Here is a 273,264-nt window from a genome sequence, read left to right as displayed (position 1 = left end):
AGAATAGAATAGAATAGAATAGAATAGAATAGAAAGTGTTGATATTACTGGATCAAGTGCTGTTGAAAAAGAAGCGTCTTCAGCCGTTTCTTGAAAGTGGCTATGGACTCAGCCGCTCTGGTTGAGTTAGGCAGATCATTCCACCAGCAGGGAACAGTCATGGTAAAGGTCAGAGAAAGAGATTTTGTGCCTCTTTGAGATGGCACCACAAGACGTTGTTCGCTTGCAGAGCGCAAGTTTCTGGATGGCACATAAGTCCGAAGTAATGAGTTTAAGTAAAAGGGAGCAGAACCAGTGGTTGTTCTGTAGGCAAATGTCAGTGACTTGAATTTGATGCGAGCGGCAACTGGCAACCAGTGCAATTTTGTGAGGAGAGGAGTGACATGTGCTCTCTTCGGCTCGTTAAAGACCACTCTAGCTGCGGCGTTCTGGATCAGTTGCAGAGGTTTGACTACAAGCTGGAAGACCAGCCAGGAGAGCATTACAATAGTCCAGTCTGGATAAAACTATAGAATAGAAAAGAAAAGAAAAGAAAAGAAAAGAATGGAATGGAATGGAATGGAATGGAATGGAATGGAATGGAATAGAATAGAATAGAATAAAGAAGTATTTATGTCATCACAAACCCAGAAAACTGTTGAAGTTTCAAAATTGAGCTTGATGTAACCCTCTTCTTTATGATGGGTTCCTTTTTATCTTTTTTATTTAAAAGTGACCAGTATTCATTTTCAACAGCAGAGAATCTCAAACAGTGGCTTGATCTTGAGAGCTAATGCCAAGAGGTCACTGCCTGTAGAATCTGTCACTGTCTCTTTAATGACACACAGAGGAGGATGGGTGAATTAGCACCAGTGTGAAAATTTTGAGTCACAAGGTTGACAGGACTATTCCAAAGTGCTGTGAGCAAACAAATCACAAATCAGAGAGTTCAAAACATTCAACCCGATAATACGGCCTATGACGCATATGGGCTGTGGAGGATATCAAGGAATGCTTTAGATTTAAAACAAGTTTAACTCAGGTAATCTCAATGTGAAAAAAGTGGACCAATTTACCTGAATTCACAAAAACAAAAAAAGTTATATTCAATTAAAGAAAATAGCGCTTGTTCTTCCTGGACATATTATTAAAGGATTAACTCAAAACAAGAAATAAATAAATAAAATTCTGTCATCATTTACTCACTCTGTCATTCCAAACCTATGCAACATTCTTTCTTGCTTACAGCAAAAAAAAAGAAGAAAAAATATAGGCTAATATCCATCCATTCTCCAAACTTCTTTTAATATAATGTATATTTATGTAATTAATATGTTTATCTGGTTCACAAAACCAATATGATTCATGAACTCCTTAATTCGTAATGATCCGTCTTCATCTCACTGATCTGTCGCAACAGTTTCTAGGTTATATCAGCCATAAATGTCAGTCTGTTCCTCATCCAAACGATATGGCTTCAGAAGATACATATATATATACAGTTCACAAGTAGCATGGGCTATTTTAGGGTACTGTAATGGTGCTGTTGAATGCTTTTTGAAGTTCTAATCCCTCATTAATTGTAACTGCTTGGAAAAGAGCAACCAGGACATACATTTATTTTTATTTTTATCCATAATTGATGAGAGGGCATCTTACAAGTGCACACATATGGGTTACAGATAATTTCTCAGTAGTCATGATCCTCCTCAACATGTAACTTGAGGCCTCAAGTGTGTTTGTTAGTGCAGGGCAGGCTATGACTAGTGATATCTGTTGGTTGCAAAAAACAAAAAAAGCGTTCACCATATGGAATACTGTCCTCGCTGGCTTCTATACTCTTCTATGAAGAAAGTGTTTGTAGATCTGCAGCATGTGTGGGTGGGTATTCATGTTTAGTAGGCCTATATGTGTTTGAACGTGGTGTTGTTTTTATGGCATATAATGGTCTTATTATGTAAACACGTAGGCCTATTTCTGTTCTGTACATTCCCAACTATACGTATATTGGGACTTCTAGACCTTAGACTTTTATTAACTGTTGAGACAGTAGCGCAAAATAGCTACACAAGTGTGAGGAGTTATAAAGGATGATTATTTATTACGATGACACTCCTTTGTTAAATGCTTTCAAAATGTATTAGGTAACATAATATGACTGCAACTTTCTTTATTTCGAGTGCAGAGAGCATGCCCATGTACTTTTAACAGATAAAGCGCGACCTAGAGGCTACTGAAGGCATATGTACTACACCCTCAAACCACCAGGAGGCACTAATGAACAACACATTAGCACAGGCCAAGAAACTACAACGTCACCCTACCTGAGTGGCTGTGAAAATGAAAACACACCTAGATGTTTTAAAGACTCGTTGCTTATCAAAAAATAGTTGCATCATACTAGTTTTGCTAACAACATTTTTAAAAGGAGGACACTTGAGTTCTGGTTGGATGCTATCTCACTGGCCTAGTACTTGATACAAATTTAACTGTGGTGCCTGAACAAAAGCATTTTATTCTTAGATAGATAGATATTTCCCAAGATACAGAGTATAATGTGAAAATTTGAAGTCCATTAAAAAAGAAATAAGCTATATGAAGTGCAAAGAAAACACTTAGACTGCAGGGAAATGAACCGTGCAAAAACCGCTTCAGGCTGCATGAACAGGCTTCCTGTCTGTGAGGTTTTTCACAAGTTATATTTCACTTAACTGACACTGAGATTATTTTGTCTTTGAATTATAGTGAGATATAATTTCCCTAACTGCCAGAAGCTCTACTCTCTTGCCAACTTTTTAGCCTGTTTTATGTTTTCTTATAAATGTATTATTATTATGAAGGTTTTTATGGCTTTTTCACATATAAATTCCTTTTCATGAACAAAATGTGAGCATGCCTTTGACTTATCTTATAAATAAGCAATAATATAAACACAAAAAGGCACAGGAGGTTAATACAGCTCAAGAAACCTCAGAGAAACTTATGCTAGTGTGCTGTGGTGTTTATTTGTACAGTACAAAGGCCCCGGGAAGCATAATAACATGCAGAAGAAGACCAAACAAGGTTGAAAATACCATCCTACTGTTTTTAGGGGTAAAAACTAAAATTGTGTGCCTTTTTAGTTTCATGCTTTGGGAAAGAAGGTGTCAATGTGCTGTCCCACAAGAGACTGCGTGCACTTCTTATTGCAAAAGCCTCTGGTTTCATAACATTACCTCAGGCTCTTTGATCTAATTTGATGGTTCCCATGTGACAGAAGCATGAGGTACAGCCGGTTTGTGTAAGAGTTGCATACAGTTTTGTTGATAGGCCCAATGGGCTGTTTAATGGCATGTTCCATAGTGACATCATGCCTATAAAAGTCTATAACATTCATTACATTACACTCATCAACTGGATTGTACATGCTGTTCTTCAACATCGTTATGATTGACAGGCCAAGAGCAAGAGCCAGAGCTAGAGCTTTTGAGATGTTTAAAATGTGCTTCCTTCTCACATTCCTTGCTCGAAGGCACACAGTTCCATTGATCTGTTTTTCAAACTTAGTCATGATTTAGTGCCCACTGGAGACAAGTTTAGTCTAAGGGCTGTATCTTACTTCACCTTAGGTCGCTCATATTTCAACCGAATAACCACTAGAGTATGTCCTAATTTAATCAAAGGATTGATCAACTGAAGAAGACAAGATAATAGTTATTTATGGACACACACACCTCCAGCACACATACACACACAAGAATTTTCTGGTTATTGCTGTGTTTTCTATGGGCTGGAACAGATGATCTCCCTTTCGATAAAGCAGTATAGGCAATTGGATTCTACGGGTTCACTTTCAAGAGCTTTAAATAAATAAACTCCATTAATGTGAAATTCTCCAGCAGACGGATGGAACGAGACGAAAGCCTGCGAGAATGTGGAAAAGATTGTGTTCCCTCATTCACGTCTATTGCGACACACTTCGTCTCTATATGCAAATATTGATGTTATTTGCTGCTTCTTAAAGCTTCAGGCTGGAACACATTACGCAACTTTTAAAATCTGTACTGATTTTAAAACACTAGGCATTATCATACACTTGTCAACTTTGTAAAAGGCAGGAAAACTAGTCATTATACATCACACATTACCAGACGTTTAAGTCGTTATTATTATTAGGCCTATACCAATTTACTTCATGTATCCATTTCATCTAAACTATTTGATCAAAATTGAGTTGGACCAACTCATTTAAGTTGGTCAAAATTGAGTTGGACCAACTCATTTAAGTTGGTCAAAATTTAGTTGGACCAACTTAATTACATTTCATTGCATGAATGAGTTTTTTATAAGTTGGGGCTACACATATTTATTGGATGGAAATCCTGCCCTCAATTAAATTGAGTTTGTCCAATGAGTTTTTTTTGAGTGCATAATACTTTGGAGTGTAGAACATGTAATTGTGGTCTTGTCAAACTACACTGCAAAATAATTTTCTTAATCAATATTTAGGCCTTGTTTTCAAGGAAAGTAATCGAAGAAAAATGTTTTTAAAAATGTTGTATAAAAAAATTATATTTATAGGCTAGCCTATCCATTCTGCTTGACATAGATTGACAGTTAAATCACGGACATCCAGTATTTTACGGCCAAAAGCCAGCTTCTCTAGTTCATCACTCGCTCCTGTATGTAAAAAATAAAATAAAATAAAAACTGAGAGGAAAGGTTTAGCAAATGAGTGGGCGTGGCCTGATTATGATTCATGCTGTACTGCTGTACAAGCTACTCAAGGTAATTCTGGAGTAAGAGGTGGTCTGAGGTAATCAATTGGGATACACCTTTTCCTATCAGCCTTTTGAGTGACCCTGCCTCAGTGATAACATTGTTTCTCACACACATCATTATGACCTGCCATCCCCTTTCCATTGTTCTCATAATAGGAACATGTCCGTTTATTTTTTTAATGGTGAAAGATTTAGTTGATTACAGCGAGAAGTATTCAACGAAATGTGAAAAACTGGCAGAAACTTTCAAATCCACCAATTCTTTAAAAACACAAACACAACCACACACACATCAACAAACCATAAAATGAATTGCATGACCTCAAAGGAAGCTTGAATTCCTGCAGAAATGGAGTAATTCAGATCCTTTTTGATGTACTGATAAAGCAGCTGTTAAAGAGAGATCATACCTTTAATTCTTCATCCTGCATGCAGACACACAGCATGATCCCATAGAAAATAGATCAGATATAACGGAACATAAACACACACATAGATTCTCTCAGGCATAATCCTGAAATGATGATCTAGATTCCTATGTGCTCACCCTTACAGAGGAAGAAAAACAAATATTACTTTGAGATAAAGAAGATTGCAAGGAAACAGGCAGAAAGTCTATAGTTCAAGTGTGTTTTGATCTTTTCTAAGACATTTTTCTAGAATGTAGAATAAATAGCTGAGAATGACCAAAATAGCTGCGTTTTGTGGGAAAACGTGGTCATGCCACCGGGGACAAAACACAATTAACACAATATAAACTTGGAAATAGAAAGTTTCGGGTTTTAAAAACAGAGAAAGATTATGATGTAAACTGAATAAGAAGTATTTCACCAAAGTCGTGTTTAAGTAAAGTAATGTGTGATTTGTGCATGTGAATTCTTTACAGAAGGTCAGATGTTCTTGCTTCCATTGAAGAACTGAACAAGATGTTCTTTGGATCATGCTGAAGAACATGATCATCAGTTTTCACACAAGCCTGAATTTCAAGTACTGCTGTCATTCAAGCAAAAAAAAAAAACAACAAAAAAAACCCCGTCATAATAAATATGACATTCATTATATATTTTCAATTAAACTTCACACAAACCGTTTTGCTGATAATTGAAGATAAAAACTTTGAAGATTGATGATGTTCAAAGCTTTAATTTTTCAAAAAAGCATGACATATGAGACATTAAATTAATTTTTGCAGCACTTACAAAATATAGAAAACAATAAAAACCTCTTCCCACTCCCAAGAGTAATTAAATAGTTTAATTTGAAACAGATCTGGAGAGGAACCTGTTTATGTGGGCAACCATACAACAAATTACTAAACCATTAGTCAAAACAGATATGGCAGAAACAGGTCAACAAATGTATTTCTTATATGACATTTCATGATTGATATAATAAATAATATATGACCATATGAATTACCAATTGCATTTTCTGCCTTGCAGTTATATTATAGCTGTATACTTTCTTGATATTATGCTAATTAAATCCTAAAATAAAATTTTCAACCATATAAAACAAACCATATAACATTTAAGTAATAATACATTTAGTAATAATTGACTCCGGGCCGCTGAATTATTAGAAAAATAATGCACACCCGAGGAGTTAATGCGGCCATGACGTTACACCTCGGTTGTGTGTGTGTGAGAGAGAGAGAGAGAGAGAGAGAGAGAGAGAGAGAGAGAGAGAGAGAGAAATTTAGTGTATGTGAATTACCTGAGTTTGTGTGTCTTTTAACAGTGTTCGGCAGCAGCGTCTCTATAGCGAAACTGTAAGTTTATCTGCTCCAAGAACAGCACTGTTATCAGAATCAAGCATTCAACAGCCCCAGTATAATGGAAAATGTGCACGTACAGTATAACAATATAACACATAACATTTTAATTTTTTGTGGTGGAGTAAATGACAAAATTGTCAATTCAACTACATATTTGAACTGATCCCAACAAACCATCAGAAAAAAATATTATTGTTGAGCCCTGCATGAAGTTGTTTTCTGCAACCGATGGAGTAAATGCTCCATAAACAGAGCATGACATAAGTTGATAGGTTTTTTTTTAGGTTTTTTTTTAGAATATAGTTATCTGAGAGGGAGGATATGTCAAACAGGATGAACTTAAGGCAGGGGCTAGAGAAAACATTATATTCCATCACAATATATATGATATATATTACCCTGTGAAAAGTCATTTGAAACATTGCCTCATGCATGACAAAGGAGACTCTCACACACACATACATCAAGAACACTTGAAGCAGAGATGGCTCCCACCTTTCATCTTTCAGCGCTCATTAATGTGATCATCACCATGATCACTTCTCGCTCTTGTTCCTTTTCCACTGTGAGTCTCACCTTAATGAGCTCTAATCGGGTCAGAGGCGTAAAGGAATGTCCTGGTTATGCAAGAGCTCGTCTCTGCCTCCAGGGAAAGTCACAGAGGTTAAAAATGAGACGGTGAGAAAGGAGGCTTGTCATCCTGTCACATAAAGTCAAGGGAGACAAAGAGAAAGCAGGAGATTGCATAAGCAAATTCATTATTCATTAATTGATTATCTGTCATTATTTACTCACCCTCGATCCATCCGCTCTCAGGGCCTCTTACACCAAGAATGCAAACTATAACTATAACTGTAACATTTTAATAATCGTTCTAATACTATGAGAATAGGGAAGTCCACACCACACAGCTGTAACAATGACGACATAGTGGAACAATTTCGTTGGAATCATTTTCAGAATGACTTTTTCTAGCTGATGAACGATAAAAACATTGACAGCCAATCAGAATCCACACAACTTGAGCATTTCAAGCGGCAGATGACAATAAACAGCGCTTATAATAAATATAGCACTATTGTTCATTGACGTGGACACTAAAATATAGTTATCTTTATTGTTATAGTCAGTTTTCAAGTTAACACATTACAAGTAACGTGAGTTATGTAATCAGATTACTTTTTAAGTAACTAGTAAACGCATTACTTTTCAAATCACAATTTGTGCGCTGTGTGGTCATGATGCTTATTGTAGTTCTAGACTAAAAGTGAGTTTGCATTTACTCATCCCACTTGCACAAAAACAGATTCAGTATTCCTCAAAATTAATAAAAACAGTGAAATCCAAACTCAGAATATTACGCAAACCTGCAATAATGAAATATGTTAAATAACACAAATAAATGTATTAACCAATGTCTTTGTTGCTGACCTTCGATGATCCAATTCAACCATACTAATAATTAGGGGTGAAACAATATATTATTTTGTGTTCTATACTTATAGTGAGAAAATGATGAGAGAATATTTATTTTTGGCTGAATTATTCCTGATAGGTTTGACACCTTATTATTATTATATGATATAATCAAATAAAATAAAAAGCTAAAGCACTGATCTAGCTTGTTTTGTTTGTACCAAAGTATTTAAACCTGCGATTGAGAACATTACCTGCCAAACCGACAGACTATTTTGTCTATGTTTCAGAACTTGTAAAAAAGGTTATGCTTCATCAGCTTCATAATGCCCTTCTGGCATCCACAGGTTATGTAACTCCAAAGGTGAGGTACTCAGACCACTGATCTGATGGATATTATGAGATTCCTCTTTGTTCCCATATGTTTTGAATTCCTGATCCCTTTCCGGAATTTTCCTTGTTACTGCGGCCCTCTGCTGTGGGGAGTTGGAGGATGAGATTAGAGATGACATTTCAGAATGAGTTTCAGTTGCACCATAATCATGTCACAGTATGATGGAGGGCAGGGAAACTGAGGAAAGTTTCAGAGATTAAACAAACTCAGGGCGGCCAATCGTTGCAGTGCGGCTCGTTTCATCAGTATCAAAGATAGACAGTTCCTTTAACTTTAAGGAAAATACACTTTAAGTGTTCTGCAGTAGGGCTGTAGTACTCGAGTCCGGTCTTGGACTCGAGTCCGGACTCGAGACCGCTTTTCTATGGTCTCGGACTTGTCTCGGACTCGTTGGTATTCGGACTCGGACTTGTCTCGGTCTCGGCCACTGGTCTTGCCAAATATGGCTTTTGGTCTCGACCGAGTCCAGGTTTCTTTATTATGTTCCCAGTAATCACACATACGTCGCCGCGATATTAAAACAATATATTATTGGAGGGAAAGTGAAACACTGGCCACCTAATAACTATGGGCATTTCGGCTCTTTTTCGTGAGCCGGCTCGTTTCACTCAGCTCACTGAAAGAGCCGGCTCTTTTGACTCACAAACGGCTCTTTAAAAAATAAATGTTTAAATAAACTCGCTGAAAGTCCACCGCTAGTGCAACGTGAATATTCATATTTTTAATTGTCCATAACACCCCGAAACTAGCCTGCTTGCCTTGCACATCTAATTAATGGGCAAAGTTTTCCGACATTTTTTTTTTACCTTTCCTTCTTTGCCTCCACGAGTGGTAGGGCAATGACTGGCTGTTTTAAAATATAGCTAATATCGAAACAAAATAACCCAGCTCATAACTTGCAGGTTTGCTTATTGGCTAACTTTTTTCATTTGATTGCTTCAGCCGCCACCCGCCCGAATTTAATTAAAATATTATTTTTCGTCACGTCATCCGCTCGATCCGCGGTTTATCCGCATCTCTTGTGTGTGTGTGTGTGTGTGTGTGTGTGTGTCTGTGAGTTGTCTCGGTCCTCCCTCATGCAGTTTAATTGATTGACATTGCGTGTATGATTGACAGGAACAGAATGTAAGGCTGATCAGACAGTCGAAACGAATGTGTAGTGCTCCTTTAGGCCTGTATAATTATAATTTTTTTGTTGTTCTTTGAATTAGTCAATTATTTTAAATAAAATTTAAATTATTCATTATTACATAATGATTTAATTTCTATAAATCATTATGTAATATTGCTAGCCTATATTTTTTTAGCAGACTTTTTTTTCCCTGTCCTGGACTCGGTCTTGACTCGGACTCGAACCTTTTTGGACTCGGTCTTGACTTGGACTCGACTAGTCCTGGTCTTGGACTTGTCTTGGACTCGACAAAGGTGGTCTTGACTACAGCCCTATTCTGCAGCACTTCATAGAACCTTCATAGAACCATCTCCCATTATGGGATCATTTTATGGATTTAGTTTTTTCATTCATTTTAATTAGCTATCCATTTTAATTCAATTTGATTAATTAAACAGCTCGTAAACAATTTATCAGTATAGGGGAAAAAAGAAATAACCCTTTAAACATGACATTCCTCATATAAAACCTTGTTGTCATAAAGAGTTCTTTAAAATTGAGTCAAGATTGAACCCCATTGAACCTTTTATTCTAAGTGTTTTTATAATGAAAAAGCAGTACAATTTCAGCATGTCATTTCAACACTTTTATGTATATATCTGTATAATGCATACTGTCATTATATCAATATAATATTGGCCACCATTATATTGGGAGTGAGTAGAAGTAATGCAGCATTGTTAGAAGGTGAAGACAGAAACAGAAGGAATGAAAAGAAAGGATAGGAAAGAGAATCAGTTCATCTGAAAAACAGCAATGCGTTCCTCTAATTCCCATGGGAAACGGGAACTCCAGAGATCAGGGTGGGAGTGTGTATGTGCGTGTGCAGGAAGAATGCTAACATGCAGAGGAAGAACACATTAAAACAAGAATTATTGGCAGATGTCAATGTTGTCTAACCTGTGTGTGTGTGTGTTTGAGGAATGCAGGAACATGCTCTCTTCTCAAACACAGACTGGCATTTCCTGTTTGCGTATTTGAATATTCAGAGTAAAAGGCACATGTTACAGTAAAGAAAAGTTAGCTTTCAAAAACAACTTTCTTGAGAGTTCGGTGGAATGTCAGAGTAAACAGCACTATTTTTTCTATGTACTTCCAAAGTACCCATTGTATACAACCTGTGACTGAGAGATGCGCATAAGAGTGAGTTCATTCAATATGACAAGCAGAATGAGTACGTCAAAGCAAATTTACAGAAAAGAAGTTATATTTTCCAGTTATTAATATTATACATTTTCCCTTTCCAACAATTGTTTAAAGCATGCCAGATGCTTCAGGGTAAGCCGAGTTCATGTCTCAACTAATAGTGATAGTTAGCTTGGCATCCAAATGCAGAAACTACTGCCTCATTCTGAGGGAACACTGGCAAAGAGAATCCCACCTTTCAAAGAAAATGATGGATTTTTCTCACAAAGTCATTTCAAATGGTTACCTCAGCCTCACAAGGTTAGGAAGAATACAGAGGAAAAATGTTTCATATTTTCCTGCAACCTTGCTGGTTGGTATGTGGAAACTTGATGCCTTAGTGTTAGTCCAATAAAGGAACATTTTGTACACTTTCTTTTGTTAATCTATCAAGAATGTATCATGTATATTTCGAAAACAAATAATAAAGAAATATTGAAAACTTCCATTACAAAAGTAAATCTATTCAACTTTTGATATGGCTGGGTTTTTAAATATACACTTCTATATACTGTATATCTACAGTATCTAAAAATTACTGAAAGCACTAAAAAAAAAATGTTTTTTTGAAAAATGTAAACGAAATCAATAAGGAGACATTAAATAGATTATGAAGGACAAGACTTTTACACTGTTCTTTTTCAAATAAATGCTGTTCACAGCTTAAATGAAGCAGCACAACTAATCATTTTGAATTTCTTGAGCAGCAAATCAGTATATTAGACTATTTTCTGAAGGATCATGTGACACTGAAGACTGGAGTAATGTTGAAAATGTTAAATTACATTTTAAAATTGTAATATTTCACAATATTACCGTTTTTACTGAATTTGATCAAATATATGCAGCCTTGAGGAGCATAAGAGACTTCTTACAAAAACAAAATCTTACCAACCCCAAACTTTTGAACGGTGTATATTAGAACATATTAAAATGTAAGCAAACAAGATTCTTCATAAGTTTAATACAAAATGATCATTTATTTTCTTCAATATCTTGCCAGGCATGCCAATAATACATATAAGTGGTCCGAATGGACACAAGTGCAAAGTTTAAGCACAACTGGTTAAAAAAAAAAAAAAAAAACTAAATTAATATTACAATTTATTTTCTCATTAATCATAAAATACCACAACTGTAGAAAAATAGTTTTTTTTTTTACATTCTTTTTTAAAATAAAAAATATACAATTATCAAAGCCTTTTGTTATGTTGTGCTCTGCTCTTTTCAAAATGCAAACATCTCCCACAACTGTCTGAAACGCACAAATCCCAGAAAACCTTCTGAGTGGCCCTCAGTTATAAGCCCCACTCCATCACTGACGACTTGGAAAATTGACCTCACGATACCCATGATGCCCTACCAGACACAACAACATACAGAATATATTAACAAGGCAAAAATGCCCCTCGAAAACAAAACAACGATACAAGATACAAATGGTACATTTGTGCAATTATAGCAAACTTATGAATAACAGAAAAAGTGGTACAGAACTGGTGTGAGAAACCAAACAAACAGTGGTTGTGGATATGTATGACTATGCCATCTTGAACTACTTAAATGTGGTTGAGAAACTTGAGTATACATTTTTTTTTTCTCCCCACCAAAAGTGCTAGAACAAAAGTAGTCTCTGAATCAGTTCTTTAAAATGCAGATGCCACTTCTAAAGAAGCAGAATGATGTCAAATCTACTGTTCTGAAGAAAGCAGTAGCGTCAGTTTTTCATTTCATAAAACGTTGATCCAATGAACAGCGGCGATAAATAAAACAGTCGATTCATCAGAGCTTTCCATTTCCTTCCTACAAGGCAGCAGGCTCTTCCTGTGGAGACTCCGACTTGAGTTTTGGACCAAGTACAGACAGCAGAAAAGGTTCAGTCCACTCTAAACGTATAAACAGTTTGTTGCTGTGCACTGATGAGTTAAGAACCTTGACCAAGAGCTTAAGTATGCTTTATTAAGGGCTTATAAAATAAATCTCATTCAGATCTGTTGTGGACACACGCGCACACCTCTGTGGTCATAAGGGAGGTTGATTCGCATTCACGTATCCTACACAAGACAACACAAAGACTTCACACGGACACACGCACATACAAAGGTGCTGCAAACACTTGAGTAGACCGCCGCTGTCCAGTCCAAACTAGGCCGCACCAGTTCCAGTTCAGATAAGTCTTTCGGTTGTTAACACACAGGCCCTCCGATTGGGCAATCGTGTCTGTCACTTAACACATGAGCTCTTGTTGTATCTCTGGACGGGATGGAAACGCCTCTGTGAAAATGAAAGTGTCCCGTCCGGTCTTCAGCTCCCCCTGGCCTGGGCAGGTGGGATATGAAGGGATGACAAGTTCTGGGGAAGGGACGGGACTCTCAGGCTCCGATTCGGATTGGCTGGCTTCTTGCTCGTCAACAGCGTGGTGATGAGGGTCGACCCTTAACCAGGGATGATTTAAACACTGTTCCACAGTTGCTCGTTTTCTAGAGAGAAAAAAAAAAAAGACTGTTAAACACTCAGGCAGATTTTGTGTGCGTGCGTGCCAGATTGTACAACATGCATCTCAGGACTGGTGATAGACAGTGTTGACGTGTCGATCAAGTCACATTCTGGCATACAAAACTGAAATGACACTTCATTTCATGTGCTAATATTGGGAGAAATGTTTTGCCAGGAAAAGAAAAACAAGTATATGTATAAATAAATTAAATAGAATAAGCCTATGAATGAATAAAATAGAATAAGCATAAAATGTAAAAAAAAAAAAATAATAATTATATTATATTATATTATATTATATTATATTATATTATATTATATTATAATTTTTTTTTTTTTTTTTTTTTTTTTTTTTTTACATTTTATGTATATATATATGAATAAATAAGTATAGGGAAAAGAATTAAAAGAAAATAAAACCAAATATTAGACCGGTATATTTATATTATTATTTTATCCAGAAATAAACTAAATAATAAATGAGAAAAATAAAGAATTTTTTAATTAAATTAAAATCAAATATACATGCACTTTGCTCACTGAGCAAAAACTGCAGATTTAGCCCTGTGGTGAAAACATATAAAAGAATGTGCTTATTTGTACAATGATTAAAGCACATTAAAGTTCTCATTTGGTTTCTCCATCAGTTCTGCAAATATGAAGGACTATCGTTTAGGTTCCCAGGATTTTTCCTTTCCCAATTACTCACACACCAAGGAATTTTTCCACATAGCTTTAAGCTCTCCATTTTCCTCTCCTGCTTTCTCAGTGCCGATGATCTACAAGCATTACATTTTATGGGGTGCAGATTATGGTCCTGGATCTGAGACTGTGCTACTATCAGTTCCCATAGAGCCATGATAGCGGCAGTTCTGGACTGCAATTAGTTACACCAACGGACCCCAAAAAAAGCTTCCACCGTTCATCGGTTGCAGCAAAAGAGCCCAGGGATGTGGGAAACCAGTAAGACTGCAAGGATCATTTCACTGTATATTCTAAACCAAGAGGCCATTACGCTTTAATGAGAGATTGAAGCATGAGATTACATATCTGGGGCAGAGCCAACTAAAGCCACTACATCAATCAGGTTATGCAAGTTTGCCTAAACAAGACTGGAGCGGGACACTGTCATTCCACCTCCACACTGACGAATAGCAGCCAACTTCCCCTACCTGGGGTTTTTGAGGAGCAGTGACTGGATGAAATCCACGGCGAGGTCAGAGATGCCCTGAAAGACGTCCTGCGAGTAGTCCACATTGACCTGGGAGATGTTCAGGAAGGTCTCCTGCTTTTCTTCTCCCAAAAAAGGTGACTCGCCTGTCAGCATCACATAAGTCAGTACCCCAATGCTCCTGTAGGGGTAAAGCAGCAACACATCAGTATGGAGGAAAAACACACCATCAAATTTGACTTGACCATTTCATTTCACCCATTTCATGCTCTGGTTTTAGTTGGTCTCCTAGCCTGGTTCGGCTGGTTTTAGATGGATTTTGGCCATTTCTCAGCTGGTCAGGCTGGGAGACAAACTTAAACAGCTAAGACCAGCAAACCAGCTTGGGCTGGTTCAAGCATGTTTGCTTAAATCTTATAATCGACTGCAAACTTGCATTCACATCTGCCTCGATCCAATCAACAACCAACAGACAGAACCAAGTCCCGCCCTTTTTCTTTTTCAATAATCAGTGTCACACAGATGTATGTCAATATGGAAGATGGTTCACTACTTAAATTTACCTCATGACCTTAAACTAAAGCAAGAATCATTTTTATTTATGTTTACATTTATATTTTTGCTCATACTTGAGGTTTAGAGGTTTTTTCTAAATACTTAAATGACCAAAAGTAATATTGCTTGCCTAATTATGAGAGATAGAAAACTGTATGTTGTTTAAACACAGCGGAATGATACAGGAAATGGAGACTGTGAGACGACCACCTTTTCAATCCAGTAAATGTGTATAAACGTTCTAGAGACTGTTCTAGATTATCAGTGGCTTGTAAACAGATTGCACACATTGACTTTACCATGCTGATAACACTGACACTTATCGTACTACTGGATTACAGAAATGCTTCAAGGAACTTATATCTGCTTTTACAGGTTCATCGTCACAACGTTAAATTGCCTTTATATAACATTCATATGCGTGTCAACCATGAACAGATACTCTCTCTCACACACACACACACACCTGGACTCTGGACACTCAATGAGCTCAACTTACCACATGTCAGTAGCTGTGCTGATGGGCTCATAGTCCAGGATCTCAGGAGCTGAAGGAAAGAGAAACAAATGTCTCGTAACCTTTCACATCAAAGCTACACACACCTAAAAAAAAAAAACTCCCGTACAAGTGTCAAAAACATCCTGCTGATACACTTGTTTCATGTTTGATCTTTCTACAGATTTTCAATAACTGAGGTTTCGATCACGTGAAGTTTCACTAGTCCTACACAAGCTTTCATTCTACCCCTCTTCTTCACTATACTGAGCTGACAAGTCTTCACCTTTACTCTGTATCTGGTTTTGCAGCAGTTATGCCATGCATGGTAGGGTTTGAGGTTTGCAAATGAGGGATGTCCGACTCACCCACATACTCGGGAGTGCCTAGGATCTCCCGTACCTCCGTCACGCTGTCCACCCGCCGAGACAAGCCAAAATCAACGATGCGGATGTCACCCAGAGGCTGAGCACTCGTCAACAGGATGTTTTGAGGCTGGAGAAGACATTACGAGTGTGAGTGAAAGGAAAAACAAACAAAAAAACATGCACTATAAGAAAACATACTAGAACTAATCTTTTATTTAATTACTTTTTAAATGGATCTAAGTTGCATGTGAACAGTACCCTTCTTTAACACCCCATTAACACCATTTATCAAGCAGTTTCAACCTCAAGTACACACATAAGTTCACTGACATCAAACAAACTTTTATACTGCACAAAACTGGCAGGTGTGATGCCAGATTAGAGCAGTTTAAAACTTTTAGACACCAGGATCATCAGTAAACTGTTTAAACAGGTCTGGTTAATTATCTTAAATAAGAACTCTATCATAAGTAATTTAGTCGCATTACTTCTGCAAATGTTATATAACATTTTCGCCAACCTCATTTTAGTTCACACACGCACCACCTTCAAATGACAATAAAGGGGCAGCAGTCACGTTTTAGACCATGTAAGGGAGTCTAAGTTACAACAAAACTGTTCTAAAGTAAGTCAAAAAGATGTCGGTTGCATCATTATGATCAACGTGCAGAACGTGCACATAGTACAATGCCCAACACTCACCTTAAGGTCCAAATGAACTACGTTGTTTTGATGGAGACAGGCCACGCCCATCAGAATCTGCCTGGCCAACCGGATGACATCTTTCTCTGTGAAGGCCTCATCATTATCGGCAACACACTGGTTAAAAATTTCACCTCCCGCAGCACTGAAAGACAAAGATTGCGAGTGTGTTAAAATTTAGATCTCAAATTTTACACTCTCACATATTACATGCCCTAATTGATTCCAATTCAAAAAGTAGCATTTTATGGAAAAAATAAATCCTATCTATGATTAGAGACACCCTAAAAGAGAGAGACACCCTCATGCAACATCCTAAAAACAGTCTCAAACATGAGGGTTAGATGTGTCATTGTCCCATCTGATATCAGCATTTGACAGATCAAGCATCTGAGCTCAATAAAACAACAACTCATAGAAATCACCCTGAAATCAATAATACACAGGTTACGTGGTTCATACAACTCTATGTGGGTGGTGTACCAATGCCAGGTGTTTGCGCTCATTTCTATACATAATAATTAGCCATCTTCTTGGAGAGGCCCAATTATAAAATTAGAGGAAACGTCAGGGTAACAGCAAAGGGGTGGAACTTCATCCTTGCGTAACCGTGGCGAGGGTTACCATGACCATGAGGATTTGCAGGCGGATACTCCTTTGGGCGATGAACGAAAATCAGGACCATGTGTAGTGAATTTCAGGCCGCACACAAACGCTCTCTCCCATAGACACTCATGTACATGCTTTTCATCTACAGTGTAGAGTCTGGATGTATTCGGTTGTGCGGTGTCTATTACATAACAGTTGAATCCAGCTGTATAAATAAGGGATTCTGGGTATCGCTTATCAGATGAGCCACTAGAGGCTTATAAAGTGAGGACACTGGAATACTGGGAACCTTTCAGCCCCCTTTAAAATCAAACATCACAAAAACTTACGCTCTTCACTCTAATAGAATAAACCCTCCACTCTAAATTCCCCCGAAGTCAGCGCCTTCTAAAGTAACATCAGAAAAACAACCCAAAGAGGTCTGTTAAAGTGCAGGGATCAAATCCTCACTGCCTTTCATGGATGGAAAAAAACATGTTTTGGTTTCGTAGTGCGTGTGAGACAGAACATTTTAAGCATCTATGAAGTGGCTCTGTGGACTGACGCAGATTTATGATTGACCCAAGAAGAGCAGTGGTTGAGTAAATCGCACGCTTACGGCTGGTGGATGTTGACGTCCCATTTTCACTCACTTCACCTGATCAAACGGCTGCTGCTCTTGTAAATGAGATGATGAAAACCAAGACTGAACGCTTGACAGAAGAATTGCAAGTTTACTCGGAGGTTTTAAGCCATGAGAATGTGGAGCAAAGGCAAAGATTCATTACTCAAATAAACTTCCTTTTCTGGAACAGAAAGGAGGACAAAAATATGCTCATCTGCAACCCAAGAGCACCGTTCCCCTATCATGAGAGGATGAGAACTAGTACTCTGACTTGAAGCGTCTTGCAAAATATGTGAAGAATGCGCTCCAACGGAAATGAATCTAAATACAAGTAACTAAGAAACACATTTGTAGAAAACCGTGATTCACTTCTATGATTTAGGATGGCTTGGATACATACCTACTGTGGACTGCAGCTAAGCTTAGAAAACTGCTTTCGCACCAACCAACTGGAAACAAATTCGACAAACGGTCCAAAACAAAAGCTCTAGTGAAAAAGCTCCATTAGTTGTGTAACGAAGATATAAACAATTATTACTACCAATACCAGATACACCATAAATTAAGGGGTTTTAAGGATGATATCCCTTGATAATCCCTTAATTTATGGATAATCTGGTATTGGTACTAATAATTATTTTGTTTGGGAAGATGAGAAAATCCCCACAGCAAATGAAGCATATGCTCAATGTCTTAAAAAAAAAAAAAAAAAAAACACTTTCCATGTTGCTCAAACTATCTCAAAAAGCAAAAGCTGTCAAATCTCCATAAATGCCAGATGTCTTGTCTCTCTGGCTTTATTGAGGGGGGGGGGGATTAACAGAGGCAGTGGGACACTGTAAATCTGCATCTGTCAAAAGGACTTAAGCCACCACTGAACGGTCCATTTCAGACTTCTGAGGGCTTTTGATCAAGCAGATGAGGAAAACGAAGAAGCAGGTGATGAAGATCTATGAACACTTGCAACAAAGAGACTTACATAAGAGCTTTCCTAGAAAGATGTCAAACGCTGGGCTAAGGGAGGGCCCTATTTCGTTTTGTTTAAAGAATGAAAAACATTACCACAGGTAGAGTAACTCAACTAATGTTTCACATTTTCCAAGGACCATCACTTCCGAGTGAAACTCAGCTATGGTGTTGTAGGTGGATGCTAGCGTGTTTTTATGGCCCAAAACAAGACCTAAAGTCTCTATTCTGGTCACTAGATCCTTCAATGTAAATGTAGACTGCTTAAAAGTACAAACAATAGTCAAAACAAGAAGAATCTAAGAACACTGCATTATACCCTCTTCCTGGCTGCCTGACTTCTAGCTAGGCCTGTTACTTGAGTGGCCTTAGAAAAAGCAGTGGCTAGTGTGTTCATGTAAGAGTCGGTTCTGGCATTTAACCGCAAAATTTGTGTGGGGTGTCTGAATATTTGGTAAATGTAATTATGACCTTTTTTATTGTCAGTCTTACAATAGCATGGGTTTTAACTTTAAATGGCAGAGAATGGCGAGAATTCGGTTTGTTTCTGACAACAGAGGATGTGGTGATACATTGCACATGCAAGTGCGAGTACGTCGCAGCTCTGCTTTTAGAAGAAAAGCCACAGGAAATGGAAATTGAAGTGTTTCTTTCTGTCTGTCTCGCTTCGGTTTAACTGGTGTCTACTGCTAAACCTTCCCACATCAAGTTTAAGGATTTAACTAACAACAGAAAACCAGGGCAAAAACAATTACCCTACCAAACCAGACATACTGCTCTAACACAAAAGCACTGACACGCATGCATGCAAAACAAGAGAAAAGTCAGGCCATTTTTTTTATATTACAATATTTTATGATAAATATGTAATTAATTTATATAGAAACATAAATGGGATTTTTATGTTTATTTATATATAAATACTATAATTGGGCCTATATATATAATGTGTAAACAGACAAACTAGACCATGACTTCACGCAGACCTTAACTGCGCTTGCACAACAATTAAAACACAAGAAGCGTTACCTTCCTTATAAGGTAAACTTACTCCACAGGTTGTCTACACACACAATGTGCTTGCATGTCACAGATTGATATACAGCTGTCTCGACAGAGGAAGTTGCTTAGCAGTGTGGGCAAGTGGGCTGAATTCTCTTTTTTTTGTGGCAAGTTACCTATGAGAGAGCGCAGATGTAATCTACCAATTCTCAAAACCTCCGTCATTCGACACGTCAGCATCCTGCCTCGCTATACAGATCAATGCACACAATGCGCAAAAAACAGGCTGTTGATTTTATGCAGAATTTGCAAGACGACAGTCGGGGGAAAAACCATGAAATGCCTTCAAAAAAAATTAAGGAAAAAAAAAAAGGGAGATTCAAATGATAGTGCTTACGAAAAGCATTTAAAACTTAACGACCTGTCATTTCCTCCTCATTAGTGAACTTTATCAGCTACTGTGTTACAGGAAAAGCTAAAATAGTGCGATTACACTTCAGCAGACAATACACAGAAAGCCCAACTGTTAAATGAATATTCACTCCCCCCCCCAAAAAAAAATTTCAACATTTGTTGAAACAAATGTTTTGGGAAGAAATGTTGTTCCAAACCCATATTAAGTTTTTATTTTACACAAAAGCAGAAATTTAGAAGAACATGCTGGTTGCTCTTTTCCATTTAATCACAATGAATCGGGACTGGAGTTTTGAAGCTTTAAAAACCTTCTCATTTAGTGTTCCACAATGAAAGCCATATGGGTTTGGAGCAATGTAAGGGTGTGTAAATCATAGCTGTTTTTATTTTTGGCTGAAGTAATCTTGTAGGGGAGTAATGAGGTGAATTTAGGTTATCAATGCTTTATATTAAAAGCTGTAAAACTCAGCTTGTCATTTTTTGGTCAGGCCTGCTGAACTTAAGCAGAAAATGACAAGGCAAAGAAAACAGATTGGCAGTTGCAGATTGGTCAGAAAAACTGCCCTCTCCTTGGGCTGAGAAGCGTTCGGATTTGACATTTCACAAGGGGCAAACACAAGAACACCACATTCTCGCTTGGGAAATTATACATTTATTCTTTTTTTTTTTCTTTTTTTTGTTATTGTAATGGAACTTTCAGCTCACTCAGCTAAGAAAGAACTAGCTCAATGTGGTCTGTGGTAACAGAAAGGTACAGACAAACACAAGCTCCAAATATAAATGCTTCCAAACAACAGAGTTATGAAAAAAAAAATCCTTTTTTTGATTTGCCCGTTGGGCCATTACTTTATGCCTCTAATTCTAATCTTCAAAAGCTCTGGTGACTTGGAATAACAAAATTACAGTGCACAACGTCCAAGCCATCATAAAACACTCCGCATTACGCTTAGCTTTCACGGTCAGGGAATGTCACTACATAACTGCGATTATGTGTCTTACCACTCTAATACGAGGATGATCTCTGTGGTGGTCTCGTAGACCTCGTGCAGTGCCACCACATAGGGACTCGTCTCCGCTGACTCCAGCACCGCGATCTCGTTCAGAATGTCGCTGCGGCAGTCCTGACCCTTACGTCTTTTCCTCAGGAACTTTGCAGCATGCTCCTTGCCAGTAGTCTTCTCCACACACTTCTTCACTACTGCAAACTTGCCCCTGCGTGCACACAAACATACACACAAGAGTGATTAAATAAACAGCTTGGAGAATGTTTAGGGAATGAGAAGAGGAAATCAAAATATAAACACTTTGAATGATGACATTCACGTTGTTCTATTAAACAGCGCTCCAGAACAATTGCACATCTGTATATTTAATATTTATATTACATTTAATTGCATAATTTATTGTTTTATTTTTAATTTATTGATTTTAGAAAAAAGCAATTAAACGTTTAATTTAATAAATTTAAAAATATGAAATATACATGTATAATAAATGATCATTTTTAAGTTTATTAAATATCAGAAGGTACTAAACTTATAAATGGTTCATAAAGTTAGCATGGTGATAAGAAGTGGTTGCAGTCTTGCAGAGTGTTGCAGACTGATAAGTCACTGATCTGTCATTTTTTAAAAACGGTGAATCTTTGACAAAGAATGAGTCAATCCACTTTTACGAGAAGTGTTCAAAAATAAATAGTCTATTTTCAAATGCATGACGTTAATGTGCAAGTCATACGGACTATTTTATCACATTTTTCAGCTGTTGGTCATGATCTGAATCTGAGAAGATTCTTAAATTATTTTCTACTAATAAACAACAGCCTACAGGTTTGGCCAACATAAGGAAGTAAAAAATGTGTGATGTTTACTACATGCAAAGTAGAACATCCTTGTATTCTTTCTTAACCCGTCAATTTCACAATTTTCATGATCACTCCCTCCCTCCCTCCCTCCTCCCTTCTTCGTTTTTAACGAGAGCCTGACACCTAAATGATAAGACTGACAGTTGGAGCTGTCCAAGGCCTCTTACACACACACACAGGCTCATTCACACTGATTTCCTGCTGCCTCTCTCATCTGACCTCCCAACGCCTCATCTATCAGTCAAAAGACACACAGGGTGCTGCACACACAGAAAGAACAGGCCTGTCAGCGTAGGCATTCTCTTGTTTGACTGCGAGAAGGACAAATGGCTCTTAACCACACCTCCTCTCCAGGCCATATCATTAAGAGACACCAGTTTGTGTGTGTGGAAGGGACCCTAACAGACAGACCACCCACTCTTCCAACACTCCTCTATTGAGAGTCAATGGTGTCCACTCCTGCCACCATCTAGTTCAGCCAATGACCAAACACGGCACTAACAAACAAAATACAGCCCCCCAGTGACCTCTCCTCTATCCACTGCTTGTCTCTTCCCATCTACGTCTCCATTAACACCCTACTTAAAAGTTTGACACGAACACGCAAAAACGCAGGTGGACAATAAAACATTCAGGATGGAGCTTCCAGTTGTCATGTCAAAGACCTAATGAAATGCCCAAGCGAAGCAGTCCTTCCTGTGTTGACATTTGCTGCTGAACAAGGGAAGGACTTTTGAAGGAGTTAACCCTTCCAAAAAAATCAGAATAAAACAAATATATACACTAAAATAATTTATTGAAAAAAAAAAAAAATGCATGCATAAACTAAACAAATAGGCAGGGGAGGGAACACATTGTAGAGAACATGAATGATTCGTAAATTGCAATATATTGGCCAACTTTCCTATGAGAAAAAGACTATTTTAATATCTCCATCTACTAAATATAAATTATATTTTTCTGGCCACAGAAAATTAACTTTAATTTCATGGGGTGTTTAAAAAGCTTTTGTTGTTTGGTCTTGCTGTTAACAATTCCCATGATTGCAGAACACTTAAAATCCTCTGAAAATTCCCAAGGGTACAAGCCAAAATCCATCCATTGCCAGCGTTGTAGTGGTTTTCCTGCTAAACGTGAGTGTGGTTGGCAGGGTCGAGGTGAAGCGAGCACGTTCCAGCGTCTGAGCTCAGAACAGTCACAATACAGAGTTCAAATGCAGCCCAAGAACCGCATGTGATGATGCCAACTCCCAGAACAACCCTGCTGTTCATTAGTTCAGCACGTGAGGAAATTGTTGTGAACAAAAAAGTGTTTTTGAACTGTCCAGACATTAAATAATGTAGTGTACAATTTCTGAATTACAAACACAACCATAAAGCATTAGACTAAGAGGTAACAAGGTCAAAGGGCATCACTTAGCTGCCATAATTCTGCCAAGCTCACATTTCTTTTGCCCTCTTTCTCAGAGGGGTGTACAAGAGCAGGTCTGAAGGGTCAGGAGCCATCAAACATTTTATATATATATATATATATATATATATATATATATATATATATATATATATATATACTCCCTCACAATAAAATTCAACTTTGTTCATCACTCCACAAAGCACCAAAGATGAATAAGAAATGAAAATCCCATAATACTTTGAAACATCCATTTTCTCTACTTATAAATATGGTCAGACTCAATCTAAAACAATGACTCTCAAAGGGTAGGAAATGTACATTCATTTTTAAAGATGACCCATATATTGGAGGTTAAACTTCCTGTGTAAAATCACACCATCTTCTCTTTCACTGTCTGTCTGTCTCCATTTCTCGGTTTCATTCTTATGCCCAGATGGTAGAAACATGTCTACTTTTGAGAGTCGAAGAATGGATAAACATTTAAAGACCAAAATCATGCACGTGTGCATGAAGACACAAACACAAGACCATTTAGACACCAAGATATATACAATCTCAATCCGTTATTAAAGGGAAATCATACAACCCCATTATTAAGTGAAAGACTGCAACACATGCACAGCTGGCCTGTCTGCTACTGGTATGGCAGAAGGCTCAGTCAGCATCCCAGAATTCTGCAGTAGAACATTCCTCACTCAGACCACCTCGGATAGAGGATCACTGATTCTTAACTGAACTCATGAACTTTATTGGTTTCCTGAGGATAAAAAGTGCAGATTAACAAAACAGCCGAACAGCGAGAGAGGAAAAAAAGTGTCAAGTTTCATGAAAAAAAAAATTGCTGAGAAAACATGAATGAAGTCAATGGAAAGCTTCTGAAAAAGGGGTGCTAGGACTGATGATGCGTTTATGAAGGCATGTGTGGATGAAGTTCCTCAAATAGATTATATTTTGGTGCATGATTTGAGATGGGATTTTGAAGGTTGGGGTTAAATTCATTTTTGGATACTCTGGAGGAGCTCCAAAGATGATACGCTTAAAAATACCCTCTAATGTCACCGAATTGGGACACAACTCATAAGAACTTTAATGAACTGGGACATCCACTACACTGTATGATGGGTAACTGGCAGATATTCAAGTGGAACGGACAAGTTTATTTGGTGGATTTCAGCATCCCGCATTTTGTTCTCTCACACTGTCCATTTCCACATTTTGGGTACACAAAGCATTAAATGAGAACAAGCACTACTGTTATAAATCAGAAGGATTCAAAAATATTGTGGAAGAAAATGACTGGAAATGGAAACTGACCTAAACACGACATAACTAAACTGATCCTATAAATAAACAAACAAGTTGTCTGGGAACAAACTTTGGATTTTATCTAGCTGAATAACACAGAAACTGCTGTTGGAGTTTTGTATCAAATCAATGGAGTGCTGACAACAGGGCCAGATGGTTTGGCCATTCAGTAAGACGAGTACATTCAGCAACACAGAAGGAACATTTTACAGTCTACGTTGTACTCCACTGACTCCAGTGGGATGTGTGTGCACATACTAAAAGTAAAATCTAGGCCAACATGCATGTTATGGTCATCGGGAGTGCTAAAGAATGAATTTAAAAGCTGGCCTGTCACTAAAAAAAGATTTTCGTTTAAACTACGGTGGCCGAGAGAGTTCAACATGCTGCAACTGAAGAAAACAAACGCAAATAGAAAAACACCCGCAAATTAAGAAAACATCTTTTCAGAAAACTCAGTTTCACAACACTATGCTCCAAATACTCACAACACAACCAAATACAGAAACGCGCTGCAAATAGCACAGACCACAACGGAAACGTTTCCGGAGGACCCCAATAAGTGACGAACCCAGCTGGGACATGCATGAAACTGATGATGTTTTCTTAATTTGCATTTGTTTACTTCAGTTGCAGCGCGTTGAGCTCTATAGGCCACCATAAAAATCACAAGACAAGCTGACCCGCTGAGCTCAGTGTAAATATCTTTGCTGCAAAGCAACTGTCACATGTTTACATAAAAACGATGTATGTCAATATATGATAAAGAAAAAGAAGGGAAGGGATGAAATCAGATTAGGTTACGCTGAAGGAATGCAAGATATCTGTGTGACCGCCGCCTTCTGCCTACCTAATCTCAACATCAATATCCACCAACATCTGCATTCCTCCAATGCTCATTCAATTCACCACTATGGTAAGCAGCTTGCCTTGTGACTCATGCATAGTGTTTTGTGCACTTTAATTACAGGAAAAACTTGGGATTTACTCATGCCTTAGGATCCTCACATCTCTTGTAGTGTGGAGCAAAACATAAAACGTTTCGGAGAGAACCAAATGCCAACTAAATGCAGTCCAAATCGAGACATTTTACAACCCAATCCACAAATTATTGGGTCAATTAAATAAAATTGGGTTAAATTATGCGGAATGGCACTGAGAATTAAAATCCAGCAACTTGGAAAAAGTTCACCTAAAGGCAGCAGATACAGACCATGCAATTGTCAACAAGCACAGCATGCGTTTAACTCTAAATGAACACATCTGTCCAAGAGAAAACAAATCTGAGTGGTCAAACGATACCATCTTGTCTATAATTAGTCAGTGGAGCGTTAAAGAACAATGTCACGGCAAGCAGCGCTATATCCATCACACATGGGCCCCGTGCGGCTCTGAATTAACATGTTCTAAATTCTTTGTTTACTTGAGAAAACACACCGAAAGGATCCAAGTCTTATTCTCAGGCATGAGGGGAACCCCTGGAAAATGCCAATAAGAATGTTAAGAGGTTCAGAGTTCACTTTTGATTGATTTATCACGATGAATAGAATATTTTGAATCCATTCACTAAGCATTTCGGTATGATTCGTTCAGTGTCCCTTTTCTACGCATTATATTGTTACCAGTAGGTGGCGACAAGCCAAATTGTGTGTAATGATCGAGTCATTGAATCTTTTATTCAACCTATTCGTTCACGACCGAATAGCAAAATGTATGTCTACAGATTGACTAAAACAAACATCATAAGCTTTTCCCACACAAGTAACCACAAAGAGATGCAAATTAGAAAATATATTTATTTTAAATTCTAAGTAACACCTTCAGGTTAATACAACTCTTCATTAATAATTGATTTAAAACACTGACTTGCTCAGTGATTCTCTCTTTGATTTGCGTTATTTTTGCAGAGTGGAAAAATTCACTAAAGCAATTATGTGTTTCACAAAACTTGGTGAACAAAAACATGCATGCATGTAAAACGACAACCATTGGTTTTTGAAGGAAACACCACTAATTCACCTGATTGCTCCACCTGCTGGTCTACGCTGCAGGTAAACGAGGCGAACTAGAACGGTCCCGTTATAATAAACGCAAAGGTGTAGAAGTGCGTGATAAACATTTTCGGTTTTTCATAAATGCATGTCGTTCGTTTACAGTATTGACAAGCTACAATAAGGGCTAAACATCCACCCAGTTGATCCTCAGATTACACGTGCGGGAGCCAAACAAACCTAGTTTGGCTTCCAGCTGGCGGTGATTCACTCCCCCAATTAATTCTAACACCGGTTCCCAAGTTTGTGAAACTGCCTGCGGGGATATGACTACATGCCTTGTACACATTTTGATATTTTAAACACGATAGCTCGTTAATACAGCAGATAATCCACAATGTTTTTTTTTACCTGCCAAGCTCTCTGCCGACCAGATCATAGGTGTTCTTGAAGGGGTCGGTCCTTATCCGTGTGCGAATCTTTGTGACCATTCCGTTCCTGTTCATCATTGTGCTTTTTTTCCGTTACAGTCCTGCTGCGGGATAATACCTTGCGTTCTCTGGAGTAGAAATATAAAGCTTTAGTCCATTAGGTCACTATCATAGAGCGCTATTCAAGCCACTTGCGGTGGGAAAAAATGATGATGCTTAGAGAAATTAACTGTTGCAGAGGCAAAATTTCACAAGAAATATTCCCTTGCCACTACAGGTTTATCACAGCGTTCATGTGGTGCAAATGTTCTAAAGCTACTGTACAGTTTACAAAAAAAAACTCACAGAACTTGCTAAGAACCGCGACAGATTGCCCGTATGCCAACGTCCAAGCAGCGGTAACTCAGTTTGAGAATGCGGACAAACATTCCCAAGCACAAGGCTCATCACAAACCCCGCCCTTTAAGAGGCGGCCAATGAGAGCGTAGCATTTGTGAAATGGGCGAGGTTATGGCATAAGCTGCCGTTCAGAAAGTGAAGTCAAGTATGTAGCCCTTTGAAATGGGCAGATCCATGAAATAATAATAATAATAATTCAAAGCACAAATCTGGAAAATACCTACACAATAAATGTGGATGTACTGATACACCCATAAATATATAGCACAAATATGCATGAAAATATGTAAAATACATTTATATACATGTAGGCCTATTTAGAATATTTTATATATTTTTCCAGGTAAATATATTTAGTCATTCTTTGTATATTGTAAAATACAAAACATTATCCATATATATATATATATATATACACACACATTTGAATGTTGGTTTCAACTAGCCTACATTTTGGAAAACATATTTCTTTTATATGACATTTTTTAAATTATATATAGCCTATACAACAAATAGTAATATGATTCAAATATATTTTGGCCCCATATTTATTTATCTATTGCTTTGTGAGAAAATAGCACTAAAGCACTAAAACATATTTTTCTCCCCTCCTCTCTCATTGCACACTCTTTCTTTTTAAATTTGTTCACTCATCTCAAAGTCTGTTGATTCACATGGCAACCAAACACACAGTGCCCTACCTTGACTTGCCTCATACTTTGACACACACACACACACACACACACACACACACACACACACACACACACACACACACACACACACACACACACACACACACACACACACACACACACACACACACACACACAAGCAAGTCACCTAGAGAAAGTATGAAACTAAAAACAGAGATTAGTGGCAGCAGGGAGTGAGAGAGGGTGAGGTTTGAAGCCAGCTGGTATGACAGGAATCCTGACACTCATTAGGTAATTGGTTTTGGCAGATACCAAAAAACTGTGTGTGTGTGTGTGTGTGTGTGTGTGTGTGTGTGTGTGTGTGTGTGTGTGTGTGTGTGTGTGTGTGTGTGTGTGTGTGTGTGTGTGTGTGTGTGTGTGTGTGTGTGTGTGTGTGTGTGTGTGTGTGTGTGTGTGTGTGTGTGTGTGTGTGAAATAACTTTCATAAACAGTTTTGGTATCCAGGTAATACAGAGCAGACTTTGATGGATGGATGGATTTCATTTCTGTTTTCAGTTCATGTGCTGCAGTCAAGATTGTGTTTCTTCAAACCACAAATGTGTGATCAGTTTAAAACCAAAGAGCCATGTGGCCGTGTGACAGCATAAATAGAAGTAAGAGAGCAAGAGAGAATGGAATGGGAAGAAGATTGAGTTTAATGAGAAAAGGGCATTCCTGCATTTGTTTGTCTGCCTCTCAGGGAATAGCTTATGTAAGGCTGTTTTGCTTGACCTGTTACTTCAAGTTTTAGTTCAAGTCTTCTTCTTTTTTTTTTAAATGTTTAAACATCCTTAAAACAAGATAAACTTACTTGAGAAGCAAAATTGTGTAAGATAATAAGGTCGGTTTCAGGGAGTATACAAATTGAATTACCGGTAAGCTTGTTTTTCTTACCCAATTCAGAAATTGTTTGGCTGTAGAAGTAAAGATGGGGGTCCTGTGCCAGCAGAGCACACACCTCTGACTACTCTGCTGGGACATCTGACTGCTTAAATGATACTCCGGGAAATGCCTGATGGAATCTCTGTTTTGTTTCGCTCTACAGGACCAATGTACCTTGACTGAGCATTCACTCTTTCTCTTTCTCTTGACTGGCTGCTTTGGCAAAACAGGGAGCTTCTGGCTGCATTTTTGGCCTTGCTATCCATTCATGTGTGTGTGCACATTAGTTAGAAAGGTCACAAGGGGACACAAAATTGTGACGCCTGAGCTGAGCAAACACCTTTTGTCATGCATGCGTGTGCCTGTTTGTGGGGTGTGTTGCTATATGACAAGGAGGTCTGACAGTGCATTGAAGCAGACGGGCACTAGATGTTCACTACAGGCCTATCATTTTTCAGTTAATCCATTGGCATGAAAACAAAGGAACCAAAAACAAAAGAAATCAGAATGAGAGAGAGAACTGAGGTTTAATCGTCATTGCTCAGTCATTAGGTCAAGCATGTTAGAAAGCATCAAAGATTCTTGGGGAAAAGTCATTTTGATTTAATGATGATCATGTTCTCCAGATTTGAGAATGATCCATCTCGTGCTCAGAACATTTGACCCACCATACAACGAGTTCACATGATCAATGTAAAAAATTTACTTATAAATTAACTTATTTGATTAATCTTAAATATTAACATCAATATTCATATTAACACTAATATAAATATTATAAAAATAACCATTAACATTAATGTTAAAGGTACACCATGTAACTTTTTTTAGTTTTTTGTTCAGTCACGCAGATCCAAAGCACAACCAAAACAATGTTCTTCTGCAAAATTAATATAGTTTTTAATCGCTATGGGCCAAAAGTTGCATAGTGTAACTTTAATTTTAAGAACAGTATATTAACATTAATATGAATTATATACATTATATATATAATTAATGTAATATACATAAATTCAAACTTAAGGTTTATTTTCAGGTTTAAATTCAATTGTGAATCTAATCATTGATTCTCAAAGCATTTGGACCTTGGTATATAATATAAAGGACACTTCAGGTGCACATACAGAAGCAATTTACACTCTGTTGTTCATACATTTTGGTGTCAGTCTGAATCTGGAGAATTCCATTTTCTATAGTGAGGAGTTTTTTGTTTATTATTTTTTTTTTTTCTTCTTTTTTTTTTTTACAGCTACACCTTCTTGTAGGCTACTTTTGCAGTGTCTGGTGTCCCTGCACTAAAAGAGCACAAAAGCCTTCTGTTTAAAGCCAACCTACAACCCCATTATACATTCACACACAAGCTTTCACTGGAGCTGTTTCTCGAGGTTGACACTAAACCTTTTGCTTTAGTTATTGAATAAGCGTGCAAACACAACATCAATGCCAGTTGTTAAAATACAATGCTGCTAGTATAAGTAGTTCTCTGAACAGAAACTTATTTAATGGTCTATATAATCTTGATGAAATGCCAAACCTGTGTTTTTATTCGACATTTAAATTGTGTGTATTCTGTAGAGTTTGAATGGGACTTAAAATCCCATATTGCACATGCAAGTAACATTTCTATTTTAAAGGGACACTCCACTTTAAAATGAAAATTCTGTCATCATATACTCACCCTCATGTTGTTTCAAACCTGTATGAATTTCTTTCTTCTGCTGAACAGAAAAGTTAGATATTTAGAAGAATGTCAGTAACCAGACAGTTTCTGGTCTCATTGACTTCTATAGTAGGAAAAAAATATACTATGGAAGTCAATGAGACCAGAAACTGTCTGGTTACTGATATTCTTCTAAATATCTTCCTTTCTGTTCAGCAGAAGAAAGAAATTCATACAGGTTTGAAACAACATGAGGGTGAGTAAATGATGACAGAATTTTCATTTTAAAGTGGAGTATCCCTTTAATATAAAGCTCCAGTAACAACTCGTGACAAATCATGGGACTTTTTTTTAATCAAGTTTGGAGGTGTAAGGCAAATCATTTCAGAATCATAAAATCCTAGTTATCTCTCATAATGATAAAAGTTAGTGACAACAGAGCGTTCAACTTCCTGTTTCGTACTGAGAGCAATCAACCAGAAGCTCACCGCTGTGTGGGAGGAAACCTAAAAAAATACAGAACAGTCGAAGGCAAGCCATCGTGACAAGAAAAAAAGATGAAACAGTTCGACAGGTAGCAACATGAGACAGATTTGTCCACATCCTGCTGTTGTGTGAGACGAGCGCACGCACATGCACGCTTACATGCAGCTGAGGTAGAACCTTGATGTCGATTTGACATCAACTAATAGTCAAGATTTTGACCACCATGTATGACATGCATGAATATGCATATTTTCATTATATTTTATAATTATTTCCGTGTGGTTGTAAAGAGGCCCAACAAAGGTATCAATCTGACATGTTTTTTTCTGGTCCCTACATCTCAGGTCAATATCATTGACATTAAATCGATGTTGATTTGATGTCAGGAAATAAGACGTCAAATTGATGTGAAATTTATGTCAAAACGATGTCTGAAATGTCTGAAAAAGTATATTTATTACTCATTGTAAATCAATGCGACTCATTTTCAACATCTAAAGGACCTAGCCTGAATGATCTTGAAAGTTGTAGGCCTAGGTCTATGTATTTTGCATGTGTGTTTTTATTTATTTAAATCCTAGCATGTTTACATTTAGTTCACGTTTAAAATGACAGCAGACACTATAATTGCATATACTATAAAAGGTCAATTTAATCTGATATTGAAGCTTGATATTGAATGATATCAAAATAGCATTAAAATGACATCAACATCATGACATCCTGACGTCAAATAGATGCCCAGCAGGCACAGGATATAGACTATAACGTCGGGCAGACGTTGGATTTTGGATGAAAATGAAAGTCGGGTTGACGTCTAAATCCAATGTTTGTTTGACGTCAAGCTCCAACGTTGGGCAGTCATTGAATTTTGGTTGGAATAAACCAAACAAAAAGGTGAAATGCATGGCCGTACACTTATTACCAGCTTCACTTAAAACTAACCAGACTCACTTTATTTAATTTCCGTTTTAATGAAATCATATTTTGTATTTTAAAGTCACCATGATGGTGGTTAGCGTTTGCTTTAGCTGTGCTCTTAACCCTTGACTCTTTAATATAAAAATGTATCTGGCTGCTATGATTGTGTGTTTATAAAGCACATGATGATGACGATGATATCATCATGTAGGCTAATTGCCTGAATCCCTGATCTTGTTCAGTGTCTAATGCTTTGATTATATAGGACTTGTGGTTTTAATATTGTTTTATTCATAATATAAGTCATTTGATTCTACAGCATATCTAGAAGTGTTGTTTATCAAATAATATACTTGGTTTTTAAAAACTATTTAGTGCACAAAAACCTTTCATCTATGGCATTACTTGGCATTTCACAGACATCAAGAAACTGCATATGAATCTCAACAATGGTGACAATCAAACAAAATATCCAGATAATCAGATCAACTCTGAGCATAAAACAAGCTACAAAAAATCCAGCTGCATAATTTATTAATGCCACAATGCATGCTGGGAGATATGGGTGAGTTTTGATTGGTGGTACCCAGTATGCACTGCAGCATGAAGCATTTCATTGATTGTCACCATTGTTGAGAGTCATACACTGATTCTTGATGGCTAAGTAATAATGTAGATGAAAAAGTTTAATGCACTAAATGTTTTTAAAATCCTTTATATTATTTGATAAGCAACATTGCTCTCATGCTGTAAAATTAAATTGCTTCTATTATAAAACAACATTAAAAACACAAGTCCTATATAATCAAAACTTTAGACACTGAATAAGATCAGGGATTCAAGCAATTACATGATGATTTTGTCATCAATAAACAGCCAACATCACCTGATCTCATTTTCTCTAGGCTCTTTTGCCACAACAAATAAACATACAATTATAGCAGCCAGAGAAAATTTTATACTAAAAAGTCAAGGGTCAAGAGTCCAACTAAAGCAAACGCTAACCAGCATCATGGTGACTTTAAAATACAACTATTGATTTCATTCAAACGGAAATTAAATAAAGTAAATCTGGTTAGTAATAAGTGAAGCTGGTAATGCTGTCTGTGGAGTTGTTTAATCCTCCTCTGCTTCGGAGATTTAATGTGCTGCCATGCATGTCACATTTTTTTGACATTTCACACTTTGACGTCAATATGACTTTCATTTTTGACCTATTTCGTGACGTCATTTTGACATCATTTGACATTTTGTTTGATGTCATATTGATGTTAAATTGACATCAAATGCCCACTGGGACGGAAGGTATTAATGTCACATAGGTCAAACGAAAAAATCTTGTGTGTTTATTGTTGCATAATCATCATTGTATTAGTAGCAAAGTTAAGAATGTGATTAGAACAGACACAAAAGATTCATACAATAGAGGTGGAACAATGTTTTGAAACACATGCGTACATGCTTTAAAAAAGATTCCAGTGGATGTCATTCAACATCAGTTCTTCCATATAAAGCCAAAATATGTAGAGTATTATAATGAAGATGGTAATCATGTTTTGTAATGCTTTACTATACATGGTGTTGTCTCTGGAAGCCCATTTACACCACTAAAACAAAAAATAAAATGCTATTTGTGCCTAAATTTCTCACAATTTTGACAATTTCTCGGAATTGTGACTTTATTTGGTCAAAGTTGTGACTTTATTTCTCAGTGTTGTGACTATTTCTCATAATTGAAACTTTAAATCATATTTATCTTTATATTGTATTGTACAATCTTATATCATATTCATCTTTCTTTTAGTCATGGACATATTAAATTAAAGGGATAGTTCACCCAAAAAGGAAAATTAGCCCATGGTTTACTCAACTTTAAGTCATCCTAGGTGTATATGACATTCTTCTTTCAGACGAATACATTTGGATTTATTTTTAAAAATGTTATTTTAGTCGATAAAGTTTTAAATATGGATATTTTTCTTACATGAACACATCGCTTCACTTCAGAAGGCCTTTATTAACCCCTCGGAGCCGTGTCGAGCACTTTTATGACGGATGGATGCGCTTTTATGGACTTCAAAACATAAACGGCCATTCACTGCCATTATAAAGCTTGGAAGAGCCAGGACATTTTTTTATATAATTCCGATTGTGTTCGTCTGAGAGAAGAATGTCATATACACCTAGGATGACTTGAGGGTGAGTAAACCATGGGCTAATTTTCATTTTTGGGTGAGCTATCCCTTTAAGTAGCCTACATTTCAAATAAATTCTGAACTTTGAACTTTATATTCATCAAGGAATCCTGAAAAAATGTATCACGGTTTCCACAAAAACATTAAGCAGCACAACTGTTTTCAACATTGATAATAATAAGAAATGTTTCTTGAGCAGCAAATCATCATATCAGATTAATTTCTGAAGGATCATGTGACACTGCAGTGAGTAATGATGCTGAAAATTCAACTTTGACATCACAGGAATAAAAATTACCAACAAATTGTAATAATATCCCTTAATATTTCTGTTTTATAAAGAAAAACAGCCTTGGTGAGCATAAGATAATTCTTTCAAAAGCATAAAAAATTCTCACCAACTTCAATCCTTTGAACAGAGGCTTTTCAGCAATGATTTAGCTAAAAAACGTTTGTTCCCACAATATTAAAAGTGACATTTTGACTTTTAAAGCTCAGGCGAAAAAGAATTAAAGGGGCTCACATGATTTCTGGGGTTAAAGAGGCTTCCAGTGAACTTGCCAGTGAGGGTTTTGTGGTTTGGACCCAGCAGTACTTTCAGCGTTTGGAGTTTAGATTTCTGAATTATTTAAGCTGCAAAAAATGTGATTAAATTAAACACAATTTTGTGAGGCATGGGCACATATGGAAAATCTGGAAAACTGTTTACATAACAAATTGAAATATAGGCAGTCACAGGCATACACCAAGTTTTTCAGAATGACTTGATGTGATGAACCTTCGTTTAGCTGAATAATCTCTACATGGTACACACACAACACAAAATCCTTTAAAATCCTACTGGATCTGTGTCCAACCTCACACAGAAGTATTTGTATTTGAGTGTGTGTAAGTGTGTGTGTGCTGTGTGCATAACACAACTCCCCACACAGCGGACGGATTTCCGCATCTCTGTCAGGAATTTCCTAGATTTCCTGTGCAGACTCTGACAGGGAGCTAAACAGTGCTCCCATGCTCTGTGCCTTCTCCTAAGGGTCTCGTCTGAAATCGAGAGAGGGAAAACCTTCAAGTATAATGTTCCTTCATCTTAAAACCTCATTTGTAAAGGCATCCAACCAGACGGCAGGGTTCAAAAGTAATGGCTCCACATAAACCGGTCCACATACGAAAAAAATCATCAGGGGTTTCCCCAATGAGAAATACACTTCAAGAATATAACTGTTGTCTGCATTTAAATTGAGTCGTAAAACACTCTGAATGTGACTTTGAGCGTGTGTTTTTGCCTCACTGACATCTGGGCTTTTTGGTAGCTTTTTAAAGACTCGGATCATTTTTTTCCCCTCCTTTTTTATTTCTCTCCATCTCTCCCACAGTTTTTATGCTGCTCACAAACACACAATCAAATTACAAAAGAGACTAAAGCCGTGGTTCGCAACTGGTTTTACTTCTGGATGCACATTTTACATAGTAATGAACAACTGTGACATCTAGGCCTGGTTTCACTGACCCGGTTTAGATTAGGCCAGGATTAGGCCTTAGTTCAATTAGGTCATTTCACTAGCTTTTACAAACATTACTGCCATCGTTTTGTCTCAAGATGCACACCAGTAATGTTGTGAGCAAGTTGCTTTCAGTTAAAACAGCTGAGACATGCACTTTAATGTGGGACTAGGCCTAAACCTTGTCTGTGAAACCAGGGGTAAGTGATGAACCAACACAGTAGAAAAATTACTTTGTCTTATCTTTAAAAAAAGCAAATAATGGCCCGGTTTCACAGACAGGGCTTAGACTAAGCCAGGATTAGACCATAGATCAATTAGGACATTTAAGTAATTTTTATAAACATGCTTAGAAAAAAACATTACCGATGTGCATCTTAAAACTAAAAAGGCACTGATATATTTTTAAGATCAGTCAGTGCAAGTTTATTTCAGTGGAAACAGCTCAGACTTACATTTTAGTCTAGGACTAGTCTTAAGCCCTGTCTGTGAAACCAGGGGATAATGTCCTTAAAAATAAACACTGAAATATATTCATTATACAATTTTATATTATATTATACAATTCAATTTTTAATCACAGCCATTTATGTCAACAACAAAAGATATATGGCAAACATTTTCTCCTTCCATGCATTTAAAATGTCAGAAGCTTAACTTAAAGCTTAATTATAAACATATCCTCACCAAAACAAAGATAAGAGAGGCCCATAAGCCTTATTTGTGTTTCAAACACTGTGTTTCTCCCTATGCAAATTATTGTCTTTTCATCTCAACAATAATTTTTAATGCTGATGTTTGTGGTGTGTGGGCTTCATTGGCCTATAATGATGTAATGATTTCCAGTCATTCACAGCACGCTGATATGCTCACACAGTGGCTGCAGCATTTTTTTGAGTGTGTGTGTGGAAAAAAACAAGATATGAATTTTGCTGAGAGCTAACTTGTCAAACCACACAACTGACTCATTCATATTGGCAGTTTTACTCTGAATGAGAAAGAAGGAGAGATGTTGGCTCTTGCCTTAGAGAGTTGATAGATCAAATAAAGATATCAAATGTGACATTTTGCAAACCAGGAGTGAATAAGACAGGGAAAGGAGAGAAAGCATCATTAGCCACAGACAAGTTTGTACAGATATATGGCCCAATGTACTGGATTAATATAAGAAAATTTTCCATATTGATTTTTCACAGATGTTCAAAAACACTCTTTCTCATATGCTATTGTCTAAATAGCCAGACCATCTGTCCCCTCAGATGTCACTCATGGCTGAGTGATTTGCATGACAGGAAAACCACACGACAAGAAATGTCTCACAGCATGATAAAGAGAGACATGCATTTATCTGGGGTTCTCAGAGGACACAACTGGCAGACCACATCACAGTCACAACTCACGTTCACCAATATTTGAACACTTTTATAGCTGGAAGATCACAGTATACTTTAAAGATGCACTTAGTAATGTTTTGCTAATAAAACAAAAATAATACATATGAAACAATCTGAGCTGCAACTGAAAAAAAAGCTGTTTGATACAAGTTATACTTTAGTGTTTTATTTAATTCTTACCTATTAAATTTGTATTAATTTAATGCCATTTAATTTAATATGTTGGATTTAATCTACAAATCGTAATGTTCCTATACGTTAATATTAAACAAAAATTATAGATTAAAAGAAACAAAACAAAAGATAAACAAACAGCTTTTGTGCGAAATTAAAGGGTTAGTTCACCCAAAAATGAAAATTCTGTCAGTAATTACTCACCCTCATGTTGTTCCAACCCCGTAAGACCTTCGTTCATCTTCGGAACACAAATTAAGATATTTTTGATGAAATCTGACAGCTGGATCACTCCTCCATAGGCTTCTAAGGGACTGAAACTTGCTGGCCCAGAAAAGTTATTAAAGAGATCGTTAATATAGTCCAAGTGACTACAGTGGCTCAATCTTAAGTATATCAAGCGACGAGAATACTTTTTGTGTGCAAAAAAAAAATAAAAAAAATAACGACTTTATTCCACTATTCATTTCCTTCTCTCTGGGCCTCGAGTTGGTTCACGTAGTGTTTTTGCGCAGCGCGTCAGTGTTGTACGTCACACGCATCACACACATGACCAGCGTCGGCCAATAGTGAGCCTACGTGGTGACGTGTAACACAGACGCGCTGCGCAAAAACACTACGTGAACCAACTCGAGGCTCAGAGAGAGAATGAAATGAATAGTGGAATAAAGTCATTATTTTTGTTTTTTTTGCACACAAAAAGTATTCTCGTCGCTTGATATACTTAAGATTGAGCCACTGTAGTCACTTGGACTATATTAACAATCTCTTTAATAACTTTTCTGGGCCAGCAAGTTTCAGTCCCTTAGAAGCCTATGGAGGAGTGATCCAGCTGTCAGATTTCATCAAAAATATCTTAATTTGTGTTCCGAAGATGAACGAAGGTCTTACGGGGTTGGAACAACATGAGGGTGAGTAATTACTGACAGAATTTTCATTTTTTGGGCGAACTAACCCTTTAACAGTTAGGCTAATTAAACTTCATGCATCTGTACTGACAGGGCATTTTCATGCCTGCAAACTAAGAGTTCATCTTTTTAAACAATCAAGCATCCTTCAATTAAGCAAATTCGGGTCAGTGATTTGGTATGAATTCAGGCCACTGATATTTTGGGTCAGAGACTATTTTGGGGGATTCATTCCTTGTTAAGATGCTCACAGGAGAGGTGTGTCTGTCTAACACACACAATCACGTCTGTATGTAGTCTCATTGCTCAGGCCATTGCTTTTCCCTGAAATGTGAGTTGTAATCTCACAATTGTTGGAGAGGCTGTTTAGAGTAATGACACACCCTTTTTAAGGCAGCATGACATCAACAAATACTTATTTTACTCATAAAGAGCTCATAAATGTCCTCTTGCAGAAACCCTCAAAGACAAAAAGTGCCACATTTATAGGAAGTCCAAAGGTGGTGTCCATTCCTTGGGCCTGGCATGCAAGGAATTGCAACCAAAGAGGGAATTCACCTTGCTGGGACATTCCCAATTGAGGCAATTACTCACTCTGTATCTAGCCTAACTTACATAAGTCACGGCGTGCTCCTTACTGTTGTGGGAAGGGAACGCATCTAAACATGGCACAGAGAAAGCAGATGTTATTATGCAATTATTGTCAATGAGGGAGAAGAGGTCATATCCTCTAAATTCTTTAGTCAGGAATTTGTCCAGTGCTCAGGGGCCATGCGACACAGCACGTCCTATTTCAGCAAAAAGATGCTATAAACTGCTATCAGCGAACATATGTGATCTGATGCTCAGGGGGCACGTACATCCGTTCAGAAAAAAAGTCCAATGTCATAATTTTTCCCCTTAATTAGTTCCCTATGTGGTGTTCTCTTTGCTCTTCCATTCTCATTTTGGGAAAATTTATTTCACCACTGGGCTCTTGGAAGGTATTTTCTAACTGAAAGGGATTGAAATAGAAACTAAAGTAGGCTATGTCAAAAACAGTTCAAACAGTCAAAAACAATATATCCATAAATATGGAACTTATCTCATAGACCTGATAAGGGATAACTCAACAGAACATTATTGCTCACCAGCCCTTCTCCGTATATACATTTGAATCATGGTGCATTAAAACAAGGTGATGATTTTAATGGTGTTTTATTGGTTCTCTTACATCTTGTGATCTCAGTCCTCCTTAACGCAAGCACATGCCATCATATTTATCTTATTATCCAACCATTTGTGCTACGGACATCAATGAGACATGTTCATGAAGCTTATTGAGGGTTAGGCCACCATAGCAACGCCCTAACAGCCATCAAAACATATGGGGCCCTATCTTGCACCCAGCGCAATTGACTTTGTACACCGACGCATGTATCATTCCTATTTTGCACCCGCACAAAGCGCGCTTTTCCCTCCACAGACGCACGTCGCTAAACTAGGGAATGAACTTGCGCTCCCTGGGCGGTTCAGCGCAAAAAAGGAGGCGTGTTCCGGCGCAAACGTTCCTTCATGCTATTTTGCAGGTTTAGAAAACAATTGCGCCACTAACCAGGAAAAAATAGTTTAAAGTCAGTGGCGCGTTGCGCATGTTATTCATATACTATTTTAAGGGCGCATGCTTGGCCATAATCAATGTAGCGTGTGCACAACGCGCATACACTTTGATTCTCTCATCTACACAGAAGCAGCAGTTTTCATTTTTGCAAATCATACATTATTATGATAGATAGATAGATATATAGATAGATAGATAGATAGATAGATAGATAGATAGATAGATAGATAGATAGATAGATAGACAATTTATTATAAAAGCATACATCTAGCTTACACATTTACCCAAATTATCATACGCCTGTTTAACCGAAGTTAATTTGGGTGTGTTTCTCCATCCCCAACGTCCCTGACGAGAGCGTTGCTCTCCTTGGCTGTGAACCGCTCCTGGCGCGCGTCTGGCAAATCCGCCGTTATAATAGGAATCCGCTTTAGAACAAAGCGCGTCTGCTCTTAAAGGGAATGTGAGATGACGCTCTGATTGGTTTATTTCACGTTACGCCCAAACCACACCTATGAATAATGAAGCTACTTCAGACCAACCCATTTTAGATTTGCGCCTGGCGCAAGAGTCATTTATCCCGCTGGGAAAATGACTTTGCGCTTTGACACTTGCGTTTCAGATCGTTAAAATAGGGCCCATGGTGATGAGGTTTGCAGGGAAGCACCACTCACATTTACTTCAGAAAATATATTTTTGTACAGGATAAAGTTTTTTTTTTTTTTTTTCAGACATTGGACGCAATGCCACAGAAGTTAAACCTTAATATTCCAAAAAGGCAAGATTTTGTTTGTCACCAGGGGGCTATACTAGTCAACGGCCTCAATGTTGACGCATAAGAAAAAACCGCAAGCTCAGCTTTGGAGGCAACATTAATATTTAGGGAAACCAAATATTCAATCACATAGCTGCTATCATCCATATTGCATTAATGCCAGTAGAAACAAAGACAAAAAAGCAAAGTAAGTAAAACCTGAAACAGGGTAGCGACTGTGTTGAGTCTCTTTCCACCAATCTGCTCCTCGGCAGGAATGAATCGTTTAAAGCAAAGAGAGGAATGGAAAATCACTCACCCTGCAGAGCACATTTGCATTTACGACATGATGGATCTAGAGAATTTATAATAACAGTCATTCTCACAGTCTCCCATTTCATCTGAAATTAGACTCAAGTAGTTTCAATCTCCTGTTCCCTATTCATACAACAACCACAATTTTTAGCTGAGTTCATGACTCAAGGGGAGCATGAATTCCTCAATGTAGACATTTGAGTATGTAGCACTGGGATTTCTCTTAATTATTCTTGTAACACACAATGGAAAACAAAAAGATTGAAGTCTTTGCAACTGGGACAAGGCAGCCTGAGGTTATGCTATTGTCTTTTAGTAATTTAAACTTTTGTCTAGAGTTTCTCTGACATGCACAACGTCACACTGCCACATTAAAGCCCAATGATCTACAAGGTATATATTTCTGTAAGCACATTAAAGAGGAATTTGATTCAGATTTGATTCAGAAGATTGTTAAATGTAGATTTAACTTAGAGGTCAAGGTTTGGCTGGTTAGCATGACCCAGTACTAGTAGGCTATATACAAAAAGTATATAGTGTTTGTAGAGTTTGTAGAGCAGAGAATGAAAATGTACATTATAAGAGGATAAAAATCCTTTCACTTCATTGCACTGAAAGAATGAAACCTTTGTGGAACAGTACGTTGAGGATGTAGTCAAGTGACATTACACAACAATGAATGTATTTTTAAAATAGCTGTCTAGAAACATTTAGACAACAAGACCAGTATAAGAATGTAGTAGCTGGAATGAAGTATTTCACGACTGTTCCTTTGTAAAGCAGGTCTGCTATGGAAACAAAAGACGTTGAGAAAACAGGAGCCATACATGCTATACCTGTTGTTGCATAAAAACTTGAGAAACATACCATAAACACACAGGTTTCCCAGAACGGGTGTGAGAAAAATTATGTCATGTTGTCTAAGGAATTTTTATGTCAGATTATTGAAATTTTTGAGATGGCGCAAGTAATTACTTTTAGTATTTTCAATTTTGTCACCCAGTCAGAAAGAATTGCTTTCTTGTAAAAGTAAATATGAGAATGAATTCGGAACAAAAATTAGACGTGAGAGAAAGAAAGGTAACACGGTTCAGTGAGCTAACAAATGAACAGTTTCAGTATAGATTTAGTTGAGAGCTACAAAAAAAAAGTTGAAAGAGACCATTTTCAAGACCATCTGGTCTAGATCCGGTGAGTGACACATTTAACTGGTGTGTATTTCAAATCCCAGATCTATGTGTGGTTGTTCATTCGGGTGAAGTAATGATAAAGCAACTCCTAGATAAACCCATGGAAATGGTGAAATAACTTTCTGTCAAAAATAAGAAAGAAAGGAAAGTTGACATACAGTACTCATATCTCCACTGTGAGAAATCAGAGAGAAATCACATGACTGAGATACCAAGAATTTGCATGAAATCTTGTCCCAAACCTGAAGGGTCACATGCCATCGCTCAAGTATCATCATCAAGATGTCTGGGACTGACTCAGCTTTTATTCTTAGCATGAAGTTGTTTTGTCTCTCTTTCTTTTGATCTGGATTTAGCTTCTTCCCTTTAGTTAAATAAGTTCTAGTACTCTCTGAGCTCCCTGCTTGGGATTCATAGAGACCCTTTCAAAAAATAAGTAGGCTATACGTCAAGTTCCTTTTATTAAGTATAAATCCTCTAAATTTATATAAGCTCAAGTATATTTCCAAGAATACTTTATGTAGTAAGTATACTAATATCAATGCAATAGTAGTACTTGTTTAAGTGTACTATTTCAATACTACTTGGGGCTAAATTGGCCCACTTTTTAGTGTATAAAAAGCAGTACCACTGCAAAAATATGTGTGTATAAAATGTGTATAAAACTACAAGTAGTATTTCACTTGCAAATGTAATATCTCGCATGGCGTTACTGTGGGCTATTTTAGGGGCATGAATATCCATTATGAATTAACATTGCCATTAGGAAACCCAAACATAACAGAAGAAGGACAGAACAATATTTTTATTCTCTAAAAGATATAGTAGGCTATAAGAGAGTGATTAGAGGGTCATTATCATCAATATTTCTGTTTCACATCTTTTCAAGTGGTTTTTGATTGTAATTTTTTGACTGATTCAATAATGATCATGTTTTTAAAGACACAAAAAAATTCATAATACTTGATGCCTCTTCATGAATGGTGTTGCATACACTGTAAAAACATATTGTTCAACTTAACAAAGTACTCGTGCTGCCTTAAAATGTTTAAGTTTAGTCAACTTGAAATGTGAAATTATACTAAGTGGATATTTGAGTTGACTAAACTTAAAATTTTACAATTTTAACAAACACTTTATTTTTTAAGTTAAAACAACAATTAAAAAAAAATGTTTACAGTGTAAACAGTGGAAGTGTATTGTCCTAGAGACACAGACACAAACATGCATCAGTAACTACAGCAGTTTGCACTAGGAGAGAGGCAGGAAGTGGATGTTCCTTGTGCTGAGGCAAGGAAGGAAAATAAGAAGCTCTTTTTGGCTGCTTGTAGCGGAGGACAGTTCCCACAGCACACTTCTTCCACACACACATGCGCGGAGTGGATGTGCCGAATTCCGAAACGTCTCAGGGGTACGAGGTCATGACTTTAATGGTAATGGATGACGTGGACACTCCTTCCCACAGACCAAACTCACTGGAAGAACGCACAAACACTCACAAATATACACAAAGTATGAAGTATGTCAATGTGATGGTGACCGCCGGGTCAAGTGGTTAACCAATGAGAAAACCTTTGACCTTGTACAGTGGGTCGTAAATTCCTGGTCAGATTGTGTAAACACAAGTAAGGAACAAATAACAAAACTAAGGTTGATTGTTTAGGGCTAGCCTGACCAAACCACAAAAGAGAGCATTGTCTAGGATTTCTGTGGAACAGTTTTTTTTTTTTTTTTTTTTACTCTAATCACTGAGGTGAAATGGAGGAGGGAAAGTGATGTGACTCTGTCATTCTATTCTCAAAGTCTTGGTGTTTTCCATTACTGTTGGATGGTAAAACTGTCAGAAGGGCTGAAAACCTACTTGGCATTGAGCAGATGGATTTTATAACATTTCTAATTGCTTTGCTCAAGGGTACAGAGATAAAACAAGGCATAATTCACAGTTCATGGATGTCCTTACCAAAGATTGAACCTGCGACCTTTGTATTATCAGGCTAAATCCTTAAGCACCACCTCTCTTCTACAAACATTCTGTATATTTTTATACATTTGCTTTAATACACACAGGGGACTCCAAAAGTCTGAGACAGACAGTTTTATGATAAAAAAAACAACAACAACAAAAAACACTATGAAAGTAACAAAAAAACAGGAAGAAAAATGTAAGATTCATCATTTACAAAAGAGCATGCTGTCATTAAAGTAAAAGGGAGACAAACCAATTTTTTTTAACTTAACTTTTCACTTAAAGGGTTAGTTCATGAACTAATCAATATGAATTGAGCAGTTTTTCAAATTCACATAAACATTCATTGACACACACATCTGGTAAACGGAAGCTCAAGCAGGCTTGCTTGACGTGCGAGAATCAATGAGGTTTGAATGTGATGTTTATGTGATGTTTATATATGTGATTAAAAAGTCTATCTTTATTTGTGTTTCGAAGATGGACGAATGTCTTGCGGGTTTGGAACGACATGTGGGTGAGTAAGTAATGACAGAATTTTCATTTTTGGGTGAACTAACCCTTTAAACTGCATCCTGAAAATAATTTGTAATATAAAAAATATAAAATAGAAACTGTATGTTAGTTGATATTGTGATTTTGATATAATAGAGAAAAGTGTACTTAATAGCTTAAACAAAACAATATATATATTATAAATGAAAGCAAGGTTTCAGATTTTTTTTTTTTTTTTAATTGTACCTTTAGGGACACAACAGCTTGTCACTGGGGCAGTACCCTTAAAAGGACATGTTTGTACCTTTTTTAACCACAAAAAGGTTCATTAAGGTACGTATTTGTACTCTGAGGTACTAATATGCACCTTTTAGAAGTAAAAAGGTACAAATATGTCATTTTAAGGGTACTGCCCCAGTGACAAGCTGTTGTTCCCCTAAAGGTAACATTTTTACACCTTTTTTCTCTGTTGTACTTTCAGTTTTTATGCCGACATGTACTCGTCTCGCACACACAAAAACATTACCTGGTCAGGACAAAATTCTTCTATCTCATGTGGTCTCACCCTGATGACTTTACCAGAGAAACCCACACTTGCCCTGTGCTGACAAATGCTGGAAAAATGCAACACTGGAGGATTTCCAAGCATATACACACACACACACACACACACACACACACCTCCTCTGCTTTGTCAGCAAGTGTATACTCCTGTTAGTTGGGTTTGCTAAATTGAGGCCCCTGCTTCAGTGTATTGCTGATGAATTTTTCATCCCCTTGCTCTTTTTTACTTTCAGTCCTTCCCATCATCCCTAAACTCAGGAAATCAGCTCTATATCACATCAACACACTGTCAAATGCAGTACACAACCGGTATTGCTCTGTGTCTATGTGTGTTAATCTGATCTCTCACAGTTCCAGGTGTAAAAACAAGTGTGAGATGTTATCTCACAAGTGGCAAACAACCCAGAGATATCTGCATAACCTGATCACTGCGCCATCCCTCATAGTCTGCAGGTACACATATAGGCTACTCAGATAGAAAAACACATTATTCAAGGCCTACACCTGACAATTGCAAACTGGAAACAAAAACGTATGTTTTGTTTCACTCTATGGTTTATGAAGCAAATGTTTTCTGTTGGAAAGCATCTGACGAGGCAGTTATTATAAGTTGCAAGAGCATTATCAAAGTAAACTGTTGTCTTTTGTGCCACTCTATCTGATCATTTCTTAGAATTTGTGTTTTAATCAGACAAGATGCCAGTATGTGAACTATACCATCATGCTTTTCTGGACGAGTGGTTGTCACATGAGCACAAACTTGATCAAATTTGAATTTTAGTCTGCTTGATAAGATTCTATGAAAAAACAAAATGCATAGTGCATGCCCTTATTTGCCTCAGTAACCCCACATAAATGCACTATAGACAATATCACTGCTTCACATCACTGTGGTGATTTCGCCATTGTTTTGTGCTGTAACCTGCAGCTGATTGCTGTCTGAAAACTTTTCTTATCTGTCCCGAGCACAGCGGGACAGCTGCCAATCTGATCTCAGACATACTGAGAGAACACTGCAAAATGGCAGGAAATTCCACTTTGAACAACTCCCAGCAGCAGCACAGAAGATGCTTTTAAAACCAGGCCATGAGCCTGTTACATAACAGTATAGAGACTTCAACAAAAGGTCTATATTTCTCTCGGGGACAAGAAAAGGAGAGCAAATTGCGATTTAAATAGAATATGCCAGCAGCAGAATATGTCTGACCAGGACTGAGTTACACTTTATTCATGTACATGTGTGGTTCAGGTAAACCCTACATTATAGGGACAAAATGTCAATGATGGCAATATCCAAAATCCTTGTTCTTGTGGGGACATTTTTTGGTCCCCAATGAGGAAAACAGCTTACAAATCATACTAAGTGATGTTTTTTTGAAAATGTCAAAATGCAGAAAGTTTTATGTGATGGGTAGGTTTAGGGGTAGGGGGTAGAATCAACATTTTGTACAGTATAAAAAAAATGATGTTTATGGAATATCCCATATGAAAACACAAAGTGTGTGTGTGTGTGTGTGTGTGTGTGTGTGTGTGTGTGTGTGTGTGTGTGTGTGTGTGTGTGTGTGTGTGTGTGTGTGTGTGTGTGTGTGTGAAAAAAAAGCTTTATAATGGCATGGTATACTTTTTTATATACCTGTGCAGCTCTTTTTAACTTTGTGACTCTTTTTGGATTGCCATGTTTTGTTCTTCTCATCACAGAGACATGAACTCAAAAGTAAAGTGATTACTCCACTTAGTGGACATAATGGGCAGTGACCTGAGAAATTATAAGAGTTATAGAAGTATATTTGTAATTTTGTAGATATTTTTATATCCAGAGTTGCTCACAGTACACTTACAGTCAATATAATGCAAGGTGGGGTCAAGTTCCTAATGGGCTTACGCTTCACCTGTAACCATCTATAAATGTGGAATAGTATTAGTATCTAAGCACTTGGTCTTATAGTAAACAACAGCACCAAATAAAGAGAAGATTCACCCTTTTTGTTTTGTCCTTGAGCATATGACCCTGAAATATGGGCATATTATGAGTGAACAGTGCATATTGACATTGTTTGTTCCAAAGACAGGCGCACAAATGTAAAAACCTCACCAAACATTTGTTGTGGTTAAAAATGCTTTATTTCATAATGAATTATAACAAAAATCACAAAAGCCACTTGAATTGTGTGTGGTTGGGTGTATTACAAAACCCTCAGTGACAATATGCTTTTAAATAACATATTACGATTTTCAATGATTGTGCTTATAGTTGCCATATAGTGGCACAAATGTGATTATTTAAGCTTGAGCGCTATTGGTATGCAATGTACATTTTCTGGCCTTCGTTGCCCTCGTTGAGATTTTTGTTAATAAAGTTGACACCAGCTTTCTGATACACCTGACAGGCATCAGAGGTGATCAGAACCATGACTTTGATCTGCGATTCACATCCTTCGTTCAGGTGCCATACGTAGACATCTTTTCCAGTGGTTCCAGAATTGAGATTTACACTGACCTTTTTGAAGCCTTCATTATGAATCCTTACATTCTCCTGGAAGTCAGTGGATACATTAAGAGCAGTGAGAGCTTTGCTCTTATCGGTTGTGCGCCGATACCAGAGGTAGACATAGTCTCCACCAGCACCACGATTGGTGTTTTCATCCACACGAGTGAAGCCCAGATCAAACTTTTGCTTGTCAGAAGTGAAGTCAGAAGTTGCTGCGATCTCACTGATGTAGCTTGGCTTCTCTCTCTTCACCCACAGGTACATGAGGTTATTCGACGCACCACGGTTCAGTTCACAGCCCAGTCTCTCCCAGCCGTCTTGCAGAAGAGCAGTCTCTTCTTTGGCATCTTTGCTCACCTCGAGGTTCACAATAGGAATGTCAAATTCAGTGTTGCCGTAGAAGTACCACAGATTGACGAGCTGGCCACCAGCTGTAGTCAGATTCTTGTCGATCTTCTCATACCCAGCGCTATCAAGACCTTTGCTCATATCATTTAAGAATGAAAACTGAATCCTGGTCACAGGTCTCATGCCACACTCTTTCTTGTACCAAAGAAAGACCCGTTTTTTACCAGTACCTCCACTGAGGTCAACATTGATGAGCTGATAATCTTGAGCTCCAAGTATTTCCTCATCGTCCTTAGAGGTGGAAACACCGAGCTTTGTTATAAGATGTTCATTTGCCATTTTAGTTTCTTCAGAATTTTTCGGCACTTAGGAAGTAGGTTAACTTTCTGCAAAAAAAGAAAGGGAACTTTAATTATTTATTGCTTCATGCAGCAATAAGAAAACTATATAAATTCTGTATACATGCATATTTGCTATACAGAAGACAACAGTGTCATTATTCAGTTCAGTTTAGTTCAATTCAGTTCCATAACAATGTCAATGTCAAAGAAATGTTTTTTTTTTTTTTAAATCAATTCAGTTATAAAGCAGCTCTACAGAAGGCAATAGTGCCATTATTCAGCTCAAGTCAAATTTGATTCAATTCAGATCAATACATTACCACCCTACCAGTAAAGGACCTGGATCTTGTGTGTTGTAGAAGACAGATGAAGGATCTCTTATTTATATATCCTATAACCAGCTTCTCCTCCACCCCCTTGTTATATCATCATTAACCAACTTATTTCTCAACCCAGCTGGCACATGACTGACCATCAACAATGAAATGTGGTTGAAGTAATTTCAGTTGCTGTTTCAATGGTTCAATAATCAAATGCTACATAGTTGTGAAAAGGTTAACAAAATACATTTCCACAACTCATGTTGAAAAGTAAGAAACAAGGACGCAATATCAATGCTAATTCAATGTGCAAAATCAAAACAAAATACACTCACCTAAAGGATTATTAGGAACACCATACTAATACTGTGTTTGACCCCCTTTCGCCTTCAGAACTGCCTTAATTCTATGTGGCATTGATTCAACAAGGTGCTGAAAGCATTCTTTAGAAATGTTGGCCCATATTGATAGGATAGCATCTTGCAGTTGATGGAGATTTGTGGGATGCACATCCAGGGCACGAAGCTCCCGTTCCACCACATCCCAAAGATGCTCTATTGGGTTGAGATCTGGTGACTCTGGGGGCCATTTTAGTACAGTGAACTCATTGTCATGTTCAAGAAACCAATTTGAAATGATTCGAGCTTTGTGACATGGTGCATTATCCTGCTGGAAGTAGCCATCAGAGGATGGGTACATGGTGGTCATAAAGGGATGGACATGGTCAGAAACAATGCTCAGGTAGGCCGTGGCATTTAAACGATGCCCAATTGGCACTAAGGGGCCTAAAGTGTGCCAAGAAAACATCCCCCACACCATTACACCACCACCAGCCTGCACAGTGGTAACAAGGCATGATGGATCCATGTTCTCATTCTGTTTGCGCCAAATTCTGACTCTACCATCTGAATGTCTCAACAGAAATCGAGACTCATCAGACCAGGCAACATTTTTCCAGTCTTCAACTGTCCAATTTTGGTGAGCTCGTGCAAATTGTAGCCTCTTTTTCCTATTTGTAGTGGAGATGAGTGGTACCCGGTGGGGTCTTCTGCTGTTGTAGCCCATCCGCCTCAAGGTTGTGCGTGTTGTGGCTTCACAAATGCTTTGCTGCATACCTCGGTTGTAACGAGTGGTTATTTCAGTCAAAGTTGCTCTTCTATCAGCTTGAATCAGTCGGCCCATTCTCCTCTGACCTCTAGCATCAACAAGGCATTTTCGCCCACAGGACTGCCGCATACTGGATGTTTTTCCCTTTTCACACCATTCTTTGTAAACCCTAGAAATGGTTGTGGGTGAAAATCCCAGTAACTGAGCAGATTGTGAAATACTCAGACCGGCCCGTCTGGCACCAACAACCATGCCACACTCAAAATTGCTTAAATCACCTTTCTTTCCCATTCTGACATTCAGTTTGGAGTTCAGGAGATTGTCTTGACCAGGACCACACCCCTAAATGCATTGAAGCAACTGCCATGTGATTGGTTGATTAGATAATTGCATTAATGAGAAATTGAACAGGTGTTCCTTATAATCCTTTAGGTGAGTGTATATAGTGATTCAACCTTGGTCATAAATTTGCATGTGATACTAACTTTTTCCAATAAAAGAATGAGCTGGGGGAAAATCACCAAAAACTCACTGTGACTTAAAAGACCACAGTATTTTTTGTCATAAGGTTTTTGTGTGTGTGTGTGTGTGTGTGTGTGTGTGTGTGTGTGTGTGTGTGTGTGTGTGTGTGCGTGTGTGTGTGTGTGTGTGTCATTTTTCAGTAAAGCTGTGGGTTTTATCTCACATTTGATGATTTTTTGTTTCATTCACCCTTAAAATGTGTCATCCTTTTTGCCAATGGGAGCACGGGAATGTTCTTACCTGTCCCATAAGTACACAAGAAGTACGCTGACATCACTCATTGTCAATGCAAATCCATTTGACTGAAACCAAGCCATGTATGTTTTCCAAGGCCGAAAGTGATTTGAAAGTAAAAAATCTTCTCTATACCTGGTTTTGATGTGCATTTAGTACATTTTTTCTATTTATTGTACTCTTTATTTGTCTGTTCTGCCCGTTAACAAGAATTCTGCATAAAATTAAGGTGTATTTTTATGAATTCTAGGAAATGATTATAACTAATGTTTTAGGCCTAATTAACACATTAACACATTCAAGAGTAATAGATTATACATATAGCGGTAAAGCACCTTTTGAATTCTGTTAAAAATCTATCACTTTTCTCATTTTTAGGATAATAAAGAGAAAGTGGGGAAGAGTAGACTAAAGTCCAGAAAAATAGAGCAAACCTTTACAGTATAAATATTGTACAGTATCAAATAGATAGATATACATAGGCAAGTATATTTATATAGCACATTTAATGCACAATGGTAATTCAAAGTGCTTTACATAAAAAAATGAATTAAAATCATCATAAAATTAAAGTCTTATTTCTTTATTTTTTTCAGTTTTACTGTAAAAAAAGTTGCTGCCTTAAATTTTTAAGTACAATAAACTTAAATTACATTAAACTGACTTATAGAATGAGTTGAATCTTGTATAACGTATAAAAAAAGTTAAAAATTGATGAGTTTCAACTATTTTGATGAGTTGAAAAACGTGTTGTCCTAATTTATTGATCATATAACATTTTTTTAGTGTAGACAGATGACACAGCATTATAATTTTTATGGAAAGTCCTGAACAATACAGTAAATTGTCATCTGATCTACCACACACCACAGAAATTTGTATGCTTAAGCACAGCAGGTTTTAGATAAAAACAAAAAAACAAAAAAACATGATCAGGAGTTTCAGTTTATCAACTCAAATAATTTCACTTCCTAAAAGACAATTTAATACAAATTAATAGCAGTTCAATCATATACAGTATACATATGAATGCAAATGCATAATACTGGCTCCTATAATAAATGTATAAAACATTTGTGTGAATCACTTGCATCTGATCAGTAAAGCAGAGACATATAAAAACATTTTAAAAAGTCAGAGGAACATGTAATTTCCATGAATTCCATTAAGAGTAAATAATCTCAGGGATATTAATCTCACAAAAAAACGAATCTACTGTAGAACATGTGAATTTAAAAAGAGACATTCTTTAACCTAGGAGTCCTAAAAAAAGCTTTCAAATATATTTTCAGTTGTGTGTCCTAAAGAAATGGTGACCAAGTCTCAGTATATCAAGTTTGAACAGATAGCAATACCTGTACATTTGCATGCTAAAAAACAGATGAACAAATTAAACAAAACTGCAGAAATAATTTATCTCGTTTCATATTCAGTTTTTGTTTTCAATGGGAAATAGGCTACCTTTTGTTTTACAACTTTTGTTTTGAATCTGTATTGTCAGAGACACATAGAAAAAGAGTGAAAAACAAGCCATTAGTCACAGTTTTGAAGTAGTCATTTCATAGTGTGAGTTAATGCCAATTCATCAATGTCAGTTAACCGAGGCCTAAACATCCCTATAAAATCCACAGTGAAATATTTAGGAATATATCTTTACAAAGATTTCATTGAATGTGAAAATGTGAATCTGTGGAAAGTAATTAATAAATGCCAATCCAAACTTATGATTATTGAGATATACAGTATTAGTTTATTGGGAATATTTTTTTAAAACCAAAATGGATAGTTTATCAAGCTGTATCTACCCTGGATACTCATTAGCGATACCAAATAAAGTGATTAAAAATTGAATCAGGTTAATTTTGATTATATCTGAAGAAAGCAAGTTAATTACATTAAAAGAGCAGAGTTAACTAAATGTCAAAGATGGAGGTCTACAAGCCATTTGATTTTATAATGGAACCCTTAAAATTAACTGGTTAATAAAAATCTTTTCTTAATAACAATAACTTTTTGTTTCATATCCCCAGATCATTTTTTTAAAAAGTGGGAGGGATAGAATTTTTACTTAGATGTGATTTCACTCCACAGCGTCTATCAAACTATCCCAGTTTCATCAGCAAGTCTTGTTGTAGCTGTATGGAATAATAGATATCACAATAAGAAACAAATCACTGTATAAAAAGGACTGGGTGGAGAACAGCATTGTCAGGTTCTGCAAGAGAGAGGACCCAGACGCAGAACGAACGTGAAGGGAAGTTCTATTAACAATACTGTAGACAGGGCACAACAAGGAGAGTGTGGTGTGAAACAGTTCAAACAGTAGGGCAGGGCAGATGACACGACGACAGGCAGGATGGATGATCACTGAAACCAGAACTGGGGTGACGAAGAGCTTGAAGACTGCAGAGGAAGAGGCAGCACCAGGTGGGTTGATGGTGTGGAACACAAACAGGAACGCAAGGAACCGGAGGCTTGATGATCTCTTCAATGTGAAAGGTGTTACAGTCTAGCTGTCAGATAGTGGGGGTCAATGGCCAGTAAATCTCAGGATGCAAGGCAGGGCAGGAACAAACACAAGACTCACAAAGAACAAGAGAAGACAAGATAAACAGACAAGGCACAAGAGTATAATTAAATAGGCAAATAAAGAAAAGAAAAACTAAAACTGGAAAAAAAAACTAGAAAAGAAAAGAGCTAAAACGAATGGAACTTGCAATCAAAAAAAAAAAAAAAAGAACAAACTTATAGGGAACTAGAAACTGGAGATGACCAAGAGAAGAAATAAAACTAAAAGAGAAAAAACAAAACCTAACTAACAAGACTTGAAAGAAAAAGCACAAGGATACACTACTGCTAGAAACTCAACTAGAACTCAACTCAACTATACTCAACTGGAACAGGAACTATGTTTAACCATACAAAGGCAAGCAAACAAGACACACCACAAAGCACACCAAACAAACCAGCAAAGACATGAGGGAAAGAGGCACAATATAAAGGGACCAGAGCACATGAGGATCAGGTGAGCACAATTAGTGAAACGAGGACTAGACGTGGACTAAGCAAGGGGGCATTGTAACGGGAACGAGGCAGGACAAGAGGAGCACATGGCAAACATAAACAAAGGGCAGGACCCTGACAGGTATCTGCTCGGTGCTTCATTTAGTCAATAGCAGAGGATGGTTTATATCACATGAGAGTTTCTGTCTCAAGTATGATATAACTTGTAGTCAGAACACATTCAGTTAAAGCTGTCCCCAACACTATCATATGTTTAATCAAAGGATATCTTTCTATTCATAATCCACCCACCTGGTGTCTCCCATTACTTTTAGTTGAAGTTGCAAATTCAAAGAAACAAAACTTCCAAACAAAAGTATCAGAAATATGTTTGATAACATTTTATTCCCGGCCTATGGGATCCTATAGAAACTTGATTTCACAGTTCTTCTCAAAAAAATTATTCACAGGTTATGAACAAATTACTTAAAATTCCAATCAACTCCCAAAAATAAGGAAATCCATTTAAGAAAATTAAATGGTGTATATCCATCCAGTGAATTTGTAAAAAAAAAAAAAAAAAAAAAATTGACATTGAAACTAGTAATTGTGTATTTTGTGATAATGCTGACCCTACCGATCATTTATTTTTTCAATGTATTGTATGTACAGTATGTAGAGGCTTTATGTCTTGATATTCATGACTGGTTTAATAAAAGATTATGACTTAAACCCTAGCCCCCCTTTTCTCTCTCTCTCTCTCTCCTTCTTATTCTTCTTCTTCTTGTCTGTAATGCACTTTTGCACCTGATCCTACTGTCATATTGTAATTATATATTTTTGTTGCCATGTTGTTACATGACATGTTGTTCAATAATTAAAACAAAAAAGATGTATATATTTTTTACTTCCGTCAACGTCTAAGCATTAGTGTTGTTGTAATGGGGTAAGAGACTACATGAAATATATTTTTGGTGTTCCCATTTGCTCAAAAAGCAAAAGAAAAACTCCACAACAGTGTTTTCACAACTTTCAAATGAGAAAAAAAATAGAGCGAGAGACTGATAGCGGCAATCAAATGAGATAAATATGTAAATTTTACCATCTCTCCCACAGCCACTGTATTAGAAACACCCTCACAGCAGCGTTAACTAGTTGTCTGTAATTTGATGCAAAGGTAATATAATACAAAGTTTTATAAATGTACATAAAAAAATTTTTAAATAAAAAAAAACTTTGCAGGACTTACAATGCTCATGACCGTTAAAACACATCATCACAGTCTGTGAAAAAGGCCTATGGCGGGGAAGAGTTAAAGGCATCCACTCACTTTGCATCACTGGGGTGCTGCTGGCACCCCTCCCAGGTATTAAAGTAGGAAAGCACCCTGAATGGTGAACACAGATTGTCCTGTATGAGCCAGCATGTCAGTGTTATAAAAGTTAAAACTACAGATGAAGCCTATATGAACAGAAATTTGTAAAGCTGGACATAGCTCTTATAATTATTGATAATACAGTTGTGTGTATTATCTCACTAGAAGTCGGTTCTAAATAGTGCTCTTCTAATAACTGCACTGCATTAAACAGCTTTATCTCAGTGAGCCCTTTTACTTCAGAATTACCAGTCAGCAAAATAACCTCATTTAGAGAGATTGCTGGAAATATTATACACGTTTTGTGAACTGATGATGGAGAAATGACTCTTGGTGATGAGTCTTGATATTTTGTGTTTGTATGGTGTTGTAATTGTGCCACATTATGTGTGCAAGGGGTTATTTTGAGCGCACAATAAGGCCTATTTTGCCTATGCAAAAATTGTGCCTTTTCTTTTATATCTATTATTTTCTATTTTGATTAATTTGTTGTAAGCAACCTATTTTATTCTATTGTAGTCGTAAATGTCTTATCAGTGCCTGATTCTTTTAATGAGCTTGTATTTAGTGTAAAATAGACTTTTAATTACTCAAAAGCTTGAGACTGTGCAAATTTTTTGCGGTGCATTTAGTCAGTCTGCGTTGCAGGACATCTTTTGCCACTATAGAAAAATTGTCAGATGACACATTTAAAAACAAGCCACATAGCCACACTTTCACAAAGTCATGAGCAATAAATGGTCAAAAAGAGCATCTGATCTGCCACAAATGACCAAAATCTATGTTGAGCACAGCTTGTTTCAGATTTATACAAAATAATTAGGAATTTGTGGCTGATATAATCATTAACAGAGAAATCACATTGACATTTAAAGGAAGGATAGGCAATTTGTTTTATAAACACTTTTTGTTATACTGGATAAAACTCTCTTCACATCCTGGTAGAAATCAATAATAGGAGTGACCTAAAGATTTCTCCTGAACCAAAACAACAAGCTTATGCTGTGTTCACGCCATGTTGTAACCGTAATTACGAGATAGCAACCCTTGATGTTCTACCAGGAGGAGCTGTTCAAGTCCTCAGACTCGCATTTATGTGTTTCTCTCGTGATGCTTTCCAGACTCTGCTGTGTGCATTCATGTGTTTTAAAGCTGCATTATGCAGCTTTGCCGACTTCTTCGCTGTTTTCTCGCTTTTTGCTCGAGGGTTTCTCTATAGAGCTCCCCCTACAGCTTCGGAATAGATATTTGACAACACTGTCGTTAAAACTCGTTGGCTCGTCCCATCTTCTCCCGCTGGTCATGTGCATTTGTTTTCAAAGAACCCGCCGGCCCAAAGTTGCAAGGGTGGTTTTTCGTCTCACAGGCGCTCGAGGGGTGCGAGAAGACCACCATTCAACCCGAAAACAGTCATATAACCATTCCAATGACTCCGAAGCTGTTCGGTTAAGATAAAAAAGTTACTTAGTTCACCTTTAAAGAAGGCGTGGCTTTGGAGAGCGCTCTGAAAGGAAGGTGGGATCTCATGTTTTCCAAGCTAACTTGATATTGCTAGCCACTCTGAAATTGCCTACCCTACCTTTAAGAGGTTATTGTACTATACAAATATCCTATAAGTTTCAGAACTCAAAACTTCCTCATTACTCCAAAAACAGCATTTATTTAAAAACCAAGCTCTCAAACCAACTTGTTTTGGATTTTGTCTCAGTATAAAGACCACCTTTGCAGAAGAAGATCAATGCCTACTTCTACATCATTGCCTCTTTAGCCCCTCCCACTGATTCACATGTTGGGTATGCACATCATGTCACAGTTAGTGATGGGAAGTCCAAATCTTTTCCACAAACTGGGTCTTTCGGACAGTTTGTTTCAATGAACCGGTTAAAAATTATATTATGAAAGCACCCAATAATGATGTGAAACGCAGATGTTTTACATGTCTAAAGCATTTATAGTGAATAAACTATATTCAGTGTAGTGGTGTGACTCGAGAACTGTTGTAACCATTAACCGTTGGAGTACTGTTGGAGTAACTCCTGCCTACTAGCTGTGTCCCAATTCAGGGGCTGCATCCTGGTCGGACCGAGCGTTGTTAAATGGGACGGACTATAGCCTACGGAGGACTGTTCTTGTCGCAACAGGCTCTATGCCATAGACAGGAAAAGAAAGGGACACAGCGACCCCATAGACTTCAACGGAGAAAAGTGAAGTCAATTAGAAGCACTCACTTCCTGATGGCTGAGCGTACTGCGCAGCCTCAAACTGAACTTGACGACATAGATGTGACGTGAGCAACCCGTCTGTCTTCTAGTAGCTGTGCCAAGAGAAATCTGAATCATTCCCTTCCGAATCTTGCAGAGACGGAGAGTGTGAGTAGGAGCTGTCGATGAGCTGGGAGCAGGAACAACTTTTGGTAAGTATTCTGTTAGCCTATTTTTACAAAAACGGCTTCTACGGGGCCATAACGGAAGATACAAGGTAATGGAGCCTTTTATACATGGTTGTGTTTCTTTAGAAATAAATAATGGACAAATGGAGTCTTTAAACGCCTCAGATGTGAAGTTATTCGCTGTCAAAGTGATGCCAAAATGAATGGGAGTCAATGGAATGCTAACAGCAGGTGAAGGTTTGCTAGCCAATGGCTGCCCCCATGGAAGGTACGCTTTCCGGGTGCTGGCTTACCCCCTTGCTCTATGCACGATCGCTTCCGCGTTTTGTCTCAACCCGCCCAGTTACATCCGGTGCTGCGTCGGAAGCCGTTTTGCATTCGGTGGAGATAATGGCAAATTACACTCGCTGTTTACAAGAACTTCCAGCAGTTAACGTGAATGATGTTAACAATACTGTGAAGCAGTTAGCTGTCACACCTACGAGTAAGAAAGAGAAGGGCTTTCGAGCTACATCAACAACATTGAGAGTGAGTATTCTCTCATATCATGCGGAATCCTAGCCTGGCCAGCCAGACCTACATCAAGATGTTAGGTCTGGCAACTCACCATTGGCACGGCACAATCCGAGGGGCGGATAAATGGTTGTCTTTCAAATTCCCTCTGCACGCAATAGGACAGCGCTACAACCAACCAGAGCGTTTTCCCACCAGTGGAGCTAGTAGATTAAACTTTTGCCATATCTGGTAGGCAAAACTACGAACACATATTTTTTAAGAATGACTTAAGTGCCGTTCTTTGTTCTTTTCTCAAAGAAAAGCTTAACTCCAAGTCCTCCAGTCGCGGCCAAAGCCGATTCGAAAGACCGCTGTTCGCCCGCAGCAGCCGCCATTCTTTGTTTTCAAGTAGCAGGGAATTCACATGGAACCGTTGTGACCCTAATGGGGTCCTACGCCTGGACTCAACACACCGAGTAACCGTATTATTCACCACACCGTCACAACTCTGTAGTCATTATGTTAAGCCCGCCCACCGACTCTATATATGATTTGATTGGCCTGACTAGAGTTTGGTTTTTCCAGCTCGAAAGCCAGTGGAGAGTTGCTAGACTACCCTGGCTAAAATAAATTTTGCTGCCGCTAGGGTGCGTCTAGATTTCTAGGCTAGCGAAATCCGACTAGCGAATCGGTTTCTAAAATCGTTGTGTCCGTTTCTGGGAAAATGAATTTTATGAAAGTTTTTCCGCTAGTACACTTCGCTATAGAACATGCTATGTGGAAGAAAAGACCCTGGCTGAGATTCTACTGGAAATACGTCAGCAGCGTTCGTGCATAGAGCAAAAAAAGAGAGACTTTTTTGTTGTATTAAACGGTCTAAAAAAAACAGGGTTCAACTGTCTAAATATGTTCACCATGGTCAATTTCTGTATATAATAAAGAGTATAAACTATATAATCGCAATAAATGTCACTATTGCTTTGTCTGATACAGATCATTTGATATGTGCTCACTTTACTTTTAATTTATTGAAAATTATGATGATAGATGAATATAAGTACAACAGTGCGGCAAACAATGGTCATTCATTCATAATTAGTTTACACAAAACACTGTAAGTTATCCTGTCAACTATAACTGCATTAACTACAAGTTATTTGCTGCAAAAGCTTATGTAATGTGCATTAATGTATCAGTTGGCAAATGTTTCAACTAACGAGATAAACACCTTTCTGTAGCGTCTTTGTTTCAACACTAATTTAATGTAATAAATTACAATACTATAGGTATACCTTACAAATACACAATAACAAACAACTATAAATACAGATAATTAATCCTTGGTGTATAGGTTCGTTTTCTTCTGATTTGGGTTCAAACTCACTGATTGGCATTTTTTAGTGTCGGAAGTTTTCAAAACAATCCCACATGTGTAAAACAATGTGTAATGGCGGGGATGTTGAAATACCCAATCATAGCAGTGAGCGTTGCAGCACGCCTATCAAAAGTAAGTGTTTCAAAGGAGGAGGTCAAAAATAGGATAGAAAATAGCCTATTACTTCTAAATTAGGATGTTTTTTTGTGTAAACATCTTGCTAACATTATAAGTGGACCTCAAAGAACATTATAAAACCTTTTTCAAAAAATGCAGTTCATGACCCCTTTAAAGCACATTAATACTAAGTGATGTTTTTTTGAAAATGTAAAAATGCAGAAAGTTTTATGTGATGGGTAGGTTTAGGGGTAGGGGGTAAAATCAACATTTTGTACAGTATAAAAAAATAATGTTTATGGAATATCCCATATGAAAACACAAAGTATGTGTGTGTGTGTGTGTGTGTGTGTGTTGGAATGGCTAAAAGAAAATGCTTTATAATGGCATGGCATACTTTTTTATATACCTGTGCAGCTCTTTGTAACTTTGTGGCTCTTTTTGGATTGCCATGTTTTGTTCTCCTCATCACAGAGACATGAACTCAAAAGTAAAGTGATTACTCCACTTAGTGGACATAATGGGCAGTGACCTGAGAAATTATAAGAGTTATAGGAGTATATTTGTAATTTTGTATATTTTTATATCCAGAGTTGCTCACAGTACACTTACAGTCAATATGTAAGAAAAGATACACCGTATCTACTCAATAAAAATGAGGCAACAGATTACAAGCAATATTATTAATTAAATTTCACAAGGTTTGGTATTGCGTAAATATTAATTAAATGAGACCCTTAATAGTTATCCATTTAATATGAGTAGATTTGAATAGAAAATAGTACATCATTAATTATAACCTAATCAAAAATATTGAGTTGATTTGAAAAAGAAACTCCCTAATGTGTAAACATAATCAATGCAATTAATTAAATCTAAATATTCCTTTCTCATGAATAATATGGCCCAGAAAGTACAGAACTTCAAATAAGAATTTTATTAACAATTCACTTTTGTGCTTTCGACACATTGTAGCACATCATTGTACACTGCAACCACAGTCTCATTTCAAGTCAGAAGGTGGATCTTGCATTTCAAACCAGACATTTGAAAAGGACAGAATGCTGACTTCAACTATAAAAAAAAAAAGAAAAAAAAGAGCAATAAAGATCTTAAAGAAAAATACTGCATAATGGCATGTGCCAAAACATAAATCATAAAAGTGCAAATTGAACAGAGTAAAATACATTTGTACTTTGAACTTACAACAATTGAAATGTCAGGACATTCATGGGACAAATCAGTGCCAACTTACAAACATAGCACTTACAATGTGCAATTTTCAAGCTCTGTAGAAGATGGACATTGTGTAGCACAAGAGTCTGCACTGCAATACAGTCTCATTTCAAGCCTGAAGTTTGCTCTTGAGGGACTGGACTTTGTTTGAAAGCTTTGAATCATCCAGTTCCAAGAAAAGTTTTTGGAACACCTCAAAGGTGTACTTCAGCTGTCTGGGATAATCGAGATTCAGCGCGTAGGTCAAGCCAAGGAGGACAGAGCAAGCCCCTGCAATATCTCCAAGTCCTGTGATGACTTCCACGCCCTCTATGACGATCCCAATGTTCTTTGGGCTGTTGCTTGTAGAAGCTCCAGGCTTTGGGGTCACAGTAATGGCCATTATGACCTGTTCAAGTTCCTCCAAGTTCTCAGTGTCCTGCAACATGAAATTGTTATTGTCTCAGTATAAAACTGTCAGAAATATATTGCAAGCATATCACATTACTAGAAAATACATTCATTATTGTTTTCATAGCTTAATAATCTATTTTATTAGATTTTATTTTCTCGCAGGCCTTGGTGTCAAATTGTTCTTTGTTTTGTTTTCTTCTCTATTTTGATGTTTTTGTACAGGGTTCATGCAGGTTACAATAAGTTAAATTTAAGACCTTTTTAAGACATTTTAAGACCATAAAGATGTAAATTTAAGACCTACAGGATGCATTACCAAAAAATATTCAGATCAAAGAAATTCTGAAAAAATCATCATTAATTTAATTTACAGATAAAGCAATCACATTAGTAACCTTCCACACCCAACAACGTACCAAATGCCCAAAACCTTAGGCCCAAAATGAAAATAGGCTAAAACAAACTTTCAAAACGTAGGCTACTAATACTACACAATGAAATCAAATCACCAAATAACAAATAAAATTAACATCAAAATGTTTAATGTTTTTGTTTACATAAAGTAATAACATTAAAAATGATGGGCAGTTTTTAAAAGAGTGTCTTGCAACATGTTATCTACTAAAATGTACAAGTTCAAATAAAGTTTTGACAAAAAAAGATTTTAAAAAGATAAGCCTCACACTTTAGCCTTTAAATATTTTTTTTTTTTATATATAAAAAGAATAAGTCAAAAAAGATAAACTACTGACATTTACAGTGCACATTAGCTTATCTTTTATTATTAATAGTAAAATTTGGTCTGATTTTTCCATGTTAAGCGTCCTCCCCTCCTGCTAAAGTTACGTTAGCTAACTAACTTAACTCTTAGCCGCTATGGACGGACCACACTAAAATTAACAGATTTATGCATGAAAAGAAATAAAACTGCGGCTCTAAAACGTAACCCTGTTTTAGACTGACTTCACGTGGATTTAGCTTAATTACCTTCACATTTGCAAGTTGCAAGAAAACAGTGAAACAACAGAGAGAAGTTACGTTACCTGCCTCGGGAATACGAGCTCCACACACGGGAAGTAAAGCCAATGGAAGTGCGTCAAGTGCCGTCTGAAATATAAGATGCTCTTCCAGCGATAACCCCAAAGATTTCTCTTTATGGAACCTTAGACAAGCAATTCCCGCACACTATCGTAACTTGCAAAGAAGTAATATTTATTCACACAACGTTTCGGTCACACGACCTTCATCAGGAGTATACAAATGTTCAAATTCATCTCTTTTAAGATAAACACATGACTAACTAACAAAGTTCCATCTGTAAACAATTAAGCTCATTAGTATAAAATTAGCATCACATCATAAACAGTTACAGACTATGATAGTTACAACAATCAATAAAGATCTCCCTGTAAGTTAACAAGATCATCTAAAACACATGATCAACACATCGTCATCAAACAGCATCAAAATGTTACAACAATCAGTCAGGCTCCACAGCCACTTAAACTCTTTGTGAATACATAATAGAAACAGCACATCATTCAAATTGTTACAACAAACAGTCAGGCTCCATGGCCACTCAAACTCATTGTGAATACATAGTAGAGACAACATTACATCATTCAAAACAAATACATCACTATAACATTACATGAAATGGTGCTTCATCGTTCATACCCATAGGTGATAAAGTCTGAAGGGTGTAAATCCAGAACAGTTCGCGTCTCTGTAGAAGTAATTCAATATCTCCACCTCTAGGTGGCAAAGTTACTTTCTCGATCCCACAGAAACGTAAAGAGGTAACATCGTGATTCAAATTTAAAAAGTGTACCGCAACTGGATAATTCATATCTTTTCTTCTGATCGAACTCTTATGTTCACTAATCCTTTGTTTCAATTGACGTGACGTTTTTCCCACATAGCCTATACCACAAGGACAACGTATCAAGTACACAACATGAGTGGAAACACAAGTAATCACAGATTTGATGCTATATTTTTTACCAGTTCTAGGATGACAAAAAAATGATGTTTTAAAAGTATTATTACATTGAGCACAATTCCCACAACGATAATTGCCCTTCTGTATAGGACTGAGTAAACTCTGAGATGCACGAGGACTAACACTTTGAAAACGAGCTTGTACCAAGCTATCTTTTAAATTCCTGGCACGTTTATATACAATCAAAGGAGGATGTCTAAAAATATCGTTCAACTCCGGATCAGAAGACAATAAATGCCAGTATTTTTTAAAAATTGATTTTATCATGTAGGATTTAGGTGAATGTGTTGTAATACAAGCAAAAGAATACTTTCTTGTTTTCTTTGTCTTCTTTTTTAGCAATTCGGACCGTGTCTTTTTAAAAGCTGTATCGTATCCTTCTTCGACCCAATCCAAAGGATAACCTCTGTTCAAAAATTTATTTTTCATGATTTTCGATTTCTCAATAAAGTCGGAATCAGAATGACAAATCCTCCTCAATCTGTAGAACTGACTCTTAGGTAGCCTTTTTTTAAAAAAGTCGGATGAAAACTGGTAGCAAGTAAAAGTGTGTTACGATCAGTCTCTTTTGTAAACAAAGTTGTAGTCAAAATGCCTTCGTTCTTCTGTACCCACATATCAAGGAAGTGTACTCTAGACGAATTAATTTCGGAAGTAAATTCTAAGTCGTCAACCAAGTTATTCAGATATGTCACAAATTCTCGAGCCTCATCGTGATCACCTAAAAAAATACAAAATATATCGTCAATGTATCTATACCACTTGATGATCTGTGAATAGAAAGGATTCTTGTCTGTATTCAATATATAACTCTCCTCAAAAAAACCCATAAATAAATTGGCATAGTTGGGGGCAAAATTCGAGCCCATTGCTGTCCCACTTATCTGAAGAAAAAAATCCATATCGAAACAAAAATAATTATATTTCAAAAGGTACGAAGCCATCTCGACGATAAAGTCTGATGGTGGATTAGAGTCCTCGCGTAACAAAAGATAATGTCTAAGTGCATTAAGTCCTTTTTCATGTGAGATGTTAGTATATAAACTCGTTATGTCCAAAGTTAATAATAAAGAAAAATCCGGTAAATCATACACCTCAGAAATCTTATTGATAAAATCGGTAGAGTCTCGAATGTAAGATGGTAACGAATAAACAAAAGGTTTAATAAAAAAATCAACATACTGAGATAAAGGAGATAAGAGGGAATTAGTCTGTGCCACAATCGGACGACCTGGAGGATCAATAAGTCTCTTATGAATTTTAGGAAGAGTGTAAAAGACAGGTCTAATCGGATGTTGACAATACAAGAATTTAAATTCTGATTGAGATATCCAACCCTCTGTTTTAGCATTTGTTAAAAATGACAATATCTCAGATTGATAAGTATTGGTAGGATCACTGGGAAGTTTTTTATAAAACCTAATATTCTGTAATTGTAAAAGAATTTCATCTTGGTATTTTTTCGTATCTTGGACTACAATAGCCCCTCCTTTATCAGCAGGTTTTATAATGATACTTGGGTCGCTTATCAATTCAGTCAAAGCTCTTTGCTCATTCAATGAAAAATTATGAGAGACTTTTTTACTAGACGAGCAAGTCTCCATCACCTCTTTTTCGACCAAACGACAAAAAGTATGAATAGTGTGGTTAGACACATTAGGGCAAAAATTACTTTTAGGTCTAAAAGGTGTCATAGATGAACTCGACTCTGATTTGGAGAAAAAATACCGTAGTTTCATCTGTCTAAAACATTTGAACAAATCCACTTTTAGACCAAAACAATTAACACCACTAGTAGGCACAAAAGATAGTCCTTTAGATAAAACCACAGTTTGATCATCAGATAGTTCCTTTTCAGAAATATTAATTACCGTCTCTTTGAGTAGCTGCGGGTCCACGGTCGTAAATTTCTTTGAGGCTCTTGAACCTCTTCGACATTTCTTCTTTGTAGTCTCCGTGGAGGGGCTCGTCCGTCCAAAAAAGAAGTCGTCGAAGCGTGTGCACTCGAATCACTGTCGATGGTAAACTCACTCTCAGTGGAATCACTCTGTCTATTGAAAAAGGTAGATCCATTTCTTCTTGTACGATTGCGAAATCGAGCCGTAGCTCCAGATGATCCACGGACTGGTGCGTTGGTCTCTCGGGTAACATTGTCTCTTATGTCAGGCATATCCCATGGGTAAACTTCATTCCGAAGGTAATCCTCTGTATCTCGTTTGTATTTCTTCAACTTGATTTCTTTCAAATAATCTCGGTATTTCTCAGTAGACAACTTGATCGAAGAAAGAAAAGAATCAAAGTCAATTTGGGAAATAGATTTGATCTTTTCTTCGAGTAGGACGATTTTTTCGTGGGTCTCATGAACATCAACAGATACTTGTTCCACAATCAGAAGCATCAAGTCCATAGAACACTTGTTAAGAATCTCGCTCCATCTCTTTAAAAACAGTTTGTTTTGTTTGCACAATGTTGGAGGTTTTGGAATTCTCAGACCGCGTGGGATTCTCTTGTTCCTCCAATATTCGCTCAATGTAGAACCATGCATTTTCAGACGCATTTCGTTATGGTACAGTCTTTCAAGTTGCACCCGGTGTTCATCATGTGATAAGTTAAAATCCATGGTCTTCTCTGGAAAAAGGATCTTATCCGCATCTTCTTGCGTAAACGCCAATATGTTAGCGCAATTGTCTGTCAAATTATTAATCTCTTGAAAAGTAGTCATGTTTCCTTTGTTGCAAGTCTCAGGGTGCGTAGGATAAAACTCTCAGTCAACAAGCAATAGAGACAGAGTCAATTAGTAAACAAGCTCCATCGCACACCTGCAGGTAATAGGTGCGTAGGATAATAAGACCAGGTGGATCGTTTCAGGATCCACCTGGAAACATGGAAACATGACTACTTTTCAAGAGATTAATAATTTGACAGACAATTGCGCTAACATATTGGCGTTTACGCAAGAAGATGCGGATAAGATCCTTTTTCCAGAGAAGACCATGGATTTTAACTTATCACATGATGAACACCGGGTGCAACTTGAAAGACTGTACCATAACGAAATGCGTCTGAAAATGCATGGTTCTACATTGAGCGAATATTGGAGGAACAAGAGAATCCCACGCGGTCTGAGAATTCCTAAACCTCCAACATTGTGCAAACAAAACAAACTGTTTTTAAAGAGATGGAGCGAGATTCTTAACAAGTGTTCTATGGACTTGATGCTTCTGATTGTGGAACAAGTATCTGTTGATGTTCATGAGACCCACGAAAAAATCGTCCTACTCGAAGAAAAGATCAAATCTATTTCCCAAATTGACTTTGATTCTTTTCTTTCTTCGATCAAGTTGTCTACTGAGAAATACCGAGATTATTTGAAAGAAATCAAGTTGAAGAAATACAAACGAGATACAGAGGATTACCTTCGGAATGAAGTTTACCCATGGGATATGCCTGACATAAGAGACAATGTTACCCGAGAGACCAACGCACCAGTCCGTGGATCATCTGGAGCTACGGCTCGATTTCGCAATCGTACAAGAAGAAATGGATCTACCTTTTTCAATAGACAGAGTGATTCCACTGAGAGTGAGTTTACCATCGACAGTGATTCGAGTGCACACGCTTCGACGACTTCTTTTTTGGACGGACGAGCCCCTCCACGGAGACTACAAAGAAGAAATGTCGAAGAGGTTCAAGAGCCTCAAAGAAATTTACGACCGTGGACCCGCAGCTACTCAAAGAGACGGTAATTAATATTTCTGAAAAGGAACTATCTGATGATCAAACTGTGGTTTTATCTAAAGGACTATCTTTTGTGCCTACTAGTGGTGTTAATTGTTTTGGTCTAAAAGTGGATTTGTTCAAATGTTTTAGACAGATGAAACTACGGTATTTTTTCTCCAAATCAGAGTCGAGTTCATCTATGACACCTTTTAGACCTAAAAGTAATTTTTGCCCTAATGTGTCTAACCACACTATTCATACTTTTTGTCGTTTGGTCGAAAAAGAGGTGATGGAGACTTGCTCGTCTAGTAAAAAAGTCTCTCATAATTTTTCATTGAATGAGCAAAGAGCTTTGACTGAATTGATAAGCGACCCAAGTATCATTATAAAACCTGCTGATAAAGGAGGGGCTATTGTAGTCCAAGATACGAAAAAATACCAAGATGAAATTCTTTTACAATTACAGAATATTAGGTTTTATAAAAAACTTCCCAGTGATCCTACCAATACTTATCAATCTGAGATATTGTCATTTTTAACAAATGCTAAAACAGAGGGTTGGATATCTCAATCAGAATTTAAATTCTTGTATTGTCAACATCCGATTAGACCTGTCTTTTACACTCTTCCTAAAATTCATAAGAGACTTATTGATCCTCCAGGTCGTCCGATTGTGGCACAGACTAATTCCCTCTTATCTCCTTTATCTCAGTATGTTGATTTTTTTAATTAAACCTTTTGTTTATTCGTTACCATCTTACATTCGAGACTCTATACCGATTTTATCAATAAGATTTCTGAGGTGTATGATTTACCGGATTTTTCTTTATTATTAACTTTGGACATAACGAGTTTATATACTAACATCTCACATGAAAAAGGACTTAATGCACTTAGACATTATCTTTTGTTACGCGAGGACTCTAATCCACCATCAGACTTTATCGTCGAGATGGCTTCGTACCTTTTGAAATATAATTATTTTTGTTTCGATATGGATTTTTTTCTTCAGATAAGTGGGACAGCAATGGGCTCGAATTTTGCCCCCAACTATGCCAATTTATTTATGGGTTTTTTTGAGGAGAGTTATATATTGAATACAGACAAGAATCCTTTCTATTCACAGATCATCAAGTGGTATAGATACATTGACGATATATTTTGTATTTTTTTAGGTGATCACGATGAGGCTCGAGAATTTGTGACATATCTGAATAACTTGGTTGACGACTTAGAATTTACTTCCGAAATTAATTCGTCTAGAGTACACTTCCTTGATATGTGGGTACAGAAGAACGAAGGCATTTTGACTACAACTTTGTTTACAAAAGAGACTGATCGTAACACACTTTTACTTGCTACCAGTTTTCATCCGACTTTTTTAAAAAAAGGGCTACCTAAGAGTCAGTTCTACAGATTGAGGAGGATTTGTCATTCTGATTCCGACTTTATTGAGAAATCGAAAATCATGAAAAATAAATTTTTGAACAGAGGTTATCCTTTGGATTGGGTCGAAGAAGGATACGATACAGCTTTTAAAAAGACACGGTCCGAATTGCTAAAAAAGAAGACAAAGAAAACAAGAAAGTATTCTTTTGCTTGTATTACAACACATTCACCTAAATCCTACATGATAAAATCAATTTTTAAAAAATACTGGCATTTATTGTCTTCTGATCCGGAGTTGAACGATATTTTTAGACATCCTCCTTTGATTGTATATAAACGTGCCAGGAATTTAAAAGATAGCTTGGTACAAGCTCGTTTTCAAAGTGTTAGTCCTCGTGCATCTCAGAGTTTACTCAGTCCTATACAGAAGGGCAATTATCGTTGTGGGAATTGTGCTCAATGTAATAATACTTTTAAAACATCATTTTTTTGTCATCCTAGAACTGGTAAAAAATATAGCATCAAATCTGTGATTACTTGTGTTTCCACTCATGTTGTGTACTTGATACGTTGTCCTTGTGGTATAGGCTATGTGGGAAAAACGTCACGTCAATTGAAACAAAGGATTAGTGAACATAAGAGTTCGATCAGAAGAAAAGATATGAATTATCCAGTTGCGGTACACTTTTTAAATTTGAATCACGATGTTACCTCTTTACGTTTCTGTGGGATCGAGAAAGTAACTTTGCCACCTAGAGGTGGAGATATTGAATTACTTCTACAGAGACGCGAACTGTTCTGGATTTACACCCTTCAGACTTTATCACCTATGGGTATGAACGATGAAGCACCATTTCATGTAATGTTATAGTGATGTATTTGTTTTGAATGATGTGATGTTGTCTCTACTATGTATTCACAATGAGTTTGAGTGGCCATGGAGCCTGACTGTTTGTTGTAACAATTTGAATGATGTGCTGTTTCTATTATGTATTCACAAAGAGTTTAAGTGGCTGTGGAGCCTGACTGATTGTTGTAACATTTTGATGCTGTTTGATGACGATGTGTTGATCATGTGTTTTAGATGATCTTGTTAACTTACAGGGAGATCTTTATTGATTGTTGTAACTATCATAGTCTGTAACTGTTTATGATGTGATGCTAATTTTATACTAATGAGCTTAATTGTTTACAGATGGAACTTTGTTAGTTAGTCATGTGTTTATCTTAAAAGAGATGAATTTGAACATTTGTATACTCCTGATGAAGGTCGTGTGACCGAAACGTTGTGTGAATAAATATTACTTCTTTGCAAGTTACGATAGTGTGCGGGAATTGCTTGTCTATTGAAACGATCCACCTGGTCTTATTATCCTACGCACCTATTACCTGCAGGTGTGCGATGGAGCTTGTTTACTCTTTATGGAACCTTAAAATTAAACCCAATGTACTTATTTACGCAATTTCATAAAAACATACTGAGGATATGATATTAACACGCAAAGGACCTAGGAACCATGATAGTGGAAATGCTAACCCACATCCTTCAAAATAAAAGTTTGACTTCGACATAAGAATTTTCTTACCTTAGTCAACCAGTTCAATTTTGCAAGATGAGCAAAGTGGAAGAAGACGAACATTCACTGTCTGTAGCCTACTCTCTTCAAATGTCTTGTGGCTAGGTAAGTTAGCCTGCTGCATTTTTTTTTTTTTTTTTTTTTTTAAGGCGCATTTTGACAGGAAGTGCTTTTCAATTAAAATTTGCCTGATTACATTAATTTGAATTCACTCAATATTCTCTCCATTTGGGATTAGATAAATATAATACTTAAGTTTAATTTAACTACAATGGGTAGATTTTATTCCAAACATTTTTATTTGAAATTTAATTAAATATTTGCCTCAAAATCAAAAACACAATTATATTGAATACATTTTAACCAAAAACATTAATTCAAATCTACATGACCACAGAATCATTTCTTACAGGGTGGGGTCAAGTTCCTAATGGGCTTACACTTCACCTGTAACCATCAATTATGAATGTGGAATAGTATTATCTAAGCACTTGGTCTTATAGTAAACAACAGCACCAAATAAAGAGAAGATTCACCCTTTTTGTTTTGTCCTTGAGCATATGACCCTGAAATATGGGCATATTATGAGTGAACAGTGCATATTGACATTGTTTGTTCCAAAGACAGGCGCACAAATGTAAAAACCTCACCAAACATTTGTTGTGGTTAAAAATGCTTTATTTCATAATGAATTATAACAAAATCACAAAAGCCACTTGAATTGTGTGTGGTTGGGTGTATTACAAAACCCTCAGTGACAATATGCTTTTAAATAACATATTACAATTTTCAATGATTGTGCTTATAGTTGCCATATAGTGGCACAAATGTGATTATTTAAGCTTGAGCGCTATTGGTATGCAATGTACATTTCCTGGCCTTTGTTGCCCTCGTTGAGATTTTTGTTAATAAAGTTGACACCAGCTTTCTGATACACCTGACAGGCATCAGAGGTGATCAGAACCATGACTTTGATCTGCGATTCACATCCTTCGTTCAGGTGCCATACGTAGACATCTTTTCCAGTGGTTCCAGAATTGAGATTTACACTGACCTTTTTGAAGCCTTCATTATGAATCCTTACATTCTCCTGGAAGTCAGTGGATACATTAAGAGCAGTGAGAGCTTTGCTCTTATCGGTTGTGCGCCGATACCAGAGGTAGACATAGTCTCCACCAGCACCACGATTGGTGTCTTCATCCACACGAGTGAAGCCCAGATCAAACTTTTGCTTGTCAGAAGTGAAGTCAGAAGTTGCTGCGATCTCACTGATGTAGCTCGGCTTCTCTCTCTTCACCCACAGGTACATGAGGTTATTCGACGCACCACGGTTCAGTTCACAGCCCAGTCTCTCCCAGCCGTCTTGCAGAAGAGCAGTCTCTTCTTTGGCATCTTTGCTCACCTCGAGGTTCACAATAGGAATGTCAAATTCAGTGTTGCCGTAGAAGTACCACAGATTGACGAGCTGGCCACCAGCTACTGTATTCAGATTCTTGTCGATCTTCTCATACCCAGCGCTATCAAGACCTTTGCTCATATCATTTAAGAATGAAAACTGAATCCTGGTCACAGGTCTCATGCCACACTCTTTCTTGTACCAAAGAAAGACCCGTTTTTTACCAGTACCTCCACTGAGGTCAACATTGATGAGCTGATAATCTTGAGCTCCAAGTATTTCCTCATCGTCCTTAGAGGTGGAAACACCGAGCTTTGTTATTAGATGTTCATTTGCCATTTTAGTTTCTTCAGAATTTTTCGGCACTTAGGAAGTAGGTTAACTTTCTGCAAAAAAAGAAAGGGAACTTTAATTATTTATTGCTTCATGCAGCAATAAGAAAACTATATAAATTCTGTATACATGCATAATATATCTTATACAAGAACTTCAGAAGTTTTAATGCAATGACAATATTTACTCTTTACATATATATTTTTACTTTACAATTTACATATATTAATATATTCGCTTCAAAGTAACTCAAGGTAGGAAAATACTAAATGTTAAATTTTTATTGTAATAAATGTTCAGATCAAGTCAAGTCACACTTATTTACAGTATAGCACCTCAGCTTCAGATTAATAAACAGCAAACAGTGTTAATGTTGAAAAAATGATACATTATGAAATTACTTCAATTTGCTATACAGAAGACAACAGTGTCATTATTCAGTTCAGTTTAGTTCAATTCAGTTCCATAACAATGTCAATGTCAAAGAATTATTTTTATTTTTTTTAAATCAATTTAGTTATAAAGCAGCTCTACAGAAGGCAATAGTGCCATTATTCAGCTCAAGTCAAATTTGATTCATTTCAGATCAATACATTACCACCCTACCAGTAAAGGACCTGGATCTTGTGTGTTGTAGAAGACAGATGAAGGATCTTTATATATCCTATAACCAGCTTCTCCTCCACCCCCTTGTTATATCATCATTAACCAAATTATTTCTCAACCTAGCCGGCACATGACTGACCATCAACAATGAAATGTGGTTGAAGTAATTTCAGTTGCTGTTTTAATGGTTCAATAATCAAATGCTAAATTGTGAAAAGGTTAACAAAATACATTTCCACAACTCATGTTGAAAAGTAAGAAACAAGGACACAATATCAATGGTAATTCAATGTGCAAAATCAAAACAAAATTCAACAGTGATTCAACCTTGATCATAAATTTGCATGTGATACTAAATTTTTCCAATAAAAGAATGAGCTGGGGGGAAAAATCACCAAAAACTCACTGTGACCACAGTATTTTTTGTCATAAAGGTCTTTTTTTGTGTGTCATTTTTCAGTAAAGCTGTGGTTTTATCTCACATTTAATGATTTTTGTTTCATTCACCCTTAAAATGTGTCATCCTTTTTTTGTGCATTTTTTGCCAATGGGAACACGGGAATGTTCTTACCTATCCATAGTACACAAGAAGTACGCTGATTTCACTCATTGTCAATGCAAATCCATTTGACTGAAACCAAGCCATGTATGTTTTCCAAGGCCGAAAGTGATTTAAAAGTAAGTAATCTTCTCTATACCTGGTTTTGATGTGCATTTAGTAAATTTTTCCTATTTATTGTACTCTTTATTTGTCTGTTCTGCCCGTTAACAAGAATTCTGCATAAAATGAAGGTGTATTTTTATGAATTCTAGTAAATGATTATAACTAATGTTTTACTATGCCTAATTAACACATTAACACATTCAAGAGTAATAGATTATACATATAGCGGTAAAGCACCTTTTGAATTCTGTTAAAAATCTATCACTTTTCTCATTTTTAGGATAATAAAGAGAAAGTGGGGAAGAGTAGGCTAAAGTCCAGAAAAATAGAGCAAACCTTTACAGTATAAATATTGTACAGTATCAAATAGATAGATATACATATATATACAAGTATATTTATATAGCACATTTAATGCACAATGGTAATTCAAAGTGCTTTACATAAAAAATGAATTAAAATCATCATAAAATTAAAGTCTTATTTCTTAATTTTTTTCAGTTTTACTGTAAAAAAAGTTGCTGCCTTAAATTTTTAAGTACAATCAACTTGATGTTTAAATCATTTCAACTTAAATTACATTAAACTGACTTAAAGAATGAGTTGAATCTTGTATAACGTATTTAAAAAAAAGTTGAAAATTGCTTAACTTATTTTGATGAGTTAAAGCAATGTAAAAACACGTGTTGTCCTAACTTATTGATCATATAATTTATTTTAGTAGACAGATGACACAGCATTATAATTTTATGGAAAGTCCTGAACAATACAGTAAATTGTCATCTGATCTACCACACACCACATAAATTTGTATGCTTAAGCACAGCAGGTTTTAGATATAAAAAAAATATTTAAAAAAAAATGATCAGGAGTTTCAGTTTATCAACTCAAATAATTTCACTTCCTAAAAGACAATTTAATACAACTTAATAGCAGTTCAATCATATACAGTATACATATGAATGCAAATGCATAATACTGGCTCCTATAACAAATTTATAAAACAATTGTGTGAATCACTTGCATCTGATCAGTAAAGCAGAGACATATAAAAACATTTTAAAAAGTCAGAGGAACATGGAATTTCCATGAATTCCATTAAGAGTAAATAATCTCAGGGATATTAATCTCACAAAAAAATCTAATCTACTGTATGTAGAACATGTGAATTTAAAAAGAGACATTCTTTAACTATAGGAGTCCTAAAAAAATCTTTCAAATATATTTTCAATTGTGTGTCCTAAAGAAATGGTGACCAAGTCTCAGTATATCAAGTTTGAACAGATAGCAATACATTTGCATGCTAAAAAAACAGATGAACAAATTAAACAAAACTGCAGAAATAATTTATCTCGTTTCATATTCAGTTTTTGTTTTCAATGGGAAATAGGCTACCTTTTGTTTTACAACTTTTGTTTTGAATCTGTATTGTCAGACGACACAGAAAAAGAGTGAAAAACAAGCCATTAGTCACAGTTTTGAAGTAGTCATTTCATAGTGTGAGTTAATGCCAATTCATCAATGTCAGTTAACCGAGGCCTAAACATCCCTATAAAATCCACAGTGAAATAATATAAATGCCAATCCAAACTTATGATTATTGAGATATACAGTATTAGTTTATTGGGAATATTTTTTTAAAACCAAAATGGATAGTTTATCAAGCTGTATCTACCCTGGATACTCATTAGCGATACCAAATAAAGTGATTAAAAATTGAATCAGGTTAATTTTGATTATATCTGAAGAAAGCAAGTTAATTACATTAAAAGAGCAGAGTTAACTAAAAATGTCAAAGATGGAGGTCTACAAGCCATTTGATTTTATAATGGAACCCTTAAAATTAACTGGTTAAATAAAAATCTTTTCTTAATAACAATAACTTTTTGTTTCATATCCCCAGAGAATTGTTTTAAAAAGTGGGAGGGATAGAATTTTTACTTAGATGTGATTTCACTCCACAGTGTCTCTATCATATATCTCTATAATCACTAAAGCAGCTGATTAGTAAAGCAGAGACATATGAAACCATTCAGAAAGACTCAGCTACTGGGTCTAAAGAATCATGACGACCTTGATAAACATATTCAAACATTAATATTAGAAGCAGATGCCACTGATGGGGAGCAGGTGCTGGTCCATCATGCCTAAGGCCCGAACAACAATAATAAAAGATGACAGTGCTGTACATCTGAAGACTGAAGGGTTCAGACTCGTCTGTCTGTATAAGATAGTTTAATTTTGAGTGCAAATGTGGTGTAGTTATTAGGTGTAATCTGAATCTAACTCTCGCTACTTGTTAAAAGTAGACATCTTATGAGTAATTCAAGTCATATGGGCCTATTGTCTGCATAATTTTGCAACCTAAGCCCAGATCAGTATGTCTATTTCAATACAGTATCAGTATTTCTATTTCAATAGATACAGTATGATATAAAGGTACTGCACATAATCTCATTGTTATTGGAGTCTCACAAAAACCCATGATGGGCTCAAATCTAATACACCGTATGTACAACATGTGTGTCCCATTTTGAAAGACACATTCTTTAACCTCAGGAACCGTATTTTAATAAATAAAATAAAAAGCTTTTGATCCGGGCAGTAACATATTTTCAATTGGTCTTGTGTCCCAAAGAAATGGTTACCAAGTCTCAATATATCACATTCTCAGTTGTTTTTAATGCATATTTCTATAAATAATGACAATCACTTTTTAATTTTCAATTTTTATTACACTGGATTATTAACATCTTTCAAATATGATGACATTTTAAAAGAGTGATTTGCACTATTGTTCAAAAGTTTGGGGTCACTAAGATTTTGTATTAATTCTCTTATGCTCACCAATCCTGCATTTATTTGATCAAAAACACAGTAAAAACAGCAATATTGTGAAATATTATAACACTTTAAATTAACTGCTTTCTATTTTACTATATTTAAAAAAACACACACATTATTCCTGTGATGTCAATGCTGTATTTTCAGCATCATTACTCCAGTCTTCAGTGTCACATGATCCTTCAGAAATAAGTCTAATATGATGATTTTTTTCCCTGACGTTTTATTTTTTCTTTTTCATCAACGTTGAAAGCAGTTGTTCTGCTTTTTTGGGGAAACCATGAGACTTCTTTCTGAATACATTTCTTTGATGAATATCAGGTTCAAAAGAACACCATTTATTTGAAATAGAAATCTTTTGTAACATCATATAAGTCTTTACTGTCACGTTCTCTCTATATTTGGTTGTTTTTTATTCGATTTTTTTATACAGAAACATCAATAAAAACAACAAAAAAAGAAAAACCGGTGTGATAACTATGTAATTTTAACCCTGTTATTCATAATTGTGTTACAGCCTGGTGTTAAGTGTCAGTGACTCCTCATATCTGCCCTGCCTGTTGGGCAGAGACTTGAGATACTCGAGGTGGCGAATTGCATCTTCTTGGTTGTGCCTTACATAGCAAACTAAATAGGATATAACCATTGTAAACCAGCCAAACATTGTTATCAGCATAGCCACATCAGTGGTCCTCTGGATTGCTGTGCAGAAGTCAAGATCAGTCGCCACCAGAATGAAGGGCATACCTTGAGCCTCCAGCGCTTCAGGTTCAGAAGTGTTGCACACCACCTCAGTGAAGGAGGATGGATCCAAGAGCAGCTGTGGCATAGCCAGCTGCAGACGACAGTCACACAGCCAGGGGTTATGAGAGAGGTTAGTCTGGGCTCTGAGGTCGCCGAACGCCTTGGGGTCCAGGGTCTCCAGCTGGTTAGAAGAAAGATCCAGGCTGCTCAACGAGTCTGCAAGGTCTTGAAAGGCTCCAGGCTCCAGGTAGGCCAACCTGTTGTGGGAAAGATCTAATTTGAACAATAGTGGGAGCCCTATAAAGGCATCAGATGGTATGGTATGCAGCAGGTTGTTGTCTAGGTATAGATGCTGTGTAGTGTTCGGAAGGTCACGTGGCACTGCAATCAGGTGCATGTCACTACAACGGACCACCAGCCCGCCGTCGACACTCTCCGAGCAGACACAGCCCTCTGGGCATCCGTTTTCTGCTTGGTGGCACAGACACACATCCAAGACGTGGAGGAGGAGGAGGGTGAAAGTGAGAGAAAGGCAGCTGGCCACAGCTTGACAGCCCATAGGCATACTGACAGTCCCGAACATCAGGAGGAGGAAGAGCACATCAGCTCAAAACAAACAGGAAACAGGAAGAAAATAACAAGTCATTACAACTGACACCCTGCTATCATTGTGCTTGCTGATTGTGGAGTTATTTTGAGGATGAATGGGCACTTGTTAGGTTAATTACCACCAAGAAACTGCTAGTTTGTTAGGGCATAAACTTAGCTGTGTTCTTCAGATGTAGAGGAACGAGTTGGATATAATAGCAGAAAACGGTTGATATAGATATAATTTATGACTTCCCTATTTTGGGAGGGGTTCAGATAATACTTTTTTTAAATACAGCTCATGAATGTTCACTAATCGCTCCTCAAGTCCGTTAATGTATACCTATAACAATCCAGAAATTCAGTAAAAATGGTTTGGATAAGCTTGGGAACTTAATGGGGAAAACATGTAAAATAGGCTATTTACCTGAGAGAACAGATGAGAATTCGTAACTCGCGTTACCAATGTTGTTGTCTTTGCGCATAAACACGGTGTGTTTCCCGTTTTGGGCTTATTTCTTCAAACTTTCCATTCATAATTTGCCTATCTGACTAATTTGGACTGACATCCTCTTTCCCTCGGAATGTGAACGTCTCTTCATCACCAGAACAACGCATGTGATGATTCCATCGCCATTATTCACAAATGAAGCGGATACGAGTTCATTCCTGTCTTGAAGAGCAACTTGATCGTAGAAAAGCCTCTCTGTTCCCATCTCTCTCCTCAGTTCTGGTGAGTGTGTGTGTGTGTGTGTGTGTGTGGTTTTGGAATACCGAAGCTTTCCTCACACACACATAACTGAAGATAACCGACAGATGGCGCTATAAGTGAACGGGGAACATCTGTCGATGATGTTTGACCTTACTTGACGCAGCACACAATACATTAGTGTCAAATCACTGCAGTTCACTTTACAAGTTATTTATTAATACTATTATGAAATAAATTTTAGCCTAATAAGATCCTAAATGTTCAGTTTACTGAAATACATTTTAGCCTAATAAGATCCTAAATGTTCAGTTTACTGTTTATATTATATAATAAGTTAAATTTATTTAATAAAAGTATTAATTAATAACTTGTAAAGTGAACTGCAGTGATTTGACACTAATGTATTGTGTGCTGCGTCAAGTAAGGTCAAACATCATCGACAGATGTTCCCCCATTCACTTATAGCGCCATCTGTCGGTTATCATGTGTGAGGAAAGCGTCGGCTCAATTTAAAATAAAATAAAAATCTCTTATATAAACTATTAACAATTAGCCTAATAATAGCTGAATTAAAAAAAAAAAAAATCTAGTATGTCTCACTATTGCTTTCATTTTATTTTAAAAGTGGTCTCAGGTCCCACTGTATGCCACAAAAGTAAGTTATAAAACACAAAAGTATTCCATGAGATTTCAATCTATATGCCTACTGATATTTTCATTACATAAAAAAAATATATATATATATATTTTTTTATATTTGTCTTTTGCCAGCAACTAGACAACAAAAGTTTCATGAATCAGTCAATAAATACATATCTGTGACACACTGTGACATCACCTCCTTTATTTTCTGTTTAAGTATCACAAACTCATCTCTGCTCTAGAAATAGCATAATTTCAATGTGGAGCATCTGAGCATAAATATTTGTGTTGTTGGACAAAATAAAACTTGATTTAATACATTTAAATTTAATTAGTCCGTTGTGAGGAGTTTACAACTGCTGCAGTGAAACTAGAAGTAAGTCTCAGCTGTTAGGTAGACTGTGTAATATTTCAGATATTTAGGGCAAGTCATGTCCACACACAATTGTTGTGGATTTACTGCGAAACAGACACAGGTTTATTCAAATAGGTCCTATTTTATACCGTAATCAACCCTTTTCAGTGATGATGATACACAATAGTGTTTGTGTGGCATCACTGAACCAATACCCTGAGTTCACAGCAGTTTTATGATCTCTTCCACTTGTGGATATCATCAGCATCCTCCTCCAGCATTGCCTTCACGTCACCCAGCGCAATCATCAGCTGTGCCAGGTAGTATGTTGTCATAATAATGTGCCTTTCGTATTCTATATCAAAGACATTGAACTTCGTCAGTGCAATTGTGAGGTCAGAAGCCATGAAGACCAGGCTCCCCAGCAGGACGAGCGGCCGCCGCGTACGAACAGCCAGTGTAGCCATGATGACAATGAGCAGCACGTAACCCCCTATGGCTGGGACGAGGACGTCAGCTTCTGGATCAAGCCGTAGGAAGGGCACCAGGTAAACATAAAGGCCCCCGCCGATCAACCACAGTGGGAGGTAGAGGATATAGAATGAGAAAGACGAAGATGTTGCAGAATATCGTGATGACAGGAAGGAGAAAGCGTAAAGCAAGTGGGCCAGAGCAAAACAGCTCATTCCTGAAAAAGAAAACAAAAAGAGATTGGACTGTGAAGCAGGGTTATTATAATAATTAACTAAAACATTTTTTTTTTTTTAAATCTGTTACTTGAAGTAAAATAAATATAAATCAAAATCAAATTAAATATTTGTTGCCAAGGAAAGATTTCTAATTTTCCTTTACCTGATATAGGCTACTTAAATAATTAAAACTGAAATAAAAATGAATAAAAGATATAGACTTTTTTTTTTTTTTTATAATAATAACAATAAAAAGACAAAATCACAGAACAAAATTACAAAAACTTGAACTAAAATTAGATTAAACACAAATTCAAACCATTAATAAAAACTGATGTTAAAATAACACTGCTGTGGAGAATTATTCTATATTAAAATGGAAATAAATGTAAAGTAATTAAAAACATTTGTATTAAAAAATGTTGCAAGTTCCATAATTCTGAATGGTAATTCTCATTTTATTCTCATTACTGTGATTACAGTAGCCTACTTACAAATACGGTGTATATATCAAGTTAAAATAAAGACTGAACAAATTAGTATCATGTTGTATTAATAGTTTACAATTTAAAAAAAAAGTAATATTTTAGTACTATTTTGCATTGTGTTTTAGTACTATTTTGCACAGTTTTATGAAGAAATTGTGCCTAACTGCCATGAAAATAATATCCATAATATCCCAATGTATATACATATATATATATATGCAGAAAGAAATAACTTTTACCATGTATAAAAAGTTCTGGCCAAATAAGGCAACAGTCTCCGCCCGCTGAGAGCAGCAAGCCTCCGGCCACACCCATTAGACTCCGCCCTCCATTATAGCTGAACACCAGGAGGACCAATGAGAGGATGGGAGCAGCCTTTATTCCAGCAGCCAGAAGAGAGGGGGCGGAGTCTGGGATCCACAAATAGAAGTATATTGTGCAGGATGCAAAAAAAGGCAGGAGGTAGAGAAACAGTACACAGCACTGGAAAAGAATGAAAACAGTATTCTTTTCAGTATTCATCCGTTATAAAAACACACAGTCTGCACATTCTGCTCTAAAAAGAATTCTAACAGTCTCACAATTTTGTTTTTATTAAACATTAAATGCAAATATCTTTGTTATGAGGAAATGAAAACATGATATGAGTGTGAAGCCATAATACTAGAACAATAATTGTGACTAAATGGGAATCTGAATATTTAAACTGGATGTTTGTGAATCCCACAAAAGCACAACGCAGGTGTCTGTATTTGTGTGCAGGTGTCTGTGTGTGTGTGTTTTTTGTGATTACCGTGTTTCTGCGTTGTCTGCGGTCAAAGGCATTTGTCTCCAGGATGTCCATCTCTCTCTTCTGGCCTAAACAGTCACACACACACCGTTCTCAGATGTGTGGGCCACGTATTCCACAACTGGGAGATCTGTAATGTCTCTGTGAACTATGTATACCAGTGTGTTTCATTGGCTGGGGTAGGTCTGGACTTTGGACCATTATGAGGGATGTGTTATCTGTCAGATTGTTCTGTCATAAAGTACACCCCTCACTCTCTCTCCTTCTTTCTGTGCCTGTCTCTCCCTCTTCTCTCTGCATTATGGCCTATTACCTTGTAGTGACATCATCAGTAAGAGCAAAGGTTTGATGATTGAGACACAAGTTCAGGAAGATCATTTTTTATTATTATTATTAATTATAGAAAATGATCTTTCTCACTTTGATTTCTGTCTTTTCAGCTTATTTTATTCATTTTATCAGCTTTTCTGTTGTGTTTGTAGATGTCAGAGTGAGGAGAAACACAAGAAACTTTTTATTTACATTTTTATATATTTAGGTTGGTATAAACATTTATCCAAAGTATTATAATTATTTTAAATAATTATTGTAATTCTAATTCTTTTTCGTTATTATTGATTATTAGCTTCTCTGATGGTAGTGGTTTTAACTGCATAATCAAAACTGCTGGAGATATTTCAATTTTCCCACATGGTCACCCATATGAGGGCGCCACGGAGCCGGAGTTATTTCTCTAAAAAAAAAAAAAAAGGGAAAATTTTATATATCTATATATACATATATATATTGTAAATACATTAAATGTTTTATATTTTGGGAGTGTAAGAACATTTTTGTCTTACACTTGTTAATAAGGTGTTTTAAGACCTGTAGATATCCTATAGATAGATGGCATGGCAACTTATGAAGTTTCTTCGGATTGGGGTCAGGATCCCCGTTTCTACCATAAATAATATTACAGTGCTCCTTTAAAATATCCAAACGCCAATGGATTCACACACAAAGTCTAATCATTAACATGAACTTTAACCAGCTCTATCCAACAATCTCTCAAGTTTAAACAGCGAAACAGAAGAGATACACGAACATCGAGAAGAAAGAGAGAGTGAAAATAGAGAAAAGGTAAGGATTAAGCAGGTAAGTGAAGGTTGAGAGGAGCGATTGAGATCAGTGTGTTAGAGATAAAGGAGAACATAGTTGGACGGCGAGTCGGTGACACTGGAGAAAATGAAAAGGGGGAGGGGCCAACGTTTTAATCAAGAGCATGATGTGTGGGGAATATACATGCAATATAAGCAAATCTTCTTGGCCTACATGCTGTGTCCATGTTTCAGAAGTTACAAAATAGACTACACTGTTGTTATACAGTTGTGGGTAATAATTAGCTCCCTTAAACTACGTTTAGCAGACAAACCCTGGAGATTAAACATTCTATAGAAATGCTATTATGGTTCTTTTCTTCTGAATCTCTTTTCTCACTTTGTAGATATGGCTGATAGATCCTTAAAGGTTGGAATTGTGGGATATGGACATTTAGGTGAGTTCTCCAGTGAAAACTTCTGTTTCAACTTTCCCTACAGTGTATTACACATTGATTTATTTAATTTGCACTTAAAATATTGCATATTACCTGACAAAATAACCATTTTTATAGTCTATACTTCCTTTTATATTTTTAAATATAACATCTTAAGGCCATTTTCTCAGTTAATCAGCATATAACCATATATTTTGTCATCGAAAAGTATATCAGACTTTTGATTCATTTGTGAATCTGTCCATACCACAAACCACTAAAATATCATGAAAATGTATTGGTCGAGAAGTGTGGAAGAGCTGCGATTACTCGTGTTCAGTGTCAATTGATGTTCTGTCAAACCATGAAGCTTGTATTTCATCTTTCTCTCTACATTCAGGACAGTTTCTTGTTGAGAAGATCCAAAGGGAAGGGCCTAAAGTGGGGCTGCAACTAGCATTCGTTTGGAACCGAAATCCAGACAAACTTAAAGATTCATTGCCCAAAGAGCTCATTCTACATGACCTCTCAGATTTCACACGCAGGTAAAAATTGCAAATATGTTTGTATGCACGTGCATGTTGCATAGGGCACTTTTACCCAGTCATATCAATGGCAAAAAGTGTCCCAATCGACCTGAATTCACCTTACTTGTTTAAATGTAAACGGGAGAGAAAAACATAGCACTTATAAGTGTTTTTGTGTGTGTTTGGTTTGTTTCAGAGTAACTGATGTAATAGTGGAGGTGTGTCATCCACAGATAGTTAAAGAGTTTGGGGTCAGATTTCTGTCACACGCTCATTTCCTGGTAACTTTACTGTTTACCTCTATATTATCACCTGAAATCTTGCTTTCCATATTATTTACATTTATTTCATAATGATTACAAGCTGTGTTGGTTATGTAATTGTTATAGAACCATCCCTGATCAAGTTTTTCCCTCCCTCAGGTGGGCAGCCCTTCGGCCCTCTCCGACACCCAGCTTGAGCACGAGCTCCGCACTGCTGCAAAACAACATGGGAAAACACTTTATGTGCCCAGTGGTGCATTATGGGGTGGCCAAGATATTCAAAAAATGAACGACAACGGAACATTGAGGGTGAGACCATTTTATTATAATTATTTACTGTACAAATTTGAATATGATTGCTCATAAAAAATATTTATATTCAACAGGTGGTCAGCAAAGTTAACAGCTAAAGTTCAACTTAAGTTTTATTGTCCCTCCCACATAAAAAAAATATATTAAGTAGTTTTCAAATGTCTCTCTCGTAGGCTCTTTCCATCCGAATGTCTAAACATCCCTCTTGCTTTCGACTGACTGGTGGCCTGCTCTCTGATTGGACGGAGGGCGAGGGGAGGCGGGTCTTGTACCATGGCTCAGTAGCAGAGCTCTGCCCCATAGCCCCCAACAATGTGAACACGATGGCAGCTGCGGCCATAGCCGCATCAAAGTTGGGCTTCCATGGGGTTACTGGAGAAATTGTTTCAGACACCGCGTGAGTTGCCAACTGGTCCTCAAAATGTTTCATTCCTCACAAAACACAATAAAACTGCCTCCATACCTAGACTTTTCAGCATGTTGCTAAGTAGTTGTCCACTGGCAAAAGTAAAAAAAACCCCCACTATACTTCAGGTTTGGGTTTTGTTCAAATCCCTAACCTTGAATATGAGCTTCTCTTCTTGCCCTTCTCTCCAGATTAGCAGACTACCATATTGTGGAGGTTGAGGTAATAGGTCCAGATGGGTTCTCAGTGAAAACGGTAAGACAGAACCCCGCCAAACTGGGAGCTGTAACAGGAAATGCCACATACAATTCCTTCTGGAGCAGCTTACTGGGTATGTTTGCATAAGAAAGACAGATGGAGTGTATATAGCCAAAAACCACAGTATGTGCTGAACATCCTGAGCCAAATCTGGTTTACACAGATAATATAGCCATAAAAAACAATTCCATCATAAACTTTTGCATTCTTTTGTAACCATCTTTTCGTTCTGTCCATCTTAAGTTTGAAAATGAATGAAAAGAGATTACATAACATCTCTTATCTTATTATCTCTGTCTTATAATATATTACATTATATCTGAATTATGTTGTCTTTTTTTCCAGTCTGCAAGGGTCATGGAGGGAGGGTATATCTGTGTTGACAACAGTGGATTACTGCAGAAAGTGTACAAGTTTACCGAAGAATAACAGTTGCACATGATGAAATAATAAATAAAAAACTGTCGTCATGTCAATAATGTTGTAGACTTTAATCTCAGTTGTATACAGCCGTGACAGACATGACAAATTTAAACAGTGCTCGTGTGTATTTGTATTACAGTATCAATGATCCTCCAGTGCATTCGTTTGGCAGGTTAGCTTTTGCTACATTACTTGCTTGTGATTCTTTAATATGTTCTTTAATAATAATAATAATGATGATAATGATAATAGCTGGATACTCACTGTGTTTTTGAGAGTACGTGATACTGCAAAGGGAAATCTGGCCGTGAGTAAAGAAAAGTAAAGTCTTTTGAAACATATATGAATTTCTTGCTTTCATGAAACACAAATGGAGAAGTTTAGCTCTTTGAAATTATCACAATGAAAGTGAATAGTAATAATGACTGTCAAAGCATGATTTTCAGTAAATAACAGATTCAATTTGGGTCTGTTCTTAATACAAAGATCTTGTATGACTTTAGAAGACAGTGAGCCATATGGACTATTTTTATTATATTTTTAACCTGGACTCGTTCATTTTCTATATAAAAGAGCAGCGTGAACATTCTTCATTTGTGGTCCACAGAAGAAAGTCGTACAGGTTTGGAACAGTGTATAAATAATGCATTTTTTTAACCTTTCCTTTAAAGAACTGATGAGGCTCTCATTACTTATAAAGGTCTCTTTAAAATAAATGCTTGTAACAAATATGTTCTTCATCTCAATTAGTTTATCATGGTAAGACTTGAAATTAACACTTTCATTTGCATCTTCTTAACTTTTCACAGTGGCCATTTGAATGTCCGCTTAAAGGGTTAGTTCACAAAAAAATGAAAATTGCCCCATGATTTACTCACCCTCGAGTCATCTTGGTGTATATAACATTCTTCTTTCAGACAAACACAATCTGAGTTATATAAAAAAAATGTACTGGCTCTTCCAAGCTTTATAATGGCAGTGAATGGCCGTTTATGTTTTGAAGTCCATAAAAGTGCATCTATCCATCATAAAAGTGCTCCAAATTGCTGAGGTGAAGCGATGTGTTCGTGTGAGAAAAATATCCATATTTAAAACTTTATCGACTAAAATAACTAGCTTCCGGCAGATAGTCGTACGCATCGATTTACGGTGGAAGACTAACCGACTTGCGTAGTTTTTTTGGGTGAACTATCCCTTTAAGACCAGCATCACAGACACACAGCTGGAGGTCAGTTTGGTATGAATCCATAGGAATTGTCATCTGAATAACTCTAGCTACTACTAAGTCTTTGCTCTCAGTTGTTTTTGTAATAGGCCTTGTATAAAAGACACCAGTGAAATCTTCACAAACTATGGCTCACCATATACTTAAATATCTTATTTATTTCTCTTCAGAAAACCAACATGCAAAAACACTGTTTGCAGGCATTACGTTCACTTTTAGGGGAGTGTTATTTTGTGTTTGTTTGTGTGTGTGTGTGTATATATATAAGTGCCTCACAGTATAAGCTACAGTTTGTGTATGTATGCATGTAGGGCTGTGTTTTAGTTTTCCTCAGGGAGACTGACTGTATGATTCTTGTTTCGGTTCGGTACATTAAGCGGTTGGCGGATGTTGACCCGATCTTTCTCTGCTTCTAGATCTTCGTCATACGGTTCCTCCTCATCCTCACCCTCACTGTGATGAGGAGACGAGTGAAGCGAGTGGGCAGGAGAAGGGGGCACAGAGGCAGGTCGCGGGTAACGGAAGCCTGTGGCCTGGATTACGTGAATAAAAGAATAAATGTCAACAAATATTTACATCGTAGCTCACAGACATTAACCAGATCTGTCTAGAGCAGTCAGTGGTTTTCAACCTTTTTGACTCCAAGCCTCCAAGTGGCTTTTCCCCCCCCAATGTCCACAACAGTATTCAAAAGCCCCATGACTTGTCTAGTTGTTTGTAACTAGCTTGAAAAGCATTATAAAAAATATTTTTTACACTCAATTTCTGCCAAAGTCCCCCTTGGACATCTGCTGAGGTTGAGACGTCCGGGTTGAGAGTTCAGGTTGAGAACCACTTCTAAACTTAAGTCATCGTTTTAACTTACTGAAGCGGGTTCTTGAGGCTCATAGATGTATGTGTCCGGGAAAGCTTTCGCTAAAGCCATATGACGGGCAGAAATGTAATACTAAGAAATAAAAACATATTATATTAGTTCAAGAACAATAACCTGTTAGCTTTATTGTTTTGATGCATATACAGTTATTTGGACATCTTGTGGCTGACAGTCCGAGATGGGCCTCACTGCAGAACACGAAATCCAGGGGGAGAAGTTGGATCCAGATCCAACTCCTCCCACCTTACATATACCTAAACCTACCCATATCCACCCCCTGATCCCTAAACCTACCAATCTCCACCCCTTAGATCTGGATCCAACTCCGCCCCCTGGATCTCATGTACTGCAGTGAGGTGCTACTGGACAGTCCTGGGTGGTATGAACTTGGGAAAAGCAATTCATTGAGTGCGCGCGTGTGTGTGTGGTGTCTTACCCTGCCCAGATATCTCCAGTCTAGCAGGTCACTGAGGCGCTCGGTTCGGTTCCTTTGAATGATCCTCTGCCTGCGGCTCTGCTGACAGAACTGAAACAGGAAAGACGTCAGCTGATTACAGGACTCATCCACCCCGCGATACCGCCGATCCAGAATATAGATACCTGAGAGAGGGAATTAAGAACCAAATAAAACTGATTCAAACAAAAATGAGACTTAAAAATAAATAAATTATCTTGTAGCTGCTGTTTATCCTTTCCACCATAAATGTACAGCTCTCACCATAAGCTGATGGGTCAGCAATATGCTCCTCCATGAAACAGCCAAACCCAGACAGGTTAGTGGAGATCGATGGGATACCCATCACTGTACACTCAGCTGGGAGAGAGATGTGTTCAGTGTTGAGTGGCAGTTATTAATACACATTTAATTAGTTCATACACTACCGTTTAAAATGATTGGGGTCAGTGAGATTTTTTCATAGTTTTGAAAGAAGTCTCTTTTCCTTACCAAGGCTGCATTTATTTGATCAAAAATAGAGTAAAAACAATAATACAGTGAAATATTATTTTATTTAAAATGTTGATTTTTAAAATTCATCCTAATATGCTGATCTGCTGTTCAAGAAACATTTCTTTACCATTTTTTTTTGTAAAGTAACACTTTTTCAGGATTCTTTGATGAATAGAAAGATCAAAAGAACAAAATTTATTTGAAAAAAAGTATTTTGTAAAATTCTAAAAATGTCTTCAGTATCACTTTAGATCATATTAAAGTATTCATTTCTTTCAAAAAATAAAATGCTGACCCCAAACCTTTGACCAGTAGTGTACATATAGGAGTGTGTGTAGTTATACCTGGTGTGTATCCCCAGGGCTCATAGTAAGATGGAAATACTCCAAGGTGGCAGCCTCTCACAAACTCCTCGTAGTCCATCGGCAGGAGAGGAGAAGTTGAGGAGAGAAACTCTGGATGGAAAATCACCTAGCAGAAGAATAGGAGTCTTTAAAAGTGTATTCAGTATTTTTCCCACAGAAAAACGAATCAATTAGTGAGCCTTTAATTATATACAGTGTGTCTGTGTACCTTGACTCGGTCCTGAGAGGTGTTGAAGAGGCCAATGCGGCGGATGCAGTTGAGGATGGGGTCACTGCTGTCCTCCAGCATGTTGTGAGTGCAGACGGGGGGCAGACACTGTCGTTGGGTGGCGAAGATGGCACGCTTCATTATGGTGAAGTCCTCTTTATCTAACATCTTAGACACATCAGGCAACTGCCCTCTGAGAACAAAAAAGAGCAATGTCACTCCGAAGAAGAGATTCACACACTTTTTTGATGCAGTCGAAGAGGCAACTCACACTAAAAGTGATTCGTAGAGTTTCTTCCCAAAGCGCTCCTTCACAGTCTGTGCAGTGTCCCTAACAATACAACAAAGATGCAATATCACAACAAAATCCATTCACCGTTCCAACAGACCCCCGAGTCCCTGAAATTAAGGGTGCTTTCACACTAGCACTTTTGGTGCGCACCCGTGTTCTATTGACGTCAGAGTTCAGTTCGTTTGGATGATGCGAACACCGTTTTCCGCGAACTGTACCTGAATCCGCATTAAAAAGGTTGTTCGGTGGTACACAATTGTACTAAATTGCGGAAGTGAACTGCTATTGATGACGTATGACCCGATAAAACTGTGTTTGTGTGGGTTTCACTCACCTTCCTGACAAGCTGATGCACTGCAAGCAGAGAAAATGTACATTTAATTTCTGTTCGCCTTCTGCACTAAAGGACTCCCGCCTTCTTTAGAACATTTGCGGCAAGTGTTATGTGCTGATGCTTTGAAAATGTAACCAAAGGTACAAAAAACAAAATATAAAAGTGAGGTGAGCAACGCTATGCATTTTGCCGCTATCTCCTGTGTCGTCGTTATCAAGCAATAGGGGTAAACAGCTGCTGCTTTGATGTCGCAAACGCATCGCGGTTCAGACACAAATAATATAATTATTTGTATAAGCAGGGGAAGGGGGAGAGGACCAGGCAATCGAACCAAGCGTGAAAGCACCCTAAAACATCGAGAGAGAAAAAAAAAAAAACTGTATATGTGTTTTTTAGCAAAATGATAATGAGTAAATAATTATATTTATGTAAAATAATTAATAAATAACTATAATTTTAACTATTGCTTTCAATTAGGTGACATTATGACTGCATTTAGTTATTCTTAAAATAAACAGTAATTCTTCATCATCATCATACATCCTTCACTGCAGAATGGCAGCTGTGTTGGGACGCTCTAGACCAGTATTGCGATTGTTAACTAAAACTATTTAAAAAAAAATTGAAATTAATCTGAAATAAAATTTAAAATAAATATTAGATGAAAAATTTAAACCAAGGAAAATTTAAATGTTGCATTAGCAACTTACTGATGTAAAAGTTTAAGTTAAAGTATTAAAACTGCTAAAATTAAAACTGAAATAAAAATTCAGTTTATAGATAAATAGAAATAAAAACAAACGTATATAAAAAAAAAAGCACATAACAAAATTACTAAAACTAAAATGAAAATTGAAAATATAAAAACAAAAGCGAATTCAAAATACAGTATAAATAATATTACATTAGCACTGCTTTCAGGACATGTGGCGGTATTCTAGGCGATCTTGGGAGTTCATATGAAGTAGGTAGGTTGAGCTACACAGTGTCATTCACAATAGTAGTCCTCACAGTGCAGATATCATGGTTACCAGAGCTGTTTCCGTACGGCTTGGCCCTTCAGGGTCTCCACGTTGAAGTTGTTGGTACGAGCAGGCATGATGAAGAATGCTATTACAGTCACCTCGCTGTGATTTACCTAGAACCACAAGAATAATGTTTAAAATCAAGGTCACATTTAAAACTTTTCAAACAAAGATTCTTCATCTTTACAACATTTTATGTGTTTGTACTGTGACATATCAAATGCACATAGTGTACACTAATGATACGCGGATTGCGCTTATATCCGCGGGTTGGGCGGGCCAAGTAATACAAAATAACATTCCAATTAATTGTGGGTGAATGAGATAAATCATTATATTGTGTTGATTTAATTAAAGACACAGAACTCTCATTTCACGGTAAAACGCAATGAACGCGCACCACTCTTTTACTTTTGTTTTCAACAACAACATGCATTTCTTCAGGGAAAACCAATCAAGGAAAAAAATATGCCTAGAGCACCTTCTTAGTGGTCATTATATAAAACACAAAGGAAAAAAACGTACATGAGATATCGCTTAATAACTTGACAGTTTTAACTAATATACACAAGCTTAAAGGGGTGGCCCCTATAATGCCCCTTTTTACAATCTGTAAAATAAGTCTCTGATGTCCCCAAAGTGTGTTTGTGAAGTTTTAGCTCAAAATACCCCACAGATAATTTTTTACAGCATGTTAAAATTGTCCCTTTTTGAGGGTCAGTAAAAACACGCCATTTTGTGTGCGTCCCTTTAAATGCAAATGAGCTGCTGCTCCCAGCACAGAGGGCGGAGCTTCAAGAGCTTGTGTGTTAGCAGCTCAGATTACCTCACACAGACACACACTAAAATGTCAGAAACTGTTCTGCCTTTTATGTTTAAACTGGAATCGGACAATGATGGAGACTCAAGAAGAAGTGACAACATGTAGAATGCAACTGGGCGTTTCTGAATGGTTAGTTGATTCACACAGTGCAGTGACGGAAACAGTGACATTCCAATTTAAGTTTGAAGCCTCTTTTTAGGCTATAAAGGAAATGTAATTTTGAGAAAGAACAACTTTTATTTTAAAATTAATGTTCATTTAAAAGCAGCCTACTTCAGTGTAATATGTTAACATCATGCTTAACACTGAGAATTAGAATAGGCTGATTGTAATGTGACGATCGGGTGCAGGTCAGGTGATGATATCTGAATCAGAGAAAAATCACAGGTTTGGTTGGGTGGCGGGTGAATTATTTATTTTTAACAGCGGATTCCGGTGACGTTAGAGCTGATCCTCGCATCTCTAGTGTACACCCTAAAACACAAATACTTGCCCTCAGAAGGTAATTAAGTCTGGCCAATGCTTCAAGAAAGATATCAGCTCCTTTATTTGAGAATTCATAGCGTCCAGCAATAAAAAGAAACACCGTCTTGTCAAGGTTAAAATCTAAATGCCTGCAGGGAACACAAAACAACAAGAAAACATGTATGACAGAGTGTTATTGTATACGGATATGTGAATATGATTGCGTGCATTATGAACCCTGACCCATAGAAATGGCCTCTGACAAACTCCTGGATGCGCGCTTTACTCTGAGCGTGGAGGTTCTGGAACTCATGCATGGCTGAGAACTTCTTCACATTCAAACCGTTAGGAGTCACAATATCTGACAGAGTAAAGTGAAAGTTGATATCGTAAGCAAATGGTTAAAAATAGGTTAACAAAACAGCAGTTTCCTGGACAAAATTCCATTTCTGAACTAAATCAGGAAGCCTCCTGAGTGAAAATGAGGTCAGAATCTCTTCTAATACCAGATCAATCTGCCCATAATGACATTTTTAAATGGTATCATCTCACAGTGCCATTACACCATCTAAAAAACTAAAGTCACCTGGTTTCCGCTTTAGTAAGTGCTCGGCCTCAATGGCGGTGATCTGAGAGACGGTGGTGAAAACGTGAGTACAGCGGGCTGCTGCACGCTCCAGACAGTACCGGTGATAGATCTGCCTGTCACCTGCCTCTTTATCCACATTAAACTACACATGGAGAAATAACGAGAGACACTTAAGAACACTTTCTTAAAAGGCAAAGAATTTTTTTTTATGTTAAAATACTTTCTCTTAACCCAGTTGTTTGTTTACTGACTAGTATTAGTATGCTATTCATGGGTTTATCTCTCCAAAAAGTGTCAACACTGAGCCTCCCAGGCACCATCAAAACACTTGCACCCAGTGCAGATACATTGGATGGGTATATTAAAAAGTATATTAAAGATGCTCGCGTTTGCTCTAGACAAAGTGTTAATCTACTCATGACACATTGCAACACAGCTAAAAGTATTCCTAATATGTTTGATCTTTTATTGAAAGTACGCTAATTTTAATTTTACCTTTTGAGACATGCCTTCAAGCAGCCGTAACAGCTGTTTGGGTTTGGGGAGGCATGACACACAAAGGGACGTCTGCCAGGTTGTTTGAAAATATGCTTAACTTTTGTAATTCCCCTAGGTGCCACTAGTCTCACAGAAACTATGCATTTCACCTTTATTAAATTAGGGATACCAGCTGAATTACAGTTGCTGTTTTTGATTCCAGAAAATAGTCTTGGTGTCAAACTGTTATTTGCTTGAAACAGGGAATGTTTTCTTAAGAAAACCGAATCTATCTGGAGTTAGATTAATAAACAGTAATGGGGAAGTATCACATATTCACAAATACACAATCTCTTGCACAAACGAACCTCAGCGAGGTTGTTGTAGAAGTCGACGCTCCCGGCACACAGGTATCGGCCGAGCAGAGTGGCGTGTGTGGTGAAGATTGTTGCTATGGGTAACTGGCGCTGCCTGCATAAGACAAGCCCCAAACCTGCCAGCCACTCGTGAAAATGCGCCACGATGTGAGGAGGGTCGTCACACTGAGCTGCATACTGAAACACACATAACCATAATCATAATAAATGAGAATTAAACATCTTTTTTTATGTACATGTTCCAAATAAAAAGATAAGATGATGTATCTTTTAAAAAATATATTTTTAATTCACTGGGTTACCAAAAACAATAGGTTATTTAATATCTAAAAATTTTTTTGTTGAATTTCCTGACCGAAAACAAAACAAAAAAAACATGTACTTTACACTAACAAAATTTATATTCATATAGATATTACAAAAAAGGAATGACACACACCAGTGCACTTAGTTAACTAAAACTATTAAAATATATTAATACAATACAAACAATATAAAAGATTAAATACTGAAATTAAAAACTTAAATGAAAGTTAAAAAATCCTAAAACTGAATTAAAAATAAGTTAAAGCTAAATAGAAACTTAATAAATGACAAAAGCAAAATTTCTAAAACTTAAACTGAAAATACAAAATAAAAGCTACCAGTAATTACAAATATTACTAAAATACACAAAAACAACACCGCACACCTCTCCCAGCAGCCATGCGGTGAGGAAGCCAAAGAGAACAGCATCGTTAGCCTCTCTGTCGAACCAGGGCACACCAATACCACATTTCTCCCACAATTCACTCTTCCAGCGGTCCAGAGACCAGGCCGTGAAGCCCACGTCTAGCAGAATCACATATGGAGAGCCTTCAATCAGCCATCGACCAAAATATACCTAGAGAAAGCGGCAGAGGAAGGAATGAAATCAAAAACTTTGTCACTTTACTAAAGATTTGAAATGATTCATTAAAACATTCATGGAAACAGTATTTTGATAACCAAGATTACCACACTTGCTGATATTGTCTTCATAAAGTTTTGCCAAATTTATTCAAAGATCACAATCTTTAGTTAATACTTTCTATGAGAAACCTGGATGATGGTAAAGTGACCTAGCAATAATGCTGGCACCAATTCACAAAGTCTCTCTCAGGGGGAAATATTCTCAAAGAACCGAAATAGACCTCAGTCTGGCTGTAGGACACGGATATAGCCTTTTAACCTTTGAAACACACACACACACACACACAAACACACACAAACACACACACACACACACACACAAACACACACAAACACACACAAACACACACAAACACACACAAACACACACAAACACACACAAACACACTTTCCAGAATGAAGGTTTAGGGTTTCACTGAGGATAAGAGCAGATTAAAACGGGCTGTGTGATGTGTGTGCACATATTAGTGTGGATAAACAGGAGGTGAACAAACCCAGAGCTAGAAATTGTCTTCTTTTTTTTTCCTATGTATTACGTCAACTAGCCAGCAAGGATGTGTGTGCATTTGAATACCTTGCACCCACTGCTGTTCATTTTATCAATGGTTCTTCTAAGTGCTGGATTACAGGGTTCGATCAGCTCCACTTGCGTCCTGACATTGGACTCCATATACGGGCCAACTAGAAAGTAGTTCTCACCCCATTCCTCGCAGGTCAGACGCGCCTTGGTCTGGATCACCGTGTAAATGCCACCAACTGCCACAAAACGAGAGTGGTTAGATAACCTTCAATAGATGTTTAGGTCCAGCAAAGAGAAGGCCACCCTACCCTTTAAACTTGACGTTGTCGACGGCTATCGCAATGTCTCCTTGACCTTTATCTAATCTAGCTGTCAATAGTATTATGATATTCACAGAGTGCAGAAAATACCAACACTAGAGTCACATGATGGTATGTGGATGGATACAGTGTCTGTGAACGCTTGGCGCTTGAGTCATGTGGCATATAGGTTTTTGTGGTGTGACAACAACAACAGTATCTGGTTTCTCCTTTTCAAAACTGTAGATTATTGTAGACTACCTAATAACTCTTCCAAAAAATTGGTTATTGGTTAATTCATTGTATTGTATGGCATCAAAATCCTCTTTGTGTTAACCAAATATATTGACACTTTCTATGGAAAATGCAATAGGCTATGTAAAGTACAGTATGTTTTGTTTGCCAGTCCATCTCTGGTTATTGGAGATTAAAAACCTTTATTCAGTTTATCTTTTATTGAATGAAAGGTTACACTCAAATATTACAACCCTAAAACTCTTTATTTTTGTTAGTCCATTCATGACATGTTAGTGTAAAAACAATACAAATATCTTAACTAACTTTACTACAGTTCAGAAGTTTGGGGTATTTCTGTTTTTTAAAGTAATTTATAATTGTATTCAGAAGGATGCATTAAATTGTTCAAAGGTGACAGTAAAGACATATCATTATTTTCAAAGAAACCTGAAAAATAAATCAGTTTCCACAAAAAGCAGCACAACTGTTTTCAACATTGGTAATAATAATCAGAAGAGTTTGTTTCTTGAGCACCAAATCATCATATTAGAATGATTTCTGAAGGATCATGTGACACTGAAGTTTGGAGTAACGATGCTGCAATATTTCACAATATTACTGTTTTACTGTATTTCTGATTAAAATGGAAGTGTAGATTTTTGAGGATATGATTTGAAATGTCTATGATGATACATTAGCAACGAAACATTATATCCAAGAAAAGAAACACGCACACCTTTATTAGAGACCTCCCATGCGATCTCGAACAGAACCGCATCCTCCCGATCAAACTCTTCGTCCCAGTCCTCCAGGCCAGACAGGGAGGTGACCGACAAACTGCGCGACAGTGGCATGCTGGGTAATGGAAAACAATGATAATATCAATCCATTTATCCATGTTTTTAGTCTCATCTACATTGAACTCCTGACATTTAATCTAATGCGTCACTTATATCCATCATACAATGACACATATAGCCTTATGTGACACACAAGAGCTCTCTACATCGGTATATGACCTTCAAGCATGCACCACACACACACACACACACACACACACACACACACACACACACACACACACACACACTTCCCCCAAATTACAACAGTTTATATCCACAGCATTTCATTATAATGACTCATCTTCCAGCATGGCTCTTCCTCTCTCAGATTTGCACATGAAAACACATTTGAAAAAGCCTCTTATGGGCAAGAACTATGAGCAAGTGCATGTTCAGATCAAGAGAGAGGTCTACAAATACATTGTGACATTATGCCTTCATCTCAAGTCTAGGCATGATCTTTCATACATCACAACAGGGACAGTCAATCACACCATCACTTACACACCCTCTAATTACAACATACATTGAGCAATATGAGGCCTGTTTTACGAGAAGGACAGAAAGTAATTGAGAGGAGGCTTACAGTCCCTATAAACCCAGCCAGGATTCATTCATTAAATAACGGTACATAAAGGTCCTCCATACATCATAAACACACCTTCACGCAATGGCTACTTGGATTATTAAACCCCAATATAGTATATTGAAGTGTTGGTGAAGTGTCATTTATGACTGGCATTTTACCACCGAGTCTCTTTCGGATGCATATGGTTTAAGTGCGTGCGTGCGCGCGCTCCCTGGCATGGTACGTGCGCTTTGACCACACAGGAACAGTCATACGCAGAACGTCATTGTCAGCATAAGAAAACAACATATAAAGTGTTTCGTGGGCATAAAAGTGAGAGTGCATAGAATAAACAGGTGGACACGATCAAAAAAGTTTAGCATTTCGTCTTGCACGTTTGAGGAAGGACAGACTGGCAAGGCGAGAGCAAGCTGCAAAAGTGGGTTAGACACGAGTAAACGAAGAGCACTGCGCGTGACAGTAATCACGGGCTTTGCAGATAGAAGCTAATTTCCCTCTCCGGGTTTTAAAACGCACGGACATTTAATTTAAAACTGACAACACAAAAAAGCTGTTATGCACTCACCCTGCGGTAGCGTCTTTTCCTCGCTCAGCGGCGCAAGCTTCGCATCTGCTGAAATCAATCACCAGGAGGATGATTTGACAGTGGGCGGAGCTCCTGCGCAAATTCACCTTGTCTGTTGGACAATTTGGCTGTCCGTCAGCGTGACAGCTCGCACGCAACCAGTCACGTTATAAAAATGTGGGCGTATCTTATCTGACGCCGTCTCCGCCTCCTTGATGCCTGGGTAAAGACTGTGGTCGCTACCATAGACAGTATATAAACGGTCGCTACACACACTTCCACAGAGAACTTAGGCGTTTACCTGAATGATCATTTTGATTGGCTAAGCAATTTCCTTAGACAACTCATAAGGAAGTTAAGCTGTTGGCTTTTTATGCTTTTTGTGCGCATTTTCAGCTGCACATCCTCAGAAACCAACTACTGCCTTGATCAATATAATCAAAGACCCATGTACATAAATGCCCAAAAATATAATAAAATAGTATTAAAAAAAGGTGTAATAAATGTGTATGTTATTGTAATATTGTATATTTCCTTTACTTGTCATTACTTGTTTTGTGTATAATGCTTTGGCAATATTGTATGTAAACACAATCATACCAATAAAGTGCTTAAAAGCTGAAACTGAAAGGGCAGTGTAGTTCTTAACAGCAAGGATGTTGCAGATAATGTAACACTAGATCACAAATACACACAACACTGGCAGTCCTGTTTTTGTAGAGGACTTGCCACAAATATAACTGTTCATAAAATAAATATTTGTATTATTATTATATTTTATGTTTTTGCTGTTATTATTTTTATTAACATGACTGATACCTCATTTTATTTTTTGTTGTGACTGCTTTTTTTTATATACTGTCTATGCTTTTAATTCGTATATTGATGCTTTAAAATTGTATTTAAAACAATCATGACAAAAATAGAACTTGCATAGTATATAATAAGGTAAATATTTGTAATCGTTATTATGTAAGGATTATTATTTGTTTATTCGTGCAGCCGCATCCTTCGAATGTAAATAAAAAAATACCCATAAGTACAAAATAGTATTTGACTGCATTTAACCTGTAAGGTCTAATCTATCTATCTATCTATCTATCTATCTATCTATCTATCTATCTATCTATCTATCTATCTATCTATCTATCTATCTATCTATCTATCTATCTGTTTTTAATCACTCAATCACGACCCTCTCAAGATGGCAGTTATCGTCGTCCATGAAGGCGAATCACTTCCTTCTCTTTGACCAATTGCAGTCCTCCGTGGACCCTACGCAATTTTACCGGGAAAACGGATGTTGCTCATGTCCGGTGGAAACTGACATTCAACACTGTGAAGTGGCGGGAGATTTATCTAGTGCATATATGGAGTAATAAAGCTCGAGCTGGAATAAAAGGTGAAAGATTATGTATTTGTTCCTTGGCTAGAGTTCACCTCTGTGTCTTATGTAGCTCATTTGGCGATGTTGCATGAATTAGCGGACTCTCTTTATTGTTTGTATATTGCTAACATGTTTTGCTATGTTTCTTGTTTGTCCAGTTCGCCTAGTATATTATTTAAAACGCAATATAATACGCCATGTGAAAATAAACAGCATGAGCCTGAATCATGTTTATACGATCTTATTGTTGCTGTATAAGTATGTTTCTTTTGATTGCTGAATTACCAGTTACGATTAATTATAGGTAAAATAATAAGCGTGTGAAAAAGTTATACAATGGGCCTATAACTTGTGTACAATGCTTGGTATAACTTGGTAAACCTCTGTGAAAATATGAATGTTTATGCACATTGATCTTCAGTAACTATGTTGACTCAACCTAAAGACTCTCAGATCATCAGAAATTGGTTCTAAATGTTTTATAAGTAACGTTAACATGTCTGTCTAACTCTCGAACCGCATGAACAAACACATAGTAAGCACGTTGTTGAAATACTGTCTCCTTCACAAGTTTGTACGTCTGTTTCATTAGCCCCGCCCCTTTTATGTAAATGATGTAGTCAGGCACTCCATTTTAATGTTATTGCTCTACGTTTTGATGTTATTGTTTAGCTTTGAGAAGTTGAGCTAAGACGTTTAATTATGTAGCGTGTACTATATATTTATTATATTACTTTATACTCTAAATAATTCCTTATAGCCTACATTCTGAATTCCACATATTCAGTTGACAAGATAGAAGAGATCGTTTGTAATTGTTTTGTTGTTGTTGCTTTTTTTTTATTTCAACTAACGTTAGTTGAAAACATTTTAAAGAGTCATCTCAGGACGTTCGTAAGTGTTTTTGAGTGTTTAATTTGCTTATCAAGAGTTGAAATTGTTTTTTGCAAGGCTGCTTCAGAATGGACTTTAAAAGGCGCAATGGAGGTCCTGGAATGGGCGGGGCTTCACAGGCCAAGAAGGGGAAGATTAGCACAGAATGGGAGGATAGTCCCTCCCAGTTTGAAGAGGAACTGGCTCTATTCGATGAAATGGAAATGGAGGTGGAGTCAGGGGAGGGTCAAGCTGGCCATGATGTCATTCCAGTGGGTAAGTATGTTTTGTCTGTTTTTTTAATTAATTAAATTTAATTAATTATTATCTACAAAATATTCAAAACAACATACCAACCGATGCATACAATTACAGTACAACCAAAAAGAAAGAAAGAAGACAATTCCATAATCCTAATCTTAGAACAGTAAATGCATGAACCATATATATATATATATTTGAGGTGTAATGATACCCTCATGTCACGATTTGATACATATCACAATACTGAATTCACGATATGGTATTATTGCGGTATTATACGATACTCCAAGTCATGGTAAAAGCCAGGTTAACAAAAAATGTACTGTTGATTAAAATGCTACATTTGTATTACGTTGGGAGTGGAAATGAATAGGCTTGGTGCTGGTTCTGAAGCTGAAATTACAGAATTATTTTAGACGAATATGCTTGCACTCTGTCACTGACTAGATATATTTAAAATAATGTAGGCCACTTTTTACTAGTAACATAAGACATTTGGCATTATCAGGACCCACAAATATTCCCCCATTGCATTATTATCCATTATATTCAACATTATACATAGTTTAATGTACAGTAGTACTGACACTAAAACTCTAAACTTAAATTTTTTCCTCAAAGAAATTTTCTTTTTGGGTGAACTATACACAATTCAGATTGTCTCTATCCACGATACATACTGTTGCATTATTGTATTGCAATATATTGTGACACCCCTATATATATATATATATATATATATAATCATAAACTAATTGACAAAACAAAATAATGTATTTAATTAATTTTCGTGCAAGGTTCCCACATCTCGTTAAAAGCTTCTACTCATAGTATTGCACCTTGGATCATATGGTTAGATTATGGTTAATTTCCTTATATTTCCAGTTTTGGAGAATAATTCTTTTCACAGACTGTTTTTGTCTTTATTAAATTTTGTTTTTTTATATGCAAGGACAAACATTAGTCTAACTTTGTGACCCTTGACCTTGACATGATCTACCCTCTTTTACTCAGGTGAGTTATTCTCTGCTGATCTTAATCCACGTTGGAAACGACCTCATGCACCGCCTCTTGAACCAAACTCAGACACACTAATTTTTCAGCAGATAGACTTGGATTACTACCTGGGTGAGACACACATGCTCTATCACAGATGCGCACACACAAATTCATGATTTCATCCAGACCTCTCCCTCAATGTGCTGTCGTCTGGTGTTTAGGATTTGCGGTAGCAGGTATGCCTGGGCAGGTACAGGGCAAAGTGCCCATAGTACGCATGTTTGGTGTGACGGACAGTGGAAATAGCGTGTGCTGCCACATTCACGGATTCGCCCCGTATTTCTATGTTCCTGCCCCCAACGGTGAGCCGCCAATTACAGGATGCTGCTCAGTGTCACTGCGATGTAGTAAGCACATCGTTCATGATTTCTCACTGTGTCTGTGTCTCTCTCAGGTTTTACAAATGCACACTTGGCTGAGTTTCAGAGAGAGCTGAATTCTGCTGTATTGAAGGACATGCGCTCCAATAAAGACAACATAGCTGTCACTGTGCTGGCAGTGGACATCACCACAAAAGAAAGTAAGTCATTTTAGTGTAAATGTGTGTGTATATACGCTACAATTCAAATGTTTTTCAGAGAAGTCTTTTCTGCTCACCAGTGTTGCATTTATTTGATCAGAATACAGGAACAGTAATATTGTGGAATATTATGACAATTTAAAGTAACTGTTTTCTATTTTTTATATATTTTCAAAGTGTAATTTATTCCTGTGATGGTAAAGCTGAATTTTTAGCATAATTACTCCAGTCTTCAGTGTCACATGATCCTTCAGAAATCATTCTAATATGATGATTTGCTGCTTAGAAAACAATATCTTATTATTATTATTATTATTATTATAATATGTTGTAACAGTAATATTTATGTGCAAACCATGGTACATTTTGTCATTCTTTACTGTCACTTTTGATTAATTTAACGTGTCCTTGCTGAATAAAAGTATTGTTTTTTTCGTTTTTTTCAAACAAAAAAAGTCCCCCCAAACATTTAAAGGTAGTGTAAATGGAAAATGGAACTGTTTGTTTGACTTGTTTGTAGCTGACTGACTTTTTCATATTTGCACTAAGGTATGTATCATTACCATGGAAACCGAGCTCATGACTTTCTGCGCATTACCATGGCGATGCCACGTCTGGTTGCCCCAGCGAAGCGTATCCTGGAGCAGGGCTTTAAATTTGCCAGTTTTGCCACCCAGAGCTACCAGGCTTTTGAAGCCAACATTGACTTTGAGATCAGGTGTGTTTGTGTGTACTTGAAAGTTTATGAAACTGGTGATTAGAGCTGCACAATTAATCGTCAAAAGATCGCAATCTCGATTCAAACACCCATGCAATCTCATTCCTTAATGACAACAATTCGGCCTTTGACAAGTACGATCACAGCAAACATTGAAACCTGCGTTGGCGCAGCCGTTGACCCAGAGAGAACAGTTGTAGGCTATAGGTATTAAACAGCTTCACAAGGCCATGTTCACACAGCAGCAGAATACGGTTGTCAGTCCTGTATTCGAGTCCTTAATACAGTTACGTTCACACACAGTTCAGTTATTAGCGGGAGTGACGACCGCATTCTAGCAAACTCGCAAACGTAAATTTCCAGGACTCACAACCACATTCTCAGAAAACATGCGCTGTTTGAACGGAACAGGACTGGACTAGTCTGCCACGTCATACAGTGCGAGAGAGCCACTTTGTCATTTAATAAAAAATAAATTGGTTTAAAATGAGTAAATAATACTTTAATAGACTGCAGCATTTAATGCTTTGTCAGAACCTCAAGTAAAAAAAATGTTTTATTTAGTTGTCTGTTCAAAACCGTAGGAGACGATCTCTATTTTAAACAAAAAAATCGTGATTCTCAATTTTTCCAGAATTGTGCGGCTCTACTGGTGATGTGTGGTAGACATTGATTGCTTGACCTGATAAAGCACATAAGGTCTGATGTATGTGCATGTGGATGTATGTGCAGGTTCATGGTGGACAGTGATGTTGTCGGTTGCTGCTGGATTGAGCTTCCAAAAGGGAAGTACAGGATGAGGGAAGAGAGAGGTGAAGGACAGACCGATTCAAAATATCCAGGAAAGGTAAAAAGAAAAACAACAACTACAGTCACTTAAGGTATTAGAGTGATCCATTGAATTGTCTTTAACTGATTTCTCTCTCAGGTTTCCCTGTGTCAGTATGAGGTGGATGTGGCATGGAATGATCTGGTCAGTCATCCAGCTGAAGGAGAATGGCAGAGGATCGCTCCACTCAGAGTCCTGAGCTTTGATATTGAGTGTGCTGGCAGAAAAGGTGTTTGTTTAGGCATTATACCTTCTGTTTAAGCTTAGCTTATTCTAATTTAGCTGCATTGGATTGTTTGACTTCCCATAAAACCATTTGGTAGAAAGTTGTGAAATTTGCCATATTAATATTTAATTTGGAAATCATTTTGGGATCAATCAAACTTTTAGCACCCCCACAACTTAAACTTTACATTGTTAAATAAATAAATAAATATATATATATATATATAAATATATTAGGGCTGTGAAACGATTAATCACGATTAATCGCATCCAAAATACAAGTTTGTGTTCACATAATATATGAGTGTGTACTGTGCATAATTATTTTGTATATATAAATATACACACATGCATGTATATATTTAAGAATTTTTTTTTATTTATACATAAAATATTTATATTTATATATAATACAAATTATATATACAGTATATTTAAGCAAATATTTCTTAAATATATACATGCATGTGTGTGTATTTATATATACAAAATAATTATGCACAGTACACACTCATATATTATATGAACACAAACTTTTATTTTGGATGCGATTAATCACGATTAATCATTTCACAGCCCTAAAATATATATATATATATTTTTTTTTATTTGTTATTAATATTTTTATATATATACATATTGCAATTGTTTTTGTTTTTTTTAATCAAATGATCAAAAAAATAATTTTTTTCCTGCATATTTGTCCCGCATCTTTTTAGAGATTTTTGATATACCAAACCATTTGTCTATATAATGCATTACCAAACTAACATTAACAAACAGCTTATTGTGTCATTGCCACCATGTGTAATTAGTGTGCTTGTTCTTGGCCTTGTAATTGCCTGCAAATAAAAGTATTATATCTTGCTGCGTAACTAACTGAACTGTTTGTGTGTTACAGGTGTGTTTCCAGAGCCGGAGATCGACCCTGTGATTCAGATCGCCTCTATGGTGCAGCGTCAGGGAGAGAAGGAGCCGTTCATCCGGACAGTCTTCACCTTACAGAGCTGTGCCAGTATAGTGGGCTCCCAGATTCTCTGCTTTACTCAGGAGAAGCAGCTACTGCAGGTACGTACTCACAGATTCTCCAACTATACTTAAATGGAGATGTTTACATGTGTATTTTCTCTAAAAATGTAAATGTACGTGGTGCCACTTCAGGGCTGCCCCCTAAAAGTCGACTAAATTTTAATCAGTCGGTTAGTCGCAAAAAAAAAAAAAAACTGGTCCTTGTGGTAATATGTCGGGCAGAAAATCCAAAGTGTGGGAACATTTTGAGATGGACCACAAAAAGGTGACATGCGACCTTAAACATGACAAAACGTACATAGTAGCCTAACGTTAGCCACTTTACATTATACTTTACATGGCCGCTCACTCTATGGTTAACGTTATTGTTAACCTACAATTGTGCTCTAATTTTTGGTGCAAAAAAACGGAGCAAACTGAGCTCACTTTATTTTCCCCTACATCATTGTCAAACTTGTATTTGACCTTTTTCTTAAAATGTTAAGAAATTGCAACTGTGAGGTATAGGGTATAGCCTATATGTCAGGTATAGCCTAATTGGCCACATTGTTGTAGCGTTTCAGTTACGTGTTTTTATGTAATGCCTATTTATTTTGTTTGTGTTCGGACCTTTTCATTCAATGTTAAAGCTGCTTGTGCTTCGGCCTGATTTTGTTTGGACTCTTAAGTGTTTTGGTTTTCTGTATATTTATTTACTTGGTTAGAATTATAGAATTATTATAATATATATTATACACCCACATATACTCACAAATATGTAAATAAATGTATATGTGTGATTATATCAGAGTTGGGGTGAGTTTATGAGGACAGTGGATCCTGACATCATCACTGGCTACAATATCCAGAACTTTGACCTTCCGTACCTCCTCAACAGAGCTGCCACCTTAAAGGTACAGTGTTTTTATGTTTAAAAAAAAAAAAAAAAATGTGTCTTTTTGGTGGAAAGTGAACAAACCCAGTAATGGCACATGTCAGAAAGGCTTTTTATTATAATTCAGGCAGGGGATGATGATTTGAGTCACTTGTCTTTCTGTCTCCGTAGGTGAATATGTTCCCATATCTGGGTCGTGTGTGGGGCATCAAATCAGTTCTGAAAGACTCCAGCTTCCAGAGCAAACAGATGGGTCGCAGAGAGAACAAAACTGTGAATATGGAAGGACGTGTGCAGCTTGACTTATTACAGGTATGCACACTTATACTCAGACTCTCACATTGTTCCATCAGATTGATTCATGACTGCTCATGCTGTGACTCACCAAGTTTTTTCCTCTGTTGTAGGTGTTGCTGAGAGATTATAAACTGCGCTCTTACACACTAAACGCCGTCAGTTTCCATTTTCTGCAGGAGCAGAAGGAGGATGTGCAGCATTCTATCATCACAGATCTACAGGTGCAGCCAATCAGATCTCTGTTATACTCTTTTAGCCAATCAGATCCCTCAACTCCATCTAAGACACCTGGAGTCCAGTAAACCCTCTTTCCTCTCTCCTTGTTTTTGATTAGAATGGGAATGAGCAGACCCGCAGGCGTTTGGCTGTATACTGTCTGAAGGATGCGTATCTGCCCCTGCGTTTGCTGCAGAAGTTGATGTGTGTCATTAATTACATGGAAATGGCCAGAGTAACTGGGGTACCCCTGACTTACCTGCTCTCTCGCGGACAGCAGATTAAAGTGGTTTCACAGCTCCTGAGACAGGTCTGCGCATGTCTATCTGTAAAATATATTAATGTAACAAACCTAGCCAACATTTAATGTGTATGGCTTTATGATTGTTTTATTGTGTAGGCTATGAAGCAGGATCTGGTGATGCCAGTGGTGAGGGCAGAGGGAGGGGAGGACTACACTGGAGCCACTGTCATAGAACCAGAGAAAGGGTTTGTACCCACTTTTGGGACCAAATTCTCATTCTCAAATCAGAGTATAAGTAAATTGCATATCTTGAGTTCTATATTTAAAAAAAAGGAAGCAATCATCAACAAGTACTTCAACACGCTTCTGTTCACAAGTTTGGGGTCAGCAAGAGTTTTGTTGAGAAACTTTAATTCAGCGAGGATGTATTAAATAGATCAAACGTTACAGACAAAAAAAGAAATTTATACTGTTACAAAAGATTTCTATTTTAAATAAATGCTGCTCTTTTAAACTTTCTATTCATCAAAGAATCCTGAACATTTGTATTATGTTTCCACAAACATCGAGCAGCATAACTGTTTTCAATATTGATAATGGTAAGAAATGTTTCTGGAGCATCAAATCATCATATCAGAATGATTTCTGAAGGATCATGTGACACTGAAGACTGGAGTAATGATGCTGGAAAAACATCACAGGAATAAATTACATAAAAAATATTAAAACAGTTATATTAAATTGCACACAATACTTCAAATTATTACCTTTTTACTGTAATTTGTATCAGCCTTGGTGAACATAAGAGACTACTTTCAAAAACAGTTTAAAAATCTTACTGACTTTTTAACGGTAGTGTAAATAAATAAATAAAAGTACTTAAGAGCTTTATTTATTACAAAAACTTTATATTGAATGAAACAGATTCTTGCCGTTTTTTCTTCTTCTGATAGTTAAAAACAAATTTGACATTAACTCGGATGTTAGTTCTATGTAATGTTGTTAAATTGAAGCAACATTTAGGTTTTGTAGATGATTCACAAATGCAAAAGCTGTATGTGTTTACAGGTATTACAGTGTTCCTATTGCAACTCTGGATTTCTCCTCACTGTATCCCTCCATCATGATGGCTCACAATTTATGTTACACTACTCTCCTGCAGAAGGGCCAGGTGGACAAACTGGGGTGAGAGGAGTGTGTTTGTGTGTATCATGTGATGTTCAGTTTTTTTCTTTGATTTGCATGAATTTTAATTGTGTTGTTCTCCATTTTGTGACTAATTGAAGCTGTACTACTTTTTTGTGTGCATACGTTTTTAGTCTGGCTCCAGAGGATTTCATCAAGACCCCCACTGGTGATCTGTTCGTGAAGAGCTCTGTGAGGAAGGGCCTTCTCCCTGAGATCCTGGAAAACCTCCTGGGCGCCAGGAAAAGGTGATCATTTCAACAACAAAAACTGAAGATTAAATAAACGTCTTATATTCAATACCAAATAGTTCAGTGTAATTAAAAATTAGTGCTGTCAGTCGATTAAAAAAATGAACTACTTAATTGCACATTTTTCTGTAATTAAGCGTGATTAATCGCACCTAACATTAAAGTTTATTTATATATATATATATATATATATATATATAGTAATAATTTTAAATGCCTATATTTTAAATATTTGTTTAATTGCATCTTTTTATGAAAGAAGGCCAGTATCACTGATACCAATACTGCTTCTGATGTCTCTTATGAAATTTTTACTCAATTTTAGCCGTAATAGCCATTCAGCATTACAGTAAAATGAAAAGCTATCAATTTGAACATTTAAAAAAAAATATAACAACATTTAATTTAAGTGAACTTAAAACAACCTTCACATAAACCCATTTTAATAAATGTCACATTTACCAATACCCTTCAATATATCAGGGCTCAATTTTTCCTATTGGCCCAGTCAGACCAGTTCAGAATTTTACTTCACCTTTCAAAATGCACAAAAACCTATTGTTTTCATTGTTTCTGAGCCATGTAACATTGTAAACAGTGCTTTAAGATTTTCAGGTAGGTCTAACAGGTATAGGATATATACAGAAATTGAATAAAGTTATCAAACACTTCAGTCTTCACTGCATAAATTATAAATTAAATATAGATTAATCCTTATTAAAGCTACAAAAGTTATTCAGTCAATAGTAGTGAGAGAGCGATTTTCTTTTTTCTTTAGTTTTTTGATGAACATTAATAACGCACTACAGCCGGTTTATTAGGCTGCTGTCACTTTAAGACCTGCCGCACATGACACAGATCTGACGTGCATCCCATTTTCTCACAACACTACGTTCATTTAAGACTGTGCTTGCGAGGATACTCAACAAAACATGCATTTTTGCATGATTGTATGTTTTTGTCCATTCAAGCGCTGTCTGAAGCGGCTTTCTGTGCGCACGAGTCGTGTGTGTCACGAGGAGATTCACAAATGCGCACCATTACTGCACCTCTTTCTTCTTTTGTGTCTTATCGCAACGCACTGGAACGGTTTAAAATCATTTCCAGATATAAGAGCGTGATCATATATTGTAATGCTAGCCAAAGGATGATGGGGGAAAAAAACATATGCTGCATTAATTGCGTTAAATATTTTTAATGCGTTAAACTTGGAAAAAATGACAGCCCTATTAAAAGGTATTTTTGTACCCATTATTTGTTGTGCCTCTAGGGCGAAGGCAGAGCTGAAGAAAGAGACGGACCCCTTTAAAAAGCAGGTGCTGGACGGAAGGCAGTTGGCTTTGAAGATCAGTGCCAACTCAGTATACGGGTTCACTGGGGCTCAGGTGGGCAAACTGCCCTGTTTGGAAATCTCACAGGTCAGTTTCAGCACTCACACATGGGTAAATACTGTCAGCTTTAGACAGAGATGCTTTAAGTTCCTGTCTTTCATCTGTAGAGCGTCACAGGCTTTGGTAGGCAGATGATTGAACAGACCAAACAGCTTGTGGAATCAAGATACACAGTCTCTAACGGTTACCAGGCAGATGCAAAGGTATTTAATTGCATAAATGTTTGTTTTTTTGCCTTCGTTTCAATGCACTGAAAATATGTAGTGATGCAAATCTAATGTGTTTCAGGTTGTCTACGGAGACACAGACTCTGTGATGGTGAAACTAGGTGTGGCCACTGTGCAGGAAGCAATGAATCTGGGAAAGGAGGCAGCTGAATGGGTCTCCTCCCACTTCGTTCCACCAATCAAATTAGAGTTTGAAAAGGTACAGGAAGCAGGCCAAGATTTCGTAACAGATGCCATCTAATGTTATTATGGTAACACTTTATAATAAGGTTCCATTAGTTAACTACATTTGTTAAAGGTGGGGTAAGCGATATTTCAAAAACGCTGTTGGACATTGTTGTTATTTGAAATCAACCCAAACAAACACACCCCTCTCTTCATTGCTCCGCCTCCAAAACTCACACTCCAATCCTAACCGCCCTGCTTCGAGTCAGTCTCGAATCCCGATCCCCCGGGATGCCAGGCGAGTACACTAACAATAACGCTAAACACAGCATTCGTCAGCGTGACTCTAGTCTCAGTCTCGGACGTCACGCCCGCGGACCATTGGCTGAATGTCTGATGCATATGGCACACTTTTCTGGAAACACTTCAGGAGTTTCGAAGTCGCGACCTGATTGGTTGAATTCTACAGGATGTCCGCGAGACGTGTGCGTCGTGTTCTTTAACGGTCCGTCTGGAAACAAATGCCGTAACGCCAAAACCCCTTGTGGAAGAAGAAAGCCGTTGTGTTTACAACTGTGTCAAATGAGCGCTTACCAGGATCAACTAAACGCTGGATTTTCAAAAGTATGTGAAGTTTGCGGCTCCATTGTTGCAGTAAACTTGCACAACGTTCTTGAATGAATAATTTATTAGATGCACGCCGCCGCCGGTCTGTTATTGTAGGGACCAGGCTTGTGCAAAATTCAGAATTTCAGAATTGGCCTCCATTCAATTCATGAATTGGAATTTGAATTGAATTTACTCCGCCCCACAGGACGTTGAATTGAATTGGAATTGGAATGACAGGAAGTGGAATTAAATTCATGACAATTCAAAGAAATTCCACAGTCACACAACAGAAAGAATGTATTGAGTCTCGCATGCATTCAGTGTTAGGAAGGTTACTTTGGAAATGTTATTGCTTAAGCTGTTACTGTTATTAGTTACCCATTATAAATGTGGTTTGGATTGCTTTATTTGGATAACTTTATCAATGCAAAGCAATTTCGTTTTAAGTTGATTAGTAACTAATTTAATTAAATATTTTACCTCAGTAATACAACTAAATACAATTACATTAATTTTGTAATTTAATAACAGAAATTTCATTTCACGTAACTATTTACTCCTCAACCCTGCATACATTTTGTTCTAAAATAGATATTGATCAAATTCTTGAAATAAATTACCCCCTCAATGTTGTTTAATTAGTTAAGTTTTTAACATTGCTTTTAACATTCATTGCATTCATCTGTACTGTACAAGTGGTACAAACTAATATAATTTATAATGCAATCATATCTGACATATACTGTAAAGCTTCATTGTTAAACACTTCACTTAAAATATGTATATGAATTTCTTTGAATTTTTATTGAATTGCAAATCTGCTTCCTTTAATTCAAATTCGAATTGTAATTCTAGATCCTGTTTTTGACATCAATTCAAATTCAAGAAGGAGTCATTCTCAATTCAATTCTGAATTGTGCACAAGCCTGGTAGGGACGTCGACATTATATTGGCACTCCCCTAAACATGACGCGGAACAAAATGAACTGTGATTGGTTGCGTTATATGTCAGTCAAACGTCCTCTTGGCCAAGAAAAGCTGCGATAGAGTCTAGACCTTCTGCCGTCAGTCTGAAGGTCTGGCTACGCGAGACTAGCACAAAAAAAAAGTATGTACAGTACACAATAGTAATTACAAACAAGAGTGGGTGGTTAGTTGCCAACAGCACAGCAGCTCCAGACAAAGACACAGAAACCCAGTGTTACCCACGTGTGGAGCCGAATCAAAGCAACATCCGCGTCTGTTTTCAGGCCTTTCCATTTAGCTCTCTGGACAGCGTTTCTAATATTAACAGGGTCCTAAAGCTCTTGCCCAGACATGACCCTTTATTTTCCAGTGATTTCGTCTGAGCTTTTCTCTTTTGTATTGCATCTCATCTCTATTTCTTCAGTCTTTCTTCAAATGTCCCTCTTGCCCGTTCTCTCTCCTCCACCGTCATGCTGATTGGCTACACGTTTGTTGTTGTTTGTTTGTGTGTCGGTCTAACTACCAAACAGCGTTTTTCATATATCGCTAACCCCACCTTTAACACGAGCTAACTATGAAAAATGCAATTATTAATCTTAGTTAATGTTAATTTCAGTATTTACTAAAACAGTATTAAAATCTGAAGTTGTATCTGTTAATATTATTTAATGGACCTGAGCTAACATGAACTAACAATGAACAGTTGTATTTTTATCAACTATTAAATACTGTAACAAATGCATTGCTCGTTGTTAATTTAAGCCAATATTTAATGCATTAACTAATGGGACCTTATTGTAAAGTTAATTATTCTTAATAACTTCTGTCTCATTCACATTTTTCAGGTTTATTACCCATATCTGTTGATCAATAAAAAGAGGTATGCCGGGCTGTATTTCTCTTCCGATGCTGAACATCATGATAAGATGGATTGCAAAGGAATAGAGACTGTCAGACGAGACAACTGCCCTCTAGTGGCCAACCTTATCAATACATGCCTCCAAAACATCCTCATTGACAGGTACAAACATTGCCACACTCAGAAAACCACCATGCGCTCGTATACGCAACAGTGACGCACATACTAGCATGCGTAATAGTGAAGACATGACTCTACAAGCCTTACTACAAGCCTTTTTTGTTAATGTTCAACGGGCAACACCATTCATATACCAACATGCACATTAATTCACAGGAATAATAATGTGTGTTGTGTTTCAGAGACCCCGATGGAGCAGTAGCCCATGCTAAAGAGGTGATCTCTGACCTTCTGTGTAACCGCATTGACATCAGTCAGCTGGTCATAACTAAAGAGCTGACACGCACCGCACAGGAGTATGCCGGCAAACAGGCCCACGTCGAACTAGCTGAGAGGTGTGTGTTCTTAATATCTTGACTGTTAATTCATACAAAATTCGCCATTCTGACATTGAAATGGGCTATTCTCATGATACATGCAAATCCGAGGAGTTTGTATTTGTCTTCAGAAAGTTTTGATGGCTTTTTTTTCATCGTGCCTCTGTATGATGCTTTATAAAGTAGTGTTTATAAGCGAAGCACTGTTTAGTGTACCCACTGCGTTTCTGGTTTTCCATAAGCGCCACCTACATTCAGAGAGTGAATTTGCATTTTCATTCAGCCTGTTTTTGTTCAAACCAATTATACATAACATACAGGGGCGCCTTCAGATAACCCGAATTATTGCGCATTTAACCAATTTCCACCAACATGGGTTTTAGGATGCGGAAACGTGATGCCGGTAGCGCTCCAAACCTCGGAGATCGAGTTCCGTACGTCATTACCAAAGCAGCAAAGGGAGTGGCGGCATATATGAAATCAGAGGTCAGTATTGTGTATTGTCTGTTTTGATGTGGCTGATTTTCTGTACTGTAGTTATAACTGCTGAGTTCTGTATCTCAGGACCCCATCTATGTCCTGGAGAACAACATCCCTATAGACACGCAGTACTACCTGGAGCAGCAGCTTTCCAAGCCTTTACTGCGCATCTTTGAGCCCATACTGGGAGAGAGCAAAGCTGAGAGTGTGTTACTGAGTGAGTATCATCTATTAAGCCTACAGAACCCAGGATGTTTAAAGTCGGCTCGAAATGAAAATGATTTGCGAAACTACTGCTTTTAGTGCAGTCTGTCATTTCTATTGTTTTGTGGTATATAGCCTTTTTATCTCATCACATTCAAATAAAACTGCAAACTGTGGTAAAATAGAATTTCTTTCACCGTGCCGTTTTTTGCTGTTGTTTCAGAGGGAGATCACACACGCTGTAAGACGGTCTTGACATCCAGGGTCGGTGGTCTCATGGCTTTCGCTCAGAAAAGAAGCACTTGCATTGGCTGCAGAGCTGTGCTCAAAACTGATGGTATGTATCAAGTGTGTGTGTTAGGCAAAACTGGAGCTTCAGTAGTACCACAAATCACAAAACTCTACGTCTGATGGTTTTCCTCTTCAGCGGCCGTATGCGACTTCTGCAAAAAGAAAGAGTCTGAGCTTTATCAGAAAGAGGTGTGTTTTGGTTTTATATATATATACAAATCCTGGCAAAATTATCTTCGTACGTGGGGCAAAATATGTTCTTACTGTTGCTGAAGATTGTCCATGCGTGTCTTTTAGATTGCTCATCTGTCAACACTAGAGGAGAAATTCTCTCGCCTGTGGACTCAGTGTCAACGCTGTCAAGGTTCACTCCATGAAGACGTGCTTTGTACCAGGTGTTTACACATATGCACGTTAGGCCTACACAATATATTGAATATTCACTATATATTTTGTAGGTAGAGTTAATATACCAGTGGTTCTAAATAATAAATGCTCTCTTTTTCAGTCGAGACTGCCCCATCTTTTACATGAGAAAGAAAGTGCAGAAAGATTTAGACGATCAGGAGAAGCTCGTTTCCCGTTTTGGCTGGTGATGGACGGGGATTTTTTTTTCTTTTTGCCTTCAGCTTTCTCAACATTCATTCATCCTCTTACCTCAGTGAAGGAGTCTGTCACACTCCAGATTGTAAAGAATCTTCATTTTTTTTTAGTGGTTGAATAAATAAAATGCATTTTTGTAAAATTGTTTTCTTTTGTCTGATTCAACATTATACTTACAAGATGTAATTTGACTTTTTTTTAAATCAAATTCAGATTTTAAATGTCATAGTTATAAAAAAACAAATTCAAATCATAATATCACTTCAAGTCATGGACATTTCTATTGTCAATATTATTCTTTGCTCTAAATATTTCATCAGATAGAATAGTGATCCTTTACCATGAAGCTACTTTTGTAAAGAAAAAAACTACAAACAGAGCAGAGAACAAAACATTTAAATATCATCCCTAGCCAATATTTAATATAGCATTCATGCATGTTTGGGTTTTAGTCATTGTATATTAAGGGTAACATACAAGTATTTGAAATATCACACAGATCATACCAGAACAAAAAATCTTTCTCAGGCAACCTAGACCATATGGATACATTAAATTAGGAATTAAAAGACAAAAAATAAATAAAAGGATATTTCTTGCTCACAGTTCCTTGTTGTTTTAACTTCAAGTCATACCAGGGCAGTTGCATCAGCTTTTCTGAATATTCTCAGAAACGCTGATGCAACTGTCCTGGTATGACCACAATAGTTGTAACACGACATACCTGTTGTAACACTTTATAAAGCAAATATAATAACTGAGAAGTTATAGTTTCAACTACAATTGGACGTTTGAATATTAAGGAAATCACACTGTCATCTAGCCAAAAGTCTCTTTATTCACAAAACATATAACTACAGATGTCAATGTGGCAAAGGGAATGCATCAATCATAAGTTTTGGTCACATGTTTAATCTGAACCAAAACTATTACTGTCTCCTGTCAAACTAAAGAAATGTGAGAAATGGGGGGGAGGATTTCTCACCTTCCTCAACCAGGCCTCTTCACTGGTGGGAACATCTCTGGCATTTTACACACTTCATCATAATACATGAAATGGTAATGTCCAATATAATGCCAGTATGTGTAATGAAAAACAAAATCAAAACTTTTACAAAAATACAGAACTTTACCATGAAATACTGCTGAAAAAAATGAAAGAAGAGAGCTTGATTTATTTGAATTTCAAAATTATAGAAGGGCTACATTAAGTGAAGGACAGCTAAGTTTTAGTCCAAGCCATGACAACAACAGAAACCTGGGGGGAAATGGATTCTGGGAAGGTGATGAATGTATGAAATGTAAATTTCTGTACAAACTCCCCAAAAAGACAAAGCAAAAACTATGGAAATCCCCTTTTTAAGATTAAATGACAGCGTTTTTAGCAAGTACTGATCTTGCTGGATAAATTCCACAATACGTGAGGTGGAAACACTTTTTAAGGTGTGCAATACATTATGCTAGTGGTTTTGAATGTGGCGACCACTTGCTCTAATGTGCTTTCCCACAGGCCACGGAAACTTTAGGGGACTTCTTAGCTTCCTCATTCCCGACCACCGCTAACAAAAGCACGCGGCTTGCACAGTTGGAGATGAGACATAAGGCTTACTTAAAAATAGTTACCCATTACCGACTTAAAGTATATCCCTTCACCACCTTATTCATTTGTTATAAGGGTCAAAGTTCCTTGCTGTCGTGGTTCTAAAGTACGACTGTAAAACTACGACATACGTCAGATCTTTTTAGCACAGAAGAGGAAGCAGCAGCGCAAGGTTGTCGAGTCCACCTAAGACTGAATTATCCAGCCGAATATGATAATGCGAGGTCAATGTATGTCTTTTCCAAAACAATTCCACAGTTGCATGGTTCTCATTGAGGTCTCATGCGCACATACATACATACAAACAAACAAACACATACAGCAGCCAATCAGGTTCCTATTCCTCAAAGGCTGGTTGGTGTAAGACACAGGGAGCAGTAAGAAAAGGAAATTGGATGTGTGTGTGTATGTGTGATGCTACAGTAGTGTATGCGTGTATGTGAGTATGTGTGACCTTGAGTGCATTGCTATCACAGGGGGGTGCAGTGCGAGGCTGTACGCGTGCATCGCTATAAAAGAGTGCAACGTCTCTGTGTGTGCTTTTTGCTCTTCTTATTGCTGCGGTTCGTCTCCTTGTATCTTCGGATCTCCCGCACAAGAGAGTAAAATGCCTCCTCGACTCCCTGTAAAAAGAAAACAAGATAAATTTCGAATTAATGGTGCTTTATAGCAACAAGCTGATTCATGTCGATCAATCTGAGGAGAAATCACAAAAGTGTTGGTTTTATGTCAAAAAGCTTGTTGCACGAGTACTCAGGTACTCAAATACTTGGATGTGACAGCGACGATAGATAATGAAAAACGATTTCTGGTTGGTTATTGCGGCATTTTGGGCGGTTCCTGAGGTCTGACTGGTTAACGTTAGACAGCATGCCGTCCAGACCGGCAGAATAAAGTGAAACTATGGATTTGAAAGCACACAGTAATGCCTGGAATCACTTTGATCATGAAAATACAGTTAAGTGCAAGATGTGCAGCACCAATCTGCCATATACGTAACATTATAATGTGAATTGTGAACACTATAGAATGTTGTGAATTCCTTGTGCATTAGTTGACCGTGTTTCAAGGGTTAGTTCACCCAAAAATGAAAATTCTGTCAGTAATTACTCACCCTCATGTTGTTCCAACCCCGTAAGACCTTCGTTCATCTTCGGAACACAAATTAAGATATTTTTGATTAAATCTGAGAGCTGGATCACTCCTCCATAGGCTTCTAAGACATTATAACTTGCTGGCCCAGAAAAGTTATTAAAGAGATCGTTAATATAGTCCAAGTGACTACAGTGGCTCAATCTTAAGTATATCAAGCGACGAGAATACTTTTTGTGCGCAAAAACAAACAAAAATAACGACTTTATTCCACTTTTCATTTCCTTCTCTCTGGGCCTCGAGTTAGTTCACGTAGTATAACTGTGCAGCGCGTCTGTGTTGTACGTCACACGTAGGCTCACTATTGGCCGACGCTGGTCATGTGTGTGATGCGTGTGACGCATTTTCAGAATTTTCATTTTTGGGTGAACTAACCCTTTCAGCACGTTGTTACGGGAAGAGCGCATCCCCAACCTGAGTAGTTCTGGCTAGCATGTCACTTATTTCAAGTTCACTTGCATTTGCGTCGTTTTGTGCAGATACAAGCTGTAATGCTACATTTATATTGTGTATCTTGTATAAATTGGATGTGTCATACAGAACAGGCTTCAGTTTACTGGTGTCCATTTAGCTTCACCTCATGCAGCTATTCCAATTATGTTGATGTTTCTTTTTCGAAAACACTGATTCATTATTGATAATCTAGCAGACATTTTTATTTGTCAACATTAATTTTCGCAACAGTGTTTTAACTAAAATATTTCATCCCCACCATGACGGACACATACTCGTTTTTTTTAAAAACCTATTAGTATTAGTAACACTAGTCCTGTCATCACTATCATTGTGTGTGACTTCAGGTTTGCTGACATATTTCTGGTGGGTTGGGTTATGGTGAGCCTTTTAGAACCTCTAAATTTAACAAACTGCTGTGAATTATTGTGCTTGATTAGTGTGCCATATTTCTCCACCACTAATAACTAATGCAGCAACATTCATTCATTCATTCATTCATTCATTCAATCGTGCTGCTTTTCCATTATTTTTCTAAATAAAATGCACTACACGGATGTGTTTGTATGTTGTGCTCACATCTTTTGCAGTGTCTCGCGCATAAAGTGTTATAAAAATGTGGTAAAACATGGTAGTTTAACTTAAAAAAACAAAGTGTCTCTAGGTTTTTGCGTTCAGTGTGAATCCCTCATAATATTGCTGTCTGAATGATATGATGGTGTTCAGATCAACAGCACATTCCGTGAGTGTGATAATGATTTTATACACCAGGTCAATAAACAAAAGTTAATATTGAGTAACTTATAAACGCACACTATTGGCAGTGATCTCATTTTAGCTGTGTCTGTGTCAAAATGTCTGTCTTGCACATGATTGCATATAAGAACAGTGGAAAAGCAGCGCAGTGGAATGCATTTAAACGCCCCTTGACCTTTAAAATCGTCTTCACCCACCTGTCGCGTCTTTGCAGACGTTTCAACAAACGGGACCCCGTAACTTCTGGCGAGCTCTTGAGCTTGACGTGACTCTACAGTACGTGAAGCCAGGTCACTTTTGTTCCCCACCAGCACCATTGGGACATTGTCGCTGTCTTTGACACGGTTTATTTGCTCCCTGCACAGACAACACAAAACAAGGTTATTATTTTTTTCACACAGCCTGATTTTTGAAACTAGGCCCTTCTCTAATGCCACACTGGTTTCCTTACTCAACTTCAAGGGACAAAAAAGGAAGTCAGTACATTAATGCAGTGTAGTGACTTCCTGCTGAATCGACATCTCTGACCTGGAATCTTTAGCTCAAAAATCAGTCTTGCAACTTTTCCATTTGATCATATTTTAAGTTTTCAGGAAGCAAGAAGCTTTATTGGTAGTTAGATGACACAGACCCAACCAATTCCTCTTGAGCATGCAGTCCACAAATCTCAAATATAATATGAGTATTAAGTCTGAAAGACTATTTGATGGTAACCGATATACTTGATGTTAATTGGTTTGTCCATATGTGTTTGACTATGTACCTGTAAAGGTGTACGTCCTCAAAGGACTTGGCGTTGTTGATGGCAAAAACACAGAGAAAGCCCTCTCCTGTCCTCATATACTGGTCTCTCATGGCACTGTACTCCTCCTGACCTGCAGTGTCCAGGATGTCCAGCAAACACGTCTCCCCGTCAATCACAACCTGCTTTCTGTATGAATCCTGCATGGAGGGCCCAATGAAATCCGTTTTATTTTATCCCAAATTCCATTTGAATTTTTCTGCACTCTGATTCAGTGGTCAAATTAAACGTTAGTAATAGAAAAATTCATGAAACGTATACAATTTAACAATTTTTAAAAGTTTATAAAAAAAAATATTTTAGGGCCCTATGAAATACGTTTTATTTTTTCTCAAATTCCATTTTATTTTTCCCAAATTCAATGTTATCGGTTTTCATTTTTCTGGATTCCATTGTAATGGTTTAAATATTTTTTTTAATAATCAAAAAAGGATGTCTAATTAATCAATTTAATTAAAAAAACTTTATACAAATTGATATTATTGTTATTATTTTATTATTTTTTTACAAAAATATGACCATATGAAATGCTTTATTTTATTTCAGAAATTCTGTTGTGCGTTGTTTTATTATATAATTTATTATTAAAAAACATTTGGTAATCAAATGAAGGCATAAAATATTACCAATTTATGTAATCAGCTGAAAATCAAGCAATTCCTTTTATTTTTGGCAAACAAAGTGCTGCACAACAATAGAGGTTTACTGTTAAAATTAGAACAAATATTGCGTGATTATTTCTTAAAGATTTCATAATTGTATTATCATTACTATATTATTACATAGGTACATTCTACCGTACAATAGTATCAATATGTGTCAACTTCTTTTTGCCAAAAAAAAGAGATAATCTTAAAGAAGGTGAACTCTTACCTCAATAGTGGGGTCATACTCGTCTACAAAGTGATTCTGAATGAGCTGGATGGTCAGTGCACTTTTCCCAACGCCACCAGCACCGACAACTACCAGCTTGTATTCTGTCATTCTGGATGGAAGAGAGAGAAGGTGAATGGGAAGGGGGTTAGAAACAGGGGGTACAAAAATATCCTGACTGGATTTATTCAGCAACAGCTTGGGAAAAGCATAACCTTTAGTCATACAAGCTAACTGCTCTGACTGGTACACTTATATACATCATGGCAGAGTTAAAGGGCTGAACACAAAAGAAGATCTGCCACTATTCACTTTCATTGTATGGAAAACAACTGCAGTGAAAGTGAATGGGGACTTAGGCTGTCATTCTGCCTTTTGTGTTCCACGGAAGAAAGAAAAGTCATACTGGTTTGGATCAACATGAGGGTGGACGTAAATGATGACACAATTTTCATTTTTGGGTGAACTGTCCCTTTAAAAAGCGGAAAAGAACATACATACACATTACATAAGATGGTTAACTGAGATTTTAAAGTCGGTGCATTATGTCAACAAATCATATTCAAATACATTCAAGACTGAGGTTGAAGATAACGTTTACTCAGTTCTTATCTAATTTACCTAGCCGGCAAGTAGCAGACTGAAACAACAGCAGTTTTTACCTTTATCTCAAGTGCTATCAACAGGTAAGAAGTTATTTATCGGCTTATTTGTGTATTTTACCTCGCGTGTGGTTGTTAGATCAGTTCGGCTCGCCCAAACGAAGCGCTTCGAGATGAATTAGTATTGAATGAAGTCCAAGGATTAGCCCCTGAGCCTCATTACGATCGACCAGACAAACTAAACTCTCCCGAGAGTCGAAGACAGGACGGAATTATTCGGGCTGATGGAACTTCAACCGTGAAAAAAAAAACCTACGAAGCTTCGTATTTTAACTATGTGTCTCCACTCTCATCAAATTTTACGAAAACCCAAATAAATCCGCCCGTAGAGTCATTAGCTCCTCTCGGCTAAGACTCTCCCAGATTCATTGAGGGCGAGGAGCGAGGTGGGATCAGCGGAGGAGATGACCAATGAGATTTACCCGGCCCGTCGGGTTTTTAAATCCTATTGGGCGAGAAATAAACGGAAGTAAGGATTGACCAATGTCAGTGCAATGCCTCTTTCCAATTTCTCCATCATGTCCCGCCCCGTAAATATGGGCCAATCAGGTTCGTTTAATATATTAAAAGGCCAGAGATGAACGTCAAACCATCAGTGATCTATCTGGATCCGTTAATACAGTTACAATGTTATCGCTGAACGTTTCACTTAGCTCTTAAAAGAACATACAATACATAGTTAGTGCTATTTTTGACTGTCAATGCATTTATAAATAATGCATTTCACAAATAATAAAAATTGTATTATCATTTAGTTGTTACTCAATGCCTTCCTTCCTCAATGATTAAGGTATACCACCAAGGGTTAACGTAGTCAATTTGTAAAATCTAATAAATAAAAAAAATAAAAAAAATCTAAATAAAAAAATCACTGTGTACAGTAATAAAACAAATCACTGTATACTGTTTTTGCCTTTTCCCTTTTATTGTTATATCATCGAACTTTTTTTAATGTGTGTAAATGTGTGTATGTCTGTAACTATGCTTTGGCGATGTAAAGCCTTTTGCCAAATCTGGTCAAATCTAAAGCTTTCATTTATCTAGAGTTGACTCATTCTAACCGCTAGATGTCACTGTCAACACGACACAAATCCCTATTGTGCTTCCTATCTGAATGACAGATGGATAGAGGGATTATCTTGGTGATTTTAGACAAAGATTAGAGAACAGCAGATGCCCTCTGTGGATGGAGAAGAGCATGAGGGGAGAAAGGAAAGATGAATAAAGGTATAAGCAGAAAACCTGATGAGTGTGTTTGTGGGCAAGTAATCAGAGTGGTGCTGATGGAAAAAAAAAAGAAGGAATTTTCATATTTTACAAAGCAGATTTATACAAATTGCCCAGTCTGCTGTCTAGAGCAGTGTGTTGTATCTTTTTGGATCAGTTATTAGTGCAATGAAAAAAAATAGTACAGTTTATACATTTAATTCGTTTTATTGTACACAGGGAATTTTCACATATACAATTTGTACACATTTTTTTACAATTATATATATTTTTCTAACATTTTTTCTCTTCGTTTTTTAAAATCTTTTTGTTGTTTGATGACAAGTCAAGTAACATTTAGGCAGACAAAATAAGAAAGAAACAAATCAAATGTTAAGGAAAGAAGAGCAAAAACAAAATACAAACACAGGAAGTAAAATAACATCTGATTATGTGTCAGATTCAGAGTCACTAATTTACCATCATCCTCTCTCCATTCCCTAATGCTGTTCTCTGATTGGTTCCCTAAGCTCATACTGCACTCTGATTGAATAGCCTCTAAATGGATATACATGATGAGGAAAAATCTGCACATGCTGAGATTACATCTCCATTCATTTCTCGCACAGATCTAGAATCTCAGAAATTCGGCACTTTCACCTTGAAATTCACCTGACATTTTGTGTATTTCTGGGTTTGTGCGTGTCTATATGTTTGGACTCTTGGCATTCCTGTAGCTGAAACAGCAGAACATGACAACAGCAATGCCAAAATCATGGTTTCCCATGTGTACATCTTGGATAAAAGCATCTGCCAAATGCATAAATGTAAATGTAATGTATAAATGACTCTAAATGATCCTGGCAGTAATACAAGTAAACCTTCAACGTGCAAAAAACAGACTCACCCACAGATTTATTGAAAGTGTGTGTGCATGTAAGCTTGTGAAAATGTGTGTATGTGAGTAATATAGTATGCAAGAGGACAGAATCACTTGTGCACTGACCCATTGATGAGGATCTGGGTCGTTTAAACTCGCACACACATTCAGTCAGGGTTTAAAGGAACAGCTCACCCTGAAATTGTATATATATATATATATATATATAGAAACAACATATAAAACACATGACATGTGAAAGAGTAATTAATGACAGAATTCACATTTTTGGGTGACTGTCCCTTTAAGAATATTGTGTATTTGTGCACAAACCAAAGATCAAATAAATGTCTACACATCCATAGATTTGCTTGAACCCTTTTACCATATTTAAAGCACTGGATAAAACAAAAGGAAGTGAGCACAGTAAGGAAACACACATACACACTCACCATGAGCACACACACAGAAGCTGATTTACTCTTACACGACAACCATGAACATGTCTAATATCGCTGTGTCATTTTAAGTGCATTACAGTGATTTTGGCAGGAAGCCTAAAATACTGAACATATAATTAACAGAGCACCACTGTATTCTCAATCTGACTCACAAAAAACTTACATCTACATACACACTTTAGTGTGTATGTTTATAGAACAATCATCACATAATCTTATTATCAGTTTGGAAACGCATTTGTTCTTTTACTCACTTGTTCACTCACTCACTCACTCACTTACACACACACACACACACACACACACACACACACACACTTACTCACTCACTCACTCACTCACTCACTCGCTTACACACACACACACACACACACACACACTCACTCACTCACTCACTCACTCGCTTACACACACACACACACACACACACACACTCACTCACTCACTCACTCACTCACTTACACACTCACTCACACACACACACACACACACACACTTACACGCTTACACACACACACTCACTCACAATCACACACACACACTCACTCACACTCACTCACTCTCTCTCTCACACACACACACACACACACACACATTTACTTACTCACTCACTCACTCACACACACACTCACTCACATTTACTCACTCACTCACATACACATTCACATACACACTCACTCTCACACAGACATGCACACACACACACACACACACACTCACTCACTCACTCACTCACTCACACACTCACTCACATTTACTCACTCACTTACATTTACTCACTCACTCATTCACTCACTCACTCACACACACACACACACACACACACTCACGCACTCACTCACTCTCACACACACACACACACACACACACACTCACTCACAGACACACTCACTCACACATTCGCTTTATTTATTCTGTATTGATATTTATTCCATCAAGTCTTCCCACTATGTGAGCTCTCTCTCTCCCTCTCCACCATATAAATAACTATTTGTCCCAACCGGTTGAACATATTCTTCTGTTTTATCCCAATCCGATACCCATCCTGCCCCAGCGCCAGCTCCTCCCCCATTCGGACCACCAGCATGCGGATTGTTTATCGCTCCGTACTGCCCGCCAGTCCTGTACAGCTCTTCCGTTTCATTGGCCAGCTCGTCCTCTCCCAGAATGCCACACTTCTCCTCACTAGTATTCTCAGCATCCGCCCATGGCTGCTTCTCACCTGATGCAAAGATGCCTGGGAACATGTTCAAATTAACTATGCGTCATTTTATGAAAGATATGACAAAAGTCATTTAGAATATCCATTATTTGTGAACTGAAAAACAGATATTGACTTGTTTGCATTATGTTACTTTTATTGAACACAACATACCATAAAATATCACACCCCCATAATGCACCAGTGATGCAATGAGGAAGACGTATTGCCACTCGTCACGTGTCTACAGGCAAATAAACAATGAATAAAAAATGAATAAATTCAACAGTACAAATCATTTTTTGGCATGTGAAGGTTGTGTGATATTATTTGTATGTACCTTATGTTTGGTCATTGCTCCAACTATGAGAGGACACACCATTCCTGACAAAGTTCCCACTCCATTGGAGATTCCCATCAGGATACTGGCGTAACGTGGAGCAATGTCAAGATGATTCACATTAAACCCTGAAAGGGAAAGCATGTATTTGTCATACATCTATCTTAACAAGTTTTTAAAATTGTGAATTTATATCTTACAATTGCAACTTGATTTCTCATAATTGCGACTTTGTATATTTCAATGTAACTTTCTTTCTTGTAATGTAACTTTAAATTTTGTAAATGTGACTTTATATCTCATAATGTGACTTTTATTTTTGGTAACTTCTTACAATTGCCTTTTTACTTTTTTTAAGTCAGGCAGAAAAAGGCTACCACAGAAGATCCCCGACACCTAGTGTTAATGTTTGGCCTCAATGCATGTGGCACAAAAATAGAAAAGAAAAAAATAAATTAATACTTTTATTCAACAAGGATGTTTTAAATTGATCAAAATGGAAAGTAAAGACATCTATAATGTTACAAAATAATTCAATTTAAATAAATATTAAATATTTCTATTACTGTAATAAAAGAATCCTGAAAAATATATATATCAAGAATCCTACAAAAATATTAAGCAGCACAAATGTTTTCAACATTGACACAAATAATAAGAAATGTTTCTTGAGCAGCAAATCAGCCTATTTCGATTTCTGAAGGATCACTGAAGTCTGGAGTAATGATGCTGAAAAAATTCAGCTCTGTCATCACAGGAATAAGATACATTTAAAATGTACTACAATAGAAAACAGTTATTTTAAACTGTAATATTATTTCACAATATGACTGTTTTTACTGTACATTTAATCGAATAAATGCAGCCTTGGTGAGCATAAGAGACGTCTTTCAAAAACCATTTAAAAATCATACTGAGCCCAAACTTCTGAACGGTATTGCTAAATGAATTATTTTGTTCGGTTTGTCTTTGTTCTTTTCTGTTACTAACCTGAAATTGCAAATCCACTGAAGCCAACAGCCAGTACAAGGAAAGAAATGGCCATCACTTTGGTATGTGAGAAACCAACAACCAAGAGTAGAGTGGCTTCCATGCCAAACCCTAAAACACACAGACACACACAACAGTTTTGTCTATTGAATAAGGAAGCGTCTCTCTGTCATTTAAAGAGAACATGCGCGGTCTACTGTGGCTCATGGTCTACCTGTGTATACCTGAGCTCTGTGCCGTCCATTTATTGGATGCTGTAGTGCATCTGTCCCTGTGTGTTTGTATGTTGTTGTAACGGTCACCGGCTGGAGTGCCCATTGAGAGCCACCAGAGGGCACTCCACATCAGACTATTGTCATTAACTACATTTCCCATAACTCACTGCCCGGACTCTTCATCCATTATCACATTCACCTGTGTCTCATTATCTTGTTTAGCTCACCCCATATAAGCCTGGTTTTCTCATTCATTATCTGTGAAGTCTTGTTTAGTGTTACACTGCAATTCTGAGCGAAAACCTGGTTTCGTTTCTCTTGGTTTTGGATTTCTTGCCTGTTCCACGGATTACTCTTTCGCCCGTGTTCCCTGCTTTGTTGTGTTTGTATGGACTGCCTGCCTGTGTTTGACCTTGCCTGTACTTTGGATTACGTCTTTGGATTACCCTGTTCAATAAATACTGCATTTGGATCCTCAACCTTCTTGTCTCGGTGCAGTTTGTGACAGTTGTGTATGCAGATGATTGTGAGAGAGTGAGTGTGTCATGCATTGATGCCTCAGTGATTATTGGCCCAGCTGCCATTGCTGGACCAGACAGAGCAAAATAGGCAACTCACACACAAATAGTTTCTACTTTGTGTAGCTAACCTACTTTGTATATATTTTTGTCCTTTTATAAAGGGGAAGTTTACCAAAAAATAGAAATTGTCATATTATGGGTATTTATTCAGGGTCATGTTATGCGGCCCTATAATACTGCTAAAAAAACGCAGGTTTGGGACAACATGAAGTTGAGTAAACAATTTAATGTTTGAGTGAAATTTAATTTATTATTGTCTTTATCATTTTGTCTATCTTACCTCCACAGTTCATGAGTTTACGGACATTTGTTGTGGTCATTAAATTATGTGATCTCAGGTAGTCAGCCAGCTGTCCTCCGATTGGTACAACGATGGTCATCACTAAATGAGGAAGTGCAGACACCATCCCCACCTGAGCCACAGAAGGAACAAAAAGAGTAGCTATTGAACAAACCATTTTAATCCAGATGCATCATACTGCATTGTATCTGTGTGTACTTAAATTTCCCCTGTTCTTGAGCAGTGTTTTTATTATTTGTTACTTAAACTGTTTACTGTCTATCAAAACCAAACAGTTACTCTGTTTCAATAGTCCACTTTTGATATTCTACTCACTATAAGTAACTTTGCAACTTAATGTCAACTTAGAGTATTAGTAGTAGACTGTTAGGTTAGGGTTAGAATAAGTTGACATTTACTTGCAAAGTTGTTGAGGGACATTCAAAGTGAAGTGTTAGCAGATATTAAGCAGGCAGTCTACTAATACTCTAATGACTGCTAGTTGACATGTTCTGCAGTTGCAAAGTTACTTATAGTTTGTAGAATATCTGTTGAGGGACCATCAAAATAGTGTTACCAATCAAACATTGAAATCCATTACAGTTTTTTATAGATTAAAGACGCATCTTTTCAGCCAGGCATTCATATAATATTGTTAATCTCACAGTTTCAAACTACAATCCGGCCTCTAGTTCATAAATGCCAGAGGAGAACTGGCCCCCGACTGAGCCTGGGTTCTCCCAAGGTTTTTTTTTTCTCCATTAGGTCACCTGATGGAGTTTTAGGACACCATTAGGCCGCTTGATGGAGTTTTTTTCGGTTCCTTGCCACTGTTGCCTTTGGCTTGCTCAGTTGGGGATATTTTGGGGATATTTAATTTTATTCTATCAATCAATAAATTCCACTAGAAACAAACTTTGTTGTATTATTTTATTTTAATACTGTGAAGCTGCTTTGATACAATCTGTATTGTGAAAAGCGCTATACAAATATACTTGATTTGATTTGATTTGATTTGATTTGATTTTTCTCGATTGCTTAAACACATTTCTTGAAACTATGCCTCGTATTCTCAAAACTATAAACACAAATCCATAACGTCTCACCCAATTCCCCAAACATCCTATTTTCAGGTCAAAATGAAGCTCTACACTCAAAACCATTCACTCTTGCTGAAAAACCAAACTTTGCCCTCAGACAGGACACACAAGCCCTCAAAATCACACACACTACAACATAGTCTAAGACACTGGTGCAATAAATTCAAAACAACATTTCCAAAACTGGTAAGTTATGTTGCTTGTGGTTCCCCGCCTCACAAACCTTTTCACATGATGAACACAAAAGACACAACCAGTGGATTGGCACATTTTTATTCATACACAGAAAACACACACACACAAAAATATATATTTTTTTCCTGTTTTACTCTTTTTTTTTTTTACTCTCTCCTCTAATTTTTTTTATATTTACTTACAGTAAGATGTGTGTGACCAACATATGACAGTAAAAGAGCACATACAAACCATATTCTAATATGGAATTCGAATTGTATTGGAATGGTAAAGAGTGCTGGGACGTGACAGGAAGGTCTCCACTCAAGGATAAAATATGATGGATACGTCTAAGAATGTTCCACATATGGTTGAAATACCATCATTTGCCTAGAAAGATAACATTCTGGGAGTCAAGACTATAAAGGAGAAAGGATGCCCTCCCTTCACTGTCACTGCAGCCACTCTGTGTGACTGTACGACGGCTGGCCTTTTCTTGCAAGAAAATAAACCTCATCAAAGACTATTGAAAATGTTTGTCTCTTATTCAGTGATAGAATTTTGTTTGCCACCACACCTCCCTGAAGATTCTCGAGGCGACGGTAAAGCGACTCAAATTTGGCCTTACTCGTTGCCCAGCCTCCCTCATAGTCATACCATTGACTAACACATGGGCAACTAGAGTGGCTTGAATTTCATCTGAGACTGCTTGTCTTCTTTTCCTTGCCCTTCCTCCTCATTCTTATCCCTCTTCCTTCATGTCTTTCTGGATCCATTGTTCCAAAACGCAATAAACTGATTTGGGCCCTTTTATATATCTATTAAAGGTCCTGATTGATGTGTGTTAAATTTTGACTCTTAGTGTTTCCACCTGGATAATTGTGTGCTAACTGAGCTGAAGCTGTGCTGACTTGAGTGGACAATATTGAATGTTAGTGCTTTCTAAATGACAACATGGTCTAAGCAATGAGAAATGAAGGGATTTGTGTGTAGAGTTTTGCAGTGACAGTTCAACAGATCTGACTCATGTGTCAAAACAGGGAATAGTGTTTATAGTTTAGTGAAATGGGTGTGCTTTTTGATAAATGGCGTTATGGTTTTGAAATTTTAGTTCAAAAGCCTGGTTATAGTGTTTAAGCAATCGAGAAAAACTGTAATATTACCTGCATGGGTCCAACAATACGCTAAATTATCAACATTATTCAACCATTCTACAGTTTTGGCTTCTAAATTTCTCAACCGCACAAACGCATGGTTGGCAAAAACCATTTCAACCTTTATTTAGTGTAGTCTAGGTTGTTTTCTTATATATTTATTGATTATATTTGGCATTATTCTTTCCTGTTTTCCGCAAGCCTTCAGAACAGATCTGATTTTGTGGTTGCAACCTGTCAGTTGATTCATTAATTTTAGTGTGTGTGTTTCACCTTGCTGATTTCAAAGCCGAACACCTCCTCGAAGTAAGCAGGCTGGCTGATGAGGAGCAGGTAGAAGGTCCAGCTTCTGCAGAAGTTAGCCACGATGATGGCATACACTGGCATGGAGGTAAAGAAGTGCCGCCAGGGAGTCTTAAATTTCTGCAGGGTAGTGAAAAACCAGAGGTCGAACATATCCAGAAAAGAGCAGCACGCAGCAGTCAGAGATGAGAAATGAGAGCGGATTTAGAGTGTCTGTGTATGAAGGAAGGGAAGGGGAGGGGTGGACGAGTGATTAAGAGAGAAAAATAATGTCCGTGTTTGTACCTGCAGGGGGTTGACCAGGCCGGCGCCTTCCCCGATGGCATCCTCAATGTACTTCCTCTCCTCTGGTGTGATGGTTGGGTGAGCAGCTGGACTCTCATAGGACACTAAAATCCAGAAGAGATACCAGAATATCCCAACACTTCCTGTGAGACGAAGAGAAACGTGCAATAAGAATTATTATATAGTACAATGAAAATTAGATATACGCACTACTGTTCAAAGGTTCGGGGTCGTCGTGTTTTTGAAAAAAGTTTCTGAAAGTCATTATGCTTACCAAGGCTGTATTTGTTTGATCGAAAATAAAGTACAAACAGTAATATTGTGATATATGTAGCATCTGGACCAATCAGACACACAATTATTCATTATATTTAATGAATAATCCAGCAAGCCCCCTCACCTAACCACAAAACAAGGTGCCAAGGTGTCTGTGAAAACCAACCAGGCCTCTGGTTACCATGGCATAAGAGTGGTTTACGACCAAAAGAAATGTGGAAAGTTAACTTTCAATCCATTTCCCTATTAAAACTCCATAATGCCCATAAAGAAGGATTCTCCCCCATTCATTCATAGAAAACCTTCTATGAATGAAAATGCATATCTCCAGGACATTGTGTGTATGATTATTACAGTCCTGTAGTGTCTTTTGTATTGTATACTGTTTTATGCGTGCTTTATGATAGAACCACTAGTTAATTTTAGGTTGTTTTAGGTCATTTAAAGTTGATACCTATGTAACATATTAGTTTTACAAGAATCTTTAATAGTTTCTGTATCAACACCAATCCAGTTGCATATGCAACATACCATACTCGAAGACAAAGGGTCGTAAACCTTCCCTCCGAAAGTTTAAGTTACCATTGGCTCACTGACCCTCTGGAGGAGTGACCTCCACAGAAGTTAAAGGCCACTGTCCCGGCTCAAGCCATGTGTAACCTCCCCGGCCTGGAGAGAGGACTCTCCCAACAGAAACAGTCAGACTAACATCCCTGAAGTTTCCACATCCTTCTCTCAACCTGGGAAGAATTGCAACTTCTTCACCATCGAACCATTAAAAGCTATCAAGACTTTCTCCTGAGATTATGTGGAAGCTTGTTCAACAGCTAAGGCAGTGCAAGTATTGTACATTTAACTAACTAAACAGAGGTTTAGTATAAGCTGTAGACCACTCTTGTGTAACCAAAGTGCTTGAACTAAGAAAACATGGTTATTTTAGGATGGTTAAACTGACATTTCTTCCCGTTTCCCTTTGGTTTCATTCAGTCATTTTCACTTTTCCATTTCCCATGAATGCATGATTTGTGTGTATGTGTTTGTTTGGACTAGTTATGTGTTTGTGAGTGATTTAGTTAAATAAAACTTTTGTGTACATTCATTGAGTTTTGATTCACTGCTTGCAGACGAAGTCCCTTTAATGATGCTATCACCGCTACACGTTAAGAAATATTTATTTTACACTTGGTTTATTAAATAAACAAAAATTATATATTAAATAGTATTATAAATAATTAAAATGACGTGTATGCTACTTACCGTACACATAAAATACTGAGGACCACCCAGTGTACTGGACCAAGACTCCAGCCAAAGGCATTGCAACAACAGCACCAGCATATGAACCTAGAACATACAGACATCAACATACAGTTCTTATGCGTCTTCTTATTAGCACTATTCATTAACATTATCATTAATCTCAGCTTTTCACAGTTCTCAATTCAAGGTTCAAATAATCACAAACTAAATTCTACTGATAATATCGGAAGATATATTTCATGGATTCAAATGACTGACATCTCACCACAGAACGCTGTTGTTGCCAATCGACTTCTTTCAAGGGGCGGAGCCCATTTGGCCCAGATCCCGTGACATGCGGGATATGACACGCCCTTTCAGTAGAGAAATAAGATGAATTAATGGCTGCATCCGAAAACTTGAAACAGGCGCTAGGCAGCTGACTTGTTGCCTCGCTGCCTTATAGGCAATGACTCTGTAGGCAGCTTTGCGCATGAAGGCACCTCACGAAATGATGTTTTTATTAACAAAGTTCGGGAGGAGCACGTTCAGATAATTAACACGAGTGGAGAGCACTCAGCAGTCAACGATAAGAGGTGTATATATATTCAGCAGTCTCACCTCAGTTCGTTGACAGTTTAGCAGCATCCCTCCAACACCCCTTCTCCACACTTCTAGTCCTAACCATTTACATACAGGGGGGGTACTCTGGGTCCGGGCCGAACTCCGAGCTCGGAGCCCTCCTCCCGGACAGCACGCCAAATAGGCCAACGCATTAAACTATACTCCCTCTAATTGTAGGCTATGTAAGTGTGAACTCATGAAACTGATTTCGGATAGACTTCTGAGGTAGTGTAACAGTTTAATGTAATCTACAGCAATACATTGGTGAGAACCAAACAAATATTGAATTACTACAATAGTAATTTCTCGCTAGAGGTGACATCAGAAGTTGAAAACACTCTTCAAAAACGAACATTTACACACAAACTGACCTCCAACCGCAACTTTCAGATGCCATCTTTCTTTTTCTAGCTCAACTGACACCGAATGGAATGCACAGGATTGTGGGTTATCAAAGGCAACGAAGGATCCATCTATGCTGCCTTTAAAATCATTCAGATGAAGGTATCTCAGGAGACAGGGAGTGATGCTAACATTGGAGTCGGACGTGTCTTGATGCCTTCCTACCTTAAAAATGGGTCCTCCAATGGCAGCTTTTTTTTAGTTTTCGGACGCAGTCAATATGTATGTATAGCATTGCATCATGCTAAGGAAGGTTTTGTTACCATTATGGTAACAAAACCTTCCTTAGCATGATGCAATACTTTTAGATAAATAATACACTGATATTACAGACTACATCAGATTCACACAAATCCATGCATGCACACAGATTACATACCTCCACAAGGCCCTGGCAGATCCTGACCATGATAACACACCCGTAGTGAACTCTAGCTGCTGATGGGATCAGCATATTCAGTGTCGACGTGGCCACAATGGCGAAGCCAAACACCCTGAGACCAAACACACATGCAACACAATAAAATATCATGCTAAAATCTCAGTGGACCAGTCATTTGTCATTCCACTGAATATTTCTCAGAGTATTTTTTTTTTTTTTTAAGTCAATCTCTGTATATACCATAAGTTAAAATCTTTACTACAAAATAGCTTTTAATAATTTCCACCAGGGTCAAAACAAAATTCATTTTCGAATTTCAATGAACACAAACTGGTCTTTTGCCAATATATATGGGAAAAGTTGTCACAACAGTCAATGTAAGAGACAACTCACAATTGTGTAACTGGACTTTTGACTCAAACCCCTCAAAGCCAATTGTGACAATCTGACTCCTCCCACCAAAACAGCACAATTTTCATTCATAAAACTCCAGAACACTTGAGAAAAACATGTCAATTCGCTGATCACATTACCGGTTAGCAGCAAACTTTTGACAGATGAATCCTCCGGGGATTTGCGTGACAATGTAACCCCAGAAGAACGAGCCGTGAATCATCCCAACTGTCTCTGGGTCCCATGTGAACTGAGCAGCCTGGGAGGAAAAAGAGAAAGTCAAACTCCTCTCATCCAACGTTCATTCGACAGCATTCTGTGCAAAAAGCTGAGAATATTGCAGTCAAAGTGCACTGCTTGTATATTAGAAAATGATTACACATCATTCTTTAAGGCATCACATAACCTGAACCATCTCTTTTTCTGTGTTACATTTGCAAAAACAAAAGTATGTAGGGAATGTGAGAAAGGAGAGAAATAAGTAATAAAGTAGTAAAATCAGTCACTAAAAGTAAAAGATAAAGTAGCCTAATATAATGAAATAAAATTATTTTATTATAATAATAATAGTAAAAAAAAAATGTATCATAAAATAATTAATAATTATTATTTCACAGACAAGGCTTAAACCTAGTCCCAGATTAAAATACAAGTTTGAGATGTTTTAACTGAAAGCAACTTGCACTGGCATATCTTAAAATATGTCAGTCATTGTTTTGTCTCAAGATGCACACCAATAATGTTTTGTTTTTTTGTTGTTGTTTTTTTCTAAGGGAAGTTTATAAAAGTTACTTAAATGCCCTAATTGAACTAAGGCCTAATCCTGGCTTAATATAAGCTTTGTCTGTGAAACCAGAAATCTCTGTGCAGTTTCTGAAACAAATCCCTGTGTGGGGGTAAATTGCTTGAATTGCTTTGCTGGGTGAATCTGATGAAATACTACAGGGAATTAAGCAAAGTCGATCCCCTCTCACAATGCAAACTGGGTTAAGATGCAAAACTAACTGGCTAATGATGGTAAACTGGGATTTGAGGGGGCCCAAATGATTTGCATTTATTTATGTATGAATGTATTTAGATATTGACATTATACTTTCTATTCTAAAAGCTAGAAATCTTTCATCGCATTATCAAACTAGCTGTAGGCTATTTGTGACCCTGGACCACAAAACCAGTCACAAGGGTAAATTTTTTTAAATTGATAAGCTTCCCATTGATAAATCAGCTTTCCATTGATGTATGGTTTGTTAGGATAGGACAATGTTTGGCCGAGATACAACCATTTAGAAATCTGGAAACTGAGGGTGCAAAAAAATCGAAACATTGAGAAAATCGTTCTACATTCATGTTTGCGATTGTGCTGCATTCACAAAAATATTTTTTATATATATTTACGGTAGGAGATTTACAAAAATATCTTCATGGATCATGATCTTTACTTAATATCCTAATGATTTTTGGCATAAAAGAAAAATCGATAATTTTGACCCATACAATGTATTGTTGGCTATTGCCACAAATATACCCGTGCGACTTGTGACTGGTTTTGTGATCCAGGGTCACATTTGTTGTTTTTCTTATAATTTCTTATAAATCTGTGTTGTATTTATCCATGCTTTATCCAATGCATCTTATTTGTATGCTAAATAAAACAACAACATAAAATGCCTAAAATATGAACAATGAATAAACCCCAAAGATATCGTCATTCTGATTTCAAATAATGTCTAACTCCTGTCCACTCTTCATGTTAATTTTCTTATACTCGAGTGGATGCTCTTTATTTGTTAAGTTGAATTCCAGCACTGATACGGACCACTATGACAGGTTTCTTTCCGGAGTAAATCGTGTGGTCGTTGACCATGCTGACGATGGCTACACCCAGGTTACAGCGGATGCCGAATGAGATGCAGAAGCCCAGGCCTGACAGGATGGCGATGATGTAACGGCGAGGTAGCCCAAAACACGTGCAGTCCACGACGGGAAGCTCCTTCTCCTCCACCAGCTCCGGGCGACCTTCTGCTGACAGCTCGATCGTCTCGCCATTCTGCTGACGTTTCTCGAGGAGTCTGGATGTGGATACAGAAAGTATAAGGCCAACATAAGTTGAGTAAAAGAAACAGTGTGCAAAGATTTTCTCAATTTATATAAAAACATTAAAAAACATATTCAAATTAACTGTCTCTGATTAGTGATAATACTTATACCCCTGATTTCACATACAAGGCTTTAATCCTTTATCTGCTTGCTCGACCAAATGGTTGAAACAAAAAAATCACTCCTGCCATGTGAACTGTTTTTGGTGAAATTTTGCAAGGTAAGCATATTTTTTTGACATATTAAACTTTAAGAGCCCTAACTTTACAAAATTATGTTACTTGGTGACATGAAAAAACTTTAGTATGTTTTTAATAAATTTTCAAAAACATGCTCAACCAAACAGTTGATTGGTCACATAATGGTTAACTGAGAATGGACATTAAAATGCACTATGGAGTCTCTGGAGGGTCAGAAAGCTCTCGGATTTCATCAAAAATTTCTTAATTTGTGTTCCGAAGGTGAACGAAGGTCTTACGGGTTAGGAACGTCATGAGGGTGAGTAAATGATGACAGAATTTAATATTTTGGGTGAACGATCACTTTAAAGGGGTCCTTGATAATGATTTAACTTTTTACATTTTTTAGTTAGGCCGTGTGTCCACCAAAGCGTTTTTTCAGGCGGCTGGCATGTTTTTTCAATTGTTTTCAATGGGAGCAGCGCTGCTGCTCATGCTACGCTCATCACTGTCACTTTTTACCCAACCGACCAATCACAGTGGAGGAGGGGCGGGACTAATACCACACCGACCAACTGTCACATTCTGTTTGTACAACGTCAACAGATGTATAACGAGCATAATAACGGAACAAAATAATTTTAAACAAGTTCCAGAGCAAATACTTTATAATCTATCGATATTTTTATATATAAACAACATAGAAACAAACCATCTGTGAAATTAGATATTAGTAACACTTTTGCGGATATTCCGTATCATAACGAGCAAAGCGTCTCAACTGAAAAAAAATGCTGCGCTGCCAAAACGCTCTCAAGCGCCCACAGCTAGGCGTTTTCAGCAGAGCGCCTAGCGTTTTAAACGCTTTGGTGGACACACGGCCTTAGTGTGTAATGTTGCTGTTTGAGCATAAACAACATCTGTAAAGTTACGACGCTCAAAATTCAATGCAGAGGGAGATATTTTCTTTTACAGAAATCGCTTTTTAAGGACTACAACAAACAGCTGGTAGGGACTACAGCAGCGAGCTTCATCCCGGGTTGGTGACATCACAAACCCTAAAAATTTACATTAACCCCGCCCCCAGGAACACACAACAAAGGGGGTGAGGCCATGATGGGCTGCTTTAGAGAAGAGGAAGAGTTGTTGTCTGTTTTTTACACCCCGGAAAAAGTTTGTCCTAAGGCTGACGAATGTTTTTAACACTGTTCCTGAACATTATAACTTCAACGTATGTCTGTGCGCTGCACATTTTACGGATAACAGCTTCCAGAAGATAGTACAATGCAGGCTATACGCACAAAAGCTTCTCCTGAAAGACGTAGCCATTCCCATTTTATCGGGACAATCTGTTGTTTATGGATCCCAACTTGTAAGTATGTCTTATTATTTGTAGTTGTGTTTTCTATTAACAGTTCCAATTATAAGCTTTATATGATAGCTATGATATTAACGAAGGGCAAAGCTTTGCCTCCGCTAGCCTGCTAACTTACATTACAGTATTGATGTAGTGTTTACTTTAGCTTTTGTAAGCTCTTGCTTTTGTAAGCCTGTTCACCGCCCCTTAGGAAAATTATCCATGATTTTGTGATCGATTGCTGTTAGTATTATCATAGTTTTCCAACAAATATGATTAAATGGTTGATAACATCATATCTATAAGAAAATGTAAAAAAAAAACACACCACTCTGAAACGTCCTGTGAAATCCGTGCTTGTAAAGTCCATGCTTGAAATCCGTTCAGCACAATCCTCTTGTTCATTAACATTGTCAGGGTCTGAATCGGGCTCAAATTGATTTGAAATTGGTGCCATTGTTCATATTTACATCTGAGTAGAGCTTGTGATTATGAAGGGGCATGACACTTCCCAAACACGCGCTAGGCGTTTCCAATCACAACACACTGGCCCAGCTAAACAATCACAGCACATTTCGTATTTCGGAAAGAGGGGCCTCATCGAAAACGATGTATTTAAACATACTGGGGAGGATGTAAAATATGTGAAAAATATTGTGTTTTTTGAACAATCAAGCATGAAAACATATTCTAGTACAGACCAAAAACAAAATCAAGACTTCGTAAAAGGACATAATAGTACCCCTTTCAGCTAGTCTCAGACTTAAATGCATATTTGATCTGTTTTAACTGAAAGAAACTTGCACTGACATATATCTTAAAATGCCATTACCACTGTTTTGTCTCAAGATGCACACCAGTAATGTGTTTTTTTAAGGCATGTTTATAAAAGCTACTTAATCTAAGCCCTGTGAAACCGGGCCTTAGAGGGCCAAAAGGTCAAAAATGCTTTTATCCAAAGCAACTTACAGGCCACATATTCCGAGAAGTCTTGGATTAATCTGAGGTTAAGTGTCTTACTCAAGGACACAATGATAATAGTTCATGTCTCTTTAAAGGGTCAAACCAGGTCCTGAGCTCTACCCACTACAGCTCAAGCCAAAAGATACTGATAGGACACTTTTTTTACAGTCTATGGATGGGAGGAAGAGGCCAGGAGGGGCTGAAAAAAGCCAGGTTGAAAAATAGAAAGGCATTGGAGGAGGATGCTGCCAAATGTGTATGTTTACAGATTTAGGTGTATGTCTGAGTTTGTGTTTTCTTTTTCCCCTTGTGGTGGGGTTGTGTTTTTGGTTTAGAAAATGTAATTTTTACTCTTTATGATTCCATTGTTTGGACTGTGTACTTCCCAGAGACTTCGTGAAAAGGCATGAGCTAGGATATGAAGTCACATACACTAGGGAACCCTCATAGGTCACAAAACTACATCACATACACACCTAAAACCAGGTGGGATGCAGAGGGAAGACACAGAGGGAGAGAGGACATGGAACAAGAATGAAGTATCTCACTGGATAGCAGTACATGGGAGTCCAGCAGAGACCATCTGCGTATGCAACCTGTCTGCAACGTCTACAGCCAGTAAAAACATGCATACATACAAGCACACAAGCAAACACTTTCACAGACATATGCTCTGAAACTTACAATAAATATATGAATTTAGTGTAGATAAAATGAATGCAAGATTATCTGATGCTCACCATTAAATCTGTCCTTTACATAGACACTCAGTGTGGCTGTATTTAATGTGCAAATATGTAATTCTCACAAATCATGCCAAGAAAAATTATATATTTATATATGTGTGTGTGTGTATGTATAAAAAATACTATTTACTATTACTATTTACTATCAAATGTATCAGAGTTTCCAACATAATAAGTAGATGTTTCTTGAGTCACAAATCAGTTATTTCTAAAGGTTCATGTGACTGAAGACTGGAGTAATGAAGCTGAAGATTCAGCTTTGCCATCATCACAGGAAATAATTACATCGTTCTGCTTTATCAGTATATTGTACTATTTTTACTGGTTTTTTTGGTTTGTTTTGTTTTTAAATAAATGCAGCCTTAGTAAGCAAAAGATACTTCTTTTAAAAAAAAAGTTTTTTAAATGTTCTGATCCACCCCATACTTTTGAATGGTAGTACCGGTATATACACTCACCGGCCACTTTATAAGGTACACGTACACCTTGCTAGTACTGGGCTGGACATTTCTTGAGCATGCCACGAAGAATTAAGGCAGTTCTGAAACTTTTGCCTTCGAACTGCCTTCATTTTTCATGGCATAGATTCAACAAGGTGCTAGAAACATTGCTCAGATATTTTGGTCCATATTGACATGATCGCATCAGACAGTTGCTGCAGGTTTGTCGGCTGCACATCCATGATGCGAATCTCCATTCCACCACATCCCCAAAGGTGCTCTATTGGATTGAGATCTGGTGACTGTGGAGGTCATTTGAGTATAGTGATCTCATTGGCATGTTCAAGAAACCAGTTTTGAGATGACTTGAGCTTTGGAACATGGCGTGTTTTCCTGCAAGTAGCCATCAGAAGATGTGTACACTGTGGTCAAAGGGATGGACATGATCAGCAACAATACTCAGGTAGGCGTTTAAACGATGCTCAATTGGTATTAGGGACCCAAAGTGTGCCAAGAAATATCCCTCCCACATTACACCAGCACCAGTCTGAACTGTTGATACAAGGCAGGATGGATCCATGCTGTCATGTTGTTTACGCCAAATTCTGACACTACCATCTGAATGCCGCAGCAGAAATCAAGACTCATCAGACCAGGCAATGTTTTTCCAATCCTCTATTGTCTAATTTTGGTGAGACAAATTTTAGCCTCAGTTTCCTATTCTTAGCTGACAGGAGTGCGTCTTTTGCTGCATGCTGTAGTCCTGCTTCAAGGTTCGCTGTGTATGCGTTCACAGACGCTCTTCTGCAGATCTCGGTTGTAATGAGTGGTTATTTGAGTTACTGTTGCCTTTCTATCAACTGGAATCAGTCTGGCCATTGTCCTCTGACCTCTGCCATCAACAAGGCATTTTCACTCACAGATCTGCCGCTCACTGGATAATTTCTCTTTTTCAGACCGTTCTCTGTGAACCCTGATGGTTGCGTATGAAAATCCCAGCAGATCAGCAGTTTCTGAAACACTCAGCCCAGCCCATCTGGCACCAACAACCACGCAACGCTCAAAGTTTGAACTTCAGCAGATCGTCTTGACCAATGGTGCCTAAACGCATTAAGTTGCTACCATGTAATTAGTTGATTAGATATTTGTGTTAACAAGCAGTTGAACAGATGTACCTATAAAGTAAAGTTTATCTATCTATCTATCTATCTATCTATCTATCTATATATATATATATTTTTTTTTTTTTTTTTTTTTAAACCCACAACAGTTGTATAAAATTAAATAGCACAGAGAACTATTTCTGAGCTCCACAAATCTCATACACGTATCACAATATTAATCTCTGTCTCTCTCCCTCTGTACGTCTTTCTCTCTATTTCTCTCATTCTGTCACTGTTCCTACAAAAGCAGATCCCTTATAATCCCTTCAACCTCAAACAACATACAATCAGAAAGTGAAGTGAAATGAGTGGGAGATGACCGCATATGTCTGTTTACATGTTAGGGAGCAGATTCATTCTGCAGCCATATAATGTGTTTTAATGTGAAACTAAAAAGGGTGTCTCATGGAAAATAGCAATGTGTTTCAATTATAACTAAAACCTCTCACACCCGTGACTCATGGACGTCCCTCCCCTTCAATTGCCCCCTTCCATCTCTTAGCCACTGATAATCTGTAGCCCCACCCTCAGATTAGGATTACAGAAATTATAGACTTCCGGAGATAAATATGAGCAAGAAAAAAAAGAGTGACTGAGTGGAACGAGAAAGAGAGTTGGAAAAAGAGAAAGAGAGGGGAGGAGTGTGTTTGTCCACATTTAATGCACACACATTCACTCAGGAAGATGTGTAATTAAGGTTAAACCTAGTTAAAAACAGATTGTTGCCAACAGCGGCACATATGCTACCTACTAATGAGAATGACTGTTGGCTGTAATTAATATTTATTTCACGGTGTATTTGAGCTCTTTCTCTTTATCTGCATCTTACCATGTGACCATTGCACATAAAAAAAACAGGATTACAGATCATGCACTCTTCTGCATCTCGTTCCACGGTTCATGACACACCAGCTGACCTGTGTGTGTGTGTGTGTGTGTGTGTGTGTGTGTGTGTGTGTGTGTGTGTGTGTGTGTGTGTGTGTGTGTGTGTGTGTGTGTGTGTGTGTGTGTGCGTGTGTGCGTGTGTTTAGGCCATCTAAGAGACAGGTGTACCGCAGAAGGGGGTGTACAAGGACTTTGCTAAACACTTTATATGGGTGAAACAAAAACACGCACACAGAATCCTGTCCAATAGAATTTACTTCTATGTCAGCATATTATAAATATCTTACATGGGTGCCAACTACCAAGTTTTATCATAACCTCTAAAACATACACATATGCATACCCATCATAACAGCACAATCTCAGCAAATGTTTAATAGTTTTTATTGATCTCATATGCATATTATACACCTAACCTCTCCACATAAATGACTTTATCAAGGTCATCATGCTCTGATTCTCTGAGTACACACACATCACGTTCACTTTCAGCACTGCCGCTTACCCGTTTTTTTCTTTTATTTTACTTTTTGACCATTTATAAAGTATATTCTATCCAGAGGTTTTATAATTAATTAAAACTAAAATTAAAACCATTAAAAAAGCATTTTTGTCACTTGAAATAAACGTTAACCAAAATCAAATTAAATATGAAAAACCTTAAACTTATTTTATTTCAGCTAGTTGTCAGCATTTCTCATTCAACTTAAAGTACTAAAATTACTAAAGCTAAAAACGAACAAAATTACTCTAACTAAAATTAAAGTGAAAATATAAAATATAAAGATAAAATCTAATAAAAAATATTTAAAAAAAAGCTGAATACAACAACTCCTCACCTGTGGCCTCCTTAAAATGACCTTCAGAATCTTGGCGAAAGTAGTTGAAAAACAGTAGAAAAGAGTATGTATTCATATAAAACAGTAGGCGAAAAGTCCCCGGATAAGAAGTTATTACTTCCGACGAGATTCTGAAGTGCTGATGGACACTTTACTATCCCATGAGGCCACAGGAGAGAAGTTTTGACTTCAAGTTTTGAAGTTTTGAATGTAGAACATCTAAACTATACATTCATACTGCACGCATACATAGAGCATACTGTTTTAACGGCCAAAGTGCTTATTCAAAAGAAGTACCAACTCTGAGAGTAACGATTTCAGACTAGCCACTGAATACTGATTTAAACATTTCTTTGTTAAATATTTTATATCACATGTAATAATCTTAATGGGTTACCTGTAATTACAATTATTTAAATAAATATTTAATGATTTTTTTATATATATATTTAAAAAATATTAAAATTATAAAATTATTTAAAAAATAGAAATCAAATTAAAGTTTTATTTTGACTTAAAACAGACTTTCATATTTAACTTTTTTGCAGCATGTACACCTTTCAACAATGTCACAGGACAGCAATATCATTATTTACGATGAATGTGACGATGAATCACATGCAGACAAAAAAAAATAAAACTCTGCATCTCGTACCATGATGCAAGTTTACATTCCAAGAGTTCATTACAGTTGCAAATTTGTATTTAAGTTCAGAGGTGAGATGTGTGGATTTCTGGTGACACTAAACGCACACAAACACATCAAACATACATTGACATACATGCACTTTTCCCATTTAATCTTGCTGTAAGAGGATAAAGGCACAACAGTTAAAAAAAATTACATAATCCTACCCAGTTCTCTCTAGCACCCTCCCTCTCTCTCTTTCTCTCACTTTGACCATCACTATGTTCTGTTCATCCTTTTAACATCTTGGCTCACTGTTCTACTGTCGTTTCATGTATGTGGAGGTGTTCTGAATCTAGCTGCCTCTCTGATCTTTGGTTAATTTTATGAAAAATTCTGATGACATTGTACAAAAGGTAACAGATTAAAACTGATCCACAAATCTCCCCCCCTCCCCCTCTTCACATTTGTTTCTGTTCTACCATCAGTGTGTTGTTCTATGATTTTTATGCCAAATTCCTCTGACCCTCCCCTGCGTCTATTGAACAGATTGGGTCTCAGTGGGACCGTGTCACCTGGGGAGATACTTCCCCCCTCCTGACACACACACACACACACACACACATATACTTATACATCCTAGCAGCCTGACCTTCACATGATTTCAGATAAGCAGCCTAGTGAACATGCAAAATACAAACGACAAACAAGAATAAAAATATGTGAAAAAACGGTACAGGAGAAATTACCACACCACCATTAGCTGAACACGTCATATTTTTGTTAAGTTTTACATAAGTGTTTCTCTTGGAATCAGAATGAGCCAGAAATCCCAATAGAAATACTAACAATGTCCAACAGCGAATATATATAACCTACCGGCTGTTGAACATTGTTCATGGGCAAGTAAACAGTGACTGAGAAGTGTGTTTTAATAGAATTTACTTTATAAAAAAATAAAAATTCCACAGGGTTGAAATAGAATCTTTTCTTCAGTGAGCAGAATGAGAAGAGTTGAGGTGGAGAGATGGAGTAGGGATGACAGAGGGAAAACTGCAGGTGTGAGGTGTATTGCTTGCTGGCCTGTGAGGCTGAAACAGTAGGAGAAGTAGATGCATTGCTGAGCTTTAAATGATTAATCAGCTGCTGATGCTCTCTCTAAAATATTATCAGGGACACAGAGTCTCACAACTAAAGTAGAGAGTCAGAAATCCAAATCAGCAGTTTACTTTTAACACAAACTTTCGCACAAAAACCATACCTTTAGTTTCACACTACACTTAAAGGAATGGATTATTTTAAGATAAAAAAGCACGTTGTATTCAAAAAGTTCCATTAAATTCACCTCCAGAGGGAAATTACCTCGCACATGCAGCATCGCGAAAAAAATCGGGAGTCGCGTGCCGCCCTTCATTTAATCCCGCGATCTCGCGCGCTGAGGACGGACAGAGCTGACTGGTGAGCGCGAGAGACGAGGAAGTGATGGGAGGGGGTGTTCAGGGATTTGTTGGGCTGACAGCTGTGTGTGGGTGTGTATGTGTATGTGTATGTGTGTGTTTCTGATGCGCTATTTCGGAGCTGGATTTTAATGTTTAGTTGCAACCTAAAATCTCATGAAAGAGTAGGCCTATGCATTTTAACACTAAACTAAACATGAAACTTTAACACTAAAACTTATTTCACCAGTGAATGACTGTGTTTACATCGCAAAGATTCTAGGCTACAAAATATGCTATTTATTTTATAGAATATAAAACCTTTAAAAAATACATCCAATCCAAATTTTCAGAAGGCTATTAGTAAACGTTGATGTTAGTGGTTACCAGACATTTTTCCAAGACAAACTTGTTTGAAAGGGATGTACTTTGACCTTTGGGAGAGTCCATCCTGTCTGAATTTGGGCCTAAGACAGATATCGAATTAACAAGATTTAACAAGGTATTTAAAATGCTCCACCGCCAGCAAAATGTGTTCAACACCAAATCTGCCATGACAAAATACTTCCTGGTCTTAGGTTTAAAATAATACATTTCAGTTGTTAAAATAAATTCAACTTTATTTTTACCCCCTTTATTATTAAATAAATTCAACTTTATGTTTAAATTTTATTTTATTTATTTTTTATTTTTTACAGTGTAGGCTATTCAATTTAAAATTTAATTTAGACAATTTAGTTGAATAATTCAATAACCGATGACAGACAAAGCAGAATCCAGTAAAAGAGAAAATAGATTTATCCGAAAGGTAAAATTATTCTATGACTTAGGCTATATAAGGCATAGGCCTACTAAAGGCATAAGAATATTTACATATTGAATAATTGACCATATTTTAATTGAAGATATGTCATAATATATTAGAAAACGCTATGAATGCAAATTAAATGATTTCACTCAACAAACATGTAGGTTTTAATGAAAGCGAAGATGTCTGAAATGTAGCCTATATCCTACTCCTGAAAAGTCATCTTATCCCGACTTGCCATATCGCCTACTGTTCTTTTTTGTATGGAACTTTTGTATCGAATACGCTTAGCCTACGAAGTAGTAGCCTACTCATGGCGTATGAAGACCAAATTTGGTCAACGACTTCCTGTTCTCTGAGCGCGGTCCGCTTTATCAACTAGGGCGTGGAATCAGAACTTGTGTGTGTCCCGGGACGCGCGAGCTGTGCAGTGATGCGCGCGACTACCTGACGCTCAGGTGGAAGAATGACTGAACTCGCTCACGCGCACAGACACTAAAGTGAGAGAGAAAGGGACCAACGCCACGCGTCGGACGTCTGTGGCACCGGGTTAGCCGCGAACTAATCTGATCCATCTGGACAATCTTCTCAATCGTACAGAGTGGATGCATTACGTGCAAACCGATTACATAAGAACACATTTGACTCAGATTCAGTCACGACAAGGGTTTGCACCTGACATCTTGAAGAAGGATAGGCTACACACGCACAGAGAAGGGGAATACAATCACTTCTTGGCTATACTTTCCACTAGCAATTTTTTCCTCACTAAACGTTCTGTCAGATGCAATCACAGACATAAACTTAACGCACTTTAATTCCCATGTTTTTCAACACCTCAGCTTCTACAAAAATCACCTCTGGGCAATATTTATTCTTTATTAACCAAGAGAGATATGTAAAACAAGTAACGGAAAAGTTCTTTTTACAAACGTACTTTGAGGATAATAAGATGGTACCTCACCTGTGTATTTTCCCCAAAGTTTTTCCTGCCTGAGCCTTAAAGCGGTCCGGACGGATCTCCATCCTCGCGACTTCCGAGTCCGACCGGTGTGCTCCTGTCCCGTGTGCCTGCCTGACTCTCTCTCTCTCTCTCTCTCTCTCTCTCTCTCTCTCTCTCTCTCTCTCTCTCTGGTTATCCCTCTAGCATCCCCCTCCCTGCTCTTTCTTTCTCTCTCTGTCCGTGGTCCTGATGGATATATAGGATATAATCATTCAAATTAAATAACTTTGATGGTTTTTGTAATATAATTTATTGTGAATAGACCACTACACAATTTCACACAACTACACATTACATAAAATAAGTAAAATAAATCAAACCATAAAGCCTATAGCCTATGAGTCTGGTCTATTGACATATTTGTACATAATCAATAAAATATTTTCATAGCTTAGCCTAGTATAGCCTACATTGATCATGTAACTAGTAAATGTTTTACACCTGTAAATCAAAGTACTTTCTCAGCATGAAAGTTTATGAGCAGTCTATCGCCACCTTGCGTTTACTACGAGACGTTTGCAAATTTGAGTAGAGTAAATGTTTTACCAGATAGCTTCATATAGCCTACCAGCCAAATCAACCAGTTTTATTCAAGTCGAATTCTTATTTTCATAATAACAACATACTAACACACTGAATCAGCCTTTCTATGTGGTCTGTAAGGTTACACCAACAAACGTAATTTTTTGGATAAGATTAAGGATTATATCAGGTAAAAATAGCTCCCTAAGGTAACAGCTACAGGTGAGTTTTTTATTTATTTATTATATATATTCCACATATTAAATATTTCACTTTGGTTATTGAGTCCAAGGAAAATGTTAGAGCTGTCGAAGTTTACATTTTCCCCTAACATTGTTTATGGTTGTTCTTATAAACTTTGATCTGAGACCAGTTCTCTGTATATTGTTCCTTTGGATCAACATTTATGTGAAAACTGTTGAAAAGTATTTGAATTGAACTTAAAACTTTATCTTCAATTTTATACTCAATTATTATATGCTGTCAAACTAAATCAATATAATAATGTGCTTTCACATCTATGACCAAATAACTTTTTATTTGGCATAGAATAGATATACAGTGATTCTTCAGCATGGCACAAAATTGCAATGGTAATTACAAAATCTTTGTTCTCTCTCTCTCTCTCTCTCTCTCTCTCTCTCTCTCTCACACACACATAATCCAAACTGTACTGTATATACCGTCATATCACAACAGAAGTGAACACACAGAGAATACTCACAAAGGAAGTGAACATGCAAACATCCCTTGCTGTATATACAAATCCAAGCATCAACAGCATAACAGTTTGTTTTTATTTAAAAAAAGCTTTAGTCTAATGAGTAAAACCTCTCTTGTGGATCAGTCTAAAATATAGACTAAAATCTTTCTGGTCAGCATGAAACAGACCAAATGTATTCTGAGCTTTCCCACCAAAAAACAAAACAACAACAACAAAAAAAAAACCATGTCAAAGGAACAAATGAAGCTGCCTTCTATATTTGTGTTCACACTACTGATTTAACCTGAGGCTACATATAACAGTCATTTATTTTTATCTGTTCTACATTGATCTTCTAATATCACAGTACAATTCAATGAATATGAATGCAAACCCCTGTGCAGTCATAGTTTGGCATTGTAGAGTCATGGCTAAAATTGCATGTATTTAGTGTTATGTTTTAAATTGCAGCATGTGTGGCAGCAATTTAGCAAATGTCTCACTCCTTAGCTTAAAGACACAATGACACATAATATTTATGTGGTGTTGGACTAGTTTACTGGGTAAAAAGCTAAAAAAAATGAAACCGTAGATATTTGGAGCCAATGGTTGGGTGATGCTGAATTGTGCTTCCTCCTTGACAAAGTAGCTTTAACCTATATTTGTGCAATCTGTGGCATTTGATAGTCAGTTTGTTTGTTTATTTACTAAAAAAAAAAAATATATATATATATATATATGACATTTTACTGTCACTGAATACTACAAGAATCATTCATTTACCTAATTCATGTCAGAAATAACTTGACATTTACCATAACTCTATTAACAATATACAATACGATTTTCTTTTGATATTACAACCAATTTCCGGCTAAAAGTAACTTATTAATAAGGTTAATGGCTAACAGTTTCAAAGAAACATTTTTAACCTCTATGTACCATTTCTTTGGAGAAAATTATTTAAAAATATTAGTATTCTAGTAATACGGATAATACTGATATGTTTTAAAACATCTAACAGTCTTCCACCATCTATTTTTAGTAACACTTTACAATAAGGTTTCATTTGTTAACATTAGGTAACTACATTAGTTAACATGAACTACCAATGAACAATACATCTACAGCATTTACTAATCTTAGTTAACGTTAATCTCAACATTTACTAATAAATTTTTTTAAGATCAAATGTTGTATCTGTTAACATTAGTTAATGCACTGTGCGGTAGCATAAACCGTTCACTTTTGAAGTGGAACTTCAACACTGCATCTTGGATTGGCGCTATCGGGACGGCATCAGCGTAACCTGTGTCTGAAGCACGTCCACGACGCCATTAGCGGAGCGCCCGTGGGTATAAGAGGCCGACTGTAATACTTGGCTTTCAGCTTAAGTCGTGGGGATCGCAGGCCGAGCTGGCTGAGGTATGGCTCTTTCGCATTCTTCAGTCACGGGCTCGAGCAATCTGTTAGATCAAGATGTGCTATCTATAACACCATCTGATCCAGCAGATAGCATGTTGCTGGCACCATCCAGCCAGAAAGAGACAGATGTGGTTGAGGAGGATGAGGAAAGTTTTTTGTATTGAGGCCTCTTACTGTACGCTGCCAGTCCCGCATAAGGGTTGCATTCTCCCCCCAGAATTCGCCAACTTATACTACGCCCTAAAAGTATGTACTCTTTTTGTGAAGAAAAAGTACATACTTTTGAGTGTGTAGCAAAAGAGTAGGCAAGCTTTGGGACATACTACTTCGTCATCTTAACGGACAGATCTGTCGCATGCATCCTGTCACGTAAACTGCCCTGTCAATCATCTTGTCACAGTTAAAATCCTCCATTCAATCTAATTTAATTTCCTACCGTTTCGGAGAGAAATGCAGTTGCACGTTCATCTGCCAGTCGTGGGTCTTTCATGCGGAGACTCTACTCATGTGTTTGCAATTTGAATATAATTATGCATTTAAAAGTTAATGGCTAAACGTATCTTTACAAAAGTTCACAATGCTGCTGCAGATGCAATATAATGTAGACAACATTGAATAAATACATTTTCATCAGGTTAGATTCTGATAATTAATCACTCAAACCCCTTTATCTAAACCTCTCTACATAACCGCCGGACTCGCGGGTCCTCCATGTCTGTAGTTTTTTAACACTTTTCACTCGTGTTTGTAGTTCTAACCGAATCCTCGTCCAACGCGCGATGGGTTGTGGGCAATATTAGCCGTTAGAGTGTGCATCGATCTGCACTTCGGATTCTGACCTGAAATAGTAGACCATCCAGGTATCTTTGGAACACTCATTTCAACATACTACGTTTTGCGGTGTACTAATTATATTTTCGAATACTATTTAGGACAGATAGTATGCGAATTGGGACGCACCGAATGTCTCAGGTTACAACTGTAACCATGGTTCCCTGAGAAAGGGAACAAGACACTGCACCTCATTGTCATGCCTTGGGCTTGCCTACATCTCTTCTTCAGACAAAAAAGTTGATGATTTGTATTATGGCACCTTCTTATATTCACGGGCTCTCCACTAATGATGTAATGGACTTTGGTTGGCCAATGAAATTTGGTGTGTGTTCACCAGTTATGCTGACGGTGTCCCCATAGCGTCAATCCAAGATGCAGTGCCTCGTTCCCCTTCTCAGAGAACCATTGTTACAGTCGTAACCTAAAACGTTTTATTAACTAACATTAACAAAGGATAATAAATGCTGTAAAAATATATTGCTCATTGTAAATGTTACCTGAGGCATTAACTAATGTTAACAAATTGGACCTTAACCTATTTTACTTAAGAAACCATAGTAAAAACAAATGTTTTATTCTAGATGACGAGTGTAATTGCTGTGCTTTGGAGAAGCTGTAATCTAATAATTAAGTATAATTAATTAATATAATTAAGTGTGGATATTCATTATATTCAGGCACTTATGGTACAGGCCACTTCACTTAGGCTAAGTACATGTAGGGATTCAAGAACAAAGCAATTCAATGATTGGTACACTCGCAAAAAGTATCCCTCTTAAATAGTGCCGCAGTTGACAAATATTTTTCATTGAATGTTCATTAGCATAATGAGAATAAATGGAGTCGGTCTCCCTAAGCTCCATTAAAGAACTCCAACACTGATGAATAAATAGTCTTGTCGTTTTCCGCTCAAATACCCGTTTATCTCCATTTTTTCCCTTACACCTCAGTGTCGTCTTCTTCCTCTCCATCTTCCTGTTGCGAGAGTAGCCTGTAGTGTTCAGCACCCAGTGGAAGGAAGGTGGACCGGGGCCGATTCCTGTCTTCGTCCACTGAGGAGTGATGGTTATTTGGCTCTGGCTCATCAGAATTGCATTTGGAGTATCGCTCTCTTGGAGGCTCAACTTCACCCTCCTCCACTGGTAGGCCCCGCCCCCCTCTGAGGAAGGAGAGCAGATAGCCAATGGGCACCGGGAGAGATGCTGTAACGATCAGCATGGACAGCATGATCAGAGCCCATCCAGGATACTCGAGGCTAGCTTCAGAACCCTGACAGAGAGAAATACTTTATTTTTTTTTCAGTAAGACTTTTTGATCAAAAGTGGCAGTAAAGACATTTATAATGCTACCAAAAATTCTTCTTCAAATAAAATGCTGTTCTTTTGAACTTTCTATTCATCAAAGAATCCTGAAAAAAAGAGAGTTCCACTAAAACATTAAGCAGCACAACTGTTTTCAACATTAATAAGGATAAATGTCTCCTGAGCAGCAAATCATCATATTAGAATGATTTCTGAAGGATCATGTGACACTGAAGACTGGAGTAATGGCTGCTGAAAATTCATTTTAGAATATATTCAAATAAAAACATTTTAATAATATTTCACAATATTACTGTTTCTACTGTATAATTGATTAAAGAAATGCAGCATTGATGAGCATGTGAGACGAGACTTCTTAAAGCATGAAAAAAACACCAAGACATTTTTAAAAATATGTAGTCATAGTCATACAGGTTTTTAACAACAAGAGGGTGAGTAAATGATGACAGAACTTTTTTTTTTGCATGTTTGTGCCTACTATCCCTTTAAGTTATCTACAGTCATCATTCTTTTTTTTACACACACAAGTTAGTTCATAGCATCCAAACTTATTTTGCACTCAGTTTGTATAATACCGTGGTGTGGTTCCAGGCTGTGTACGTGGGCCGTTTGAAGACCATGCGGAGAAGACTAGCAGCCAGCAGTCCCACCATGCCGAGCAGGCATACATACTTCCACAAATAGCGATAAACCACCGGAGGGCGCCAGTGTAGCATCACCTCCACATCATCCAAGAAACTGCAGAACGGCAAATACAATGAGGATAAAAAAACTACACACAGCTGATCCCACAACTTAATCAGCATATAAATAAATTATTTCACACTTCATCTCACCGATCAGCACCGTAAACCCATGCCACGCTGAAAGTTTCAAAGATGACCACGATAATCAATGGCAATGTTGCAGAATAATCGTCAAACATGGTCACAAAATAGTTGCCACTTCTTTGAGTGAAGAGCAGGCCAAAGAGGAAGCCCAGGATACAGCAACACACTGCGTGTTATACAATGATACAGTCAAGTTATGTGACAGCTAGGGCACAATATCCTTCAGTATTAGCACGTCTATTTGAGTGTACCCGTCAACATGGTCTTGTGGCGCCCCAGCACTCTGAAGTTGTCCATGAGTGGGGTAAGAATCCCCTGCATGGTGCCAAACATGGTGGAGAGGCCCAAATTCAGCAGCATGAGAAAGAACAAAGTTGACCAAAATGGACTTGCAGGAAACAACGACATCGCTTCTGTAAATGCTATAAATGCCAAACCTGTGCCCTCCACTCCCTGAGAGAAAGAGAAACAGTATAGATGGATGGATGGACTCTCACAACCAGAAATAATTTCACTATGACAGTGAGATACATTTAACTAATGTAATAGAATATACACTGAAGCGCATACATATATGTTAACCCTACCTTGCTCATTTCTCTTTCCAGGTCACAGTCAGTGATATTTGACCCTAGCAGGCTTCCATAGTGGCTGTACCATTCTCTGTAGTCATGAAGAGACACTGATTTGGGGTCAGAAATGTTGAACCATGGCCACCAATGCTGCGATGAACCTGTTGTTGCCATTTCTGCCATCCTGGCCACATTACTGCAAAGTGACATTAATAAAGATACAAATATAAAGAAATTATAAAAATGTTAATTTGATACAGATCATATTAGATCATAATACATCATATTAGAATGATTTCTGAAGGATCATGTGACACTGAAGACTGTAATGATGCTGACAATTCAGCTTTGACATCACAGGAATACATTTCAAAACATATAAAAAAATAAATAGAAAATTATTTTAAATTGTAATATTTCACATTTTTACTGTATTTTTGATCAAATAAAGAGCATAAGAGAAAATTAAATACAATCGTGTTTCAAGCAAAAACAAAAGAAAGCGAACACAGATTCTTACTTACGATGCAACACATTCCAGAGCAATGTTCTTGGCTCTGAAACCAAGGACCACAAAGACAACCAGAGAGGCCAATACTGAGGTCATGAAGTTGATGACAGAGACCATGATGGCGTCCCGGTGGCAGTTGTTATGCACAGGGTTGTAGGATGAATAAGCGATCACAGAGCCGTAACCCAGACCCAGTGCAAAAAACACCTGTGTGGCAGCCTGACGCCACACCTGCACTTCCCCCCAAATCTCCAGCTAATCCAAACAGAGAAATACTGTATGATTACAAAATTTTAATTTAGCATGATTTGACATGCCTTTAAATTGCACTTTATGGGAGTCGTGGGAGCTCTTGTTGTCACCTTAGGATAAAACATATATTTGATGCCATCTAAAGCCCCGTCCAACATGAGCCCTCTGATGAGAAAACAGATCAGCACAACGTAAGGGAACACGGAGGAGAAATACATCACCTGGAGAAAAGGAATAGACAGATCATAAATTGGAAGAACGTTTTTTTTTAATTTACTGATTTCACTAAGAACATCTGTTGATTAATTTTTTTAAAAACATTTTGGAAACAATTTTATGTCCCTTCAAGAATTGTAAAACCTCACAAGGATAGTGAAACTAGAGGAAAATGGCTTAATAAACGATAAAAATATTTATTTTTGACTATGTAGAAATGCTAAAAGTTTTGTGAGTGTTAGGGGATAGAAAATATCATTAGCTCAGTAACAAACGTAGATGTACCAGAAACATCTCTACCATGATTGAAAAACAAACGTGTTTGTATTTTGTACCTTGGCAGAAGACTTGATGCCCTTGATCATTGCGAGACACACTATAGCCCAGGCGGCAAGGAGGCAACCGGTCATGATAGGGTTAAACTCTCCTGACTCGTCTATGGAGTCTGAGATATCCAGAGCCTTTCTGAACCAGAAATAGGAGGTAGGAGAGCTTGCGGCACATTCCTTCACTAAGACAGGAAGATGAGATCAAAACAACTGTACATACTGTAAATCTCAAAGACACAAAATATGCAAAGTCTGTAATAATTAAGGATGTGCGTGAGTAACTGACTAGTGGACTGCTCATTCTGAACTAATTATTTAACACTAGTAAAAAACATTTTGAAAAGAAGGATAATTTTCCTTTCTGCATCTGTCTGACTTAAGCAACAACTAAATGTTCTCTTCCATTGAATCCCTCACCTAACGTTTGAATGCAACGGGTTTTACTGTTGTTTTTAAAGCTTTATGTTTTCATTAATGTATTTTCTTCCTTTAATAATTATTTTTTTTTCGTTCCAAAGTTTGGGGTCGGTAAGATTTTTTTATGTTTTTAAAAGAACCATTACCAAGGCTACATTTATTTGATCAAAGTAAAAACAGTAATACTGTGAAATATTATTACAATTTAAAATAATTGTTTTTTTTATTTGAATATATTTTTAAGTAATATAGTCCTGTGATGTTAAAGCTGAATTTTCAGCATCATTACTCTAATCTTCAGTGTCACATGATCCTTCAGAAATCATTCTGATATGATGATTTGCTGCTCAAGAATCATTTCTTATTATTATAAATGTTGATGATAGTTAAAAATTTTGTGGAAATCATCTTTTTTTTCAGGATCCTTGGTGAATAAAAGTATTAATTTCTTTACCAAATTGATTCCAAGTGATTTTGTGTATGTAAACAACATACCTGTCTGGTTTGAGATCATATCTACAGGACAATGTTCCCATGGCAATGGATACTGGAATGAATTCCCCATGTAGAACAGAGACCAGGCAATGATCACATTATAGTACAGGGCCACAAAGAAACAAACCTGAGAGAGAAAAAGAGTACAATGACATCTCATGTCTGTATAGGTGTATGATTAAAAACCAAAAAGAGAGAAAATCTAAAAATACACACTGTCAAGATCTTTGATTGTTCCATTACTGTGTAAAGCAATAAATAAATAAATAAATCCTCTCATATTGTGTAAGATGCCAACATTATAGAACTTCTGCTATCTGATCTTACTGACGAGCTGATAATGTTATCATACAAGCACACACATACGAATGCTCACAGGAAATCCTCTTATACTCAAACAGAGAGGAACTACTCCTCTTTACATACAAACACAGAATATACGTCAACATGTATGTATGGATTGTAGCCATTTTTCAAACACTTCTCACAACAGTGAGTTAAAGCTGGCTGCGTTCTTTAAGGCAGTCTCAGAATAAAACTGATGCTTCTGTTTTGTCAACTCCAACCAGCATGATACAAATATTTTCTCAAAAATTTCTCATTTTATTACGAGTCAGCCACTAAATATGTGTGGCTTTTTTGCCTGTGGCATTACAGAAGCTGAAGCTCATAAATCCCTTGCCATGTAACCACCAGACGAAACATGATACCTTTCAGCTCATTTTAAATATAAACTCGCCAATAATATCTCTGAAAAAATGTCAACACACTATTTTTGTCCATCTTTGTTATATCTAGTATGCACCAGAAGAAAAAAACAAACAGGAAATAAAAATAACGATGTGAACCAGGTTTACACCTCATAATGCTACTTCATAATGTTAAATTATGTAAAATTAATTATGCTGAATAATGATTCATTGTAAAACAAATCATCCTGGCTGTTGTCAGATTCCTTGTGCATACACAAATCTCACTGGATTATTACAATTAATGGCAAAAAGAATGTTTGGAAATGTAAACTAATAACTGACTTAAAACCATTTTTTTTGGGGGGGGGGGGGGGGGGGATATTAACATGCCTAAGACTTTTGCACAGTACTGTATATGGATATGAACATACGCCCCATGTTATAATGCAATAGAATAATACTTGTAATTCTCATACAGAAAGAGTGTATATGTGTGTTGTACCATGCAGCTGGAGTAGCCGATGCCTGCGAGGCGAGGTGAGATGTGTTTCCAGACCCCGATGCTGCCCTGACGGATGCTCTGGCCAGCGGCCAGCTCCATAAAGAACAGAGGAACCCCGATAATGAGCAACAGCATCACGTACAATAACATAAAGGCACCTGAAGAAAGAGAGTGTGTGATTACATTACCAATCGTTCAGTTTCACTAACACACACACATACAATGTTTAGTTTAGTTTAGTTTTTTATAAAGCACATTTCTACTGCCTCAAGGGCAGCTTAAAGTGCTGTACAAAGCAATCAAGGAAACCAAACAAAGAGAATACAAACACAACAACATACAATTAATATTTAGTTCTCTCCTGGGTCAGAGTCAAATGTCAAGATATAAAAGAGCTTCTTCAAAGCCGTTTTAAAAGCACTCAAAGTGGGGACAGAGCGGATGGCAAGCGGTAAGTTATTTCATAACCTAGGACCGGCTATCGAAAAGGCACAGTTGTTGTAGTAGAGCACATATGTGAGTCTACTCAAGTTCTCACATCCATCTTTTCACATTTATTGCAATACAGTTGGTTACGTAACAAAAAGGCAATAGCATGTCACTCTGTAGGCATCTTACAACAGTTCTCACACAAGGGATTTTATAGGTTATCGTGACAGAATATGCTAATCAATGACTTGAAGATAGATAACTCCACGTCAGCTACATAAATTCATCAACCATTCAGAAACGTCCTGTTGCATTCTACATGTTGTCACTTCTTCTTGAGTCTCTCCATCATTGTCGGACTCCGGTTTAAACATAAAAGGCATTTTAGTGTGTGTCTGTGTGAGGTAATCTGAGCTGCTAATACACACACACACACACACACAAGCTCTTGAAGCTCCGCCCTCTGTGCCGGGAGCAGCAGCTCATTTGCATTTAAAGGGACACACACAAAACAATGCGTTTTTGCTCACCCTCAAACAATTTTAACATGCTATAAAAAAATTATGTGTGGGGTATTTTGAGCTAAATCTTCATATACACACTCTGGGGACATCAGAGACTTATTTTACATCTTGTAAAAAGGGGCATTATACCACCCCTTTAATATCAATGTTACATACCGAAAGGCCAGAAGATAGAACAAGATCAATGGTCAGTGTTCTGCTGATTAATAGGACCATTAATATGTTGAAGGAGGTCAAATGAGTCAATGTGTTGTACAAATTCTTTCACCAAGTGATGGGAAGGTCAACAGACATAGATATTAAAATCACCCTGGATTAGTAATTTATCCACAGTAGGGACTATATTAGACAGAAAAGTCCCGAATTCATGAATAAAGTTCTTATTATATTTTGGTGGTCTATAAATAAGGGCACAAGTCACTGGGCTGGATAGCTGAATTGTCAATAATTGCAACTCAAATGTACGGTATTGAGTGGAAGGCAAGAGTCTACATTTAAATGAATAATAAAAGTACCCACCTCCTCCATTTTGGTGGCAGAGGTAGGGAAACCTCCAGACATTTCCCAGGCCAACGCTAAAGCCCACCTGGGCGAGCACATACTGCAGTTTACTGTCCCACGCTGGCCTGTCGTCCTCCTGCCCAGCAGCACCTGCAGACCCGACTTCATCATCTGCCGACACCAAAGCCATGTCTGACCGGCTCTCGGCCAACACACTCCCGTTCTCATTGGTCAATGGTGGCTTCTCCATCTAGAAAGGGCACAATATTTGTCCAGTTTTCGTTTTAATTTTAGCTTAAGTTTTAGTCATTTTGCAATGTGATTTTGTCATTTTTATTAGTTTTTTATTTTTCTATTTATTTTTATTCCAGTTTTAGTAATTTTAGTACTTAAACTTATTTTATTTCAGTTTGTTTTCAAAGCAACATTTCTCATTTAATTTTTTTTTTAAGTTTAAATCTGATATTTATATTTTATTTCAGACTTAACAAACAATTTGAACAGTTTTAGTTATCAATAATAACACTGCCTCCAGTAGCGCCTTGTTTTAACCATATTGGGTAAATGGTGAATCGATTCATTTTTATAACTTTTCTTTACAGGTTCTCAGCAATTATTATGTCAACATAAGATCTAAAACAGTGACATACAATAGAAAAGTACCTGTGTTCAACATGTCTCGGAGTTAACATAACATGCACAGTGTGTGAAGACACTTTCTTGGACAAGTACACCCATTTCACAGAAAACCACGGGGATCCACTAACCCCTTATCTAGCTCTTCGCTTCCCTGTATTTACTTCTCTCGTTTCCCTCTAACTCTCTCCGTCTTCCCTGGAGAGAAGTGAATAGTTTCATTGTGTTCTTTATGTAAGTTGGAGCTAGTAAAGTCAATAAGTCAAGTCCACCTTGCCATCTCCCTCCTTCATTCCAGCTATCACTTTTCTTCTCACTTCAATGTAAACAGAAGATCATGGTGTAGAATGTATAACACAAAGAGCAGAAAAGTGAAGAGAATGTAGAAATGATAAATAAATAAATAAGTTGTCATTCATTATTACCATGTATAAGTCCACGTACTTTTTTTATTCAACATCAAGATGTTACAGTATAAAAATCTAAATCTAAATCTAAATCTGTTTTACTTATTTTTCTTTGCATTTTTAAAAACTTTTTAAATAACTTATTGTCTTTTATTAGTATAAAAGTTTTATTTAATTTTTTGTGCAAACTTTCACTCCTTATTTGTCACTGAACTGTACAGTAAATCTAAATCTCTTTATCTTAGAAATAATCCAGACATTCACCAGTGGAGATAAAAAGCTCCGCTGAACACAGACAAAAGACAAACATGGAAGTGTGCATTTCAAAATCGGTCTTGTTAATTTAGCAAATAATAAATGTTTACAAATTTGCATACAGTTCAAGACAAATATTTAACAGCAAACAGAGGGCAACCACAACTACAGCACCAGAGTCCCATTGGTTCAAAACTAATTTCGACCAACAAAAAAAAAGTATTTTCCATTTTTTCAACATACAGAGGAGCTCCTTATGATTGTGAAACACAACCAGGCCTGTACAAGAATCTTTAGGCCATTGCTGGAAATTAACACGTCTTTATAATTCAATGCTTTACAAAAAAAGTATAAATGGGTCTGTATCATAGACTGGTCTGTATACATGAAAATATATAGCTGCCTTTATTTCATGAAAGGGAATAATCTTATTTGCAAGTATTAAAAGGCATTAAAAAGGTTGAAAACCCCTGAATTGTGGCATGAAATAAAGTCATGCGTCTGCATATAGTTTCACAGCTAAAGAGGCCATGTGGGTAAATGCAGACTTGAAACATTTGGGTCCAGCAGTATTTGCCCACCATCTGAGGAAGGGCCCAGCTCAGGGGTCTATGTGCTCTCCACTGTAAGAGTGGAAAAGTACAGAAGTCCGGAGCCCTCTCTAACAAAAAAAGAGAGTGAGAGAGCATGTGAGAGAAGGAGAAAGAGGTGTGTTACTGCGTCAGAGCTGGAGCGGCTAGTCATTCTTAGTTGCCTGACAGGCGGACATTGTGAGGTGGAAAGTTTCCAAGGTATCCGATGCCTCTATGACGATCTTGTGACAGGTGAAAAATAAACATGTTTCTTATCTCTCTCATCTCGGTGCCCTCTCATGTCTAGGAAGTTGTTTATAACGCCAATATACTGTCAAATTACACAAAGACAAAACGCCAACTGAAAGTAGTGGGAGGAGTGAACAGATTTTCTTTGCCTCTGTTATTCTACAAATGCCTTTTCTACGAGTGCCAGTGACCTTCCCACTCAACACGTTATTTGATTGGCTGTGCACTATTTCTCTCTATACCAGTCTCATTTGATTTCACTTATGCCACACTAAGCATGAGAACACATGACTATAGGCCTACATGCAGACAGAATCTAGTGTCAAAGCCACTGATTATTTCATTGAAATATCACTCTCGCTCTCCTTGGCCCGGAGTGGCCATCAGGAGAATCGGGAGTATTCCCGGTGGCCGCTCATAAATTGGGCCAGTAGTAGTCCTACCACCTCAACATAAAGGTAGTTTCAACTGCGAAGCATCTAATTTGTAAAGAAAATGATTTACGCACTAAATCCAGCATAAACTGGCACAATTTGCATATTTTCATACTCTCAAGACAGACGTCACATCCCGAAGCTCACAGCAATTGGCTGCCGACCGCGTTTTTCGCTTGATATTTGCATAATAGAGATAGATTATTTGCAGAATAATCACATGAGCTCTATGGTGTTTTAAGCCCCCAATGGCTCCTTAGAGGCAGCTAACCCTACCCTCAACCTTAAACCTACCCATCCCCTCGCTGCCTGGAAGGCGCCGTTGGGGGCTTAAAACACCAAACACCATCACGCGATGTCTGTCTTGAGAGTTTAAAAATATGCAAATTGTGCCGGAGTTGGTCTTGGCCATTAAAATCCCGGGCTGAAAATGGGTCCCACTCCGGCCCTTATGCTGTTTATATTCATGTCACCTTGATAGAAGCAGAGGTTTACTTGTGTTTCATATCTCTAACTTACCCTGAAACACTTTACTACATATTCCCAAACTACACAAGTACAATGTTATGATAAAACAAAATGTTGAAATATAATGCATTATGTCTGTTGCTCATATATATATATATATATATATATATATATATATATATATATATATATATATATATATATATATATATATATAGGCTATATATAGTGCTATATAAATAGGTTTTATGTTTTGCAACATCACCCGCGTGGTGTAAATTTGGCAGCTGACGGTATTATAGGAACATGCCATGCCAATCAACAATGGATGGATATATTTCACACCCCACATGTATTTACATTCATTGATCCAACTGTAAATAAACAGTAAAACCTGATTAAACTAAAGTAAATTGATCAGATAAACAAACATATGGCCAATTGAATGTATTAAAGACAAAATGCATTGACCAATTTAAAACTTTTATGCCAAGGCAAGTATAAACTGCAACAGGACACAATTTGCTGATAGAATATGATAGAAACAAACAAGAACCTCTAAAGCACGTGCATTATGTAAAAGTAACTCCTGAAACTCAGTTGAAAAGTTTTCGGTTGCAGCTCAAGAGAGAAGAAAACTTTCAGCCAGCAACAAATTCTTCGAGTCTTACCTTGGCAGCCCGTTTCAGGGGGGAGTTGCCCTGTTGTAGTTTTTTGTTTAAACCGCTAATCTTTAAACTGACAGCGTTATCGGTTCTGCTAGTATTCCAGTCATTCAGACCCACTGCAATATTTATCCCACTTTTCGGGTGGTTAGAAGATCGCCACGTTGGAGGGCTCCGAGTGCACAACTTTGGTAAAAAGGCAAATGTTACGCCAGACCCTGCAGTTAAGCGCGCTGTCATTGGAGACCAACTCGCGAGCTGTTTTACCAAAGCGTGAAGGAGGCCCCTCCCCCTTCTTGACAGCTCTTTGTCATATTACAGAACATGCGGAGCTCTCCTTTTGGGGTCTCTGCACTCGTCCCTTTAATATCTGGTTTATAAAATAATTATTTATGTGTATAAAGCCTCCTAAACTATTATTATATCACATAGGGGGCTTATCTGGGCAGCAAATCGAGATTTATGCATGGTAATGCATGACTGCTGCTAGGCTCCACCTCGCGCCCTATGGAGCTATTCTTGTGCCAATAAAAATGAACGTAGCTTTTCAAGAAACTAATGAAAATATAAATTGAAACTAAATAAATTATCTCTAATACTGAAAAAGAATAAATCGCAGGCAAATTTTTTGACTTCGTTTTTAATACACTGCATGTTTTGCTAACTATTTCTCATATTTCAATCGCTGATCTGAACTTACAAATGCGCTTCCAGTGTTTTCATTTACGCTTCTTAAGTTTTCGTTCGCCGTTCTGACACATTTCTCTCGTGGGGGCGGGGCTAGTAGCAGTGTGTTCTCATTGGTTACTGAGCTTTTGATTGATTGCTTCGTGACCTGGAAGTGAAGACGTCAGTGTTTATGTGTGGATGTGAGCGTCTGTAATCGCAGCTTTCTATTTCATTTTAGTGATATTAAGTTTATATCTGTATTTATTTGCTGCTACACTATATTGTTGAGATGATCTCTTATAGAAGGAATAGTACAGACGAATGATATTTATCATTAGTCATCGTCGCTATATCAGGAGGATACTGGATAACGTTAGCCTACTCGTGGTAAGTCTGATTTTTGTTTTGTTTTTAATACTATACTAATACTATTTATAATACAGTAGCCTACTGGCTTTTTTCAGGTGGAGAGGCATTTTAGAGCTCAGTGAGAGCCCATAACATTATACAGCTGTGTTGTCTTGATTTAACTGTTAGCCCAATCATTACATGACTTGTTTATCTACATTCGGTTACAGTCTTCGATTAGATCATATTTGCTTCGATTAGATCATATTTCCCCACAGCCACCCCAAACAACATTGAGCTAGAGTACTGTACAGTAGCCTATCTGTACTGTATCAGTCAATGACTGATGCCATAGGACGAGAGCGCTGTCAATCACTGCCTGATTCAACTTTGGCAATGTAAAGCCTTTTTTACCATGCCAATAAAGCTATTTAAACCTTAATTTCTCAATTGCTGATTAATTTGCGATGCAAAGTTTTTGAAAGAGGAGAGACACGACTTGACCACAGACCACGTCTCTGTTCGTAATATGTAAACTCTCAATTATTTTGAAGTATCGCCCTGGTTGCAATATTTATTCTGATTACTTTTGTGTGATAAAGATGACTGATAAAGCTATTATATGTATCTAGTATGAGTAACAAAATGCTTTTTCTGTGTCCATATTTGACTAATAATAATGAAAAAAGTGCACTTCAAATGAACATTTCTTTGACAAATGTTAAATCTTTAATAGTCTTTAATAATAAATATATGTCCAAATTAAAAACTTAATACATGCAAGTAATTATGACTGAAAACATCCAGCAACTAGGGAATACACATCCATATGTTTATATATAGGGCAATACAGCCATCTACTGGTTACACAACAGTATTACAGATGATAAATGCTGCTTGACTCTGAGGTAAATATTTAGTACTGTAAAATCCCTTAAATATAAATATAATAAATATTTTAAGTCTGCAACGTGTTACTGTATGGGGAGTTCAAAGCAGTTTGTATTGTTAGATTATAATACATTTCCTCTCTCATTTTCCAGGGAGTGGAGCAACATTTCCATAAACAAAATTCTGATGCTGACACAGAGGATGGAGTGATAGTACCAGAGATCCACTGTCCCTTTCAGACAATAATCTTACTCTGTTCAGACACATCACCTTTGAATGACTGGGATCTTGATCTTCAGACACCTGATTTATTTTAATATAAACTAGCAAATATTTCAATTTCCTCTAGATTAAAACAAACACAGTTCACAAGTACATAAGAGGTTTCACTTTATTCTTATTAATCTATGCTGATCTTGGATTAGCATACCAATAGCATATGAATGTTGAGGGGATAGTTCACCCAAAAATACAATTCTCTCTTATTTTGCTCACCCTCATGCTGTCCCAGATGCATTTTACTTTCTTTCTACAGATAAACACGAATTAAGATTGTAAGGAAAGTAATCCATCTCTGCGAGTCCTAAAGACGCTTTAAAAAACACACACAGTGAGCGTGACGGTAATCCATGCGACCTCAGTGGATGAATCAATGCCTTCTGAAGTAAAACAATAGGCTAGATAAAAGAAATACTAATAATGTAAACTGTTTTAACTATTAAAAATCTTACGTACATGGGTTACAATCCACTTGTATTATGGACTCACAGAGATGGATTATTTCCTTAAATATCTTTGTCTATGTTTATGTCAAGAAGAAAGTCATATACATCTGGGATGGCATGAAGGAGAGTAAATGATGAGAGAATGCTCGTGTTTTGGGTGGACTATCCTCGTACTGCTTGCAAGCGTGTAGATTTGGTTTGAACATTGGGGGGGTTGAAGTTTGGGTCTGCATATTTTTCATGTGATCATGGTATAAATATTGGGGGGGTTGTAATGCATAGATTTAAAGATTTAAATCTCTATAATTTTCATTTTGTTTAAATTCCTCTTATTTAAGTGATCATTAATTTTGATGGTGTAAACGTAGGCTATATCATGCTAACGATGAGTAGTGTGATGGCCATGGCTGCCAACCTTGATTACTTGGTTGAAGTTTGACTTTCTTGACGGCTGAATATATCACACACGTTTGCTAGTATTCTCTTTAAATTGTAACAGCTGAACCTAATCAGAGCCTAACATGCAAAATAATCATCAGGAATAAACAAATATTCTCCGAAAACATTGGACACTACAATATTTTAAGTTTTATATACAGTACTTTAATGTGCAATTACACCTGAATAGACTGAATAGATCTCTTGTGCTCCTAAAAAGCTTCTGCCAACTAAGTAGTAGCAGCAGGTAAATACAGATACAATTAAAAAACAAACATAACTTAATATCACTAAAATGAAATAGAAAGCTGCGATTACAGACGCTCACATCCACACATAAACACTGACGTCTTCACTTCCAGGTCACGAAGCGATCAATCAAAAGCTCAGTAACCAATGAGAACACACTGCTACTAGCCCCGCCCCCACGAGAGAAATGTGTCAGAACGGCGAACGAAAACTCAGGGAGCGCATTTGTAAGTTCAGATCAGCGATTGAAATATGAGAAACAGTTAGCAAAACATGCAGTGTATTAAAAACGAAGTCAAAAAATTTGCCTGCGATTTATTCTTTTTCAGTTTTAGAGATAATTTATTTAGTTTCAATTTATATTTTCATTAGTTTCTTGAAAAGCTACGTTCATTTTTATTGGCACAAGAATAGCTCCATAGTATCGCCCCGCCTACTGTTTATATTTTGCAAAAGCGCACTGCCTTTCACGTGCGTTGGGAGCTCACTGGCCTATAGAAAAGGCTGTGGGTAAGTAAAGATAGTGCATTTGCTACAATAGTAGATGAGCAATGACAAATGGTTCTAGACATGACAGTTACATAACATCTGCCAAGAAGACCCATTTCACTCTCTTAACACACGAGGGCGCCATCGCCTGAGGACCTCTAATGTCATTTTGATCATCAGTGTAATAGCATATAATATTGCTAAAGTCATTGTTATTTATACAAGAAATTTTTTGGAGCCAATGGGATTCCTATCGAAATTGTCTTATAGGACAAGACATATCCTGTAGAACCACTTCTGCAGGACCTGAATGGGATCCATTTGGGTTCCTATTCAGGTCTAAGGGAATTTAATGTGATATTTTTAAGAATAATAAATGTGCACTTCTCCACTGTATTTCTTCCACTAAACAATAAAATGTCCTTTACTAAAGTACTTTTTGATTGTGTCTTGCAGTTTGCTGAAACTAACCTCAATGTACACACTGATCAGAAAATATAAACTTATGTTGCGTACTGGGCTGGCCAACCTTCAGTAACATTAAACAACTAGGCTGCTCTAGAATTGGTGGGGGAAACAGAAAAATTAGTCATATTTTGAACACAGCATTAGTGCACCACTTGCTAAGACACTGTAATGGACTGATGAAACAAATGGGAAATGGGAGAGGGTGGTTTAAATGTAGAAATGGGATTAAATTGAGAAGGGTGACAGTGTTGGAGATTTTAATTGAATCCAGTGAGTCAAATCTTTTGAACCCTTCACTGAATCGTTCAGTAACATTTTCTGCAGGCATTGCATTTGCACTGACTTCCATTCATTTGCAATCTTGCGCGACAGGATCCGGGAGACAAGAAATGCAAGCTCATAGTTTGTTAGTTTGGTTAAGTTGTATGCAGTGTCATTACAATTAGTTACTCTATACTTTTTTGTTTATAAAAAGTTTGGTGAATCTTGACCTGCAAATTTATATGAAGAGAAGACAATGTCACAGATTGACTGATTAAAAGCTGAATTTATAGAACACAAACAAAGATGCAGGTTTGTAGTGTTGTTGAAAATGGTAGATGGAAGACTAAATATATTTCCACAATCTGGATTTATGAATTTGCTATCTATTTATTATTAAAACAAAAGGCATAGAGCTTAACATTACATCCTCACTTCAGAGCCAAATGATGTCCAGCTCCCCCTCTCTGGGCGCAATGGGTGGAGTTATGGGTATGGTTAGGGTGTGGTTGGACCTCTCGCTGGATGTAATGAGTAAAGCTAGACGTCAAACTCCACCCATTGGCTTGGCAGTCAGCAGCCTCATGAATTTTGCATATGACTGTGGTAGGTGGTGATAAGCGAGTCTTTTAGAGTGAATCATTGAATCATCTACTTAACCTGTTTGTTAAACACACAAGTCGTTCACGAACGAAACATCTTATTTTAGGCTACTTTATTAAAGGTTGCATGTCTAAATAAAATAAAAAATGTCTATTTTGAGACTTAAGAAAGTGTTTAATTATGCGTTTGCTTAAAATATTAAGATGTGTACCTTTGTGAATGAGAGGAAAAAGAAATGCAATTACTGTAGGTGTCATGTGAAATTTGATTCACAGTTCCTGGAAGGATGAACAGCATTTGTGCTCTTCTTGGCAAGGTGTACAAGGCAATAGACAGAATCCTTATCAAAATAACACAATCACTGCAAGTGAGAGGTTACGTAAGTGTGGGAAGTGTATGAAATTCTTCCCAACTAATAATAGCTGTTTCCTGATTATGTTTAACTGAAATAATAAATTGATAGTTTTGCACAATTTACAACAATTGAACAAGCTACATTTACAGAATTTCAGAAGTATAACAAATATTTCATAACAAAGAAAGTTTATTTTTTTGAAAAGCAAAACAACAAGACCATTACATCAGTAATACAAACTGTGCAGCAAGTACTTTGTTGTAAGATATTATCAGTAATTGTATTGGGTGATGACAGCACACACTACATAAACTGATAAAGACAGACAAAGGTATATGGCAAACACTGAGGTAACAGCATTTCTACCAGAAAGACTCGGAAGGCGAGATGATATCACAATGACATTTATTAATTAATAGACCAGAAAATGAAAATATTGGATGGTAAAGTTCTTTGGCACAGGCCCCGTTCGAAGTTTACATTCGGAAGGTAGCGGACTCTGAATATCCTGAAGATGAAGGCAGCGCAGCCGACCCCCTGGGAGGTATGGACATCAGGGACCATCCTGGTGGTGGTGGGGAGGATGGAGGTGAATGTTTGCGACATCATCTGCGAACTCAAACATGTGTAAGTAACAATCTTTTATAATCCCAAGTATTAGATAGTGATTGGATAGAAAGTAATGAGTGACGTAACATTGAGTCTTCCTGCCAGAACTTTACACTAAAGCTTTCATTTCTTAACACCTGTATGTGACAGAGGAACAGTGGATAGGGAAAAAAAAAAAAAGAGATAGGGAGGGTGAGAGGAGAATGACAGATCTAGACAAACAAGCCTAGCCTGAACACTCTGAACTGAAGCAGCAACAACGCAGTTCTTCACCAAAGACAGTTTGTGGCACTGTGAGTATTAACTAATATTTTTCACTTGTCTTTATGTGTGAATACATGTGCTACTTTTAATAATTTCCTATTTTATAATCTATTTTGGGCCCATCTTATTAAACTCTCATAAAAATCTATCTGAAGATATTGCGTTTACTGCCTCTCAGAGGAATGCAGTCACCGGAATGTATTAACACACTTCCACCTAGATTTCTATGTTCTTCATATCCTGAAACTCAGGCGAGAGAAAGAGCGAAAGAGAGAGAGAGACGAAGTCCAGGTTTTCTTCAAGTTAAACAGATCAACTAGTTTTTCTTGTTCTTGCATTTCTCTATTAGGTGTAAACAGAATATGTAACAGAAGGAGGTGTACACATCCAACACACGGTAAGACTGTTTTAAACCAAACATTTAAAGAAACTGAGATTTTACATTAATATTAGCCATTAGGCAACTATATTAACTATATTATATTAGCTAGTTGTGATGCACATTGGTCAAAAGCGATTCACTGAACTGCAGCAATGTTCATCTCCTATCTTGTCGTATTTTGTGTCTGGTTCCTAATATTTGGCGATACAATGACATGACAGTGTGAATGCAAACAAATTGTTGAATAGATCTCTGCTAATAATAGCAGCTGTGTTATAAATCCTGAGTAGATGCTGCCACACCTCCTAAACAGCAGAAGAGTGTTCAGTCAATGCAGTGATTTTGACATAGTGATTGTGTTGGGTTTTTAATGGAGTTCTTGAAGTTTTCAGGAATACAGTGGAGGTTTAAACTTTAAATATAAACTAAGCCTTGAAATAAATGAAGAACAAATGTTTTAGATTCTGCACTATTTCTAGGTCACTAATCAAATAAGTACATTTTGTAACATTGGTCATGTGAACTCTTTTGTACAGACAGTAAGATGTTCTTGCTTCCACTGAAGCACAAGATGCTCATTAGATCATTTCAAATCATGCTGGAGAACAGGATCATTTATTTTTGCACAAACTGGTGAAGACTCAAATTGTTATGTGGTCTAGTGGCTATATCATTTAATTAGATTTTTTCCCAATCATCCATACATTTTTCAAACTGCTTGTCTGCAGGGATGCTGAAGGAAACAGAAAAATACACAAGACAACAACATTTTTACGAGTCCCCTCAGACACTCGAATCCAGCTGTAAAAGTTATAATGAAAAACGTTTTGGAAATCATTCCTTGTAAACTGTGATAATGTATTTTTTAACAGTTTCCTCAGAAAAAGAGTATTTTTTTAATATTTTTTTTACTTTATTACATTACTTACAGGACTAAACATGATATTTTATCCTAAAAAGAAATGTCCAAAAGCCCACGACCAAAAAGCTCATTGATCACAACGATCTGAGAATCTTTTATGGCTTCCTGTTAGTCAGATGCCACAGATGTGATTGAATGAGAAGTTAATGTGGACTAATGTGTTGATTATGTGTGGAATGTCAACCCTCTTTATCCCAGAGTATTAAACAATGAATGAGTGAAACTCTCCAGCAATCTTGCTAAGACCAGATTTACAAAATTTTAACTAAAAGGTTGATGTTTTGTCTCACATAAAGTGGTGACCAAGGAATTGGAGATATCATTTAATTAGATTTTAAATGATTTGTTCTCATTTGTGTGAGCAGGTGACTAGGCAAAGCTTTGAATTGGATGACAGATACAGTACTTTAAATACTTTCTATATAACCTCCATTTATCTTTTTTTTTTTACGGTTCCCATTCTTTCAATCTCTAAGATGGCTGCTCCTCAAGTTCTTCCCAGGAGATTGTCAAAGTCGATCAAAGTACCTCCAAACGACACAGCTTCTAACCCCGGTCCCACAGGTATATATGCAAGTGTGTATATGTTTATGCATTTATATCTGTATTTCTGTTTGATTAAAAATATACAGCAATATATACTTTTGACAATATATGTACATTTTATATATATTTCATTGCTCATTTTAGTAAATGGAGGAGTGAAAACGGATATACATCTGATCCACGCACAGAGAGAAGTTGTAAGTTTGACTCTTGCATAAATCATTGCATAAATCATTGCCTGTTTGATAGAATGTAGACCACAAAAATCCATCAGTATTTTAGTTTTGTTTAGCAGAGACCGTACTATAGTTGTCAGACTTTTTACTGAATATTTCTAAGGATTATTTATTTATTCATTCAGTCATTTATTTAAAAAAGAGTTTCTGTATAAACTCGAGTAATTTGCGATTATTTTCACCACTGCCCAGAAAAAAGTACAGTTCATTTAACGCACGTTGTAACAAACCCTGTTATTTTTGGGGTATTTATGGGGTAAGCTGTCACTATGGACGCTACCATTAAACATCCTATAGGTTTTTTCTTTCTTTCTTTTTTTTTAGCAAAACAACTCATATAAAAAGATAAGACAATTCAGGAAAATATGTAAAAGATATCATACAAAAATGTGATACTATTTTGAACAGCAAAATTATGGTTAATAAACTGTATGAAATCACAATCTGTAAAACACATGACAACTTACATCAATAAAAATTGTGACAAGTTGCCCCAACCTGAAAAATATGATGTTACCTGGATTTTAGTTTTAGAAGGAAGAGTAATGAAAGTGGAAAACATGGAAAGCCACTGTATTTGTGTAAGTGTATTTATCGCTTAAAATCTTACAGCTTACTCCTTTTTATCTCCCTTCTGTTAGGAGTTGGTGAATCACTGTTTTGCTGACGTGGAGTGTTTCATGGCCCGTCTGCAGGTGATAGCAGTGGCTAAGAATGATCTGGAGCAACAGAGCATGAAAAAGAGTCGCAAAAAGAACAACAAGAAGAATAAAAAGCAGGATGGTGAGAGAGCTCCATAATTCACAAGCCTATCCAAGACCTTCAGAAACTTCATAAATATTAAACATCTATGTTTTTAGATGTCCTTCTCACGCAAACAGCGACCCCGCCATCAGAACAGGAGTTTGTGGATATTTTTCAGAAGATTAAATATTCTTTCTGTCTATTGGTAAGATAACACATTGATAAATCGTTTTAAATCTTGCTTTTTGTGTGTGTGTGTGTGTGTGTGTGTGCAATGTGGGGTGGTTTGGCTAGTTGTGCAGAAATCACAGCTTTAAGAACTTCATAAAACTGCTATGCTTGCCTAATGCGTATATCTGTGTGTTTGTTGTAGGACCGCCTAAAGACAAAAATCTCAGAGCCAACCTCAGAAGAACTCTTGCACCATGTCTTCATCCCTTTGCACTTGGTAATAGAATTACACACACAGCAGACATATAGAGACACACAAACATTAAAATTCACATGCTTAATTCAAAAACTACAGCTAACATATGTGACCCTGGATCACAAAACCAGTCACAAGTAGCACAGGTATATTTGTGGCAATAGCCAACAGTACAGGGTCAAAATTATCGATTATTCTTTCATGCCAAAAATCATTAGGCTATTAAGTGAAGATCATGTTCCATGAAGATATTTTGTAAATTTCCTACCATAAATATATAAAACATTTATTTTTGTGAGTGAATGCAGCACAATCGCAAACATAAATGGACAACTTTAAAGGTGATTTTCTCAATGTTTCGATTTTTTGCACCCTCAGTTTTCAGATTTTCAAATAGTTGTATCTCGGACAAATATTGTCCTATCCTAACAAACCATAAGTCGATGGAAAGCTTATTTAGTCATATGTATAAATCTTAATTTAAAAAAATGTACACATGTGACTGGTTTTGTGGTCCAGGGTCACATATGAAGTTTTTCCACAAAATAAGGAAAGGATTTGTAATCACCATATTATATGGTAAATATTATATAGTATATGGTTTGTTGTTATATGTTCACCAGATGGTGAAGACCACAGGTGGTCCTAAGTTGGCAGCAACGGTCTCCAGCCCCGCTCTGACCAGTGGAGCGATCTCTCTCCTACAGCAGAATCTAAATGAGCAAGAGAAACAACTGTGGATGTCACTCGGGCCAAACTGGACCCTGCCAATGTCTGTAACAAAACTGTCGAATTTAAACTTGAATGGGATTAATACTACTAGAATATCTGCTTTGAGTTTGAACCCTGCTTAAATGGATAGTTCACCCAAAAATGTTCATTCTTTCATTATTTACTTACCCTCATGTTGTTCCACTACCTATATAACTTTCTTTCTTCTGTGGAACATAAAAGAACAACAAATAAGTGCTAGTTGCTACAGTGAATGTATGATTTTACATTCAATGAATGAGGATGGTAATGTTTGAGCTTCAAAAAAGGCACAAAAGCACATCATAAAAGGGTAAATGCTCCCATAGTTAAGATTGGTTGACCATCTCCAATGTGTGTTTCTCAGCTCTCAACTCAGTGAGACTGTGTCTCCATACAAACCTGTCTTTCTGGATGGTTGGCAGCCTATGGTCATAGACGCGCATGGACAACCAATTGAGGACCCCATAGAGTCCCAGCACAAACATGAAGCTCTTATGCAGACTCAGCAGGTATGAGACCTTCCACTCCCTGATATAAGCACAACCACAATATGAACCACATTCATCACCTTCCCTTCTCTTTCCACGGGTACTTAATCAGGCACGTCTACCTGTACACGAGGAACATGATGGGTTAGTATGGACCAGTCAGCTGTGTGTGTGTGGTGTCTTTGTAGTGGCACTTTGTCTTATTGTGTGTGTGATTATGGTCTAGGATGGAAGACTCTCTGCCTCCTAATGAAGAAAGGATGTATCGCTGCAGTTATGACTTTGTGGCACGAAACAGTAGTGAGCTCTCAGTCTTACAGGGAGATACTCTGGAGGTACCTTGCATAGACATACACAACAGCAATGATTTATATTTTTTGACAATTTATATTCCTATACACTATATTGCACTACCGTTCAAAAGTTTGGGGTCAGTACGATTTTCTTTTAAAGAAATTAATGCTTTTATTAAGCAAGGATGGATTACATTTTTACAAAAAGTAAAAATGTCTATTTCAAATAAATGCTGTTCTTTCGAACTTTCTATTCATGTAAATGTAAAAAAAAACATGTAACGGTTTCCACAAAAATATTAAGCAGCACGACTATTTTCAACATTGGTAATGATAAGGAATGTTTCTTGAGCAGCAAATCATCATATTAGAATGATTTCTGAAGGATCATGTGACACTAAAGACTGGAGTAATGTTTTTTTGTTTTTTTTAAATAATAATAATTGTAAATATTATAATGTTAAATAATCTTACCCAAACTTTGGGTAAAAACTGTATTTTTTATTACATTTATTTTATAATATAAAATTATTATTATATATTATATAAAACATAACAGTTAAAGTATATCATATATAAAAAGAAAAGTTTCAAACAACATGATGGTGGGTTTTTATCCACCTTACATGTTTTATTGTATATGTATTTTATTATATACAATTATGTATTAGGCTATGTAAAATATCAATTATATAAAATATAAATTTATATCTCTTGCATATCTTTTGCCTACTAGCATTTAAAATAGTCCTGAGTTTGGATAATTATTTCCGTAATTGCTGACCAAAATTATTTGTATTATTATTATTTTAAAAGAGTTCTTAGCACACATTTTACTGTAGCCTAGATGATCTGTATAGCAATCTGTGCTTCCTCTTGAAAATCACCACTGACACATGCTCCCAGTTCACTCCGTTTCCCCTCATTTTCAATCACTTTGTCTCTCTGTCTCTCTTATCTTCTCTGTCTCAGGTGTTAGAGTCATCAAAGCGATGGTGGAAATGTAAGAATGATTACGGTCAGATTGGCTTTGTTCCACACAATATCCTTGAGCCGATCAATCACGCAGAAGTTGACACTTCCAACGTAGTAATGCGCATCCAGTCCATGGTAAAGGAATCATGCACGCACACATGCAATCAGCAACACATAACACACTCACATGCTCAGTCACAAACTAATTCCTATCATATTTTTTATAGAAAGCTCCAATCTCTCCACCGAGAGCAACCTCTTTTTATGCTGCACCCAATTCCTCAGGCGAAAAAGCAGTCCGCCCTGATTCACGCCCCCAAAGTATGCCAGTTGGAGGCGACGGAGAGAAAGGTAATGTCTCTTACCGCAGTACTTGTAAATTAATCACTTCTAACCAGTCACTACAGTCTCACGAATGCCTTTTTCTCAAAGTATGATTAAAAAGTGAAATACTTTGAGGTTATAGAGGATGGTCAAGTCATTATTTCTCAGTAGGCTATTGCATACAAGAAAATGAACAAACCTGCTTTGTGTCATTCAAAATTCATTTTATTCATAAAATAGTACACAACTCTCAGGAATACTTGATTCTGATAAGTCAATCGTTACATTCTTCAATCAAAAATGTTTGTATAATGGCCGCTAAACTGTATGATTGGTCATTTTCTTTGGCAGCAGTGTTTTATTAAGCATTCTGGGGTTTCTTTTTTCCTCACATAATTAAATAATAATTCAATTCAAATCAATGTTGATTATAATAATTATTGTATTATAATCATTTATTTGGTTAGTTGTTTAACAAGCTGGATAAGTAGAGTAATGGTCAGTATCACAAAATAAACCCCCTTCAGAATAATACCAGTTTTTTATTTTTATTATTATTTATATAGGCTATATACTATTAGTTGTATATTATATTTGAATATTATTAGTATTAATAATATTATTAAATTTTAGTTTAATTTAATTTTATATTTAATTTTATGTGCTTCTGTTATTTATATTAGTTTTTTATTTATATTATTTCTGTCTTTAATTATTGTTTATTCCAGTTTGAGTCATTTTAGTACTTCAACATAAACTTATTTATTTCAGTTAGGTAACTTTTTAAAATCAAGTTTAAGTTTCATCTAATATATGGTTTATTTTATTTCAGCTTTATCTCAATTAATTTATTTTTAATAGCTTTAGTTTTAGTTAACAATAACAGCACACTGAATGATACAAGATTTCTCCTGATGACACTCTCTGCGATTTCTTTATATTGACTGACTGACTTTACATTGCCCCCTACGTTATATTCATCAGAGAATTTCATAAATCTCCAAATATCACAAATGTTTATTTTATTTTATTTCTTACTGTAATATTTATATGTGTTAACAGCAATGTTGATGAATGATGAGCTCTTGCAGCGACTGGCCAATGGTAGAGCAGCATCAGTACGGCCAGTGGTAATCAATAAAGCGAATGACACAACGGCACCGCTGGACTATCACTCTCCCACAGCTGAGGTTCAGGAGTGGCTCAAGGCCAAAGGCTTCAAAGATTAGTGAGTAAAACGCACACATCTGGACATGATGATCTAGAGCTAAAACTGGTCTAAGACCTCTGAAATTCTCATGTTGTGATCTCTATCTCTGTCTCAGCACTGTACGGAGTCTGGGTGTCCTAACAGGAGCTCAGCTCTTCTCTCTGAATAAGGAGGAGCTGCGTCACGTTTGTCCAGAAGAGGGCATCAGAGTCTACAGCCAGATCATGGTGCAGAAAGCACTGCTAGAGGTACATCACTCACTCCCAGAAGCATTCTCACAGAATACCTCTCATACCTTCTAATGTTTCCCTTTGGCAGTTTCGAAAAAGAAAAAAAAACACTTCCCCTCCCTCTAGCAACAACTTCTCTTTTCTGAAGATGTGTTGTTCACTGGTGCGAGATCAAGACAACTTGTCACCTACATGAGATCACAGCAATAGCAAATCACAACCATCCAATTATTTCCAGATGGACAAAATCAAGTCCCACCCTCCAAGCCCAAAAGGGGCCGAACACTATAAGCTTTTAATTGACTTAACCACAAATGAATGCTCAGGGAATTAGCCAAATTTAAGCAAATGCACTACTTAAAAAGCCATTGCTGTCTCAGAAAAACATCAGAGACAGAATGAAGTTTTTGGCAGAATATGGGAAGTTGTGTGGGGAGTGATGAATCACAATGAAACAACAGTTGCACGGTGATGCTCCAGAGCGGTGTCTTCAAAAATCTGCTGAGAAATATAATGAAAAATGCATCTCCAAGTATGGAGGAAGACACTGTGTCATTGTGTGAGGAGCCTTTTTAGCTGCTGGTACTGGGGAGCTACTTCACTGTGAAAAGTCATTTAATGCTTTGGAGCACAGGAGAATATTGGCTTGCTTCTTGTGATTAAAATGGTTAAGATCATTAAAAGACCACTAAATATTGTGCCATTTTTGGCTTGGCCCATTTTTTTGCCCAGGAGTGTACATTTCTTCTCATTCGAGAAGCTGTTTCACTCGGATATATGTCACAATAGGGGAGATGCTGACATGCTGACTTTAAACAAAGAAATATTAAACAACGTAAATAAATATTCAATTTAAATTAAATATTTAACTAGGTAATTCGACCAAAAGCAAAATATAGAGAAATAGCATTTTCACTAACAGTATAAAAGTTGAATAGTCTTTAGTATAAAGTAATTTGTCAGAACTTCTCAATCTTGATTTCTCTCAGTGAATGTTTAAAGTGTCTGGAAATAAACAGAACAAACCAAAAAAGAGAGAGAAATGATAAGAATTGAAAGATGATTATCTTCATATCTGTATCACTCGTTTGCAGGATGTGCGGAAGGCCACTGAGTTGGAGGCCATAATGAAGAAACAGAAGATGAAAGTTGATCTGAAAGCAGAGGATGGAGAATTTTAATGGATATCACTTTCACTCACACATTCAGACAAGCATTTATGCCAATGCTTTAACAGACAAGTGTAGGCTATTTAACCATAATGATCTCTGTTATTTTTATGTTATATATATATATATATATATATATATATATATATATATATATATCACCATTACTGCTTAACTCAACATATATAAATTCAACCCTGTATATTCCTTTAAATATTGTATATTAATGAATAAAATGAATGAAAAAAGAAAGTATTCTTATTTTCTTTTCTTTCTTTTTTTTCTTTTTTTTTTTTTTAAATCATATTCATTTTTGACAACAATGTGCAGTATATAACCAGAGCACACTGCACTGGGTATTGTATTCCAGAATGCAATGTACCCAACTTGACCTTTCCATCGCTAGTTTAATGAATTGAAAGATGTACAAATTCAGGGTATTTTACTCAAAATTAGGAAAAAAAATAATAAAAGTTTTAATTTGAAACCGATAGTTGGATGTCACTTGCTGTATTAAATATTAAATGTAGTGACGTCATATGCACATGTAGCAGTATTCTACACTGTAAAAATTTAAACCATTAAAAACCTTCCCCTAAATATGGCTTGAACCCCCATAGGACGTCCAAGCTGAAAAAAAAGTACAGTTAGGCTCATGGGCGTCGGAAGAAAAAAAAAAAGTGGGTGGGTCCTCCCCCAGAAAAATGTTACTGGAGTAAATACCATTTCATGTAGGCTATTCTGGTGCCTTTTAATTAAAACAACCCAGGTGAAAAAGACGTAGCCTACTATTAAATATATAAAAAATTTACTTGAGTAGCCTATGTTTTTAGTACAATACAAATATACTTAATGCATTTTTAATACATTTAACAGTAGGCTACGTCTTTTTCACCTGGAAAGTAAACTAAACTCCACTTCACGTCGGGCGGTTCTTTGCCTCCAAGTCGTGCATTAAATGCACAGCTATCCGTGGATTATCCCGCTAATACCATGGTCATCTGCCAGCAATGACAATTTAAAGCTGTTATTGATGTTTGCAATGCAATATTTGACTGGAAAGGTCAGTTGCGGCTCGTTGAGAAATACATATTTCTCAACGAGCCGCAACTGACGAAAGTAACCGCCCGTTGTTACTTTCCAGCGATTCAGCGGAGTTTAATTTATTAGGGAATTCCCTAATAATTGGATTTGACTGACAGCACTATGAAAAGACAAATGCGCTGAATCAGAGACGGTAAAAGTAAGTGGGTCCAATATCATTGGTCTTAAAAAGTGGGTGGGTCTTGTCCCACCCATATACAATGGTTCCGACGCCCATGGTTGGTTAGGCTATAAGTAGGCCTATAGCCTACCTACATATTATTTTGACATAAAAGTATGTGTTTCTTAAACTTATACACAAAATTTTGAATTACAGTTTTTACAATCTGCAGAAATTGTCAGTATGGGGCTTCCATTGGTCCGTGAATGAATGTAAATGAATCTCTCTGGTGAAGGAAGTCAAAAGATTCGAATCATTGGGATGAATCAATATCCCCGCCTCTGAATCTGAAGAAAAACAGCTGTGACTTTGTCGCTGCATGTCGCCAGTGGCTTGGCGGTGAAAGCTGTCTCTAGGTCGCGAGCGACATTATCAGCAACCACGCTTGTGTCGTGGTTTGTTTGAGTTCTGTGGATCAAAACGTTTCTAGAAGAGTTGTTGGGTTTACATCGGTGTATCACTGTGGTATCAATCCACAATTTATCAGTTAAGTGACTGAAAGGCCTTTTGGTCGCGGGGCAGGAAGACAAAACATGATCGACACCATTAATAAATGAAGACAGCGTGAACCCCTTACTTGCTTTAAAGAAAAGAAAATCCACCGTCGTCACTTTAGTTTAGTAGGCCTAACCTCATTAGTTTTTTCCCCTGTGATTTTACTTTTATAAAAAGTACATTTTGTCGTCACCTGCAAAACGCGATGTTTTCACGCGAGAATCGGTGTCATCGCTTTCAGGCCAACATCTTTAATAAAAGTAAATGTCAAAACTGCTTTAAAACCGTGGATTCGCACAAACTCAGCGAAGCAGATCTGTATCAGGTGAGGATATACTTTACTTTTTTTAAATGCTGGAGAAATTAAACTATCTTTTTATGATATTTTATTAAAAGAATAAATGATAGAGTCAGTCTCTCTCTCTCTCTCTCTCTCTCTCCCATACTAAGCCTGTTCATGTGGGGTGGCTCCTCTTGGCCCCAGAGGACACTGACTTCAGTAGTTCTGGCCACAGGAAACATCAGGTGATGGCACTGGCAGTTCTAGAGATTATTTCCATCAGATACAGGCCCTTTATATTTATATATCGTTATGTTGTAAGTGTAGCATTGCTCTTTCTTGCCCGTTTCTGTTATAGAAATGGCAGAGGAGATATTTTGTGCTTTACGAGCATGGGCTTCTACGCTACTCTCTGGATGAGATGGTGAGGTTTAACTTGTTTTTCATCCAGTGTTTTCAAACTGTTTATCTTATTTTCCCCACTATATCAAGCTTATGAAACCCCATCACTGATACCAGACCAGAAATGTTAATTTTGATGTTATACATACTGATGTTACATAGCCTACTGAATGCCATTTAGCATTATCTTTAATAGAGAGCTGTGGTGATGATGTATTTTTGTAGGCCAACCTGGAAGTTAGCATCACCCCTGGTTCCCTCAACAAAAACCCAATAGGCTTTTTTCCACTGGCTTTTGGCTTATTGCAGAAAATAGGTTCTGTGCCCCCAACAAATGGTGGGGTGTAACAAAAAATCATGTCACAATATATCGCAATATAAAAATGCAATAATATGTATCGTGGATAGTGACAATATATATTGTGTATAGTTCACCCAAAATGAAAATAACTGTGAGAAAAAGTTTTAGTTTCAGTACATTAAACTACTATATATAATGTTGAATATAACGGATAATAATGCAATGGGGGAATATGTGTGGGTCCTGATAATGCCAAATGTCTTATGTTACAAGCAAAAAGTGGCCTACATTATTTTAAATAAATCTAGTCAGTGACAGAGTGCAAGCATATTCGTTTAAAATAATTCTCTATTTTAAGCTTGAGAATCATGGATTTTTTTTATTCTGGTGTCACCATTGTCCGGTGCATTGGGTTACGAGCACCAAGTCCAAGCCTATTCATTTACACCCCCAATGTAATACCATATTTTACATTTTAATCAACAGTACATTTTTTGTTAACCTTTTACCATGTCTTGGATGGAGTATCGCAATAATATCGTATCGTGAGTTCAGTATCATGATAGATATGTGTATATATATATATATATATATCGAATCGTGACTTGAGGGTAATGTTACACCCCTAACTTTCATGAATTTTGAAGCCTAAATGCAATCACCAGAAGTAAAAAGCTATTTATCACATTAGTATAAATAAAAGCTCAACATTTATTTATGTAACATAAAATCACCTTATAGCAAATAACACAGTCATTGTCTTTAACAAGAAGGTAAGGCTTACAATTGTCCCAAATAAATAAAGTTAGTATGAAACTGATGAAGCGCTAGTCTTTTCGTCCCTATTGTGATGTATATCAAAGTGTAACGGTTTCTCGAAGAAGAAAAAATGCAGGGTGGGACTTGATTTTGCCCATTGGGAATTGATTGGATAGTTGTGGTTTGCTATTGTTGTGATCTCATGTGAGTGACAGGTTGTCCCGCCCCCGTGCCAGTAAACACATCATCAGAGAAGAGAAGGGATGTCTCTGCAAGAGGGAGGGAAAGTTATTTTGAGTAAATATTATAAGGGTGCATGAATAAATAAAAAAAAGAATGATGTGCACAGATAAATCATTTATAATAAATAAAGGAAAATTCCATAAAAAGCAAGAATTGTCCAAATTTTTCCCAAATTGTCCAATTTCATGGTGACTTTAAAATGTTTCCTGCAATGCTTTATCTAGCCAGGTACATTGCCTCAAGGAAGTGTGAATATGATCCAGTGTTGTGAGATTCTTGACGCTTCATCTCAAACTGGCTTCCAGAACTGTCTGAGGTTGTGCTTCACTGACACAGACTACTACATCCGAACAGAGAACACAGACAGCTTGGGCATTAGTAGGTAATACACTCACTGGCCTGTAGTGGGAACTTAGCCGCACGTAACAGTTACTTTGTCATTAGTTAATTTTGATCCCACTTGATATATACATCCATTAACATTTATGGTATGCAATCATATATGTTGGGATGTAATGGAACAAAAGAGGCTAAAGAAGTCAGGCTGTTAAATATCCTGTTTTTGTGTCACAATCTCAGCTCTGTTCACTAGTTCAATTGAAAGCATCTCTCTCTTTCTGTCTGATCCGTCTGTTTCTGATTAAGTGTTATAAGTCAGTAAATCTCAGCCAGGCTGACCTAATCCCTTAAGAGTGTAAAAGAAGGTGTCAAGGAGCCTCGGATTAGAGTGTGTGCATGTGTTTCTGTGTTGAGAACACCAGCTTTAGAACCGTTTATTTTGGGGTTGTTCAGGCTTGTTCTTTTATTGCTCGTAATTCTCTACTTCTTTGCAACCGGAGGTTTTTAGTCTAGAAGAGTGATGTCCAAAAAGCAGAAGTAAGAGAAATCGGAATGCTTGTTTGAGTTTGCATATTAGTGTGATTTCCAGCCTGGGTCCTTTTTTGGGGTCCGTCCTATATATGAATTTGACAGTATTTGTTTTATTTAGGTGGCAGGAAAATCTGTTTGTTTACCCCAAAGCTGCTAAATCAAATCAGAGGAAGAAGGGGAAGGATAAAGTCCACCCACCACAAGTGAGTCTTGTTCATATTTCATAAAAACATGTTATGTGATGTATCATATCTAATATCTTTTCAATATACCATCTAGTTATTTGCTTTGGTAAAATATGAAAATGACCAGAAACATTCAATGGCAGGTTTTTAAAAATAATAAAAATTCGCACTGAAATTTATTTGACTGTTTTTAGATGTTTTAGTTTTAGCAAAAAAATTCCATTTATTTTGTTATTGTTGTTTTCTACACCTTGTCAGCATTTCATTTGAGATCTACAAGGTGTAGCTGCACTAAACGTAGCAGGATTTAGTACTATTATTCAGCGTTTTTATAAATATTCAGAAAGTAATTACAAACCAAATTCTTCTTAAACTAGAGGTTGATTAGATATCCAGATGATTATAATATCTGAAATCACACTTAAAAGTCATTTTAAGTCATTGTAATTGACATTGTTCTATAAAAATGGACTTTAAAATATTTTTTAACAGATCAAGAGATGATACAGATTCCATGTTTTGTATACCTTGAAGCTCATTCCATGCATGCGGAGCATGATTGGAAAAGGCAGATGTGCCTTTATCTTGAGTAAATGTTTTTCTGTTACAGTACAGTAAAGTCCACTCTATTTCATATAAATTATAAGTGTGTATGGACACTTGCACCATTATTTGTTACACCAGATTAAGTGTAAAAGGGATATTCAAGTGCTCCTGGAACAGGTTTGTTTTTAGATGATCACAGTAATGTTGATAGAATAATGCTGTTTTGGAGTACTGCTCCTTTAAATGCCCTCCTCCTCTGTTCTTTACTTTAATTACATTTCTAAGTGCTGTGCCCGTCTTTCTGTCCAGTTGATTTACTAATCCCTCCTTACCTTCTGCCTATTCTTTCTGCTGACAGCAGACCAAATTGATCTAGTGTGTGAAAGTGCCATTCCACTGTGCTGCAACATTTAACATCATGTAGTTGAAATGCTGTGTTCCTGTATTTTGTGTGTGTGTGCTTTTTGTTTTTGTGTAATTTGAAGCGCTAGTCAGATGGAAGTTTAATAGAATTAACTTAAGTGATCTGGACAGGATTATTGAGCATCACCCCAGGGAGGGTAAAGAGTTTGCAAAGTGGGAACAGAGAGCAAAAGACGTGCGTGCTTGTTTATCAAGCAGGTTGTATATAGAAAGAGAGGCTTTTCCTTCACCATCCATGCCAATTGGATTTTGCTGTCCGAGCGCTTGTGTGCAACCTGTCAGTCTCTGATTTACTCAACTATATTCTTTGTCTCTGTCTTTCTCTCTCAGCAGACAGCAGAAAACCAAACCTCTAGCAGCTGCAGTGGTGGTGCTAAAAAAACTTGCACTTCTGGAAGTAGTTTCACCAGCAGCATTAACAGACAAGGCAGCATTAATAGACAAGGCAGCATCACTTCTAGTGATAATAGTGGTCGTAAAGTGTCCATCAGTGACAGTGCTGGCATGAGTACGAGCAGTGCCACTAATGGCAGCAGCAGAAATGGCAGTACTAAAGGGGCCACCAAAAAAGACAGAACAACTAGCATGTTGAGCACCGTGGAGGAGGTCTCGTTGCTTTCATCGGAGAAAGAGCTGGAGGAGGAGTCACTCAATGGTAGAGTTGGGGTTCCTTCCAGCAGTGGTAATGCTTCTTCACTCAATACCAGTCTTGGCTCCTGTCTCACTTCGTCACTCGATCGGCTCTCGAGCTGCTCCGGCACAGACGGTACGGCCTGTCTTTTGTGTGTGGGCTTATGACATTAACTAGATGTACTTGTTTATGGTTTTAGTTCTTACTGATTTGTCAGCTTAAGAAATAAAGGTGAAGCTAAAACCATTGTTAATGTTTCTAGTAAAGAATTAGAATAGTTTGCACAAAAATGTTACTTTGGTTTGGACCACTTTTATGATAATTTTGTGGTACTTTTCTGTCCTTTTTTAAACTTGAAGGCTCCAGTATTTATTATTCATTATAATTGCATACATCTTATCCGAATCGGATATTCTTTAGAAACTCTCCTTTTGTGTTCCATGGAAGGAAGAAAGCCATACAGGTTTGGAAAGACATGAGGGTGAATGATTTATGCCAGATTTGAATTTTTGGGTGAACTATGAAACTAATGGCACTTTTATCTGCCATGATACAAATATGTTACTCTTCAAGTTTTTATTCCTTGTAAACTCATGTCAGTGCACTGGCTAAGTAAGAATTGGAAATACAGATTAGATCTGGACTGAATTTGCTTTGGTTTCATTTGCTGTCTTAGGTACTAAGAGTCGATTGGGCACTGAAAGCGGCTATTCCTCTCTGGAGAAGACAAGTCCTCGTGTTGCAGATGAACAAGCACGTGACTCCAGGTGTGACTGTGATCCTGTTTTTTCACCTGCCTCACATCCTTGTATGTTTCCTACCTTAAAGCCCCTTAGCCCCTGCCCCTTTCCTTCACCAACCAATCACAGTTCACAGGGGGAATGTAAGGGTGATCCTGAAGATGTGGTCGGTTGCTCTTGGGAGAAAAGTTTGGAGTCCAATGGGAAGAGACAATCACACACATCCACGACACACACACTCAGACATGAAGCACATCAAGCACCCAGACCAAGAAGAAAAGTTCACCGGCTGTTTGGAAATCGGAGGAGGTAAGACTGCATTTCACTGCACAGAGTTGGTTTTCATGTATAATGTTTGTGGCTCCCTCTAGTGTTCATCATTTTATTGCAATTCCTTCAAAAGCATTTTTCTGTTTATCTTTCAGGAGACCTCATCCCATCTCCATCAGTCAAATCAAACCAGATCTGCTTGCTTTCCCATTTGCCATTTTACTACAAACACATTCTACAAGCCACAATTCTCAATGTGTTTAAATGTTAAATCGCTTTGCAGCACTGCGTTGCTGTTCCTCAAAATTTCTGCTTTTGATTTTTGATTTCCTCAACAAATGTCTGCAGTTTGTTCAAATTGTTGTCATTTCAGTTTTAGGTGTTCATTGTATTTTCTATGTATATCTTAACTTTAATGTTACCATTATAATATGTACATACTGAATTCCAGTTGGTCTATACTACAAATTACAATCCATCTCTGTTTTGTCTTCTCAGTGTCTATATTTTTTTGTATATTAGGCTCAGAACTTTTGATTTTTTTGAGAATTTGTATAGCTTAAAGTCGAATATGAAATTGATATCCGCTGTTTTAGAATATCTTTTATATGTTTGCATGTTTGCTTCTAGGAGATACCAGGATGCTGATCAACAGGAGGGTTCATTTCTAGATAACGAGCTTCCCCCATCAACCTTCACTTCCTCATCTTCTGCACAAAATGACCATAAGACAACTGTCAGTACATCTCAGGTGAAAACTCATTCTGGATTAATTGAACTAAGTTCACTAAAGATCAAAAGTTTGAGGTTTGTAAGAATTTTTAAGTCACTTGTTGCATTCAGTGCACTTAGTAGTGGGTTTTTAATATGCTGATTTGGTGCTCAAGAAACATTTCTTACTGTTATCAGTGTTGGAAACAGTTGTGCTGCTTAATATTTTTGTGAAAAACCTTGATTATATTCATCAAAGAACCCTGAAAATAATTAAGTAGAAATACCTAAATAGAAATAATAATTAAATAGAAATATGTTGTAACATCATGCCTTTACTGTGACAATCAATTTAATGCATCCTTGTTGAATAAAAGTAAAATTACTGTCCCCAAACTTTTGAATGGTAGTGTAAATGGATCATTATTGAATTAAGGTAAAATTACATTTAATAGCAATACTCTTTAATGTGAATTTTCTTCATTCTGTTTTGGCTTTAAGTAGGATTCCTCCCCTAATGATGACATTCCTGATCACTCGCGACCCTTCACATCATGCAGCTTCCGTTCCAAATCGCTGGAAAGCAGACGTCTTGATCCCACACCCACAGTAAGTACAACCAATCAGAATGACCCTAATGTGTATTTTTATTATGCCAGTAAATACATTTAAGCAAATGACTTACGGGATGTAGCGACTAATTTATCTAGTTAATCATAATTAACCATTGCATTATCACATATGACATTGCTAATGCTCTTTTCCTCTCAGCCCGACCTCCTTAATTTCAAAAAGGGATGGATGTCTAGATTGGGAGAAGACGGAAAGGTGATTTTGAAGTTTTTAGTGTTTCAGGGCACATATATTTGAATGATGTCAATCTATTTGTTAATGTTTTTTACTATGTAAAGTGGTGTATGTAAACTGATGTTCTCTTTTCTCTAGTGGAAGAAACATTGGTTTGTTCTTACTAACCAGACTCTGAGATTCTACCGTGACTCTGTAGCAGAAGAGGTAAACTGATTTATAAAGAATCATCATAATAACTGATTTGCCTTTTGCAGTTAAGAGAAATTAACTGGTCTTTCTCTGTTTTGTCACCTAGGCAGCTGATGTGGATGGTGAGATCAATTTGTCTACTTGTTACGATGTTACAGATTTCCCTGTACAAAGAAACTATGGCTTTCAGATTCACGTGAGTGTATATTAGCTATATTTAAGCTTATGTGTTTGTGTCTATTTCATTTAATTTTTTTCATCCCTCTTTTCATACAGACAAAGGAAGGGGTCTTCACCCTCTGTGCAATGACTTATGGGATACGACGGAACTGGGTCCAGGCAGTAATGAAAAATGTTCATCCCAGCACTGCCCCTGATGTCACATGGTAACAGCTTGAAAGCTAGCTGCATTTCTCAGGAGTGCATTAATCCAGTTGTTACAAATATTTTGTCAAAACCCTGCTCTATTTTGCTCACAAAACAATCCCATGTTAGGGGATTGACTTTACAATCAGCCATTTTTCTTTTTCTCCAATGCTATACAAGGAAAAATCCTACTATAAAATCCAGGTTTGAATGTGTTTTTGCTGTAACCATAAGTGTTTTTTCATTTTTAAAAAAGGGTATATATGGTAAACGCATAAAAATATATTTTAATTGTAATAACTAAATCATAGTTTGCTACATCTTTTCTTTCCTCAGTTCTATTCCTCAAAAGGTGCCATTGACTGGTGCACAGGCTCGTACAGACTCCTCCCAATACAATACAGTTCCCCAAGGGGAGGAGAAAAGGAGTCGCATCCGTGAGCGCCGTAGAGAGGGACGTTACAGAACCTTTGATTGGGCAGAATTAAGTTGTAAATCGCACAAGGAGGAGTTGTCAAATGATCTGTCAGGAAGGCAATGGAACTATAACAGTGAGCGCTCGGTGCCTCCTGCCCCTGCATCATCCCCTGAAGAGCCGATCATACGTTCTGTCTCTGAGGCATCAGAGAGCGAATATCTTCAGAAGACTAGACTCTTTCAGGGGCGAAGCTTGAACATCATGTCCGCTGATATACCATCACACTTATCACTGATGACAGTGTCACGTCGCACCTCCCCAGAATCAATCAGCCCAGACAGCTTAGAGGTTGATGCAGGGACAGTACGTGTCCACTGTGACAGCCCTGGTGAACTACTCAAAGCTAAACCCAAAGAAGAAAAGCAGGTAACGTAACAAGCAAATATGACTGTATCCAGGGTTTGAAATTAACACCCACCAACCCGGCAAATTCAAGTGAAAATCCACTGTGGTGGGTAACGCTTATCAACACTAGCCAATTTGTCTGGTTATGATTCACAAATTATGTTCTATCACTTTGCATGGCATTGCTATCAGAGCCCCTCCCCTAAAAGGAGCCTCAAACATTAGCAAAACAACACGTAAAGAGAGAGAAATTAATTTAAAATTCAAACATATTGTTTTCTATGACCGTACGCACACCTGCGACGCCCAACTACGACTTCGGCTGTTCAAAATCATGCTGCACCACAGCGTCACTCACATTAAAAATACATAGATTTAGGACAAATATATGTACGTACAATTAAGAGGCCACCTTTTCCAACCCCTTCTCATAAATGCTGCATGTCTAAAGACTCTTGGGCAAAAAGTGACCAAGTGTCTATATTTAATGGTAGGCCTTTCTGCAAACGGTGGAAGAATGTCGTAAAGCTGAAAGCAATACAGTAATTCAGAATCAGATTTAATAATAATTATATTTAAATCTAAGATGTGACTTTGATAATCTGGTTTATTTCTGATATTTTAGTTTTGGCAGAACTTAACTTTTAACTTTTTTAGTAGCGAAATTGGCTGATGAGTGAAAAGGTTCATTTCTAACCCTGGTTGTATCATTACATATCATTTGTCATAGTTGAAATAAAGTCTTGCTATTCATTACAGGTTGATCGCTCCACTTCTCCATTGCCAGTCGCCTTTTCTTCATCCTCAACCCAGACAGAATGGCAGTGGGATGTGGAGCTTCAGAGCCTGCGCAGAGAGTTGAAGGCTGAGCATGAGAAGAATCAGACTCAAGAAAGGGAGTTACGACATACTGAGGCCCGACTACAAGCTGAGCTTAACGATAGCCAGGGATGTCTTCAGAGGGCAGAATTAAAGATTCAAGAGGCAGAAACTTTTCTGAAGGAACGCGAGGAGGCACTGGAGAGTCTGCATGGACGGTTAGAGGAGGTAACGGGCCGTCTAAAAGCAACTGAAGAAGCGCAAGCCTTAAAGGAGGTCCGGCTACAGAGGCACCTGTGCCTCCTGCAAGAGAGCCAGGAACGAGAAAGGAGGAGCTTCAATGACAGCCTCGACCAATCGGAACAGCGATCGAAGGAACTAGAGGAGCATTTAAGGCAGAAAGAGGCTGAGCTGCAGAAGAAGCCAACAGGTGAAGTTAATGATGACCTTGTACGAAGGTGCCAGGAGCTACAAAACCAGCTGGAGGAGTCCGACAGTGAGGTCAGTCGTCTGCAGGCACGCCTCCAAAATGAAGAGACTCTTTATTACGACATGGAGCATGATTATGAAAGAGCTTGTGAGGAAATACAGAGTTTGCGAGGTGCTCTGCTGGACTGTGAGAGAGTAAGTGAGGAGCGCTTCCAAACCCAGCTGGTGGAGCAACAGCAAGAGCTGCACAGGAAGGAACGTGAACTCCAGGAAGTGCTTGTTAAGATGGCAGTCTTGGGCAGTAGTCTAGAGGAGACTGAATTAAGGCTAAAGGAAGCCCAAACCCATCCTTATGAAACTAATGTTTTATGTAAGACGCTGATTGAGCCGCAACAGAACAGACAGAAAGGGAAAAAATATTTGGAAACACAACCTACTACTCAGGCAGATGAGTCACACAGAGTGATCTCTGTGATCCAGGCACTAGAGCGCAAGTTGTGTGACACCGAAGAGCGACTCCGGGAGCTTACCATGCATCTTCAACAACAACAACAACAGCTCAACACTGGACCACACGCACTCAGTGATTCTTGGTGCTCCCACAGATCCCTCCATAATCCAGAAGGTCGACTCTCCATGGATGCTCTGCCGAGTTTTACTGGAGCTTTGCATAGCCTGCAGGGAACCACTTTAGACAGAACTTCGGACAAAGCTAATATCTCCCTTTTTGATGATGGAAGTCCAGGGAGGAGTCAAGCTCTGGACATTGCCAGCAGAGTGTTGTCGCTGGAGGCACTGGTTGTCCAAAGGATTGCCTCTGCACTTGAGAATCCCAGTACAAAGTTGCTTAATAGATTGTCAGAGGTGCATATCCAAGTGCTTAGGATGGCTAAAGGAGGCAGTCATAATGGGGCTGTGAAACCTAGTTACTCTCAGATCTTCTTGGACCCTCTCGAGCAAGATCTGCTAGACAATACGCTGAGTGAAAATGTGATCCATAGACTGTGTGTAAGAGCAGAGATGGCATACCTCCTACATAGTCTGTCTACTCATCCCTCAAAAGAACAACAGGAATTGAAGCCCTTTTATGTGTTGCCTTGGCCAGTATCTGACAGTTCCTCGTCTGGAACCAAAATGGAAAACGGTTCCAAGCAGGGGTCCAAACTTGCTGACATTAGCCCACCAGAACTTGCACCTTACAGTGAACAGATGGAGGACGAGCTGGCGACCGATCTACTCCTTGAGGACTCTGAGGTACAGCTTGCTTGCAGAAAGAGTCTGGTAGTAGAGCTCCGAGCTCAGGCCAAGTCACTGCACAACCTCTCAACACAGCTACAGTCTGAGTATAGAGAGACTGACCTTCCTGGTGAAACTCCTACAGCCATCCTGAGGGCTGCAATGTGTCAGGCCACTTTGGCATACATGGCTTGTCGTCTGCGTTCGGCCCTGCAGCAAGAGATGAGTGCCCTACGCAAGCAGAGAGAGCAGACTCAGTGTGAGTGTCGTGCCATGTGTCGTAGTATGGAGACTCTTTTCCAGGAACAGACGGAGTGTTATGAAGAGAGGCTGCGTGAGGAGCGCATTGTTGTCAAAAAGGCAGAACAGGAACGTGTTTCAGCTGAGACCAATGCTCAATTGAAGACAGAAGAAGCAGAAAGATTGCAGGTGGAGTTTGATGAGAAGCTGCAGGTGCTCCAGAAAATCCATGAGGAGGAGATGAGCGGTCTTCATGAATACTACATTCAGAACTTGTCAAAGCCAAAAGCTGCAACCCCTTCAGAATTAGATGAGAGTGACAAGACTGATCAGGTTTCTGTGACTTCTCTGCAAGACCGAATCAGAGAGCTTGAGACTGAGGTCACTTGTTTAAGGGCAGACCTCAGCAACAAGGATGTCAAAGCCTTCGAGCTTGACCTGGAAACCATCAAGGTGCCCACAGCTTTCTTGTTACAGCATGAGATTAACATGTAATTATACCTAAAATTAAGGTACACTATATTTTTGTCTTAGGCCACATATGAGCATGGTTTCAGCATTATGGAGGACAGCCACCAGCGAGTGGTTGAGGAGATGCAGAGGCAGCATCAGAGAGAGGTGGAAAGGCTGACAGAGGAAAGAGAAAGAGTGCTGCAGGAAGAAACGAACGCCACCATTGCAGGTTCTCCTCTCAGCATTAGCTCTTATTCATTCAGCTCACATAACGTAACACAGGGGTGTCCAGTCCTGCTCCTGGAGGGCCACTGTCCTGCAGATTTTAGCTCCCCACCCCAAATGAACACCTGAATCAGCTAATAAAGGTCTTACAAGGCATACTGGAAACTTCAAGGCAGATGTGTTAAAGCAAGTTGGAGCCAAACTCTGCAGGACAGTGGCCCTCCAGTAGCAGGTTTGGACTCCCCTGTCATAACACAACAGACCAGACAAGTACTTTTGGCTTACAGCAAAGACTACAATACAGTACATAGCACTATGCACTAAGCTGAACAGAGTTAAAGGCATAGTTTACCTAAAAATTGAATGTCTGTCATTTACTATTCCTCATTTCACTGCAAACCTTCATAATGTTCACTCTGCTCTTTTTGCAATACTGTGAAATTGGATGGGAAACAGGGACAGCTGTGGTCACCATTGACTTTTATTGTGAGAAAAAGAGCAACTTGGACATTCTGCTAAATAACTCATTTTGTGTTTCTTGTAAGAAAGTAAGTCAAAACAAATTTGAAACATCATAAGTTTGAGTTAATGACCATTTTCATTTTTGGGTGAACTGTCCCTTTTAACACTCATGCACAATACCAAAAAAAAGAGCAGAAACATGCATAAGGAAATTACAGAGCTAAATACATGGGGTTTGTTCTAAATTTGTACTACTCTCTTGTATTTAAAGCTGCAGTCCGTAACTTTTGGCGCTCTAGCGGTTAATAAACAGAACTTCATGCGTCTTGCGGAAGAACATTGTAGCTGGAGCTACTTCTCTGTTTATGGCCATGACAAGTCACGCTGGTACTGGGCTACTCTGCAGTGGTACGACCCATACCAGTCTAAAATAGTCAGAATATAAACACTTATTATAGGTGTACCGTAGTGATTCAGGATAAGACAAAAACACGGTTTGGAAAATGGATTTGTGATGTACTCGCTTATGTAAATTTTGAACACAAAAAAAAGTTATGGACTGCAGCTTTACCTATGGACAAAAGCATCTGTTAAATGAATAAATGTACATTTGTGCTCTGCATGCTTAGAAATACAAAGCGTGATCTAGCATCTATGGTGCTTTGTCTTCTGTTCTGTTCTTTTCTGTCTGACTTTTTTTCTTTCTTTTTTTATAATATTTGCTATTGTTCAGCCATTGAGGCCATGAGGAAAGCTCATAAAGAGGAAATGGACAAGACTCAGAAAGCCCTGCAAAATGGAGCCAATGTGGACATCCGCCAGCTTCGTGCACAATATAAGTGCGTGTGAGATGTCTATTATTAATCTGACAACTGTGTCAGCCACACCATCAAATGTTAATTTAGGGTTGCAGAACTATATAATAACCATATGCCTTATCCAATCATTATTGGGATAATTGCATTGCATTTTTTCTGTCCACTGAGAAGTGCATGTGTCTTGGTGCATTTTCTGCAGTGAGGAGCTAGAAACGTTGCACAGGGAGCTGGAGGTGTTGTCAGAGCAGTATTCTCAGAAATGTCTGGAAAATACTCATTTGACCCGGACTATAGAAACAGAAAGAGAGGCATTGAGTTCAACACACAGAGAGAACCAGGAGCTTCGCACTCACAACCAGGTAAATGCTCATGCACACAAAAAATATGCATATTTATACAGTCATTACTTCGCTGCTTGCCTCACCTATGTTTTTTTTAAGGAATTAAATGAGTGTTTGGCTGCTGAATTATCCCTAATGCATTCACGCATGAATGGGGAGGTGAAGCACTCCCAGTCTTCTCAGGAGAAAGACATGTATCAGTTGGAGGTACAACTTGACACCCTTCACGTGGCGAAGTGCCCAAATTTCACAGATTTGCAGTGACTTATACTACTAAAATTAGCAGGGAATGGTTGACTGAACACAGATTAAAATTATCTGCTCTCTGAGTTCACTACATATAATCGGCTTCCATAAAATAATCCTTCATGGGTTATATTACCACTCAGATGAGATTACGTTAGAGAATATTCCATCAAAGGTGCTATAAAGTCTATATGTGTAAAAACAGATGTGTTCTGTCTCGTTCTTTGATGCTGTAGGTAAATCTCAGAGTGAAGGAATCGGAGATTAAGTGTCTGAAACAGGAGATCAACTCACTTAAATTGGAACTGCTGGCAGGAAATATGGTAACACCTCTTTAATTTAAAACAAATAAATAGTTTTGGGTTATTATACTATATTATACTATACTAGGACATTATACTGGGAATGAGAATATTGAGTAGCCTAAGTTTTTAGTCGAGCAACACAAACACATTATGAGTATGACACATTTGTGAAAGTTATTTTGTTTTATTCGCAGTTTTTACCCATAACAGTTTCCTAATAAGATAACTTTTAAATAGGTAAACACATTTTAAATAGTGTTTTTTTTATTTACTCTGTTTCTATTTTATGTTTTTTAAGCATTTTAAAGAGATAGACTCTGAGTTGAGCCTTTTAGAAGTCAAAACTCAAAGTGACTTCAGTGAACTGAGGATGGTGCCAGCTCAACAGCAGTGTTTAAAATATGGTAAGCAAATCTACAATAACGGACATGTTACTTTGAAGGCAAACAAATAAGTGCATAAACATGCACTTATTCACAATTTGTAAATGCTTATTGCAGATCTGATGAAATCCAGAAGCAACCCAGACTTCGTGAAGGACTGTTCAACACTCACACAGCCGGCCACATCCAAGGTGGGATTATCTGTGCAGTTACATGGTACAAAATATTGATGTTCCCTAAAAATTAAACATTCTCTCTTATTTTCTTCTCAGAGTGTTAAGGATGGACTCACTGTTCTGGAGAGGATGAAGCTCTTTGAATTAACTAGCACGCAAAAGATCTGAGAGAGAGAGAGAGAGAGAGAGAGGCATTTTAGTGTATTATGTGGGTTTAAATCTTAAATGAATTGTATATCTTTATTACACAATGAATTATAACTTTACCTTTAGTCACAGGTGTGTGTGTAGCCTACATCAGTCATTTTAATTTTTGTTTTGTTACTACTTTAGACAATATAACACATTTTTGTGGATGAGGATGTCTCTCTAAATCGTAAACTGTTTATATTTACATGTTTATGCCTGATTGAGCATCAGTTTGATTTTCTTTATCTCTAATTATAAATAAAGTCAAGTTTTCCTGTATTGAAATTCTTGTTTGTTTAGTATTGTCAACTTTTCGGCTCTTAGGTGCAGATATTTGTGTAGAAAATACTGCAAGGATAAGCTATTTTATCATTATTTTTAATTCAGATTATTGTTGTTAATCTTTAAGCCTTCTGATAAACAGTCCTCATACTGTACATGTCACGGTGTCTTCCTTTACCAAGCTTTTAAAGATGTTTTTAGTGTAAGTGAAGGTTAACTATTCATCGCATATATTTAAAGGTTTTTTTTTTTTCTGTCTGTCTTAAAAGTGCTATTACTTTGCGATTGCTTTAATTTCAGTCACGACTCTCGGTAGTATCTTTTTTAACCACTAGATGTCGTGCTTTGCCTGGATTCTGGAAAACTTTAGCACAAGTAAGCGCAAAAATCCTTTACTTGCTAACTAAATGTTAATAGTCAAATCCCTTTGTTTGTATTTTAGCATGAGTTGTCGGAGATGTTAAAAGTCACATGGTTTCATAATGGGCTACTGAGTGCGAGCGTGAAAGCATTTAGCCAAAAAACCAATTAACCGATAGTATCTGAACATGCGGTCGGGGCGTCGGGCAGCTTCCCTCATTTAATACGGGCTCGATATCGTTTCACATCACTTATGGGTCTTCATTTTTTGCTTGCTTATAAGTCTCAGCAAAGCTGTGTTTTCATGTCTGGGGTCCGTGTAAATCTGTACAGAGAGGGAGAGAGAGGAGCGCGGCAGGTGTGTGCGCTTTCTAATTAAATTTCTGACTGCTTCTTTGTCAGTAATTACTTATGAATAATGCATGTTGCTTTGAAACGATGATCTCTTCATTATGTTACATTTTCACAACACTGATTAATTTTAAAATGGCAATCGCTTAATTCTCTCTATCTTTTCTCTCTAACCGAAAGTGTGTACAAAACGTCCATGATCCTATTCAGCTCGTTTCAGAGTGTTCGTGTTTCCTGGGTAACGTGTTTAAGTTGCATCATGTCACTCACTGACTGCCTCTTCAAGTTTCTCTGTCTCAGTCAGCACCTCCACCTGAAACATGTTTTTATAGTTTTACAGGAATGGTAAGCAAAGTTCCGTTTTTGTAACCGGTAAATTGACATTTTAATTTTAATTTTAAACACGCTCTACATCTCGTTGACAAAATCGTCTATTAAGCTCATGTTATGGATGCAAAGCTTACCTTTGAGGCTTAGCCTATATTCTGTGCATTTTGCATCCACTTCAATTTTGTCTAGACCAGATCTTGGGTTAAAGAAAAAGAAAGAAAACAGGTTTAAAACTGACTGACAGCTTTTCAGCACAGAGAGGCCAGCACTTTAAAAGTAGTTCGTGGGGAATTATCTTATTATTGTCTGGTTATTAGAAAATATACGGTTGGCCATTACAAACATAACATGCATTCAACTTTGTAGAGAATGAATATATGCAGTAAAATAGTGTATCTGGTTATGTAATATCACAATGTAGTATTAGAATATCCACCAGCCTACAGTACAGGGAACACCACTTAATAAACATACTAAAGCAGGAGTTTCTCAATCAGTGGCCCATGGCCCTCTAGATGGCCTCAGCAATCTCTTAAATTATTGATTTAAATTATATAAAAATAATCTAACTTAATTAAAATGCTAAAGAAAACAAAATCAAGGTGTACTTTTTTATTTAAAACTATTTGATTTTAGTTTATCAATATAAACTGTATTAGTTTATATTTATATAGTTTATCAAGTATTAATAGTAGCAGCTTTATCATAGTTAAAACCAAAACATATCAGAGGAAATATATTATTGCTTCTATGAGGGCCCTTTGAATATTGTGTTGGACATTGCCTTCATGTCAAAAAGGTTGAGAACCACTAAATCATGTCTTTAATGTAAATGTAAAAATAGGAGGGAGAATCGTACAGTGGAGAATTTGGTTTATCTATCAGTAACATGGCAGTAAACGTCACATGACACGTGTACACACAGAAAGAGAGAGAGTACTGGAATCACAATTTAATACTTCATGCAGTTGAAGGTGAGATTTGATACAGTTTTAATGGACCCGTTTTCCTAGTATCCTCATCTTTTGCACTCTCTTACATCCAGCTACACAAAGTGACATCATACTCAGGTTTAATACTTTTTCCTCTTTAATTGTAGAATATAAACTCCCTGATTGTGCAGTTCCGATTCATTAAGGTACACTTCTGGATCCTATTGCTGAGATGAAATCTTGTCAATGTCATGGCGTGCTGTTTTGCTGTAATAAGCATTGATTGATTGTTTTGTCTTTTCAAAAGTCTTGAGCTCAATATCAAAACGTAATGTTCACATTAAATTGTTTTAAAATGTTAATGTTGAGCCTTCAGTACTCTGATCTATATTTTAAATATTAGCATCGTTGGCATTTTTATGAATTATGTAAGGAGTGCTTGCGTAGACGTGCGGTTTCTCTCCTGGTTCTGTGTTATATTTGGCGTTAATTACCCGCCTTCTCAGAAGGCAAATGTACATGATCTGTTTGACCTTTGTATGTGACAAGTATTCTCAAAGCTTTTAGGCTTGAACCTATAGGGCACACATGCTTCTAGTTCCCATAGTTATTATGTACTGAATGAGAGATGGCAATTAGAGACAGAGTATGTAGCCCATATGTTGGCTTAATTAATTCTCAGATTTGAAAGTTACAATCCATTCTTATTTTGTTATGCTTAGAATTAGAATAATTACAGATTTGAAAAACTTTGATTGTCAAGTGGCAATGGAAGTTTTTTAATCTGAACGTTGCATTATAATTAATTAACGGTGGATTTAAAAGGTGCGTGGTGGTGCAACAGTGGAACAAGAAAGAAACAAATCTATAGATAGGCCTATACATCCAATAATTATAGATAGACTGTTACCATGGTTACATTTGTCACCATGGCTATGTGTGTTATGATTCTCTTCTGATGACAGACAGCGGGATGCTCATATAGCTCTTAGATTTGTTATATAACAGCATTTGAATAATTTACAATAGTTGCAAAGTGATAGATGAACTTCTCCTATTACACAAATTACGTTTAAGTCTTATTTCTTTCTTTATTTTGTGCTTAAATAAGTTACATTAGAGTGCCGAGTGTGGATAGATAATAACCCACAACCCACAATTCACTCCCTCGTATTGCAATGACATTTGTTTCATGCTAGATTGCACTGCTTCTGACAGAAAATGATTCACCTATATGTTATGTGCTTAATCAGTTTAATCAGTTATATCCTCATGTCATGGCAGTGTTGAATCTGTTTGAATTATGTCATTTAATAACTGTATCTTTTTAGGAACTCATTGGTGTAAATATCCTCTGCTTTCTTTCAATCTCATGTCACCTCCAGCTGCCCAAAGTTACACATCATCACTCAGGCTATACTTATTTCTGTTTAATATTAGTATGCAAATCCTGTATTTTATGCAGGTAGTTCTGATTCTTTAAAGGTACACGCTGACTTTTTGGGACTTATTCACTTATTAAGCTTATTCACCGTATCCCCCAGAGTTAGATAAATCCATACATACTCTTTTCATCTCCGTGCGTGCTGTAACTCTGTCTGATGCACCCACCGCTAGCCTAGCTTAGCACAGAGACTGGAGGTAAACGGCTCCAGCTAGCATACTGCTCCCAATAAGTGACAAGATAACGCCAACATTTTCCTATTTACATGTTGTGATTTGTATAGTCACAGCATGTACAAATAACAAGGTCACATGAGACACAGCCATCCTCTAACCGTATACATACTGGGAACTATATTCTCAGAAGGCGAAGCACTGCTACTTGGGCGGAGTGATTTGCTCGCAGCACCTGAGAAGCCCCGTGGTGAGGGGCAGAGAGTTCGCTCAGATTGGAGTAAATCACTCCGCAGAAGTAGCAGTGCTTCGCCTTCTGAGAATATAGTTCCCAGTATGTATACGATCAGAAGATGGCTGTCTCTCATGTGACCATATTTATGTTATTTTGTCACTTATTGGGAGCAGTATGCTAGCTGGAGCTGTTTACCTCCAGTCTTTGTGCTAAGCTAGGCTAGCGGTGGGTGCGTCAGACAGAGTTACGGCACGCACGGAGATGAAAAGGGTATGTATGGATTTATCTAACTCTGGGGGATACGGTGAATAAGCTAAAGTCCCAAAAAGTCGGCGTGTTCCTTTAAGGTACACTTCTGGATCTTATTGCTGGGAAGACATTTGTATTGCATTTCAGAAAAAGGTTGATACTGTTTTGTATTTCTGTGTTGTCTTTAGTTGTATCCCTGCTTATTTTCTCTCTCTCTGCTGGAAAATCCATATATGGTCAGGTATATGGATGGTTTTACATGGTTGTGGGTCCAAGGTGATCATTAATGGTCTTTAAACTGGTTGGCTGATCAGCTGGAAAACCTGCTGGTAGACTTGGTTTTGATCTGTTGACCAAATTGGTTAAGCAGGAGGTTAGAGCTGGTATACATTTTTGGACCAGACAAAAAAATCAGCTTGAGCTGGTATGACCTGTTTTTTCCTTGCTCAGTACATCACTATTTTATATCTATCTTGCCTTCATTTCTGAAGAGCTGATATCAGCATGAGCTGTCTCACTTTCACTCTCAGAAAGCCAACTTGAAGAGGTTATGAGGACGTGACCTGAAATCAGCCAAGCTGCTGCATAACATAGTGTGAATAATGACTCCATTTTCTTTTCATGACCAGACAGCATTTTAAAAACAATCAACTTTGAGGGTTTGGGTTATATGATGGTTTCATGACGTAGTATAGTCTAATACTGTATTTTTGGAGAGTGGATGATGTTGAGGGGATCATCTCTTTTTCCTCTCTTCCTCTGGGAGAGTGGATGACTTTGGCTGTAATCTAACTTGATGAAACGTTTAATTTATTTAAATCATCTTATTTTATGCCTTCTTTATTTAATCAGGCACTCCCCCACAGAGCAAAGTGATGGATGAGGTGAGTGGGTGAACGCTCTCTCTTTTGTTCCTTTTTTGTCTCCGGCTCTCGTTCTCACCTCTCCAATTCTCTTTGCTCTGATTTTGAAAAGGAGAGAGAATGTCGTGATCTCTAATTATCATGTAAGATATACCCAAGGTGGGTGGTTAGTGTTCGTCTGTTGTCAGTTGCTTGTTGAAATTAATTTCGACCTCTTAGATTAGTTTGTGAGTTGAAATCTACTTGAGTAATTAAATGGACTTGTTGTATTATGCTGAATGTTGACAATTTAGTTTCACCCTGAAATATTGCATGGCATTGCAACCTAAATTGCACTGCAAAAAAAAAAAAAAAAAATTATTAATCAGTATTTTTGTTTATTTATATTTATTTTTAAGCAAAATTGTACAAGATATAAGGTCTTTTGGATATAAAAATGATTTATCTTATATTTAAATCAACAGAAAACAGTTCACCAATTAGGTAAGCAAATTAAACTTTGGTATTGTTTTAAGGGTAATCAACAAGTTTTTTTCTGGAAAGCAAGTTTTTTTGCTGTGTGCCCTTAATTTGATACTGACTTTTTATTCTTTAGCATCTACCATAGAAGTAGCTTTTAGTATTGATCATTTCCTTTCACATTCGCAAGTGGGCAGCTGTTTTGATACTGAGGACAAAAACTCAATAAAGAAAGGTCATATTGAAGGTCATAGCTCATAAAACACACACTAGCTAAATGTAGCTGTTGCTATAGCAAAACATGTAACGTTGTAAATATCCTGTATTTGTGAAAGCAACACAAAACCAGGACTTGTGGGTTTAATATATCACTAAACATTAAACCTGTTGTTCCTCTGGCTGTCATTGTAAGCGGTTTTATACAAGGGTGTTTGTCCTGAGCATGAAAAATGGTAGTATGTTGTGGGAAAAAAAGCGTTTAACTGTATCCCATCTTTCACTCATCCGCTCACATACTTGTATATTTATCTACTCACATTCTAATACTGAATAAATAGTTTTGTGTCTTTGCTGTTTGCTAGCCTGGGAGCCATCATACTCATTGTCAGTTAGCAGTGTCTATTTAGGTGTTAATTATCTTCCACACACCTCTATAGTAGTACCTCATTACATGGTAAAAATAAAGCTATCAGACAATACAGTCTTTGCTCTGACGTAGTGGGGGGGAAAATCAGTAGAATATGGAGCGCATGGATAAAGTCTTCAAGTCACTTTATTGCTGTAAATCACACCAAACAAGAGTTTATCAGGTTCTACTCAATATCCAAGCAAACACACTAGTGGTTAACATCCTATTTTGTGCAAATTGTGTGTACAAGAGAAAGATTTAGTCAAAATGGCACCCAGGCTAGCTTAGTATTGCATAATGATACTACTTAAAGCTATCACTTCAAACTACAGTATAGAAACAGATAATCAGATTTCAAGTTTTCCTAAAGGAAGGCCTCACATTTCCGACAACTACAAAAAGCACTTTCTTTTCCTGACCTGCCCTCGACTACAGCATGGCTCTAGGACAGTGGGTCAAGGTTTCATATGGCACTTGCATTGCTCTGTATCTGTTCGTTACAACCGACACTAAAAGAATAGGCTGATTCTACAATAAAGCAAAGTCTTTGAAGGTGACAATCAGTGGTCAGATTTCAGATTCTTTGTGATACGACCTCTGATCAAAGTTTAGATTGACTGAAAGGGTCTCTAGCTCAGTCCCCCTCTCAACCCTGTCCTCCTCCTGCTCCTCTTCATCCCTACTAATGAAGGCTAACTCATTTTCATAGCAGAAGTTGGCGCCAGATTCCAAGGATTTGTTCTCCTCCATGTCTTTGGCGCTGCAACGAGGCGTTGAGGGAACCTCGTAGGTCTTATGAAAGTGCGAGTAGTCCACCTTATACTGGTTGCGTTCCTCAAACACCACAGGCTCAAAGCGATGGCCCCATAAGATCTCGCTGGCCAGGTATGAGCTGCGCACTTGAGCCGTCATTGCAGTCGCCTCGACCATCCCTTCCAGTATGACCACTATCTCAAAATCTGATGTTTCCAGCTCCTGCTTGCTGATTCCAAACAACGGACTCTCCTCACTTATCTCATGTAGGATGGTGAGGGGAGCAACCAGGAAGATGCGGTCAAGACCTTGGTCGTAACCTACATTGATGTCGATCTGATCGAGAGGTATGTACTCCCCCTCCTCTGTGATTCGGGGCTTAATTAGCTGCGCCCGTACGTGAGCCTCAACAATGTGACTTTTCCTCAAGTTCCCGACCCGCCACATGAGGCACAGCTTCCCGTCACGCATAGCGATGACAGCATTTTGCGAGAACAGTATCGTTTCTGCCCGTTTCTTAGGCCGTGCCATTTTGGCCATGATGGCACCGATCATGAAAGAGTCGATGATGCAGCCCACAATGGACTGGAAGACGACCATGAACACCGCTAAAGGACACTCCTCAGTCACGCAGCGGAATCCGTAGCCAATTGTCGTTTGCGTCTCAACCGAGAACAAGAATGCTGCGACAAAGCTGTTCACCTGCATGACGCACGGTGTGAAGTCGTCTTGAGAGGGCCGGTCTAAGTCACCATGGACAAGAGCAATAAGCCAGAAGGCGAACCCGAATGCGAGCCAGGACAGGACAAATGCAAGGGAGAAAAGGACGAACATCCACCGCCAGCGAATGTCCACACAGGTGGTAAAGATGTCGGCGAGGTAGCGCTGGGATTGCTCGTCCATATGAGAGAAACTGACGTTGCACTGGCCTGTCTTGTTTACAAAGCGACTTCGCACCTTCCGGCGCGTCTGGATCTTGCCATTACCAAAGCCATTGCCGAGGGCGGGCATGTTGCCGTGGCGGAACACGTCCTCCTCCTCCGATGACACAATGTTGTAGCGGTGGGGCTTGCCCACACTCATGCCACTCTGCCTGGCCAGAACTAATCCGTAAGTGGGAGAGAGTACCAAAGCAGCTCTCGATCAGTTTGTGTTGCCTGAAGATGAAGCAAAAAAAATTATATCAGTTATATAGTCTTTGTTCATTGTACATTGTTTGTCATACAGTTGTGCTCATACATTAACAAACTCCTTGTAAAATGTTTAGCATTTTTAAAAAGATTGCCCTAAAAAGGCTGCATAACACAATTAAGTATATCCCAAAAGATAAAATAAATGTGCACAAATTAAAAGACAAACATATTTTCACAAATTATCCTGTTCAAAAGTTTCCACACCATTTGTTCTCAATATTGTGTGTGATTGTAACCTTTTGTGTTTGTGATAGTGACAAATCTGTCAACAACATAAAGCCACTGTGAAGAAGTATTCAGATGTGCAGGGCATGCTGGGATTCTGAAGAACTTACCTGGAGGAAATTTGTCAAGAACAGTCACAAAGGCGAACAGTCAATGATTCTCAGGGAGGTAACACGGAATATTGAACCAAAGGTATGTAAACTTAAACAGTATAACTTGTGTAAATTGAGTTATTTTGTTTTGTAAATAGGCCTATATTGTAGATATGCACTACCATTCATTTGGGATCAGTACTTTTATAATAGTACTGCACAGTTATAATACATTATAATTTGTATCTATTCACTGTTACACCTTTATAATCTATAATGCATTAAAACACATGACAGACAACCAATTTCAGACGTAACTGGGAATCTGCGAATATTAGAATGCATTTTACAATAATTTATTAAAAGATATAAGGAATTATAACATACATTATTAATACTTTTATAATGCATTATACATAAAGGCTTTAAGTAAAATGTTACCCAACAAACTTTTTTCAACATTGATAATAAGAAATGTTTCTTGATTTCTGAAGTATTGTGACACTGAAGACTGCTAAAATATACTAAAATAGAAAAACATTATTAGGGGCCAAGCACCGAAGGTGCGGAGGCCCCTACTGTAATCGTTGGCGTTCTTATTCTTATTCTTCATCCGCTCTGGGAGTCTATTTAAGCCCATAGAACCACTTGCGGGAAAATTATGAAATTTGGCACACTGATAGAGGACAGTCTGAACTGTCACCATAGCAAATTTGGAGTCTCTTACTCAATCCCTTTAGCGCCACCAACTGTCCAAAGTTTCACTCATGTTATGCTATAATAACTATTGAAGGGCTAAAAAAACAAAATTATTTTTACTCTGATTCCTTAGCTCAAGCCGATTCGATTGCATTTTCAAATTTGTACGCCATTTTGAATTCTCTGAAAACCTACTTTTTCAAACTCGTCCTAGACAGTTGCTCTGATTTTCATGAAAATTTAACCAGACCATCTTCAGACCATGCCGACAAAAAGTTATGGAATTCATGTCGATTGGTCAAACCGTTCTCGAATACCGCGCAAACTAGTTTTACGTAGCGCTTGTGAAAACAGACGTAAAGCTGTATCTGTATAATAACTTTTGAATAAATTTGCCTATTGTAATAATAGATTCCTTGGGTTATGCCGAAAACATAGATACCAGTTTTGCCATAGTCAGCCAAACTTCCTGTCCGCCATCTTTATTTTCTTTTAAAACCTACTTTTTCCGAACTTCTCCTAGATCGTTTGTCCGATTTTCACCAAAATTTAATCGTATCATCCCCAGACCGTACCAACTAAATTTGATGGAATTTCATATAGCCTACAGCAGCAGAAAAGTTGAGGCATGATGCCAAAATGACATTCAGGCTTTATCTCTGCAATGCCTTGACATATTGACACCTAACTTTCTATGTTTCATTGTCACCTCACTCTGACCACACCACATCAATTTTCGTAACTGCACCAAGTAGGGATGTCCCGATACGGTATCGTGCCGATACTGGCCCAGAACGCTAGATCGGAGATCGGAGGGGAGACAAAAATATAATCCGATACCTATTAGGGGTGGAACGGTACATGTATTGGTATTGAACCGAAACGGTACGTGCGTCACGGTTCGGTGCATGGATTTACACGGAGAATACACGGTATAAAAATAAATAAAACTTGCGTGCACATTAATTAATGTAATGCGGAACTGCGCATAGACATATGCGGGTTCTTTAGGGACACCTAATCTGTAGCCCCGCCTTAGCTCTGAACGCGCGTCCGCTCACTTTAAATGGATTCAAAATGTTCAAGCGTCGAACTAGACGCGATAGACGCGAATTTGACGCTCTATTCGCTTTGGTGTGAACGCAGCATAATGAACAGGCTGCGATATCAAGATTGCAATGCTGGAATGTGTGTGTGTGTGTGTCAGAGAGAGAGAGGCACGGGCACGATCAAACAGTGGAAACATAAAAACATACTCCGTCATTTTGTTCATACAGGACATCATTAAAACTGCAAAGTGTTTAGCCTACTTATATTTGTGTAAAACACAACATTGTGCTTTAGTCAAACTGTAAACTCTTGTCAAACTGTAACCTACAACTGTCACCCAACCAAAATCACACACACACACACTGTTTAAAAGCAAAAATTATCTCATCTTTTGGACATTCATCATATTGCATTGGTTTTCATTTCTTGTCCTAAAACAGAGCACTAATCTGTTTATTTTTAAGTTACACATTCTACATTGATAAAAAAGAATGGTATGTTGTTTTTAATGGTAGTATTATTTTATACAGAAATAAATTATTTATAATTCAGATGAGAATAAAGTTAAAGTTAATTAAAATTTTAAGGAAACAAATAGGCTATATTGATCTGAAATATAGCAAATTAATTTTAAATTCATTCAGTACAATTACCAAACATATCTCAAGGTCTTTTGAATAAAGGGTGGCAGTCTTTCATTATCAACTTGTGGACTATATACTGGAGAAGTATTTGTTCTCCATTTGAGTGAGATGTTTTTATGTGGCTAACTGAGCAAAGTGCTTCCATATATTTTATTAGTATTAGTATTAGTTCAAGAATAAAATAAAAATATCGGATTGATATCGGTATCGGCAAATAGCCAAAGCTGCGGCATCGGTATCGGAAGTGAAAAAGTGGTATTGGGGCATCCCTAGCGCCAAGTCAAAAGTGACAAACCAATCATATTATTAGTGACTGTATATGATTTTTTTCACCCATTTTGTGTAAAATCATCTTAAATTGTCTTTAATTGCTCTTTGTTGCAGTTGGTCTGATACTCCCAGACATGTTGGCATGGTTTGTTTTTGTCTTTGTGCTTGGCCCCGATAATGGCTGCTTGCAGCTATATTTGTGAACTGTAATACTATTTTACAATATTACTGTTTTACTGTATTTTTTGATAAATGCACCCTTGGTGAGCATAAGAAACTTCTTTCAAAAACATTTAAAAAATGTACATACTGCAGTATGTATGAGCATAACCATGCAATTATTTAATAAATTATTTAATAAACTAAAGCAATATGACAGGCAGTTAGACGCAAAGCCACTTAAACATGGTAAAAACACAGTAACACACAGCCTCTATTGGCTTAATACTGTTAAAAAATAACAGCAGTATGATAAAAAGAATAAAATGTTAACAAATATCTGGATTTATTAAAAAGTCCAAACTATTAATTTTATATATATATATATATATATATATATATATATATATATATATATATATATATATAGATATATAGATATATAGATATATATATATAGATATATAGATATATATATATATAGATATATAGTATTAGAATACCGAAAATGTCAATGACAGGTAAACCTGTGTGATGCAAGCCAAAGTAGTCCCAAAATGAATCTTGTGAGTCTTCATTGCAGCTAAAAAAGTGTGTTACTCCTCTGTGAGAGTGTGTGTGAAAGTGCTGTTCTGTGAGTGTGAGTAAGGAGAGAGCAGATGAGCAGAACTGTCGTCTGGTTGTTTCACAGCAGATGTAGCTAATTAAAGTAATTTCACACTTTTCCTGTGAAACTCCGCACATTCGTACAGTGAAGTGCGCACACCTCAGAGCCTGAGAGGAGCTGGAGTGCGGTCCTTATTTTTATCGTTATCATCATTATCATTATTCAAATTTTCTCACTACTGTTTTTTTTTTTTGACAGAGCTCTGAGCCGGGAGCTGCCGGTGGGGTCCAGATTTAGGCGTCTAGCCAGTGCCTGAGTCAAGTGATCTGTCTTTCTAATAATAGATGCCTGTCTCAGTCAGGCTACTGCATGCACGCACACACTTGCAAGAATCTGCGCTCCAAGACATACTGTACTGACAGAGAGACATAAAAACACACAGACTCCACATGTGTGCACACACACACACTCACACACTGGGGGCTGGGTAGTGTCAGGTGCTATATTGGTGAGTGCGAATAGCTAAGAAGCCTCAGATTCGGCGAGAGTGATAATGAGAAAAACATATAATTTCCTTCATGTGTACCCATGAAAGCAAAAAAATGCAGCATAGTTCTTACAATTCTCAAAAATAAAAGAATCACAAGAAAAACTAGAGGGATATAGAGGTTTCCATGGAAACCTGTCTGGTAGAAATTTTGTGTGTGTGTGTGTAGGTGTGTGTGTTTGTTTGAGGGGCGACTGTCGGCTTCATGCGGTGTTTATTTTAGTCATCATCCAGGTGGCCAATCACTCAAAACTGAGAGAAGAGACATGAAACGAGAGAGACAGTTGATCACTTAATAAGTTTTTCAATGATAGCCGTGAGAATACAAAGTAGATTTCCAGTTGAGGGGAGACAGTGGGGTCAGTATCTTCACTGCGTCCTGATGTGATGTCAGATAATTCCTTTCTAAATGTCAGCAGATCCTCTGATCATGTAGTGGTTCGATAGTGGCGCTATGATGAGTAAAGATAAGCTAATCAATGTTCTGTGGTAGCTAAATTTATATAACATATAATATAAAATATAAAGTGATATAAGATATAAGAGATATAAGTGTTTTGCAGTCAAATAAAAAAATGATCTCTGCTTTGATCTCTCAAATATGCACTGCATGTTTTGCACTAAAATAAGATTAAATAAAACTATAAATTAGGTTTCTTTAAACCAAGAAACATGATTGAGAAAAGGTTTTGTACTGAGGCAGTTCTTAGTAGCATTAAGAAAGAATTGTGGGAGAAGATAATCTCGGTTATGAGAGTCTGACGTAAATGCCTGCACCCTATGGTGGTTGGTTGACGGAAACTTAGTCTGAAGAGAACATTCTGTGTCCTTTTTGCTTTTCATGCACACTTAGAATCAAACCAGACAGCTGTCATTTTAAATTCTCAGACATAATTAACATTCTACCCATCCAACAGCTCCTCCAGTCCCAAAATGGCATATATGATGAGAAATTAAAGTGATGGCAGTTTGTGAGAACTTTGACAGACAGTTGACAGACTTCAGATATTACTCCACACTGCTCCTCCCAACAAACATTTACAATACAGCCCAGAGCTGCATCGTTCTCCTTTAACAAACTTTATGAACTTAGACTCGTATCACCCTCATCATTTGTGCAGTGCTGAGAAGGATCCGCAGAGTTGCATCTGGTGACTTTTCTTTTTGCCAATGACATTCAGCCTGGTTTTCAAAAACCATAAAATATTTATGATATATTCATCCAAACAGGTGTCTGAGTGTTGAACGTACAGCGTTTACACAATCCCGATTTGGATTACATCTGACCGAATCTAAATTTAGACTACATTTGAGATGTTTTAGATGATGCTCATAGATTTTTAAAAACAAAAGTATTCTCAACATATTCCATTATTCAGGGGACATCTGTCATTGTGGGAATGCTGTACTGGGTGTGACAGCCCCCTCATTGATTTGATAAGTGAAGGTACCGGACATGCAGTGTTGATGACCATCACCTACTCTATATGACTCTATTCATGTGCGGCACATAAAGGCATCAAAACACTCGCAGACATCAAAAACGCAAACCGCCTACAGGTTGCAGAAAATACCTGTAGACTGTCCATGTGAGTGAGACAGAGCCGATAGAAGCTGAAGGAATATGTGCAGTCAACAGGCGCTTAAAATAACAACAAAACATATTCTGCTTACCTTTTTTCTTCCCTTTGTGTGCATGGAAATATGTAAGAGAGAGATCTGAAGTTGAGCTAAAGCATGATTCCATTGAATATCTTACAGTTCCCCTACAGGAAAAAACACCCTTTTAAAGAAAAAAAGGCATCCTTGACTGTTCAACGAGGTCCTCATCTTTAGCGTCACCTACACAGAAGGAAACTCGCACACATGTACGCATGTATTCGAAGGAGGTTCTTATCTAAAGCCTGCAGATTATATGCTAACAACCTCAGAATGTTCCATCAACGAGTGTTGTTCTGACGTTTCAGTAATCTTCAGCACTGCCGCGGTCATCCTCACGTGTCCAGAGATTCCCTAATGTTCCAGTGCGCCACCTCGTCTCTTTGAACATTTAAAAAACTGCTCTCTCTTTCTCTCTCCTTTTTTTCCCCTCTCTCTCACCCTTGTCTGCTATCTGATCTTTGCTGCAGTTTTTCACACCCTCTCTCTCTCTCTCATTTGCTCCCTCTCTCTCTGAAGTTGGCATTTGCAGGGACCACAGTCTCACCGATGCTCTTGAAAAGCAGCCTGGTGGTCAAAACCAAAATAAGAAAATTTTACTGCCCTCTACGTTGGCTGAATAGATTACAGACTGACAAATGTGTTCCCGTGAGTCTGTGAAATTAGCAAATCCTAAAGATCTTTTTGTTTGAATGGTTTTGTGCTGTTTTCTCTTAGTTGTGAACTGGGATTTGTGGACACGGTTTTTCATAGTGTTTGCATAAGGTGTGTGCGTGTGAGTGTGAGAACATGTTCTCAGATGAATAATCGTTTTAAAGAGGCTGGCTCTTTGGTTTGGGTTGCACACACAAGGATGATGACAGAACCAGGACATTTGCCTCTACAAATAAGCACAAATGAACACATGTATATGCTCATCTGTCATGCATGGTCATGCTGACTAATTAATCTGACTCCTACCCGTGTGTGTGTGTGTGTGTGTGGTGTTAGAAGTGTCTGTGTGACCGTTTCTCTAGATAGATAGATAGATAGATAGATAGATAGATAGATAGATAGACCTTTCATTGTAAACATACTAAGGCGCTCGCTGTGATGCCAGCTTGGGTTGCAGTGGCTTGACCTGATACTGTTTCATGTTGTGCATTGCTTGCTATGTTTGGAACTGATCTACAAGGACTGCTATTGATCTGCTATTGAACGAAGGGCTGAGAAGTTAACTGTAAACAACAAACGGTTCAAGTGAATCCATGTTGAGTTATCAATGGAATGTAAAGAAACTATTTTAAGCCATGCTTTATACACTACTGTTCAAAAGTTTGGGGTCGGTTAGATTTTTTTTTAACATGTTTTTGAAAGAAGTCTCTTGCTCACCAAGGGTTTGTTTTAGAAATAAAAACCAAAGGAATATTATATATTGTGTAGTATTAGTACAATTTAAAATAACTTATTATTTGAATATTATTGAGTTTTGCAAACACACAAAAAAAGGTTCTGACAAAAATGTATCTGACTGTGATTTAACCAGCCAATCAGGTCTAAGATTCTGTGACCGTATTTGCATGCTGCCTAATTGAGTCTAAGTACCATTTGTTTAGAGTATCTGCCTCTTAATTCCTTCTGTACGTTTAATTGTATCCTTAATCATAACTAATGGTCCTCCCGCTCCCCAAACACCAATTAACACTCTAGAATTTTTTTTTTTTTTATCTTTATCTTTTATCAGACGTTGGCTCAGAGTTTCTCAAGCTTGGCTTAGAGCATGTGTGATTAATGAGAAATAGTGTCATTGTTTACCCATCCTTGTGTCGTTCTTAACCCATGAAACTGTCTTTCTTCTGTGGAACACAAAAGTTAAATATCTGAGGAATATCCAGACTGCTCTTTTTCAAAACAATGAAAGGGAATGACGACTGAAGATATCACACTTCAAAATAGCATCATAAAAGTATGCTAAAAATTGTTCAAACACCCTGTGCACTATAATCGAAGTCATTCAAATTTACACAAATATACTTTTAAATGGCTGTCAAAGAAAAAGCTCTCATAGAGAATGAATTATAAATGCAAATTTATTACAGCACACCTAATTAGGAATAATTCAGCCATTACATAATTGCTCATTTATTCTGCACAAAGCTATGAAGACTTTTGTCATTCCAGGGTGTCAAGTGTTTGTGTGCATGTGATTTTGTTGTAATATTTATTAGGAAATATGTCTGTGTTGGCCCTGAGGCAGAGGAACAGATGTCTGTTGTGGAAATTCAAGGGTCCATATGGACTAGAGTTAAATTATTACTGTAGAGACTCTCTCTCTCTCTCTCTCTCACACACACACACACACACACACACACACACTTAGACTCAATTATGTCATTGTGCCCTTTTTATCAATTAAGTAACAGTGAATGTTTTCCCCACTGAAGACAATCTTGGCTCTCCGCAGATATGGAGGAAGTTCCACTTTTATATGCTGTCCTCCTTAAGCTATGTGCAACGAAACACTGACAGATTATTAATCGAAGTGAGTGTGTGTGCGTGCGTGCGTGCACGTGTGTCCCTTTTTCTAACTTCACGCCATGTGGAGCATGAAAATAACATGAGTGGAAAATAGGCTGTTTGAAAGAGTAGAGCGATATGAGCAAAAGTGACAGTAAGTAGCCTACAAAAGTTATGGATTCAGTAAAACTATACAAATGATATTGCACTAAGCCCTGCCTCTTTTATAATGTAAATCGCTGGCTGCGTTCGAAACCGCATACTCAATGAGTAGGTAGCCTACTTAACTTCAATAAGTAGCCTACTTACTTGACGAGCGCTAAAAGAGTAGGTACTTTATAGCCTGATCTCGTTAAGTATGAATGCGAACCGGACATCTGCCATGTTGACGTTATCATGTGACCTACTACGACGCGTTATCACAAGCGCAACAAAAGATTTGAACGACACGTTTAATTCATCTATCTGTAAATATCTTCATATTGATAAAACTTGCTCATTTTGTTGTCTTTTTGAAGAAACTGCTGCCCATTTATTTTGTGAATACATTTAGGGTTGATTTAAGTTCTTATATTTAATGTGACCCACCGTTTTATCCTTAACGATATTATTTATTTTTATTACGAAATCCCAAAATTGTCATCTCTTGAATATGTTGTTAATTTCTTTATTTTATATCCAAACATTTTCATCCACAAGCAAAAGTGACTTACTGCTTTATGTTTAATTTCATCCCTCAGGTCTAGGCCTATAAATAACAAAAAAAAAAAAAAAAAAATTAAATGTATTATAATGAATTATTTAAGAAAATATATATTAAGATATTCAACCTTGTAGGTTCTTTTTTCCTGTGTATAAAATCTCATATTATGTATGCAAACCCATGATATATATATATATATATATATATATTTATATATTTAACGCCTTTGGAGATTCGCCTTTGGAGAAAACTGTTGATTTTATACTCGAAAAATGTAAGTATCATTAATATTAAAAATTAATATTACCCCAGAATGAATTGCATTGCTATCCCTCCCCAAAACATACAATAATAACAGCGATAAATGTGGACCAATACTTAATTATATTACTTTTTACTGAAAACAAACAAAATGTAATGTATGTCATATGACATAGCTATGCATGAATACACTCTAGATGTGTATATAGTGAACATATCTACATTTTCATTCAAACTATTAATTAAAGCATTAATTAATTAAATAATTATATTTTATTTACTCACAACAATGAGAAATATTAATAAATTATTAAAGAATGAATGAAAGTCACCATCACACAATAAACAAATGCATATAAGTCAAAAAAGCTTTATTCAAACTACAATCATGTATGTAGGCTACAGGCACTGAACCCCACATCCTTCTGCCATCTCAACACAGCGGTTCCCATTCTGCGGCTTTATTCTGATGAATCAGCTGACCGCCAGAGGTGAGCTGTTCCTTTATGCCTGAGGTTGTTGCGTGATGTGTTGTGCTTCACAATCTGAGGCAATAAGGGCAGGTGGAGTGATAGAGGGTCTCATCCATGGCACCATTTCCAGATTCAGCTCTGGGCTCCTCATCCTCAGTGCTCACACCAGTCTGCTGACATTTCAGATCCTACATAAATGCACAGACATAACACAAAAGCAGTCATTTTAACAGCACAATGTCATTTGATTTCAGTATTATTTAGAAGACAAAAACGCTTTTTTTCACAAATGCCGCCATCATCTTTCCTTGCAGGTCCTGCTCCACCACAAAAGCTGTGCAGCAAATGCACAGAAATCAAGAATCATAAAAGTGCTGTAATTGCTTTGTTTGAAATTACAATAATTAAAATAAACTACAACTTAATATTTAAATAGTTGTTGTTATTCATTTCTGTAATATACTCACTCAAGGCCTTTGATGGCAGCATTCAGCTTCATGAGCCACTCTCCACCGGATAAACACACATCTGTTCATCTGTCCCTGGAACATCCAGACCAGACTCACATTACCTCTCTGATTAATGAGCTCAACACTACATTTACATGTTGAGGTTGTTTTAACTTTTTATCCAACATAAATGTTCCTCAATTTATCAACAGTACTAATGGACAAATAAAATAGTTTATATACTTTATAGATTTGTTCTACATAATAGCACACATACATCACTCAGATGTCTATTTCATGTTGTGATGTGCTCTTCTGTAATACTTATTGAAGATTTTCCTGTCAGATGTAAATAGACATTTAAAATAGGCGTCTTTAAGATGTATATGGTTTATGTAAACTTTAGAGACGTAACTTACGTGTCCTTACTGGAGCTCCCCTGATAGCTATACAGTGCTATGCATAAGTTTAGACACCCATGCTAAAGTTGACTAAAAAGAGGAATAAAAAATCATCTTTTGGAAATTGAACTTAATGCCTTAATTAAAAAAATTAGGAAAAATCCAACCTTTAAGGACACCAATTTTCTTTGTGAATGAATAATGTACTTTCCATAAGATCATCTCTCAATGCAAATCAAACCAGCTATTAGGCTAACTGAAATAAAACCATGCCAATCTCTAGGTATGGTGAAGGCTATGTGATGATGTGGGGCTATTTTAATTCCAAAGGCCAAGGGAACTTTATCAGGATGCATAGTATCCTGGATCCAATATATAAGCCCTAAAAATCTGCCTGCCTCTATGGGAATTTAACATAGGGGTGTCCAGACTTATGCACCCTGTATTTTAAGGAAGAACATTTATTTATTTAAGATACATTATTCATTAATTAAGGCATTAAGTTCAATTTCCAAAAGATGATTTTTTATTCCTCTTTTTAGTCAACTTTAGCATGGGTGTCTAAACAGCTGCATAGCACTGTACATAATAAAACGTATTTTTACAGCAAAATCACAACCATACTATACTGTGTAACGTCTTTACACCTTCAACAATTCAACAGTTTACAGTAGTTCAACACATGCAATTTTAACACAAGGAACCGTTTTTACTCACATTTGAAAGCACCCACGTCGCTGATCTCTGCGATGTTTGATAATGACGTATCCTCTCCTGTGGCCTCCTGGGATAGAAAAGTATTCATCGGATGAGCCCTCGAAAATCTGGCCGGAAGCAGTAAGCCATCCGGGAACTTCTCGCCTACTCTTTTATGAATACTGATGTTTCGAACATACTTTTTCTATCACGTACTGTTTTCGCCTACTATATAGTAGGAAAGTAGGCATATTCGAACGCACTATAAGTATACGTACGTCCAAATCTCGCGATAATTAGTACGTCACCCAGGTAATTCTCGCCTACTCTTTTATGAATACAGAGGATTCGTACATGCTTTTTCGCTCGCCTACTCTTTTTCCCCTACTATATAGTAGGGAAGTATGCGGTTTCGAACGCAGCCTATAAGTTTGTGTTTGGATAGTTTGAACACAATTTTAAAGGGATAGTTCATCCAAAAATGAAAACTTATTTCCCTCATGTCGTTCCAAACCCCGTAAGACTTTTGTTCATCTTCGGACCACAAATTAAGATCTTTTTTTATTAAATAGGAGAGATTTCTGTCCCTCCATTGACAGCTATATGCAACGCTTTGACGTTTCAAAAAGTTCATAAAGAGATCGTAAAACTAATCTATATGAATTGAGCAGTTTAGTCCAAATGTTCTGAAGAGACTCGATTGCTTGATATGATGAACAGATTTAATTTAGGCTTTATTTCACATATAATCGTGCCCATCTCGGGACTTGTGGCCAGTGCTGTAGCCAGTGCTGTAGCAGTCTCCTATGCATCAATCTGAGCAGCATGACAGCAGCTGCCAATACAATATGCCCCTGGAGCCTCTGAAATTGTTTCAGTGGAACCGCTGTCTTCCCCCTGAACATATTCAGGCAGTTCAGCACTGACTGTGTGCGCTCGTTCGTGCGACGTCATGTTGACCGAGTCCAACTCCATACCAAGAAAAGAGATGATCTGCATGGGGAAGAGCTTGCTTTTTTTCAGTTGACCTGAAGCCCCAGCTGGGTGAGGTGCCTGAGCACCAGGTCCCTGTGTTCCACAACAGATCTCGAGAGTGAGCTAGAATGAGCCCGTCTTTGATATAGAATGCGAATGCCCACTTCCCTTAGCGGGGCAAGGGCAGCTTCTGTGACTTTAGTAAAGATATAGGAGACGGGGACAGCCTAAAGGGGAGGCCCTTGTAGAATTTTTTAAATGCATTTCTGCGTCAGCTTCTTGAATGGGAGCTTGTGAAGGGCCCAATTCAAGATTCGCAGATCCAAGATCTGCCGTAACCCCCCGCGTTTCTTGGGTAGGATGAAGTAAAAGCTGTAAAACCCCTGAGCTCATCTCAGCTTGAGGGACAGGCTCCATTGCATCCTTCACCAGTAGGACCGCAATCTCTGCGTGCAGTACAGGGGCTTCTTTGCCTGCCACCAAGGTAAAAAGGACTCAGCTTAACCTGGGGGGATGCCTGGTGAACTGAATCTCGTAGCCAAGTCTGATTGTCCGCAAGAGCCAGCGGGACGGGCTGGGAAGAGGAAGAGCGCTGGCTGGGGCCCAACCCTGGAAGTGTAGCATCCCAAAGTAGAGGCAGTGAGTGTAGTGTGACACTTACCTGTCTCCAAGGATCCTGCAAAGTGGTGGCCAGAGATGCGTGAGGAGTCAACGTGTCCTTGAAGCGCGACCTCGTGGGTACCACCATTGAGCCAGCAGTGGAACAGAAATAAACTCTTTTAAAGGAAACAAAGGATTCTCCACCTGGAGAGGAGCGGTGCATTAACCCCCTCCTGATGCAGAGCTGCTCCCTTCATCTCTGGGCCATATCAGGGCCACTTTGATGGGCATTTGGAGGGTTTAGTGGCAGCCTGAGGGACGGGCTGTGTCGCCTTCCTGTGGGGGGCTCGACTTTGCAGCCGAGTTATTGCCTGGTGGTGGAGGTATCTCGCTGGGGCAGGATGTGCTTAATGGCCTCCGTCTGCTTCTGGACTTCACAGAACTGAAGAGGCCACCTTGCAAGATGGGGGTGTCGAGAAAGTGTACTTTGTCGACATTCCACATCTCAGCAAGGTTTAGACAGAGATGGAGTTCCTGGGCCTCCAAGATGGACATCGTCTGGCTGAGGCATCAACCCCGGCTCAGAACTAACCTCGTGCAGTTCTTTTCAGTGCTTTGGCCTGGTGTACTTGCAGGATGGCATGCATCACATGCAAGGCGGAGGTGGCTGCCGTCGTCTTACAGGCCTTGGACGGGATATGTGTACGGTTCCGCTAGGTGGCGGCACTTTGTGGGCACTGCAATTGCAGGCTCCACCTGGGGAATCTCCACGAGCCCCCTGGCGGCCCCACCATCAAGGGTAGTGAGATTGGAGGAGGCTGCGAAGAGGCTTTAGTCAGTAAAAGGTGCCTTCCATGACTTCTGAACCTCCTCATGCACTTCTGAGAAAGGCACTGGGGCGGAATGGATGCCCACAGTGGCCCAGGCAAGCATGGCCGTCAATTCTGAATCCGACTCATGAATCTGGCATGAGTGACCACGCCCGAAAGGGGAAGCTCAGCCTCATCTTCCTCTCCAGAGGACAATAGCCCACTCTCCGATGCAGCTATCAACATCTAATCCAGGAGTTCAGAAGGACACGCTGGGTCCCCCATGAGAAGGACCCACACCATCCGGCAGCTCAACAGCACACAACACCACAGAGGAGCCAGTGGTCCATGGAGACTAGCCCAGCGGAAACGCTCCCACTGTAACCCTCAGGTCTCCCAGAGTGTTAACCATATGGCTCTGCTTTGTGCAGAGGCAGCGGGATGGGTAACATCAAATGGGACTCTAGCCTTCACGAGAAAGGCGAGTCACGACCGCAGTGTCGACATGGTCATGTTCTCACAGTGAGGACATGAACCATCCACGAACGCCGCATGTGAGACAGCAATGGCGGCCGTCAGATGAAGACAGGAAACAAAGGCATCCAGAAACACACTTTAAAAAGATGCTCGACGTCCGTTTTGCTCTTTTAGGGAAATTCTCTTTTATACCGAAGCGCCCAGTGGGAATCACTGCACTTATCCGCTGGCGAAACACCGCTGAATGTGCCTTAGATCTTCCAGCTAAGAGAGATCCATTCTTCAACTCTTTTAGTAGGTGATTGGAAAGAGTGATTGCTGTGTGCAACCACTCAGCTCTGAAGCAAAAATCTGAATGAGTGGATGCCTGCTGCCATCTTATATACCTGTATGTACGGGGGAGTGGCTCAGCATGCAAATTCCACTCACCAATTCCATTAGCCATTTTTCTAAAACTCAGAGGTGATTGGGGCTTCCAATTTTGACCACATTTGACCAACATAACGTTGTAGTGACTGACAGATGGGGAAGGTTCTTTATTCTAGAAAAAGGTTCTTTAGGTTATTAAAAGGTTCATCAAGAAAAAATGGTTATTTTAAGAACTTTTCACTGAAAGATTCTTTTGGGAACCAAAAAATGGTTATTCTATGGCATCACTGCAAAAACAACATTTTGGAACCTTTAGTTTTTAAGAGTGATACAGACATGTTGATTTTTCCATTTGATTCCCACATGCATCAATACAAATTCACATAGGACAAAAAATGTCATGTTTGGTATTTAGGCCACAGGCTCTCTTATGTGTTGCCACTTAGGCTATTTTTTGTTTGCTGTGTGTTTAATCACTGCAGCCCTGTTTGAAAAGTTCTCACACGTTTCTTTTTAAAGATAAATGGTGTACAGTAGGCATGCATCACACAGGGGATGATACCAAATTTAAAGAGCACACAGACCCATTTATACAATGTGAATTTGATAAATATCACACACAAACATGCTCACACACACAGTGGCACACTGAGCATGATCTAATTAAAGTAGAGTAGTGTGTGACCCCAAATGTGCTGTGCTGTTTCTCTACCTTCTTATAAACTAGTTTCTCACCTTGTTTGCCATTCATCTTTCTCTCCATCTTTCTGACAGACCTGCATTCATCCTGCTTAATCAAAGTAAAAAAAATTCACCTGCAGGAATAACAACCAAAAATGTGCAACATAAACGCAAAACACTAAGTGCAACAAAGTATCTAACTGTATTTGTTTCCGTCTCTTTTTCTCTACTAAAAGTGAAGGTCATTGTTTTATTGCTACTGTTTTAATACATGTATACACTGGTGTTCAAAAGTTTGGGCTCACCAAGGCTACATTTATTTTTTTTATTGTGAAATATTATTGTGATGTTTAATAATTTTAATATATTTTAAAATGTAATTTTATTCCTGTGATGACAAAGCTAAGTTTTAGTGACAAAGAAAAAAAAAGCTAAAATATCAAGATACACAAAATAGCTTTACGTAACACCTCAGTTTCACAAAAGATTTTAATTACGAGCATTAATTGAGCCTCTTGTTGTGTTTCCATTATGTAAATGGGGTTGATGAGCTCTTCTGCTATTTTCACTGTAGACAATCAAGAGTCTCATCAACTACATCACAAGGACCAACTGCTGATTAACAGGTGTGTGCGTGTCCAGTAACGGAGTAGAGTCAAGATACAGTACAGACACAAGTAATCAATCAGGATACAGCAGATGTCGTGAGACCTAATTTTAGCCTGTATGCATAATGTTAGAGATGAGACTGTATCAACAACACAGACAGAAGCAACAGAAAATGAACATTCAGCTGTAATAGAACAGACATTATTTGATACAGAAAAGAAGAGAGGGATTGTACATGGGGGAAAGTGTGTCATTTATTTTCACCGCTGCCCAGGTGTGCTGATCAAAATGAGTAATGAGAGAGTTAGTGGAGCAGCACCTCAGAGAATACACTCACACACCATGCACATGCAAACACAAAACTCACAAAAAGAGAATTAGGGAACAAAATACAAGCATTCTACTCCGAAGAAAAGAGCATTCAAGAGTACATGCAAAATAATTTGCATGTTTCATGGGAATTGAACCATGCTGTTGGAGCACCATGCTCTACAAGTTGATCTATGGTAACCCTGTTTGTCCGCTACAGTATTTCTACAGTGCAAAAAATGTTTTCTTTATGCCAGAGTATTTACACTCATGGTGCATCTGTGCATTTGGCAGCGTCCTGTTTGAGTTTGTGACATTTGGCATCAAGCCCCTTGAAAACAGATCTCTCACACCCAAGAAGTCTTGAGGTCTCCTCGCCATTTCCTCAGATAGATTTTAGATGGTACACATAAGCCCTGCAGCAAACAAACAGGGAAGCTCCCTTTCTTACACACGTTCCTGTACCGTCCCGTTCCAGAACCTCTGCACGAACAGATCGGGATGGTGGAAAACATCATCTGTTATTTCACCCGTGCCCTCAGAATGATTTATTTCATCTAGGGATCTATTTGTGATAATATGAGGGTTTACATGCAATCACGTAGACACAGTATTATACTGCATATATGATGTCATCACATAACAATAGCTTTATTAAAATACACTTTTGATGTGCAGTTGTTTTTAATACATTCTGAGAATAGCGATGACTAGTGTAAAAACATTTATGCATATTTAACATGTTGTGTCGCATAATGTTGATGACTACACATGATTACAAGGTGTGTTAGATGCATTAGTTGCTGCACATGTTGCTGATTCATAAAGACACTACAGAAGTATGTTCAGTTAATTCCTTTTTTCTTCGTGGCTTTTTGTAAGTGAGGCAACAAGTTGGATGAGATGATGTTCAGTTTGATCTCACAGAAAACAACAACATGGACCGTAAGGTGCTTTATGCCTCACTGAGACAAGACCAACTGCTATCATTAGAAACACTGTGGGCCTCATTCATGAAACACGAGCAGAACTCATTTCTGTGTAGGCTTCTCTCTCTCTCTCTCTCTCTCTCTCTCTCTCTCTCTCTCTCTCTCTCTCTCTCTCTCTCTCTCTCTCTCTCATTTATTTGATGCAAAATACAATTATTACAATCTTAACCTTTTTCAATTTTGATATGTTCATATGTTAATGTCTTTTTCTCTGATTTCTCTGATTGTTTGCTTTGCAGGATCATGTTTGACTTCCCTTTTGTTTTTCTTTCTTCCGCCATGTTCTCTTTGTTTTTTTCTCTTGCACACATGAAAGATCACATTAAATTTTCTTTCAAGGAAAGATTATCATGAGAGACTGTTGATATTATGATTGGACAGATAAATTAAATTCTCTTCTCCTCAAAGGGCTTTTGAGGCAACCATTCCAAAAGCACAGGCAAGTGAGTGTGTGTGTGTGTGTGTGTGTGTGTGTGTGTGTGTGTGTGTGTGTGTGTGTGTGTGTGTGTGTGTGTGCGCGCAAACTGTACACTTCCCCATCGTCTTGTCAGACCTTTGAAAATAGTGTTAGCAGTGTGATTATGACACTATTGTGTGTTTTAGTTGTATTAAATTGGATATTAATGTTTACCTGTATCTGGTCTGGTGGGGGTTTTTGTGTGTGTGTGTGTTTTTTACAATTGGAAAGTCACAGACCTCTGCAGTCCTGCCAATGTTGAAGTGCCATTTGAGATCCCTGCATTAGCAAATAGAACTTTGCTAATACTTTGTCATACTTGACATCGTAAAGTATGTGGGACTGAAAATATTAGAGATACTAATGAGTGAAACCCATAAAAGACCTAAGAAATTCTGCATACCTGTGATATGGTGCCATCTTCTGTCAGTACATTTTATTATTTGACATGTTGGATAGTCTTGAGGGGATATTGTCTTAATTGCGAAGATAATTATGAAGGGTTTTTGTTTGTTTGTTTGTTTTTGCTGTTTTTGTTCTTTGTTTTGTTTTTTAAAAGACAAATAGGCTATTTAGTTGTCTTTACTGTATTTAAATTTACTTTTTTAAATCTAATACAATAACTTAAGTTGGGATTTTTATTAGTTAATTTGCAAATATGCAAACGAAATTTAATCAAAATTATGATGTAAATTAAATTAGTTAATCATATTCCTTAAGATAATTTTTCGAAGTATATTTTTTTTGCAAATAATTAAGGTGGGTATTGAACGCTGAATATTCGAATTAATTTATGTATTTCAACCCAGGATTTCAACATGTAAAAAGAGTGAATTTAATGATAAAATAAATGTTTCAGAATACTAACTTGTGCGACGTCTTTTTTGTAGCCGTGTTTTTCAAACGGGCAATGTGTATGGCGACTGATGATGACGTCACCAACGTACGACGTACGTTGGACTGTGTGAGGACCTCGCGGTGCATGGTTTGGAAACAGTACGAGGATTTCTTTGAAACAACAATAAAGTCACCACAGGCATAAATACTCGTATACAGGTAAAACACTGTTATACATTGTGCATTTACATGCGATAGACAGAAATGAAATATGAATTAAATGAGCAATCCGTTCATTTGTTGTCTTACGTTTGTTGCGCGTTCAATTGCGTTAACAGCTTCTTTTAAGGCTGTTCTCAACTTTTTGATATATTGTGACTGTCAGTAAATTACTAAATTGTTTTACTGTCTTACACATGCATAATGCATGTTTAATATACACTAATATGACCAGATTTCTGTAATGGAAACCGGGGACATTTCCTAGTTCAGTGTTCAAAATCCCATTGAAATCTCACTTGTGATTATCTATGAATTTAACAACAGGGACAATACATTTTTATGAAAATTATTACTAATTATTATTATACTATTATTCTAATTAATAATTATTATGATGCCTGTAAGAAAACCCTAGCTGGTTTTAATACAATTCACCAAAAATCTGTTTTACAAAAATGTAAAACAATCCTGCACACTGTTTAGATCCTGTTATATAGTGCCTACAAAATAGTTTTACTTTAATTCAGCATGAATAAGTTAGCATGAGACTACTTTGAATGTAGTTTGTCAGCTCTTAGTCAATGACAAGACACCAAAAACGGGGAAAATATTAGTAAAGGAGTAACAGTAACTTCAAGCCTTTGAAACAACATAAATAGGATTATAGAAATAAAATTGTTTTGCTTTTATATTTATGCATCTTGAAAGTAGCCACAGGTTTCCTAGATTACAGCTGTGTACATTTTTCATGAGCAGCATTGAGTTCCCATGCATGCTGAATAGTTCTCTGCACAACTGTAGTACGGGTGGTTGGAAAATGCCATTCCAATCTGTTATGTCCCATCAGCGCTCGTCAGCATGGAGACGGATCTTTATGATGAGTTCGGAAACTATATAGGACCGGAGCTGGACTCTGATGAAGATGAGGAACTAGATGCAGAGGACCGGGAGGCTGATGAGGTGTGTCTAAACTACATAAAATCCACAAAAATAACTGCCAAAAATTATGTTTTATGTGCTAGTTGCAAGACAGTGTATGGTGGGATATAAGATTTGTTTTTCTTATTACAGGCAGATGAGGATGATGATGATGAAGACCAGGCTGAGGTTGATGAGGAGGGTGGTGGTATGGAGGTGGTTTTGCATGAGGATAAAAAGTATTATCCCACAGCTGAGGAAGTTTATGGTCCTGAGGTGGAGACCATCGTCCAAGAAGAAGATACACAACCATTGACAGGTAACAGACATGCTGATCGAGTTTATGCACTACATGAACACCCAGTGCAAAATCCAATTTCTCTGATTTGATTTTCTCCTCAGAGCCCATCATAAAACCTGTAAAGTTGAAGCAGTTTACTCTGATGGAGCAGGAGCTTCCAGCCACAGTCTATGACATGGAGTGAGTTCAGTATTGTGTTGATTCTCTCTCTCTCCCCATATGTTTGAATTGCATATTCTTACATGCATGTCTGTCCGCAGGTTCCTTGCTGATTTAATGGACAGCTCAGAATTGATCCGAAATGTCACTTTGTGTGGACACTTACACCATGGCAAGGTAAAAGACATTATCATGCTTATTAGACAAAGGTGACAAATCTAATATTCATTATGATGATTTCATTCATTTTTTCAAAATGCATTTATCTCCCCATCCCAGACATGCTTTGTGGACTGCCTCATTGAACAGACTCATCCTGAAATCCGCAAGAGAGATGACTCTGATGTAAGTATATAGATAATGAATATAAATGTTTCGGTAACACTTTACAATGTTCATTAGTTAACATTAGTTAATGTATTAACTAGGGCTGAACGATATGGACAAAATTTCATATCTCGATTTTCATGCCAGATATCTCGATATCGATACAATACTATATATATATATATATATATATATATATATATATATATATATATATATATATATAAATACAGAATCTGAATTAAAATGTGTTTGATTTAAGCCTACATTTCAAAATTTTGTGTCAGAAAATGTATTGTTTTTAAGCCTTTCGCACGTACGATCACACGTAATCAGTCTAGGCTGGTCCCTGGAGCGTACGATCAAGTGCATCACATGATCAACTGCTAAATTCAAATGTTGAATTTAGCCAGAGACAGGCACGCTCAGAGCTGTCATATATCACAACTTTTCAGTGTTTTCAACCACATACTGTTTATTTTAGGTTTCAAACATATAAATTCACATAAGTACTAAAAAAACAATACATTTAGAGTTTGTAAAATACACACTGATGTCTATGGAAGAGGTAATAATAATCCTTTCCATTATAATTCGACATGTTTTATTCATATCAGATACACATTGTGTAAGTAACTTCAATGTTTACTCTATTCTATTCCCAGTTCACCAGCCACTTACTTTTAAGTATTTTGGGAGAAGTGGATGAATTCACGTGTTGTAAACATAGAGGTTGTAAATCCAACAGATCCGATTCTCTGAACTGCGTCTGCGGCACAAACTAACACGGCGGCGCCCATCGCGCATACAGCTCAACTAACGCGATCGTTATAAAGGTGTTTAAACAACAATATACTTCCACTTGCATGTATTTGACAATCGGAATATCAGATGCCATTCATGCAATAGCTAACACATTTGTGAATATTCTGAATAAAAAAGGAAAAATGACATAAAAGCAGATCATCATTCATTCAGCGCTGTTGCTGCTGCGGTGTGTCACGTGACAAGCAATGACGCGTCACCATGGAAACGCCGCCCCCCCTCTCACAATATAGTTCCCACGTCCCTGGTAGTGTGTGCGCGCTGGCTTTAGCGGTGCATTCAAGGGCACTCGTAAAACTGATGTTTGTTGTGACTGCCAGAGTTGTATGCAGGGCGAGCGCGGAGAGGGGAAATCTATATCGTTGCTTTTTTCGATAGTAATATCTTGAAAGTTCATATCTAGATATAGATACGATAACGATATATCGTTCAGCCCTAGTATTAACTAACATGAACTAACCATGAGCAATACATTTGTTAATATTTGTTAACGTTAGTTAAAAAAATACAGCTGTTCATGTTAGTTCACGGTGCATTAACTAATGTTAACAAGATTTTAATAAAGTATTAGTAAATGTTGAAATTAACATTAACAAAGATTATTAAATACTGTATAAGTGCAGTTCATTATTAGTTCATGCTAACTAATGTAGTTAACTAATGTTAACTAATGTTAACTAATGAACCTTATTGTAAAGTGTTACCAATGTTTCTTTGCACATGCAGACAGAGGCGTCCTGTTTTTAAGATTGCATGCCATATTTGTTTAGCACTACAGTCATGCAAAGGATATACTGAAATATTTATGTTATTTTTTGCAGCTACGATACACAGATATCCTCTTCACAGAGCAAGAGGTAAGAAATGACTTGTGATAAGATTACAAGCAAGCATTTATCTTGTGTTCTCATGGTATTCATAGTTTCATTCAATCATCTTTTTGTGTTTCCTCATAGAGGGGAGTTGGCATCAAGAGTGCTCCTGTAACCATGGTGCTACCTGACTCTCGGGGCAAATCCTACCTCTTCAACATCATGGACACGCCAGGTACTCCCTCTTCCCTGTGAAGTAGCTAACATCCACAGAGGTGTAAAGAGTACCCGAAAACCATACTTAAGTAAAAGTAGAGATACCTCACAGTGAAAATGACTACATTACATTACATTACTTAAGTATTTTACTTGTTCTGAATGTAGGCTTAAAGATGCACTAGTCAACACCTAAGGCTGGGCATACACTGTACGATTTTAGTCCGATTTTGAGCCGAACTTTGACACGTGCAACTTTTTTTTTTTAGTCTAGCCGGTTTTCATGCGTCGTTTGTCGTGCATTGGGAAGTGTTAGGCGATAAACCTCTCCTGACCAGCAATCGGATGGTCGGGTGAATTTCTGGCATGCCAGAAATTTTGGTCGCCCCTCGTGAGGGTATCGCACAGTTGAAGCAGAGCTACGAACCGATTGCCCTAAACTCTGTGTTTTTCCCTCACTGCACCTGCGCAACAACAGAAATTAAACTTTAATTCTGCAAGAAAGAAAACGAAAAGAGGGAGATCTTTAAGTTCTGTAGCTATCAAACTAGCTGCAATTTAGCAAACTGTTGCTTACCTTCAGTTCGTGTTGCAAAATGGATAAACCATATTACCCACGTCTTCCTAGCCACCTGCGTGTACATATACACCGGCGCCACTTTTATTAATTTACGTGATCATTAATTTACTTTTCACTTTATTTACTCATTTATTTAATGTTTACTTAATTTTATTATCACAGGAAATCTGAATCGTTGGTCTGTGGTCTATGGTCTGTCTGCGCTACCCGGCACGGGGGTTTATCGTGCATATTTCACACGTATAGTGTGAGCAGACAACTCACAGCTCGACGATCGGACCGTATAGTGTGAGCACATAAATCTTGAGCTTTGGTTTTACATCCCATGAGATCTACTTGTACATTGTGAGTTGGTAACCTTGCTGAAATTGCAGAGAAATCACACTGTGTATGCCCGCCTTAAGAGACATGCCATTGAAAAACAAGAAACAGCTGGACATGCTGGTTTTAGCCTCATCACTGGCTACAGCCACGTCCTCATCTCATATATGAAACGCCTGCGATGCACAACTACCTACTAATGTGCTCACATTCGTGTAAAGTAGCCTTGAAATGCACAAGATATAGTACCTTCATTGCCCTGTAGATGGCGGTATCGCTTCTTTTGTAACAAAGTGCTGCAGAAAAAGTTAGGTGCCATGCAAAATGTAATGAGTAGTTGCATTACTCAGTAACTAATTACATTATCTCTTTACGCCACTGCTTATCTGTTTAAAATTTCACTTAGTACACTAAGTACACAGTATATTTGCACAGTACTGTGCAAAAACAAGTGACTTATATCTTATACGCCTCTTCAGGTCATGTGAATTTCTCTGATGAAGTGACATCTGCAGTCAGACTGTCCGACGGCATTGTGCTTTTTATCGATGCTGCCGAGGGGGTGAGTTCACATTCACATACACACATACATGGTTTTCTGCTGATGTCAAGATTTTCGCTTCAAGACTGTCATTAGTATGTCTTTGTTATTGAAATTCAAGAAATAAATCATTGTCTAGGCTTAATATTATATTGTATTTTTCAAATGAAACTAGCTGTTATAAAAAGTATAAACTTTTTAGTGTGTTTTTAACAGTCTGTTTGCATGTGTTCAGGTGATGCTGAACACTGAGCGGCTGATCAAGCACGCAGTGCAGGAGAGGTTGGCCATCACTATCTGTATTAATAAAGTAGATCGTCTGATCGTGGAGCTCAAGCTGCCCCCTACTGATGCCTACTACAAACTTCGCCACATTGTGGATGAGGTCAACGGCTTGCTGAGGTACTCTACAATACTTAAAAGAAAACATTTTTGTAGATAAAGCATGCTATTTGAGACCAATCCTAGAGCTAGAAGCCTAGAACTATTTGTATTTCATCAGCTCATATTTTAGCTTATAGCTGTTGAGCCTCATGAGTTGAATTGTTTTAGCGAGCAGTTTTGTCTGAAATACTAGAGATTAAATCTCTCTGTTTCTCTCTCTGGCAGCACATACTCCACAGATGAATCTGTGATTGTGTCTCCCCTGTTGGGAAACGTGTGTTTCGCTTCCTCGCAATACAGCATCTGCTTCACTCTTGGCTCCTTCGCCAAAATCTATTCAGACACCTACGGTGAGACATACACAAACCTATAGTTCAAATGCATACTTAATGATTTTGTCTGAAAACATAAACTTTTTTTTACTCTTTTGTTTTACAGGTGATATCAATTACATGGAGTTTTCTAAAAGGCTGTGGGGAGACATTTACTTCAACCCTAAAACGTGAGACAAAAAGACATTTTGAGTAATGGCAGCATTTTTTTGTTGTTGTTGTTTCTTTTCTTTTTTGTAACTGGTTGTGTTCTGTGCCTATCAGGAGGAAATTCACAAAGAAAGCCCCCAACAGCAACTCTCAGCGCAGCTTTGTTGAGTTTGTGCTGGAGCCGCTGTACAAGATTCTTTCGCAGGTAAGATGTACACTCAAATTTATTCATGCATCATTAACTTGGGTAATATTTCTACACATTCAGACTGATGTAGGCAGTCAAACACGCACACATATCCAGGCTCTGCAACTGTGTTGTGTCTGTAGGTGGTGGGGGATGTGGATACGTCTCTCCCTCGTGTCTTGGATGAGCTCGGCATTCATCTGACAAAAGAGGAGTTAAAGCTCAACATTAGACCTCTGCTACGTCTCGTCTGTAACCGCTTCTTTGGAGAGTTTACAGGCGAGTGTCATTTTGTGCTGCTGTGCTATTGCGTTGAATTATAGTTCTTGACCATGTGGGGTGTGTTCGGTCTAATAATGTGTGCAAATTCAACAGGCTTTGTGGACATGTGTGTGCAACACATACCTTCTCCTCAGGGGGGAGCCAAAGCCAAGATAGAGCACAGCTACACAGGGGGACTGGATTCAGACCTCGGAGAGACAATGTCTGAGTGTGACCCTGATGTAAGTGTGGGATCTACAGAGGTTGTTATCAAGTGTTTTGATGTTGAACTTGTAAGAGTTTCCATCCCTTGTGTTTAAGAGAACAAAATCATCACGTTATACACTACTGTTCAAAAGTTTGGGCTTGTAAGATTTTTGTAATGTTTTTTAAAGAAGCCTCTTATGCTCAACAGGGCTGCATTTATTTGATCAAAAATACAGGAAGAACAGTAATATTGCAAAATATTATTAAAACTTTTAAATGTTTTCTGTTTTAATATATTTTAAAGTGTAATTTATTCCTGTGATGTCAAAGCTGAATTTTCAGCATCATTACTCCAGTCTTCAGTGTCACATGATCCTTCAGAAATCATTCTAATATGCCAGTTTGGTGCTCAAAAAGCATTTCTTAAAATGATCAATGTTGAGAACAGTTGTGCTGGTTAACAGCTTTTGATTGGTAGTGTATGTGAATATAAATTAGCACAAAATATAAATGGAAATGGAAGTCATTGCTATTAGGGAAGCAACTATAGCTCTTCTATTAGATAAATAATAAATAGCTTGTGGTTTAGAGCACACAGACAAAACGCTGTGGCTGATGCTTTATGTCTAGGAGCGACAGCTTGTCAGGCAGTTCTGGAGTAACCAATCATTTTGATGACAAGCTAAGGCTCCAGCATTTCAGAATGACCAGTCCAAAATGTTGTATTTTCCTCTCTGAGTCAATTACTCAGTCACATGACTTTTTTGATGGCCGTTTCTTGAATTTATCCAGTAAATGTAGTTAACGCACATATCATCTTACTGAATAAAAAATAAAAATGTATCCACCTCAAGCAAGCCTACAAAAAAGTACTAAGTCAAACTTGTTTTCCTGTCTAAGGGTCCACTGATGTGCCACACCACTAAGATGTTCAGCACAGACGACGGCGTTCAGTTCCACGCGTTTGGTCGAGTCCTGAGTGGAACCCTGCAGGCGGGCCAGCCGGTGAAGGTTCTGGGAGAAAACTACAGCCTGGAGGATGAGGAGGACTCACAGATCTGCACTATTGGACGCCTTTGGATTTCTGTCGCTAGGTGACTGTCACACTCGGACATTCTGATAATAAGCTCATTTTTTGCTTGCATCATTATACAGCAGTGATTCTCAATGCTTTTTGACTCCATGTCCACAAAAATTTTTGAAGGCTCTATGACCTTTCCAGTTGTTAATTATTTACTGGATAAGTATTAAAGATAAGGATTTTTTAAAATATTTGCACTCAATTTCTACCCCATAAATTATTTTAGAGCTTGGCATAAAAATGCCCTTGTGGTTGTATGATTTTATGAATTTACATGACATATTCAGGTCTAGAAATCGCACTTTAAAAATTAGGCTTCTCCTTACATTCAGGTTTTTCAAGACAAGTTTGTTGTTGACAGAGGTGAATTAAATTAAGAAATATCTTGATTTTTAGTTTTGGCTTATTTTAAATATTTTAAGTAATCTTGAGACCCCCTTGGATGTTTGATGAGCCCCCCGGTTGAGAAACACTGTTATATACACTGTAAAAAGTTCTGATTAAAACAAAGATTACTGTAACTGTTTTACAAGAAAATACTATCAGTTTTTCACATTTAATTCATTGTATTATCTGCCGTTCCTTTGTAAATATTGTTGACTCGACTTGACTCAAAGTTATGTTTAATGTGTTTATGCAAGGTACCAGATTGAAGTGAATCGTGTTCCTGCTGGTAACTGGGTGCTGATCGAGGGCTGCGACCAGCCTATCGTTAAAACGGCCACAATCACAGAGCCCCGTGGAAATGAAGAGGTGGGAAAGAGAGAGAGAGAGATATCTATTTGAAACTAAGCAGTGATCATTTATGAGGGATTGGATGTTGAATGTGCTTTGCATTGTGAATAGGCTCAGATCTTCAGGCCGTTGAAGTTTAACACTGCGTCAGTGATAAAAATAGCTGTGGAACCAGTCAATCCCTCAGAACTGCCCAAGATGTTGGATGGACTCAGAAAAGTCAACAAGAGTTATCCTTCACTTACAACAAAGGTAACACACTTTAGAACAACTCACGCTACCAATATTGTTTTAAAGCCATATTTCTTTTGTGTGTTAAACCTTGAGACCAAACTAGATGCCGCATATACTTGAGTGGCAATGAGCAGGGTTACTTGATAACATTTCGGCTCTTTGTTTAGTGTACAGAGATGTATTGCAACCGTTTTACTGACTTGTTTCGTATTAATCTGTGCTGGTTTCTTTGTGTGTTCAGGTGGAAGAGTCAGGTGAACACGTGATTCTTGGCACAGGTGAGCTGTACCTGGACTGTGTAATGCACGACCTGCGGAAGATGTACTCTGAGATTGATATCAAGGTGCTTTTTTGCTCTCATACAATTTTCCTTTTACTCTCATCCCTTCTTGCCCTCTTCACTTCATTTACATGTGATTTATCTTTGACTTCTCAATAGGTAGCTGACCCTGTGGTGACTTTCTGCGAGACTGTGGTGGAGACATCCTCCCTGAAGTGTTTTGCTGAAACACCCAATAAAAAGTGAGGAACAAACTTTCTGTATCTCAACACCACCTTTTAGAAATCCAGTTTTGTTGAAATGTGACCTGTAAAAGTTTTGACAGGATAACAAATTGGTTCAGATATGTTTGTCTCATTTGTTACTCTGTGTGTGTGTGTAATTGTCAGGAATAAGATCACCATGATTGCCGAGCCGTTGGAGAAGGGTCTAGCCGAAGACATTGAGAACGAGGTGGTGCAGATCACATGGAACAGGTAGAATAACATCTCAGAACTATAGAAAACGTATGGGTTATATATAACACAAATGTGTCTCTCTTAGCCAAATACAAAAAAAGTTGGAAATTAATTTGAAAATTTTTATTTGCCTCTCATACAACATCATTTTGCATTGCTCTGGTGTGAGGCCCTTAAGGGTTAAAGGGTTAGTTCATCCAAAAATAAAAAATTCTGTCATTAATTATTCACCCTCCTGTCTATTCATCGTATAAAGCAGTCGTGTCTCTTCAGAAACTTTGAACTTAACTGGATTATATGGATTAGTTTTATGATCAACCTTTTTGAAGTGTCAGTTGTGTAGCTATCAATGGAGGGACAGAAAGCTCTCAGATTTCATCAAAAAGATCTTCATTTGTATTTCGAAGATGAACGAAAGGCTTACAGGTTTGAAATGACATGATGTTGAGTAAATGATGAAAGAATGTTAATTTTTGGGTGAACTAACCCTTTAAAATTCCAACATAAACTACCATTCAAAATGTTGGGTTCGGTAAGATTTCGGTTTCAGACAAATGCTGTTCTTCTGAACTTTCTGTTCATCAAAAAATCCTGAAAAATCACGGTTTCCACAAAAATATTGAGCAGCACAACTGTTTTTAACATAAAATATATTAAAAAATGTAGCCCTGTATTTTAAATTGTAATAATGTTTCACAATATTACTGTTTATACTGTATTTTTGATCAAATAAATTCAGCCTTGGTAAGCATAAGAGACTTCTTTCAAAAATATTTTGTTATAAACATTACCAATCCCAAACTTTTGAATGGTAGTGTATGTGGTGCTGTTTCACCTATAATCTGTTAACCAACTTAAAACATACCCCTCTTTCTCCCTATAGGAAAAAGTTGGGAGAGTTTTTCCAGACCAAGTATGACTGGGATTTGCTAGCAGCTCGTTCCATTTGGGCTTTTGGACCTGACACGACTGGGCCCAACATCTTAGTAGACGATACTTTGCCCTCTGAGGTAATTTACACATAAGCTGACATTAATTGTGTTTGGCGAGGTTTATTTATTTTTCATTGAATCTAATACAATTCTACTGTAATTGGATTGCAAATTAATGAAATTTAGGATAGATTTAACGTCATATCGCCGACAACTGTATTGACATTTATAGAAATAGTGCCTTTGGCCATTTGAATTTGCATATCTGTTGAAGTCTTTTGGCATGGATGTTGATGTGTTATTATCTGGTGTTTGTTTTGTCAGGCAAGCAGAGGGTGTGAAAAATATTGCCGTGTGTGATTGCATGTGACACCATCTATCTATTTTTGTGAGAGGTCATGCAAGTTGTTGACCGTTGAATGACTCTAAATGATCTGTTCTCTTTTTCTGTGCGTGTTGTAGGTAGATAAAGCTCTCCTCGGCTCAGTGAAGGACAGCATTGTACAGGGCTTCCAGTGGGGCACACGCGAGGGTCCTTTATGTGATGAACGTAAGACATTGTAAAACACTTTATATGAGAGTTCTCTGTGATTTTGAAGGCAAAATGGGCGTAAAAAAAACACCATGCTGTCAATAAAATACTCTTGAATGGCAAATGAATATTTAAATGCATATCTACTATATTTCATTAATGGTTGATTTTTCACTTATATCGGTCAGTACTAGACATTGCGCATGATAATTTTCCTTGCTTTAACATTTAGATTAAACTTAATCTTTGAAAACACCAATGTAAAAACTAGGGATGCTCATAATTAACTCGTTAACTGACAGTAAGAATTTTGTCTGATTAATACGGTTTAAAAGGTAATTTAAAGTGTTTTTTCAATGTGTTTTAAAAATGTTTGCTGCATGTTTAAAAAAAATGCTACACATGTCAAATTGTGTTTTTGAGGGGGGGAAAATGTTATTCAGAATTCAGGCTTATCAGAATGTTAATAGTGGTGCATATATATGTGTGTATATATGTATATGTATATGTCTATAACAAATGTCTCTTTGTCAATCCTTGCATTCAGCAATCCGCAACGTGAAGTTTAAGATCCTAGATGCCGTGATCGCACAGGAACCGCTGCACAGAGGAGGAGGACAGGTCATCCCTACAGCTCGCAGAGTTGTCTACTCTGCCTTTCTCATGGTAATCTATCCTTTAATAGGTCTGTTTAGTCACCTCTCTTTCTTCCCATCTTCCTCTGTTTCCTTTTCTACTTAATCATTGTTTCCATTAGTCTTATTGGATGTTTCATTTAATTACGTGATCCATTAACTCGGTTCAGTAGATTAAGTTGATTATCGTAATTGGTTTCTCACTCACTCACCCTCTTTTTTTTCCCTTACTTTGTGATTGGTTGTTTTCTGCAGGCCACGCCCAGGCTGATGGAGCCTTATTACTTTGTGGAGGTTCAGGCTCCTGCTGACTGCGTTTCTGCCGTGTACACGGTGCTGGCACGCAGGAGGTAAAATACACACACAGAATGAGGACATTGCTGACTTGTCAGTAAACACACACTCGCATTAAGCAGATTGTTGCTCAAGGCAGCAAAAGTCAGCAAGTCTCTAATAAAGACGGTCTCCTTTTAGAATGAGCCTCTGACTGATCTCTTGTCTCTGTGTCCCGTAGAGGTCATGTGACGCAGGATGCCCCAATCCCTGGCTCTCCTCTCTACACCATCAAGGCTTTCATACCAGCTATTGACTCGTTTGGTTTTGAAACCGATCTCCGCACGCACACGCAGGGCCAGGCCTTTGCGCTCAGTGTGTTCCACCACTGGCAGGTACAATCGCACCCACGTTTTTTCCTTCTCTCTCTCTCTCTCTTTTGCGTGCGTTTGAATGAGTACAAGATTGTGTGTATGTATAAAATCCTGTCAAAAACACACCCATTTCACCCAACAATGAAAATAAATCCTGGTTAAATTTTGGTTTTAAAAAAATTGTTTTAGAAAGTCTTCCATTTCTTTACCAAAATATGATTTTCAGTTTTAATTTCTTATTTTAATTTATTTATTTATTTACAATTATTACTTTTATTAGGGAAAAAATGTGACATGGGCATCCTTTTGATTTTTATGATTTTTCTTTCCCATAATGACAATTTTATGGCAATTAAGCAAGCACAGTAATAGGAAAATATACATTAATTGATTGCTAAATTATTATTCCTTTATTAAATTATTTTGATTAATAATACATTAATGTATTGTTTTTTTTTTTATAATTTATTGTTTATTAAAATTGTATTAAAAGTATTCTTACGGTGAGAAACTGAGATTTACCAATTGGAAAATAATAATAGATAAATTGGTTAAAGAAATTGTATTACTTTTTTATGGCAATTAAGCACAGTAATGTGAGAAATAAATTTAAATTGATCTTTGATAAATGATTTTTTTTTTTATTACAAATTGTATTACAGTATTTTTACTACAAGTACCTAATGAGATTTACCATTTGAAATTAGTAATAGAAACTTTTTGATGCATTACTGTAATGAAAATTTGGAAGGAAATGTAGAAATATTTAAGAAACGGTAGTTTTTTTTGTATGCTGATGTAAAAATTGTATCACAGTACTTTGAACCAAGAGAATTTAATTAGAACCGCTTTTAAGAATATTGGAAATGACAAAAAATATAGTAATGAGAATTTTTGAAAAATATGCAAAAAGTAGTCATTTAAAAAATTGGCTTAATTTTCTTTATGCAAAATACGATTTCTTTCCTTTTCATTTTGGGGTAAAATGTGACTTGGACATGTTTGCATAGGATTCTCCTGTGTGTGCGTGGGTCTGGTCTGTGTGTGTGAGTTGATGTGCTCTGATGTGTTTGATGTTGAGTAGCAGAAGTTCGAGTCAGCAGCAGCTTATCTCGGACTCCCTTTGCCTTTAACACTGTTTCTGTGTGTGTGTGTTTGTCACATGGTATTAGATTTTCACGACTGTCCTGAGTAATTATTGTCTCTGCCCCTCACCCTAGATTGTTCCCGGTGATCCTCTGGATAAGAGCATTGTGATTCGTCCTCTAGAGCCTCAGCCGGCCCCTCATCTAGCCAGAGAGTTTATGATCAAAACCCGCAGGCGCAAAGTAAGAAATGTTTGACGTCTCTGAAGTTTCAATCAACTTGTTTAGTTTGAATATGCATCATATATCATCATATATCAACATCATCTCTCCTCTTCCTCCAGGGTTTGAGTGAGGACGTTAGTATCAGCAAGTTCTTCGATGACCCTATGTTGTTGGAGCTGGCCAAACAGGATGTGGTGCTCAACTACCCGATGTGATGAGACAAATGAACTTAACTTATCCCATCATTCCCCTTCAGCTTCACCGGACTTGCCCCTATTACGAATCAATCCAGTTCTGTATGATGGAATATAAAAACTGTTTTTTTATATATGCAAAGTGCTAGCAACATCAACACTGATTTCTGTTGCTGTTACCCCAGACTCCCCTAAATTAACCTGTGACCTCCATGTGCATCCTTACAGTCTTGCCCTGTTTATTTTTATATTTGACAAGTGTTTTTGTAGTATAAGATGATGCGAGGACAGGCAAGTCTTTTTGGAATGTGTCTGAAATCTCTGTAAAATCTTACATCATTTTTGTAAGTGTGATTAAAAGGATTTGGCCTGTGGATCTGTGTTTGAGTTCATTATGGATGTATTCTTTATGATATCCATGAAGGTGATAGCCATTGTACTTCTCAAGGCTTGCAGACACTTTGATGTGAAGGGAAAGGTGGTTTTGATATGCAGTATGAAAGCATGCTCAAACTTTGCAGGAGAATATTCAACACTGGAGATACTTGGGGATCATTCAGTGAATACAGAATAAAACTGAAGTACATACAAAGGGCAGGAGATGTACATCTGCATACATACGGGTAAAGACAGATTGCTTTGTGTCTGTGACACTGCCAGATGCAGAAGCAGAACTGAGGAAGGTCGACATGAGTGAAGGCCATTCGACAGACAGAAGTCTGACATTTAAGTGAATGTCACAGATGTCTTTCTGTTTTTCAGAAAGTTGTGAGAGTTGGTTATTTGCATTTATATTGAATGAAACTCAGTTCAGTTCTGCATTTAAACTAACCTAAACCAGAAACTAATAAAACTGAATAAAGTTTAAACAGGAAAATCATACAAAATGACATGAGAGTGAGTGAATGATTTAATTTACATTTTTTTAGTACTATCCCGGTTACATTATAATAAGGTCTCACTTGTTAGCATTAGTTTACATTAACTAACAATGAAAAATACTTTCATTTATTAATCTTAGTGTTAATTTCAACATTTACTAGTACATTATTGAAATAAAAATTTGTATCGATTAATATATTTTAATGGACCTGAGCTAACATGAATTAACAGTTGTATTCTTTTTAACTAACATTAACGAAGATTAATAAATACTGTAACAAATGTATTGCTCATTGTTAGTTAGTGCATTAACCATAATGAATGGACCTTATAAAGTGTTATCGTTATCCCTATAAAAAGTATATAAAGTTCAATTAAAAAGTTAATGAAAAGTAAGTAAACATGTTAATATTTTGAACTTTACTGCCATATTTTTTGGACATTCATCTAATCAGTCTGGCTGAAGAGAAGTTTCTGAATGTCAGAGGGAATCATAGATTTAATTCAGAGACGGCGAGTTTCAATGCATGTGTCATTGGGTAAAATGGTGATGAATAATCAGTTCAGACTACGTTGCTGCTGCCATCATGAATGATGTGTGTTTGTGTGTGTGATGTAAATATGTGAGATGGTTCTGGCAGCATGAGTGACAGACTTTATAAGAGGCTCTCATGCACTTCCACTGCACTTCACCACTTGCATAATAAAATATCTGTCAACACTTAAAGCCTTATAGTTGCCAGAAACATGTCAGAGAACACAGTGTTTCTTAATCTCACCACAAAGAAATACACAATGTTCCTGTGGAAAGTTTAAGGTTTTGATACTCCAGCCAGCAGTGAGGTGGTTTCATTAACACATTTAACTTGCATGTCAAGGGGAAAAGATAAAGAGAGAAAAGGAAGGATTGAATACCAGGATCACTTTCTCACAAGATGAATGGTGAAATGAAATTCCGATTGAATGTCTTCTCCTAAGGTTTTGGTTTACTGGTGTATTTTTTTCTATATTTAGAAGCGATTTTCAAATTGTGCTCAAAGGTTCTGTGTGAATGTGTGCTTTGGCATGTTTCACATTCACTGCCATCAGAGCAGATGCCCTGGGCTCCACACAGTCACACTGCATGTACACACACATATTCTACCCCAGAGTCAGAAAACTGTCATAATACTTTCACAAACTTGTTAGACACACTTCATGATTGACACGACAGAAATATGTACGGTTCATTTCTAAGTTCTAAGTCAAATATTTGCTTTATAGACATTCACGTTGCTTTCAGTATAAGCTTTTGTATTTGAGGATGTTAACCTTTATCTCTGGCATCTTACCCTGTATCTCCAGACGTTTTCTTCCATCCAATGACATATACTTCCTCCATTCTATCTCAGCCAATCAAAAAAGATGGTGTTGTCAATCTAGTATTGTTTCATAGTGCTTTGACAGGGCTTTGGTTCAATGTTCATGAATGAATGTTTATATTTATTAGACTTTTATATCTTTAATATCCGAACATGAATGATTATACTGTATCACCTTTTTTTTTTTTTTTTTTTGAGCTTCAAAGACACTGGTCAACATTTAATTTTAATGATTTAGAAAAGAGAAACATTAACTTTCTGCCTAATTCCTCCTTTCATGGTCAAGAAAATCATACAGGTTTGGAACAACGTAAATTATTGTTTTTGAGGGAACTGGGCTTTTAAGTCAGGCCTCCCTGCATGGCCAGTTAAATTACTACTGCTTTTTTCTCCTCTATTTCTTTCACTTCTCTTCTCCACTCACGCCTTAACCTCTTCATGACCCTCTGTCATAAAAACTGCAAAGAACCCAGTCATGACACCACATGAGGGCAGCGTTTCTTACAGCAATATGAAAGACATATACAGTGCATGGGCTTTGTTTGGAATGCAACATATTTGTATACATATGCCTACGGGTTTAACATTTACATTTAATCATTTATCAGATGCTTTTATCCAAAGCGACGTCCAATTGAGAAGGACAACAGAAGCAATCAAATCAACAGCATATATAAATAGATAAAATAGAAATAGAATAGAAAGTGTTAATATTAATGGGTCAAGTGTTGACAAAAATATGCATTTCTATTTCTTGAAAATGGCTACGGACTCAGCAGCTCGGACTGAGTTAGTTAGGTCATTCCACCAGCAGGTAACAGTCCAGGTGAAGGTCTGTGAAAGTGATTTTGTGCCTCTTTGAGATGGCACCACAAGGCGCTGTTCACTTGCAGAACGCAAGCTACTGGATGGCACATAAGTCTGATGTAGTGAATTTAGGAATGGGTATGCAGAGCCAGTGGTCATTCTGTAGGCAAACATCAGTGCCTTGAATTTGATGCGAGCAGCTATTGGCTACCAGTGTAAATTGATGATTAGAGGTGTGATGTGCGCTCTCTTCGACTCATTAAAGACCACTCTTGCTGCTGCATTTTGAATCAGTTGCAGAGGTTTAACAGTACATGCTGGAAGGCCTGCCAAGAGAGCATTACTATAGTCCAGTCTAGATAAAACAAGAGCTTGGACAAGGAATTGTGTAGCATGCTCCAATAAGAAGGGCCTGATCTTCTTAATGTTGTATAAGGCAAATCTGAAGCACTGGGCCATTCTAGCAATGTGGTCTGTGAAGTTTAACTGATTATCAATCACAACTCTGAGGTTTCTGGCTGTCCTGGAAGGAGTTATGGATGACAAACCCAGCTGAATGGAAGTTGTAGATGAAATGTTGGGTTGGCCGAGATCACAAGCAGCTCTGTCTTTGCAAGGTTGAGTTGAAGGTGGTGGTCCTTCATCCAGTCCGAAAATGTCTGTCAGGCTGAGATGCGAGGAGCTACCGTCGTATTATTTGGCTGGAATGAGAGGTTGAGTTGTGTGATATCAGCATAGCAGTGATAGGAAAAAAACATGTTTCTGAATGACAGATCCTAATCATGTATGGAGAAGAGAAGTGGTCCAAGCACTGAGTCTTGAGGCACCCCAATAGCTAGATATTGCAACTTAGACACCTCACCCCTCCAAGACAGCCTGAAGGGGTATGCAGCAGCCAGTGTGCAACAATAAACTCTTCAAATAGTAGCTCACACTCATGAAACCTCATTAGTTTAATTGTTTAATTCAGCAAGTGGTGCCCAGTTATCATCTGAATAACAATTTTGTATTTTTGATCCAGTTTTGTATAAAATTGGTATATTTCTTTGGATACAATTTTTGGTCAAATTTTGCATAAAATCTTACAGTTACAGTCCATGTTAGTGACATTAATGTTTAACAGAAATGATGAAGAAAGGAAAAGCCAATCCTAAATACAGTGGAAAGGAATTGCTAAACTTTATGAATTGCTAGCAACAGGTCTGATGAACAGTATTGGACACAAGTGATGTCCGGTATTTGCACAATACTTGCTATTAAGGACACTTCATGTTCTATTAAACAATCAGAATATGAGGAATATGTTGAGAAGAAGAATACACCAAACTTGGTTAAGATATTAAGGGGAGACACTACAGGCAAAAACAGTGTTTTTTCATGCATCTGTCAATTTTGAGATATGGGCTTTTTGGCTTCTCATAAAGTGTTTTTTTTCAGACTTGTGGACAGAAAACATCCAAAATACAGTTTTAACTGTATCTTTTAGAGCACTTTATCTATTTGCATCTGTAGATTTCAATTACAGTATATATCTTTATAGGCCGTTTTCTCAAAATGAGTTTTTCCTCCTACACTGAGCCAGAAATCTCCACTTCAGTAACGCTTAAACACACCAAATTTTAGTTTTATTCTTATCAGTATTATGAAGGTTTTTACAAAGGGGTTTGTTCATATATAATTTTCCTGATTTTATACAACATTTTATTCCTAAAAAAAAGGGCGAAAATTTTATTATTTTTGGCTGTTGACAGTATTTTCTGAGATATCCTAAATCCCCTCTGTAAAAACTTTGGCTCTAATATATCAAATAACTGAAACAATCATTTTTAAACTGACTTCGTCGTTCAGATTTTTGTTCTAGAAATGTATGCAAATTAGTGCATATTTAATTAGACAATGCCTCATTTGCATATTTAAACATAACATTTCAGAAAACTTGTAATACAATTTTTTTTTTTGCTATTATTAATGTAATCAATCAACTGGTGAAGTATGGTGATATTTATTCGTTTTTTTTACCCTATTCACCTGGGGTGTCTCGCCTTAAAATTACACAATTATTTGGCAAGAAAGGTAAACTCCAACATATAATTAAATCTGGATTGTATTGTATTGTATTATGCAAAAAAGAAAAAGAAAAGAAAAAAAAAGCTTACAAAATAAAGAATACATTGACTACAATGTAATCAGTTATTAATATGTTGTTGTTTCTCCCTTGTTTTTGATTACAGCAGCCATTCTCCTGGGCATTGACTCACTAAACTTTGTACATGTTTCATGCTTAACTTCTTTCCAATCTTCCTTAAGTTCTTCTCAAATTTGAGCTTCATTGAAAGACCTGCATGGCTTATCACATGGCTTATTTAAAATTTCCCGAAGGTTTTCAATGGCTCTAAGGTCAGGGGACTAAGGAGGCCACTTAAGACTTCAAAATGCTAAGCATGAACACTTTTATTGAGCACAGCTTTGTTGCATGCGCTGTGTTTTTGGGATCGTTATCATGTTGAAAAATACATATTTGATTTCAAAACAGATCCTCCACACATTACATTGTGTTCAACAGGATTCCCATGTATTGGTCCATTTTCAAAGTGCCAGCAGTTTTGTAATTTGGCATGTTTCATTGCATTATAACAAATGATACAATTGAAACATGGAATGCATACATTAGTTTTACACTCCAGGCACAACTGCACAACATGCATACAACATATTTATTTAATTAATATTTCATAAAAAAGTATAAATATGTAATAAAGTGTCACTACTGTATGTTGAGGCATTACAAGAAAATGTGATACTGTCAAAATATGAGTTATGATGACTGTAATGTCATGATAATAAATGGAATTTCAGTCACAATGTGAATATTCTAAAATTATATTTTAGTGGTTGAAGAAAGTTTTGGAACAAACTCTGGCATTTCGACTTTACACAATGGTAGAAAAATAAAACTCTGAAATGAGCTGTGGTCTGATCATTTGTTCAATCACATTAAGTGACAGATTAATGGAGTGATTTGATGTGACAGTGTCACCATCTTGATCCAACGTCTCAGTGATGCCTCTACTACTCTTCTCCTTTCCCACAAGTCAGAGTGGGAGATTCATGTTAAACAGGGCGCCAGGGAATTTCTGGCAGACACCACAAGATAATGTGACAAAGAGATGTACTGGAGCCCTCCGTGTCACTTCAGGCTGTTTTTGAGCACCATATGCCGAAAACCCTTCTGTTCATCAAAACCACCCAGAGTACACAAACTTTTGGAAGCCTGATTTCTCCCTACCTCCCAGTCACAACTATGTGAACAGTTTGATCATATCTATGCCATCCTAGCAACAATAATTATTTCATGCCCTGGACTCTTACCAACCTAAGCCCTGCCATCATTTGACAAGTGAGAAAGAGAGAGAGACAGAACACAAAGAAAACAGAGGGAGAGAGAGATGCCTCTGGTTTGGAGGAAACCCCATTTCCAATGTCACCGTCTGTATAAGATGTCAGCCAATGCACCTGAACCAGTCAGCCTGTCAAAGTTCCTGTCAGAGTGCTTGAATGTCAGACAAGCAGATGGAGAGGTTACAATGGCTCGTTTAGACTTGAGACTGATGGAACACGGTTTCAGGGTAAGAACTATCAACTCAAATTCTGATTGAGGATATAGGGCTGGGCAGGTATTAGAAGTCTAAATTAAGCTGAAGAAAATAATGGAGTAGGCTAAGAGTACAATAACAGTATGTTAGTAGGAATCATAAAAAAAGAAAATGATATTTTTCTGTTTAAAAGTTCAAACCTATCCAATGTTCCAGGTTTTGCTTTATTTTCTCTGATAATTTACTATAGAACAAATTATTAAATGTATTAAATCAATTTATTACAAATGTCTAACATTCATAGTCTAATTTGTATCGAAACAGATAACAAAATAAGTTAATAAACAGCTTAAATTGAAGTTAGAACACACTGGCTTTTTATGTCCAAAGGAAATCATGCATGAGAGCGGGCGCGCGCATCGTGCTTGCGCGCAAGTCAATCATCCTTCGACTTTTGTGAACGTCAGAAATGCCTCTCGTCAGTGTGCAACCATCCGTCATGCTTCCCCTTCAGTTTTATACGCCGTAGCATCCCTCAGACAAGGTCGTGCACTTTTGCCTTTCCCTGCGAGAAACATCCGAAAAAGTGGCGTGGGTAAAATCCGTGCAAGCAGTCATTGTGTCCCAGCCTCCCCGCGAGGACGGAGAGGAGATGCGGACACCGCTTGAAATCGTAGTCATTTATTTTTGACAGTTAGAAGGATGGATAGGTGGTCGCACGTGTGCAATGAAGTGAGTGACTTTAGGCGCGCGATTAAAAATGACACTTCAAGCGCGAGAGAATAATTCGCCAGGTAAATACGGGCACGAGACTATAGATCTCGCTAGACGCGCGAAAATGAACTCAACGGTGAGCGAGTATCGGCAGTGATTTATTCGAAATGACTGAATTCATCCAACTGAATTTATGAACAGAACGACAGATGGCAAATGACTATTAACAACACTCACAATACGTCGTAAAATAGCGCTTGTTACCGAACAGTATGTTAAAATCGGGTAATTTCAGTCACGCTCTGAGGTCTATTGAAGGGTTCAACGGTGACAAGACAGAAGCGAAGGCGAGTTCAACAACGGAGGACTTGGGCAGCGATTAAAATACTGGGACCTTCCGTCATTTCGGCATCCTTCTCCATAAAATAATCATCACAGACTCGCAGAGCGGTAAGAATCATATTTCAGCCATATTTGAATTTTAATAGCCAGATAATGTGTGTGGAGAAACAGCACGTGCGCGTGAATGACAGAACTGAAGCGCGTTAACGTAGCCTACTACGTTTTGACGAGGTTAAGATGAATATCAAGTAATTATATACCATATAGGCTACTTTAATGAAGGACAATTAAAAATGTACTTTTGTGTGAAACGGTGCGCATTGATAGTGTGGTTACGTTACCTAACCACTGTAAAAAAAAAATCGCCAATAATGACACTATTACCCACGGGTTTGGTTTAAGGTTTTGTTGCTGACAGAAACAAAACGGCATTACAGACTTCACAGTTTCTGTTTTGCACTGGTTTTGCTTGCTCTTAAGAGAGTGAAAGCTGAAATTGTGGATTTAGTTGAGATTGTTCTGGTGCCATTGTGCACAGTAAAGTATACGCGAAGAGATGGTCATGTTTCTACTTTATATAGCCTTCATAATTTATGTATTTAATATATGTATTGATGACTGAGCTTAAAGTAGTTAAACTCTTATACTAACTTGTTAATGAGACAACAACATCATATATTTTCTCTTCTACCTTTCTCTTGTTCTTTCTTTTTGTTTTTTATTCCTTTAATAAATAAGCACAATGACAGCTGAATTAAAAATAAAAGAAGTTATGATTGAAAAAAGAGGAAGATACTTGTTAAAGTTACCCTCAATCAAGCAGAGATTTCCAGGAAAGTCCTTCCCTCATGTCTATGCTTTTCAGAATATATTTTGGGAATAAAAACATCTTTTGGTCACACTTTAGTTTAGGGTCTAATTCTCTATTAACTATCAACTTTTAACTATTAACTACGACTTTTGCCTCAAATAAACCCCTAATTACTGCATATTAATAGTTAGTAAGATAGTTGTTAAGTTTAGGTATTGGGTAGGATTTAGGGATGTTGATTATGGTCATGCAGAATAAGGCATTAATATTTGCTTATTAGTACTAATAAATGGCCAATAAGCAACTAGTTAGTAGTGAGGATTGGACCCTATAACCTAAAATGTTATCCGTCTTTGTTTTGGAGAGGATTGCATTTTTTTTAGTGACCAGCTAGTTTTATTCATTGTTTGGTCGGGGTCTGTCTGTTTAACGTCTTTAAGAGGACACCATGTTTTTCAGTTAAACGTTCACTGTACAGTGCTGTTGCTCCACAGCTAAGCCTTGCAGGTATTTGTCACAGTTATGCACCAAATCATCTGATTAAAGCAATTAGCTGATATTAGAGCATGAAAAGTATTTAATTAGCAGAGGTGGAGTGGTGGTGCGTAAAGTCACAAAATACCTCTAGCATTTATTTGATATATTTTTTCTACTATATTATTTTAAAACAGCTGTTAATAGGATTTAGTGCAGCTGTTTATTCAATTGTTAAAATTCACATCAGGCAGATTATAATGTGTCATAGACAATCCATCTATAACTGTCAGTCATCTTCTTCTTCTTCTTCTTCTTCTTCTCTTCTTCTTCTTCTTCTTCTTCTTCTCTTCTTTCTTCTTCTTCTTCTTCTTCTTCTTCTTCTTCTTCTTCTTCTTCTTCTTCTCTTCTTCTTCTTCTTCTTCTTCTTCTTCTTCTCTTCTTTCTTCTTCTTCTTCTTCTTCTTCTTCTTTCTTTTGGTGAATTTAAACAACGCATGAAAGTTTTGGAAATAGATGCCATAAATTGTTGTCACTGTTTTTAAAATAACTAAATCGTTTTAAACCTATGTAGGTATAAATTGTACTTTTAACTAGTCTGATGTTGTTTGTTTATGTATCTTGAGGATCTTGCTTAAATGTTCCTTGTTGTTTTCCGTATGCTTGGTGTTAATATGCTGCCATTTTGGCCAGGTCTCTCTTGAAAAAGAGGTTTTAAATCTCAATGAGATCATCTGGTTAAATAAAGGTTAAATAAATAAAAATAAAATCTTAAAACCATCAAAAACACATGTTTTTATCTGATACTGAAGTAGCCAATATAGATAGGCCTACTTTTTGATTTTTAATCATTCACTTCACTCCAAAATTGCCTCTCTCTCTCTCTCTCTCTCTCTCTCTCTCTCTCTCTCTCTCTCTCTCTTTCTTTGCATTTCAAGTTGTTTTTGTAGGTAGGCTACCTTATATGTCTGGATTGCTCACACATTTTATTTCAAATTACAATGACCACTTGCTTAAATAGTCGTGAGAAGCTGGACAAGTTGATTTGCCTAGTGATGGATTTATGGCTCTGAAAAGCTTGCATACTTTGATAATGTCGTGTTAAAGGTGTCCGTGAGATTTGAAAAATCATATCCAAAAATAATATATTTATATATTCTTATTTTAATTTTTTTAATTGCTAAAGGTCAGATTAAACTTAAACTCTTTTTACCATGCCTTAAATTAATCATTTATTTTTGTTACTTTAAAATATCTTTTATGTATAGATTTTACTTTCCACCTGTAACAGACCTACACTTTTCATCTTAAACAATGAAAATCTCTCATAAAAAAACTTTAATTGCAAGATTAAAACTAAACAAAGAGTGCTATAAACAAACAATTTTGCTCCTAATAACAAAAAAAGTGCCAATAGTTTAAGAAACGCCTGTTTATTAAATATATTTTATAAGATTTCCATTCAAAGATTGTATCTAATAAATAATATAATGAATAATTAGCATTTTTTAATTCAAACATTTATGCAGTTTGTGTGTGTTCTGCGTACAGACATGTCAAGACACCCTCTCCCACACACACACCCATCATATTTTATGTTCTTTGTTTTCTATTTTTCTCTTTTTCATCCCAAGTCTACCAGGATGACCTGGGTGTGAGACAACAGTGTTTCTATGTGACTTATTACATGCATACACAGAGTAGACGTTTGGACTTTACTGTAGAAAGAAAAATAGTAAAGAAAGGGATGGAAATTGCACTTTGCCTGGGTAAAAGAGTGATGAGGAGCACATTCTGTCTGGCATGCAATTACACACACGCTCATGCACACTCTAGTCCAGGAGCCTGATCTGAGGAACCTGGCCTGTGTACAGCTTTCTAATGTGAACATACACACGCATAAAGAGACAAAAACAGACTGCTTCGTTCCGGCTGGTCAAGGCCAGTTTTGACCACCCAGATCGAGGCGGCATCAGATATATGGGGAGGCTCTGAAGCCTCTCAGCAAGTCTGTTACAAAGTCAGTGTCAATCTATCCTCCATATGGAGATTAAAATGAACGATGGTGAACCGATATGTAGTATGGTTATCAGGCCCTCTTCTTGTAACATTTGATCACCACAGTCTAAGCAAAACCTGACCCATCCACACACTATAAAGAGAATCTGTAATGTATTATGTGAGTTTTTGTGTGCGCACTGTTTTCTACATATAGTGCTGTACTTATTATCATGGTGATTCATAATGACTCCATCATTCTGTCTGATGCACACACACCATAGACGCAGCATGTTTTTATGTGTGTGTGTAGTTATAGATCCTCTGTGACATTCCCAGTGGGAAGGAGTCTCATGTGATTCTTTTCTTCCACTCAGCTCAGTGCCGAAGTGAACCTTTGCCATCCAAAACACACACAGACACACACGTGAGTGTGCATTCTCAGCTTCTGTGGCTGAGTGAGTAAATCTGCAGTCAGTATTAATGCTATGTGACAGCAAGGGATGACTGCAAAGACAGGACACACTGAGACAACCGAGGCCACGTAAAACACACACACACACACACACACAAACACAAGCCATCCTGATTTACAGCTTTCCCTCCCATGGCCTGCCCAATATCATCTCTTTCAAATCTTTCTCTTTCTCATACACAAGTCTCTGTGGTGACACAACCTGTTTCAAAGACAAGTACATGTGCTCTGTTGACCCATGCAGGTCTGGGTCCTGTCAAAAAGAGATAGTGAAATACAGAGTAAGAAAAAGCGTACTGAACCAGTGTTAATTTTTTCACTGACTTATTAAACATAAATAAACAAGAACTATGATGAAAATCTAGTGACATTTTTGTCAACTAATAAAAATGAGGCAATAATGTTAGGGAGGGACGATTTGGGAAGTGATCCAGTCTGAACTGATGTCCTGCGTTGTAGATGCGCACATTTGAATTGTAAACCCATGTACCCAGCGGGACATAAGTTGGCATACACTCAAAAATGTAAACGTCTGGGAGAAAGAGAAGAGCAGACATATGGATAAATCTGAAAAAGCGTGATGCTGTGACAGAAAGCCGCCTCTCAGCACGAGTTGAGAATTGAGCTCTCGTTCGCGTCTTTTCACGCTTGAACAGACAAATACGCAGAAAATTATGTCAAAATGTCTATTTTGGCGAGTATTCACTTAAACGCAGTCGGTTATGTCTTAAGGAAACGTGAACATCGGATATGTATCAGTGTACTGGATCCTTGCATTCAGCCTTAAAGTGACAGCAGTCTAATAAACCTGCTGCTGTCATTGATGTTAATCAAATAACAAAATAAAAAGAAAAGGATTAATCTTTAATTTATATAAATAAACATACTACTAAATAAATATCTACTTTAAAGAATAAACAATTTTGCATGCAAGTTGTTATAAAGAATGCATATAGCATTAGTAATTGAAAAGACAAATTAATACATTTTAAGATAAATAAAGTCATGTTATATGCCAGCAGTTAAATCTATGTCTGCCTTGCATGTTCAAACCTTAATATCGTTCATATTAACAGGTTAATAGATGTTTTCTCCAGGAGTAGCCTATATCATGAGTTTGGACATTTTAGAGAAATGCTTAATTGATGCATTGCAGTTTAACTAAACCCTTTAGATTTTAGTCAACTAAATCTACAGTAGATTTAGTTGACTAAAAGCATGTGATATTTAGTCGACTAAAACTAGACTAAAACAATTCAGATGGCTATAAAATGACTAAAACTAAAAAGCATTTTAGTCAAAAGACCATGACTAAAACTAAATCAAAATTTCCTGTTAAAATTAACACTGTACTTAAGAAATATATAGGTTGCAGACTCTGTTCTCCATTTCTTCCTCTCTGTCTCTCTTGCTTGGGTGATGTGAGTGTAGAGCAGAGGCGTAGATCGCATGTCCAACTGGAGAAGAAACAACCAGGACATTTTACGATACTGACAGTTATAGTGACATTTTGATATATTCCCAAAATGTTCCCCCAGGATATGCACCCTGTTAGTGAGTTATTTAAACACATTCCATCTGAAGTGTTTGCAGTGCTTCTGTAAGTACAGTACCATAGTGAATTAATTTATTTAAAAATTACAGTTATTTAAATTATTTATTTATTTATTGTTATAATAATTAAAACAATTTTTGAGAGTTTGTCATCTGATTTGAATGTGATGGGGAAAATGTTCCATTCGAAAAAGTACATAAAAACTTGACAAGAAAGATGGGTGCTATTTTTTTTATTAATTTTTTATTTACATGCATTTAATTTATTTAAAAAAATACTAAATAGTAAAATATTAATTAATTGTTAATATAATACTCATAAAATGTGAAGTTTAATATTATAAATGCAAATCTAAAATTATACTCTTTTTGTTGGGTTGTCTTTGCTGGCTGCAAGCAACAACAAAAAAAGAAGAAAAAAAAGAAAAACATGAGGAGTGTATCCGATTCATGTTTAAATGACTTGTTTGTTCTGGTCCTGTTGCTAAATCAGACAAAAAATCACAGTCATTGACTCAAATCAGTCTAACAAATTACTTGCTGAATCCGTCAGTTTAATCAACATCTGACTCTGACTGGATGTTTATGACAACATATTAAAGGTACACATTCATTTTAACAAAACATGAATATAAAAAATCTTATTTTTAAAATAATAATATTGTTTTGTTTAGTATGTACTTAACTGGGGCTGTTTCACTCAGTTAAGCAAATATAATGTGGGTAGTGCCAAAATGAAGATACACATGGATAGTATCTGGTTCTTCTAAGTGAATACTTCCTTAGAAGCGTTATGATAGTTGTGCTTTTACAACAGGAGTAAATTAACAAGGCGTTCTTGCACTTTTTATTTCTTTTTATTTCATTTCCATGTGATCTGTTTCTCCTCTCTGTTCACCTCTAACTCCCCCTCAGTGATCCTGCCATGAGCACAGTGACAGACCCCTTGGTTGCATAATCAACATAAAACATGAGTCCTCCAACACAGGTCAAAAAGTATTAGACAGGGTGTGTGTGTGTGTGTGTGTGTGTGCGCGAAAGAGTGATGTCCTTGTTTCCTGTCTTTTCCCCAAGTCATGTTCAGAGGGGGTATCGTTCACCCATGGCTGGGTTTCCATGGCCACAAGGGCCGAGCCAATCAGAGCGCAGGGCCACCATGTGCTCCAGACGAGGAAAAAGCCCGCCGGCGACACATATGCTAGCGTGCTAACGCTAACCCAGCATCTTTGCATTTGCTCTGCGGCTCTTCCTCCCTGGCCTTCTCGCTCATTTTGATCCCCTGTCCTTGAACCTTAAATCTCTCTTTAGTTTTAAATAGCTTGATGTATTTATAACAGTTATGGGTAGAAGTAGAGGTAAGGGGAAGGAGAGACAAGTGCCCCTCAGATAAACAAGCTTTAAATCAACCTGTAAAAATAGAAAAGGAGGTGAGATGCATTCCATGGAGTTTCTCCTACTTACAAACTTTGTTGATTTATATTGTCTGACGGGGTGTTTATACTGTAAGAGTGTGTAAGGTAGAGAGGAAAGAGAGAAAAAGAAAACATTTGCTGGAGGATTTATTGCAACGTAGAGGGCAATTCTGAAAATATTTTTCTTGAGGCCAACAACTGAATTTTCCTATGGTTTATTGCACTCTAAACTGTAATGGAATTTCATTGTTTGACTTTGGAAATGATTGTGTCCATGGAAATGGAATTCCATTGTTAGAGTCTAATCTCCGTTTTTATGCAGCATGCTTTTCATTTATTATGGAATCATCTGCAGGTATGGGATTATGAGTCGTCAGTAGAGGAACACATTGTTGCTGCTGCTCTCTCTCTCTCTCTCTCTCTAAAAACGCACACACAGACACACATTCTCACACATACCTTGATCAAAGGCCTAAAGCTCAGATTTTGGAGAAATCCCCTCTATGGCAAGTCATCGTTTCCATGGAGACTGAAATATTTCCTATACTCATTCTAAGCTGTGCCTCACTTCATGGTACTATTGTGTGTTTCTTCTCTTCTTCTTTCCTTCTTCCTTTCACTGCCAAAAAATGTTTTTTTCTTGTTTTCCAGTACAAATATCTAAACATTATTAAATCAAGATACATTTACTTGAGAAGCAAAATTACTTATTTGATCAGAAATCAGTACTTAATATCTTATCAAATGAGTTTATGCTTAAAACAGTAACTAAAAAAAATTATGCCATATGAGGTAAGAAAAACTGGTTTTCCCTTAGACTTAAGTTGCCTCTTTCCTCATGGACAGAAAAATGTTTAGATTTTTGTACTGATAAAACAGACAAAATACCAAGTAAGATTTTTTTTTGCAGTCTTCTTGGAAGCTTTTACATCTTCAAAGAAAAAAAAATCTGACAGGTCAAAACAAGGTTCAAATATGGATTATAAAAATGGATTTAAGCCATCCAAATATCACACACAGGTGAGAGATATTTTAGCATAAGAAGCTAAAAGTTTTAGGACACAGTTATGGAGGCATAGAGAAAGGTACGGTAAAGCACACGCATGTCACAAAAGCAGATGCGCTAATATGCTTCAGCTGTGGATTAGATTTAGCAGTCAAGGTGCATGATGGCACACTAAGTTTATACATAATTCATGTTATTAAGAGTCGAACCTGTGAATGCTGGAGCCTACGAATTTGGGATTTGATGCGCTCTCATCTTTTACCTCCCTAAAGTGCAAAGAATAGTTTGAGACCTGAATTGTAGGTGTTATATTATGCAGTAAGTACAATGGTGGAAAGTAGCCGTAAATATTTTTGTCCTACTTCAACAGCTCCCAGTTAGCGTTCATGGCTTTGTGTTCAGGGGCATTCCTGCAGTATGTACTATAGAAGACGATGACACCAGTAATGGTTCAGTGATTTCGAACAGTGACTACAGCTTGAGGTCAAGACAACAGCTAGTGTAGCTCCACTGTTTACAACTGTGTTAAAGATGTTCTAGGGCCAAGCTGTGTATATATATATATTAATGCCGACGTGCAAGGGAAAGTATTTCCAACAATGTGTCTAGAATATCGGGTTTTGGACCATATGGCCCACCGGAGAATTGTTGTGTGTTGTGTATTTGTTTTTGTTTTGTTTTTTATCTGCAGGGGAGAATTTGATGTCAAACCCAGTGCAGTCTTGCTGAATTTGCCTTCAAAGGAAAACCATGATTGTGAACCTTCACTAAATCTTTATTTCACTGTGAAATGGCGAACATAACCCTGTTTATAGCTGTAGTGCCAATGTCAACATAGCATGTAATGCAATCATTGCTCCAAAAATGTTTTGTACTTCACTATAGGTACAGCTGAACACAAATTTTGATGTATTAATCAAAGACACATTTGAGATTCATGGTGTTTCAAGTGTTAGTGAAATCTTCCCACTTGTGATCTGATCACCTGAGACAGATGTTAATACGAGGAACCATAGTAAACAAGAAAGATCAGAATGAAGAAATGCATGGGTGATAAGTAGAGGTCAGACCAAGAAAGAAGAGAGAGAGCGAGTCCATAAGGAGAATAAAAGAGAGATAATGAGGTGAGCTGAGGTAATGTTGACAGTTCCCCTGAGTTATTTTACTCACTGATGAATTATGTGTGTATGTGTGTGTATACAGCATTGTTTTCTGCATCGCTATTTAGCGGCAGTGCTGCTTCACAACAACGAAAATATATTACCAAGGTTGTTTGTTTGCAGATGAATGTGATGAAATTTTAAGACTAGCTGAAGAAAAAATTATGCCAAGACAATAAGTAAACAACACTTCCTCATGTCTTTACTGGCTGCATACAAAAATACAGTGCACTGCTCAAACACAGTCTGATTCACACATGAATTACTCTTATCAGCCTTTTCTTTTACTGAATCATTCAAAAAGACCAATGACTTGTTGGTTTGTCAATCAGTCAAATTAATTACTTATTGAATCTTTTCAAAAGATTTTTTTTTTTAAATGTTTTTGAAAGAAGTCTCTTATGCTCACTTGATTAAAAAATACAGTAAACAATGGTAAAAGACTAGCAGTAGTATTTTCTCTGCTGTTCACGCATGGTTTTATTGTTACATTTCTAATTATATAGAAATATTATAAATATATAATGACTTGAGTAACTTGTTGATTGACTACAAGCAACATTTTTTTTTCTCCATTCTGTCTCATCAGCCTCGTTGGTCAAAAATTCACGGAGTGACAGAAATGGCTTCTCAGGTCAGTAGCCATTGTACAGTGCAGTTCTTGATAAACTTCCTCATTTATACTTGCAAATCAAAAGCTCAATTTGTTTTTACGGATCATTTGTTTACGTCATTCTGTATGCAAAATATATAGGCATAAAAAAAAAAGCTAATGATCTCATCATTTGACAGAACGCTGAGCTGTAGGGATTTAATCCTGTGGCTCTGAGCATAGATATTTGGTCATTATAACAAGCAATTTAAACGAAATCTGTTATTAGGAGGTGATGGATCTTAAACAATGTCTAATGCTTGCTTGTGTATCATTACAAGAAGATTATATTGTATTAATTATTATATTTATCATATTAGTACCTTCAGACAACAACGTGGTTTCCACATTCTAGCTTGTGTGTGTATTTAAGTGTGTTTGTGTAACCGGTAACGATTATCGCTTTGATTCTCATCAATTTAACAGCAGTCTAATAAAGACAAGAGCTCCAGAAATGACAGAAATCAATACCATAATCCCTCTAAGTGTTTGTGTGTGTGTGTATTTTGATATTGCACGGTCATGACTCATGAGGCATTTTTACTTTTCTTTTTAGCAGCGTATACTCCACCACATCATTAGCAGGACCTGTGTGTTAGTGTAAGCATATTTACTGTGTACATACATGTTTTAGAATTAATATTACATTCTACACATAATGAACCAATTTTTACATTGCAGGGCAAGCTAACACTATGTCAGAGTCTCATAGACTCATAAGAGTACAGTACCTGTCTATGGTGGCTGAATAATGATCAGAGAGGCAGAATGGAGGTCAGGGTGAAGCAGCAGATGATAATGGACATCTAGTGAGATAGGGATGATGAAGGCAAAGGATGTGAGCAGGGTGCCAAATGCAGGTAAAAATTGTCTTTGGCAATGAAGTACAATAGTGACTTTTCACCTCAGCAGGCTCCAATCGTAAATTTACATTTACATTTAGTCATTTAGCAGATGCTTTTGTCCAAAGCGACTTACAAATTAGGACTAAATTAAGCGAGTCATCGTGAAGAGGCAAAAAACAACGCAAGAAGTGCTCAAAATACGAAGTTCAGGCATTGTTCAGAGTAGCATAAGCCCGATAAGCGAGGATATAAAGGAAAAGGAAAGGGTTTTTTTTATTTTTTTATTTATTTTTTTATGTTAAGTGCTCACGGAAGAGAAGGGTTTTCAGTTGTTGTTTGAATGTTGTCAGGGATTCTGCATTCCGGATGAGGGTGGGGAGAGCGTTCCACCAGCATGGAACTGTGAATGAGAATGTTCTGGAAAGTGATTTTGTGGCTCTCTGTGATGGAACCACGAGACGTCGCTCATTGACCGATCGTAGGCTTCTGGTAGGGATGTAGACTTGTAGGAGTGAGTGAAAGTAGGAGGGAGCTGAGCCTGTGATAGATCTGTAAGCAAGCGTCAATGCCTTGAACTTGATGCGAGCAGCGAGAGGTAGCCAGTGCAGAGAGGTTAACAGAGGAGTGACGTGGGCCCTCTTGGGCTCGTTGAAGACAAGACGAGCTGCAGCGTTCTGAATCATTTGTAGAGGTTTAGTTGCACATGATGGAAGTCCAGCCAGAAGAGCATTGCAGCAATCAAGCCTAGATATGACCAGGGCCTGGACGAGAAGTTGTGTTGCATGCTTCAGTTAGGAAAGGCCTGATCTTCCTGATGTTGTGCCGTGCAAACCTGCATGATCGAGCTGTCTTTGAAATGTGATCTGTGAAGGTCAGCTGGTCTTCCAATATCACTCCAAGATTTCTGACCGACCTTGATGGGGTGATTGATGATGATTCTAGCTGGATAGTGAAGTCGTGTTGTAGAGATGGATTTGCAGGGAGGACGAGAAGCTCAGTCTTTGCCAGGTTGAGCTGTAGGTGATGTTCCTTCATCCATGTCGAGATGTCCGCCAGCCAGCTTGAGATCCGTGCAGCTACTGTGGGATCATCTGGTTGAAATGAGAGGAAGAGCTGTGTGTCATCAGCATAGCAGTGGTAGGAGAAACTAAATTTACATGGTGGACGTCATATTGTAAGAATCAGAAGAATTACAAGTGTCAGTTAAGACATTTATGATGTTACGAAAGATTTGCATTAAAAAAAAAAAACTTTTGAACTTTCTATTCATCAAAGAATCCTAAAAAAGTTCATGGTTTCCACAAAACATTAATCAGCACTGTTTTCAATACTGATAATAATAAGAAATGTTTCCTGAGCATAAAATCAGCATATTAGACTGATTTCTGAAGGGCCGTGTGTAATGTCTACTGAATATTCAGCTTTGCCAAAACAAGAATAAATTATATTTTAAAATATATTAAAATGGAAAATAGTTATTTTAAACGGCAATATTGTTAAATATTATTACAGTTTCATCAACTTAATGTAGCCTTGTTGAGCGTAAGAGACTTCAAAAACATTAAAATACCTTACTGACCCCAAACTTTTGAATGTTAGTGTTTATAAACCTGCCAATGATAAATGAATTATGTTTCACCGGGTGTAAAGGGGTGTGCGATTTTGAGTAGATTTTGTCTGAACTTTTGTTTTGCTGCACATCTCAGCTCTTTTTTTATTCATTTCATTCATCAATTCATATTTTTTGCTGAACTGCACACCTTCTTGAGATGTGCTTACACTGGTCATTCACTGTATCATCAATAGGTGCCTGTCATGAAACTGGAAAAAGTGGGTGAAGGGCTCTTTATCAGAGTTTTGGAGAAAGTGTGTCTAATTTGATTTACACTGTTCTGCTGTGAAGTTACCAATCCTGCAAACATGCTTTGCATAACCCCAAAAAATCCTCTTAGATGGAAAAGATGGTGAACGGCGAGAGGAAGAGGATGGATGAAGTTAACAGTGACACACAGGCGCAGATGAACAGATGAATAAGGGACGAGGGAGAGCTGAGAGAAAGAAGGGATTGGGGGAAGGGTTGCTGGGGAGATTAATCCCGTTCACCCTTTTACATAGACACATACAGTACATACAGTCTGTGATCCATTTTTCTAACAGTTCTCTTTTAAGATGAAGCATAAATGTGTGCATGCATGGTGCACATGTGTGTGTGAGGATTATAGATGTAAAATAATGGCCTTTTCTGTGAAACGTACATGAATGTGAGCAGTATTGTGTATGTAAATGGCTGTAGCGTGTGTCTATTCAGAGCAGTCTGTCTCTCTTCCCCCAAGTCATTTACAATTTCTGCATGGTTTGATGAATAAGCTCCAGTGTTTGTGTGGACGTGTGTGTTTATATAGATAGATGAGAGAGAGAGAGAGAGGTTTGGGTTGACCTCTGTTTTAAATATACACCGTTATCTTCAACCATGCTCTGTCCTCTCTGTGTTTAAAAATGACATCTCTGCAGGCCACTCTTCTTTTTTTTTCATCACAGTACATTACCATTCATAGAAATGCTGGGCAATATTATTATTGCATTCATTTATAAAATGCTTCTCTGGAGCACTTGTGCTGGCAATCTCTTCTTGCCTCTGGATTCCCACTGTCACCTCACTGCTGTCTTACAAATGGACTCAGCTGAAGGAGAGAGCTACAAAAACTGCCTGGATGCATTGTGTGTGTGTGTTTTCTGTTAAATAATGTGAATTATGCCATTTAAATCTTCTGCCTGAAGGAGCTCAACTGTAAAGAGCACACTGCCTTAGCTAGGCTTTCCAAAAACACACACTTATTCACACACATCACACGTGTACACGCTTGCACTTTCTAGTGTAATAGTTGTGAAGCTTGTTATTTTGAACCACAAGCCCACTACTGCTCTCATTGCTTTGCTGTACAGATTTGTTGTTGGATTGTTGTGGTTCCAATGGACCCATTGCTTTGCTGTACAGATTTGTTGTTGGATTGTTGTGGTTCCCAATGGACCCATTGCTTTGAGACAGGAAGTACTGTGAAAAAAATGGACCCTTTGCTGTGTGAGAAAAGTAAATACACGACCGTTCAAAATAGATTAGTTTGTTAATGTTTTGAAAAAATATATCATCAATGTTTAAAACAGTTGTGTGGCTTAATATTTTTGTGAAAACTGATTAAAACAAATTCTGGATTATTTGATGAATTACTGCCACTTTTTAATTTAATGCATCCTTGCTGAATAAAATAATTTCTTCTGACTTAAACATTTTAACAGTAGTTTACGTCAAATTTAAAATGACAAAACTGAAATAGGAAAATATTTTTGTATGTCATATTTCGCGAAGAATCTAATTGGTTTAATTAAAATGAATTGATGCAAAATGGAGAGAATAAAAAGTTCCATTTTTATTGTTACTTTTTGAAAGAAACAGTCCTAATTTTAAGTTGGACATAATATCTTGTGCACTGAATGAGTCATTTGTCAACTCACTGAGTTAATTATGATTCAGACCAGTGAGACTCATGAGTTTAGATTCAGGCAAAATTCTTACGAAGAACCGGCCTCAAATCACTATTCACTCATATGTTTATTTATCTTGCACTTAGCCAGAACAAAGTGATAGAAGGATGTGTTGATTTCTTTTTATTACTTTGTGCCTCCTTCTTTCTCTGAGGTCACATCCTGTCTCTGCAAATTCTCAGCACAGCTTTATGCCCCATGTGTGATTTTCATCTAGCATCTCTTTCCAGGTAACGGCACTCCATTCACATAGTTGTGCAATGATACATTATACACTTCCAGCTTCCCCCAGAGCTTCAGCAGGACATGCCAGTCTGTCTGTTTAATTAACAGTGTCTCTGAGGGGATTCAGCATATTAGACATACAGCAGTTGAACACAAACGCACCAGAAATGTGTAAACGCTGGTGTGTGTGACTCCCGTAGGGGATCACTAATCACTTTACCCTAACATTAGCTAAAACTGAGCAGATGTTCCCCCACCAAAAGATCTTGAGTTATCCTTAATGAGAGCATCCACTGCAACACCTCTCACTTCTTATCTGCGGCCCTCTCTTTAATGAAAAATTTACAGATAGTCGCAAATGAACATCTTCACCCAAACAGGCAGATTAATGACAGATGAGTCACTAAATTTATAGATATAGGTATATTTTCTTCAAGTGTGACTCTAAATTTGGACCACACAGCCTCAAGCATCACAGAATCTCTATCTTCCTCGACATGCGTTCTTCTACATCTTTTTTCTCTTCATTTAGTGCATTGTACCCTCCTGCCAGTTCTCTTTATCTCACCTTTTCAGCCTGCCTACCCCTCCCTTCACACTTGTGCTCAATATAACTCTCCTTTCATTCTCTCACTCCCTCTCCCGATAATACCTTTATAATTTCATCTCCTATATGTATATTTTTTGCCTAAAAGCCTATCAGTAATCAAAGTTGTCAGGGTGTCAGTATGAAAAACATACTTTAAAAAAAAACACATTTAGCTGACTCAAACTTGGCCATTTATGAGATGTTTTCATGATGTAATCAACAGCTATTTTTCCCCTGAAGATGTTTTGATTAATCTTCTTCCTGCTATAGTCAACATGTACCTAATATCTCACCTTATTTCATATTGGTAGGGAAGGCAATTTTCAGAGCGTCTAGCAATAGCAAGTTAGCTTTGAAAGCATGAGATCCCACCCTCCCTTCAGAGTGTCTCCAAAGCAACGCCTTCTTCAAAACACATGAACGCACACAGCAGAGTCTGCAAAGCGCCATGAGACGAGAGACGCTAATTAAACTTCCTCATGTCTCAAAGCACATAACATTACAATAATAATGAACATAACTTAAAGAGCACTGACCTGTACCACCTGACTGCTGCAGATTCATTTCGGCGTTGATAGTGTTGACATAGAAGTGCATAAATTCGAGTCACGAACCGCTTCAGGTACAGTATAACGTCATGGGTTTCCATCTCTTCCAAATTACAGTAGTCAACGCAGTCACTACTGCGTTCAGGAGGAATCTGATTGGTTGCAGTGTTCGGTGACTGACGTCTCCCTAAAACTGCATAGCATGAAACGCGATGGCGACGTGAGATGATTGGACGAACATTTTATGGTTCTACACCTTCCACAGACGATATATATATAGATATAAATACATTTAGACCACTTAACTTGTGATTGCGATCAGGATGTGAAGAGACCAACTAACAAAAATGTTTCTGGAACAAATTTACTTTTTTACCATTTACTTCTTTTGAACTCATAAATAAATGTTGAGATGGCATGGCATCTTTGGCTTTTTAGAGTCATTTTTTGATGAGTTTCTAAAGGTTTAAAGATGACTGTGGTATATGACAAAGATTACTGCTTGCAACTGTGTGTTAGAGAGAGACCAAGAAAGGGAGCTAGAGAGAATGTGTCTGTGTGTTTACTCTCGAGTTAAGGCCCTGATATACTTCAATGATTTATCCATGCAAATCTTTGTAATCCGTGTAATCTTTCATCAAAATAAGTTCCATTTCTATAACGACATCTCTTCACTTTTCTGACATGTTCACCAGCGTGAGGGCGGTACAACCTGTCACTCACGTGAGTTCACAGCAATAGTAAACCGCAACAAAATCAAGTCCCGAACTACAATTTCTTGAGTCTTGAAATTCAAAGTTTTTAAATCTTTGGGCTTAATCATTTGTGAATGCAACTCAACATAACAATGTGGGCCCTTGAACAAATGAATGGGAGTTGTTGTTTTTTGGGAATGCATTGAAAAAATTTGAGTTAGTGGGAAGAATCAAAGAGCCCATGTTAATGCCTCAAAAATGGAATATAAAGTAAATAATGGAAAGATGAATTGCCTCTTGTAGATAAAACAGAAAGTCTGTAGTGTGTTTTTGCATCTTGTTACTAAACTTGAATGTTTTAATTAATCATTAAATTAATATGTGATGATTTAATACACTGATGGCCTATAATTAACCGCTAAAGTTTGATTAAGGGCTGTGTGCTGTTGGTTTTATCAGGGATTATAGACATAATAGGTAGTGCATTGTAATGAACTCCAGCAATAAACTCCAGCTAGTTTTTATGTCCCTTAATAAACATACCACGCTAGCAAGTAAGCACACCAAATGTTGGTAAATATTTGCTGCTGTTTGTGCAAAAAATTTGTGTAAAACTCACCGAGTCACCGCAACCACCCCAAGATGAGTTTTACATTGAAGGTATGACACAACGTTAAGATGTAAAAGTTTTTTTTACATTTTATTCATGTTTTGCCTCTGTAGGAAGTATATAAGGCTTTCCTTCAGAATACTTGCATGAAAAACTATAATCCCAAAATAGATGCCGCATTTATCTCATATCGTAACAGCAAAATTTTAATCCTACACACCTCCCAATTTGTTCTTCACAGCGCTGTCTGCCTTCTTAACACTAATTAAATATCTGCCCTCCCACCACTAATTAAAAAGTGTTAGGTACACAGGCGGGTGCTGGGATGCCTGGGGAGGTGGAGGTATGACAATCTTTCTCTCTCTCTTTTAGTTATGTATTTAGCAGGGTTTATGTGTGAGTAACTGTGTATTCATGACGCTTACAAATGCCTCAAGCTGTGCTCCAACACATTATGTTTACACTCCAGTACACCTCCCCTCTATACATACAGAATCATATACAAAGTATTTCCTAAGTGTAGAATTGGCCTATACTGATCACCGATACGATCACCAAAATAAATAATACTACATAATAAAAGAAGGCTTCAAATAGACCCACTGGGGTTATTTAGATACTCTTAACAACAATGAACTTTAAGTATAAAAAACATGTGCAACATAGCATTCCTGTGAAATAAATAGTAAAAATAAAAAACAGAGAAGTCTTCTTAATCAATATAAAGTAATCAAATGTAAAATCAGTGCATATAGGGCTGGGTATTGTTAAAAAAAAATCAATATCCAATACGATACCTTGATTTCGATACCGGTTGCTGAATGATACTTTTTTCGAAACCATTTATGAAATACGTTTTAACAAGATTACATTATACATTACATCAAAAAAACTGTGTTTTTATTTTTTCAGTTTGTTGACTTTTTTACAGACTCAATGACACTTGGGGGGGCGGAATATATGCCTCGCGCTCAAGCACACGCATAAAGCTTGCCGCAAAGCACTTGCGAAAGTAACCTAATGATTATGAATGTGTGGGGAAAAAATAGCAAGGAGACATTTTGATTGTTTATTAATAAACTAGTGTTTTCTGAGTCAGTGTTGGCTGCAAAGATGTTGACGATGCTGACTCATCATCTCTGCAGTCTAATGAACGCACACGCGCCTATAGAGAGAAATTAACATTTAATTTGTATTACATAATCAGAGAGTATTTGTTTTCGATTCGAATTGGTTAGTTTAAAAGTAGACATTTCAAGCTTTCTATAGGTCTTGTCTGTGAGGCAAGTAGTTCTACACCAAGTTAATTTATGTGACGCGCTCCAGTTCTTCTTGCAGTCGAAGACGGAGCAACTTTCTGCTCTTAAGTTTATTCCGTGCACTGTCAAGTGCTTCATCAGATTTGTCGTGTCTTGGCAGCAATTATCTTGTCACAGATATTGCATTGCACGCTGTTGGCATCGAGCCTGCTGAAATGTAGCAACACTTTTACATCTATAGGGGTTGGGACGCTTACAGACTACAGCCTCACGTGTGAGCCACGTCTCTGGGCGTAACTGGCATAAACTAGTGTTTTTCCTTTATGCCTAGCCACAGCCAATCATGCAGCATGCTTATTGGCTCACTGACGTTAACGAGATTTGGTACCGAACGACAAGACATTTTTGATACTCTATGGTATCGAGGCAATTCGATCAGTGCCTAAAAAGTATCAAACTCGATACCCAGCCCTAACTGCATAGTCTTTACTCTATAAATTAAATATAGATTAATCTATATTTATACATAGATTTAGGCTGCTGTCACTTTAAGACCTAATACACGGATACAATATAAGGTTTACACATGCAACTTATTTCCAAACTGTTTATGTTCACTTAAGACATAACCAAGCTGGGCATTTTCAAATATTTCTGATAAATATATATGTATATATATAGATTCAAATATATATGACCGTTTAGGCGTGAAGCTCAAAGAACACTTTGCTTGTCCGTGTTCCACTCTGCCTCGGACCGCTCACACAGAACGGCACTTGGGGAACAGTATCTCTTTCATGGTTTGATGCAGTTTTAAGAACTCTTTTTATTATCAAGCAGGTACTGCAGTTTATCAACAGTAGACTGCATTTTACGACAATCACTGTTCTACGGTTGTGGTCAGAATTAATGGCACTCCTGGTAAATATGATCAAAAATGGCTGTAAAAAATAAATCTACATTGTTTATCCTTTTGATCTTTTATTCAAAAAAGTCCATTTCATTTAAGTAAAAGAATTGAAAGTGGGGGGGAATCACATTATGAAATAAATGTTTTTCTCCAAAACACGTTGGCCACAATTATTGGCACCCCTAGAATTTTTTACGAGTAAAATATCTCTGAAGTATATTCCCATTAATATTTAACTTTTTTTTTTTTAGCACACCAGGGTGACTAGGAACATGAAATTGTCTAGCTATGACTTCTTGTTTCACAGGAGTTTAAATATGATGAAACACAAAGGCCAAATTCCCTTAATCATCCATCACAATGAGTAAAACCAAAGAATATAGTTCTGATGTGCATCAAAAGATTGTTGAGCATCACAAAATAGAAAGTGTCTGTAAGAAAATAGCTAAAGAACTGGAGGTCCTGGACTTTTTGTTCAGAGAATCTTCAGAGAATTTGTATCATGGATTCTAGCAAATACCAATAGATAAAAATTCAAAACTTTACGGCCTCTGCTAGAAATCTTATAATGGGCCATTGTTGGATCTTCCATCAGGACAACGATCCAAAACAAACATCAAAATCAACACAAAAATGTGTTACGGAGCACAAAATGAAGCTTCTGCCTTGACCGTTTCCTGACCTGATGGGTGGAGTGAACTGAAGAGAAGAAGCACCAACATGGACCTGGGAATCTGAAGGATCTGGAGGGATTCTGTATGGAGGAATGGTCTCTGATCTCTTGTCAGGTGTTCTCCATGCTCATTAGGCATTACAGGAGAAAACTTAGAGCTGTTATCTTGGCAAAAGGAGATTGCAAAAAGTATTTAATAAAAGGGTGCCCATATTTTTGGCCAGCGTGTTTTGGAGAAAAAAACATTTATTTAATAATGTGATTCCCCCCGTGCTTTCAATTATTTTACTTCAATGAAAGGTTTGATTTTTGCACATTTTTTGAATGAAAGATCAAAAGGATAAACAATGCAGATTTATTTTTTACAGCCATGTTTGATCATATTTACCAGGGGTGCCATTAATTCTGACCACAACTGTAGCTGATTTGGACGTTAAGTTTAGGCTTTTAGGGAGGAACGAAAGCGCCCTGCTGTTAAGGAAAGAGATGCACTAAAAGTTTCTTGCTGTCATTGCTAGTTGTTGTCTTTGCAATGTCCCCGCTCTCCACATAGACGCTTAACGATCAGCGCCTGATCACACACTACAAGATATTCTTAAGATTATTGTGCCAGATTTAGCACCTCACGTGATCTCACGGGGAAGCAGATGTAAACAAAATGGATAATGTGTCTCAGTACATTGCTGTAGACATTATATGAGGACACATTATTCGTCCTTCAGGTCGATCGCTGCAAACCAATCTCGGGGACGGATGCATTCGAAGATGCCTTTCTGCATGAGCATTTTGAACGGTAGCTTGTGGAGACTCGCAGGTCCAATATCGGTCGTAACCCACCACTTTTCTTGGGTACAATGAAGTAGGGTCTGTAAAACCCTAACCTCATATCAGCTGGAGGGACCGGTTCTACTGCGTCCTTCGCCAGTAGGACTGCGATCTCCGCTCGCAAGACGTGGGCATCGGCTGCTCTCACTGAAGTGGAGTGGATGGCCCGAAACTTGGGGGGACGCCAGACGAACTGAATCGCATAGCCGAGCCTGAAGGTCGCAAGACGGACTGGGGAGCGCTAGCAATGCTCGCAGAGACCATACAAGCGGGACCAAAGGGACAGCAGGCGCACCCGCAGTGGGGCAGCGAGGTGGAACGCAGGGATGTGGCTCGGAGGGCTCTCTTTGTGAGGTGGCCTGTAGCGGGGTCTGAGTGTGCTGTGCAACACTTTCCACAGGGCAGGTGGCACAGGAGAAGGCTTGGTTGCATTCTTGAACTGCACATTGCTGGCCGCTGGCGGATGAGAGTGGTGAGGATTCTCTCCTCCCACTGCTCTCCGGGCCCTCTTCGGACCCAGAGATAGAGGAACTGCTCTCTTTTTTGGGTAACACTGTGACTCAAGTGGCGGAACAGAATTTTAACTCAAAAGTTTCGCTACCCGGCCCTCCACCGGAGGAGAGCAGCTCCACCCATCTCCGGGTCGCCTGGAAAACGTTTTTTTTTTTGCAGGGGACGACACCCTAGGTGACAAGTAGACTGAGGGGTGGCCCACGAGGGACTCTGATGGCACGTCGGGGGAAGCTCCTAGGTCTGCTACTGAGGCAGAGGGGCCGTAGGGGGGTTGGTTCCCTGAAGGAGAAGCCCTCACCACTCTACCGAAGTAGACCTCTCCTTGTGGTCACCAGGGAGGGCGCTGCAACAGAGAATAGGCAAGGGGGCCGCACACCTAGAGCGCCGAGCGAGCACTGGGTTACCGTGACAACCGCGCTGTAGACTGGCAGCTCGACGGCACACGACACGCTGAGGAGTGAGAGACCCGTCCGGGTTTTGCCCGGTGGAGGCTCTGTCTGATCTTCATGGTCTCCCAGAGTTTTGAGCAGACCTGCAGATGTGCTTTTACACACAAGCGGCGGCTGGCCAACAACAGAGGAGACTCAAGCTTTTCGGAGAAAGAAGAGTCGTGACCAGTGTGTCGACATTCCCGTACGAAAACATGAACCACCCACGAACACAGTCTCAACATGTTTGCCCAGGCATGCAAGACCGTGATTGTGGCCGTCAGTGAGGACAGGAAACGACCGCATCCAGAAACACACGGGTGGAATGTCATCTTTAAGAAAGACACAACTCACACCCATGTAAGCTCTTTTAGGAGTCTCGCTCTCTCGGTTCTGAAGCACACAAGGGGAAAGGTAGCGGCAACACTGACAGGGAATTGCAGCCTGTAGTTTGCACTCACTCTCATTGAAGGCATTGAACTCTTACCAGCTGTGATAACAGCCTTTTAGCGCTCTCAGACAGCACACACAAACCAGCTGTAAAAAAAGCTTTTCAGCGCACAGAACAGCGCACCGTTACCAGCTGCGAGCTGGGGTTTTTTTTTTTTTTTTGCTCAATGAAAGGCAAACAATAATAATAAAAAAAAGAGGAAATCGACCCCGCTGCCGTGCCATGACACCAACACTGATGAAATTGAGAGGTTCTCCTTAAAGAGCTCGTTCAGAAGACACTGCTTGCAGACAAGAGCATACATGAAACGCTCGGCTCTGAATCAAAAAGCTGAAGATGCAATGCACCTGCTGCTCATTATATACCCGCTCTGCGAGGCAAAGCAGCTGCTGCAAATCATTGCATGCCAATGTTCATTGGCTCGTTTAGTTACACTCGAAGTAGATTGGCTCTCTGGCGAGATTCCTATTCGTCGGTCATGACGTACGTCGAGAGTGCCGACCGATAGGGAACATAATGAATGACTCTCTGAACCAGTTCTTTTTATGGAATCAAAAACGTAGTCAAATTTTTTGAGGTGGTACATTGTCTCTTTATGCACGCATTAAATATGAAGAGTGATGGCGCCAATAATGTGTTTCAAGAGTGCATGCTAGTAATTGAATAAAACAACAATTAGACAGAGATATGGGTTTACATTTTTTTATTAATTGTATCGCCATGATCCATGACTGCAGCATGGGTCAGAGGCCTGTTATTAAAAGGGCTTGGCATCTTTTGCCGGGAATTATGGGAAATGTAGGTTTTGGGACAATATTTGTTTGGGTCGTTTGTTAATTTGAATGTGTTGTGTATAAAGTATATTTTTGTGTGTTTGTTTATTTTTTATTATTGCTTTATGGTGAATGTGATTTCATATGTTTATGTAGTGAGGTTTGAATTGAGATTGTGCGAAACCCGTTATTATAAAATGGTTTGGTCTGTTTCGTTGAAAGGACTTAATTTTCTGTGGCTGAGTTAGTTCTGGTTAGGGATCCCTGGAGAAATCATCTGAGATCCAGAACTCAGTAATTTCCTGGTTTCCCATTCATTAGTTCTTTTTCTTTTTCTCTTTTTTTGCACCGTTTTGTAACCAGTACATTATAATGAATTTTTGCAGTCAATAAAACAAGATTTTGATGGCTCTACGAATGTTTTGTGGAAGAACCTATATATGTATATATATATATATAATCCCTGAAAAGACACTGTTTTAACTGTTCTATGTTTGTTTTAAATTTTAATCTTAGCAAATTAATTTAGTCTTTTTGCAGTCTTTTTGTTTTTAGGAGCTTCTTGTTGGTGATTTAAATGTATAATTCACCCAAAAAGTTAAAAGCACAGAACAAGGGTCTATAGAGCAAAATAAAAAATCTTTATTGTGCGGCCATCATCAGATTCTGTCATAAATTAATCACATTTCATGTTGTCTGAGAAGTCTTTCGCATTGATTCCCGAGCCAAAATCTACAACAAACGTCTTCCATAACAAATCATAATTACTCTGGAAATGTTTTCATTAAACATTCCAACGCAGGAACGCCTCACTGTCTGCAAACTAATGTACTCACATTAAATGATTGTTTCCTTATCACACTTGGGGAATGTGTTGAATTTTAATGAGATTTTTCCCACTAACTGTCTGTGGAAGTAGCTGTGAAATCCTACGATTGTAATCTCGCCTCACTCTTTACTGTGAGAGAAACGCATAAAGAGAGAGTGGCAGAGATAAGAACGAGGGGGAAAACAGGGTTTGGATAAGAATGCGAGCGCTGGAGATCGCTGGAAGCTCTAATTTAAGCCATGACCAAAGATGGTCAGATGAATAGAAGAGCAAGCATTAAGAAGTTCCCTTCCTTCCAGCAGTGTGCTGTGAAAGTGCTAGAGAGAGAGAGAGGTTTTAGAGAGGAAGAAGAGGGGGTAGGTGATAAGGTTATGGGAGAGATATTGCTTGCTCGCTTATCTGTGACAAGTGTGCATGTCTTTGTGTTTGTGTGTGTAGAGGAAGGAGGTTGTTAGGCAGCAATCTTGGTTTCTTGTTACAGGCTGAACATCACCCTTGATTTTGGCTTTCTTCTCTTGTTCTCCCCTCATCATTGTCTGTTCCCCTGCCGTCAGGGATATTAACCCACCCAGCCTCCCACATCAAAACCATAACACTCCCCCCTCAAACCACAACCCTCTCTGACCCAGTTTTTTGGGGTAAAGGGCTATTGTGCACTTTTGAGTCTCCCCCTCGCGCATTCTTCATTGCGACACATGCTCGTGTACACGCATACAGTATGTGTGTGTAGGTCTCTTGTGTTGCTGTAAGGTCAGTTGTCTCTGATCTCCAAGACTGCTCTTCAAAAGAGAAGCATGCAGAAATGAGAAGAGGGAAAGCAGACAAGGAAAGGCACGAAAGACAGAATGTCGAGTATGTGTGAGTACAACTTTCACGGCGTGTGCTTGTGTGACTTAACAGACGAATACATCAGTGCTTTTTGACCTGACTTGACTTGAAGTCAGTATTTCTGTGAACAGGATGGGACTTTTGCCTTGTGTCTCTCAGTAGATATGGCATGTGTTCTATTATGTGCCACTGCTGTGAACCAGGGAATCCCAACCAGGGGATTCATTTAGCCTTTACAAACTAATAAAACAATATTATTAAAATTACAGTTTTAATAATATTAGAGCTAAAGGGTAACAAACGTTTTTCTCTATTCATTTATATATTTATGAATGAATGAATGAATGAATGAATGAATGAATTAACTATTCCTGTAAAAATACTAATGAAAACGCTAAATGATATCCACTATATTATGAGGTAGGAGCATATTTCTGGTTTAATGTTTGGTATTCATTTTGCTTTGCTAAACCTATCAAACAATGTTATTAAAAGTAAAGACAATTTTATATTTTTATATTTTATATACAATTTTTATTTATTTTTGTTTTTGTTTATTCATTTATTTTTATGATCTGTATGTGCAATAATACTAATACAATGCTAAATGATATCCACTATATTATAAGGTAGGAGCACATAGTTTAATTTTTGTTAAGGGGGTAATGCAGCTCTGGGGGTACATAAGACAAAAAAGGACACACTCCTGTAAATGAGATGGCAGACTGTGAGGCGGGGGGAGTGTGGATGGATGGATGAAGGGTATAGATTGGCTTTGACATGGGCACAGGGGCATTTTGCTGAATCTGAACACTGTCTGTCCCTGCCAAGGGGCAGGGCATGAGAACTGTGTGTGTGTGTGTGTGTGTGTGTGTGTGTGGGTGTGGGTGGGTGGGTGGATATAGAGACCCACAAGAGCAGCAGGGGACTCGATGAATAGTATCAACAATTATTGAAGGAATGCCTAAATGCATTCAGGACAAAATGTGTTGGGTTGTGCTGCATGAGCTTGTAAATAAATAAAATATATAAAAAATATATACTAGTACTGTTCAGAGGTTTTGGGTGAGTAAGAATTTTAAGACGTTTTTAAAACAAGTCTCATATGCTCACCAATTGATCATCAATTTGGTCATTTAGTTGATCAAAAAATACAGTAAAAACAGTAATTTTGTAAAATAGTATTACAAATTAAAATGACTGTTTTTACTGTATTTTTTGATCAACTAAATGACCAAATTGATTATCAATTGGTGAGCATATGAGACTTGTTTTAAAAACATCTTAAAATTTAAAAATGTTTTCTATTGTAATATATTTTCACATCTAATTCATTTTTTTAATAGCAAAGCTGAATTTCCATTAGCCATTACTCAAGTTTTCAGTGTTACACGATCCATCAGAAATCATCCTAAGCTGATTTGCTGAATCATTTCTTACTTGATTATTTAATTTAATTAATCAATCAACAATACTATTGATCAGCATTACCAAACGTGGACGTTTTCCACTAGAAACAAACATTGATGTATTATTTTAATTGAATACTGTGAAGCTGCTTTGATACAATCTGTATTGTGAAAAGCGCTATATAAATAAACTTGACTTGACTTGACTTGACTTCATTTCAAAACAGTTGTTCTGCTAGCGGCTTAATATTTTTGTGGAAGCCATGATACTTTTTTAGGATTCTTTGATGAATAGAAAGTTCAAAGTGACAGCATTTTTTTTAACATTTTAATGATGCAAAAGTCTTTGTCACTTTTGATTTAATGCATCCTTGATGAATAAAAGTAAATTAAGTTAAGTAAGTTAATTTCTTACTGACCCAAACTTTTGAATGTTTTGAATGTTGTATATGGAAAATTATGAAAGGAGGATATCACAAAACTATTAGTTATGAGATATCCTATCTCAATGATGTTGTTAATTGTTTTGTTGTTGTTGTTGTTTTAAATTAAATAACTCTTATCTCTCATTAAGTAATTTTATTAGCATAACAAACAGATGCATGGCAAACAGATTCAATTATTTTTTAACTTGGCATGAAACCATAGAGGATGTCTTGTCCCTTGACATAAATATAACACAATACTAATGCTGAGTCGCAATTTATTTTGTACAAGCATGTCTAATACTGACACAGGAAATAATTGTATATTATTTAATTGTTGTTAGTTGATTCCCTGTGGCCACAGCCTTTGTGCGAGCGAGTGTGCGTATGCCCGTTTGTGCTCAACAGTCACAGATACAAAACAAAGTCCTTTATTCCCTTTGGGAGTGAGGGCTATTTCAACCTTGAAAGACAGAGAGTGTAATAGAGAAAGAGAAACAAATAAGTGATGGTGAGATGATTGGGGCATTACAGCATCAGCAGTCATTCAAGGACAGATGCTTAAGAGTGACCAGTGGATCTGTCTCGTGTTCTGTACGTCTTTTGTGTTTGCAGTATGTGTGTGTGTGTTCATTGTTTGTGTGCCTACATATGAGCCACATTCTAAGTCTATGTTCCTTACCCCTAGTGCCTCTACCAGCATAGTGAGATGCAGATTAAAGGTGAAGGGCTAGTACACATCAGCGCATGCCCTCCGCTGAGGTCCTCTTCTGGGCAGGAGGAACAGGAAAGGCCTGGACCCTCTGGTTCTGTTGAACCATGTCAGGTCCTGTTTTCAAAGTGACCTGTGAAAAGAAATAAATTAGTCTATTCTCTTTTCTCTCTGTCTCTTTCTCTTTCTCAAACATATACTGTATACTATATACTTGGATTTATACTAAGATATTTTATGAGATATTATAATATTACATGTCTCCCTTGTGTTTGACTGCTCAGATGCAACCTTATATGGTCATAACAATCAATACCTCATATGCTTTACTGGATGGAGAAATCCAAACATTCATTAAAAAAAAAGCAAAACAAGAACATGCAGAGACAAACCAGAGAGGTCACACACTCACCCGCTCACCACAGCTGTTCTCCCTCAGGGAAGATTTGTGTGGTTCAGGCTCACTGCTCAAGGTAATTGTGTCTGCATATGTGTGTGTGAAAGAGAGTTCCGTTCATTGAGTCTATTAACACTAGGTTGACCTTTTATCAAGCAATATATCTAGCAGAATCCACAATGAACTATGTATTGGTACAATATTGGTAAATGCCTGTTGTCGTTTTTATTTTTCAGTTTTTATTAAATTATTGGATATTTAATAGTGCTATAATTTCCTCAATTTTCTTCATTTAGATTACATTTTCCTTCATCTAACGTTCACTAGAAATTAATATACTTATAAAAACACTTAAAATTTAATAACACTGTTAAATATAATCTATTAAATATAACAAATATCTTAAAAACAATTTTTTAGACAAATAGTATAATTTTAACAAAGGCCTTTTTTTTGGTTTTCAGCCATAACATGAAAATAATCATAGCCACATCCTTTACATAAGTGCTGTTCGATTTCACATATTATAATGAAGTTTGCATAAAACTTTATACTTGGTCTAAAACTTAGACTGTATTTAGTTTTTAGGTTTTTTTACTTTGATTTATAGTATTTTTAATTATGCAAATACAAATATCTACTTCAATAATGAAAGACCTGAATATCCAAAACACCGTCAATAACATCATATCATGAATAAAATATGACAATGGTTGTATCATTTTGCGTTCATAGCTCGTATAACGCTAAATAACCCTGCATTTTTGTCTGGTTTCTGTAGTAAAAAAAAAGATTCACTTTTCATTATTATGCACTTATATTTGAAACTCTCTGTGTTTGTTCACAGAGTCTGTGAGCTGTGCAGTGTGGGACGCTGTCTGCCCCGTTGTCATCAGACGTCATGAGCTGGAGCTTCCTGACGCGTCTGCTGGAGGAGATCCAGCACCACTCCACGTCGGTGGGGAAACTCTGGCTCACTACGCTAGTTGTCTTCCGCATTGTGCTGACTGCAGTGGGCGGCGAATCCATATACTACGATGAGCAAAGCAAGTTTGTCTGTAACTCGGGCCAGCCGGGATGTGAGAACGTCTGCTACGATGCTTTCGCACCACTCTCGCATGTGCGATTCTGGGTTTTTCAGATCATCCTGTCCGCCATGCCCTCTCTGCTCTACATGGGCTACGCTGCCAATAAGATCTCCCATAACGAGAACTTGCGGGGTGGCACAGGGGCCAGTGATACAGCTGCAAGTGACTCGGCAGGGGGCGGATACACCCAGCGTAGACCAAGAAAGATGTACTTTGGGGCACGGCAGCATCGACCAGGACACGAGGATGGGGAAGAACAACGTGAAGACGACCCCATGATTTACGAAGTGCCTGAGATAAGCAACACACGTCGGGAGTTGGTGCCACCACGACCCAAACCCAAAGTGCGTCACGACGGCCGTCGTCGTATCCGAGATGACGGCCTGATGCGAGTATATGTGTTACAGCTTCTGACGCGTTCCGCACTGGAGGCTGGCTTTCTGGCGGGACAGTACCTGTTGTACGGTTTTCGTGTGGAACCGATCTTTGTGTGCTCAGATAAGCCCTGCCCGCACCATGTGGACTGCTTCATCTCACGCCCCACCGAAAAGACCATCTTCCTACGAATCATGTACGGCGTCAGCTGCCTTTGCCTGCTGCTAAACCTGTGGGAAATGATTCATCTCGGAGTTGGAACCATCGGCGATGTACTGCACAAGCGAAACGCAGCATCCACTGATGATGAGTACCAGCTTGGCCTGCTTGCGACGGGTGGCGTGTCCGTCGGAGTAGGCGGGCCTTCGCTCAGCGAGGGGGAACCAGGAGGTGGGGTTGGGGGTGGTGCTAGAGAAGCGGACTATGTTGGTTATCCCTTTTCCTGGAACACCCCTTCTGCACCACCAGGCTACAACATTGTGGTGAAGCCCGAGACGATGCCGTACACAGACCTGAGCAATGCCAAGATGGCGTGCAAGCAGAACCGTGCCAACATTGCACAGGAAGAGCAGCAGCAGTACGGCTCCAATGAGGACAACTTTCCATCTGCAGGTGAGGCGCGGCCGCCACCCATCAACAAAGACGTGATACAGTTAGAGGCGGCGATTCAAGCCTATACCTTGCAGCACAATGCTAGCAATAACCACGACGAGCTCAACGACACTAATGACATCGATGAGAAGCCTCAGAGTAACATCACCACAGTACCTCAGAAGGAGCGAAAGCAACGGTCCAAGCATGGGAAATCTGGGAGCGCTGGGAGCAGCAGCAGCAGCAAGTCAGGAGAAGGCAAACCATCTGTCTGGATCTGACATTTGCACGCACACCTGAACATTACACTCAGTGGGCAACCTCTTATCCATTTCTACACATTCTAGACACAAAATATTGTGTGTATCCCACAGATTACAAAGACTGCGCATTCGCAATTGGAAAATATGCTGTATATATATTTTTAAATGCTTTCAGTGCCTTAAAGGAACTTGATCTTCCTAAAATAATCTTGTGTTCTCAAGATTATGTTAAGCTCTAAGAACATTCCCTCATAATCCTGAAAAAAACTCATCCGTTTTCAAAGTTTGGAACTATTCATTGAGGTACTCAGTGAGAGAAAGTCTTCCTATCGGATCCCTTTGGAAGAGTGATGACACTACAATCCGATTCCAAGCCAGCTGTCTTCTTATTTCCAGTGTTAAACAATAACTTTTACATTACAATGCTATAACAATGCAATGATGCACCAATGTAGTGGTGGTACTCTGTGGTCTTCAAGACCCAACAAAACAGTCCTGTGAAATAAGCTGATAAACTGTAATCTACATTAACAAACACACAAACACATTCAGTGCAATTTTTGGTCACACTCAGAGCTATGAGTGTTAGAAGCATCAGTGCAATGTCTTTTAGTTCTTGAAATTCTAGATCTCTGTAGCCACCAAGACTTGGGATATTTAGTTGATGGATCCTTAGCCTACTCTGTTCTTGTACTATCCCCTACTGGTGAAGAAAGCAGTTGCAGTCTACTCTTATCAGCCATATAAATATATACAGGGTTCCCACAGTCTTAGAAAACCTGGAAATAACAAGTTATTTTAAAAGTGTGATTTCCAGGCCTAAAAAAAAAATATTGGAAATTATTTTTTAAAACTTAAAAGGAATAGAAAATTATTATTATTATTTAAATCTGTATGCAATAATTGAATATTGAATGGAAAAGTTAAGGGAAAATATCATGGATATTCATTGGTTATAAAGTGTGGGAACCCTGTACATTTAGTTGCATATGAAAATTATTTTTCATTAAGAATGACTTGACAGAAGCTCACTGTGTATTGTTGCTATTGCTCTGGTGAACATGTATTTGTGGGACCATCCTCTGGCTCTAAGAGACTTGATATAGCAGATCCAAGTAGCAGGTCTAACTTGGTCCAAATGGAGGTTGAGAGTTTTACAGTGCAATGTAGATATCCAAGATACACACAAAAACATTCACATGCACACTGTGTTGAGTCTTCCATTTTCTCTCTTACTGCCACATTCCAACTTGCGAGACTTTTGCCTTTATGTGGGATGTTTCAATTTGTGACAATTGCCATGGGAGACCAAATACTGTTTGTCACAATAAAGACATCAAGCTACTATGCAGTCATGCGGACTGAGGAAAACACGCCATAGAACACCATTGTGTGTGCCTGCGTGTGCGCGCTTGCGTGTAGCTGAGGATGAGAAGGTGGGGGAGTGATTGCATGAGTGCATGTGAGAAATTTTTGATTAACGAATTAAAAAAATAAAAGATAATCCCTTTACATATCAGCATTTCAGCAGTATTTATTGATGCTGAAGATTGTGGCATTAGATTTGTGGTTTCTATAAGCGAGACTTGACTTGTTTGTATTTTTAAACATCAATTAGGTTTCTTTTTTTATTAGCTTTTTTAATACATGGAACTCAGCAGTGCCCATATGATTTGATTATTACAAAATACGTTTTGTAGGATTTTTTTTATAATTTTGTTGCCTTTACTTGTAGCAAAAACAAAACAATTTGATGTATGTACTTTGTAGTCAGCCAGTTTGCTCCGTGAATCCTTTTTTCATAGTCATAATCGATCCCTTCAAATATGATTTTGCATGGGAGGGAAAATAGGAATGTTTTAGGGGATATTCCACAGCACTCTTTCCAGTGGAAAACTCTACACAAAAAAGATTCTTCAGTGTAACTACTTTTGACCTTTTATGTGTGGGTGCGTGTTGGGAGTAGTTGTATATTCGAGCGCTCCAGATGGAGTGAGTATAAGAGACCCCTCTGTCCCACATCTGAGCACCACTGCGTGTGTTTACGTTTGTGTTTTATAATATTGGAGTGTGTGTGGAGTTTGAGTTAGCCGAGGTAATCCTCAAGAAAAACCTCTCTCGTACTTTTGTCAGCTGTATGAGAAAGAGAAACTGAAGTCGTAAGCTACTTTACTTCAGAGTTTGACACATCGCTTTGAAAGCAAGTCTTCTCAGCTGGTCGAAATGAAGTATGATGGCATTCTTCTTACTGATGAGTATATGTGTGAGTGTGAAAGCATGCGTTTCAATTTATTGTCCTTTCCTGGTTATCATCAAGCCAGTAATGTGTTTGATAAGACCTTTGTTTGTCCTGACTGGTATGCGATTCAATAAATGTTGTCACTGTGTTTGAAAATGAGGGAGAAAAAATGCATTTAATGTGCCAAGCTGGATTGTTCAGCGATTTCCAATTTTTGAAAACCCTCTCTTTGGATTTTGAAATGCATGTTCAGAGCTATTTTGTTAATAAAATGAAATGAATGGGAATTGTGTGCGTGTCTGAGAACGAATATGCATTTGGCATTAAAGGCACCCGTGTCAATGGAATATTTTTGATGGTTCGTGAAGGGGTCAGCCTATTATTCATCCCTATCTTTGACAGATGATGTATTTGTGCGGGGGCGAGCCACGTTTGTCGCTCTAACTCATGTCCAGAACATCAACTGTTTCTCCGTATTTGTCAAAGCAGGTTTCTCTCAAAATGGATTCCATAAGGCATCAGATTGGCCTGTGAACCATTAACAGATCATGAGGTCGGGGGGGGGCACAGTAGTGTCAAATGAGGTTCCCAATGGGAATGTCTTTCCCTTAAAAGGGTGTAACACAGATGCAGAAAAACCCTCTCGCTAGGCCAACATGAGCAGAATCCCCTGAGTGTGTGTGGAACAGCTTGCGGAACGTTTAGAACAACAAAAGTGTACTCCCCGGCCATCCATCCATCCATTCCACAAACCACTATCCTCTGTAGGGTCGCGGGACTCCCCAGCCAATTGACTGCAAATTGAAAATACGGACAACAGAGCAAGCGTCAGGAAGAGAGATAATACTGGAAGGAGGAAGGAGACAGATCTTACCCTTGCCCTAACAGTAACATTTACACACCAGATGTACAGAAGCAGGTTTTCCATAGACAGACATTCATGGCAGCGCTGCGCAGTGAGAGGTCTTGAGGGGTCAGGACACAGATCCAAATATTAAAGGGATAGTTTGCCCAAAAATTACTTTCTTCTGTGAAACATAAAAAGTTTAAAAAGTGTTGTTTTGGACTCCGTTGACTTTCATTGTATGGACAACGTGCTTCAAATATTCTTTTGTGTTCCACAGAATAAAGAATGTCATACAGGTTTGGAAAGACGGAGTATAACGACATTTGGTAACACTTTAGAATACTGTTCCTTCATTAATGAATAATTACACAGGAACAAATGAGTAACGTATTATTAACATTCTAGTAACTACTATTAACTAACAAGAAACTCTGATTAACGAATTAGTAAGTAATCGCGCTCAGATGAATGTAGTAGTTCATTATTAGCTAATCAATAACTACTATTTTTTTCATACCTCCCAGAGAACTACTATCTACAGGTTCATAATTAACATGAATAATGCATAATTTATAACAAAAGGTAATGGTAACCTAGTAACCATAGATTCTAAAGTGAAAAACATGATAACAACCTAATATTGACTGAAGTCATTGTAAGCTTTTGAGATTTTTGTAAGATTTTGAATATCAATTCCTTCCAATGGATTTGGTAACACTTTAGTCATTACTAGTGTGTTCCCATGATCTTCACTTTAGAATACTGATCCAAATAATTAGTAGTTCCCTTATAAAGATGTAGTAACACTTGATTCATTACTATCCAAAACCTTACAAAAGCCTTACAAAAGTGGTAGTTCACTATTAGCTAATCAATAACTTCTATTTTTCATACCTCACTGAAGACTATAAGAACTACTATATACAGGTTAATAAATATTTATAATGCACAATGTTTAATATAAGGTAATGGTAGCCCATTAGTAATGAATCAAGTGTTACTACATCCTTCTAAAGGAACTACTAATTATTTGGATCAGTATTCTAAAGTGAGAAACATGATAATAACCTAATATTGACTGAAGTCATTGTAAGCTTTTGAGATTTTTGTAAGATTTTGAATATCAATTCCTTCCAATGGATTTGGTAACACTTTAGTCATTACTAGTGTGTTCCCATGATCTTCACTTTAGAATACTGATCCAAATAATTAGTAGTTCCTTTATAAAGATGTAGTAACACTTGATTCATTACTATCCAAAACCTTACAAAAGCCTTAAAAGCTTACAATGACTTCAGTCAATATTAGGTTGTTATCATGTTTTTCACTTTAGAATACTGATCCAAATTATTAGTAGTTCCTTTAAAATGATGTAGTAACACTTCAGTCATTACTAGTGGGTTACTATTACCTTTTGTTATAAATTATGCATTATTCATGTTAACTATGAACCTGTATAGTAGTTCTCTGGGAGGTATGAAAAAAATAGTAGTTATTGATTAGCTAATAATGAACTACTACATTCATCTGAGCGCAATTACTTACTAATTCGTTAATCAGAGTTTCTTGTTAGTTAATAGTAGTTACTAGAGTGTTACTAATGCATTACTCATTTGTTCCTGTGTAGTTATTCATTAATGAAGGAACAGTATTCTAAAGTGTTACCCAACATTTTCATTTTCAGATGAACTATCACTTTAAACATTTTGTTAACGATTATTTTTGATAGTTTTGTGCATAATGTACATTTACATGTATTCATTTAACAAATAAGGAAAACCAAGAGATTTATCAGCAGCCAACAGTATATGGTACTGATTGTTTTCATGAAAACATATAGTTCATTGTCTTTTGAGTCAGCATCTCATTAAATTGAACTTTGCCACTCTCATTTCCTTCAAAAACAGATGTAGATCACTAACAGTACCAACATTTTCAAGAGAATGGACTTTGTAGTTTGATTGTACAGTTATAGGGGCCCATCTGTCAACACCTACTTTTTATTCACATGCAGAGGAATTTCAGAAGGCACAAATTGCCAAGCTGTCCTATCAGAAGAAGCTCCAGTGAGAACAAGCCTTTCTACTGGTCAACTCACTGTCATCAGACTGCCCCTGAATGGAAAGAGTCAGCAGGAGTTTACTTTGTACTATAATTTGACTGAAGCCAATAAAAACTAAACCAAATGAACTGACTCTAATAAATCTGCATTTGAAAGGTGTCTGTGCTAAAGAAGTTCACCTAAAAATGTACTCATGTCTAAACTCTTTTTGATAATGTACTGGTTGCTTCTTTCCTTGTAATTACAATGCCTCTTCTGAGCGTCCTGTTGTATGGCGTTGAATGCTGGA

General features: G+C 37.5%; 16 protein-coding genes and 2 long non-coding RNA genes across 25 annotated transcripts; 6 read left to right on the top strand and 12 right to left on the bottom strand.

Moving 5' to 3' along the window:
• Nucleotides 1-11,638: 11,638 nt before the first annotated feature.
• Nucleotides 11,639-27,519, bottom strand: stk17al (serine/threonine kinase 17a like). Its single transcript, XM_084122949.1, has 8 exons — nt 27,415-27,519; nt 27,050-27,197; nt 21,065-21,277; nt 16,471-16,615; nt 15,769-15,895; nt 15,404-15,452; nt 14,351-14,530; nt 11,639-13,162 (listed from the first exon to the last, which is right to left on the bottom strand). The coding sequence occupies exons 2-8, from the start codon at nt 27,145-27,147 to the stop codon at nt 12,910-12,912; spliced, it is 1,065 nt and encodes a 354-aa protein (XP_083979075.1). The 5' UTR covers nt 27,148-27,197; nt 27,415-27,519; the 3' UTR covers nt 11,639-12,909.
• Nucleotides 27,520-47,270: 19,751 nt separating this feature from the next.
• LOC311089193 (uncharacterized protein) lies at nt 47,271-48,722 on the bottom strand. Its single transcript, XM_084123697.1, has 2 exons — nt 48,672-48,722; nt 47,271-48,388 (listed from the first exon to the last, which is right to left on the bottom strand). Exon 2 carries the CDS (start codon nt 48,339-48,341, stop codon nt 47,460-47,462), a length of 882 nt encoding a protein of 293 aa, XP_083979823.1. The 5' UTR covers nt 48,342-48,388; nt 48,672-48,722; the 3' UTR covers nt 47,271-47,459.
• An 11,476-nt stretch (nt 48,723-60,198) lies between these two features.
• LOC311098397 lies at nt 60,199-69,566 on the bottom strand. The gene is made up of 3 exons (XR_014609468.1): nt 69,450-69,566; nt 61,953-62,071; nt 60,199-60,934 (listed from the first exon to the last, which is right to left on the bottom strand). It is a non-coding gene; the product is annotated as an uncharacterized lncRNA (long non-coding RNA).
• Nucleotides 69,567-70,259: 693 nt separating this feature from the next.
• LOC311098105 (uncharacterized protein) lies at nt 70,260-71,976 on the bottom strand. The gene is made up of 2 exons (XM_084138194.1): nt 71,933-71,976; nt 70,260-71,379 (listed from the first exon to the last, which is right to left on the bottom strand). Exon 2 carries the CDS (start codon nt 71,330-71,332, stop codon nt 70,448-70,450), a length of 885 nt encoding a protein of 294 aa, XP_083994320.1. The 5' UTR covers nt 71,333-71,379; nt 71,933-71,976; the 3' UTR covers nt 70,260-70,447.
• Nucleotides 71,977-75,320: 3,344 nt separating this feature from the next.
• On the bottom strand, nt 75,321-77,553 carry lrrc3cb (leucine rich repeat containing 3Cb). Of its 2 annotated transcripts, none has more exons than XM_084087549.1 (2): nt 77,200-77,553; nt 75,321-76,790 (listed from the first exon to the last, which is right to left on the bottom strand). In XM_084087549.1, the coding sequence occupies exons 1-2, from the start codon at nt 77,255-77,257 to the stop codon at nt 75,952-75,954; spliced, it is 897 nt and encodes a 298-aa protein (XP_083943675.1). In that variant the 5' UTR covers nt 77,258-77,553; the 3' UTR covers nt 75,321-75,951. The 2 variants fall into 2 exon arrangements, with proteins under 2 accessions (XP_083943675.1, XP_083943676.1); XM_084087550.1 differs by having other exon boundaries at nt 75,327-76,750.
• A 741-nt stretch (nt 77,554-78,294) lies between these two features.
• On the bottom strand, nt 78,295-80,625 carry tmem86b (transmembrane protein 86B). Its single transcript, XM_084137973.1, has 3 exons — nt 80,452-80,625; nt 79,898-80,141; nt 78,295-79,169 (listed from the first exon to the last, which is right to left on the bottom strand). The coding sequence occupies exons 1-3, from the start codon at nt 80,500-80,502 to the stop codon at nt 78,715-78,717; spliced, it is 750 nt and encodes a 249-aa protein (XP_083994099.1). The 5' UTR covers nt 80,503-80,625; the 3' UTR covers nt 78,295-78,714.
• An 846-nt stretch (nt 80,626-81,471) lies between these two features.
• On the top strand, nt 81,472-84,882 carry aspdh (aspartate dehydrogenase domain containing). 2 transcript variants are annotated; one of them, XM_084114783.1, is made up of 8 exons: nt 81,472-81,570; nt 81,935-81,985; nt 82,365-82,509; nt 82,688-82,772; nt 82,914-83,063; nt 83,240-83,463; nt 83,664-83,803; nt 84,076-84,882. In XM_084114783.1, exons 2-8 carry the CDS (start codon nt 81,937-81,939, stop codon nt 84,111-84,113), a joined length of 831 nt encoding a protein of 276 aa, XP_083970909.1. In that variant the 5' UTR covers nt 81,472-81,570; nt 81,935-81,936; the 3' UTR covers nt 84,114-84,882. The 2 variants fall into 2 exon arrangements, with proteins under 2 accessions (XP_083970909.1, XP_083970910.1); XM_084114784.1 differs by having other exon boundaries at nt 81,491-81,585.
• Nucleotides 84,883-85,602: 720 nt separating this feature from the next.
• On the bottom strand, nt 85,603-96,267 carry gys1 (glycogen synthase 1 (muscle)). Its single transcript, XM_084114771.1, has 16 exons — nt 96,160-96,267; nt 94,900-95,018; nt 93,682-93,863; nt 92,848-93,039; nt 92,148-92,333; nt 91,300-91,444; nt 90,957-91,074; nt 90,742-90,862; nt 89,432-89,538; nt 88,046-88,105; nt 87,775-87,967; nt 87,546-87,672; nt 86,971-87,066; nt 86,689-86,852; nt 86,244-86,324; nt 85,603-85,911 (listed from the first exon to the last, which is right to left on the bottom strand). Exons 2-16 carry the CDS (start codon nt 95,015-95,017, stop codon nt 85,699-85,701), a joined length of 2,103 nt encoding a protein of 700 aa, XP_083970897.1. The 5' UTR covers nt 95,018; nt 96,160-96,267; the 3' UTR covers nt 85,603-85,698.
• Nucleotides 96,268-97,461: 1,194 nt separating this feature from the next.
• On the top strand, nt 97,462-112,564 carry pold1 (polymerase (DNA directed), delta 1, catalytic subunit). Its single transcript, XM_084091858.1, has 27 exons — nt 97,462-97,561; nt 98,498-98,695; nt 99,698-99,811; nt 99,904-100,044; nt 100,137-100,262; nt 100,812-100,980; nt 101,713-101,827; nt 101,909-102,038; nt 102,936-103,102; nt 103,852-103,956; nt 104,109-104,249; nt 104,345-104,455; nt 104,569-104,760; nt 104,851-104,939; nt 105,763-105,879; nt 106,014-106,127; nt 107,401-107,548; nt 107,629-107,724; nt 107,810-107,947; nt 110,334-110,509; nt 110,710-110,862; nt 111,228-111,330; nt 111,409-111,541; nt 111,752-111,865; nt 111,956-112,008; nt 112,117-112,214; nt 112,328-112,564. Exons 2-27 carry the CDS (start codon nt 98,509-98,511, stop codon nt 112,413-112,415), a joined length of 3,318 nt encoding a protein of 1,105 aa, XP_083947984.1. The 5' UTR covers nt 97,462-97,561; nt 98,498-98,508; the 3' UTR covers nt 112,416-112,564.
• A 676-nt stretch (nt 112,565-113,240) lies between these two features.
• LOC311069043 (GTPase KRas) lies at nt 113,241-119,103 on the bottom strand. The gene is made up of 5 exons (XM_084091966.1): nt 118,782-119,103; nt 118,059-118,170; nt 117,147-117,325; nt 116,581-116,740; nt 113,241-114,645 (listed from the first exon to the last, which is right to left on the bottom strand). Exons 2-5 carry the CDS (start codon nt 118,167-118,169, stop codon nt 114,532-114,534), a joined length of 564 nt encoding a protein of 187 aa, XP_083948092.1. The 5' UTR covers nt 118,170; nt 118,782-119,103; the 3' UTR covers nt 113,241-114,531.
• Nucleotides 119,104-122,074: 2,971 nt separating this feature from the next.
• Nucleotides 122,075-143,852, bottom strand: slc17a7a (solute carrier family 17 member 7a). Its single transcript, XM_084118238.1, has 13 exons — nt 143,712-143,852; nt 133,023-133,275; nt 131,347-131,465; nt 130,811-130,925; nt 129,692-129,779; nt 129,424-129,510; nt 127,891-128,033; nt 127,576-127,725; nt 124,875-125,007; nt 123,799-123,909; nt 122,809-122,936; nt 122,643-122,712; nt 122,075-122,504 (listed from the first exon to the last, which is right to left on the bottom strand). The coding sequence occupies exons 1-13, from the start codon at nt 143,771-143,773 to the stop codon at nt 122,215-122,217; spliced, it is 1,749 nt and encodes a 582-aa protein (XP_083974364.1). The 5' UTR covers nt 143,774-143,852; the 3' UTR covers nt 122,075-122,214.
• A 1,831-nt stretch (nt 143,853-145,683) lies between these two features.
• Nucleotides 145,684-158,790, bottom strand: slc6a16a (solute carrier family 6 member 16a). The gene is made up of 12 exons (XM_084128105.1): nt 158,519-158,790; nt 154,845-155,076; nt 153,373-153,530; nt 152,179-152,305; nt 151,273-151,448; nt 150,832-150,942; nt 150,483-150,724; nt 149,974-150,154; nt 149,638-149,839; nt 149,393-149,552; nt 149,132-149,294; nt 145,684-148,503 (listed from the first exon to the last, which is right to left on the bottom strand). Exons 1-12 carry the CDS (start codon nt 158,750-158,752, stop codon nt 148,174-148,176), a joined length of 2,316 nt encoding a protein of 771 aa, XP_083984231.1. The 5' UTR covers nt 158,753-158,790; the 3' UTR covers nt 145,684-148,173.
• Nucleotides 158,791-165,170: 6,380 nt separating this feature from the next.
• On the top strand, nt 165,171-173,822 carry eps8l1a (EPS8 signaling adaptor L1a). The gene is made up of 15 exons (XM_084090305.1): nt 165,171-165,278; nt 166,662-166,761; nt 166,876-166,928; nt 167,609-167,750; nt 167,828-167,916; nt 168,085-168,159; nt 168,762-168,910; nt 169,256-169,400; nt 169,492-169,523; nt 169,606-169,714; nt 170,645-170,782; nt 170,875-170,998; nt 172,034-172,199; nt 172,297-172,429; nt 173,506-173,822. The coding sequence occupies exons 2-15, from the start codon at nt 166,662-166,664 to the stop codon at nt 173,590-173,592; spliced, it is 1,542 nt and encodes a 513-aa protein (XP_083946431.1). The 5' UTR covers nt 165,171-165,278; the 3' UTR covers nt 173,593-173,822.
• Nucleotides 173,823-178,049: 4,227 nt separating this feature from the next.
• LOC311072278 (uncharacterized protein) lies at nt 178,050-190,643 on the top strand. Of its 2 annotated transcripts, XM_084097182.1 has the most exons (21): nt 178,050-178,200; nt 178,313-178,397; nt 179,679-180,114; nt 180,656-180,746; nt 181,620-181,740; nt 182,205-182,309; nt 182,472-182,528; nt 182,646-182,714; nt 182,806-182,895; nt 182,976-183,085; nt 183,246-183,269; nt 183,402-183,909; nt 184,648-187,065; nt 187,147-187,294; nt 188,486-188,591; nt 188,770-188,929; nt 189,011-189,118; nt 189,394-189,480; nt 189,761-189,866; nt 189,963-190,036; nt 190,118-190,643. In XM_084097182.1, exons 1-21 carry the CDS (start codon nt 178,184-178,186, stop codon nt 190,187-190,189), a joined length of 4,992 nt encoding a protein of 1,663 aa, XP_083953308.1. In that variant the 5' UTR covers nt 178,050-178,183; the 3' UTR covers nt 190,190-190,643. The 2 variants fall into 2 exon arrangements, with proteins under 2 accessions (XP_083953308.1, XP_083953309.1); XM_084097183.1 differs by lacking the exon at nt 183,246-183,269.
• A 3,964-nt stretch (nt 190,644-194,607) lies between these two features.
• Nucleotides 194,608-204,927, bottom strand: kcnj12b (potassium inwardly rectifying channel subfamily J member 12b). 3 transcript variants are annotated; one of them, XM_084134634.1, is made up of 2 exons: nt 204,430-204,927; nt 194,608-198,426 (listed from the first exon to the last, which is right to left on the bottom strand). In XM_084134634.1, the coding sequence occupies exon 2, from the start codon at nt 198,350-198,352 to the stop codon at nt 197,084-197,086; it is 1,269 nt and encodes a 422-aa protein (XP_083990760.1). In that variant the 5' UTR covers nt 198,353-198,426; nt 204,430-204,927; the 3' UTR covers nt 194,608-197,083. The 3 variants fall into 3 exon arrangements, with proteins under 3 accessions (XP_083990760.1, XP_083990762.1, XP_083990761.1); XM_084134636.1 differs by having other exon boundaries at nt 204,682-204,927; XM_084134635.1 differs by lacking the exon at nt 204,430-204,927 and adding an exon at nt 202,105-202,631.
• Nucleotides 204,928-208,285: 3,358 nt separating this feature from the next.
• LOC311098246 lies at nt 208,286-209,967 on the bottom strand. The gene is made up of 3 exons (XR_014609435.1): nt 209,915-209,967; nt 208,815-208,889; nt 208,286-208,535 (listed from the first exon to the last, which is right to left on the bottom strand). It is a non-coding gene; the product is annotated as an uncharacterized lncRNA (long non-coding RNA).
• Nucleotides 209,968-217,081: 7,114 nt separating this feature from the next.
• Nucleotides 217,082-231,160, top strand: eftud2 (elongation factor Tu GTP binding domain containing 2). The gene is made up of 28 exons (XM_084094563.1): nt 217,082-217,224; nt 218,075-218,187; nt 218,299-218,464; nt 218,548-218,626; nt 218,707-218,782; nt 218,885-218,950; nt 220,579-220,614; nt 220,714-220,804; nt 222,166-222,248; nt 222,463-222,629; nt 222,837-222,961; nt 223,050-223,113; nt 223,208-223,298; nt 223,424-223,559; nt 223,656-223,783; nt 224,649-224,842; nt 225,471-225,582; nt 225,676-225,816; nt 226,040-226,141; nt 226,238-226,320; nt 226,468-226,554; nt 227,420-227,546; nt 227,931-228,018; nt 228,548-228,666; nt 228,891-228,985; nt 229,150-229,303; nt 230,503-230,610; nt 230,712-231,160. Exons 2-28 carry the CDS (start codon nt 218,086-218,088, stop codon nt 230,805-230,807), a joined length of 2,916 nt encoding a protein of 971 aa, XP_083950689.1. The 5' UTR covers nt 217,082-217,224; nt 218,075-218,085; the 3' UTR covers nt 230,808-231,160.
• A 6,709-nt stretch (nt 231,161-237,869) lies between these two features.
• Nucleotides 237,870-270,353, top strand: gjc1 (gap junction protein gamma 1). 3 transcript variants are annotated; one of them, XM_084130323.1, is made up of 4 exons: nt 237,871-238,593; nt 247,964-248,008; nt 265,090-265,586; nt 266,358-270,353. In XM_084130323.1, exon 4 carries the CDS (start codon nt 266,412-266,414, stop codon nt 267,843-267,845), a length of 1,434 nt encoding a protein of 477 aa, XP_083986449.1. In that variant the 5' UTR covers nt 237,871-238,593; nt 247,964-248,008; nt 265,090-265,586; nt 266,358-266,411; the 3' UTR covers nt 267,846-270,353. The 3 variants fall into 3 exon arrangements, with proteins under 3 accessions (XP_083986450.1, XP_083986449.1, XP_083986448.1); XM_084130322.1 differs by lacking the exon at nt 247,964-248,008; XM_084130324.1 differs by lacking the exons at nt 247,964-248,008; nt 265,090-265,586 and having other exon boundaries at nt 237,870-238,593.
• The last annotated feature ends 2,911 nt before the right edge of the window (nt 270,354-273,264 follow it).

The sequence above is a fragment of the Abramis brama genome, assembly GCF_963993115.1.
Source record: "Abramis brama genome assembly, chromosome: 1".
Lineage (NCBI taxonomy): Eukaryota > Metazoa > Chordata > Actinopteri > Cypriniformes > Leuciscidae > Abramis > Abramis brama.
This window is presented reverse-complemented; position numbering and strand designations above follow the sequence as displayed.

What these genes read in the sequence shown, in the direction of transcription:
- lrrc3cb (XM_084087549.1), bottom strand. Translation starts at nt 77,257, where the DNA reads ATGCGCAAAGACAACAACATTGGTAACGCGAGTTACGAATTCTCATCT. An exon ending in ATTCTCATCTGTTCTCTCAG is followed by an intron (nt 76,791 to 77,199) that starts GTAAATAGCCTA and finishes GTTTGTTTTGAG; the next exon opens with CTGATGTGCTCTTCCTCCTC.
- eftud2 (XM_084094563.1), top strand. Translation starts at nt 218,086, where the DNA reads ATGGAGACGGATCTTTATGATGAGTTCGGAAACTATATAGGACCGGAG. An exon ending in GAGGTCAACGGCTTGCTGAG is followed by an intron (nt 222,630 to 222,836) that starts GTACTCTACAAT and finishes TCTCTCTGGCAG; the next exon opens with CACATACTCCACAGATGAAT. An exon ending in CTTTGGATTTCTGTCGCTAG is followed by an intron (nt 224,843 to 225,470) that starts GTGACTGTCACA and finishes TGTTTATGCAAG; the next exon opens with GTACCAGATTGAAGTGAATC.
- pold1 (XM_084091858.1), top strand. Translation starts at nt 98,509, where the DNA reads ATGGACTTTAAAAGGCGCAATGGAGGTCCTGGAATGGGCGGGGCTTCA. An exon ending in AGACTTGGATTACTACCTGG is followed by an intron (nt 99,812 to 99,903) that starts GTGAGACACACA and finishes TCTGGTGTTTAG; the next exon opens with GATTTGCGGTAGCAGGTATG. An exon ending in AACATTGACTTTGAGATCAG is followed by an intron (nt 100,981 to 101,712) that starts GTGTGTTTGTGT and finishes ATGTATGTGCAG; the next exon opens with GTTCATGGTGGACAGTGATG.
- slc17a7a (XM_084118238.1), bottom strand. Translation starts at nt 143,773, where the DNA reads ATGGAGATCCGTCCGGACCGCTTTAAGGCTCAGGCAGGAAAAACTTTG. An exon ending in GGCAACAACAGCGTTCTGTG is followed by an intron (nt 129,511 to 129,691) that starts GTGAGATGTCAG and finishes TGTATGTTCTAG; the next exon opens with GTTCATATGCTGGTGCTGTT. An exon ending in CTCAGTATTTTATGTGTACG is followed by an intron (nt 128,034 to 129,423) that starts GTAAGTAGCATA and finishes TTCGTCTCACAG; the next exon opens with GAAGTGTTGGGATATTCTGG.
- LOC311072278 (XM_084097182.1), top strand. An exon ending in GTCTTGATCCCACACCCACA is followed by an intron (nt 182,310 to 182,471) that starts GTAAGTACAACC and finishes TTTTCCTCTCAG; the next exon opens with CCCGACCTCCTTAATTTCAA. An exon ending in AATCCTACTATAAAATCCAG is followed by an intron (nt 183,270 to 183,401) that starts GTTTGAATGTGT and finishes TTCTTTCCTCAG; the next exon opens with TTCTATTCCTCAAAAGGTGC.
- LOC311089193 (XM_084123697.1), bottom strand. Translation starts at nt 48,341, where the DNA reads ATGGCAAATGAACATCTTATAACAAAGCTCGGTGTTTCCACCTCTAAG.
- tmem86b (XM_084137973.1), bottom strand. Translation starts at nt 80,502, where the DNA reads ATGGACATCCTGGAGACAAATGCCTTTGACCGCAGACAACGCAGAAAC. An exon ending in GCAGACAACGCAGAAACACG is followed by an intron (nt 80,142 to 80,451) that starts GTAATCACAAAA and finishes ATTCTTTTCCAG; the next exon opens with TGCTGTGTACTGTTTCTCTA. An exon ending in GCCAGAACTTTTTATACATG is followed by an intron (nt 79,170 to 79,897) that starts GTAAAAGTTATT and finishes TTTCTTTTTCAG; the next exon opens with GAATGAGCTGTTTTGCTCTG.
- gys1 (XM_084114771.1), bottom strand. Translation starts at nt 95,017, where the DNA reads ATGCCACTGTCGCGCAGTTTGTCGGTCACCTCCCTGTCTGGCCTGGAG. An exon ending in CTCTACGAATCACTTTTAGT is followed by an intron (nt 87,968 to 88,045) that starts GTGAGTTGCCTC and finishes TTTTGTTCTCAG; the next exon opens with AGGGCAGTTGCCTGATGTGT. An exon ending in AGCCTCAAGAACCCGCTTCA is followed by an intron (nt 85,912 to 86,243) that starts GTAAGTTAAAAC and finishes CACGTAATCCAG; the next exon opens with GCCACAGGCTTCCGTTACCC.
- gjc1 (XM_084130324.1), top strand. Translation starts at nt 266,412, where the DNA reads ATGAGCTGGAGCTTCCTGACGCGTCTGCTGGAGGAGATCCAGCACCAC.
- kcnj12b (XM_084134634.1), bottom strand. Translation starts at nt 198,352, where the DNA reads ATGAGTGTGGGCAAGCCCCACCGCTACAACATTGTGTCATCGGAGGAG.
- LOC311098105 (XM_084138194.1), bottom strand. Translation starts at nt 71,332, where the DNA reads ATGGCAAATGAACATCTAATAACAAAGCTCGGTGTTTCCACCTCTAAG.
- aspdh (XM_084114783.1), top strand. Translation starts at nt 81,937, where the DNA reads ATGGCTGATAGATCCTTAAAGGTTGGAATTGTGGGATATGGACATTTA. An exon ending in CTCTCAGATTTCACACGCAG is followed by an intron (nt 82,510 to 82,687) that starts GTAAAAATTGCA and finishes GGTTTGTTTCAG; the next exon opens with AGTAACTGATGTAATAGTGG. An exon ending in ACGACAACGGAACATTGAGG is followed by an intron (nt 83,064 to 83,239) that starts GTGAGACCATTT and finishes TCTCTCTCGTAG; the next exon opens with GCTCTTTCCATCCGAATGTC.
- slc6a16a (XM_084128105.1), bottom strand. Translation starts at nt 158,752, where the DNA reads ATGACAGCGCGCTTAACTGCAGGGTCTGGCGTAACATTTGCCTTTTTA. An exon ending in CTGCCACCAAAATGGAGGAG is followed by an intron (nt 153,531 to 154,844) that starts GTGGGTACTTTT and finishes CTCTTTCTTCAG; the next exon opens with GTGCCTTTATGTTATTGTAC. An exon ending in GCATCAAGTCTTCTGCCAAG is followed by an intron (nt 150,943 to 151,272) that starts GTACAAAATACA and finishes CCTTTTCTCCAG; the next exon opens with GTGATGTATTTCTCCTCCGT.
- LOC311069043 (XM_084091966.1), bottom strand. Translation starts at nt 118,169, where the DNA reads ATGACAGAATACAAGCTGGTAGTTGTCGGTGCTGGTGGCGTTGGGAAA. An exon ending in GAGGACGTACACCTTTACAG is followed by an intron (nt 116,741 to 117,146) that starts GTACATAGTCAA and finishes TTGTCTGTGCAG; the next exon opens with GGAGCAAATAAACCGTGTCA. An exon ending in CGTCTGCAAAGACGCGACAG is followed by an intron (nt 114,646 to 116,580) that starts GTGGGTGAAGAC and finishes TTCTTTTTACAG; the next exon opens with GGAGTCGAGGAGGCATTTTA.
- eps8l1a (XM_084090305.1), top strand. Translation starts at nt 166,662, where the DNA reads ATGGCTGCTCCTCAAGTTCTTCCCAGGAGATTGTCAAAGTCGATCAAA. An exon ending in TCCCACAGGTATATATGCAA is followed by an intron (nt 166,762 to 166,875) that starts GTGTGTATATGT and finishes TGCTCATTTTAG; the next exon opens with TAAATGGAGGAGTGAAAACG. An exon ending in CCAAACTGGACCCTGCCAAT is followed by an intron (nt 168,911 to 169,255) that starts GTCTGTAACAAA and finishes TGTGTTTCTCAG; the next exon opens with CTCTCAACTCAGTGAGACTG.
- stk17al (XM_084122949.1), bottom strand. Translation starts at nt 27,147, where the DNA reads ATGATGAACAGGAACGGAATGGTCACAAAGATTCGCACACGGATAAGG. An exon ending in GTCGGCAGAGAGCTTGGCAG is followed by an intron (nt 21,278 to 27,049) that starts GTAAAAAAAAAC and finishes GTGTGCACGCAG; the next exon opens with GGGCAAGTTTGCAGTAGTGA. An exon ending in ATCATCCTCGTATTAGAGTG is followed by an intron (nt 16,616 to 21,064) that starts GTAAGACACATA and finishes TTTGTCTTTCAG; the next exon opens with TGCTGCGGGAGGTGAAATTT.